Source organism: Monodon monoceros, unplaced genomic scaffold (genome assembly GCF_005190385.1).
Source record: "Monodon monoceros isolate NGI ecotype Baffin Bay Population unplaced genomic scaffold, NGI_Narwhal_1 Super_Scaffold_21, whole genome shotgun sequence".
Classification (NCBI taxonomy): Eukaryota; Metazoa; Chordata; class Mammalia; order Artiodactyla; family Monodontidae; genus Monodon; species Monodon monoceros.
The window spans coordinates 80,559,089-80,847,446 of NW_021703778.1; the positions used below are offsets into that span (position 1 = coordinate 80,559,089).

A 288,358-nucleotide genomic window follows, 5' to 3' on the forward strand; every position below is an offset into this window, starting at 1 on the left:
GTTCAAGAATATTCATGGCAGCATTATTCATAATAGCTTCACAATGGAAACAACCCAATTTTCATCAATAGTGGATACTGTGGTATACTACTATAATCAGATACGCTATGACAAATAAAATGAACAAACTAAAACAACATCTAACAACATGGATGGGTCTCAAACATAATGTTGAGTGAAAGAAGCCAGACCCAATAGAATACATCCTGTAAGATTCCAGTCATAAGAGAACAAAAACATTCAAACCTAATCTCTAGTATTAGAAGTCAGGTTAATCATTACTTTGGTGGGGAGGGGCTAGAAACTGGAGAGGATCTTTCTGCTTGCTGTTAATATTTTGTATCTTGATCTAATTTCAAAGTGTTTTAATTTTGTATATTAACTGAGCTGTAATTTTTGATTTGTACCTTTTCTTTCTTATGTTTTCCCCCCAAAAAAGTTTATCTTAAAAACGGAGCTCCAATAAAGTATATTTAGAGAACAAGAGATGGAATGATTTTTAAATGATCAGATCTTAAGTGTGGTAACATCACAGAAAGGTTTCTAAAAAAGTGAAATAATCCTAGAGGATAGCCTGAGATGCAAAACGAAATGGCATGTTTAAAATAAAAAGTAAACGTGGGAGAAACATAAACAAACATTTATGGATTATAACTATAACAATAAAATAATATCTAAACAATAATAACGATGGCTAAATTCAGGGGTAAAATGGCAAGAAAGAAACAAAATTTCCAATGATAATAACATATAATACTCACTGGGTTCAAAAACATTTAAAGTGTCCAAAGCTCCTTGTATATGTTGAAGGAAGGCATATACAATGCTTAAAGTATGGACTATATCTAGAGAAAATGATAATTCAAAAAGATACATGCACCCCAATGTTCATTGTAGCACTCTTTACAACAGCCAGGACATGGAAGCAACCAAAGTGTCCATCGACAGATGAATGGATAAAGAATATGCATACATATGTACAATGGAATATTGCTCAGCCATAAAAAGAATGAAATAATGCCATTTGCAGCAACATAGATGGACCTAGAGATTATCATACTAAGTGAAGTAAGCCAGATGGAGAAAGATAAATATCATATGATATCGCTTATATGTGGAATCTACAAGAAAATGATGCAAGTGAATTTATATAAAAAACAGAAATAGACCTACAGACATAGAAAACAAACTTATGGTTACCAAATGGGAAAGGAGAGGGATAAACTAGGAGTTTGGGATTAGCAGATATATAAAATAGATAAACAACGAGGACCTACTGTATATCGCAAGGAAGTATACTTAATATTTTATAATAACCTATAAGGGAAAAGAATCTGAAAAAAATAGATATATATGTATGTATAACTGAATCACTTTGCTGTACCCCTGAAACTAACACAACATTGTAAATCAACTATACTTCAATAAAAAAGAAAAAAAAAGGATAGAAAAAAAGTACAGAATATTAAATACTTTTAAATATTATAGGTAGGGAAGTTATCTGCTTCACACCATGAAAGAGTACCTTCCACCGTAAACAACTATAAAACTGGATGAAATATATCAGGCAACTGTTTTTAGATGTTTGACAACAGGCAGTATAGGACTGTGATCCCACAATAAAGAGGAAAAAAGGGAGCCCTGCCCTCCCCTTTGCTTTCTGCCTGAGGGAAATTTTGGGACCTTGGGTGGAGAGATGGCACCCAAGCAGAGCAAACTGGTGTTGCTGAGCTGAGGAGGCAAAGGTGGGATTTCTAGGCTGAAAAAAGTGGCTGGAATTTGTGTTAGGATACCCAAGAGGAGGGTGTAATGTAAAGGGTGGTGGTTTAGAAAGTTATGAATTAACCATGAGCTTTTGGCCAAGAACTGGGCTGCACATACATAAAAAAAGCAAAAGCAAAAGCCACACCCCCGCAACAAGGCCTAAGAGAGATTGCCTGTTATGGGGATAAAACCTGAATAGAGATGCCAAATATTGTGCTAAGTGATGTTGGTGTTTTAGACCAACCAGAGTAGAGATATCTTGCTGAGCACCATGGTTATTCATTCAAGATCCCAGAAAAGCCAAGGCCTAGGATTAAAGATCACGCCCTAGAGTGAGGGCTAGGCCCTGGACTAAGTTTGTAACCAAAATAATACACCCAAAAAAGTGTAAAGCCAAGTTGGGCAGGACTAGAACAGTACCTATTAATAACTGCCTACCAGAACATGACTCAGTACTCTTTAAAGCATTCCCTACTAGGTACCATCTGTGATGTTCAGCATACATTAAAAAATGACTAGACACATGACGAAGCAGAAAAAAATGAGGCCCATAGTTAAGGAAAAAAAAAAAAGACAGTCAATAGAAACAGAATCCACAATGACCCAGATGTAGGAATTAACAGACATAGACATTAAAGCAACTATTTTGAGTTTTTTAAAAACATAATAAAAATATGTTCACAAGGAATGATCAAACTGGGAACACCAGGAGTGAAATTAAAACCACAAAAACTAACAAATATAAAATCTAGAAGTAAAAGTATATGAAAAATTTCACCAGATAGGCTTAAACACCAGATTGGAGTCTTCAGAGGAAAGGATTATGGAATTTAAGGACAGATGAATAGAAGTAATCCCACCTCAAGAACAGAGAGAAAACAGATTGTAAACAAAATAAGCAGAGCCTCAGTGGTATGTAGAATGGTGGCAAGGAAACTAACATATATAAGCACATTTGTTGCCAGCAGATCTGTTCTATAAGAAGAAGTTCTAAAAGGAAGTTCTACAGGGTGCAGGATATGAGATGGAAACTTGGATATGAAAATATAATGAGCTCCACAAATAGTAAATGTTAATTCTAAAAAATTATCCTTTTCCTAATCTTATGTTTTTAATTGAAGTATAGTTTATTTACAATATTATATTAGTTTCAGGTGTACAGCATAGTGATTCAGTACTTTTATAGATATTAATCTTAATTAAAAAAAAATTCAACTCTGTTTAAATACAAAATTAATAACATTATGAGGTGGGGTTTATTACCCATGTAGTTGTAAAATATATGATAATAATTATACATAGAATAGGAGAGGTTAAATAGAATTTTACTGTTAAAAGATTTTACATTTTACAGAGGTAGTACAATTACCACAGTAGACAGTCATAAGTTAATGAAGCATATTGTAATTCCTAGAACAAACACTTAATAAATGCAAAATAGTATAATTAATAAGGCAATAGAGAAATTAAAAGAAAAAATCAATCAATGCAGAAAAAGGGTTTCATGAAATTAAATACTCAAATCAAGTGAATGTATAAAAAACCTACAACTAATATCATATTTAATGGTGAGAACTAAACTCTTTTCCTTCTTTCCAGGAAGAAGACAAGGATGTCCGCTCTCACCACTTCTATTTATTATCATCCTGGAATACAAGAAGAAGAAATAAATAGTATACAGATTGGAAAGGATAAAATAAAACTATCTTTATTCTCAGATAATACGATTGTTTATGTAGAACACACCAAAGAATCCATACACACAAAAAACACCCCCACAAAGCTTGTTAACTAATTAAATGAGTATAGCAAGAGTGCAGGATGTAAAGTCTATATACCAAAGTAAATTGCTTTCCTACATACAGCAATTGGAATTTAAATTTCAAAAAGCAAAACCATTTATAACAGCACCAAAAGAAATGATGTGCTTTGGTATGCATCTAACAAAATATGTTATGCAGAAAACTATAGAACATCAATGAGAGAAATCAAAGAAGGTCTAAATAAATGGAGAAATATTCCATGTTCATGAATTGGAAGAATCAATATTTTTAAGTTTCCCATTCTTCCCAATTTGATCCATAGATTCAATGTAATCCCAAATAAAACCTCAGCAAGCTATAGGAGAAAACTATAAAATTATAGGAAAAAAATCTATGTGACCTTAGGTTTGGTCTCTTTTAGATACACACCACAAGCTCAATCCATGGAAAAAAAACATTAATAATCTGGATCTTATTAAAATTAAACCTTTTGCTCTGTAATGAACATTGTTAAGTGAATGAAAAGACAATCCACCAATAGGGAGAAAACATTTACAAATCACATGTCTGATAAAGGACGTCTAGGCAAAATATACAAAGACTATTGATATTTAAATCTTAACATTAAGAAAACAAAAAACTGAATTTAAAAATGGGCAAAAGATCTAAACGGACACCTCACCAAACAAGATATATAGATGGTAAACAGGCATATAAAAAGAGACTTAACATCATTTGTCATTAGAAAAAGACAAATTAAAACAACAATGAAGTACAACTCTTAGAATGGCAAATTTACAAAAAATGGTTAATATTGATTGCTGGCAAGGATATAATGCAACAGGGACTCTTCTAATTTCTGGATGAGAATGCAAAATGGTACAGCCAGTTGGGAAGATAATTTGGCAAATTCTTAAAAAACTAAAATGTTTTTTAAAACATTTTAAAAAACTAAAAAATGTTATGGGTTGAATTCCCCCAGCCCCCATCTCATGCTGAAGTCCTAAACTCCAGTACCTCAGAATATGACATTATTTGGAAATAGGGTCATTGCAGATATATAGTTATACTGGAGTTGTATACTGGAGCTATAATACTCCAGTATTAGTTATACTGGAGTATGATGGGCCCCTAATCCAATATGATTAGTGTTCTTGAGAAAAGGAAATTCAGAGACATGTACACAGAGACAGGCCACCATGCAGGGACGAAGGCAGAGATCAGGGTCATGCTCCCACATGCCAGGGAACGCCAAAGATTGCCAGCAAACCACCAGAAGTTAGGAGAGAAATAGAATAGATTCTCCCTCACAGCTCTCAGAAGGAACCAACTCTTGCCAACACTTTGATAATCAGGCTGTTAGTCTCCAGAATTGTGAGACAGTAAATGTTTATTGTTTAAGCAATTCTGTTTGTGGTTCTTTGTTATGTCAGCCCTAGGAAACTAACACACTAAACATAGTCTGATCCTATGATAGTCAATCATCCTATGATAGTCAATCACATTTCTAGGTATTTATCCAATGATTTGAAACTTTATGTACACTCACACACACACACAAATCTGCACTTGAATGTTAATTACAGCTTTATTAATAATTACCCTAAGGGACTTCCTTGGCAGTCCAGTGCTAAAGAATCTGCCTTCCAATGCAGGGGATGTGGCTTCAATATCTGGTCGGGGAACTAAGATCCCACATGCCCGGGCAACTAAGCCTGCGCACCACAGCTACCGAGCTCGGATGCCTCAACAAGAGAGCCCATGTGCCGCAAACTACAGAGCCCATGCGCCCTGCACCCCGTGCACCATAACTACAGAGCCCATGCAATCTGGAGCCCGTGCACCACAACTAGAGAGAGAAAACCCGCATACCACAATTAGAGAGAAGCCTGCGTGCCCCAACGAAGAGCCCACGCCCCGCAACTAAGAACCAGCACAGCCAAAAAAAAAAAAAACAAAAAACCCCAAAAAGTTAAAAAAAAATTATCCCAAACTGGAAGTAATCAAAATGCCCTTCAATAGACGAATGGGTAAATAAACTATGTTACATATATGGAATGGAATAGTATTCAGCAATGAAAAGAAATAAGTTATCAAGCCATGCAAAAACATGGATGAATCTTAAAAGTATATTGCTACATGAAAGAAACCAGTCTTAAAAGGCTACATACTACATGATTCCATTTATATGACATTGTGGAAAAGACAAAACTATAATGATGATAAATGTATCCGTGGTTTCCAGGGATTTGGGAAGAGAGAGATAAATAGGTGAAGCACAGGGGAGTTTATAGGACAGAGAAACTATCCTGTATAATATTTTAATGGTAGAGATATTGAGGCAGGAGATAGATGGGCTCCAGGCTGGACAGTTACAACTGGCCTCTTGTTCACACTTCCTGGGGTGAGAAGAAGATGGGCTCCAGGCTGGACATTCATTATCAGCCCCCTGTTTACATTTCCTGAAGCAAGAGACAAACAGGGTCCGGACTACATATTTATGACCGGATTCCTGTCTGTATTTCGAGATCTGCACTTTGATTAAGAAACAACAACAGGAATAGTGTAGATAACTGGACATTTGACACTTTTATGGCCGGGGCAGAGAGGAGCTAAACCCTGTTAAAAGATCAAGAGGTCATACATTTCCCAACCTTGGGGCAAGAGAGACACTACACATGCACAAAAGGTTTCACGGGGTCAAAAAGGCAGGGGATGCCAGACCATAATAAGTCTTGCCATTGTCCCTCCCAGAGGCCTTTGCGATGAAATCCATCTTGACTGAGGGTTGCGTGAGCACCCAGGGGAGAGTCCAGAGACAAATTAGCCATAGGGTCAAAATAATACGGTTGGCCAAGAAGAAGACAAAGACCCGGAAGGCTGCCCCCTTATAAACGATTTAAACTTCCCAAAGGCGTGGCTCTCTTTCTGAGTTTGCCTGTGCGTCTTTCCACATGTACTTTGCTTTTCCAATACATGTTTACTTTTCTCTTTACCTTCTGCCTCCTCACCTGAATTCATTCTTGACAAGGCAGGCAAGAACTGGGGGTTTAGGCCCTAGCAGCTGGCCTCTGTGGTCTAGCAGTTAGGACTCCCGGTCCGGGAAATAAGATCTTGCTTCCAGCTGCCGCTTACTGCTGCGTGCTTCCAAAATCAATATGACATTATGCTTTTTAAAAATCCACAGAACTTTATAGCAAGAAGAATGAGCTTCACTTGATGTAAATTTTTTAAAAATCACTTTGGGATTCAGGGGAATCCCATGATGGAATGTTGACTGTGACAAAAATATCTAACAGTATCAGAAATATCTAAATTAACCTCAGTGAAGGGGGTTGAGGGAAAATGTACTGACCTAAGTAACTTTGGAAATGAATGGAGACTTAAAGGCAAAAAAGACTACATAAGCACTGTACTCCATTCGGCAAAGCACATGTACATCCCCCAAGGGTACAGGCTAAGAACAGAGAGATCAGCTCCGTGCTTTGTGACCACCTAGAGGGTTGGGACAGGGAGGGTGGGAGCGAGGGAGACGCAAGAGGGAAGAGATATGGGAACATATGTTTATATATAACTGATTCACTTTGTTATAAAGCAGGAACTAATACACCATTGTAAGGCAATTATACTCCAATAAAGATGTTAAAAAAAAAGAATTCTGAAACATTTATAGATGCATACTGAAGTTCAACCAGTAAGTAAATAGATGTAATGGTACGAGACAGGTTTCTCACTGTAGGAGATGGGGGTTACCCACAAGCAAGGGGGAGGGAGCTAAGATGATCCACGTTGCATTATAGTTGGAGAATTCAGTGTGAACTTATTTGGAGTTTAATATGGATATAGATGGGTTTGTGCATATATACATGGGTTATATAAACATACATCTCCTTCCTCTGAAAACTCCAGAGGTCCTAGAAGCAACCTCCCCCAGTAGCAACAAGCACACCCAGGATTCAGATGTTCACTTCTAATACCATTTTCAAACAAAAGGAACTAGGGATCCTTGGAGAAATGGCTGATTCTAGGACTGGGGCCAGAAATATTACAAGTCTGGAGAATCTCGTAGTGCTAGAAAGAATGCAGGTGCTCAAAGACAACCCACAAGGGAGGGTATCAAAGCAACACAGGAGCCAACTGAAAGAGCTCCCAATGACCAAAGCTGGAAGAATATGGGCAATAAAATAAAGTCAGGGGATTAGAACCCAAAGTAGAAAGTAAATGTCCATGAATCTACACTGATATAAATGACTGAATACATAAATAAATGTGGGAAGAGAGATGAATCTCCCAAGAAGAATAATTTGAGATAATTTATGTAAATACTTTAAGGAGTATTTAAAATGTATGTAAATATTTTAGTACATAGAGTATAACTCCCCACTCCTTAAATGTGAGCTGCACATTTTGCCATCCTTCCAAAGACCACAGGACAGTGAGGGAGGTACGAAAGAGGAACTTCAGGGTACTTCCCTGGTGGTCCAGTGGTTAAGACTCCACACTTCCACTGCAGGGGGCATGGGTTTGATCCCTGGTCAGGGAACTAAGATGCTGCATGCTGCGTGGCATGGCCCAAAATTAATATAAAATAAAATTAAAGGATACCTATACTATCTCTGACATATATCAGTTCACAATTTAAAAAAAAGAGGAACTTCACAAAGGAGAAATCTGACAAACACTACATCAACACAATTGATCAAGGTCAACATGAGCAGTGATAAGTCATGTTAACAGTATGTACCCTTGATAAGATGTGATGAGAATGGCACTTTACCTCTGTGGTCTTCCTCCCCAAAACCCACAACCTCAGTCTAATACTGAGTAAACATCTGATAAACCCAAACTGAAGGACTTTCTACAAAATACCTGACAGGTACTCCTCAAAACTATCAAGATTATCAATAAACCGGCATGGCTGAGAATCTATCACAGCCAAGAGGAGCCCAAGGAGACATGACATCTAATGTGATGTGGTGTCCTGGATGGGATCCTGGAACAGAAAGATAGTGGGCAAAAACTAAGAAAATCTGAATAAAGTGTGGTCTTTAGTTAATAATAACGTATTCATATTCTTTCTTTAGTTGGAAAAATATAACATACTGATGTTAGATGTTAACAATAGTGGATCCTGGGTATTGAGTATATAAGAATTCTCTGTACATCTCCACAGCTTTTTTGGAAAGCTAAAATTATTCTAAAAATAAAAATTTATTCAGAACAAAAACATGACACTTGCTGTAGGCTTTTTATAAGGCACACTTGATAAGGTTAAGATAGTTTTCTTCAAACCTAGGTTTGCTGTTTATCTTTTAGTCCTGAATGAGCATTGGATTTTACACAACACATTGAATTTTATTATGTCAGTATATTTTGTTGACATGATATTTTTTATTAGCCTGTTAATGTGGTGATGAGTATTTTGCCTTCGTGGGATAAATTCTCTGTAGCATGCCATGCTGTTTAATAGCATTTTACCCACATTAGAACTTCTTTCAAAATTGGAGTCAATCCTCTCAAACCCTGCCACTGCTTTATCAACTAAGTTTATGCAACATTCTAAATCCTTTGTTGGCATTTCAACAATCTTCACAGCATCTTCACCAGGAGTAGTTTCCATCTCAAGAAACCACTTTCTTTGCTCATTCATAAGAAGCAACTCCTCAATCATTAAAGTTTTATCATGATATTGCAGCAATTCAGACACATCTTCAGGCTCCACTTCTAAGTCTAGTTCTCTTCCTAAGTAATCTGCAGTTATTTCCCCCACTGAAGACTTGAACCCCTCAAAGTCATTCATCAGAGATGGAATAAACTTCTGCCAAATTTTTGTTAATGTTGATATTTTGACCTCTTCCCATGAATCACAAGTGTTCTTAATAGCATCTAGAATGGTGAATCCTTTCTAGAAGGTTTCAATTTACTTTGTCCAGATCCAACAGAGGAATCACTATCTATGGTAGCTGCAGCCTTGCAAAATGTATTTCTTCAATAATGACATTAAAGTTGAAAGTACTCTTTGATTCATGGGCCACAGAATGAATGTTGTGTTAGCAGGCATGAAAGCAACATTAATCTCACTGTCCAGCTCCATCAGGGCTCTTGGGTGATTAGGTGCATTGTCAATGAGCAGTAACATTTTGAAAGGGATTTTTTTTTTTTTTTTTCTGATCAGTATGTCTCAACGGAGGGCTTAAAATATTCAGTAAACCATGTTGTAAACAGATGTGTTGTCATCCAGGCTTTGTTGTTTCATTGAGAGCATAGGAAGAGCAGATTTAGCATAATTCTTAGGGCCCTAGGATTTTCAGAATGGCAAATGGCATTGGCTTCAACTTCAAGTTACCAGCTGCATTGGCCCCTAACAAGACAGTCAGCCTGTCCTTTGAAGCTTGGAAGCCAGGCATTGAGTTCTCCTCTCTAGTTATGAAAGTCCTGGATGGCATCTTCTTCCAACACAATGCTGTTTCATCTACATTGAAAATCTTTTGTATAGTGTAGCTACCTTCATTGATTATCTTAGCTAGATCTTCTGGATAACTTGCTGCAGCTCCTACATCGGCACTTGTTGCTTCACCTTGCACCTCTGTTATGGAGATGGCTTCTTTCCTTAAACCTCATGAACCAACTTCTGCTAGTTTCAGACATTTCTTCTGCAGCTTCCTCATCTCTCTCAGCCTTCACAAAATTGAAGAGAGTTAGGGTCTTCCTCTGGGTTAGACTTTGGCTTAAGGGAATGTTGTGGCTCGTTTTATATTCTATCCAGACCACTAAAACTTTCTCCATATCAATAAGAAGGCTGTTTCACGTTCTTATCATCCATGTGTTGACTGGAGTAGCACTTTCAATTTCCTTCAAGAACTTTTCTTTTGAATTCACAACTTGGCTAACTGTTTGGTGGAAGAGTTCTAGTTATCGGCCTATCTTGGTTTTCAACATGTCTTCCTCACTATGCTTAATCATTTTTAGTGTTTGATTAAAATGAGATACGTACAATTCTTCCTTTCACTTGAGCACTTAGAGGCCACTGGAGGGTATTAATTGGCCTAATTTCAATACTGTTGTGTCTTGGTGAGTAGGGAGGCCCTAGGAGAGGGAGAGAGACAGGGGAACAGCCAGTCAGTGGAGCAGTCAGAACACACAACCTTTACTGATTAAGTCTGCCATCTTATGTGGGTGTGGTCTGTGGTGTCCCAGAACAACTACAATAGTAACGTCAAAGATCAGCCATAGATCACCATAAAGAACATAATTTTAATGGAAAAGTTTGAAATATGAGAACTACCAAAATGTGACCCAGAGGCATGAAGTGAGCAAATTGGAAAAATGACGTCAATAAACTTGCTCACTACAGAGTTGCTGCAAACCTTCACTTTGTAAAAAAACATCATATCTGTGAAGTGCAATAAAACGAGGTATGCTTGTATAGCCAAACTCACAGACCTACTTATTGGCACAGCACAGACTGGAATTTATTTTCCACACTCACATTGGCTCTAAATTGTCAACTGAGTGAGTGGATTATTCTTGTTGCTGCTCCAGGCACCTAGCAGAGAACAGGGCATAAACCAATACAAACGGTCCCCAATTTAAGATGGTTCAACCTATGATTTTTTGACATCATGATGCTGTGAAAACAATATGCATTCAGAAGAAACTGTACTTCAAAGTTGACATTTTTATCTTTTCCCAAGCTAGCAATATGTGGTACCATATTCTCGTGATGCTGGGCAGCAACTGTGAGCACAGCCCCCAGTCAGCCACATGATCACGACAAGGATAAACAACTGATTTCACCATTCTGTTTTTTACTTTCAGTACAGTGTCACAATAAGTTACATGAGATATTCAACACTTCATTATAAAGTGCTTTGTCTTAGATGATTTTGCCCAACTGTAGGCTGATGCACGGCTTCTGAGCACATTCAAGGTAGGCAAGGTTAAGCTTTGATGTTTGGTAGGTTAGGTTGTATTCAGTGCATTTTCGACTTAAAATATTTTCAACTTATGATGGGTTTATCAAGGTGTAACCCCGTTGTAAGTCAAGGTAGATCTGTACTTACTGACGTGTTGTCCCACTGGAAAATGCTTTAATTTGAGGTTTCTGATATTATGGGGTACAAGGGAGGCAAGGAAGTAGTTATACTTTCAGAAATGTGATCCCCATGACCATATGCGCATATATGAAGTCCCTTGGCCCCTCTGGGCTCATATACCTCTAGGATGGAAGGCACGGCTTGAAGGTACCTTCAGGAAACGTGTAGGAGAGTGGGTGCTGCATTCATAGGACCAGTGGAGGTGGTGTGCCAGTGGGAATCTTCCAACTGATGCTTCTTATGTCTCCTCTATTCTGTTGTTGGGTTTTATTTTCCTTGTCTGACTCCCTTTTTGCCAGTGGCCAATACCGTGTAGTTCATTCCTTCACCATATGCTGGCTCTGTGTGTATCCAGACGGCCCCAGATGGTGTGGAACTCAGGAGCCAGATGAAGTGATGAGCATGCCTGTCTGCTCACCAGGAATCCCTACTCTGGTGCTCCCGTCTCCCGGCAAACCCCTCCTTTGAGGCAAGCCCAGGTCAGCAGTCACCTCTTCTATGAACCCTTCTCCAGAAAGAATGAATCCTTCCTTCTTCTAGGATCCTGTTGCAGTTATCAAAGCCTATACTGATTATTTATCTATAAGTGCATCAGTTAACGGGTGTGAATTTGCTACAGGACACTTCATTGCAAGGCTGACATAATTCTTTGTTTTTCCATATCAAATAACTGCCTTGGTTGCCCTTTACTGCTGCTGGGGTAAATTCAAGGGCAGTCACATTTTGGTAAGCCTTTCCCTAGGTTTTGGTGCCATCCAGGAATCCTGGGCCTTATGCAGTTCAGAGATGTGGGCATTGCCTCTGCTGGTCCACAGCGATCTCAGATCCTGGTGGAGCTCAGATTCTCTGGGGCCTGACGAAAGTGAGCTGCAGAGCCCCCTAAGTGGGCACAGGGAACCCCTCTGCACTCAGCCTTCCGCAACATGCTTGCTGAGAGCAAAGGGGATAGTGTCTACACACCACTTTTGAAGGCCCTCGTCAGCATTCTCTCTCCCATCCTCTTCCAGAACCATGACCCTTCCTCAATATCCAGGATGTAACTAAGCCCCTGACCCCTTTGCCTGGTGTCTGCTCTGAGCTTCCTCTTGGCAATTAATTCTCTCGGCCTCAGAAAAAAAAAAAACAATGCCTAGATCACACCACCAAGTTTTGACTGTCCTTCTGGCAAGCCGTGGGGAGTTAACTTTTCAACATTCTCAATCGCCTTTAAAAGAGAACGAGATATAAAGAGGATATACACTGGGAATTCCATCACACACTTTTGCAGAGTCTCCTCCGTGTAGAACGCCTCCCTGGCGGACTTCGCCTCTCCTCTTGGCACCTCCAGAACTGGCTGAGAAGCACGCTGGTGATGCCCAGCAAATGGATGCTGAAAGAACATCCACGACCGGCGGGAGGTAGGAGGGGCCTGTTTCAGGTCTGTCTCGTCTCCTTGGAGGGAGTCGCGAACCTGTGGGAGCCCGGTTCCCGGGCGCTGCACCCCGCCCCGGCGGGGGGTAGGAAGAGCCCTGGAGAACCGGACCCTTGAGGGTCCCGGCGTTCTCCCACCGACCCGGCGCAGCTTCTGAGAGCATCAGCGAGCGGAGTGGGGACAAAGGATAGAAGGGACCGGCAGAGCCCGGCCTTGGACAGCCTCTGGAGCGCGGGGACCGCTTGGTGGAGACAGAGGCGGGGCGGGGTCGCACCTCCCCGGGAGCGCTCGAGCTACTGTCCCCCACTGCGGCCGCCTAGCCGCCCGAGGGCCGGCGAGCGGGGGGGGGCGGGGGGGCCCGAAGGGACGGGTGGGAGGGGCGCGGGGGGGCGGGGGCGGGGCTCGTCACGTGGAGAGGCGCGCGGGGGTGGCCGGGGCGGGGGCGCGTGCTCGGCTCTTTAAAGGCGCGCGAGCCGAACCGCGAGAAGCGGCTCTGCGGCCGCAGGCGCAGGCCCGGGCCGACTTCCGAGACGCGCAGCTCCGGCCCCAAAATGCGCCGCTTACTGTGCCTGGTGCTGGCCGCATCGCTCCTGCACGGTAAAGCCGCTGGTCTCCCCGCCCTCCACTCTTCGTCCGCGGGATCTCGGGCGCATCCCGGGTGGCTTGGGGCGCCCCGCGCCGGGCCCGGGTTTGGGGCTTCGCTCCCGCTGGGGGCGGCGGGGGTCGCTGTCGGCGGTGCCGGGGGAAGGCGAGCCCTGCTCGTCTGGGCTGCGCTGCTTGGGCGGCCTGGGGTGCGGGCAGGGGGCGCGGGGCGCATCCCCTCTGGCCTTCCTTGAGCAGCCCGCCCGGCTCTTCTCTCCTCTCCTGAAGTGTCCCTGCAAGGCGAGTTCCAGAGGAAGCTCTACAAGGACCTGGTCAAGAACTACAACCCTTTGGAGAGGCCCGTGGCCAACGACTCGCAGCCGCTCACCGTCTACTTTTCTCTGAGCCTTCTGCAGATCATGGACGTGGTGAGTCCCGGCCCGGCCCTGCGCGCCACCGCGTGCCTCGGTTTCCCCGGTCGCCTGGGAGGAGCCTGGCGCGCGCCCCGGCCACCTGTGCACGGGTACTTCAGACCCGCCTTGCCCTCGGTTTAGAAACTCAGGACGAAAGTATCTCCGTCCCGAGCCGGGAATCCTCAAGAACAGGTCCGAATGATCACGTATTAGTACCCCTTATGGTATAAGTATTGACATGCAGTCCGACATTTGGAGTCAATTTAGACATTTCTAGGCTTTTCTGCTGCCCGTGGTATGCACTTTCTCTGGGTAGAGGCCTGGCCCTGGGCTTTGCAGCTGGTTCATCTGTCCAGGCAAAGGGCCAACTCTGAGCATTTAGACCCCCTCCCCAATTCCAGTAATGGGCATTCTTTGCCTTCCTGGTGAGGGTAGTGCGGGTCGTCTTGCTTTGAGGATGAGCAAAGCTCTGCCGCCGGGATACACTTGTCTGCTCCTTCAGGAAGCTGCTTTCAGCCCCACGGGCTTGCGCACTTCAATTGGCAGATCTGTGTAATATCTGGGTAAGTTTGTTCTTTCGCTCTTCTAGACTGCTTTGGATATTCAGTTGTCACATATTAAATATGGATATTGGATATTCAGTTGGCACATCCTCATACGATATAAATATTTTACAAAAGTGTTTAAGTCATTATAAATGGGTTTCAGTGTCTAGCCTGTACAAGGCATTCATTGGACTGTGCTCTGGAGAAGTGTACAGGTGTGATGCTGTTTCAGGGAGGGAAGAATGTGGTAGGAAGGGGGTGTGAGAATAGCTACAATAGGTAGAAAGTGCTAAGAGCCTCCAGAGGTGTGCAGATTAGAGGTGTAAAAAGACAGGTAAGATTTCATAGTCCTGAAAATAAAGAGTGCCCGTTCTCTTGCACTGATGTATGTTGCATCACTTAACCTAGTTAAATTGCTGTGATGAATGGCTTGCTTTCCCACATGACACCTGTGTTAAATATGTACTTCCTTCTACAGATAGACCCTATGCTTCAAAATATTGAATGTGCGTGCGATGACGTGGGCAGGTTATCACAGAGGAGAGCTGTAAAGGCAGACAAGTGCTGTCTCGTGGGTTACCAGGGCAAAAATTCCTGTTTACAGAGCTTGGGCTGCAGGAAAGGGGAAAGGATGGAGATATGGAGTTAGGGGAATAGGGGCTGGGAAAGCTGCCCCGGTGTTAAGCAGAGCCATGGTGGAGAAATGGAGTTACAGGGGCTTTGGAGCAGCACAGGCCTGCGGCATTTGGGGAGGCAGGTGCTTTATGGAGCAGCTTCTCTGTTACTTCAGAGAGCTCAGGATTTGTGCTTGGGACCTTTGGTAGGTTCTGGCTCTGCTCGTTTCTGGCTGGTTGTTCTGAGGAAAGTTTCTTAAACATCCTGAGTCTGTATTTTCCAGTTAATACATTGTTCTCACTGTGGATCTAGCCAGGAATGCATTTGACTTCCCAGCCCAGCAATCCTGTGAGCTCACGGAGTGGCCTTGAGCAAATTACTTTACCTTTCTAAGCCCTGTTTCCTCATGTGTAAATGAGAATAGTAATACCCACTTCACAGGGTCTTGAGAGGATTAAATAAGAGAAGGTGCTTGCCACACACTGGTGATTCACTGAAGGTTTGCTTGATCTTCATTATGTAGCTACTCAACTCAAGGGTTGGGATGTCAGTGCCTAGAAAGGTGTGGTCCCTTGCCCAAGGTTGCTCATTGGTTAGAGGCAGGGCTGTGTGGAACATCCACATTTGCCTTGCAAGCCCTTTGCATCTCCTGCCTCCTTTAGAATCTGTAACTTGTTTTGCAGAAAGAAGTCAGCTTAATTTATTTAAACTGCCTGAGTGTAACTGATTGAATGTAACTATCCTGAGATCCTGGGTGAAGAAGTCTCTCTATTAGAAGTAATGAAATATGCAAACATTTGTATTCCAGCAGGACTCGGCTCTGTGTGGTTTTGAAGCAGAGCCAGGGCTTTCCAGCCAGACTCTTGGGATCCTGGACAGAGATACAGTGACTCATAAGTGATTCATGTGGCAGAGCCCTAACTGTTGTCAGGTTCTCTTTACAAATTTTGTTCCAGGGGTCCTTTGCCCGTTCTGACTGGGCTGTTCTAGAGAACATTTTTTCTCTCAAATCTTGTTATTGTTGCCCTTTCTGCCAGCAGAGATTTCCTGGCGGGAGTAATAGGGAGATAATGTGTGATTCTACATACCTTATTTTCATGGAAAATCATTTACCTGTTTATCAACTTATTCCACACATACTTATTGAAGGACTTGTGGACTTTGCTAGATTCTGGGAACTTATACCTGGTTAAGGGATTATTTCTACTTCTAGAATTCACAGTCTATCTAGGGAGACTGACGTGTAAATCCAAGATTACATCACGTGTAATTGAACACAAGTGTCTGTAAAGTGGTACAGACACACATAGTAGGAAATATTTACTTCCAGCCAGGGTGGCTAGGAATTAGATTTCTAAAGGTGAGTAGAAGTTTGCCAGTTGGAGAAAATAAGAAAGGCTTTCCAGGTGAGACGAACAGGGTGAGGAAAGATGAGAGTGGGGTGAGGACAGCACACCCTCAACAAGGTGTGTTCTGTGGAACACTGGCTCCCAGTTGATCTTCGCTGCGGGTTTTGCTGAAAAAGTTTTCAGAAACTTGAATGTGCTATGTGTATTGAGAATTTTTTAAAGGAGGGATATCATACTAACAAAACTACTAACTTTCTCTTAGGTACCCTTTTGTAAGAATGGTGTTCTAGAAACACACCTTGCAAGGATAGGGTTATCTTTTGGTGGGAGGGCTGAGGTGAGTTCATACCGTAGACAGAAGAGGTGTTGAACGTGAGGTTTGTCAAGTGGCTCTGCAGAGTTTACATTTTGCCTTGGACCCTCGCCTGGGTATCTCCCAGGACATGAGGTGGAGGTGGTGGTGTGCTAGAGGATTTGTGAAGCTGCAAGACCAGCTTGCCATTGCATATTTTCCTAGAAATGGAAACAGTCCAAACCATTATATTTGTATTCAATCCAACAAGTATAAATTATAGACTAGAATGAAAAAAATGTGCATAAATTTCTAAAGACAAAGCCTGTGTTTTTAGAGGGATAGTTTTACCAGGCCCCCTTGGTGAGGCACGAGGTGAAGCATGGGAAGGGGTGGTGGATTTTTAATCAAGAGGAGGGATGTTACTAGATCTGTGTTTAGATCGAGGATGCTGAGGGCAGTGTATGTGTGGGACAGATTAAAGAGAAGAGAAAGTGTAGGCAAAGGATGAAGAGGTCGAAACTAGAATGGTCACTGTGGGAATGTGGAGATGTGGACAGATTCCAGAGGCATTTTGGGTATACTATCTATGATATATAACTGTGTATGTGAACTTCATGTAGGTATACAGATAAATTTATTGAGTGGAAGTACCTAAATGCATACTCTGACTTACGGTGATTATTAATTTACTTCATGGGCTTGTATCTGGGCTGGGAATGAGATAATACCTAAGAAATCATTTTGAAGTGATGCAAGTGTAAGGTTCTTAAACTACCAACAGTTTCCATAATATTTCTCCTTTGTGCATGCCATTTAGTCATTCACCTGTACACATATATCTGAAGGCCATTCCGAGTGTTGATTTGCATAAAATAAATGTGTACAGTTATGAAAGCATGGCCAGAAGGCAAGGTATTTAAAATGAATAATAGGAATCAACACAAAATTATACGGAAATGTATAATATATAATGATGCATGGATGATTTTTGTTCTTTTGTATATTTGGGATTGCAGAGTCAACTTTTTAGAAGCTTTAGTCACAAGACAGCAGAACAAAGTGGTTGTGCATTTGGGGTTTGCTACTGCAGAGGGCAGGCATGGGTGTGGAGCCCAGTATCTGAGGGCTTGTGTGTTATCTGAAATCCCTTGGCCTCTGCTCTGGTTTGTCAGACTTATGATTTTATGTTTACTGTTCACTATGTAAAATGCTACAACTCTAACTTAACATTACCAAATATTTGCTGTAAAAATTGCACACCTTGAAGACAGTCTGTGAAGAAAACCCAAGGTGCAGCTATGTAATTATCCTAATAATGTTTTTATAAATGGTATTTCTTACAGCTAAAAATATGTGTATTGTGCAAGAAATCAAATTAAACAAAAAAAGGACTGCAGGGGGGAAAATCACCCAAATCACCATCACTCAAGGCCTTCTGGTGCAGTTCAGGCTGTCTTTTCTCTGTGTTTTGGGATGTTTAGAGAAATATTTAAAAATTGAAATAGCATAACACCATTATGGCGCCTTAAACAATATTAGCAGGCATTACTTTTAAAGTGACATAAATAGGCCAAGTAATAAACTGAGTTTTAAAACAAAATTGTGTTGTTTCCCCACTATTGCATAACTCTCACCATCACTGCATATTCAATCCCTGTTCCTATTTTTATTTTAGAAATCTCTCACAAAGTATTTATTGAAATGATTCATGATGTTACTTCTAAGCCTGGATGCTTTTAAATTTTGTCCCAGATATTGTATGTGAAAAATCACAGAGATAATTTGAAGATCTTGACACTACCTCCCTCCAGTTTTATGTTTGCTTCTGACCAACACACAGGCTATAGCTACCAGCAAGCACAAATCACCTTAATCCAGTTAGTGACTGAGTAGAGGAGGACCTGGGCTTCCGTTCCTGTGAGGGCTGGTTAGTTTCTGAATTTTGCATATATGTTTTAGGGTGTGCAAATAGAGAATTTAGCAGGGTCTTCCTTCTATTCTGTGGACCCTGCGCCCCTATTTGTCCTGCTAGCTGTTGAGTCTGCCAAGATCTGTTTAAACTTTTGGCATTGTAGGCGTTGCTTTAGAAATCATCACATGGCTCCGGAAAAATGGCCCCAGATCCTGTTATTTTCCTAAACTTCCCTTTTCTGGCCCTTGGCCCTGCTGTTCGTCATTGCCCTGCTAGTTATCTGGTGCCTTCATGCACATGATCATTGCATTTTTCTAATTATTCTCACCGGAGGGCTGGTGAGAATTACCTTGTTCATCATTGCTGGTAGCAGAACTGAAATTCTAAATTAAAGCTTGTTTACCATGCACCTTTGTAATTGATCCAGATTTATTAAGGTAGAAATTGTATCCCTCTTAAACCTCTTTATGGCTCTGGAACATAAACGTACAAAATTCTTTTAGCTTTATAGGCTGGGGATTATGGGCACTTTTAATAAAGGAAGCTTTCTTGTAAATGTTGCCTTTCAAGCCTACCCCTGAAGATATTCCCCAAAGGCTCAGTTCTCTCAGAGCTCCTGATTCATCCTTGACATGATGTTAAAGGAAAAGAAGTGGTCTTGTTATGGAGAGATGCCAGTGAAAATCTCTGCTCCCTTATTGATTGATCAGGATTAGGTACTGTTTTACTTCTTAGAGAAGACGAAAGTAATTTGGAACTTTCTGATCCCATGCTCTTTATTTCAGTGATTTCCTTATTCCCACTCTACATTAGCTATAAACTGTTTTAGCAAAAAGAGCCCTCAAAGTAAAAACCAAAACCATTGTAAAAAAGTTTGCATGTGCACGTTTATTTGTATATAAACACACACACACACCTATTACTCTTATCTCTCCCTTTTGAATATGTTTTTGGATATCATAAGACATCACATAATATGCTTAAGTTTCCAAGAGAAAAAGCTAGAAGTTACAGCAAAAGCCATGGAGTCATAGCTCCCAGAGAGCCAAATAATTGGCTGAAACTAACATGAAATTAAGTAAGGAGTTGTTTAAAATCCTGCAGGGGAGGAGGCTGTGGGAGAGGCCTGGACACAGGGCTGACTCCATGCTCTGAGTCAGGTAGTCAGGTAGTAGAAGGAGGAGCTGACCCATCCCCCCTGCAGGTGGTGGTGGGCAGAAGTGGGGGGAACATTGTGGCGGCTGTGCTTAATGAGTGCCACCTGTGAGATGACTCCCAGGGTGGGAAATTTATTCTGGGATCACTGAGGGCAAATTGTCAGTAAAGATTGCTGTCTTGGGGTAAAAGAGGTTGTGTCTGAGCAAGAATAAATGTGTTTGTTTTATTTTGTGGAGAGAAGGCAAGTGGTCAGGTTGAGTTCCAGGTGTTTTGAAACGTTAGAATCGTAAAATGGTTTTCTACTCTACTGCAGCCGTCTTCAGAAGCTCACACATACAGTGTGTCATATGGAGGGGCTCAGATTAAGCAAATTAATCCGAGGCTGCTCACTGATTGATTAAACTCAAATTGATAATATTTACAGTTGAAATCACTGTTCTGGAAACATTCATTTATTCACTGTTTTTTCTTAAGATGTTTTATTGACATTTGCAGTAACCTTTAACATGCTGGCTAGTAGCTCTTAGGCAGATTTCATTTTTGAAGTCATTTTCAACTTTGAATTGCAGTGTAATATGTATCCACCGTGTAGCACAATATCAAAACCAACTTGGTGAATTATCACAGTGAACCCACACAGGTAACCACCACCCAAGACGGCTCTTCCCCCCTTTTTTCCCACTGAAAAACCATTAACATGAAATCAAGTGCAAGGGTTTAGTTTTGCCCTTCTCCAGAACTTTATACAAGTGGAATCACACAGCACACAATATGTATTCTTTTGTTTTCTTTTACTCACTTTTATTTTTGTGAGAGTCACCCAAGTTCTTGCCTGTTGCTGCAGTTTATTCATTTTTATCAAGTGGATATAACATGATTTGTTATTCTGTTGATGGAGATTTAAGTTGTTTCTAGCTTTTGTCTTATGAAGGACACTGCCATGAATATTCTAATTGCTCATGTCTTTTGATGCACATGTATTTGTATTTCTATCACGTATGTATATATATAGGAGGGGACTAGCCAGGCCATAGGATGCCATATGTTTAACTTTTCCAGATGAAGCCAAACCCTTTTCAAAATGATTATACCAATTAACATTCTCACCAGCAGCGTCTGAAAAATTCTTCTTGTTCTACATAATCACCCACACTTTGGATTTTAGTCTTTTAAATTTACCATTCTGGTGGGTGGGGAGTGATACTTCCTTGTGATTTTAATTAGCAGTTTCCTGATTACCAATAAAGTCGAGGACATTTTCATTTGTTAATTTTCCACTTGGATATCATCTTCTCTTACAAAGTGTTACAAAGTGTTTATTCATATCTCTTGCCTATTTTTATCTTTGTGTGTGTTGTGTGTGTGTGTGTGTGTGTGGTTTTGTTTTTTCCTTATTGGTATTTGTATGAGTTTTTCTGTATTATGGACATGAGCCCTTTGTAAAATATTTTTGCAAGTATTTTCTTTGACTCTTTGGCTGGTCTTTTCACTCTTCATGTTCTTTCCCTCTTTTGTAAACTTTTAATTGAAGTAGCATATGCTTACAGATAAATGGTATCTTTTGATGAACAGAAATTCTTAATTGCCTAATTTTGTAATTCGTTTCTTCTGTGTTTAGGGCTTATGTTATCTTTAGAAAGTCTTACCCTTCCTCAAGCTCATGAAGATACTTTCCTCTATATTTGCTTGTACAGGCTTTTTGTTGTTGTTGTTTTACCTTCACGTGGAAATCTCGACTGATGATCACTTTGGTTTTCAAGGATAATTTAAGGGTTGTTAGTGTAATGACTGCACAATTGATGAACTTTCTCACATTTAGACATTGTATTATCCACTGTGTCTGCCCCCAAATGGACATTTCAGTTATTTAGCGTGTGCATAATACGGAGAAAATGTAGGGGCTATGACATTTTTAATATGACACAAATGAACCTATCTACAAAACAGAAAGAGACTCACAGACATAGAAAACAGACTTGTGGTTGCCAAGGAGGGGGTAGGGGAGGGATGGATTGGGAGTTTGGGGTTAGCAGATGCAAAGTAGTAAAAATGAATAAAGCAGGGATTACAAACTATAGCCCACAGATTAAAAATCTGCCCACTGCCTGTTTTTGTAAATAAAGTCTTACTGGAACACACACACACAAATAAATGTCAGCAGGGCACACACAGCATTTACAGAGCCAACAATAAAGGATTTCTGAAAAGTCCTGGGCCCTCTCCACATTTCCCATTGCTGACCATTTCCCAAAGACTTTCAGCTGCCTCTGTTTCTGATTATGACTCCTATTTTAATACTCTGTTTATAGTCCTCTTCCTGGATTGATCAACTTTACCCATTTTCTGTGAATTCCTGTTATGACAGATATGAACTTGGCTCATTCACAGCTCTCCCCACCTCCTCTCTTAACCTCTGTTCTCACTTCTTCCACTGCTCACTTTTGCATCTTCAGAAGGGCACAATGGGTTAAGGGCATCAACAGGATGGTGACAGATGGAAATTAACCTTCTGGTGGTGAGCACGCTGCAGTGTGTACAGAAGTTGAAATGTAATGTATAGGTCAAACTTATATGATGTTATAAACCAATATTGTGATATCAATTATATGTGAAATCTAAAATATGACACAAACATATCTAGAAAGAGAAACAGACTCGCAGACGTAGAGAACAGACTTGTGGTTGCTAAGGGGAAGAGGGGTTGGCAGAGGGATGGATTGGGAATTTGGGATTAGCAGATGCAAACTATTACATATAGAATGGATAAATAACAAGGTCCTACTGTATAGCACAGGGAGCTATATTCAATATCCTGTGATAAACCATACTGGAAAAGAATATGAAAAAGAATGTATATGTATAACTGAATCACTTTGTTGTATAGCAGAAACTAATACAACATTGTAAATCAACTATACTTCAATAAAATAAATTTTAAAAAGTTACCTCAATAAAAAATTAAGAGTAATCTTAACTATATCTACAAACTAACTTGGTGAAAAATAAAAAAAGACAGTCTTAAAGCTTCTTGTTATTTCTGTCACCCGGAATTCAGTTTTCCTTTTCTGTAATCACTCCCGTTCTGTCCCTACTTCTCTTGAAGTCCTTCCATCTCCATGTTGGTAACATGTACATTCCATTCTTTAGCCATATTTAATTTCTTTGTAATTTAAAGTTGGCTTGATTCAACTTAAAAAGAAAAAAAAAAAGCAGCCCTCTGTGACAGTGTAAGCACCGTTCTCTGCAAAACCATTTTTCTAAGCCCCTGTTTCCTTCTGTGTGGGTTTAGTGCTGTGGCTTCCATGCCCTTCAGTTGAGTGTTCCTGTTGTCAGCTGATCTGGGGTCAAGCTGAGATGCTCTCCCTTTTTATCTTCTTCACCAAACCTTACTGTACCTTCCTTTCCCGATGTCTTTGGTCACGCTGTCCGTCCTCTGTGTCCTCCTTTTGCTGTTCCCTCTGTCCTTTGTACATTTGCCCCTCTTTCTCTGAGGATACCGCTTGGAGGGTTGTCCTTTCCTTCTTTATTTTTGTAGTTCATTTGTTTTAAACCAAACAATGTTATTTCTTCTAGGGTAGGGTTACTTTTCTGCCTTTCTTTTAATTTTGCTTATTTGTCTTTCTATTTATTTCTACTATTTGTTTGGCAAGACTTCCTAAAGTGCCTTCTGATTCTTAGTATTCTCTTCCTATTTTTAAATTGGGAACAGAAACATTGATAGAAGTGCTATATCAGATGGGGGCTGTTACATTTTTGAGGACCCTAAATGCTCAAGGACTGAATGCTTTGCTTCAAGGCACCTCTTTTTTTTAATAGGTCTTTATTGGAGTATAATTGCTTCATATTACTGTGTCAGTTTCTCTTCTTTGTTAGCTTGTTTGTTCCCTAATTCAGGGCTGTCCAATAGAAATGTAATATCAGCTCCAGATGTGATTTTAGATTTTCTGGTGGTCACATTTAAAAAGGAAAATGGTGCAGGGAACATTAATTTTAATAAGTATCTTACTTAGCCTAGTATTCCTAAATTATTAAAGTTGCAATGGGTAGCAAACATAAAAAATGTTAATGAGATAGTTAATGCTTTTAGGGGAGGGCAGAGCTAAGCTGTGGAAATCCTGTGTGTTAGGCTCACAGCACTGGCCACACATCCACGACTCGAGCCACGTTTTGGAGTGGCTACCATATTGTACTGTACAGCGCTCACTGATCAGATCAGTTTGTTTGAGTTTTCACTCCGTGGAGTGAGGAGAAACCTGGTTGCTCATTATTGTCAGAAGGGAGTTGACAAAGCTTTCTCTGAATTCACCTGTGACAGCTCCACTCCATACTCCCTGCCCTCCTCCAGACTCAGGGCACTTCTGAACTCTATGGGTTTCTACATGGCAGACCTGCTACCTCCACCCTGAAGCCCCTCCCCAGTGTTCAGCACAGGGCTTCCTTCATCTGCTTTTGCAGTTACCAAACCTCCGTCTGTGTGTGTGTTCTCTTCTTGTAGTGTATTGAAATACCTTGTCTTTTTATGGCCCCATTCCCATTCTCTTTGTTTGGGGAAGTTTATACCTGTCGACTGGAAAAAATGCACAAGCTAAAAGTTGAGAATTATGTTTTATTTGGTGGACAGAACTGAGGACTTAGGCCCGGGCGGCAGCCTCTCAGGTAGCTCTGAGTGACGTCTTGTCTCTGAAGAGGGAAGGGAGGAGCCAGGGCATATGGGAGTTTTTGCAACAAAGACCAAGTGGTCAGAACATCAGAAGATTACTGTTAATTAAAGAAAACCAGACATCTCAAGTTAAGGAATTCAGTGCTTTTCTATGTATGGGAAGATGCAAGAGTCTGGGCTCACTGAAATCGTTCCTTTGATATGCACCTCAGCTCTCTGGGGCCAGTATCCTGTGCTTTCTCATCCTGAGTCCCCTCAGGGTGCATGTTTGGGGGTGGCTGCAGTGACCGACTGCTTGCTTGATGGCCGGTATCCTGTTTCCATCCCACGTTCCCTCAGGGCTCACCACCCAGGGAGGCTGTAATATGATGGCTTGATGGCTGCAACATCCTCTGTTTCCTGATCTGGCAGGCAACATGTTTTCATTGACTTACTGTTTCCGTTCTTTATTTTAATTTGAGTGGTCTTGGGGGGAAAGGGGAAATAGATCAGTATAAGCTGACATCTTAAGCTAGAAACTTAAAGGATACTCATATCAGCAAATAAGCAAATGGGCAAAATATATGTTATTTTCTCTTTTTAATTAATTATTTGATTCACAAATCCATGTCAGTATTTCTGCAATATCATTTTGATATATTTTTTTAAATTTCTGAGATATACATTTTAAAGTAATAACTAGAATTATGACTTATAACATTATACCAAAACATATAAGATTTTTAGAGAATTCATGTGATGTCTGAAACATTTATATTAACATACTTCCATACAAATTACCCAAGGAAAGTTTAGTATTAGTTATTTTATTTGTTTGCTTTTTTATACTGCAGGTTCTTATTAGTCATCAGTTTTATACACATTAGTGTATACATGTCAATCCCAATTGCCCAATTCAGCACACCACCATCCCCACCCCACCGTGGTTTTCCCCCCTTGGTGTCCATATGTTTGTTCTCTACATCTGTGTCTCAATTTCTGCCCTGCAAACCGGTTCATCTGTATCATTTTTCTAGGTTCCACACACATGCGTTAATATACAATATTTTTTTTTCTCTTTCTCACTTACTTCACTTTGTATGACAGTCTCTAGATCCATCCACGTCTCAACAAATGACTCAATTTCGTTCCTTTTTATGGCTGAGTAATATTCCATTGTATATATGTACCACATCTTCTTTATCCATTCATCTGTTGATGGGCATTTAGGTTGCTTCCATGACCTCGCTATTGTAAATAGTGCTGCAGTGAAGATCCGGGGGCATGTGTCTTTTTGAATTACGATTTTCTCTGGGTATATGCCCAGTAGTGGGATTGCTGGATCATATGGTAATTCTATTTTTAGTTTTTGAAGGAACCTCCATACTGTTCTCCATAGTGGCTGAACCAATTTACATTCCCACCAGCAGTGCAAGAGGGCTCCCTTTTCTCCACACCCTCTCCAGCATTTGTTGTTTGTAGATTTTCTGATGATGCGCATTCCAACTGGAGTGAGGTGATACCTCATTGTAGTTTTGATTTGCATTTCTCTAATAATTAGTGATGTTGAGCAGCTTTTCATGTGCTCCTTGGCCATCTGTATGTCTTCTTTGGAGAAATGTCTATTTAGGTCTTCTGCCCATTTTTGGATTGGGTTGTTTCTTTAATATTGAGCTGCATGAGCTGTTTATATATTTTGGACATTAATCCTTTGTCCGTTGATTCGTTTGCAAATATTTTCTCCCATTCTGAGGGCTGTCTTTTCATCTTGTTTATGGTTTCCTTTGCTGAGTAAAAGCTTTGAAGTTTCATTAGGTCCCATTTGTTTATTTTTCTTTTTATTTCCATTACTCTAGGAGTTGGATCAAAAAAGATCTTGCTGTGATTTATATCAAAGAGTGTTCTTCCTATGTTTTCCTCTAAGAGTTTTATAGTGTCCGGTCTTACATTTAGGTCTCGAATCCATTTTGAGTTTATTTTTGTGTATGGTGTTAGGGAGTGTTCTAATTTCATTCTTCTACATGTAGCTGTCCAGTTTTCCCAGCACCACTTATTGAAGAGACTGTCTTTTCTCCATGGTATATCTTTGCTTCCTTTGTCATAGATTAGTTGACCATAGGTGTGTGGGTTTATCTCTGGGCTTTCTATCTTGTTCCATTGATCGATGTTTCTGTTTTTGTGCCAGTGCCATATTGTCTTGATTACTGTAGCTTTGTAGTATAGTCTGAAGTCAGGGAGTCTGATTCCTCCAGCTCCGTTTTTTTCCCTCAAGACTGCTTTGGCCATTCCTGGCCTTTTGTGTCTCCATACAAATTTTGAGGTGATTTGTGGTAGTTCCGTAAAAAAATGCCATTGGTAATTTGATAGGGATTGTATTGAATCTGTAGATTGCTTTGGGTAGTATAGTCATTTTCACAATATTGATTCTTCCAATCCAAGAACATGGTATATCTCTCCATCTGTTTGTATCATCTTTAATTTCTTTCATCAACATCTTACAGTTTTCTGCATACAGGTCTTTTGTCACCCTAGGTAGGTTTATTCCTAGGTATTTTATTCTTTTTGTTGCAATGGTGAATGGGAGTGTTCCCTTAATTTCCCTTTCATTTTTCATCATTAGTGTATAGGAATGTAAGAGATTTCAGTGCATTAATTTTGTATCCTGCAACTTTACCAAATTCATTGATTAGCTCTAGTAGTTTTCTGGTGGCATTTTTAGGATTCTCTATGTATAGTATCATGTCATCTGCAAACAGTGACAGTTTTACTTCTTCTTTTCCGATTTGTATTCCTTTTATTTCTTTATCTTCTCTGATTGCCGTGGCTAGGACTTCCAAAACTATGTTGAATAATACTGGTGAGAGTGGACATCCTTATCTTGTTCCTCATCTTAGAGGAAATGCTTTTAGTTTTTCACCATTGAGAATGATGTTTGCTGTGGGTTTGTCGTATAAGGCCTTTATTATGTTGAGGTAGGTTCCCTCTATGCCCACTTTCTGGAGAGTTTTTGTCATAAATGGGTGTTGAATTTTGTCAAAAGCTTTTTCTGCATCTATTGAGATGATCATATGGTTTTTATTCTTCAATTTGTTAATATGGTGTATCACATTGATTGATTTGCGTATGTTGAAGAATCCTTGCATCCCTGGGATAAATCCCACTTGGTCATGGTGTATGATCCTTTTCATGTGTTGTTGGATTCTGTTTGCTAGTATTTTGTTGAGGATTTTTGCATCTATATTCATCAGTGATATTGGTCTGTAATTTTCTTTTTTTGTAGTATCTTTGTCTGGTTTTGGTATCAGGGTGATGCTGGCCTCATAAAATGAGTTTGGGAGTGTTCCTTCCTCTGCAGTTTTTTGGAGGAGTTTGAGAAGGGTGGGTGTTAGCTCTTCACTAAATGTTTGATAGAATTCACCTGTGAAGCCATCTAGTCTTGGACTTTTGTTTGTTGGAAGATTTTTAAACCCAGTTTCAATTTCATTACTTGTGATTGTTCCGTTCATATTTCTGTTTCTTCCTGGTTCAGTCTTGGGAGGTTATACCTTTCTAAGAATTTGTCCATTTCTTCCAGGTTGTCCATTTTATTGGCATAGAGTTGCTTGTAGTAGTCCCTTAGGATGCTTTGTATTTCTGCAGTGTCTGTTGTAACTTCTCCTTTTTCATTTCTAATTTTATTGATTTGAGTCCTTTCCCTCTTTTTCTTGATGATAAACAATTTTGTTTATCTTCTCAAAGAACCGGCTTTTAGTTTTATTGATCCTTGCTAATGTGTTCTTTGTTTCTATTTCATTTATTTCTGCTCTGATATTTATGATTTCTTTCCTTCTGCTAACTTTCGGTTTTGTTTGTTCTTCTTTCTGTAGGTCCCTTAGGTGTAAGGTTAGATTGTTTACTTGAGTTTTTTCTTGTTTCTTGAGGTAGGCTTGTATAGCCATAAACTTGCTTCTTAGAACTGCCCTTGCTGCATCCCATAGGTTTTGGATAGTCATGTTTTCATTGTCATTTGTATCTAGGTATTTTTTGATTTCCTCTTTGATTTCTTCAGTGATCTTTTGGTTATTTAGTAATGTATTGTTTAGCTTCTATGTGTTTGTGTGTTTTACGTTTTTTTCCCTGTAATTCATTTCTAATCTCATAGCATTGTGGTCAGAAAAGATGCTTGATATGATTTCAATTTTCTTAAATTTACTGAGGCTGGATTTGTGACCCAAGATGTGATCTATCCTGGAGAATGTTCCATGCACACTTGAGAAGAAAGAATCCTTTGCTGTTTTTGGATGGAATGTCCTATAAATATCAATTAAATCTATCTGGTCTATTGTGTCGTTTAAAGCTTCTGTTTCCTTATTTATTTTCATTTTGGATGATCTCTCCATTGGTGTAAGTGAGGTGTTAAAGTGCCCCAATATTATTGTGTTACTGTTTGTTTCCTCTTTTATAGGTGTTAGCAGTTGCCTTATGTATTGAGGTGCTCCTATGTTGGGTGCATATATCTTTATAATTGTTATATCTTCTTCTTGGATTGATCCCTTGATCATTATGTAGTGTCCTTCTTGTGTCTTGTAACATTCTTTATTTTAAAGGCTAATTTATCTGATATGAGTATAGCTAGTCCATCTTTCTTTTGATTTCCACTTGCATGGAATTTCTTTTTCCATCCTCTGACTTTCAGTCTGTATGTGTTCCTAGGTCTGAAGTGGGTCTCTTGTAGACAGCATATATATGGGTCTTGTTTTTGTATCCATTCAGTAAGACTGTGTCTTTTGGTTGGATCATTTAATCCATTCACGTTTAAGCTGATTATCGATATGTATGTTTCTATTACCATTTTCTTAATTGTTTTGGGTTTATTTTTGTAGGTCCTTTTCTTCTCTTGTGTTTCCCACTTAGAGAAGTTCCTTTAGCATTTGTTGTAGAGCTGGTTTGGTGGTGCTGAATTCTCTTAGCTTTTGCTTGTCTGTAAAGCTTTTGATTTCTCCATCGAATCTGAATGAGATCCTTTCTGGGTAGAGTAATCTTGGTTGTAGGTTCTTCTCTTTCATCACTTTAAGTAGATCATGCCACTCCCTTCTGGCTTGTAGAGTTTCTGCTGAGAAATCTGTTGTTAACCTTACGGGAGTTCCCTTGTATGTTATTTGTCATTTTTCCCTTGCTGCTTTCAATAATTTTTCTTTCTCTTTAATTTTTGGCAACTTGATTACTATGTGTCTCGGCCTGTTTCTCCTTTGGTTTATCCTGTATGGGGCTCGCTGCGCTTTCTGGACTTGGGTGGCTATTTCTTTTCCCGTGTTAGGGAAGTTTTGGACTATAATCTCTTCAAACATTTTCTCTGGTCCTTTCTCTCTCTATTCTCCTTCTGGGACCCCTGTAATGCGAATGTTCTTAAGTTTAATGTTGTCCCAGAGGTCTCTTAGGCTGTTCTCATTTCTTTTCATTCTTTTTTCTTTATTCTGTTCCGCAGCAGTGAATTCCACCATTCTGTCTTCCAGGTCACTTACCTGTTCTTCTGCCTCAGTTATTCTGCTATTGATTCCTTCTAGTGTAGTTTTCATTTAAGCTATTGTGTTGTTCATCTCTGTTTGATCTCTAATTCTTCTAGGTCTTTGTTAAACATTTCTTGCATCTTCTCGATCTTTGCCTCCATTCTTTTTCCGAGGTCCTGGAATATATTCACTATCATTATTCTGAATTCTTTTTCTGGAAGGTTGCGTATCTCCACTTCATTTAGTTGTTTTTCTGGGGTTTTATCTTGTTCCTTCATCTGGTACATAGCCCTCTGCCTTTTCATCTTGTCTGTCTTTCTGTGGATGGGGTTTTTTTTCCACAGGCTGCAAGATTGTAGTTCTTCTTGCTTCTGCTGTTTGCCCTCTGGTGGATGAGGCTATCTAAGAGACTTGTGTAAGTTTCCTGATGGGAGGGACTGGTGGTGGGTAGAGCTGACTGTTGCTCTCGTGGGCAGAGCTCAGTAAAACTATAATCCACTTGACTGTTGATGGGTGGGGCTGGGTTCCCTCCCTGTTGGTTTTTTGGCCTGAGGCAACCCAACACTGGAGCCTACCTGGCTGCTTTTGTGGGGCTAATGACAGACTCTGGAACGGCTCACGCCAAGGAGTATTTCCCAGAACTTCTGCTGCCCCCACTTGTCCCCACGGTGAGCCATGACCCCCCTCCTGCCTCTGCAGGAGACCCTACAACACTAGCAGGTAGGTCTGGTTCAGTCTCCCCTGGGGTCACTGTTCCTTCCCCTGGGTCCCAATGCACAGACTACTTTGTGTGTGCTCTCTAAGAGTGGAGTCTCTGTTTCCCCCAGTCCTGTCGAAGTCCTGCAATCAATTCCCAGTAGGCCTCAAAGTCTGATTCTCTAGGAATTCCTCCTCCCGTTGCCGTTCCCCCAGGTTGGGAAGCCTGACGTGTGGCTCTGAACCTTCACTCCAGTGGGTGGACTTCTGTGGTATGAATGTTCTCCAGTGTGTGAGTCACCCACCCAGCAGTTATGGGATTTGATTTTGTTGTGATTGCGCCCCTCCTACTGTCTCACTGTGGCTTCCCCTTTGCCTTTGGATGTGGGGTATCTTTTTTGTTGAGTTCCAGTGTCTTCCTGTGGATGACTGTCCAGCAGCTAGTTGTGATTCCGGTGTTCTCGCGAGGGAGTGAGAGCACGTCCTTCTACTCCGCCATCTTGGTTCCTCCCCCTCTCATTTTGATATTTAATGGGTTCCTTCAAACTGATAATTTGGAGAACACTTGGGCAAAATTGTGTCTGTCATTTTCTTAAATCAGTGCAGTTCCTTGGAAAGGTGTATGAGCGTGTCCTTCAGATGGTTTTTAGTGAATTGAATATATGCCTACAAGGTATTATCTAAAAAAAATACAATTAGAAGTTGTAGTGTCCTATTCCATGGCTACACCTTTGACTTAATCAAGAATGAGCATTTTACATACTTCTTACATTTATGATTTATTTAAATGTAAATGAATGTTTCCTTCAATGTAGCCCCTGTAGAAGGAGATGCAGTTATTCTAAGAAAGCTATTAAAATATCAAATAGTTTCGGACTCCTGTTAGGATTAAAGCCCGATTATTTGAAAATTTTTGGTAGAGATATTCTTCTTTTCAGAATGAGTTTATTTATTAGGACTGGCAGGTGTACCTCAAAGCAGGGTCTCATGATGGATGTTGATGGCTCACAAATGAGATGGAGATGGATTTTCCGTTTTTATTTTTGTTTTGGATGCATATAATCTGACACTGGAGAAAAATAAAAATTCCCCAAAGTGTCCTAAGCAACTTAAAACTGTTCTCTACTGACTGTTTTCAAAGATTGCCTTAATGAGGTAATGAACTTTTTGGTATGTTAGTTTGAAAAATTTATAGCTTATATATTAGTGAATGAAACATTTTATGGGTCTTAAAAATCAATTGGTCCAAAACTTTAAAACTTGAGAAAACATTAAAAAACTATTTTACAAGTTTTTTTTTAATCCAAAAACATTACTCTTAGATTTTTTTCATTAAATGTTGTAGCTATTCAGCAAATTATGACTGAATCATTTAGGACAATATTTTATATTTGCCTAAAATATCTGGAGATGGAGGATCAACAGAATTCCTTGATGGAAACTAAAGAATAACAGGCATGTTGATGAAAAAACAGACAAAGCCCAGAGAATCCCGATATTTGCAAACATTCAAGTGCTTCTGGCTAGTCTTCAGGGGCACATTCTATAGACAAAATTGCATGCAGCATAGATATTTAGAAATATGAGAATATCTCCGAATCAGGCTTATCCTCTGTATTAGTGGTCTTGTGTTTTTAAGTTCCAGAGTGAATGGAAATTGCACCAGAGGCTTTTCTCTGGAAGTCTTTATACCCGGGAGCAGCCTGTACTGACATCTGGTCTCAGGAATGAGAGGCATTGAAGGCAGCTCTCTGTCCAGGAGTTGGACTAATACCCAGCTGCAGGAAGGTCCCCCTTACCTCCTTTCTTTCCCTTGGAGGGCGTCAGGCCAGTTGGACCCCTCCTCCTGTTCCATGTATGGAACAATTAATGAGATGGCCACTGCCCAGGACGCTTCTTTGTCAATAACAATTGGGCATGCATTAAAGCAACAGTGTGCAGATGGCACCTTCATTGTTGATGACAGGAAAAATTACAGGCAGTGGATTAAATTAAAAACTGAAAGGGAATGAATACTCATGACAGGAAATGTGTTTCCTTTCCAGTGGTGGTTTGCATCTGCAGGGAGCAGCTGGTCATTGATGTGTCATCACAAACCAGCTTTCCACCGGCTCCCTCCATTTTTTTTCAGATGTCACTTTAAAAGCACACAGGGGCTTCCCTGGTGGCGCAGTGTTTGAGAGTCCGCCTGCCGATGCAGGGGACACGGGTTTGTGCCACGGTCTGGGAGGATCCCACATGCCGCGGAGCGACTGGGCCCATGAGCCATGGCTGCTGGGCCTGTGCGTCCGGAGCCTGTGCTCCGCAACGGGAGAGGCCACAGCAGTGAGAGGCCCACGTACCACACACACACAAAAAAGCACACAGAATTAGACAGAAATACTTTTAAAGAGCTTGAAACTTAATCTCAGATAGAGGAAGGGAATAGTACGATGCGATACGTGATGTGGCTTTCTCTGGATTGGAAAGATTGCACCTATTTCAGAAAGGCTGCTCTTTTGGAGGAAAATGAGACTCTTTCTGAGTTTATCTTCATCGTTGTAGGAAATCTGGAAAGGGTGGTGGGTGTCGACCTGATCTCGGAGAGGCAGCATTGAGCGGTGGTGTGAAGTGAGATCTTAGTTCCCTGCCCAGGAATTGAACCTGGGTAGCCTGGATGAAAACCAGGAATCCTAGCCACCAGACCAGCAAGGGCTAGAGGTTAGAAGCTATTTTTTTCCCTGGCTCTTGCCCCCAGTGAAAAATGCATTTCTCAGGGAGGCAAAAACTGTAAAAACAGCTACAAAGTTTATTAGTAGAGACACAGCACAATGGGAGAGCACACAGAGAAACAGTTTGTTTAGTGAAGATAGGAGCAAGGCAGAGAGAGAGAAAGGGTGTGGGCGTCCTCCTTAATGAGGAGGAGCTGAGGAGGAGCACTGTGAAGAGGTGGTTAAATCATTCATATAGGGCAGTTCTTCGGGTCCTTGTTTACCTTTGGCCAATTATCTGGTTTCTTTTTCCACACTTGACCTGCCCTAGGGCCCTCCCCAACATGCGTTTGAAACCTTTTTCCCAGATGGATTCCAGCCCAGAGGCCTGTGACACTGCTGCCTTAGCATCACATATTATGGGGTGGTGCCTCCTTCCTGTTTGACCCCAAGGAGCCTTTCTGCCCATGTGTAGTGTCTCCTTTGCTCCAAGGAAGGGAAATATATGACCTATTGATCCTTTACTCAAACAAGATTTAGCCCCTGTGTGTCTGCCATGACTGTTATCTTAAGGTGTCTGCAGGAGATAAAGCCTGGCTAGCTACCCTGTTTCTCGTGTTACTTTCATTTCGGAGAGCAAACAGGAGGCTGGTTGTAAATATCTAACCTGGAGCCCACCTATCTGCTGTCTCAGGAAATGCAAACAGGAGGCTAATTTTAAGTATCTGGCCTGAAGCCCACTTTTTTCTGTCCCGAAGAAATGTAAATAGGAGGCCAGTTGTAAATGCCTAGCCTGGAGCCCATCCATCTCCTGCCTCAGACCTGGGCTGGGGGGTATTCAGGGCCTGTCTCCCCTGCTAATAGGTAGATTTTTAGGTGTATATCAGTGTCTGTATTTGAAAAGCGCCCTAAAATGGCATCATTTCTATGCGTGTAAATTTAAAGTTTTCAGACACTTTCACACACCTAATTTTTGTCTCTTCTTTGATCATATGAATGAGGTGTTATATTATTAGGACCGTTCTTTTATAGGCAGAGAAGATTTTGGGACTTGAACCCAGGCATTCTTCATATTTTTTGTTTGGGGATATTTTTGTTTGTTTTTTAATTTTTAAATATGTTATACAATATTCAAGATAGCCAAATAGATGACCAATGAGATTTTATTATTATTTTGAATAATTTTGGGGGGTATTTCATGTGTCTTATTTCCTTCCAGTTATTTTTGTTTCTTATGCTCAGATTATCAAGGTGACTCCTGTCCTTTTGGTAGGGTCATTATGATCCTTGATAGCTGCTCTACTTTCTAGAACAAAATAAAATGAGGTGTCCCAAGGCTTTCTTCTACCTCCCACTCCAGACCTGAATCTACTTTTATCAAGAAGCCTGTCAATGGGAAACTATTTGGAAACCACGGATTGACAGCAGGCATTGGAAAAAATTCTGACCTGAGCCTAGTAAGTATCTCAGAAAGAGATAACTGAGCAAATGGGAAGTAAAAATATAAATGATCTTTTTAAAGAAGCTTCTACAGTTCAAGGAAGACATGAAAACTTGGATGTAAAAGACCCACTGAGCACTTCAATTTCAGCGCCCCAAGGATAAGAAAAAAAAATCTTAAATTCATCCAGAACAGAGGGAAATCATTTGCCAAAGAATAATTGCCAAACTGGGTTTTGAGAAGACAGTAGGCTATAATGTCAGAAATTGATAATTATCCCCAAATTTCTACAAAGCCAAGTAGAAAAATAAACAAAATTTTCAAATACGCAAGGATCCATCCACATTTTACCACCCACAGATTATCTGAAAGCATTGCTAGGTAATGCATTCCAGTTATGCAAAAACCAAAACAAACCCTAACCAAAGTAAGTGGGGTGTAAAAAAAACTAGTCAGAGGTCAGAAAAAAATTTCCATCAAGCTTAATTGTGTCAAACAACAACCATCCCTGAAATGTTAATAGCAATCTGTAACCCAAATATGTGTATTTCTCTCTCTCTCTCTCTGTATATATATAAATGAAAGTATATGTTTTCAAAATTTTTAAATAACCACTATACGAGCAGAAAGATGTTCTAACATTTTGAAATCTTGAGGGGAAACTGGAACAAAGAAACTTGAACATTCCAATAACATTTAGAAATGGTTTTAAGAAGTACAACGAAACACCGTGGGAAAACAGCAGCACATGACAGAACAAGCCCAGTCTCATCCATAACCACTCTCTTGTGAAATGGGAAACCAGCAGCCCCAGGTTCACTTTTAAAAAGTTCCAGATGTGTGCCACTTTCAAGAGAAGGACTTAAAAGTACTCAGAAAGGCAAAAATATGTAGACAGACAGACATACACACAGACAGTGAGTTTGGTAACACTGCAGTGAGCCCTGTCAAATGTACTGTTATTCACCTTATTCTGTTGATTGCACACCCACATTGGTGCAGTTTATGGGAGCTGTTAATAGTGGGGCCACCAGGTGCTGAGAAATTGTAGATGGTTTACAGACTGTTGAGAGCTTGCCAGACCCCCACATCAGGATCATGCGGTGGGTGGGCTGCAGGAGCTCCATCCTTCCCCGACCCCAGACAGGAAGTCAGGTAGTGGCAGGAGAAGAGGGAGGAATATGGTCCAGGCACTTTCCCTGCCGGCAGGGAGCAGCCTGAGATGGCTCAAAGACTAGTTTAAAGGGTACTTTCTATAAAGAGATTTCCCAATCCCTGCCAATCAGAATTAATCTTTTTTGCTCCTGTGATGTCAAAACACTTTACTTATTGACAGGTTGCTACTAGGAAGATTGAGAGAGAAACACAAGATTTGGAATCATAAGAACAGAGTTTCAAACTGGATCCAACCCTCCGTAATTGTGTGAGCTCAGGAACCCCACCGCACCTCTTGGGTTCTGCCCCTTAAATTATACTGCTTCCTGTGATAACATCACAGTGCTGTTGTGGGTAGTGATACTTTTTAAAAAAATTGTATTTTTGTTAATATGATTCTTGCACATAGATTAAACACTGAAATAGTTATACAAGACCTATTTATACCTCTCTCTCTGTTTACATTTTCCAGAAGCATCTGATTCCAGCTCTGGGTGTTTCTTTGAGATTTGCATCTGTGTCTCTAAATAAAATGCTTATAACAACTACTGCTTTTTGGTTTAGAGTTGTGGTCAATATCTAAGGACTTCCCAATACTGAAGGTGAGGATTTAGTTGTCCTTTCACCCCCCCCCCACCAGATAAGTAATATACTTCCTTTTTTCATTCCTTATCCTCCCAATGAAGTTATATTATCATTTTTGGTTAAATTAATTTACAGTGTATATATTAAAATTGTTATGGAATCACTGTTCACATGAGCCAAGTAGTGGGCTATGATTGCATTTATCTTGTAGTATTACTTTTTATTTTTCTTCAGGGTTAATGCTATTGTCTTTTCCTAGTTGTTGAATTTTTCATATAACAATCATTGTTTCATCCCTAAACTTTCAAGTAGAAGTGTAAGTTGCTCTCCTTGGTTCAGACACATGTGGTTCTGTATCATCCACATTTTTAGTGACCTTATCTTTAGAAGCATTTGTCTTCGTGCTTGTAACTAAATTGGCAAACGTTGAACTGGTATTTTCCTTCACTATCGGGTTCTGTCAACAAATCTCTGACACCAACTGGTATCTTACAGTTCAGTCCAATTCTGACCCTGACTACTCTGTGTTGGCATCAAACCCCACGAAGTAAAGGGCATGATTCCCAACGAGGTGCTCTTGCTTCAGACACCAGCTGCAAGTGGGGTCTTCAGGCTGTCTGCACGTCTGTCTGGCTGACTGCAAATTTGGGACTTCCCTAAATCCCAGGTTTTGATAATTCACTAGACTGACTCACACAACTCAGGAAAATGTTGTGCTTACAATGATCATTTTATTATGAAGGATGCAAATGAGCAGCCAGGTGAAGAGTATGTAGGGCAAGGTTGAGGAGGTCTCGGAGAACAGGAGCTGGTTTGTGCCACCCTCCTGGTATATGGTGCCACCCTTCCAGCCAGGAAGCTCTCCCAAGAGCTAATATAAACGAACAGAGTCAAAAATATAAGCAAGGAATAAAAGGGCTTTGAAGAAGCAGACAGTACAGGGAGCTGATGAAAACTTCCAAAACTTAAAAAAAATAACTTCAGAAATGTAAGAGAAGCAGTTGCATCAATGTGAAAAGAACAAGGTGTATCAGGACGCAGATACTACCAAAAAGGAACAGTCAGAGTGCAAAACAGAGTTCTTGGAAATTGGAACATTGGAAGGTAGAAGACAAAGAAACAACAAAATTCCAAGGAAAGAATTCTTTAGCTTATCCCCAACCAAACTAATCATCAAGTAGAAGGGACAAAAATAAAGCCACGTAAAACCTGGAAAACATATTCTTCTATGCTCCCTTTCTCAGACTGCTCCTGATGGACACCATCCACCGGAATGAGGACATACATCTTGAAAGGAAATCACGTGGGTCCCTGAAAAGGATATACCTGGAGAAAAGCAACAGGAATTCTCTGCTTGAGTTGTGGTATAATAAAATATAAAAAAACTGTAAAATATTATATATATATGTTTTTTTCCTTTGTCCCAAGTTCCTGACATAACACAAAGCTTCAGAAATGCTTGGAATTTCCTGATAGGCATGTCTTCATTATGCTAGTAAGGTAACTTATGATGGGTTATCCTGAATAGCTTCAGGATGGATGCTTTCATCAAAAAAACCCTAGAGGAGGTGAGAGGGCTGGAACTTTCAGCTCAACCTTCAGTGAGAGGAGGCAGTGCTGGAAATGGAGCCCAATAATGTGGCCAATAATCTAATCAACCGTGTTTACAAAAGAGAATTTCAATAAAAACTCTAGCTGGCAAAATTTGGGAAATAACTTCTGAAGTTATATATTTTTTTTAAGTTTTGGAAGTTTTCATTTGCTCCCTGTTGTCTGTTTCTTGTTTTTTATATTAGAGGCTTTCTCATAATGCTAGGTGATCCCTTGATTGGAGCTGTGTGTGTGTGTGTGCGTGTGTGTGTGTGTGTGTCCATGTCCATGAGGGTCTCAGAGAGAGTGGTAGTGTGGGCTTCACTATAGCATGATCTGGCTGGGAAGGTATCAGTATTATTTTGGAGACCTTAGTATGATTAGATCTTTTCTTTTAGGCTGATCGGTTTGCCCAGAGAAAATTTTTCTAGTTTGCCACTGGGGCAGCCTGAGCCTGGCAATTGGAGGTCTGAGAGCCAAGAGGAGACAGGGGCTGGAGGAGTTGGGTATTCTTAACCCCACCTCTGTTTGTAGTGTGTTACTTCCGTTGTAGCTCTGCCTGTGTCTGGTGTACAGAATCCTCTGGTCTGTCTTCTCCAGAGAGTAAGATTCTAATATCCTGCCAGGCAGGGAGGAGCAGCTGCCACTTGTGCATATGAGTATATTGGGGCATTTGAATGATTCTTATAAAGACTTGATGTCAGCCCTCCTGTTTTAACCTCATCTGCACTTCTGCTTTCATGGTAACCTGCTCCCTCCAACTTGTGAGCTGTTCTGGGCTTCATCTCAGTCTCCTCCACGTGGACTTAGATCTGCACTTGGAAGACTCTGTCAGTCATCATTTCTTGTCCATTTACTTTTCAGATTCCAAGTTGTTTATGTTGTCTCCTTTCACGCTTGTTTTGGTAAGTTTGAAATTATTCCTTAGCACATTTCTTTGTCACACATTTTTTTTGAATTTTGGGAAGAAGAGGATGTATGCTTATGCCCAAATCACATTTTTAATAGGAATCCTCTGAATGGTGATTCTTAACCAGGACTCTGTACCAGAACCCCATGAAAAGCTTTGTCAAATATGACTGCTTGAGGGATGGAAGTGAAAATGGTGGGGTAAGGACCCCTGGAAATTCTCTCCTTCACAAAATCAAGGAGAAAACTTTTGTCAAAAATTTCCCAAACAAACTTTTCCAAAACTTCGGAAATTTACCAAACGTATGCAGAAATCCAGGGGAACATTAATTCAAGAAAATTAGCTGACCTTTGGTAAGAACAGTGAGCTTTGTAACTTGCCCTCTATTCCATCCAGGGTACCAGCCACCACAGGGAAAAGAACTCATTGCCAGAGAAGAGTTTTCTTTGATCTGTCTGGTGCATCATTAGAAAACTCCACTTGCAAGGCTGTCTTTAACAGACCTAATCCAGTCCATAAAGCTTTTCCTGGGAGCATCTGTTGAATTTTTTTCCCACTCTGTCTCCCATTTCCATATTTCTTCTGTGTGACCATAATTTTTCTGTTTTCTCTTTTTTCTCTTTAACTTTTGACCCCCTTCACCCATTTCTTCCACCTCCCACTCTCCCTATCAGGTTTTTGTTTTGTTTTTTTTGGATTCCACAAGTAAGAGAGATCATACACAGTATTTGTCTTTCTGTATCTGACTTATTTCACTTAGCATAATGCCGTTGAGGTTCATCCACATTGTCACAAATGGTAAGATTTCATTCTTTTTTATGATTGATATATGTATATATATAGTGAAATATACATATCACAATTTCTTTACTCATTCATCCATCAATGGATAGTTCAGTTGCTTCCATATCTTGGCTGTTATAAACAATGCTACAGTGAACATGGGGATGCATATATCTTTGAGTTAGTGTTTTTGTTTTCTTTGGATAAATACCCAGAAGTGGAATTTGAAATGGTAGTTCTATTTTTAGTTTTTTGAATAATCTCCATACTGTTTTCCATAGTGGCTGTACCAATTTACATTCCTACCAACTGTGTACAAGAGCTCCCTTTTGTTCATCCTTGCCAGTACTTGCTATTTCTTGCTTTTTTGATGATAGCCATTCTAACAGGTATGATGTGATATCTTATTGTGGTTTTGATTTCCATTTCCCTGATGATTAGTGATGGCACCTTTTCATGTACCTGTTGGCCATCTCTATGTCTTCTTTGGAAAAGTGTGTATTTAGACCTCTGCCCACTTTTTAATTGGTGATGTATATATATTTGCTATTGTGCTGTATGTTTTTTGTGTTGAAAATTTACTTTTCCATTTTGAAAAGTAATTGATTAAGCTTGGAGCTGCCTGAGGCAATGGATGACACTTGGGGAAAAAAGATTAAAAGGAAAAGTTGGGGAATTAGATGCCCATAGCGACTTTGAAAAAATCTCCAGAAAGCATGTGTAGACTATGCACATGTTCAGGAAAAGACCTGAGAAGACCCTCACTTCTCATCTCTGATTGACCTTGAGGCCGCACACAAGCAGGAAGTAAATGCTAAAGCAATGTAGTCAACTGCCTGGCTGAGTGCTGAGGATGTGCCCCAGCACACACAGAAGATCCCATTGACAAAGACTGGGAGCCTTGTTGGTTCCAGGCATTTAAGGAAATTTCTGCTCATTCCATCATTATCTGAAAACTAAGCTAATCAAACAGAGACTTCAGTGGCCACACACAACAAAGAATACACTTTACAGAATTAATTCAGAAAAATGACTGCATAAATAAACAACAACAAAATCAAACCTGGGTGGAGAGAGAATATGATTTCCAGAGTTGTCATGTTATATTATTATAAATGTCCATTTTCAGCAAAAATATATAACACATGCAATGAAAAAAGAGTTTGATCCATACACAGAAATAAACAATAGAAACTATCCTGAGGAAGCCCACACATTGGACTTATTAGACAAACACTTTAAATCAGCTATTTTATATCTTTTCAATGAATTAAAGGAGATCATCTATAAAGAACCAAAGGAAAGTTCAAGAATGATGTCTCATCAAATACAGAATATCAATAATGAGATATAAATTATAAAAAAAGATATATATTCTGGCATAGAAAATTCCAAGAACTGAAAGGAAAACTCACTAGAGTGTTTCAACAGCAGATTTGAGAAGGTGGAAGAATGAAACTGGGAACTTGATCAATCAATGGGATTATCCAGTCTGAAGAACTTAAAAAAAAAGAATGAAGACAAAGAAATCTCAAAGACCTGTTAGACACCAACAAATGCAAAATGGGAGTTCTAGACGGAGTGGAAAGAAAGGTGAAGAAAGAATATTTGAAGATATAATGGTTGGAAACTTACCAAATTTGATGAAAAACATTAACCTACACGTCCAAAGTGCTCAGTGAACTACAAGTAGGATAAACTCGAAGAGATCCACATACAGATGCTCATAATTAAACTGTTGGAAGACAAATACAGAGAGAATCTTGAAAATAGTAGGGGAGAACTGACTCATCCCATTCAAAGAATCCTCAATCAGATTAACAGCTGATCTGTGAACAGAAGCAATGAAGGATAGAAGGCAGTGGGATGACATATTCAAAATGCTGAAAGAAAAGACTTTCAACCAAGAATTCTATATCTAGCAAAACTACCTTTTAAAAATGAAGGATGAATTAATACACAGTCAGCCTTCTGTATCTGTGGGTTTCACGTCTGCAGATTCAACCATCCTCAGATTGAAAATCTCAGATTGAAAACCTCAGGTTGAAAATGAGATTGAAAATCTGAAATAAAATTTCAGGGAGTTCCAAAAAGCAAAACTTGAATTTTCTACATGCTGGAAACTATTTATATAGCATTTACATTGTATTTACAACCATCTGCATAGCATTTATGTTATATTAGATATTATAAGTAATCTAGCGATGAATTAAAGTATCTGGGCAGATGTATGTAGGTTATATGCAAATACTACACCATTTTTTATAAGGGACTTGAGCATCTTTGGATTTTGGTATCTGAGGGTGGTCCTAGAACCAGTTCCCCTGGATATCAAAGGACAACTGCATTCTCAAATTTTAAAACTCTGAGAGAATTCACGTCATATGTCATCAGGTAAATGCAAATTAAAACAACAGTGAGATACCAATAACACCTATGAAAATGGCCAAAATCCAGAACACCTACAACACCAAATACTGGCAAGGATGCGCCAACAGGAACTCTCATTCATTGCTGGTGGGAATGCAAAATGATACAACCACTCTGGAAGACAGTTTGGTGATTTCTTATGGAACTAAACATACTCTTACCATAACATCCAGCAATCCCACTCCTTGGCATTAACTCAAAAGAATTGAAAACTTATGTTCATACAAAAACTTGCACACAGGTGTTTAAAGCAGCCTCATTTAGTATTACTGCCAAAATTTGGAAACAACCAAAATGTCCTTCAGTCCATGAATAGGTTGTGGTACATCCAGTCACTGGAATGTTATTCATCACCAAACAGAAATGAGCCATTAAGCCATGAAAAGGCATAGGAACCTTACATACATATTACTAAGTGAAACGTCAATCTGAAAAGTCTTCATACTGAATGATTCCAACCATATGACTTTCTGGAAAAGGCAAAACTGTAGAGATAATAAGAATATCAGTGGTTTCCAAGAGTCAGGGGAGGGAGTGATGAATAGGCAGAGCACAGAGACTTTTTAGGGCAGTGAAACTACTCTGAATGATACTTAAATGATAGATATGTGTCATTATACATTTGTCCAAACTCATAGAATATACAACGCCAGGAATGAACCATAACGTAAACTATGGACTTTGGTTGGTAATGATGTGTCTATGTAGTTTCATCGGTTGTAATAATTCTAGCACTTAGGTGGGGGGGGGGGCGGTGTTGATAATGAGGGAGGCTGTGCGTGGGGGGGCAGGTAAATCGCTGTACCTTCCCTTCAGTTTTGCCGTGAATCTAAAACTGCTCTAAAAAATAAAGTAAAAAAAAGCTGAGATAACTCTTGCTAGTAAACTTACTGTACAAGAAATACTAAAGGGAATCCTTTAGGTGAAATGAAAGGTCAGTAGACAGTAACTTGTATCCACATGAATAATAAATAAAGAGCACCAGTAAGGTAACTACTTAGGTAAATATAAAAGACAGTATAAATCTTTGTTTTGTTTATCATTTTTTTCTTCCTATTTGACTTGAAAGACAACCCAGTAAAGCAATAACTATAAATACGTGTTGATGTGCATACCATATATAAAGTTTGTGTGGTATAAAGAAAGAGGGGCGAGAAAGCAGAACTATAGAGCAGCAGAGTTTTTGTGTAATATTTATTTAAGTTAATATCAATCCAAACAGGATTGTAATAAATTGTTAATTGTAATCCCCAGGAAAAATAGCTCAAAAAATATGTGGTAAATGAAATGACAAGGAGATTAAAACGGTAGTCTAGAAGGTTTTTTTTTTTTTTTTTTTGCAGTACACGGGCCTCTCACTGTTGTGGCCTCGCACAGGCTCAGCGGCCATGGCTCATGGGCCCAGCCGCTCCGCGGCATGTGGGATCTTCCCAGACCAGGGCACGAACCCGTGTCCCCTGCATCGGCAGGCGGACTCTCAACCACTGCGCCACCAGGGAAGACCTGGAAGGTTTTGATTTAACACATCAGAAGGCAATAAGAGAGGGATTCAGGTAGAGGGAGCCACATAAGACATTGAAACAAATAGCAAAATGTGAACATAAGTCCTCCTTTTATCAGAAATTACATTAAATTTAAATAGTTAAACATTCCAATTGAAAGACAGAGATTGACAGAATGGGTTACAAAAAAAGATCTGACTATATGTCTCTACAGGAGTTACTCTTTAGATTCCAAGATGTAAATACACTACCGTTTGAATTGCTTTTGCCCTATAGATAAGGTATTGTCTTTCTCTTGCTGTTTCAAAGGTGTTTTCATTGTTTTTAGCTTCTGGAAGTTTGACTCTGATGTATCTTGGTAGGGATTTCTTTTTTTTTTTTTTTTTGGTAGGGATTTCTTTAGATTTATCTTCTTTGGGGTTTGCTCACTTCTTGAATCTATAGATTGTGTCTCTTATCAAATTTGGGAAGTGTCAGCCATTATTTCTTCATGTACTTTTTTAGTTTCACCTCCTTTTTCATCCAAGACTCCAATTATACAATTGTTAGATATTTTATTTTAGTCCCATAGGTCCCTGAAGCTATGTTCATTTTTTAGTTTTTTTCTCTGTTTTTCAAACTGGGTAATTTCTATTGTTCTATCTCCCAGTTCACTCATTCTTTGACCATTCTGCTGTTGAGTCCCTCCATTCAGTTATTTAGGTTATTTTGTTTTTCAGTTCTAAAATTTCCATTTGATTCTCCTGTATATCTTCTATTTCTCTGCTGAGACTTCCTATTTTTTCATTTATTTCTATTATGTTTGCAATTGCTATTTGGAGCATTTTTTGATGTCTGCTTTCAAATATCTATCGATAATTCTAACGTCTCTTGGTCGTCATCTTGTTGACATCCATTGATTGTCTTTTTTTTTTTTAATTCAGTTTTAGACCTTCCTGGCTCTTTTTCTGGTAAGTGATTTTCAGTAGGAACCTAAACACCATACTTATTTTGTTATGAGACTCTGGGTCTTATTTAAAATCTCTGTTTAAATAGGTAGGACTTTGGGAAGCTCCTCCTGAGGGCAGAGGGGTAGGTGAGACTTATGGCATGAGGTTAGTCAGGGAAGGTTAGGGAAGGTAAGGTAAGGGCAGGTAAGAAGAGGTTAGAGAATGACTCATTCTGGTACTCCATGAAAGTTCTTGAACTAGATTATAAGATGTCAAGAGGGTACTTCCTTCCCCAGGAATCTCTCCTTATTTCATAACCTAAGCCTCTCTAATAACCTGTATCTATGGAATCCAGGTTAGGTCAAATGCATTACTTCATTAAACTGAACAGAAACTGGTGGTTGTTCTAGATGATAATGAATATAAAAGTAGGTGCAGATTAATTTTGATCTACAAGTGAGACTGTGATCGTCTGTAGTCTGGGGTGAGGAGATGGGGGGTTGTGGGATAGAAATTCAGCTGTAGCTGTTGTGTAGATATAAGCGCAGGCATCCCCTACATTGCATACTTTCTTCCTGTCTCCCAGCCCTGCCAGAGTTTATAATGAAATATTGTCCGTGACATGTTAAGTGGCTCACACTTAACCAAAGGAATGACTTGAGAACTTTATGTAAACTATTTAATCACCTGAATTATGAAAAAGTTCCTGAAGTAATTCCCTTCCTGATTTGGTGATAGGAACATTTTTCTTGGTAATTGGTGTCATGTGCTTTATGGCCTGAGTCACTTCATTGTACTTCTCAGAAGCAAAGAGGTCTGTGAATAGTCTGAATTTGTGTTATTTAGCTCCTCATTGTTCCCTGTAAAATAGGAATCCAGATATGCTCTGGATTAGATGGGAAATGGACTTTGGGGCTGGGGACGGTAGAGGTGTCGAATTTTCCTTTCTGAGTGTTAGAACTCTATGGTGATTAATTGTTGGTGAATTGCCAAATTATTTCTGGGCACCAGTAATTTATTAGCTTCCTACAAGTCTCTAAAAGATAGAGTCTAAAGATCCATAGGGGACTCGTTATTTATAGATTTTACAGAAAAAAAGGATTCTATAAACCCGTTTGGGAAGCACAGGCTTAGTCAGATTCTCCAGGGCCTCTTAGAGCCCTTGTGATAAATGGTGTGAGCTAGGAATCTGAGAGAGGACATGGTAGGTGCTTTCTCTTTGTTGATGTGTATTGTTTGGGCAGTACTCTTAGCCCAACAGGTTTCCGAGGTGACCCTGTCCTGATTTGACAAGGGGAGGACTTTATTTTTTTTAATTTTATTTTATTGAAGTATAGTTGATTTATGGGGTTGTGTTGTGTTAATTTCTCCTGTACAGCAAAGTGATTGTTATAAATATATATTCTTTTTCATATTCCTTTCCATTATGGTTTATTACAGGATATTGAATATAGTTCCCTGTGCTATACGGTAGGTCCTTGTTATCTATTTTATATATAGTAGTTTGTATCTGTTAACCCCAATTTCCCAATTTATCCCCCATCCCTGCTATCCCCTTTGATAACCATAAGTTTGTTTTCTGTCTGTGAGTCTGTTTCTGCTTTGTAAATAAGTTCATTTGTATCCTATTTTAGATTCCAGATATAAGTGATACCATATGGTATTTGTCTTTCTCTTTCTAACTTCACTTAGTAGATTTGGTTTTTTAAATACATATTTTATTTTAGGACAGTTTTAGATTTAGGGAAAATTTGCAGAGATTTACTCATTTACCCCACACCCAGTTTCCCTGGTTATTATCATCGTACATTTGTATGCTACCTTTTATTATAATTAATGAACATATATTGATAGATTATTTTAACTCAAGTCCATGCTTTATTAGGATTTTCTTGATTTTTTACTTATTGTCATTTTTCTGTCCCAGGATCCCATCCAGGTACCACATTCCATTTAGTCATCTCTTTAGGCTCCTCTTGGTTGTGACAGTTTCTCAGACTTTCCTTGTTTTTGATGACTTTGACAGTTTTGAAGAGTGCTGGTCAGGCATTTTGTAGAATGTCCCTCCGTTGGGATTTGTTGGATGTTTTCCTCATAGTTAGACTGAGGTAGTATGTTTTGGGGAGGAGGACCACAGAGCTAAAAGTACCATCCTCATCCTGTCATATCAAGGGCATATATCGTCAGTGTGATTTGTCATTGTTGATGTTGACCTTCATCTTATGACTTTAGGTAGGTCAGGCCTCTCCACTGTACAGTTACTTTTTCCCCCCCGCCCGTCTATACTGTAGTTTTTGCAAGGAAGTCACTCTGTGTAGCCCACATTTAAGTAGTGGGGAGGTAAGCTCCATCTCCTTAAAAAGTGGAGTATCTACATAAATTATTTGGAGTTCCTCTGCATGAGAGATTTGTCTGTTTTCTCCCTTTTATTTATTCAATTATTTATTTATGGCAGTGTGGACTCATGGATATTTATCTTATACTCTGGTTATACTTCAATACTACTTTATGGATTTTGTTTCTCAAATTGTTCCAGCTTTGGCCACCTGGGTACTTGTTTTGTTTGTTCCTGTGACCCTTTGATGTACCCTCATCATTGTGAATTTATGTATTTATTTTTTGACCACTTTCTTACTTCCTGGCACTCAAAGATGCTCCAGGTCATCTTGCTTATTTCCTGCCCAACACCTGGAGTCAGCTGTTTCTGAAGGACACCTGATTCTTTTTACTGGAGAATGATTAGGAAACAAAACCTCGGTGCTTGGTGTGTATGTTCATTGCTCCTGGGGCATGTTTCTAGGCCCTCTAAATTGACGGAGTAAGGGACAGGTATATGAATACAGTATGTATACTAATGCATGTATATGCACACATCTATGGTATTTCTATATATAACACTGGAATCTATATTAAGCTAAATGTGAATTTTGCCTTATGTCTCCAACTCTAATCCATTACCATATAGGTAATTCTAACCTCCTCCCACCCCAGTGGTGAGAAATCTGACTCCCACGATCTTCCACCCATTTACATAATTGTTCAATTCCAGTATACATGCAGTGGTTTTAGAATTGTTAGGCCAGACCTCTGTGGAGAACAGCTTCATCGTCTAGAGTGCAGTGCTAGTGTACGGTGCCTTACAGACTCCCTTATTTGGGAATTTACTTAGGTCAGCACCCTTTTCCTCCAACTCCGTCAGGGAGGTTCATACTTCTGTGATGTATTTAGATCCATTTCTCACATTTTGCATTCCATCCTGGATCCTCTGACTTCCTAAATGATTTTCTTTTAAATTTGCATACATTAAGGTTTACTCTTTGTGCTCTACAGTTATATGGGTTTTGACAAATGCTTTATGTCTTGTGTTCACTATTGCAATATCATACAAAATTGTTTCCCTGCTCTAAAATTCCCCTGTGCTCCATCTATTCATCCTTATAACCTCACACACAGCACAACTGATCCATCTGTTTACCATCCCTAGTTTTGCAGTGTCTTATAATTGAAATCATACGGTATGTTGCCTTTTCAGCCGGGCTTCTTTCACTTAGCAGTATATGTTTAAGGTTTATCTCTATGTTTCGTGGTTTGATAGCTTATTTCATTTTATCCCTGAATAGTAGTAGTTCATTATAGGGATGTAACGCAGTTTATCCATTCATCTACTGTAGGACATCTTGGTTGCTTCCAGGTTTTGGCAGTTATGAATAAACTGGCCATAAACATTAACTTGAAGGCTTTTGTGTGGATAAAAATTTTCAAACCATTGAGTAAATATCTAGGAGTGCATTTATCGGATAGTCTGGTGATACTATGTTTAGTTTTATGAGAAACTGCCAAACCGTCTTCCAGACTGGCACACCATTTTGCATTCCCACCGGCAGTAAATGAGAGTTCTTACTGCTCCACATCCTCTCAGCAATTGGTATTGTCAGTTTTTTAGATATTAATCATTCTAATAGGTGTGTGGCAGTATCTCACTGTTGTAATTTGTAATTCCTTAATGACGTGTTGAGCATCTTTTTGTATGCTTTTTTACCATCTGTGTATCTTTGTTGTTCAGGTGTCTGTTCACATCTTTTGCCTCTTTTTTAGTTAGGTTGTTTGTTTTCTTCATGTTGACTTTTCTTCCAGTATTTCAGATCCAAGTCCTTTATCAGAGATGTTATTTTGAGAAACCATCTCCCAGTCTGTGGTTTGTTTTTTCATTCTGGTAACTGTCTTTCACAGAGCAGCTTTTAAGTTTAATAAAATCCAACCTAGCAATTTTAATTACTTTATTTTTTGCATGGATCATTGTCCCTTTGGCATTGGATCCAAAAACTCATCACCAAGCCTCAGATCACACATACGTTATCCTATGTTTTCTTCTAGTTTTACATTTAGTCTTATGATCCATTTTGATTTTATTTCTGTGATAGGTATTAGGTCCATGTCTATTTTTCTAGATATTTATCCTGCTTGGTGTTCCCTCACTTTCCGGGATATGTGATTTGTGTCTGTCATTAATTTTGGAAAGTTCTCAGCCATTATTACTTCAATTATTCATCTGCTCTGCTCCTTTTTATTTTGGTAACACAACTATATAGAGTTATACATTTTGAAATCATCCCAGAATTATTGGATGGTCTATTTTTTTCATTCTTTTTCCTTTTTTGCATTTCAGTTTCAAAAGTTTCTATGACATATTTTCAAGCATATTTTCTGCCAGTGAAGGGGCTTCCTAGTGTGTGGAAACTTTTCCTCCTTCACAGCTCCCTCCTAGAGGTGCAGGTCCTGTCCATATTCTTTTGTCTCTGTTTTTCCTTTTTTCTTTTGCCCTACCCAGGTACACAGGGAGTTTCTTGCCTTTTGGGAAGTCTGAGGTCTTCTGCCAGCGTTCAGTAGGTGTTCTGTAGGAGTTGTTCCACATGTAGATGTATTTTTGATATATTTGTGGGGAAGAAGATGATCTCCACTTCTTACTCCTCTGCCGTCTTGAAGGTTCCCCCTACCCATCTGTTCTTGCATGTTGTTTATTTCTCCTTTAGAGCCCTTTAACATATTGATCATATTATCTTAAATTTAGTGTTTGATAATTTCAACATCTGTGTCATATTACAGTCTTTTTCTGATGCTTGCTTTGTCTCTTCATACTTTTTTTCTTGTCTTTTAGTTGCCTTGTAGTGTTCTGTTATAAATCAGAAATATCCTATAAGGTAATAGAAATTGAAATAAATACACCTTTAATGTGAGAATTTATGTTAGTTTGGCTAGTAGTTGGGCTGTAATGTTTGCTGTAGCTTTCTGTGCCAGAGGTTTCAGATTCTTCTAGTGTCTGTTTTTGTCTCCCCTCTTGATTTTGGTCTTCGCTCAGTACCCCTCCTCAGAGGGAGTCTGCAGCTTTTTCAGTGGTTCCCACTGCCCTTATTCTGGAGTGTTAGTGTGGTGGGATGATGTGGGGGAGGGGAAGTGTTCTGTAGGTTCTGTAGTGTTAGGGTTAAACCTCAGCCTTTCAGTGGGCCTGTCTGTGCTCCTGGGCTGTGGCCTTTACAAGTGTTTCGCTCCTGTGATGGCTTTCGTCCCCTCCTTCGCATGGGATAGAAAGGCTCCAGGGCACTGGTGTGGGAGGAATGGTGGAGATCAAGCTCTGGAAAGGTTGGAGAGTAGCCTTTGCTATGGAGAAGGCTTTGGATGGCCTGTTTCCTAAGAGTTACTCCTTCCATTCCTGTGCCAGAGTTACAAGGGGATCTTTCTTGCATATTTACCTTGAGAACTTGGTGGGGCTCCTGGAGATGAAATCCATGAGAGTGTAGGGTGTCCCCAAGGTTGTGGCTCCCTGGAGGTTTCTTATTCTCACTCAAGTTTATCCTCAGCAAACAGAGACTCATCAAAATGACCATGTGGGTGTTACTGCAAGTTTATGGCTCTAGTAGCCTCTGCCCCAGGTAAGCAGATCTTGTCTATGGCTCTGTGAATTCGCCTGTTTTCAGATTTCAGTGTGGCACTTTACACTGCAACATCAAGCTCTCATGGGTCCAACCAAAGTCACTGATTTTCAGTATGTTCAGGTTTTTTTTTTCTTGCTATAAGAGCTTAATTGTAAGCTCTTTACATATAGGAGCTGAAAAAAATGATTAAACTTTGATTTGTTTTTGAGTCATATTTATCTTCTTGAGTAACTTGTTGAGCTTCCTTAAACTGAGGGTTAGTTCAGCAATTCTGGAAATTTCAGTCATTATTTCTTTAAATTTTCTCCTTCTGAAGCTTTTTTATTTTATTTTTTTAAAGGTTATTTATTTATTTATTTAATTTTGGCTGTGTTGTGTCTTCTTTGCTGCCCGTGGGCTTTCTCTAGTTGCGGCGAGTGGGGGCTACTCTTCACTGTGGTGAGCGGGCTGCTTATTGCAGTGCCTTCTCTTGTTGTGGAGCATGGGCTCTAGGCACGTGGGCTTCAGTAGTTGTGGCACGTGGGCTCAGTAGTTGTAGCTTGCAGGCCCTAGAGCACAGGCTCAGTAGTTGTGGCTCATAGGCTTAGTTGCTCTGTGGCATGTGGGATCTTCCTGGACCAGGGATCGAACCCGTGTCCCCTGCACTGGCAGGCAGATTCTTATTCACTGCACCACCAGTGCCCCTGACAGTGTTCTTTTCAGTTTCTTTGTTTTTGAAGATTTCTCTTCCATTTTTTTGAGCTTCCATTTGCATTTAAGAAGGTATTTCTGTGATTTTCTCCAGCATTTCTAGGTGTTTGGTGGCAGGACAGTGTTCAGGTCATGGATTTTACTGTTTTGCTAGAACCAGAAGTGTGTCTCCTGTGCATGGTCCCAGGACACTTTCTGTTTCCCACGTGCATGTTCTCCATTTCAGCTCAAGTTGTGCCCTCCTTGTGGCACTTCTGTGTCCACGTCCCTAATTGACTTAATCTCTTTGTGTTTTTCCTCTACATACTGTGGTTATCTCATGCCTTGCCTTCATGCCAGTAACTCGGTTTTCAGCTGGGTCTGTTTTGTTCCTTTCTGGCTCTAAGTTATTAGCCATGTAACCGTATTGTTTTGGTTCTCAGTTTATTTGTTTAGCTCTGCAGTCTCCCTTTTATTTCATTCGGTATTTTATAATCTCATATTTGAAATCATGTTTAATTTGATCCAAGGCTTTATTGAGTTATACAGTAGAAAGAATTCATGGGAAGCATGCTTGTCTTAATTGGGCTTTTTTCCAGATTATATTTTGTATTTTAGTTGTGTTTATCTGCTTGCCTTCCTTTCTTCCTTGCATTTTAAATTATTTATGTATTCATTCATTCATTCATTGCCAAACTATGTTTGTGAATCTGTCATTCCAATTTTTTCATCTTGCCCATGCCTTATGAGGGTGTGTCTACTCATAGTTTTTAATTTTCTGTGCTATAATGGTGATAATTTTTTTCATATATATTCTTTCCTTTTATGTGATCTTTATTTTTGCTTAATTTATTAAACCAATTAATCTACATTGCTTGTAGAAATCTTATAAATGTCAAATAACAAAAAAAGAAAACATTACTGCTTTCACTTCCAGCTCCTGCCTTCTTTCATGTATCTCATCCCTTTCCCTTCCCTTCGACCTTTTGAACCCACCTTGGCACCAGTTCCACACTGAGGGTTGTGTTGAGATCCCCTATCACTAGCTCCTGTCTTCAGAGGACCTCGTTTTGATGGGACTTTCCACAGCCAGGTTCCCAAGAGAGTTTGTTGGAGAAGCCTGATGCTGAAGCTCCATCACTGGTTTCCGTGACCCAGGCATTTGTAGAGTCCAGCTCTGCGTGCAGTTGCTTACCTTGAGTCCTGCCAGAGATAACTTGTTATGTGTGCTGTGTTTGTGAAGGGGATGCTTAGACACTGATTCAATCAGGATGATGGCTTCATAATAAAGGGAAATTTATTGTTCCTGTCCAGAGAGTTCAGATGAAGCTTGAGTGTTGGTTTACCAGTGTGACTGGTGTCCACCTCTTTCCCCCTCTCTCCTACATCCATAATCCCCCGGCCCCTCCACCCTTCCTCCACTTTCCAGCCCTGCTGACTCAAGATAGAGTCTCTTCTCTGGTTCTGCTCTCATGATCCATGCCCCAGGCTTCATTCTTCCAGATTTGGGTCCTCCTGGGGGAGACAGGGAGGCTCTTCCTCTAACCGAAGTGGAAAGAAGCCCTTTCAGTCCTAGTAAAAAGTGCACTCTCGAACCCCTTGCCCCTCCCTGGGGAGGCTGGGGCAGACTTTTCACACTGTACTTCCAAAACACAGACACTGAGCAGCCCCCAAATGAGAACAGAGATGGGGCCGGGCCCCTGGTTCCAAGAACCAGGAACGCCTTGTCTTAGGAACACCAAGCCTGCACCAGTGGCTCTCAAACTTCTAAGCTTCCGGACCCCTCTACTCTCATAAAAGTTGTTGCAGATCCCTGTCCCCCCCACCAAGTTTTTTTTACATGGGTTACATCTATCAATATTTATTACCATGTTTGAAATAAAAACTAAGAAAACATTTTCAAGTCCATGAATTCATTCGAAATAATAACCCCGTGCCTTCTTACCATAACTAATACTTTAAGAAAAATAACTATATTTTCCCAGGAAAAACACATTTAGTGAGAAGAGTAGCACTGTTTTATATTTTTGCAAATCTCCTTAATGCCCAGCTTCATAGAAGACAGCTGGATTCTCTGATCCACTTCTGCGGTCAGCCTGCTGCATCGTATGTCACATGGTCTCTGCAAAGCTCTACCAACCGTTCATGAGTAAATGAGGGTAAAATAGGCTAATAACTTCTCATGATTGTGAAAAAGGTGTGGCTTCACTGATCCTCTGGAAGCATCTCAGAAACTCAGAGGTTCCCAGCCTGTAGTTTGAGAATGTCTGTGCTGTACAGATGCCAAAGGGAATCATTTTCTGTGACCATCACCAAAGTGTTTCCTTAGGACATTGGGAGCAGAGTCACCTGGCGGCTGAAACACTGGTGTTGAGCTATGAGATGAGAATAATAATAGTACTGACTTCGCTGTGTGGTTGTCACAAGACTGTAATGAGTTTGAAAAAAAAGTGTGTGTGTGTGTGTGTGTGTGTGTGTATCACATTCAGAAGACTGCAAACTCTATTTAAGGTTTAGCTGTGTTATTTTCAAATATCATTTACTGTTATCCTCTGTAGTGAAAATCATGGGTTGGTTCACCTTTTGCCCATTTTTCTGTTGGATTGTCTGCCTTTTTCTTATTGACTTTTAGGCATTTATTTCTTATGCTGGATATGAGTCTTCTCTCAGCCCTAATATCTCGCTGACTCAGGGAAAATCACAGCCTCTCAATTTATTTTTCTGTAAAAACAGGACAAAAATATGGTTAATGTAAAGATTAAATTAGCTAAAAGAAGTGATCCTTGTTAAAAAAAACTGCAGAATACTACATAAATAAAAATTTATGTTATCTAGCAACTTTTTCTGCAAACAAGAATTGAGACACAGATCTATCGTTACCTATTTTTTTTTCTCAGCATTTACAGAAAAGCAAAGGAAAAGTATTGGGAGCTCTGCAAAATAATGTTGAATAATGTCACGCTGTAACTTCCAGAAGAATAATTGCTGCAGGTGTGCAGGATAGCACATCAGAATGGTTGTACTCTAAAACAGACACATGATTATTCCGGGAGATTGATTTTAAAAAGCATGGCTACTTAAAGTATACTTTAAAAATCCCTTTATTGAGGTATGACTGACATACAAAAAGCTATACGTGTTTAATGTACACAATATGACAAGTTTGGAGATAACCATACATTGTGAAATTCTCACCACAGTCTATGCCATAAACATACCCATCACCTCCCAAAGTTTCCTCCTGCCCTCTTTTTTATTTATTATAATTATTATTTCTGTGATAAGAACACCTAACATAAGATCTACCCTCTTAGCAAATGTTTAAGTCTACGCTACAGCATTATTAGTTATAGGCTCTGTGCCTCACAGATCTCTGGGGCTTGTTCATTTTGCAGAACTGAAACTTTGCACCCTTGGACTAATACCTCTCATTTCCCACCCGGCCCCTGGCAGCCACCATTCTACTCCGTACTTCTGTGGGTTGGATTATTTTAGATTCTTTATACAAGTGGAATCATGCAGGATCTTTCCGTGTCTGGTTTCTTTCACTTAACGTAATGTGCTCCAGGTTCATCCACACTGTCGCAGATAGCGGGATTTCCTTCATTTTTGAGGCTGAATATATTCTGAAGTGCTCAGTTTGAAAAACAAAGAAAGGGTTGGCTTTGGGGGTGTTCTGTGCACTGGTCTGTGTGATTCCATGGCACTCAGGGGTCCTGTGTCCTCCTGTGAGATCCCAGGGTCAGCAAGGAGCCTGGGTCTTGTGAGGGAGCCGTGTGTGTGTGTGTGTGTGTGTGTGTGTGTGTGTGTGTGTGTGAGAGAGAGAGAGAGAGAGAGAGAGAGCAACCACACAGCGACACACTAGAGCCGAGTCATATTTTACAGCCTGTGTGACTCTACCCTCGTCCCTCCTACACTGGGAGGTAGTGGGGGCAGCTATTGTCTCCCTGTTTCTGAGAAGAGGACACTGAAACCACAGACACTGAGTGCCTGATAGGAGCCCAGGGGGTTTTCTGGCAGCCAGTGTGGGGGGCTCTGCTCCTGTGTGCTGTCCTGCCAGGTTGGGTCAGGGCTGTGATGGGCAGGTGGCTGCTGAGGGTCTGGAATCACTGGAACCCATGCCCGGATCCTGTGCTGTTTGTTCCCAGGGGGTTGTACCTGCTTATGTTTTAGAGCCCCTGGGCCAGGGTCTGGGGTCAGGGTTTGGAAGCCTCATCCCCCTCTCCCTCCCAAGAGTCCCAGTGTTGGACCCGTGTGCCTCCAGCCTGTGCCAGACGTGACTGCTGAGTTCAGCATCAGTGGCTGGTTCCTGATTTCACACAAGTGCGAGAGCAGTATAGGGGTTGGTGACCGGGGTGTCAGTGGAGGAGGACGGGGTGAGAGAGGAGAGAGCTCCCTCCCGGAGTGAGAATTGATTTCCACCTGACTTCAGTGTGTAGGATGTGCAGCCCCTGAGGCCATGCAGTTGAATGCAGAGGCGAAGACTCCATCAAGAAGCAGGGCACCGTGGGTGGCAGGGTGGCGGGGACGAGGCTGGGAAGCTGTGGCAGGGGCACTGGGTGTGTGGGATCTGGCTCTGCAGACCTTGCAGGCCCTGGTCACCTGGCTTCGCCCTCAGGGTCCAGCCCAGGGGTGGACCAGAAGGGTGGCCATCCTCTGTGCTTACAACTCAGGAACTGGTCGATAGGTCCCCTCTTTTTTTAAATGGAAAATAGATTTATTAAGCATTAAATAATGTTCAGCTAACTTGTTATCCTTGTGGATACATGTTAGGTCCCTTCTAAAGCAGCTGGACAATTGGCAGGAAGGTTCCTCCTTGGGTTGAATTGCACTTTGCTGTCTGAGGCCACAGGTCTGCCCAGGTTGCTGGCTCCCTCCCGGAGCCCCTGGGCTTGTGCAGGAGGAAGGAGGAGGGCATGGGGCAGGGCAGGCACTTGGGGGTTGAGTGGGGAGCAAGATCTAGAAGGGTAGGGGTGCACACAGTGGGCGTGAGGGGTCGTGGCTTTGGTGTTGCAGGGTCATAGGAAGTAAAGGTGATGTCTTTTCCTCAGGATCTCATCCCCATCACTCTGGTGAAGTCCTTCTTCCTGTCATCCTCTGAAGGGGCTCTGTTCCTGTCCTCTGTGTCTTGTCACCATTTGTAATTATAGGTGTGTCATTGTCGAATTGTGTTATCCCACCCTCCACCCATATTTTACATTCCATGAGCTCAGGGACCGTGTCTGTTCAGTTCCACTGTGCATGTCAGGCTGGCATAATGCCCCAAACAGGAAGTGCTCCAGAAATATTTGTCAAATGAGTGAATGAATGAATGAGCAAATGAACACTTGGCTGGACTGTGGGTTGTAGAAAGAGCTGTGTGCTGCCCTAAGGACTTGAGACTGGATTATTTGAACAGTACAGCTGGCGGAGGGCAGAGAGCCTGTCTGGAACTGAGCAGAGTTCAGACCCTGTGAGGGCCCTGCCTTCCATCAGCTCGGCTGCTGTAACCAAAGTACCATAGACTGAGTGGCTTAATGACACACATTTATTTCTCACAATTCTGAAGGCTGGGGAGTACAGTATCAAGGTACCTGCAGCTTTGATGTCTGGTGAGAGCCTGCTTGCTGGTTCATAGATGGCTGTTTTCTGACTGGGTCTTCACATGGCAGAAGGGGTGAGGGAGCCCTCTGGGGTCCCTTTATTAAGGACAATAATCCTGGTCATGAGGGTGAACCCACCCTCATGACCTAAACACCTTCCAAAGGCCCCATCTCCTAATACCATCCCCACGCAGGGTAGGTTTCAACATAGGAAATTTGGGCAACACAGACATTCAGTCTTTGGGGGGAAGAACATACTTCACAAGGGGGTGGGAAGGAGGTGGGACGCCTTGTCACCATGCAGACTGAGAGCTGAGACTCAGCCAGTGGGTGGCCCTGGGATGGGGGTGGTGTGACGGGCCCACCTTGGGAACACAGACAGTAGCCTCTCTGCTCTGCTGGTCCTGCAGGGTTTTCCCGCATCTCCGTGGAGGCTCCCCCACCTGCATTGCTGCTCCTTCCGTTGGAGGCTGGCTGCTGCTTTGCGTTGATTACAGTTTGAAATGCCTGCTCAGTCCCATGCTGCCACACAACACAGAAATCTCATTTCCCTCTAATGAGGTTTCAGCTAACATGTTGGAAAGAAGAAAGCCTTTTAATTAGATTGGTCGTAATTGAGCTCCCAAACCACAGAAGCCTTTCTCTCAGAAGATAAAGACATGGATGCAATTAAAAGAAAGCCACGTGAATGGAACACTGGCTAATTTTTAAGTCGATTAAAAACAACTCCTTAATAAGTTGAGGCAAGGGACATATGTCCTATAAGAGTTTATCAGTGCTTTCAAATAGTACTGGAGATTGGACTGGAACTAGAGCCCTCTTGCAATTCAGATGCATGGCTCTGTCAGCGACTGTTATCTCTGCACAGAGGATGGAGAGAGGTTAGCTCCGCAGCTTTTTCTGCCAAAACCCCTGGCATGTGTTATTTTGAAAAAGGGGATGTATTTTTCTTGTACAGAATTCTCAGCTTCTTCTGGACACAGCCCCTGGCCTGGGACCCTTGGGACTTGGTCCCCTGTCTTTCCCTAGGCAGCCTGATCCTCTCTGTGAGATTTACTCCCACCTTCCTGCCTCCAACTCTCACCTCTCAGAGGCACCCAGGGTGAGCTACTGGGACAGGGGCATTGATGCATCAAAGAATCTCTGCCAGCTTCTTACGCATTCAACACATTTGTATTTGAAGGAGAAGCAGCATCCATTTCTCATTTGTGTCCCTGCCCGGAGACCATGCCCCAGTAGATGGTGTTCTTTCTGCCACTGGTCTGTTTTTGTGACTGCCATCAGGGAGCCAGGCCAGGTAGTTCCTGCTGGAGGGGCTTATGGCCTCAGCCTCTGGGTATCTCAGCAATAATAAGTACTTTCTCCTGGAGAGGGTGAAAATTGCTAATTTACAGAGTGTTTTAGGTGGGAATTGAACACGAAATAGTGAACAGCATTCTCAGCAGAACTATTGCATGAAATGGGCTTGTTTGTCTCCGTGTGCACCGTGGCTTTTGCTAGGCCTTTTTGGGCTTTTCCAGCCATGCTAAAAAACCGGTTGCATCCCGGATGGAAAGGCCCCATGTTGACTAGCATCTTCTTTGGGTGCCCAGTGCAGGGGCAAAGCCAAGGTCAATCTGCTCTCCGGAGCTTCCTGAAAAAAATGCAGACTTTGGCGCCCAGCTTGGAACCCACTCTCAGTTTGGAAATGTGGAAAGAGGGGCTGTTGACTCAGATCCAAGTGTGAATGGTTCCTTCATAAAGGAACCACCTTTCTGACCCTAGTTTGCTCACCTAGACAGGATGTACCCTGCAGGTGTGTGTCGAGGGCCTGGGTGCTGCCAGGCTGATGGAGGATGGGAGGAAAGGCAGGCAGACACTTGGGGTTTAGGGAGAAATGGAGCCCACGCAGCACTGTTAGCACAGGTGCCGCAGCTGTCATGGGGTGGGGCGGGGACTCCCTCTCCCGGGGGAGGGAAGCCTAAAATATTTCAATTTGCTTAAAACTCTATCCATTCTGCTAATAAACTTGACTTTAAAAGATTGGAATCTGCACCCAGTCTTATTTTTTAAGTATACAAATGATAAATAATGTGTAAGGAAAAATAAGATAAACGATTAGCAGGTATCATCTCGGGATGGTGGGGTTGCAGGGTTTTAATTTTCTTCTCTATAGTTTTCCATCTTTTGTAAGAGCTCTGTAATGAATGTGTATTACTTCAGCATAAATAGAAAAGCTGTGCTCTGGGGAAATGCTGGAGTATATTTGGAAGTGCTCCATGAATTCTATTTTCCACACACGCCAACCGTCCCAACCATCAGATTGGTACATGAATAAGGGTATCATTTCTTCTTATGTAAATCATATAAACCATATTTTTGACTTTTTTTTTTTTCCTTTAAAGGATGAGAAGAACCAAGTGTTGACCACCAACATTTGGCTGCAAATGGTAAGTTGCGACCACGGCTTCCTGCTCTTGCTTCCACAATGCCTGTGCTGGAATCACAGTGAAGGTCCCCTAGGACAAGCCAGGACTGTCCTCCCACCTTCATGTATGCAAACAGTGAACCAGACCACCCCGCCTTTGCATGTCCTGCACTACACCCTGCAAGGCAGAAATATGCACAAGTTATAAGATGCAGGTCTGCATGTGCATGTCCACAGTCTGCGCCCTAACTGGTTCCTAGGGCTCGGGAGTGTGTGCCCTGCTCCCCCTGGCTCCAGCCATGCACGTCTGAATGCGACAGAGTGACACCTAAGCCAGAGGCCTTCACACTTCCTGCTCCAGTGACACCCGCAAGAATTTTGAGAAGCTGTATTTTTTCATTCGTGTATTTTAACCTTGACAGCTAAAGTTCTAACCCCAGATTAATTAACTACAAATTATGTTACTTCCATCCAATTGTAAAATGGACGTTTAAAAATAAAACTGTCAGTCTCTATTTTAAATTGAATCTATTTAAATGCCATATAATTTGACACCCATATCATTAATTAAAAAACATATACAAACAAGCCCTTCTTTAACTGGTTGATATTTTACATACTCCCATTTTCTCTCTGCACTTATATTTCTATTCCACTTTCCACACAGAATTTTATCCAAATGTGATATAACTTTATGTTTGAAACTCTTTTATGAATCATTCTGCCTTGGTTTTCTCAAATGTAAATATTTACATAAAAATTATTCCTTCAGAAAATAAGTGTTAAGTATTTTTCTTCTGGATCAATTTAGGATTATAGTGATGAATGCTACATAATTCCTCAAGGTGACACTTAATTACAAATTTTAATAAATAATTATTAAACATAAAAAATTGGAAATCTACCTCTCTACCAAAGATGGGGCTTTGGAAGAGATTGGTTCAAGGTGGTGGAGTAGAAGGATGTACGCTCACTCCCTCTTGTGAGAACACCAGAAGCACAACTAACTGCTGAACAATCATCGACAGGAAGACACTGGAACTCACCAAAAAAGACACCCCACATCCAAAGACAAAGGAGAAGCCACGGTGAGACAGTAGGAGGGGCGCAATCACAACAAAATCAAATCCCATAACTGCTGGGTGGGTGATTCATAAACTGGAGAACATTATACCACAGAAGTCCACCCACTGGAGTGAAGGTTCTGAGCCTCACTTCAGGCTTCCAAACCTGGGCGCATCTGGCAAGGGAGGAGGAATTCCTAGAGAATCAGACTTCGAAGCCTAGTGGGATTTGATTGCAGGACTTCAACAGGACTGGGGGAAACAGAGACTTCACCCTTGGAGGGCACACACAAAGTAGTGTGTGCGTCGGGACCCACGGAAAGGAGCAGTGACCCCATAGGAGACTGAACCAGACCTACCTGCTGGTGTTGGAGGGTCTCCTGCAGAGGCAGGGGGGTGGCTCTGTCCACCATTAGGACAAGGACACTGGCAGCAGAAGTTCTGGGAAGTACTCCTTGGTGTGCACCCACCCAGAGCCTGCCATTAGCCCCACCAAAGAGCCCGGGTAGGCTCCAGTGTTGGGTCGCCTCAGGCCAAACAACCAGCAAGGAGGGAACCCAGCCCCACCCATCAGAAGACAAGCAGATTAAAGTTCTACTGAGCTCTTCCCACCAGAGAAACAGCCAGCTCTACCCACCACCAGTCCTTCCCATCAGGAAACTTGCACAGGCCTCTTAGATAGCCTCATCCACCAGAGGGCAGACAGCAGAAGCAAGAAGAACTACAGTCCTGCACCTGTGGAACAAAAACCACATTCACAGAAAGACAGATAAGATAAAAAGGCAGAGGGCTATGTACCAGATGAAGGAACAAGATAAAACCCCAGAAAAACAACTAAATGAAGTGGAGGTAGGCAACCTTCCAGAAAAAGAATACAGAATAAAGATAGTGAATATGATCCAGGACCTCGGAAAAAGAATGGAGGCAAAGGTCGAGAAGATGCAAAAAATATTTAACAAAGATCTGGAAGAATTAAAGAACAAACAGAGATGAACAATAAAATAACTGAAATGAAAAATACACTAGAAGGAATCAATAGCAGAATAACTGAGGCAGAAGAACGGATAAGTGACCTGGAAGACAAAATGGTGGAATTCACTGCTACAGAACAGTATGAAGAAAAAAGAATGAAAAGAAATAAAGACGGCCTAAGAGACATCTGGGACAACATTAAACGCAACAACATTCACATTATAGCAGTCGCAGAAGGAGGAGAGAGAGAGAAAGGACCCGAGAAAATATTTGAAGAGATTATAGTTGAAAACTTCCCTAACATGGGAAAGGAAATAGCCACCCAAGTCCAGGAAGCACAGTGAGTCCCATACAGGATAAACTGAAGGAGAAACACAGCGAGACACATAGTAATCAAACTGGCAAAAAAGGCAAAGAAAAATTATTGAAAGCAGCAAGGGAAAAACAACAAATAACATACATGGGAACTCCCATAAAGTTAACAGCTGATTTCTCAGCAGAAACTCTACAAGCCAGAAGGGAGTGGCATGATATACTTAAAGTGATGAAAGAGAAGAACCTACAACCAAGATTACTCTACCAGGCAAGGATCTCATTCAGATTCTATGGAGAAATCAAAAGCTTTACAGACAAGCAAAAGCTAAGAGAATTCAGCACCACCAAACCAGCTCTACAACAAATGCTAAAGGAAATTCTCTAAGTGGGAAACACAAGAGAAGAAAAGGACCTACAAAAATAAACCCAACACAATTAAGAAAATGGTAATAGGAACATACATATTGATAATCAGCTTAAACGTGAATGGATTAAATGATCCGACCAAAAGAAAGACACAGGCTTACTGAATGGATACAAAAACAAGACCCATATATATGCTGTCTACAAGAGACCCACTTCAGACCTAGGAACACATACAGACTGAAAGGCAGGGGTTGGAAAAAGAAATTCCATGCAAGTGGACATCAAAAGAAAGCTGGAGTAGCTATACTCATATCAGATAAAATAGACTTAAAAATAAAGAATGTTACAAGAGACAAGGAAGGGCACTACATAATGATCAAGGGATCAATCCAAGAAGAAGATATAACTTATAAATGTATATGCACCCAACATAAGAGCACCTCAATACATAAGACAACTGCTAACAGCTCTAAAAGAGGGAAACGACAGTAACACACTAATAGTGGGAGACTTTAAAACATCACTTACACCAATGGAGAGATCATCCAAACAGAAAATTAATAAGGAAACAGAAGCTTTAAATGACACAGTAGACCAGATAGATTTAATTGATATTTATAGGACATTCCATCCAAAAACAGCAGACTACACTTTCTTCTCAAGTGCGCATGGAACATTCTCCAGGATAGATCACATCTTGAGTCACAAATCCAGCCTCAGTAAATTTAAGAAAATTGAAATCATGTCAAGCATCTTTTCTGACCACAACGCTATGAGATTAGAAATAAATTATAGGGAAAGAAACGTAAAAAGCACAAACACATGGAGGCTAAATAATACATTACTAAATAACCAAGAGATCACTGAAGAAATCAAAGAGGAAATCAAAAAATACCTAGAGACAAATGACAATGAAAACATGATGATCCAAAACCTATGGGATGCAGCAAAAGCAGTTCAAAGAGGGAAGTTTATAACTATACAAGCCTACCTTAGGAAACAAGAAAAATTTCAAATAATGTAACTTTACATCTAAAGGAACTAGAGAAGGAAGAACAAACAAAACCCAAAGTTAGCAGAAGGAAAGAAATCATAAAGATCAGAGCAGAAATAAATGAAGTAGAAACAAAGAAAATAGCAAAGATCAATAAAAGTAAAAGCTGGTTCTTTGAGAAGATAAAATTAATAAACCATTAGCCAGACTCATTAAGAAAAAGAGGGAGAGGACTCAAATCAATAAACTTAGAAATGAAAAAGGAGAAGTTACAGCAGACACTGCAGAAATACAAAGCATCCTAAGAGACTACTACAAGCAACCCTATGCCAATAAAATGGACAACCTGGAAGAAATGGACAAATTCTTAGAAAGGTATAACCTCCCAAGACTGAACCAGGAAGAAACAGAAAATATGAACAGACCAATCACAAGTAATGTAATTGAAACAGTGATTGAAAATCTTCAACCAAACAAAAGTCCAGGACCAGATGGCTTCACAGGTGGATTCTATCAAACATTTAGAAAAGAGTTAACACCCATCCTTCTCAAACTCTTCCAAAAAACTGCAGAGGAAGGAACACTCCCAAACTCATTCTATGAGGCCACCATCACCCTGATACCAAAACCAGACAAAAATACTACAAAAAAAGAAAATTACAATATCACTGATGAATATAGATGCAGAAATACTCAACAAAATACTAGCAAACAGAATCCAACAACACATGAAAAGGATCATACACCATGATCAAGTGGGATTTATCCCAGGGATGCAAGGATTCTTCAATATACGCAAATCAATCAATGTGATACACCATATTAACAAATTGAAGAATAAAAACCATATGATCATCTCAATAGATGCAGAAAAAGCTTTTAACAAAATTCAACACCTGTTTATGATAAAAGCTCTCCAGAAAGTGGGCGTAGAGGGAACCTACTTCAACATAATAAAGGCCATATATGACAGACCCACAGCAAACATCATTATAAATGGTGAAAAACTAAAAGCATTTCCTGTAAGATCAGGAACAAGATAAGGATGTCCACTCTCACCACTATTATTCAACATAGTTTCTGGAAGTCGTAGCCATGGCATCAGAGAAGAAAAAGAAATAAAAGGAATACAAATTGGAAAAGAAGTAAAACTGTCACTGTTTTCAGATGACATGGTACTATACAAAGAGAATCCTAAAAATGCCACCAGAAAACTACTAGAGCTAATCAATGAATTTGGTAAAGTAGCAGGATACAAAATTAATGCACAGAAATCTCTTGTATTCCTATACACTAATGATGAAAAATTTGAAAGAGAAATTAAGGGAACACTCCCATTTACCACTGCAACAAAAAAAATAAAATACCTAGGAATAAACCTACCTAGGGTGACAAAAGACCTGTATGCAGAAAACTATAAGACGCTGATGAAAGAAATTAAAGGTGATACAAACAGCTGGAGAGATATACCATGTTCTTGGATTGGAAGAATCAATATTGTGATAATGACTATACTACCCAAAGCAATCTACAGATTCAATGCCATCCCTATCAAATTACAAGTGGCATTTTTTACAGAACTAGAACAAAAAATCTTTAAATTTGTATGGAGACACAAAAGACCCCGAATAGCCAAAGCACTCTTGAGGGAAAAAAACGGATCTGGAGGAATCAGAGTCCCTGACTTCAGACTATACCACAAAGCTACAGTAATCAAGACAATATGGTACTGGCACAGAAACAGAAATATAGATCAGTGGAACAAGATAGAAAGCCCAGAGTTATACCCAGGCACCTATGGTCAACTGATCTATGACAAAGGAGGCAAGGATATACAATGGCGAAAAGACAGTCTCTTCAATAAGTGGTGCAGGGAAAACTGAACAGCTACATGTAGAAGACTGAAATTAGAACACTCCCTAACACCATACACAAAAATAAACTCAAAATGGATTTGAGACCTAAATGTAAGACCGGACACTATAAAACTCTTAGAGGAAAACATAGGAAGAACACTCTTTGATATAAATCACAGCAAGATATTTTTTGATCCACCTCCTAGAGTAATGGAAATAAAAACAAAAATAAACAATTGGGATCTAATGAAACTTCAGAGCTTTTGCACAGCAAAGGAAACCGTAAACAAGATGAAAAGACAACCCTCAGAATGGGAGAAAATATTTGCAAATGAATCAACGGAGATAGGATTTATCTCCAAAATATATAAACAACTCATACAGCTCAATGTTAAAGAAACAAACAACCCAATCCAAAAATGGGCAGAAGACCTAAATAGACTTTTCTTCAAAGAATACAAACTGTTGGCCAAAAAGCACATGAAAAGCTGCTCAGCATCACTAATTATTAGAGAAATGCAAATCAAAACTACAATGAGGTATCACCTCACAGCAGTTAGAATGGGCATCATCAGAAAATCTACAAACAAGAAATGCTGGAGAGGGTGTGGAGAAAAGGGAACCCTCTTGTACTGTTTGTGGGAATGTAAATTGATATAGCCACTATGGAGAATAGTATGGAGGTTCCTTAAAAAACTAAAAATATAATTATCATATGACCCAGCAATCCCACTACTGGGCATATACCCAGAGAAAACCATAATTCAAAAAGACACATGCCCCCGAATGTTTATTGCAGCACTATTTACAATAGCCAGTTCATGGAAGCAACCTCAATGCCCATCAACAGATGAATGGATAAAGAAGATGTGGTACATATATACAATGGAGTATTACTCAGCCATAAAAAGGAATGAAATTGAGTCATTTGTAGAGACGTGGATGGATCTAGAGACTGTCATACAGAGTGAAGTAAGTCAGAAAGAGAAAAACAAATATCGTATATTAACGCATGTGTGTGGAACCTAGAAAAATGGTACAGATGAACTGGTTTGCAGGGCAGAAACTGAGACACAGATGTAGAGAAGAAGCGTATGGACACCAAGGGGGGAAAGCAGTGTGGTGGTGGTGGTGGTGATGTGATGAATTGGGAGATTGGGATTGACGTGTATACACTGATGCGTATAAAATGGTTGACTAATAAGAGCCTGCTGTATAAAAAAAGAAAAAAAGATGGGGCTTTATTTTAAATTCATTAATGTATTCATAGATGACATTTTTATTGCTAAAACTAAGACATCGATACAGATTTCACTGTCAATTCTATAACTTTTAAAAATAGATGTAGTAACGTATAGTTCAGAATGAAAGGTACTTTGTAACAACAGGTTTACTCAGTTCCTTGAACTTCTTACAGATTACATGCCAAAAATAATAAGAGTTTTCATCAACGTGTATCAGTGGACAACTTGATTAGTTTCTCCTTCAATTTTGCTGAAAACAAAGAATTTAAAGAATTAAAATGCATCTGACCTTTGAAAGTATTTGTCACCCAAATTTTTAACAAAATTGACATAGACACTGGTATTTTGAATGGACTTTTTCTTGCTTCTTGGGTCAGTGTCCCTATGTAAGAGTTGAGAAAAGGGAAATAGGTCTTTATTTGTGAAGTGGGAGGGGGATACTTCAACATGGAAGCAAAGGATGCTCCCAGGCAATTCTTGGGCAGGTGAGTTTTAGTTGGATACAAGTGGACATTGAGGGATAGAAAACAGAAAATGGATTTACTTCACACTGTCTGCTGTTTGTCCCAGGGGTACCCTTAGCTACGTCTCAGACCCCTTGCAGAACTTTCCTGTAGTGAATAAAGTAGGAACCTTTGAGAGTCTCCCCTGCAGGATTTAAAGCAACGTTCTTCAGTGTGTGGATCCCACCTGCACACCTGTGCCCGCCGACTCCAGCTTCCCTCCTTTTGCCAGGGGTGCAGGGTCTGTGTTCCCCTGGAAGCCAGCCCTTCCTCAGTGGGCTTGGTTCTGTCTCCTGGCACCTGCTGAGAGCTGGGCTTTCACAACTGCCCCTATCGCCTGGAGCATCAAAATAGTGCCTGTGAGCCACTCATTAGCATACAGACATGATGCAGTCTGTCCCCATAAATCCGCCCGGTGACTCCCTGGTTCCTCTTAACCTTTATGGCAAGGCTCCCCTGAGCAGTGACCCCTGCCCTACTGTCCTCAATCTCTCCACTTGCATTCTCACTTAAACTCACCTTCATCTGGCTGTGTGTAAGCAAAGCACTAACCCCCAGGTTACTACATATTATGAGTAATGTTTTTACCCAGTTTATTTTGATGAGAATTTTCAACTATACCAAGAAGTTGAATTTATAGCACGCACCCATATACCTGCCTCCTGGATTCTATAATTAGCATTTTACTATACTTGCTTTATCCCATATCTGGGAATCTATTCATCTAGTTTATTTTTAAATGCAGCTCAAAGTAGAATAGTGGACAGTGGTGCCCTTTCACCCACATATTTCATGGAGATCTCAAGAGTTCAGAGGATTTTTTTTCTTTCTTTCAAGGTAAAGTATTTGCATACAATGCAATGCACAGATTCTAAGAGTGTATCTGTCAATAAATTGCCAGTAATGCCTTCAGGTCTGCAGCCCCCGCCCCCATCCCCTGCATTCAGGACTGTCATGTAAGGTATAGCTCTGGGAATCCTGGGGCATAATGCAAATGCTTCCTTTTTTACATAAAACTGCTTGTTTCCCAAGCCCTCTAAAGTGCAGAGCTGCTGTGGACATTTTTCTCATGGAGGGAGAGACACACTGAATTTGCCCCTGGCATGTCAGGTCATGTTTCCCTGAGTCTGTGTTTCTTAGCCCTCAGTACGTGACTGATCTTCAGCAATGTATATTATTTGGTGATTTTTACAAGGGTGTTGGTTTCCAGGAAAAATGTAACTGGATTATTACTTACTGCATTGAGTTCAGGTTCTCCATAAATAAACACCCTTGCTTTGGAGGATGTCACCAGAGGCCTCTAAATTTCTTTCAAGCACAGTGTATTTCTAATTAAGACTTGCATTTGCAGAGGCACCTGCAGCTTCATTTGTTTTAAAACTCACTTTTTAATCTCATGTACCTATTCAACTAATCTTTTCAAGCACCTGCTTTGTGGAAAGCATTGAACTAGGCCATGTAAGGGGGGCCCAGAAAAGGATGCGACCCAGTTTCTACTTGCAAACCATTTCCAATCCGGCTGTGTAATTTACATTCTAAAGAAGATTCAAATATCAAGACCAAGTACCTCCCTAGAGAATTGGCAGGAGGCAGGCTGGCTGTGTAGACCGTGGAGTTGGCAGGTGGGAGAAATCTCTGCTTTACAGAAACGGGAGGGAGAGGAGGAAAGGCACAGACTCTTCTGAATGTGATGATCAGGGAGCCCGAGTGTCTGTAGGTGTGACCTTGCTAATTAGTGCTTCTTTCCAGGTGCCCACCTTGTGGAAAACAAGTTGGGTGCCTTCGTAGCGCATGTCCTTATAAAGCTGGGTGGCACATTTATCTGGCACCTGTAGCTCATGGAGCAGCTGTAACAGTAGCTCCCAGCTGAATTTTAAGGAATCACAAGTATCTTGGATTTAGAGCAGACCTTAAAAGTTATCTAACCTCTGCCCTATCCAGTGTTTCCATCTGGAAAGCCATGGCATTCCTATTGTGGCCATAGCATGGCCAATGGGGAACTCAGATGTCACCCCGACAACCTTGGGAGCTGCCCCAGAGCCATGTGTAAGACGACCACCTTGATTCCTGCTCTTTGTGTTCTCCCAACTGGTGACCAGCCTCGTCTGCCCCAGCTATGGGGACAGACAAGAAGTGAGGCTCCATGCTGAAGACGGTCAAGGCCAGAGTCCCCAGGGAGGGAGGGCAGAAATGTGGACAGGAGGGGACAGAGGACCCAGGAGATTGCTCTCAGCAATTGGTTTTTCTCTCCTCTCATTTCATGTTGCTGAATTCCTGTTCTGAAAACCTGAATCCACATAATCTTTTCTCTAGGTATTTAAACTCTGAGGTCAATATTATACAAATGATGGATTTTCTATACATTCAAAAAGAGAAGCAGAGAAAACATTCTCTTTGACCTACAGTTTGTTGATTGTGTTTTCCTTTCTCTTACCTGTCCTTGATTTGTAGGACTTTCCAGTTATTTAGATAACCTGAAGGAAGAGAAAGTGTCTGATGTTTCTGTTTACCTCTATATTCACAGGAGGAGGAAGCAGTGTATTTTCTTGGCAGATTAGTTTTATCATTTGGGGAGGCCTGTCAGACATAATCTGATTTAATCTACGAGAAGCCATTTCAGTTTCTAAAGAGACATTTGAGCCATCCAGAGACTTGTAGTTGCTTTAAAAATAAATCTGTTGTCTTTAATTTTGGAATTTTGACCATTCTTCTGGTTTCAGGTTTCCCATCCTTTTTATGCTTATTTTTTACCTCCTAATTCTAATGATGGAATGAATAGCATCATAGAATATTAGATTCTAAACCATATTTATTCCTAAAATGCTTACCTTCTTCATTTCTGCATTCTTTATCACTTTTCTCTGACAAATAGAAATGCCATACGTTATGCTCATAGATGAGATGTCGGTGGCTTGCTTAGGGCCATAAGAGTAACCCACAGTTAAGGGTGGTGTTTCAATCACTGTGTCCCACTGAGAGAAGAAAGTTTTAGGGCAGAAGGAAGGAGGAGGCCCACTCTCTTCCTCTGAGATCAAAACAGTTGACGGAAAGAATGTTCAGAGCATGTGTGTGTGAGGTGTTTCCTGACACCAGGCGCTTGGTGTCTGCCCATCCAATAGCTGGTTCTGTGATTCTCGGGACTCGACCTTGGTGTCCAGCAGTTCAGTTTTATTCTGAGTTAGCGTGCAGTCCCTCGAGGTAAGGGCTCAGTCCCACAAACCGCCCCCACTTGAGACACAAACTGCAGATGAGGGAGCCAGGCAACCCACACTTCTGTCCACCTGAGTTCAAATTCGGACGTTCCCACCACACCCCGCTTGGGTACAGTATTTTCCTAGAACAGCTCCTGGAACTCAAGAGAAACCTTCATCTATGTTTCCAATTTATTATAAAGGATGCAGCTCATGCACAGCTGAAGGAGGAGATGCCAGGGCAGGTATGAGGGGAGAAGTGGAACTTCTGTTTCCCCACCCCAGCCACTGTGTCCCTGCACCTTGATGTGGTCACCAGCCTTGTTTTTTTTTTTTTTTTTTCTGCTCCAACAGCATCGTTTGTTTATTTATTTATTATTAATTTTTATTGGAGTATAGTTGCTTTACAATGTCAGCCTTATTGTTCAGAGTTTCATAACCCAGTCTCCAGCCTCTCCTCTTCCCAGAGATAGGGGTGGGGTGGGGATAAGGGTTCCCAACCTCTAATGCAGGGTTGATCTTTCCGGTGACCAGAGGCATTCTGCTGGCCTGAGGCTGACTAGGGGCCCCACCCTAAGCCAACTCATTAGTATAAAAAATATGCTTAAAAGACATCTGATCACTCAGGAAGTTCCCAGGGTTTTAGGAGCTCTGTGCCAGGAACCAAGGAAAAAGACCAAATATATTTCTTATTATACCATACTGTATTTTTTTTAAATGAAGTAAACTTTCCCTTTCTTCTCTTTCATTCCCTTGCTCTCACTCTCTGCTTTCTTTCTTTCTTGCATGAAATATTTCCATGCAAGTGTGCACACACACATTTAAAAAGAGTTTCCTGTGGGCCCAAGGCAGGTTGTAATAGGGCCAGTTCTCAGACCCCTGAAAGAGTGGGATTCTTCCTGTGCATTTTAGATCAAGGGCCCCTTCCTCCCCTGCGTTTCCCCTTAAGCATCCCATGTAATCGTATCTTGATGACTTAATGAGAAGGAATCACACAGAAATAGGGAGAGAATGCAAAGTGCAGCCTCTTCTGACGGGAAGCTCTGGGAGGGTTGGCGTTTCTAGGTTCATCCCTGTTTCCAGGTGCTCACGTGTGGAAGCCGTGCCAGCTGCTGTCTGTGCACAGATTTTGCTCAGTGCCTCTGCCTTCCTGGGCCTTGCAATCTGAGAGGCAGTCAGTACTTTGGAGGATAGAAACTCCCCCCCACCACTTGTTTATGGGCCCCTTTCCACATCCATTCTTTTTTTTTTTTTTTTTTTTTTTGCGGTACGTGGACCTCTCACTGTTGTGGCCTCTCCCGTTGCGGAGCACAGCCTCCAGACACACAGGCCCAGCGGCCATGGCTCACGGGCCCAGCTGCTCCGCGGCACGTGGGATCTTCCCGGGCTGGGGCACGAACCCGGGTTCCCGCATCGGCAGGCGGACTCTCAACCACTGCACCACCAGGGAAGCCCCTCCACATCCATTCTTAAGAAATCTTCATGCAAATCCAGGACAACGCAGCACCAAGGTTCCTGCTCCATCCACCTTCTGACACTGAGCTGGCCCTTGCTCTCTCCACCTTTGGCTGCAGCTCAGTTATTACAGCTCTCATGTCCTCTGAGATTTTGTGAAAGAGAGGGTTCCCTCTTCCTTTTAAAGCCATCATGTATCACGTGCCTCCCAGGGCCATGTGACTTACCTGCTGTGACACTATCTCATTGCATCCTTACAGTGCCTGATGAGGTGTGACACATACGAGCAAACTGCAGCACAGAGAGGGTGGTTTACCTGCTAGAGCTCACACAGTTCTTCTCTGCCGGAGCCTTGGTACAAACCTGCCTGTCTGATTCCAAAGCTCCCGGTAGCCCCCCTTTCTGCCGTGAGGGTGGGAGAGACCCAGCTTGGCTTTGGACTAAGGAAGAGCCCCAGAAGGGCAGTGCCTTCAGGGATGATGAGCAGCCCACCTTGTTGGGGTGCAGAATCTGCCTGTGCAGACAGATTGGATGGGAAGAACCAACCACGGTAGAGCCCAGGAGTCACCCAGCTTGAAGTCAAATAATGCTGTTCTGAATCCCGATCCAGTGACCAACAAAAAATATATCACTTCTCTGGGACTCCGATTTCTCTTGTAAATAGGAATAGTAATGCTGGCATCCTGGCATCCTGGTGAGCATGGTACACATAGCAGACACTGAGTGAGCAGGATGGCCGGGATACATGCCCTGGGGCACAGGGAGCTGGGGAGACGGGAGGGGTGAGGAATTGCCAGGGAGGCTTCCTGCAGCTCAGATCAGGTGCCCTTAGGAGAGGTCCCTGCTTCCCCTTGCCCTGTGGCCATCATTTCAGCAGGCAGAGGAGATGGGTGTCTGCCTGCCACACCTACCTTCCTGGGCAGTTCTTGGGGCCCTGGGGCCCTGAGCAGCATGGTGGGGAAGGTGACAGTGTAAGGCTCTGTGATAATCAGCTGCCAGAGGAGCATCCCAGCTGGATATGAAGCTGGATGTGAGGACTTGGTCAGGAAAGCACAGATGTTGGGCACATAAGGGCTTATGCCCAGAGCAAGGGAGAGGAAAGAAGGGAGCGCTGGGCAAATGGGGCAGAGTTGGAGCCGCTGGAGCGGACACAGCATGGCTGGTACCCAGGCCTTCCTGCAAAACCGCTGGAACAGGTCTGGCACTTTCTGGGTGCTGTGCTGTCCTGTCACAGCAGGGTGAGGATGGGAGAGACCCTCCCCAGCTGCACATGTCTAATTAGAAACATCGGCCTGGTGGGTCTCTATCCTAAATGCCCCAGATGATACTTCAGCACGTTAGGTAGCAATACACCCTCCTTTCCATGGTCCATGGCTGTGAAATGCTGTTACTTGCCTGCATATTCCTTCTTGCCTGACTTCAGGTAGGCCCAGAACTGGGATGCTTGCCTGCCCTTTCCAGAGGATGGTGGGATCTCTGGGACATGCCCTTTGACCCCTGCTGCAAGTTTCAGGAGCTCTAGATCCACAGCCCCTTGGCTGCAATTCTCAAATCTCAGCAACTCTGAACATGACAGGATTTTTGGTTTGTTTGTTTGTTTTTGTTTTTATAACTTTACATCAAACTGATATTGATATGCATTTATTTTCTCAGTAAAAATATGCATGTTCTGCTGCAGAAAGAATGATTGATTATAGGGAGTTGTCCCTGGACCAGCTTGGGGTGTTGCATCACATACCTTTTTAAATCTGAGAAAGTTTGAGCTCCGGAGCAGGTGGCCCCAGGGGGACTGAATACAGGATGGGGGCCTTTACTGGGTCGGCTCGGATTATGCACACCTGTAGCTGATGAGTCCAAACCCAGCAGCTCTGCGGTCCTGGCTGGGTGCTGCTGGTTGTCCAGCAGTGCAGGTGGGGTCCTACCTGGGCAGTCTTCACAGAGCTAGTGGACCCCAGGTAGCTCTGGGGTGCATAGTCCTGGCACGGAGGACCCCACACATGGGCCTTCATCTCACAGAGATCCCTCAAGAGCCAATTTCAGGCCTAGCCCCAAAGAGATGCACCTGTGTTCACGTGTTTATAAATATTTCCTGTACCCTCATGTGCTGATTCATTGTTTTACTGCCAACACCCATGTTTGCATTTTTGAGTTGTGGTGTCAGAAGCACTATTCCTACATGAAAATAAGAATTCAAATCCAAAAACAGCGCCTTAGAAATTTCTGAGAGGTACCCCTGCAGCTGCACGAAGTTGTTTCATGGAAATAAATATTCGTCATTTTTCCAGCTTGGTTCTTGTTCTAATTGAAATAATGAATTTATTTGTCCAAAGTGTCTTTACAGTGGAAAACTTCGAAGGCAAAACAGTTCTTCATTTGGCTAGGAAAAAACCCATCTGCTATGGGAGGGGAAGGCTTGGGGGCATTCAGTGAACTGGAATTAACTTTAATGCTACCCTCTGACTGTGGTCATGGTGACAGCAGGATCTTAAATGTGATTTTTTTGCTATTCATGGTCATTTTGTAAGGGGTTATTTAATTCCCAGTTTCCATATATTTTACAGATAGCAACTCAATTATGTAAATAAGTGTCTGGAACTCTTTTTGGTTTTGAACTTATCTAATAATCTCTTATAAGATATATTAGCAGGCAAGGAAGCAAAGTGCTGCTAATGCTGCCCTCTGTGTTTGTCAGTCTTGGATGGATCACTATTTACAGTGGAATATGTCAGAGTATCCAGGCGTGAAGACGGTTCGTTTCCCAGATGGCCAGATTTGGAAGCCAGACATTCTCCTCTACAACAGGTAAGCACAGTGGACAAAGGAGAAAAATGAGTTTATTTTTGGACATGTTTAACAATCAAGCATATTTGAGTATTTTATAGCAATGCCAGTACATTATCTGTAACTTGGGACTGTGGATCCCCACGAGGCTTTGTAGGAAGCAGCTCTGTCCCATGTCCAGCGTTCTCTGTCCTGGCACGCAGGCCTGCAGCACCCAGCACACTTCCCCGGACGGCCATGTCCACAGGGCTGTGCATTACAGGTGTGTAGGTACTTGTGTGCATGTTGGCACTGAGACATTTTTGCTTGTGGTCATACCTTTGCCCCTGAATGACAGCAGTTACAATCACAGCATGAGAAGTTGCTGGTCGACGGGACGCATGGCTGGAGTCCACTTTCTGGACCCAGGTCCTCATTTGATGCAGTGTCCTTTGGGCATTGGGAGAGCCCTGTGGGGCAGCTGCGCACAGGAGACTGTCATCTCTAGCCACACTCAGAAGCTTGTACCTGACAGAAGAAAGACAGATAGCAGTCATGTTCTAATAAATGTAGTCCTTCTCCTGAGGTCAGGAAAGGAAGGATTCATTAGTCATCCAAAGCTGTCTGATTTGTAGAGTGGAAGCCCAGAAGGCAGATATCCAGGTAGGGTAAATTCCTAGAAGCATTAAATTATTTGCTAAACTACATAGTCACAAAAGGGAACCCAGCGCCTTTCTTTCTAATAAGGCATAGGATGGGATAACCAGCTTAATATACAAGAAAGATATTTCCTAGTGATGGCTGCTGCCTCTGGTCCCACGTGGACAAGAAGGAAGCCGAGTACCTTCCTGACTCAGGAAACAGTGCTGCCATTGGCCACTGCCCACAGTCATCCCCCCGGGACCAGCTGATGTGTTTGTCCTGCACTGGCTCCTTCCAGAAGGCTGGGTATTCCAAGTCTTGCTTTCCCTTTTAATTCTTTTTCTTTCTTACGGACATCACATTTCATTTGAATCATTGGGCCTGTCTCTAAGAGACTATACCTCTTCTGATTTGCTGCCACTCTTCAGTTTCTTAAATTAGTTCAGGCAGCTGAGCTTTGAAAGATGTCTCAGGTCAGAGTAAGTGATCCCAACTGAGTAGAAGCACAGGAGTTCCCATGCCTTCTCCTTGGCTCATCTGTTTCCTGGGGGTGGCTATGTTAGTTGCCCAGGGCTGCCAGAACAAAATACTGCAGACTGGGTGACTTAAACAACAGAAATTTATTTTCTCAGAGAAATTTATTTTCTCTTGGAGGCTGGAAGTCCCAAATCCAGGTGTCTGCAGTGTTGGTTTCTCCTGAGGCCTCTCTCCTTGGCTTGCAGATGGCCACCTTCTCCCTATGTCCTCACAAGGTCTTCCCTCTGTGTGTGTCTGTGTCCTCATCTCTTCTTATAAAGACATTAGTCATGTTGGATTAGGGCCTATTCTAGTGACCTCATTTTAACTTAGTTACCTCTTTAAAGACTATCTCCAAATACAGTTTCACTCAGAGATACTTGGGCATGTGGATTAGGACTTCAGCCGATGACTTTTGGGGGAACACAATTCAGCCTATTACAGGGGCATTGCCGTTGACTGCTTAAGGACAAAGGGTTAGGATTGAACAAGTCTGGGTGTAAGTCTTAACCGTAATGTTTACTATGTCTGTAAGCCTCAGATTCCTCCTTTGCCCAGTGGGGGAAATGCCAACCTCGCAGAGTTTGGAAGGATGACTGCAGATGTATGTGGCATGCTTGGGTGGTACTTGGCAAAGAGTAAACATTCACTAATGGCAGTCGTGTGCTCACAGGCCTGATGAGGAGGATTTCTGCTTCAAGTAAGACGGGTTTGACAATTTAAAAAAGAAATACCAATAGTATTTTCCATTATTCTCAATTCAGTTTTTTTATCTGAAATCAAGAATAAATATTATAATATGGTAGAATCTTAAGAATGAGGCTTTAAGAGATGGGTCTTATGGCTTATCTGTAAGACCTTAAACCCCAATAAATAAAATGTTTGGAGTTCCTAATATTTTGGCTAATGAAGAGTTACCAAGTATTCTATACATACCTGAATTTCAAGGAGCAAAGATACAGCGGTCTCCGTCTGATGGATGACACCTGGGACCCGGCCCCCAGGAATAATGCTTCCCCTTTTTCCTCTCCTGTATCCCCTGGAGCTCCAAATAACCATCTTCCTCCTGCCTCTCATCCCTATTGAATGAGTCCACCAGCCTCTGTCACGGGATCTGTAGAGGCTGCCTCCTCTTCTGCGTTAGTTTTCTTCCGAGAAATGAGATATAGGATTTTTTACCTGAAGTAACTGCTAACTATATGGCTGCGCGTCCACGTGAGCACAGCGAGGGCTAAGCACGTTACGGAAGATATTGAAGCCAGTCGTAGACACGGCGCCAGTTATCTTTTGCTGCTTAACAAATTAACAAATGACCCTGAGCTTAGTGGCTTAAGGAAAAAACACAGCGCAGATAATTTCTCGCCATGCTGTGGGCTGGCTGGGCCCGTGTGGCTGCTTGTCTGCTCCGTGAGATGCTGGTGGAAGGCGACGGGCCGGGGCTTAGATGAGCTGGGATGTGGGGATGCACTGCCAGGGCTGGCAGTGGTGGTGATTGTGCCATGGGTGGGGGCTCAGCCGGGGCTGCACCTGTGCCAGCTCAGCTGTCTCCTCCCTCCCCGAAGGTCTTCCACGTGGCCTGGAGACACAGGAGAGGCAGGATGTGGGGGCTCCGGGGCCCTTAGGGACTGAGCGTGAGAAACCAGTCAGCCCTTTACTTGGTGGTCCTGTTGGGCAGAGTAGATCTGGGCGCAGCCTGGAGGAGGGAGGAGAAATCAGCTGTCCCCTTATCCAGGGCACCAGGGAGGGAGGCGGGGAGGCTGCCCTGGGGAGACCAGCTGTCCAGGCTGAGAGGGGACAGTGATGACACAGGAAGGTCGAAGTAAAGACTGGGAGGAGTGGAAGGACCAAAACAGACGCGCATAATGAAGGAGCACTCAGCTCAGGGCGCCCTGTGGGGCTAGGAGGAGGGGGAGACGCAGGGTGACCCCGTTATCCCTGCCTCCATGGGCTAGCCTCCCTCCGCTGCCACTCCTCCTGCCCCAGGTGTGTGTGGGCCCCCCGCCAACCCCCACCCCGCAGCCTCCTCTTCCACCTGCTGTCCGTCGGCTCAGGGATGTGCCCCGACTCCCACTGTTTACACGTGCCCCCTCTCGGCATGGGACAGTCACCCTTCTCTCTGCCCCCAGACCTCAACTCGACACCCCTTTGGCTCCAGACACCTCTCTCTGTCACGTGATCTCCCAGAAGGGCGTTCCTGTGCCCAGTAGCACGCAGGTTCTGCCCCCTCTCCTGGGCACCTGGAAAGCACCTGACTAATATTTGTGCACAGATGAGATGGAAGCACGGAGGGAAGGCCCAGGTGTGAGGAGGAGCAAAGGGGATGATCTTTGTGATGCCAGTGCTGCTAAGGACAGCAAAGGGAAGAAAGGAAGGAGAGAAATCATATTGGCAGCCTGGAAAATGTGAGACTGGGTGACTGAGTCCAGAAACTGACACAGGAAGTAGCAAAAACAGGCCTGAATTCAGTAAGATCCTAACCTTCCGATACTATTCTGTTATGGAGGATTTTGAGAGATGTTGAACTTGATGCTTTCCACCAGCCAGAGGGTCTCAGAATAGTACGTTTCCTCAGTGGGTGCATGTGATAGTTCATTATGTGTGTGTGATGGGGCTGGGCGCGCTTCCTTGAGGAGGGGACGTGCCGTCCTTCTGTGTGAGCCGTGGTTTGGAAGGGAGCATTGATTCAGGTCAGGGGGAAACATCACCGACACGTATGTTACATTTCTCCCTCTATTCCAGCTGAATTTTGTAGTCCAAGTGCGAGCCCCACGTGGTTTTTGAGATAGAATACATTTCCTGTGCTTTGAAGAGGCTGGGTCACTGCAAAACAGCCATCTCTGCATCATTTCTGGGATGCACTGCTTTAGTTCCCTGAGGGATGGTGAACAAGTTACCACTGCTGGCCAGCTGGCTGGGTGGCTCTGAGGAGAGGACGGGCACTGATAAAACCATCCCTGCTAGATACTGAGCCCAGTGGTTTCTTTGTTACTTTGTTCTGCTTTACTTTAAGCTTGCAGTTCAAGGATTTGTCTGAACACAATCTTGCTCAAAGTGAGTAGCAATTGTGGATGGCTTGTTATGATTTCCTCCCCTTTTTTGGTTTTTATCTTCTGTATGATTACGCTTATTGATGTCCTAGAATAGGGGATACAAATCAATAAAATGGTTGCCTCTGGGAGGGACATTTGACTGGAAAGGGGCATGAGGGAACTTTCTGAGGTAATGGGAGTGTCTGTATCTTGACTTCATGGTGATTATGGTCACGTGAATGTAATCTGCATCAAAATTCAATGAACCAGGACCTCCCTGGCGGCGCAGTGGTTAAGAATCCGCCTGCCAGTGCAGGGGACATTGATTCCATCCCTGGGCCAGGAAGGTCCCACATGCCGCAGAACACCTAAGCCTGTGTGCCACAACTACTGAGCCTGCACTCTAGAGCCTGCGAGCCACAACTGCTGAAGCCTGCGTGCCTAGAGCTCATGCTCTGCAACAAGAGAAGCCACTGCAATGAGAAGCCCGTGCACTGCAACGAAGAGCAACCCCCGCTCGCCACAACTAGAGAAAGCCTGCACTCAGCAACAAAGACCCAACACAGCCAAAAAAAAAAAAAAATTCAATGAACCACACACCAAAAATCTGTGCTTTCTTCTTGTAAATTATAGATCAATTTGAAACGTGTAGTAGGTTGAATAGCAGATGGTTCACAAATAAAGAGAAGATCAGTGAACTGGAAGGCACATTTAAGTCATTTACACAGAATGTAGCAAAGAGATGCAAAAAGATGAAAAATAAGAGAAATGTCGCGACTTTGAGAATAGAGTGAGATGTCCTTAAAATGTTTAATTGGAGTCCGAGATAGAACTAATAGAGAAAACGAGGGAAAAGCAGTGTTTAAAGAAATAATGGCTGGGAATTTTCCAGAAATTATAAAAAATACGAATCATCAGGTAAAGGATCCCCAACCAATCCTAACTGGGACAAATGGTATTTATTGCAGTTCCTGTCTTTGCAGAACAAATCACTCCAAAATTTAAAATAAGAATCCTTGTGACCTCCCCCCCTCACTGTGGGTCAGGGATTTGGGGAGGGGTCCAGCCCGGTGCTCTGACTCCAGGTCTTGTGAAGTTTCAGCCCAGTGCTGGCTGGGGCAGCAGTCAGCGAGGAGCCTGACTGGGGCATCCCAACAAACCAGATGGCTGGCAAATTGATTTTGGCCCTCAGTTGGGAGCCTTAATTCTTATGCGCATGAGCTTCTTAATGGATTGCATGTCCTCCTGGTGTGGTGGCTGGCTTCCCTCAGAATGAGTCATGCAAGAGACTGACCAGGGAAAAGCTACAATGCCTGTGGGCAGAATGAAAGGCCTGGCTGGTATCAGCATCGCTTTTCAGAGGAAAGCCTGAGCTCCAGCAACGTCTTGGCCACCCCTGCACTGTGCAACCATGGGCAGCTGCCTCAGCCTCTCCAGGCTTCTCAGTTCTTGAGCTGTTTCTTGAGAAAATCCCATGACAATAATGGAATCTTTGTTGATGAAGGTAATTTGCTGATGTTTTTGTTGGTTCTGTATTTTTAGGACAGCGAGGGGTGTCAACCATCTCTTTCTCACAGGCTGTGCAAAACCACATTTGCACGTCTGCAGGCACCTGTCTGGCTCCGAGGCTGCAAGCCTCTGGCTCCAGCCCTCTTTCTGTCACATGTTCCCCTGACCCTGTGGCTGATGGCAGACCCTGGGGAGAGGGCAGTGCATGCAGTGTGATCCAGCCTGAGAGGGCTTGTAATTGTGCTGATCAGTGAGTCACCAGTGAAATAGAATTTATTCTCTTCCCAAGTGTCTTAAATTCCCTTAGAAATCAAGACAAGGATTCAAGTGCACATTGTCTGAGAGAGGACGTGAGACCAGGGAGGGAGGGAAACGAATATAGGATGCGTCAAAAAGCTACTGCTGTGGGCAACAGGGCCCATTCCCACCGGGGACGTCCGGGATGTTTATCTGCCAACCGCCTTCTGTCCTAGATTGACAGCTGCTTCCAGGGGTATCATTCCGTTTGCTTGTCCCATGCACAAACCAGAGCCTCGGTCAGGGCTGCCGATTCTTGGCATGGGCAGCTGTCAGGGCCTCAGGCACGGACAGGACAGCTATCAGCATGGTCAGCTCAGTGCAGGTGAGTGGCCCACTGAAGTTCTAGTCGTCTTCACCTTGGCCTGATTGGAGGTCCAATCCCAGCTCCTGGGGGCAGGGCAGCAGTGATGTGAGTGATGGGAAAGCATCTTGGGACTCAGGCAAAGTGGAGGAGGCAGGCAGGTGGCAAAGGTAACAGAGACCAGCTGGGACCTGCATCCTTGTGAGTGGCAGTTGCTCCCCTGGGCAGCATGTGTTGTCATGGTATCACAGTGGTCCACATGTGGGATGGGATCTTAGGGAGTGAATCTCTTAGACTCAGTGCTGTCGCTGCTATTGGCTCCACAAGGAGGTTCCCAGGTTGATGCTCCCAGGCCCATCACACAGCCGTGGCTGGTCTGGGGGTGGGGGTCAGGGCAGGAGGCATCACTGAAAGGACGTCAGTGGCAGTTCTTGTTACGGCAGGAAACTCCAGTTGAGCAAAGGTAATTTTCAGCTTTGGATCTTAGAGAAGGAGGCTTTAGGGTGTGCTGTGATAGCATCTGCATTATCAAATCTTCTGACCTTACCTGGAGGGAGGCTGTTTGTAGATAAGGTGAGGTGAGAAGAGGGCGGAGCAGTTTTTAGGAAGTGAGTGGAACCTCCGAACTTTGTCCATCCAACCCTCCCCCTCCTCACCCCTGCCACTGTTGATGTTTGTTTTTCGTTTGTCTCTTCACTCAACCAATATTTAATGAAGGCTTACATGCTGTTATCACACAGTGTTCTAGGATCTGAGGACATCGCAGTGATCAAGATGGACAGCCCTCTAGGGGAAGGGAGAGAGGGAGGGGAGAGCATGCATCAGGTTTTTGGGGCTTTGATAATTGGGGAGAGAGCCTCACATGTGCTGGAGCCAGAGGTGGGGTGTGAGACCAGCAGAATGGCTAGAGGGAGGCTGTGGAAGAAGTGAGAGCATCAGGGAGGCAGATGCTCTTGGCAGAAGGAACAGGTGCACAGGCCTGTCAGGAAAGGTTGTGAAAGGCTTTGAAATGCTTTGATCATCATCATAAAATAAATTAAATGGTGAAGGAGAGAGAAAGATGAGTGGGAGTCTATGACATCTCCGCGTGAGGTCACCTGCACCCTCTAGGTTATCAGATGCTCTAGTAGACTCAGTAGGTCATGGTCTTTGAACTACCTTTCACCTTTGTAAGTTCTAGAACCAGTAGTGGTGGAGATGATTCCAGTGCATAGAGAAGCAAATGGATTCTGTCTGGTGGACTCTTCTGTGAATAGACGGGATCAGCATTCCTGGTCACCAGTGTCCATGTCTGCTCTTTGGTTGCTCCTTAGAATTGGTCTTTGATGCCTTGCTGTTGCCCTCATTACCTAATGACTGAAAAAAAAAAAAAAATCTTTGACACATGTTCATTTTATATTTGTGTAAGTATCATGATTTTATCTTTTTAAAATGTATCTTTTTTTGATCAACCTGAGGCGGGAACTTGTCATCTAGATCTCTCCTCGGAACAGAAGGGGCCAGGGTGGCAGGAGTGGCAGGGGAGAGGCTCAGAGACACTGGAGGTGCCGCCCAAGTCTCCCAGGTCTTGGCTTTTACTTTGAATGAGACAGGAGAGCCTCTGAGCCTCTTGGTAAAATTGCATTTCCTTTTATTGCTCTGAATAACTGTCAAAATCCTAATTCATATTCTCCTTTTGACTTGCTAGCAGCTGATTCCCATCCCATGGTTATTTGTCTGGAAGTTATTATCTGTTCTTCTCTGCTTGCACACTCCTCCCAGCTTACGGCAGTGGACGTGTTTGACCTCTGTCATTTCCTCCAGCATCTTGGTAAAATCAGGGGACAGAGGGCACGTGGACGTGCATCCTCATTCAGCTGCTGGGATCCCAGAGACCCGGCTGCCTCATACTGACTTGGAGCCCAGCCTTTCTGCACAGCATGGACTGTCACTAGCCGACCTTTAGTGCCCCTGCTTTGCTCCACTCTTTCTGCAGAGGGCTGGGTGGCTTCAAAGTCTGTGTTAGCATCCACGTTTCTCAGGGCAGGAAACTGGTGCCTGGAGAGGTTCAGCCACTTGCCCGAGGTTACCCAGCAGGGCATGCTTGACTCTGGAGTGTGATGTACTTGCCTCTAGCTGTGCTTTTAGAGCTCTTGTGTTTTATTTTTCTACAAGTTAGACAAAGCTTCCTGAGAATCAACTCCACTTTCACACCTTCTCTGGCCACTCTGTCTCAGCCTTTTTTTCTTGCACTCTGGAAGGCGTGAGCCTGTCTCCTCCCAATTTCAGAGCCGCTGGGGGATTTTCATACATTGCTTCTTGCTGATCTTTCCTCAGCATCCGACAACCGAATTTTCCTGGACCAAATCCCTTGCCAGCCAGCGTGGAATGACAAAATGCAAACTGCTGGGTGAGAGTTAGAGTAGAATTTCAAACAGAGAGCCGGGTGCTGCAGCCAGCTGGGTTTTCTAGGGATAGCTTTGTATCCAGGGCTGCCCTGGCAAGACTCTCTTCCTACCTGTGGCGCCAGGCCAGCCCATGGAGTCCCCCACCCCCTGCACCCTGAGGGCTGCAAGACCCATCCAGCCCAAGAGCCTGGCTTTGGGAGTTGAGCTTATTGATCTTCGTGATATCAGACATGGAGCCAACTCAGCTGTAAGGGTCTGTGTAGTAAATACGTGAGACAGGAATTCAAGGGGGAGTTCAGTCATCCTCAGGAGCCTCCTGAGGGAAGGGAGAGGCCAAGGTCAGCCATCACGCTGCCCCCCTCTCAGCCTGCTGTGGGGTCCCTGTGGGATCTCCACTGCCTACCCAGGCTGTGGGCCATCTGTACAGAGGAAGGAGAGCATAGGAAGCGGTGACTGACAGGGACAAGACATGGGGGCGGGGTGCTGGTCCTCCCCCGAAGCCCGGGACTTCAGCTGTGCAGGGGCTGGGTCAAGCTGAGTGTGCCTATGGCATGTGTCAAAATCTGGAGGAGCTGGGCTGTGGGACAGGGTCTCTGGGCCGGTGTGTAGCCGATGCTGTCTGTGCAGCTCAGGAGAATCTTCTGAGGACACACCTTCACTGCCCTTGAGTCGTTTGTAATCAGTTACACATTACTTCATCCCGGTGGGCTGATCTGATCTGATTCCTGATTGCAGTGAAGCCACGTGGAATTACTCTCCCTCGCTCGCAATTAAGGAAACTGTTTCTGAGACACAGGACCAAGGCCTTGACTCCCAAAGCTTTGACTTTTCCCAGCACTTGACAGTCTTGTCATGGGTGTAAGACAGGGGCTCAGAACATCATCTTACAGAACAGATGATGTGAGTCAGGGGCCGGGCAAGATCTGGAGGAGAGAGACCCTCACCCAGTGGCAGGGGGAGAAGTTGTTCCTGGGAAGGGGGCCAGACGGGACCTGTCTGCGAGGGGCAGTCCTGGCGCAGCTGTTGACTGTGCCTTTTTCACTTCTAAGAGTGGCCCAGCTTAGATAATAATGTATGTGGTCCTCTCACTTAGGACAAGTGGCTACAGGGAGACAACAGTTAAGTGAAGACCTGGAAGCCAACAGGATAGGGCACCTCAGGGAGAAACACTAGGTGAGGCCATGGCACGGAGCTCTTAGGGGGGGACCGTGGGTGACAGTCTTGGAAGGGAACAAATGTTGCAGGACCCCCAAAACATTGCTTTTATTTAATTCAAGGGAGGGGGTAAAGAACAGGATAGGCCAGGATGAAGTACAGTAAGGCATTCAGACCAGTCCAGCTGGGCTTCTCCTCCAGGACTCTGCCCTTGATGTCCAGTGCAGTTGTTGCCTCTGGGATGCTGTGGGCCTCAGAGGACTTGGTGTTTCTTAGCATTACATCACGTGCAAATCCAGTTTAACACTCAGGTTCCTCCCCTCTGGCCAGCGAGCTCTGTCAAAAGAACCACGTACTATTTACATCTTTGATTCCTCAAAGTAAATGTGGCAAACAGCACATGGAAGGCATCAAATTAGAGCGAGTGGATGCAGTGTTGGGGGCTGTGACCCTGGTACAGTAGGGAATCGCTGGAGGCCTTAGTGCTTAGCACTCACAGCTCTGGATTAAGAGATCCATTCCCAACAGCAATAAACAAAAAATAAGTGAACTCTGGTTGTTTGGGGCAGGGGTGAGGGGTATGGGTCATAAAATGCAAATATCTAGAGTTTATCATTCTCTTTTCTCCTTCACTTTCCCTATCAATCTATCATGAAGGATTATCCAATTTAAACTACTCAAGTTATCTTTTAGCATGATTTATGGTCTTTTATTGAAGATAAACTAAACCTTCTTAATCAGATCTTTTTGTTACTCTCATTATGTATCACTGTGGCTTTGGGTTCCATACTGGAAGATTACACATGCATTCTATTCTAGTTTTTTCTCATGCTTTTTTGCTTTTCTAATGCTTTTTGCTTTTCATTTTGTGGGTTTTTCTTTTTAACTTAAATTTTTTTAATGGTGCAAGGTAAGAGTCTAACTTTACTTTTCTTTAAAGGGTAGAAAATGATTCTAACATGATGTCCTAAACATTCTGTCTTTTTCCTCCTGAACTGAAATGGGATAGTTGTATTCCTCTATTCAGTATCAGTAGCCTACTTAGTGCTAAGGAGAGAAACAAAAAGAGACATATATTTTGAATATCATGCTGAAATATTAAAATATCCAAAATATAGGGAAGACCTTTAGAAGCCCTCAAAGTGAAAAATTACAGTAACAAGAAACAAATTTGGGCTAAGTTAATAAGGTCTTACTCAAATATTAGAGGGAAATTATTATTATTTTTTAACATCTTTATTGGAGTATAATTGCTTTGCATTGTTGTGTTAGTTGCTGCTGTATAACAAAGTGAATCAGCTATACGTGTACATATATCCTCATATCCCCTGCCTCTTGCGTCTCCCTCCCACCCTCCCTATCCCAGCCTTCTAGGTGGAAACAAAGCACCCAGATGATCTCCTTGTACTGTGCAGCTGCTTCCCACTAGCTATCTATTTTACATTTGATAGTGTATACATGTCAATGCTACTCTCTCACTTCGTCCCAGCTTCCCCTACCCCCTCCCCATGTCCTCAAGTCCATTATCTTCCTCTGCGTCTTTATTCCTATCCTGTCGCTAGGTTCTTCGTAACCATTTTTTTTTTTTAGATTTCCATATATATGTGTTAGCATACGGTATTTGTTTTTCTCTTTCTGACTTACTTCACTCGTATGACAGACTCTAGATCCATCTACCTCACTACAAAATAACTCAATTTTGTTTCTTTTTATGGCTGAATAATATTCTATTGTATATATGTGCCACACCTTCTTTATCCATTCATCTGTCAGTGGACACTTAGGTTGCTTCCATGTCCCGGCTATTGTAAATAGTGCTACAATGAACATTGTGGTATATGTCTCTTTATGAATTTTGTTTTTTTCAGGGTATATGCCCAGTAGTGGGATTTCTGGGTCATATGGTAGTTATGTATTTAGATTTTAAGGAAATTCCATACTGCTCTCCATAGTGGCTGTATCAATTTACATTCCCACCAACAGTGCAAGAGAGTTCCCTCTTCTCCACACCCTTTCCAGCATTTATTGTTTCTAGATGTTTTGATGATGGCCATTCTGACCGGTGTGAGGTGATACCTCATTGTAGTTTTGATTTGCATTTCTCTAATGATTAATGATGTTGAGCATTCTTTCATGTGTTTGTTGGCAATCTGTATATCTTCTTTGGAGAAATGTCCATTTAGGTCTTCTGCCCATTTTTGGATTGGGTTGTTTGTTTTTTGGATAGTCAGCTGCATGAGCTGTTTGTATATTTTGGAGATTAATCCTTTGTCAGTTGCTTCCTTTGCAAATGTTTTCTCCCATCCTGAGGGTTGTCCTTTCGTCTTGTTTATGGTTTCCTCTGCTGTGCAAAAGCTTTGAAGTTTCATTAGGTCCCATTTGTTTATTTTTGCTTTTATTTCCATTTCTCTAGAAGGTGGGTCAAAAAGGATCTTGCTGTGATTTATGTCATAGAATGTTCTGCCTATGTTTTCCTCTAAGAGTTTGATAGTGTCTGGCCTTACATTTAGATCTTTAATCCATTTTGAGTTTATTTTTGTGTATGGTGTTAGGGAGTGATCTAATTTCATTCTTTTACATGTAGCTGTCCAGTTTTCCCAGCACCACTTATTGAAGAGGCTGTCTTTTCTCCATTGTATATTCTTGTCTCCTTTATCAAAGATAAGGTGAGCATATGTGTGTGGGTTTATTTCTGGGCTTTCTATCCTGTTCCATTGATCTATATTTCTGTTCTTGTGCCAGTACCATACTGTCTTTTTTTTTTTTAAATTTATTTATTTTTGGCTGTGTTGGGTCTTTGTTTCTGTGCGAGGGCTTTCTCTAGTTGCGGCAAGTGGGGGCCACTCTTCATCGCGGTGCGCAGGCCTCTCACTATAGCGACCTCTCTTGTTGCAGAGCACAAGCTCCAGGCGCGCAGGCTCAGTAGTTGTGGCTCACGGACCCAGTTGCTCCGCGGCCTGTGGGATCTTCCCAGACCAGGGCTCGAACCCGTGTCCCCTGCATTGGCAGACAGATTCTCAACCACTGCGCCACCAGGGAAACCCCATACTGTCTTGATTACTTTAGCTTTGCAGTATAGTATGAAGTCTGGGAGCCAGATTCCTCCAGCTCCATTTTTCTTTCTCAAGATTGCTTTGGCTATTCAGGGCCTTTCGTGTTTCCATACAAATTGTGAAATTTTTTGTTCTAGTTCTGTGAAAAACGCCATTGGTAGTTTGATAGGGATGGCATTGAATCTGTAGATTGCTTTGGTTAGTATAGTCATTTTCACGATGTTCATTCTTCCAGTCCAAGAACATGGTATATCTCTCCATCTGTCTGTATCATCTTTAATTTCTTTCATCAGTGTCTTATAGTTTTCTGTATACAGGTCTTTTGTCTCCTTAGGTAGGTTTATTCCTAGGTATTTTATTCCTTTTGTTGCAGTGGTAAATGGGAGTGTTTCCTTAATTTCTCTTTCAGAGTTTTCATCATCATTAGTGTACAGAAATGCAAGAAATTTCTGTGCATTAATTTTGTATCCTGCTACTTTACCAAATTCATTGATTAGCTCTAGTAGTTTTCTGGTAGCATCTTTAGGATTCTCTATGTATAGTATCATGTCATCTGCAAACAGTGACAATTTTACTTCTTTTCTGATTTGGATTCCTTGTATTTCTTTTTCACATCTGATTGCCGTGGCTAAAACTTCCAAAACTATGTTGAATAATAGTGGTGAGAGTGGGCAACATTGTCTTGTTCCTGACCTTAGTGGAAATGTTTTCAGTTTTTCAGCATTGAGAACAATGTTGGCTGTGGGTTTGTCATATATGGCCTTTATTACGTTGAGTTAAGTTCCCTCTATGCCTACTTTCTGGAGAGTTTTTATCATAAATGGGTGTTGAACTTTGTTAAAAGCTTTTTCTGCATCTATTGAGATTATCATATGGTTTTTCTCCTTCAGTTTGTTAGTATGGTATATCACATTGATTGATTTGCATATATTGAAGAATCCTTGCATTCCTGGGATAAACCCCAGTTGGTCATGGTGTATGATCCTTTCAATGTGCTGCTGGAATCTGTTTGCTGGTATTTTGTTGAGGATTTTTGCATCTATGTTTATCAGTGATATTGGCCTGTAGTTTTCTTTTTTGGTGACATTTCTGTCTGGTTTTGGTATCAGGGTGATGGTGGCCTCGTAGAATGAGTTTGGGAGTGTTCCTCCCTCTGCTATATATTGGAAGAGTTTGATAAGGATAGGTGTTAGCTCTTCTCTAAATGTTTGATAGAATTCGCCTGTGAGGTAATCTGGTCCTGGGCTTTTGTTTGTTGGAAGATTTTTAATCACAGTTTCAATTTCAGTGCTTGTGATTGGTCTGTTCATATTTTCTGTTTCTTCCTAGTTCAGTCTCGGCAGGTTGTGCATTTCTAAGAATTTGTCCATTTCTTCCAGGTTGTCAATTTTATTGGCATAGAGTTGCTTGTAGTAATCTCTCATGATCCTTTGTATTTCTGCAGTGTCAGTTGTTACTTCTCCTTTTTCATTTCTAATTCTATTGATTTCAGTCTTCTCCCTTTCTTTCTTGATGAGTCTGGCTAATGGTTTATCAATTTTGTTTATCTTCTCAAAGAACCAACTTTTAGTTTTATTGATCTTTGCTATCGTTTCCTTCATTTCTTTTTCATTTATTTCTGATCTGATCTTTATGATTTCTTTCCTTCTGCTATCTTTGGGTTTTTTGTTCTTCTCTCTCTTAAGTGCTTTATGTGTAAGGTTAGGTTGTTTATTTGAGATATTTCTTGTTTCTTGAGGTAGGACTGTATTGCTGTAAACTCCTCTCTTAGAACTGCTTGTGCTGCATCACATAGGTTTTGGGCCGTCGTGTTTTTATTGTCATTTGCTTCCAGGTATTATTTGATTTCCTCTTTGATTTCTTCAGTGATCTCTTGCTTATTAAGTAGCGAATTGTTTAGCCTCCATGTGTTTGTATTTTTTACAGTTTTTTTCCTGTAATTGATATCTAGTTTCATAGTGTTGTGGTTGGAAAAGATACTTGATATGATTTCAATTTTTTTTAATTTACTGAGGCTTGTTTTGTGACCCTAGGTATGATCTATTCTGGAGAATTTTCCATGAGCACTTGAGAAGAAAGTGTATTCTGTTGTTTTTGGATGGAATGTCCTATAAATGTCAATTAAGTTCATCTTGTTCAATGTATCATTTAAATCTTGTGTTTCCTTATTTATCTTCATTTTAGTTGTTCTGTCCATTGGGGAAAGTGGGGTGTTAAAGTCCCCTACTATGAATGTGTTACTGTCGATTTCCCCTTTTATGGCTGTTAGCATTTGCCTTATGTATTGAGGTGCTCTTGTGTTGGGTGCATGTATATTTACAATTGTTATATCTTCTTCTTATATTGATCCCTTGATCATTATGTAGTGTCCTTCTTTGTCTCTTGTAATAGTCTTTATTTTAAAGTTTATTTTGTCTGATATGAGAATTGCTACTCCAGCTTTCTTTTGATTTCTGTTTGCATGGAATATGTTTTTCCATCCCCTCACTTTCAGTCTGTATGTGTCCCTGGGTCTGAAGTGGGTCTCTTGTAGACAGCATATATACGGTTCCTGTTTTTGTATCCATTCAGACAGTCTGAGTCTTTTGGTTGGAGCATTTAGTCCATTTACATTTAAGGTAATTATCGATATATATGTTCCTATTAGCATTTTCTTAATTGTTTTGGGTTTGTTATTGTAGGTTTTTTCCTTCTCTTGTGTTTCCTGCCTAGAGAAGTTCCTTTAGCATTTGTTGTAAAGCTGCTTTGGTGGTGATGAATTCTCTTAAACAGTTATGCACCCAGCACAGGAGCACCTCAGTACATAAGGCAAATAATAATATCTAGTGTATTCCAAAATGTAGATATCACATGGCTTCTGTTCTCTCATCACAAAGCTCTAAAAGTGGAATTTATCAACAAAGCGATAGTAATACAATAATATGTATATATGTATGTATAATGTCCACTTAATTTTTTTAAAAAAAACACTCTTAAATTAATCTTGGCTCTAGGAACTTTTAAGAAGTGTCTTTTAAAGAATGAATAACAATGAGTATGAACATGTCAAGACCAGAGACAGATGCCAAAGTCGTGTCTAAAGATAAGAAAACAAGGAAGTTTGAAATTTGATTAATTAATCCTATACCTCAAAAAGTTAGCAAATGCATATCAGAAGAAACTGGAAGAAACTAGGATGAATTAGTAAAGACAGAAATGATTTTTAAAAGGCATAAAACAAACACACATTTAAAAAAAATTCAAAACTAAAATCTAGTTCTTTGAAAACGTCAAAAAAGTGAATGAATGAAAGAACATATGTATAAATTGAACATCTGGTTGAAATGGGTGCTTTTCGAGGGAAATAAAAATTACTAAGTATACCTAAAAAGTAGAAAATCAGAATAGACTTAAAAATACATAAAAATGGAAAAGGTAGGCAAATATATACATTTAAAAGTTACATTTTTACATTTGAATTTTACATCTTCAAAGAATAGATAAATATACATTATATAAATTCTTCTAGAACATGATAAAAGATAGATTTATAAAGCTAACAGATATTAAACATGACAAAGACGTCTGAATAGAACTATTGACAAATCTTATGTGTAAATATGAATGCAGATACCGTAAAAGAATACCGACAGATGAATTCCAGCAGTGCACTAAGTGAAAAATACCAAATAATTTTTATCCCAGGTAGGCAAGGATGGATTAACTTGGTAGATTTACTAATGCAAGTCACGTTAATTTGTATCCATGTTAAAGAAGGAAACAAATTAACAGACAGAAAAAATATTAAATTCAGCTCTAATTCTTGATTTAAAACATTATAAACCAAGACTAGAAGAAAACTTTCATAATTGGATAAATACAATCCACAAGAAAACTGCAGTAAACATAAACTAATAGTTGAGAAGTTAGATCCACATCCAAGTCAGACATAAGGCAAAGATGCCAGATATCCCTCCTGTCAGCAGTCTGCTGGAGGGTGTAGCCAGAGCTCGACAAGAAAAAATTGAAAATAAGAGATCTAAATATAGCAGGAAGACACAACACTGCTGTTACTTCTAGTTGATTATTGACTTAAAAATAGAATCTGCTGACAAGCTTGGAGCTAAATAGAGTTGAGCAAGGAAGACGAGATAATAGCTGAGCTACACATCAGTGACTAACAGAGAAGCAAAATGGAAAACAGGATCTCATTTACAATAGTGAGCATAACCGTGAAATACTAAGGGATAAATCTGGGACAAATGCACCAGCCCGTGAGAGCTGAATTTAACAATTATTCTGTCTCTGTTAAGATTATGTCTTTGCTTCCTTGTCTAACGTGGATATGTAGTGAATTGTATTAGTAAGTCTACTGGTTTCATCCACCTTTGCCTATCCAGGATAAAAACTCACCAAAGCATCTGAAAGAGTGTGCAACCAGAAGTGCCATTGCTGTGGGGGACCAGGTTTCGGGACCAGGGTCTAGATACGCTCTGCCCCCATGTAAGCCATGTCTGCAGTCCTTCTGCACCAGGTCAGAGTGTTCATGAGGAGACATTCAATGGGCTTTAAAAACTCCCAGGCTGCTCAGAGGTTTCTTTGGTATGGTCCTCTGAGTCCTTGCAAACCATGTGGGTACTCTCAATCTTCCGGCTCATTTTGACTTTTCTGATTTGATTTTCTGGCTTCTGCTCTGCTTAAGAAACTCCCAAGTACTTGTTAGCAATGGGGGCTTCATCTCTACCTCCCTCAGAGTGCGATACAGCAGGTTTGGAGTACAGCTGAGGAATCTGCTACAAGTGGTCTATGGACCAAACTTTGAAAGACTCTGACCTGCTGGGCACAAATACCAACTTACATATCTTTAATTAGGTGGAAACTAGGAGGAACTTGGGGGGGGTTGATGTCATGATTTTCAGCCCATACAATAACCTTAATTAAATTCTTGTCTCCCTCTTGCTGTCCAGAGAGAGACACCAACTGAATGATGAAGGATGCTCACGACATTGGTGGCCTATGGCAAAAGAACAAATGGGAACTTGATTCTAACCATCTGACTGCTTCTCCCTGGTACTTACCTAGGTATTCTCATTTTCCCAGGGTGCATTAATGCTTTAGGGAATTATTACAGGATTCCTTAAGCATTTTGTAATCAACAGGCAGGATATGTTATGGCTATAACATAGGTCCTTTGATGTTCTCAGTAAGCAGAACATAGGATGGGTTCCATTTTATAGACTTCCAGTGGGTGCCTCTAAAGGCTTGTGGCAGGTGGCATCTGGGTTTGAAGGTGACAGTTCTTCCTGACCTTCCAGTGGACATTGTCACATTCTTTTTATCTTGGCTTTGTTGACCTTTTTACCTCATTTATTGTGAAAGCCAACATCAGATTGAGAGCAAAAAAAAAAAAGTCTTCATGGTTCAAAAGAGCAGTATCATTGGCCATTACAAAGTCAAATTGCTTCATTTCTATCCTCCCTTCCCTAAACAGCTAAATATCATTTTATATATCTGTCAGTCCATCCATTTAATACATTTTGATGTGGTTATAATGACTGCATTTTTCAGTAATTATAAACATTTTCTATGTTTCTATGGGCACTTCCTAATTATAATTTTCATGGTAACGTAAGATTTCATTGAGATGATGTATTTTAATTGACCATTATTGGATATTTGGTGTCTTAATTTTTTAAAATAAATTCTAAAATGGATGACTAATAACCTGCTGTATAAAAAAGTAAATAAAATAAAATTCAAAAATTCAAAAAAATAAAGTGCTTATTAAGAATATTAAAAAAAAATCTACTTTTTATTTTGAAATAATTATAGATTCCCAAAAAAACAGAGAAAAATGTACAGGGAGGTATATCTTCCTATCCTTCCCAGTCTTCCCCAGTGGTAACATTTTAAATAAGTCCAGTAAAATGTCATAACTGAGAAATTGACATTGGTACAATCCACAGAGTTTATTCAGGTTTCACCCATTTTACGTATGTGCATTTGTGTGTGTGCATAATTCTAAGCAATTTCATCACATGTGTAGATTTGTGTAACTCCTCCTACAGTTAAGCTCTGGCACATACTCATAGGATATCCATCTCTAGAATTATGACATTTCAGTAATATTATATAAATGGATCCATACAGTATGTAACCCTTGAGAGTAGCTGAATAGCATTCCATGGTATAGATGTACAACATTTGTTTAAATATTTATCGATTGAAGGACATTTGGGGAGTTTACAGTTTTTAGGTATTATAAATCTACCATGAAGATGCATGTACAGGTTTTTAGGTGAACATAAGTTTTTATTTTTCTGGTATAAATTACACAAGAGTATAATTGCTGGGTTGTATAATACATAGATGTTTAGTTTTCTAAAAACACTGTCATACCCTTTTTCAGAGCACCTGTACCATTTACGTTCTCAGAAATACGTGACTCAAGTTACACTGCCTTTTCACAAGGATTTGATGTTTCCATTATTTATTACTTTGGTCATTCTGTTAGGTATGTAGTAATATTGCATTGTGGTTTTGCATTTCCACAAGGGCTAATGATGTTGAACATTTTCCATGTATTTATTAGTTATGCATAGCCTCTTTAATCAAGTATCTGATCATTTCTTTTGCCTTTTTTCTAATTTGATTGTTGCTGGGTTTTGTTATTATTTATTTTTTACTATTAGTTTTGAGAGTTCTTTATATATTCTGTGAGTCTTTCTTCAGATATGTGTTGAAAATATTTTTTATCCTTCTATAGCTTGTCTTTCCATATTCTTTTTGTTTTTGAATTTTATTTTATTTATTTTTTATATGGCATCTTTTCATATTCTTAACTGGATTTTTCACAAGGCAAATTTAAAAAAAATATATATACATGAAATCTACTTGATGGATTGTGTTTAGGTGTCAAGTCTAAGAAATCTTATCCTACACCTATGTCCTGAAGATTTTCTCCTGTTTCCTTCTGAGTTTTATAGTTTTAAGAGTTACATTTAAGTCTGTGATTCATTCTGAGTTAATTTTTGTGAATTCTTGTATAATATGTGAGGCTTAGGTCAAAGTTCTTTTCACCTATGGTTTTCCAATTGCTCCAACTCCATTCTTTGAAAAGGCTATATTTCTCCTTTGAATTGCCTCAAATCCTTGATAAAGTCAGTTGTACAGATCTGTGTGGGTTTACTCTTGGGTTCTCTGTTCTGTTCTATCGATCTGTGTCTGTCCCTCTACCAATGCAATACTGCCCTGTTTGCTTTAGCTTTAAGTAACGCTTAACATTAAATAGAGTTTTTCCTCTTAGTTTATTCTTCTTTTACAAAATTGTTTTAGATCTTTTAGTTTCTTTGCCTGTCTCTATAAATTGAGAATGACCTTGTCCATGTCTACAAAAATCTTACTGGAATTTTGATAGGAACTTTGTTAAACTTACAGATTATTTTGGGGAGAATTGACATACTATGTTGACTCTCCCAACGTGTGATTGTGTTTTATCTCTTGTTTAAATCTTCTATGATTTCTTTCATGGGTATTTTGTAATTTTCAGCATACAGGTCCTGTTCATGTTTTGTTAGATTTATATTTAAGAGTTTCATTTTTTTAGCAATTATAAATAGTATTGAATATTCAGTTTCCATAGTTACTAATATATAGACATACAATTGATTATTTGTTTATTATATAAATTTTGGGTGTACATTATAATCTGACATCTGTATACGCTTCAAAGTGATCACCACTACAAGTCTAGTTACCATCCATCACCATACAGTTGACCCACTTCACTCATTTTGCCCATTCCCCAAGCCCCCTTTCCCTCTGGTAACCGCTAATCTGATCTCTGTACCTTTGAGTTTGTTTTTGCTTTATTTTGTTTGTTTATTTATTTACTTTTTAGATTCCACACATGAGTGAAATCATACAGTATTTGTCTTTCTTTGTCTGCCTTATTTCACTTAGCATAATACCTTCAAGGTCCATCCATGTTGTTGCAAATGGCAGGATTTCGTTCTTTTTTTAATGGCTGAGTAGTATTCCATTGTGTGTGTGTGTGTGTGTGTGTGTGTCTTCTTTATCCATTCATCCAGTGATGGACACTTAGGTTGTTAGGATGTCTTGGCTATTGTAAATTATGCTGCAATGAATGTAGAAGTGCATGTATCTAATCAGATTAGTGTTCTTGTGTTATTTGAATAAATAACCAGAAGTGGAACAGCTGGACCATATGATGGTTCTAGTCTTAAGTTTTTAAAGAGTCTCCTTACTGTTTTCCATAGTGGTTGTACCAATTTACAGTCCCACCAACAGTGTAAAAGATTGCCTTTCATCCACATCCTCTCCAACGTTAGTTATTTCTTGTCTTTTCAATGATGGCCATTCTGGCAGGTGTGAGATGATATGTCACTGTGGTTTTGATTTGCATTTCCCTAATAATTAGTGATGTTGAACATTTTTTCCATGTGCCTGTTGGCCATCCCTATGTCTTCCTTGGAAAAATATCCATTCAGATCCACTGCCTATTTTTAATTGGGCTGTTTTGTTGTTGTTGATTTGTGTGAGTTCTTCATATATTTTTTGATATTAACCCCTTATCAGATATATGATTTGCAAATATCTTTTCCCATTCAGGAGGTTGCCTTTTTTATTTTGATGATGCTTTTCTTTGCTCTTCAGAAGCTTATTAGTTTGATGTAGTCCCATTTGTTTATTTTCACTTTTGTTCCTCTGGTCTTTGGAGTCAGATCCACAGAAACGTCACTAAGGCCAATGTTACTGAGGTTACCACCTATGTTTTCTGTTTGTTTTTAGGAATTTTATGGTTTCAGGTCCTACATTGAAGTCCTTAATCCATTTGAGTTAATTTTTGTTATGATATAAGTTAGTGGTCTAGTTTTATTGTTTTGCATGTGGCTGCCCAGGTTTTCCACCATTTATTGAAGAGACTATCATTTCTCCATTATATGTTCTTTGCTCCTCTGTTGTAAATCAGTGGTCTATATATGTGTGAGTTTATTTTGGGCTCTCAATTCAAGTTCCATTGACTTGTGTGTCTGTTTATGTACCAGTACCATACTGTTTTGATTACTATAGCTTTGTAGTATAGTTTGAAATCAGGGCTCATGATATCTCTAGCTTTCTTCTTCTTTCTCAAGATTCTTTTGGTTATTCATGATCTTTTGTGGTTCCATACAAATTTTAGAATTCTTTTTTCTAGTTCTGTGAAATATGATATTAGAATTTTGATAAAGATTGCATTGAATCTGTACATTGCTTTAGGTAATATGGACATTTAAACAATATTAATTTCTCCAATCCATGGACATGGAATAACTTCCCATTTATTTGTGTCTTCTTCAGTTTCTTTCATTAGTATCTTATAGTTTTCAGTGTACAGGTTTTCATCTGCTTAGTTAAATTTATTCCTAGGTATAGTATTCTTTTTGATGCAGTTGTAAATGGGGTTGTTCTCTTAATTTCTCTTTCTGGTAGTTTGTTATTAGTGTATAGAAATACCATGGATTTCTGAATATTGATTTTGTATCCTGTGACTTTACTAAATTCATTTATTAGTTCTAACAGTATTTTGGTGGGAACTTTAGAATTCTCTCTATATAGTATCATGTCATCTTCAAACAGTGACATTCTGATTTGGATGCCATCCATTCTGATTTGGATGCCTTTTATTTCTTTTTCTTGCCTGATTTCTCTAGGCTAGGACATCTGATACTATGTTGAATAAAAGTGGCAAGAGTGGGCATCCTTGTCTTATTACTGATCTTAGGGGAAAAGCTTTCAGCTTTTCACCATTGAGTATGATGTTACTTGTGGGTTTGTCATATGTGGCCTTTATTAGGTAGGTTGAGGTACACTCTCTCTATAGGCACTTTTTTGAGAATTTTTATCATAAATGGATGTTGAATTATATCAGATGCTTTTTTCTGCATCTATTGAGGTGATCATATGATTTTTATTCTTCATTTTGTTAATGTGATGTATCACATTGATCGATACATGGATTTGAACCATCCTTGCATCCCTGGAATAAATCCTGCTTGATCATGATATATGATCTTTTTAATGTATTGTTGGATTAAATTTGCTAATATTTTGTTGAGGATATTTACATCTATCTTCATCAAGTATATTGACCTGTATTTTTCTTTCTTTTTCTTTTTTTAAATTTTTTCTCTGTCATGCCCTTATCTGGTTTTGGTATCAGGGTAATGCTGACTTTGTAAAATATATTTGGAAAGTTTCCCTTCTCTTCAGTTTTTGGAAGAGTTTGAGAAAGATGGGTATTAAATTTTCTTTAAATATTATATGCAATTCACCAGTGAAGCCATCTGGTCCTGGGATTTTGTTAGATTTTTGATTACTGTTTTAGTCTCTTTACTATTGATTGGTCTATTTAGATGTTCTATTTCTTCATGATTCAGTCTTAGAAGTTTGTATGTTTCTAGGAATTTATCCATTTCTTCTAGGTTTTCCAATTTATTGGTGCATAATTGTTTGTAATAATCTCTTATGATCCTTTGTATTTCTGTGGTATTAGTGTAACTTTTCCTCTTTCATTTCTGATTTTATTTATTTGAGTCCTCTCTTTTTTTTCTGGTTAGTGTAGCTAAAGGTTTGTTAATTTTGTCTTTTCAATGAACCAGCTCTTAGATTTGTTGCTCTTTTCTATAGCTTTTTGTCTCTATTTCATTTATTTCTGCCCTAAGTTTTATTATTTCCTTTCTTCTACTAATTTTGGGCTTTGTTTATTCTTCTTTTTCTAGTTCTTTTAGGTGTAAAGTTACATTTTTTGGGGGGGAATTTTCATGTTTTATGAGGTAGGCCTGTATTGATAAGAACTTTTCTCTTAAAGCCACTTTACTGTATCCCATAGATTTTGGTATGTCATATTTCTGTTTCATTTCTCTCTAGGTAATTTTTGATTTCTCCTTTGATTTCATTGATGACCCATTGGTTTTCAGTAGCATGTTATTTAATATCCACATGTTGTGGGGTTTTTCCCCCATTTTTTTCTTGTGATTAATTTCTAATGACCCCATTATTATATAATACCTGTCTTTGTTTTTTATTTCACTGTTAGTTTTAAATTCTATTTTGTCTCATACGAGTATGGCTACTTCAGCTTTCTTTTCATTTCCTTTGCATGGAATATCTTTTTCCATCTCTTCACTTTTAGTCTGTGCCTGTCCTTTCTTCTGAAGTGAGTCTCTTGTAGGCAACCTACTTACGGGTCTTGGGTTTTTTGTCCATGCATCTATTCTGTGTATTCTGATTGGCAAATTTAGTCCATTTACATTTAAAGTAAGTATTGATTGGTATGTATTGCCATTTTCTTAATTGTTTTCTAGCTATTTTTGTAGTTCCTCTCTGTTTTATTCCTCTTCTCTTTTTCTCTTCCCTTGTGTTTTTCTTTAGTGTTATGTTTAGATTCCTTTCTTATTTTCTTTTGTGTATTTACTATAATTTTTTTCCTTTTGGCTACTGTGAGGTTCACATATCACATCCTGTGTAAATAGTAGCCTGTTTTAAGTTAGTAGCAACTTAGGTTTGAACACATTCCAAAACTTTATCTTTTTAATACCCCCCATGTTTTATACTTTTGATGACACATTTTATCTCTTTATTTTATGCATCCCTTAAGTAATTAAGTATTGTAATTTCAGTTAATTTTATTGCTTTTATCTTTTAACCTTCATGCTTGTTTTATGTGATTAATTTACTATATTTATTATTCACCTTTCCAGTGAGATTTTTACTTTTGTATGTTTTCTTATTATTAGTTAGTGCCATTTCTTTTCAGCTTAAAGAAGTCCCTTTAACATTTCTTATTGGGTCAGTTTAGTGGTGATGAACTCCTTTAGATTTTACTTATCTTGGAATATCTTGATCTCTTCTTCAATTCTGAATGGTAACCTTGCTGGGTAGAGAATTATTGGCTGGAAATTTTTTGTTTTTCTTTCCTTTCAGCACTTTGAATATGTCATGCCACTGCCTCTGAGCTGTACAGTTTCTGCTGAGAAATCTACTGATAGCCTTAGGGGTTTACCTTGTACGTAACAAGTTGTTTTTCTCTTTCTGCTTTTAGGATTCTCTCTTTATCCTTAACTTTTATTATTTTAATTATAATATGTCTTGGTGTGTGACTCTATAGGTTCATCTTATTTGGAACTTGCTGCACTTCCTGGACCTGGAAGTCTGTTTCCTTCCCCAGACTAGGGAAGTTTTCAGCCACTGTTTCTTCAAATAATTTTTCTGACCTTTTTTCTTTCTCCTCTTCTTCTGGAACCCCTATAATGCAAGTGTAATGTTGTCCCAAAGGTCCCTTTAGGTATCTTTGCTTTTTAAGTTCTTTTTCTTTTTACTGCCCTGTCTGGATGAGTTCCATTTTGTCTTCCAGCTTGTTGATTTGTTCTATCTCATCCAGTCTGATGTTCAGCTCTTCTGGTGTATTTTTCAGTTTAGTTGTAACTTCTGTTTGGTACTTTCTTATATTTTCTGTCTTTGTGGAAGTTCTCACTGTGTCCATCCATTCTTTTCCTGAGCTTGGTGAGCATCTATATAACCATTACTTTTAACTCTTTGTCAGGTAGATTGCTTATCTCCATTTCATTTAGCTATTTTTCTGAGGTTTTGACTTGTTCCTCCAATTGGAGCATATTCCTCTGTCTCCTCATTTTTCTTAATTCTTTGATTCTATGTATTAGGTGAATCAGCTATCCTTCCCAGTCTTGAAGGAGTGGCCTTATTTAGGAAATGTCTTGTGGGCTCAGAGGTGCAATTCTGCCTGGACACTAGAGCCAGGCATTCAAGGGTTGTCCCCTGTTGGGGCTGCATGCACCCTCCTCTATGGTGGGGCCACAGCTGCTTCTGTGACATGCTGGTGGGCTGGGCTTCCCTCCAGGATGGCTGAGGGACATAGCTACAGCTGCTGTGGTGTGCTGGTGAGTGATGCAGCCCCCCAGACTGGCTTGGAGGTCTACCTGTGATGGCTGCACTGACTGGTAGGTGGGGCTGATGTGGCAGGAGCGGGTGGGGCTCTCAGTGGGGCACACTGGTGCTAACAAGTTAGAGCAAGAATTTCAAAGTGGTGCCCACCAGCACCAGTATTAGCAAGGTAGTCTGAAATGGCAAAAATGGTTCCTGGCACTGTCTTGCTTTCCCCAGGGAGCATCTGAAATTGTTCTTGCCTCTCTGGTGATGCTTCAAGGTTAGTAAGTGGGTCCCCTTGACCTACAGTCTATATGCTTTTCAATTTGGTGTTTTCATGCTGGCTTTTGGGTTGAGTGAGTCTGCATGTGGGCCCTTTAAGAATGAATTTTCTCTTCTCTCAGTTCTGTGGTTGCCCTGGATGTATTCCCTTTTGGTTTTTCTTTTTTTTTTTTATTATTGAAGTATAGTTGATTTACAATGTTGTGTTAATTTCAGGTGTATAGCAAAGTGATTCAGTTATATAAAGTATATATATTTTTTATTTTTCAGATTCTTTTCCATTATAGGTTATTACAAGATATTCAGTATAGTTCCCTGTGCTATACAGTAGGTTCTTGTTTATCTGTTTTATATATAATAGTGTGTGTATGTTAATCTCAAACTCCTAATTTATCCCCTCCCTCCCTTTTTGGTAGCCATAAAACGGTTTTCTATGTCTGTGAGTATATTTCTGTTTTGTAAATAAGTGCAAAAACTATGGAATGCTTCACAAATTTGTGCATCATCCTCATGCAGGGGCCCTGCTAATCTTCTCTGTATTGTTCCAATTTTAGTATATGTGCTGCCAAAGTGAGCACTCTCTTTTGGCTTTTAAAATCAGGTGTTTTGGGGACTTGTCTCTCCTGTGCAGGATCTAGGGGTCACGGTGCCTGGTGTGGAGCTTGAATCCCTCAGAGAAGAGATCTGGGCCTTTGTGATCCTTCCCGATTGTGGATCACCGCAGCCAGGGTGTGGTTTCCTCCTTGGTGACACATCTCTCTGCCTCTCCTCACCATCTCAGTGTTGTCCTTTTACTCTTTGTTGTGGAGATTCTGTTCCTCCAGCTTTCGGGTCCTTTATGAGGGGATTATCCCATATGTAGTTGTGGATCTGCTGTGTCTGTGGAAGGAGGTGAGTTCAGGATCATCCTATGCCACCATCTTGAGCCCTCCTTCACAATTTTTTTTAAATGTTGACCTTGTATCCTCTGACCTTGCTCCACTCATGTATTAGTTTTAGGAGCTGTTGTGGGGTTTTGTTGTTGTTGTTGTTAGAGATTTCTTGGGGTTTTCTACACAGTCATGCAAATGATTTCTATCATCACGTCAACTGCAAATAAGACGGTTTTCTTTCCTTCTGATCTCTGTGTCTTTATTTCTTCTGCTTTCCTGGTGAGGACTCCAGTATTATGTTGAATAAGGGTGTTGAAAGATCAGGAATAAGATCTGCCTTGTTCCTGATCTCAGAGGGAAGGCATTCAGTCTTTTTACCATTATGTATGATACTAGCTGTAGTTTTTTTGGTAGATGTTCTTTATCAGGCCAAGGAAGTTCCCCTCTATTCCAGTGTTCTGACAGTTTTTATTCTGCATGAGTGTTGAATATTATCAGTGTTTTTTTCTGCACCAATTGGTATAAGCATCTGCTTTTTATTATTCAGCCTCTTAATATGGTTGATTCATTGATCAGTTCTGAAATACTCCAACCAATGTTGTACTCATGGAATAAACCCCACTTGGTTATGTGTATAATTCTTTATATATGCTGCCAAATTGTATTTGCTAATTTTTTATTAAGGATTTTTGTGTCTATGAGGGAATGTACTCTATACGTTTCTATTTTTTTTCTTATTCTTTTTTTTTCAGTACTATCCTTGTGGTTTTGGTTTCAGAATAATATTAGCTTCTTAAAATGAGTTGATAGATATTCTCTCATCCTCTATTTTCTGGGAGAGAGTTATAGAATTGGTATTAATTCTTCTTAATTGTTGGTAGAATTTTCTAGTGAAACCATCAGGACCTAGATGGTTCTTTTCAGGAATTTTAAAATTATTAATTCAATTTGTTTAATAATTCTGTGACTATTCAGCGTATTTATATCCTCTCGTTTAAGTTTTAGTAGGTTGTGCTTTCCAAGGAACCAAGGAATTGGTGTATTTCATCTAAACTGTCAAATTTATATGTGAAGAGTTGTTTGTGACATCCTTTTGTCATTCTTTTGATGTGTGCAGGGCTTGTAGTGATATACTCAAATTCATTCCTGATATTGGCTTGTCAATTTTTTTTTTTCCCCTCTTTTTTTTTGTGGTACATGGGCCTCTCACTGTTGTGGCCTCTCCCGTTGCAGAGCACAGGCTCCGGACGCGCAGGCTCAGTGGTCATGACTCACGGACCCAGCCGCTCCGCGGCATGTGGGATCTTCCTGGACCGGGGCACGAACCCATGTCCCCTGCATCAGCAGGCGGACTCTCAACCACTGTGCCACCAGGGAAGCCCCGGCTTGTCAATTTAATTGATCTTTTCAAAGAAGTAGATTTTTGTTTCATTGATTTTCCCTATTGTTTTTCTTTTCTCACTTTCATTGATTTTTCTTCCTATATTTATTATTTCCTTCTCTCTACCTGTTATGAGTTTCTTTTTCTCTTCATTTTTTTTTGTTACATGAGGAGTCAGCATAGAGTTACAGACTTGAGACATTTTTCTAATGTAAGCATTTACTACTATACATCTCTTTCTCAGCACTCTACCTGTACCTCACAAATTTTGATAAGCTGTATTTTTAGTTTTTTCAGTTCACTTTATCTTTTGAGTTTCCAACCATAGACTTTCTATTTGACTCATAGATTATTTAGAAATTTAGTGTTTAGATTCCAAGTGTTTGGAAATTCTCATGTTGTCTCCTTTTTACTTGTTTTTAATTTGATTCCATTGTGGAAAATCACACTCCATATGGTTTAAATTCTTTTAATATTGTTGAGGTTTTTATGGTACAGTTTGTGGTCTGTCTTAGTATATGCTCCATGGGGACTTGAAAACAATGTGTTTTTGCTGTGTTGGGGAAAGGGTTTTATGTCAGTTAGGCCATATTGGTTGATGGTGTGTGAAGTTCTGTGACTTTCCTGATTTTCTGTCTAGTTGTCCTCTCATCATGTTGAAGAATGTAGATTTGTATATTTCTCTTTCTTTTTCTTTTTTTTTTTTTACTTCCTTCTGATTTTATTCAGATACTTTTCAGCTTTTCAGCTCATTTGGGAAAGAATGTATGATTGTTGTGTCTTCTTGGTATGTGGAGTCTTTATCAGTATGTAAATTTATATCTGCCCTTTGTAATTTTCTTTCCTCTAAAGTCTAGTTTATCTGGTAATAATATAGTTGATCTTGCTTGTTTTGATAATATTTTCTTGGAATGTGTAATTTGGTTGGTAGCCTACAGGCCTCACCTCTCTGCTGATGGTGTTGGTGGTAGAACATGATTTTTTCCTTTGGTGTTTAGCTGAGGTAGGACTATTACTTAAAAGTTTTCTGTCTCCCTGGCTGCCCTTTCCTGGTCATTTTGCTTTTCTCAGGACATTTTTGTTGTTGTTGTTTTTCTCTGCACCTGTTGATGCTTCTCCAGTACTCAGTTTGGAATAAAAGAGACAAATGGAAAACCCAGGGACTGTGTCAGTCCTTCTGCCTTCTCTTCATTTTCACAGTGGTCCTATGTTTATTTATATTTTATGTTAAGAGTTTTAGGCATAGTTAATGGAAGTAATAGTGCTGCAAAACACTAATAACAAAATACCATACTCTGGGCATTTTTTTTCACTAAAGTAAATATTTATTTGGGGAAGAATCCCCAGGCCATTACATTTTATTTCTTATTTATTTATATACTGTGTTATTCCCAAGAAACTCTTAAAGTGACTGTAATGGATACATAAAAATGGAGACGTTTATTTCTGCCAGCCAATTCGGTTCCTGGTGAATGATCCCATCCTGGCCTGTAGAGGCCTGCCTTCACACTGTGTCCTCTATGGAAAAGAGAGAGAGAGAATATGAATATTAATTTCTTCCTATTCTTATAAGGCTACCAGTCCTATTGGATTACAGCCCCATCCTTATGGCTGCATGTAACCTTAATTACCTCCTTAAAGGTTCTGTTTCCAAATATATTCACATTGGGGGGTTAGGACTTCAACATATGAATTGGGGGAGGTGCAGTTCAGTCCATGCAAATAGGTAAAAGTGTGTCTATTCTCTCCCTAACTGAAAGTCTGAGCTCTAATTTTTGTTTTATTGAAATTGGTAATAAACATATTTGTGACTATAATTATTTTAATCTTATTTTCCCAGACGAAACATGGAATTTTTAAGGTTCTTAAATCCTCTTATTACATTTTGTGAAATTTCTTTCCAAACACGTTATACCAGCTTGGTTCACTTGAAGCACTTCTTGCTTCAGTGTTTTGGTGGAAATAATATAATTTTAGGCAGGAAATATTTAGATTAACTTCTTGACGATAAAAACAATATTTCTGTTTTATCATTTTTAGATTTTATTTATACTTTCATAGCAAGTGCATATGCTTAGTTTACTTAGATTTCATATTTATTCAGATGAATGTTGATCAATTTCTTTACTATCTTCAATCTAAAGGGAAAAGCTCCCCTTAAGAAGATTAGTCTGGTCACTTTTCAGCCAGTTACTGGGGAACTTCAGGCATGGATTTGGTGGCCCCACTTATGTGGGAGGTGCCCAAGGTGGCATACATGCCAGGTCAGAGATCACTGAAACACAGGTGGGCAGAGTGCAAAGTCAGCACCTTTCCCTCCATGTTTGCTACTCAACTTCACTCACGTTTGAATTTCCACACCTGATTCACAGTCCTTGTATGAAAAGTAACCAAGGGCACCAGTGGCAGAAATTCTCCCCTCCCCAGCAGGGGTGGCTAGCTTTCTTTTGTCCTCTTTGTTTCATGGCTCTGGAGAGAAAGGGCATCACAGGTTACACAGCTCAGAAATGGAAAACTCACTTTTACTTCATGGACTCATTCACATCCATGAAGTAGGCTGCCTGACCTCTGTGTTGGAGGGACTGCAGGGGCTCTGAGCAGCCCGGGAGGATGGAGGCCAGTGCTTTCCCCACATGGAGCCCTGGGAGCTCAGGCAGTTATCCTGGGTCCTGGGTCACCAAACAACTCGCCTAGGGAGGCAAGGGTGACACCTGGTCCCTACCCTCTTGACCAGACCAGGTGGGCTGGAACTGACTGCTGTGGAAACACTGCCCTATCTGAGAAGGGGGCTGGAGGAGTATCTCCTTCTCAGTGCAGGAAGGTGAACAGGAAGCTTGCCTGTTTCTGGCTGTGTGGGGGAAGCTCCATGTCACAATCAGGGGGCTCGGAGACTGAAGATTCATTCCATTTTTGGCATCTGGAAGCTGAGGTGTGCCCTGTCCAAGCTCCATGGTGGTGCATCAGTGTTTGAACCCTGAGTTTTCTGCCACCTGACAAACAGCACAAACTACAGTGGTTGGTGTCCAGGAGTGGGGGCTGGAAAGCTGTGAGGCGACAGCCATAGGGCTCTGCTCTTCTACTCCCCTCCCCCTTGTCATTTCGCTTCCACCAACACCGTGGCTGCATCTGTGTCCCCTGAGCTCTTGCTCTATATCACCCTTCATTAGATTTTACAGCAGACGTTACAAAGACTGTTTGTTAAAGGCAAACAAACATATGCAAATAGATGAGTTGAAAATTAAACTTACAAAAGATACATAAATAAATAGCACCTCCCTTGGAGCAAATATTATCAGACATAACAAACTGCAGATCTGGATCTAAACTTTAGATAATAGGAACTAATAAATAATGTTTAAATAATTAAACACAATTAAGAATTGAAAATGCAAGAAAAACGCAAAGCACTCTTTAAAAAACAGCTTTGAAAAAAATGACATAAAACTAATAGAGATGAGAAATGTAGGCATCAAAATTAAAAACTCACCTTATCTACAAAACAGAAATAAATCCACAGACATAAAAAACAAACTTATGGTTACCAAAGGGGAAGGGTGAGGGAGGGATAAATTAGGAGTTTGGGATTAACATATACACACTGCAGTAGATAAAATAGATAAACAACAAGGGCCCACTGTATAGCACAGGGAACTATACTCAATATTTTGTGATAACCTAAAAGGGAAAAGAATCTGAAAAAGAATATATATATATATATATATATGTATGTATAACTGAATCAGTGTGCTGTACACCTGAAACTAACACAGCATTGTAAATCTAACAACATTGTAAAACTAACACAACATTGTAAAACTAACACAACATTTCAATGAAATAAAAAATTAAAAACTCAGTAGAAGCATTGGGTGTCAGGTGAGACACGGTCAAAGGAGTAGAGGTAATTTCCTAGATGAACCATAGCCAGCTATATAGGTGGAAAATATGAAAGAATGGTGAATGGATGCATTGGTGAATGGTGCTACTATGTACCAGGTCCTGATCCAAATGTTTTACATATATTTACAACCTTTTTGAGAAGGGTACTGTTATTATTTTGCAAATGAGTCAAAAATAGGAAGAGTCATCAAAATAATAGCACAGTGTGTCTGAGGTCATGCAGAAAGCAGATGTGGACGCATGAACCCCATCCTGGATTGACCCCACACGTAACCTTGTGAGACAGGGCATATGAGTTCCTCTTTTGCGTAGGTGCTCCCACACGTGGTGGCTGGTATTGTAGAAGGAAATAATAGAAAGAACGTGGGAGAAGTGTTAGGAGATGATTTTTCAGAGGAAAGGTAAAGTTGTGACCCATATACAGATATAAAAAATGAACACATGCTAAAGAATTTATTTTACTCACAAGACATAAGGGAACCAGGCAGATGTTAGATCCAATTAAAGGAAAAGTCAAACCAGGACAAATGTATATGAAGTAAAGGAATGTTGAGATGAATTGTAAGTGGACATAAAATGTGTTTATTTACAGGGCGCAGGAAGTCAAATCACCAGTGAAATCACTCCCAGACAACACATAATTTATGCATCTATCCTCTGCTTGCAGCTTACAAAGAGCTTCCAAAGAGCTCAGACGTAGTCCCATGCCTTGCTCAGAGCTGTATGCTTTTAGAGGATGCAGTTTTCCGGTGAAATACGACTTTTTCCTCCAGAAGCCATGTTCCAAAAGAATGGCTGAGAATTTAATAATATTGATGAAAAACATAAATCCTCGGTTTCAGGAGATACAAGAAGTCTGAGAAAAGATAGATAATAAGAAACGGGCACCTAGACAACTTTGCTAAAAGCGGCAGAACGCCCAAAGCTAAGGAGATACTGGAAAAAATGAAAGAAAAAAAGATAGTTTGCTACAAAGGGATGACGATTAGACTGACTGCAGGCCTTTTAGAGGCAACAGTAGAAGCCAGAAAAAAATAAGAGTAACTTTAAATTTTGAGAGAAAATAATCATCAATGTAGAATTCTGTCCCGGCTAAACCCTTCTTTACATGAGGGGCAAAATCAGGACATTTTCAGGAAAACAAAGACTAAAGAAGTTACCATGAAGAGGTAAACTGCCATGATGAAATACCAGAAATACACGTGTTAAAGAAACTACCAGAATATACATTTAGGAAAAGGGTATGAGAAGGAACGCAATTGTTAAAAAATTCAGGTAAATATAAATAGTTTTGAACATATATAATAATAATGATGAACTTGAGAGTGAAAAACAAAGAGAGATTAAAATGATGGAAAATAGTAACATGAAAGGCAGTATTTGGATGGTATTTGTAGCTAAAGCACTTAGTTGGACTTAAGTTGCTCTGGCAGAACATAGAGCTGTCAGCTCTGAGTAAAGTATACACGTTAAAAATGTAAAAATTGAAACTGTCTATGATACATTGCTAAAGTGGGGAAAAAAAGCAAATTCTAAAGAGTATTGTATGTAAGATCTAAAATTTTGTTTAAAATATCTGTATGTGTGCATGTGCATTATATACAACTGATGTATCCACATGCATAGAAAAAGGTCAGAAAAAAATGTTAAAGAGGTTACCTCTGAGTTACAAAATTGTGGGTAATTTTAATTTTTGTTCCTTCAGTCACCTCATAATTATTGCATCCCTACCAAGTGTTTTCTGTATTTCCCTTTTTGTGAATATGTTTTATTTCTGTAATTAGAAAAGAACAATAAATGTTTGTTTTAAAGGGATAAAAAAATGTAAGAATAACCATCAGAAGCATAAGAATAATTTTTTAAGTTTCCAGACAGGTAAGAAGTGAGTAGGGAAAGAATAAAGAAAATGTGAGAAGCCTATAGAAATGAGGGAAATGCAATCAAAGGACGGTGAAATAAAAAGCACAAAATTAAATAGTAGGAATAAAACCAAACATTGTAACAGACAAGATAAAGGATTAGGCAGCTAGTTAAAAAGACAGAGATCCCCCAACTATATATTTTTTTTAAAATCCAGCTGTACACCATTTGTATGTATATATATATATATATATATATACACACACACACACATATATATGTGTGTGTGTGTATATACACACACATACACACACACACCCCATTTGGATATATATTTGAACTAAAGCATAAGTACACAAGAGACAAAAAAAAAAAGGAAAAAGATATACTGGGCCAACAAGAATAAGATAAAATTAGAATGGCTATGTTTATAACAGGAAAATGCACACACACACGCACTCTTAAGTGCACGCACACACGCTATAAGAAAAAAGGTGCAATTAAGGTTAAAGATCAAGTCATAATGATAAAAAAGAAACAATTTCTGAGAATACTTAACAAATTTCACATGTATGCACCTAATAAAATAGCATTGAAACAAATGAAGAAAAATTGGCAGATAAATCCATAATTGTGGTAGAAGATTTCAATGTACTGTTTTTTTTTAGTAATTGATAGTTCAAGAAGGAAAAAATGTGTCAGGATATAGAATTTCATAATTAACAAGCCTCATCTAATGTAGAGAAATAGATACAGATAGACACAGGTAGAAAAACAGATGTGTCCTTGTTCTACTAAAAATACATATCTGGAGAACTAAGTACCCAAATGTGAATTAGAAAAAAAAACTTTAGTGTGTGTGAATGTGTGTGTGCATGTGTGTATATATGTAGGGAGAAATCCATAGCCTTAAATGCTTACATTAGGCAAGATTTTAAAACTAAAATTTGTGAATTAATTACCAATCCCAAGAAGTTAGGAAAAAAATAATATTAAGTAAATAGAAGGAAGAATAAAGAAAAGAGTAGAAATTTATTAAATGAGAAAAATAAGATAGAAATCAAGAAGGAATAAGTTGGTTTTAAAAAGAACTAATAAAATGAACACACCTCAGGGAATAATTATCAAGAAAGTAAAGAAGAGAGAATATTATGGACAACTTTATGCCATTGAATATGGAAACTTAGCCAGAAATTATTATTTCTAGAAAAATATAAGCTGGTTCTAGACAAAATAGAAAAATAGACAAGATAATTGGATCTCTCTACCTATCTACCTATCTATCATCTATCTATCTTTAAAATATGCTTTATTTTTTAGAGCAGTTTTAGATCCCCAGCATAGTTGAGAAGGTTCAGAGATTTCCCACATAGCCCTGCCCCCACAATGCACTGCCTCCCCGATTATGAACACCCTCACCAGAGTGGTATTTTTGTTACAATCGATGAGCCAACATTGACAAATAATGATCACCCAAAGTCCATAGTTTACACTAAGGGTTTGCTTTTTATGTTGTACATTCTATGGATGTGGACAAATGTATAATGACATGTATCCACCATTATAGTATCATACTAGCTTCACTGCCCTAAAAATCCTCTGTGCTCCTCCCATTTATCCCTCTCTCCCCCTAACTCCTGGAAACCACTGAGCTTTACTGTGTCCATAGTTTTGCCTGGTCCAGAATGTCATATAGTTGGAATCATACAGTAGGTAGCCCTCGGACTGGCTTCCTTCACTTAGTAGTATGCATTTAAGCTTCCTCCAGGTCTTTCATGGCTTAATAGCTCATTTCATTTTAAGACTAAATAACATTCCATTGTCTGGATATACCACAGTTTATTTATTTATTCATTCACCTACTCAAGAACATCTTGATTGCTTCAAAGTTTTGGCAATTATGAATAAAGCTGCTTTAAGCATCCATGTGCAGATTTCTGTCTGGACATAAGTTTTCAACTCCTTTTAGTAAACACCAAGGAGTGTGATTGGTGGATTGTATGGTAAGAGGATGTTTAGTTTTGTAAGAAGCTGCCAAAGTGTCTTTCAAAGTGGCTGTTCCATTTTGCATACCCATCAGTAATGAATGAATGCTCCTGTTGCTCTGCATCCTTGCCAGATGTGGTGTTCTCATTGTTCTGCATTTTGACCATTTACTAGGTGTGTGGTGGTATCTGGTTGTTTAAATTTGCAATTCCCTGATAACTTCTTTGTTGAGGTGTCTGTTCAAGGATTTTTTGATTGGGTTGTTTTCTTACTGTTAAGTGTCATTTGTATATTTTGGATAGCAGTCTTTATCATGTATATCTTTTTTCAAATATTTTTTACCAATCTGAAGCTTGCCTTTTCATTCTCTTGATTGATATGTTTTTAAAAAGAAATTCGAAAAAGTGGGTTTTGCAGGCAAGTTCCATCTAGCATACGATATCACTTATGAGCATGTATGTATGCATCTTAACTAGAGTATTAACTCACTAAATCTAGCAATAATTTTTAAAAAATCATAACAAATTTAGTTTTCTGATGAAAAATAAGTTTTGTTTAACTTTAGAAAAATTCATTCATATAATTCATTCTATCAATATTAACAGAATGAAGGAGAAAAATCACACGATCATCTTGGTAGCTGGGGAAAAATCAGTTGATGGTATTTAATACCCATTTGTGAAATAGAAGAAAACTTGTGTAACCTGATGTAAGGTGTTTACCAAAAGTTCATTTAATGCTGAAACATTACAAGTTTCTATATGTAGAACAAAATAAAGATACCTATTGTCATCACTTAAAAAATATCTTAAGAATGATAAGAATTTTAAATAACAAGAAAAGTAAAAAAATGAAATATTAAGGATTAGAAAGGAATAAACTAAATTACCATCATTCATCAACTATATGACTTTTTTCCAGTATTTGCAGGTGTTAAAAAGTATCAATAAATAAATCTAAGACCAAAATAAATGGTGAGTTATATATTTATTTCTGGGAAAACTCAGTATCATAAAGATGTCAGAATTTCCCAAACTAGTCTGTAAATTTAATGTGATTCCAACTAAAGTCTCAGCTGGGTCTTCATGGGACTGGACAAGTAGATCCTAGAACTTAACAATGATGAGTAAAGGGCCAAGGATATGTAAGATAATTTTTAAAGAAAAGAACAAAGTTGTCAGAGACTTGCCCTGCCAAATACCAACATTTCCACTAAGTTGTAGTGATTAAGATGATGTTGTACTGGATCAGGAACAGTCCTATTGATCAAGGAACAATATTGGGAGCCCAGAAACTTGACACAGGCTTTGATAACATTATCCCATATTATTTATAACATTGTTATAATTCATCCAATGTTACATCCAATTGTTATAATCCATGTTATATGCCATTTAACATATAAATTGGTGGTAAAGAAAGGATCTTGAATAGATTCTTCTGGAAGCCTCCTGCTGATACCTGGATGTCTGCCTCCTGGGATCTCTGAAAGGTAGAAACGACCATGAAATTTCAGTTCTGCTCAAGACTTTTTGGTCATGGTCTGTGACAAGCCACCTTGCTATCATTTTAACATGTCCTTAACACTTTAGAATAAAATACAAAACAAAATCAAAATATCCAGAGAAAGGACTTACTACTCTCTTTTGAAATAAAATTAATCTATCCTCTACAGACTTTTTTTCCTCTGAAACCTGGGCATCAGTGGTATCTTAACATGTAATTGGCAGCTTTTTTTTTTTTTTGCTGTTACCAATGTATTGTTTTTATTTTTATTTTTTTTAACACCTTTATTGGAGTATAATTGCTTTACAATGGTGTGTTAGTTTCTGCTTTATAACAAAGTGAATCAGCTATACATATACCTATATCCCCATATCCCCTCCCCCTTGCGTCTCCCTCCCACCCTCCCTATCCCACCCCTTTAGGTGGTCACAAAGCACCGAGCTGATCTCCCTGCGCTATGCGGCTGCTTTCCACTAACTATCTATTTTACATGTGGTAGTATATATAAGTCCATGCTTTTGTCTCCTTAGGTAGGTTTATTCCTAGGTATTTTATTCTTTTTGTTGCAATGGTAAATTTTTGTCTGGTTTTGGTATCGGGGTGATGGTGGCCTTGTAGAATGAGTTTGGGAGTGTTCTTCCCTCTGCTATATTTTGGAAGAGTTTGAGAAGGATAGGTGTTAGCCCTTCTGTAAATGTTTGATAGAATTCGCCTGTGAAGCCATCTGGTCCTGGGCTTTTGTTCGTTGGAAGATTTTTTTTTTTTTTTTTTTTTTGCTGTACGCGGGCCTCTCACCGATGCGGACTCTCCCATTGCAGAGCACAGGCTCCGGATGCGCAGGCCCAGCGGCCATGGCTCACGGACCCAGCCGCTCCGTGACACGTGGCATCCTCCCCGACCGGGGCACAAACCCACGTCCCCTGCATCGGCAGGCGGACTCTCAACCACTGCGCTACCAGGGAAGCCCTGTTGGAAGATTTTTAATCACAGTCTCAACTTCAGTGCTTTTGATTAGTCTGTTCATATTTTCTATTTCTTCCTGGTTCAGTCTTGGAAGGTTGTGCTTTTCTAAGAATTTGTCCATTTCTTCCAGGTTGTCCATTTTATTGGCATATAGTTGCTTGTAGTAATCTCTCATGGTCCTTTTTATCTCTGCAGTGTCAGTTGTTACTTCTCCTTTTTCATTTCTAATTCTATTGATTTGAGTCTTCTCCCTTTTCTTCTTGATGAGTCTGGCTAATGGTTTATCAATTTTGTTTATCTTCACAAAGAACCAGCTTTTAGTTTTATTGATCTTATCTTTGATCCATGGCAACTTTTATTCCTTAAAAGATTTAAGATAAATGGCACCTTAGATTGACAGTCTTTTGAGATGGAAGGGTTTCCTCTTTCTTATTCATTTACTTTTTTTCTTACAATATTTTAAATTTTATTTTATTATTTTTATTGAGATACAATTGATATATATATATATATATATACAACATTTTATGTTTACCGTGTACATTGTGTTGATTTGAAATACATATATATTGCAATATGATTACCATTGTAGCATTAGCTGACACCTCTATCCTCATCACATAATCATTATTTCTTTTTTGTGGTAGAGCAATTAAGATCATTTTCACCTTTTCTGCTCTTCCCTCTCTCTCTTTCGAGGACCATGTGAGCTCAGAGGGAATGGGTCTGATGGCACCTGAGACCCTATTCATTACAGTTCTCACCTCATGAGCCCACAGTGTGCTCTCGACAGCAGTGCAGTGTACCTGGGGATTTTTGCTCAGAGATGGGGGTCAGTGTTGCGGGGCAAGATGAGCAGGGGCTGCACCAAGCTGGGATCGGAGGGCTCTGCTTCCAGGGCCAGGAGCCCTTTGCAGGACTGGGATCAGGCACTGTGTCAGACCCTGTGGATGGGGAGCAGGAAACAGTCTTAGCCCAGACCACCAGGGTTCACCTGTGTCCCTTGGGCTCTGCCTGCCTGTGCTGCCATTGATGTCTGGAAGCACAGTTTGTAATCCTCCCCTAAGGATGGGCCCTTGGGTCCTGCAGGCATAGCCACCAGTGGTTAGCCCTCAAGCCCCTGTATTAGCCTTGCTGCTTGGGACAACATCTCATTCACCCCTGCTCCAGGCAAACTTCACCTTCATGAAGCCTCCCTCAGTCCAGTCTACCTCCAGGTGTGTGATCAGACTACGCTGTCTGCTGGGGACACGCCCACCTTTCCTGGTAGGCTCACAGAACCTGTGAGCCTTCTGCCCATCCTTAGAGCCTGTCCAGATGTCCTCTGCTCCTGACTACTTGACGGATGACGTAGGACCTGCACCTTCAATATTGGGGTTAAATATCCCTCCTCTCCATGGGCACTTCTCAGTGGGAGTGCCCAGAGCTCCCCTCACACCAAGTGCAAGCTCATCTGTCCATTACTACCTGGACGAGGACCAAGGCTGCTGGAGGGAAGAGGTTTTGAGGGGCATGAAGGGCCACGTGCCAGGGTCATCAAAAGTTCTGAGGGTGTATCCTGTCCTCTAGTAGTCAAGAAAAAATATGTATGTTAGACTGTTTTCTAACAGTTTAATACAGAAAGTTTCAGGTGCACACCAGCACAGAGGGAAGAGTGAGCTGAGTTCTGTGAACCCACCCAGCCTCCAGGGTGACCAGAATCTGCTGGCTGCAAGGCTGTGATACCATGTGACCTCAAGGTCACTGTCAGCTGACACCCAATGGACATCACTGATATTGTCGCCTGGCAGGTCCTTGCAGTGGTTTTGGTCACTCATGTTTCACAGGGACTTCATCCCCTGCATGTTTTCAGACTTAGATTTTAGCAACAGAACCCTTTTTCAAACAAACCTTATCTCCAGCCCTAATGGTCAAAACAGATGAAGTGGTATTAGCACATAATTATTACCAGAGTTTACTTTTATATCATTTACGTATAAAATCAATTTGCCCCTGGGAAAGAACCCTAAAACTTGCACAGTGAGTATTAAGATTTTGATAATGATGACAGTGGTACATTTATCTCAATATTCTATTTTGGTTGAACGGTATTCAGAAATCACTGAGTCACACAGCCATTAGCAACAGATTTTTATCTTGTTTTTACCCATTTGCCTTGTGATCTCAAGAGTCTTTTCAATTAAATTGCTCCAAATCCATGGAGAAAGAGCTGTATGAATTTTATTTTCTTTCAGAATTGAATCATTAACAGATGCCCACAGCCTTTATTATAAATATAAAAATCAGCCAAGATGACACCCAAGCTTAAAATAAGCAAAGCTATGCAAGCATCACACAGTGCTTTCTGCTCTTGCTGCTGCGGGGTGGGGGGTGGGGGGTGGGGGGAGAGGTGCCAAGGCAGATGCAGGTTCTATGCTGGAATTGTAGATTCAAATGTGAATTTTTTTTAAAAGAGCAATAATGCAAAACTGAAATCTTACTGGGTGACTCATTTTCAAGAGTTTCAAATACATGCAGTATTCATGGCAAGAGGAGTTTTAGTTTCATGTCCACCAGAAAAGTTAAACGGGCCACGTGAATTAATACATTGGTAGTGTCTGAAGAGTTAAAATTTCGCAAACAATTATTTGAGTGTTTTTGGACTTTTATTAGCATTTTATTTACATCTTTATTGGAGTATAACTGCTTTACAATGGTGTGTTAGTTTCTGCTTTATAGCAAAGTGAATCAGTTATACATATACATATGTCACCATATCTCTTCCCTCTTGCATCTCCCTTCCTCCCACCCTCCCTATCCCACCCCTCCAGGCTGTCACAAAGCACCGAGCTGATCTCCCTGTGCTATGTGGCTGCTTCCCACTAACTATCTACCTTATGTTTGGTAGTGTATATATGTCCATGCCACTCTCTCGCTTTATCACAGCTTACCCTTCCCCCTCCCCATATCCTCAAGTCCGTTCTCTAGTAGGTCTGTCTTTATTCCTGTCTTACCCCTAGGTTCTTCATGACATTTTTTTTTCTTAAATTCCATATATATGTGTTAGCATACGGTATTTGTCTTTCTCTTTCTGACTTACTTCACTCTGTATGACAGACTCTAGGTCTATCCACCTCATTACAAATAGCTCAATTTCGTTTCTTTTTATGGCTGAGTAATATTCCATTGTATATATGTGCCACATCTTCTTTATCCATTCATCCAATGATGCATTTTGAAACACAAGGAAAATAAAATATTGGAATCAAACATTTGCAGAAATCTGAAGCACCTCCACAGAATCTTCGGGTTTCAGAGAACCTAATTTAAAAAGCAGGGTAAAATCCAGGGTGAGTTTGTGAAGGTCCACATCCTCAGATATTTGGTTCCCAGTCACTGTTTGTGTGTCATTAAGACAGTCAGGTACAGACTGCAGTGAAGCAAAGAATATTTACATCTTGAGCCTTCCTCCTCCTCTCTCTCCCTGAGTGTGTTTGGAAGTCAGGGGGTGGATGTGTCCTTTTTCATCTCAGAGGATTATCTTTTTATTGTAACTTATTCTTCCTCCCTTCCTTCTGTCTTTAAGCTTCATCACATTTTTGTTTCATATTCAAACCTTGGCTTTCTTGAACAGTTTTTTCCTGAAGTTTCTGGTGGCTTTTTTTAATTAAAGATTTTTGAAAACAATGTGCCCTTAGTCAAATCCACGGTGTTTTCCACCTTGTTGTTTCTTCTCTTCATTACTCTGAATCCACTTTACTCTCTTCAGAGACCCCTTATATCTTGCTGTAATTTGGACCCCACCCCTTTTTCTAGACCCACTACACAGCTCATCATGAAAATTCCTTTTCCAGATCTTTAGGTTTGGTCTGAAAGTTTATTTCTTCTTCCTTAGTATTCACCCTCATTTTTCTGGAGCTGATGCTCAAGTCCATGACCAAGAAAATATACATAAGAAACAAGCTCTCTGGCACCTTAATGTTCTTAAAAACACCTTTCTTTGCCTTCACATTGGAGGGGTTTCTTTCAGCTCTACAATTTCTCTGTGTGATTTCTCTCCCTCCCACTACCCACCCCCGCCCCCATGTCTCTTCTGCTTCCTTGGCCTTTACTCTGAGGCCCTCATCCTTTCGGTCTTACATTTCATCTCAGTGATTCTTATCAGCCAAACCTCCCACCAATTTATAAAGGTGTATTTCATAGATCATGTTTTAACTTCCATATTGCCATTTGTTTTTCTAAATGCAACATCCTCTTGAATTTTTGTGAGGATATTACTTTTTTAAGAGGTAATTTTTCATTCCTTTCATTGACTGTTTCTTCTTGGATCTTTCTTGTTTCTGTCCTTGTCTCTCACAGTGAAGGCTGTCCTCAGATATCTCATGACGGTGAGCTTCCCCTTTAGAGGATTTTGGGAACAGAAAAGGCTGCAGAAGTTCTGTAGACGTGGGCAGCCCTTAGCAGAGGTTCTCCAGTTGCTAAAATGAGGGAAACTTAACTCGAGGTGCTGACACCTTGACTGGCTGCCTACGTTTTCTTGAGGCTGTTTACTTTTTTATTCACCTGTAGGGCGACATTTTTTTTTTTAACATCTTTATTGGAGTATAACTGCTTTACAGGGTTGTGTTAGTTTCTGCTTTATAACAAAGTGAATCAGTTATACATATACATATGTTCCCATATCTCTTCCCTCTTGCATCTCCCTCCCTCCCACCCTCCCTATCCCAGCCCTCTAGGTGGTCACAAAGCACTGAGCTGATCTCCCTGTGCTATGTGGCCACTTCCCACTAGCTAGCTATTTTACATTTGGTAGTGTATATATGTCCATGCCACCTTCTCACTTCATCCCAGCTTACCCTTCCCACTCCCCGTGTCCTCAAGTCCATTCACTACATCTGACATTTTAAGGATATGTTTTAATCAGGCATGGTAAAATGCAGACACAGAAATGACTGTCAGGAAGGAAGGAAGTTTATCTTACAGTTCCCTGGAAACAGGAGCATGCTCGCTATACACAGGGAAGCACTAGGGACAGTCAGGAGGCAGAGGGCGTGAGGGGAAAATGTGGTCAAAAGCCTTTATTGTGGTTTCCATGGAATAGAACTGGTGAGGCAGGGTAAGCAGGGCTAGGACCGGGAATGCCTTCAGCAGGCTTGGGTACATATGGCCTGTCCCTGTTTGTCTGGTACCTGGTCCTGGGGTGATTAGGGCAGGTGGATGGTGGCCAGGAGGGTGAGAGCTCCATAAAAGAGATGGTGGGGGTGTGGGCTCTGGATTGGTTGCTTTCCATTTGAGCGAGTTGTTTGCTATCTCTAGGAATTGGCTGACCTGGGGCAGGGGTGGGGGTGGGAGTAGTCCCTCCAGGATCAGCAAGGCCCCAGATGTCAAAGTGTCAGAACACAGAAAATGAAAGACCTGGATAATAAGGGCTGTTGGTCTTAATTGTTTTTCCTTTCCGTTTTGTGTGCCCCCTTTAACCAGGTTGGTAACTCCTGGCTGTAGGAGGTTCTGACCATGGGCAGGGGGTGGGGCTGGAGTGCGTTCTTCTACACTTGAGCCTAATTCTTCTGTCTCCACCTGTGCTCCTTCCTGTCATCACTAATCCTGGAGGCCCGTACTCCTTGGGGCTGCCCAACTCCCCCATGCACCTGCAGCCTCAGTCACTCAAGATGGATTTCTCAAGCACCAACCGAGCTTTGGACCCATTCAAGGGGCTGGAACTAGGGCCTTGAACACAGTGGGTCCAAATCCCACCCTTAAGGGCTGATAGAGGGGCACTGTGCTTCCCCCCACTCTTTATCTCCTGGAGATGGATTGAAATGTCTCATCTGCCAGTGTCCTCCTAAGTTGTCTTCAGGTTTCATTTTTGCTAAGAGCTTTGTTTTATATGCATATGGAAAAAATAGGCATCCCTATGAAATGGAGGTGGGCACTGGTCTCTTCCCCCTGTGCTCTGGGAAGACCTTCCAGGTCAGCCACAGGTGGGGCTCTCAGACCGCCGCTGGCTGTCCCAACTGCAAGCAGCAGCCCCTCTCAGAGCTGCTCGGACTGCAGGAACAACTGCCCTAAGGGCATGGGGAACCCACTGCCCAGCCGGGCTGGCTCACGGATCCTTCTCCTGTTTCCAGTGCTGATGAGCGGTTTGACGCCACGTTCCACACCAACGTGTTAGTGAATTCTTCTGGGTACTGCCAGTACCTCCCTCCAGGTAAGTGCCGCTCCCTTTGTCCCCTGCAGTTAGACAGCATGAAGGAGGTTGGGGTGCCCGACGGTGCCCGCAGGGGCAGCGGCTGGCTCTGAGCTCTGAGCATCCTTAGCCTCCACGCACGCCCAGCCATCCTGACTTCTCCTCTGTGCTTGCATGTATTCCCTGAGCGTGGCAATGCTGTCTTCCTCTTGGGATCATGGCTTAAGCTGTCTTTGCCAACACATGTCCTCTGTCCTTATTGTCCTGTGTTCTTTAAAGTTCATCCACAACTAAAACAAGTCTCCGTTGTCAGGTCATTTCTGTTCTCCTTATAGCCTGCAACCAACCTCCAGGTCATTTCCTCCTCACAGCCTGCGTTTTCCTTCCCACTGCACTGGGTACCTGGGTATGTGCTGCCCTCCAGTGTCAGGGTGAGATGGTGACCTTGCTGGGCTGGCTTCTTGCGTGCGTGCATTAAAGCCCACCTGCTTGTTAGAGGTGAGAACAGGTGGTTTCCAAGGGACTCATCAGCGATTTCTTCCCGAAAGAGCGTCTCTCCTTCTCAGGCAGCTGATGGGTAACTGCTGGGGTTGAATCTCCTCCCATCATTCCTGTCAGTTCACAGGGCCTTGGGCTGCTTGTGAGTGATCCATGCCATGGGAAACCCAGGCTTCGTGCCCTCAAGATATTAACAGATTTCTTTAAATCTTCTAGATGATTTTTCACATTATTTTCCAGGGTTATTTCCCCCACTGCAACTGTTTGTTTAACTTTCTGTTCCCAGGCAGCCTGCAGCCACCTCCCCCCTCACCACCAACACCTACACCACACACACACACACACACACGTGCACACACACACACGTGCACATGTCACCCACTAACGCCATACATACACACCACACATATAGATACATCACACAAAAAACATACCACACACTATGCTCACACACACACACACACCCTCCAGCAGTCAGCCCCATCTTGTGCCCTTGGATCCATCTCACAGCTCACAGCAAAGCTGGCTTTGCCTCCTGGGTGGTTGTTTACATTCTCTTTCTCATTAGCAGAGGATGACAGTCCCAAGGGCAGGATCTGTGTTTATTCCCCTTAGAACCACCCTCATCAACCAGCGGCCTGGCACACATGTAGGTAAACGGACACGTCAGGGATTGAACCTGTCACAGGCAGATACCATCCATTATTGTCTGAGGAGATGGAAGGACTCCAGACTTTCAGGTTTTCTGTCTTAAACCTTGTGCTTCCTTGCTTCTTCCTCAGCCCCTCCTCTCCTCCCCCAGGCCACGCAAGCCTTCCTCCTAACAAAGACCTCGGGGATGGGTCTTCCATCACTGGTACACTCTTTTACACCAGGCCTAGAAGTTGTAGCTTCTATCATGAGAACTATTTTGGAAAATGACCTCCAGCAGTCATCAGCGTAGAAGAATACTGGGCTGCGGGTTGTTTTGAAGGCTGAGGCTATTTTCAGCCACGGGAGCAGTCCTCCTGACCCCCGAGCCCTCTGTGCAGCAGCCCCTTTGGGGCCAGTTCCTACATCCCAGCCTGCATGGCCCCCGGAGTCTGTCAGGAGGGCACATTGAGCTTTGATTGTGGGAGTCTCCCCTACTCTGGTCTAGAGAGTGTGGGATTGTCTGGTTCAGGGCAGCAAGACTGCGCCTGGGGTCGTGTAGACCTGAACTGGGAAGCTGCTCTGCTCCAGCAACTAAACAGGCAAAAAGTGCTTCAGATGCAAGCTTTGAAATAGACTTGGTTATTAGGAAATGACTTCTTTCCCATGTCATATTTTTATTTTTTAACAGCATTATTGAAGTGTAAGTTACGTATTATACAATTGACCCATCTTAAGTGCACAATTCAATGATTTTTAGTAAATTCACAGAGTTGTACGACCACGACTGCAATCTAGTTCTAGAACATTTTCCATCACCCCCCAAAGATCCCTTTTGCCTGTTTGCAGTTAGTCCCCACCCTCACTGCCGGCCCGAGGCAACCACTGACCTCCTTTCTGCCTCTAGAGAGTCTCTTTTTCTGGTCATTTGATAGAAATGGAATAATACAGTTACAGTTTCATTTTCTACCAGCAGTGAGAGTTTTGGGGGATTCAGCCCATTAATGGGAGGGCAGTGTCTGTAATGACTTCCAGATTCCTGTGGACATTGGATGTAATGCTGCAAATCCTGTTTAAAGGGACTTGAGGAGACAGGAAGTTTATTATCCTTTCCCAGTTTGACTGTGGGTGGGTGGGGGGTCCCCGTTAGCAAGTTGAGTCCCTCCATTCATTTTTTTTAAATTTGGAAGCAGAAATTTACAGAGCGTCTGCCTTGTCCCTGTGAGCACTGGGACCCTTAGCTATTTGTGCCATCACTGCCTTCTGGTCTTTCTCTGGGCAGCAAGGAGCACATAGGCATAAATGGCCGGTGTGGAATTATCTCAGTGACCTGTTGGCAAATTTACTCCCAACTTGTCCTCTTTTCAGTGGAAACTCTAGCTTTTGTCCAAACACTACCTCTTCAACTAAAACCTATTAGGTTTTGTTCTGTTTATAATCTAGAATTCAGGCTAGTTAAAATTATCTTCCATATATATTTCTAGATAACCAAGTATGTTCTCAATTTTTAACCTAAAGAAAATGTTTTTCCTGCTCCTCACCAAACACAGTCACACAGACGCACACAGACCTTTCAGATTCTGTTTCTAAGCTCTTCATCATTTTTATCAGCTTCTATAGGATTTTTTTTACATTATTTACATCTCTCTTACTGTTTAGAATTTGGAGATGCACATGCATGGCAAGAGCAAGTTTACAGAATGTTGAATTCTTTGCTCAGAACAGAAAATGTCGGTGTAGCCTTTGAAATGTAAAAGACAGTAAAGCTTCAACTGAACTCTTTTCTAGAGATTTTTCCAGAAAGACTCAGCTTGTCCTGGACAGGTCTAGTTTGGACGGGCAGGATGGGCTGAAGCCTCTCTGGTCACACCCAGGTGAGAGGCCCCGGTACTCACACTGCCTCCTCCTGAAGGGATCTCAAATGGTCCAGGGGATGTGTGCACAGCATTGATCATGAGACATGCAGAGCATCAGAAATGATGCGTCGTTTAACCGGCCGATGCTTGATCAGGATAGCAAGCTTTTCACTCCATGAAGAGTAGGCTTTGTGTGTTACGAATAGTGTATGGGATGGAGACCAAGGGATTGCTGTGCATTTATTTTTATTTTTAATATTTTTTCCAGCATTATTGAGGTGTAGTTGACAAATGAAATTGTAATATATATATACACATACACATATATATGTATAATATATGTATGTATATACGTGATATATATGCATATGCATGTGTATATATATATATATACACACACACACACATGCATATGCATATAGTGAAATCATTTATTTCTACAATCAGGTTAATTAACACACCCATCACCTCACGTAGTAAATTTCAAGTATAAAATATTATTAACTATAGTCACGATGCTGTACATTAGATCCTCAAAATGAATCCACCTTATAACTGAAAGTTTGTTCCCTTTTTGATCAACCTCTCTCCCATTTCCCCCAACCTCCAGCCCTTGGCAACCGCCATTCCACTCTGTTTCTATGAGTTAAACTTTTTTTAAAAAAATTCTTCATGTAAGTGATATTATACAGGATCTGTCTTTCTGTGTGTGGCTTATTTCACTTACCATAAAGCCCTCCAGTTTCATCCATGTTGTTGCAAATGGCAGGATTTTCATCTTTTTAAAGGCTGAATAATATTCCATATAATCCACATAAATTTGATTTTATGTATATATATATATATATATATATATACACACACACACATATATATATATAATATTTTATCTGTTTATCCATCAACAGAAACTTAGGTTGTTTCCATGTCTTGGCTATTGTGAGTAATGCTGCAGTGGGGTACAAATATCTTTGTGAGATACTGATTTTGTTTCCTTTCCATGTATACTCAGGAGTGGGATCGCTGGATCATTTTTAGTTCTTTTTGTAATTTTTTGAGGAGCCCCCGTACTGTTTCCATAGTGGCTGCACCAATTTACATTCCCACCAACAGTGTGAGACTGCTGTGTGTTTAAAGCAGGTCTCAGCCTGCTTTCGTCTTGATTTGTCTCATTGCCCACATAGGCATCTTCAAGAGCTCCTGCTACATTGATGTGCGATGGTTCCCCTTTGACGTGCAGCAGTGCAAACTGAAGTTTGGGTCCTGGTCTTATGGAGGGTGGTCCTTGGATCTGCAGATGCAGGAGGCAGACATCAGTGGCTATATCCCAAATGGAGAATGGGACCTTGTGGGTAAGCCCAGCAAAGACGTGATACTGGCAACATAGAAGGAAGCTGCTTTATTACTGTGCTGGCTTAAAAAGTTTGGGATTTTCCACTCTGCTTTTCAGCATGAGCAGTTATTGAACCCTGCAGCATTCTCCATGATTTACTGAGAGCTCTAGGATGAGAAACAAAAAACAATGAGAAAATTCAGTGCTTTCCATAAGGAACTTGCAGTTATGGTAAGGTCAGTGCTAGTATGGGCATCTCTACGTTATTCAAATCTGCTTCATCCCGAAAATCAGGTGGAACAGCAAATTGCAGTTGATGGGAACCTATATTTGATGATTTTAAATAGAAAACAATAATTACATTTATAATGGTGTCGAGTTTACAATGTATTATTTATAATCATGGTGTCTTAGTCCGTTCAGGCTGCTATAACAGAATGCCATAGACTGGGTAGCTTATAAACAACAGACAGTTATTTGTCATAGTTTGGAGGCTGGGAGTCTAAGATCAAGGTGCTGGCAGACTCAACGTCTGGTGAGGACCTGCTTCCTGGTTCACAGACAGCTGTCTTCAGGCTGTGTCCTCACATGGCAGCAGGAATAGGGGAGCTCTCTGGGGTCCCTTTTATAAGGGCACTAATTCCATTCCCAAGGGCTCCCCCTCATGACCTAATCACCTCCCAAAGGCCTCACCTCCAAATAACCATCACTGTGGAGGTTAGGATTTCAACATATGAACCTTGCAGGGGACACATTCAGTCTAGAGCACATGTAATTTGAATACATAAAAAACCTGCCAATTTGTTCAAATATCACTAAGATACCCTTAAATAATAAACCTAAAGCATTTATTCAGACAACAATTAGCCAGTGTTTTGCACTTAACAAATTCCATGGCTCTGTGTGTGTGTTATAACCCCTTAAAATAAACTGCATCCTTTTATTCAACGGTGGTTCCTTTCTTCCCCTGGAACTGAAGGGATCCCTGGCAAGCGGAGTGAGAAGTTCTATGAGTGCTGCAAAGAGCCGTACCCGGATGTGACCTTCACTGTCACCATCCGCCGCAGGACCCTCTACTATGGCCTCAACCTTCTCATCCCCTGTGTGCTCATCTCTGCCCTGGCCCTCCTCGTGTTCTTGCTCCCTGCAGACTCTGGGGAGAAAATCTCCCTGGGTGAGTACCAGGTCTGAGCTGGGATGGGAGGGCCCTGCCTTGAGGGTGGCAGTCTGGGCTCTAGGTGCAGAGATGTCCAGGGCCCACTCCATGCATCCCAGCCCAGGGTGGCTCCCTGACACCACAGCCCACTGTGCAGGATGGCCAGGCCCTCTTGAGATTCCACAGGCTCCTCTGATCCTGAAGAGAGGATGGGGATGCCCAGGGAAGAACCAATTCTTCCCTGAGGGGCCTGTACCTTCTCCCCTTCTGCCACCCCACCCCACCCCTTGGTGGCAACCAGCTGGAATTTATTGTGGACAGGACACAGTTTAGTTTAATATAGTATCAGCTTGCATCTATATATGGCCACACACAGTGTAATTCCTGATTATCCTCCAATAGGAAGATAAGAAAACTATGATTTAGATTGGTGAAATGAGCTCCTCAGCATCTCAGAGTTACTAAAGATCCTATTTGGTACGCATAGAAATCATTCTCAAACCTAGAACTTCTGACTGTGAGTGTCAACTGAAAAAAAATGTTCAACCGAAAAGTTAAGAATTATGTTTTATTTGGTGGACTTTCTGAGGACTTCAAGCCTGAGACATAGCATCTCAGATAGTTCTAGGGACAGCTCTGAAGAGGGAAGGGAGGAGCCAGGGTATATGGGAGTTTCTGCTACAAAGACCAGGTAGTCAAAACATCAAAAGATTACTGTTGATTAAAGAAAACCAAAGGGCTTCCCTGGTGGCGCAGTGATTGAGAGTCTGCCTGCCGATACAGGGGACGCGGGTTCGTGCCCTGTTCTGGGAGGATCCCATGTGCCGTGGAGCGGCTGGGCCAGTGGGCCACGGCCGCTGAGCCTGCACGTCTGGAGCCTGTGCTCCGCGATGGGAGAGGCCACAACAGTGAGACGCCCATGTACCGCAAAAAAAAAAAAGAAAACCAAACACCTCAAGTTAATGAATTTAGTGCTTTTCTGTGTATGGGAAGATGCAAGAGTCTGGGCTTACTGAAATCACTCCTTTGATATGCACCTCAGCTCTCTGGGGCCAGTATCCTGTGTTTTCTCATCCCGAGTCCCCTCAGGGTGCCCCACTGGGGAGGCTGTAATGTGATGGCTTGATGGCTGCAACATCCTTTGTTTACTGATATGGCAGGTGATATTTTTCATTCATACAAGAGCCTCAGGCACATTAAATGACCTATCCAAGGTCACACAGCTAGTAAGTAGAAAAGTCAAGAACAAAACCCAGGTCTTCAAACTGTATGTTTTCTTTTTCCTGCTACATGAAACTACCTCTCGATACTAATGTAATAAAGAAAATGAGAGATACATGTGCTGAGGTCAATGATTTATTTTGAGTTGTTCTTCTAAAGTTCTGGCTCCTAAGTTTGTTTTCCCAGGGACTCCTCTGGAACTCCAGTAAATGGCACAGACGGTCCCCAGAAAGATGCCCATTCCCATCAATATAGAAAACTGTGCATTTGGTTTCAGGAATGTCATGGCCACCACCATCCCTCCCTCCACACCTCCTTTGACTCTTGGGCTGGATGGAGTTCAGGCCTTACCATCTGTTCTGTCTCAGGGACCACTGTATGTCTCTGTTCCAGGGATCACAGTTTTACTCTCTCTTACCGTCTTCATGCTGCTGGTGGCTGAGATCATGCCTGCTACCTCTGACTCAGTGCCCTTGATAGGTAAGCAAGCATCCAGCTCCTCTAAAAACATGGGCTTAGAGAGTGCCTGGGATTTTGCAGCACAGGCAGGGAGCAGAAACGTGTCCCGCAGGAGACTGGAGGGCTGCATGGCCCCCCTTTTCTGCTGTGAGGAGATGACTTGCTCTAACTACTCAGAGTTGACCCATGGCCTCTGCTTACGTGGCACATAGAAGGGGAGGGGGAGTCTGGCTTTGTGGTTTGGCCTTGAGATGCAGAAATGCCCCCTTTTCTCCCACAATGCCCCCCTCACACTTGTTATGGAGCCAGAGATTTTTACCATTAAAGATGCATTATTTTAGCTTGAGTAACTGTTTTTCCACAAATTATTTGTTACACGTTAACTCTCATCCGTTGTTTCTTGAGATAACGTGATGTCTCTGTAGAAAATTAACGATTGTGAGGGAAGGTGAACAGGACAAATATGTTTTGGCCACATGTTGGGCTGCAACTCGCAGGCCTGCAAGCCCTATACTTGCCCAGACTCAAGACTGAAGAAAGAGTCCAGAGACAGGACATCAGTTGTTTGGTAGATGGGAGATCTTACACATCTGAAGCAAAAGGGTCCTGGAGTGACACCCCACCAGTTATCTAGGGGAATTGAAGTCAGATTGGCCCATCGGTTACCTGGGAAACCAGCAGAGGGGCACAGCCCTCTTAGCCCCTTGGGCTAAGTACCTTCAAGGGGCGGAGGTCTTCCCTTTGTTAAACAACTATCAAAGGGGAGCCATTCTGAACTAAAGATTAAACAATCACTAGCTTCGGGGCAGCAGGACAAGGATGTAGGTATTTACTCTTTAGGCTCTGCAGTTAGGGGGGAAAGTCAGTCATGTGAGTAGGGTGCAGGTGAAGCAGGGACTGGTCGAGCAGGGGATGCACAAACCACACACAAAGGCAGGTGTAAGGATGACCTTCTGCCCAAGGAAGGATGACAGAGACAGGAGGCAGCATCACCTGTTGCTGTGAACCTCCCTGGACTGGACTGGAATTAGCAGGAGTGTGCCGAGGGGTGCTCAGTGGCCCAGAGGTTAGGACCCAGTACCCTGGCCACTGCAGCCAGGGTTCTGTTCCTGGTCAGGGAACCAGACCTCCAAGCCAGTTATGAGGACAGGAAGCAAACACTCTGCCAATAGATATTAGTTTTAATGAGAGTCCCCACTCCCATTTGGCGGTGGAGGTCAGAAACAGGAAAGCAGTATACGGGTGGCAATCCTGTGTGGTTAACCAGGGGTAAGTAGGAGTGGGGTGCCTTACACGATATCGCCAGGCTTCACGAATTAAGAAGCCAAGGCCCTTCTTATTGGAGGTTTCTGGATGTGTAATATTTTGACCAGACAGACTGTTGGTATCAAAAGCCTCTGAGGGTGTCATATTTCTCTCCGTACCGTCCTGGAAGCAAGGAACCTTCTTCCCACCTGACATTCTGACCCCATCCTTTCTACCTTCTAGCACAATGCTTTCAGTAGAGACCTGCAGCAGAAACCGCCCTTAAAGGGGCAGTCGGCAGACCCTGTTGTGTCTGATGAACCCACAGGCTTGGTTGGTGCATAGCCCACATCTAGAAGGATGGGATGCTGTTGGCCTTTGACCTCTGTTGTTGAGATTTCAGCTGTGGGATCCAGTCAGCCTGGATCCCTCCATAGGTCATTGTATTAGTCTGCTAAGGCTACCACAATAAAATTCCACAGACTGGGTGCCTTACACAGGAAAAATTTATGTGCTCACAGTTTTGGAGGCTGGAACCTCCAACCAGCAGGGTTGGTTTCTCCTGAGGTCTCTTTCTTTCTCTTGCAGATGGGCACCCTCTGCTGTGTCCCCACATGGTCTTTCCTTTGTATCTTCACATCCCTGTGCCTCCTTGTGTGTCCAAATTTCCCCTTCTTATAATAAGGACACCAGTCAGATTGGACCAGGTGCCACACTAACAATCTCATTTTAACTTAATTCCCTCTTTAAATGCCCTCTCTTCAAACACAGTCACATTCTAAGGTACTTGGGGTTTACAGCTTCAACATATAAATTTTAGGGGGACAGAGTATGCAGCCCATAACAGTCACAGTTTGGTCCCCCCTCCCTTCCCTCCCCAGAGGTCCCTGAGGCTGATGATAAGTCTGGTAGCTCCTTGTAGGTTCCTCTTGGTCTCCCTGGGAGAGCAATGAGTTCCTGCCTGCCTGGAGGGCAGGAGGTGTTTTTAACCAAGTGTGTGCCTGCACACTTAGCCTCGTACCAGGATGCTTTCTTTAAGGGCCCAGCCCCTTGGTGGTTGGCCACACTGAGGCTTTGTTTGTTTGTTTGCATTTATGTTAGGATAATTTATTCTGTTGCTTAGACAAGCATTGTGTGTATATATATTTTGTTTTGTTAGTTTTTAATACTCTTTTTATACTTGAATCCATCTTTGCTTCTAATCCCTTTTTATTTTATTTATTTATTTTATTGATTTACAATGTTGTGTTGGTTTCAGGTGTACAGCCTGATTCTTTTCCCTTATAGGTTTTTACAAATAACCTACAATTATTACAAAATATTGAGTATTGTTCCCTGTATAATACTAGGTCCTTGTTAGTTATCTATTTTATATATAGTCGTGTGTATGTTAATCCCAACCTCCTAATTTATGCCTCCCCCACACTGAAGGTTTACTAATCAGAGTTGGAAATTAAGGAATGCCCACCCATGCCAGCTTTCTCCTATACCCTTGGCCCATAAAATTGCTAATCCTTGTGCAAACCCTGCAGAGAAGGCATTTCCATCCCTGTTATACTGGTGAAGAAGCTGAGGCCCAGAGAGGCTGAGTGGTCTGTCCAGGCTCACAGACGGCCGCCAGTGGACCGGGGGGGGGAAACTCCATGCTGCTTCTCACCTGGTCCAAGGTGGAGAAATGCATCCTTGCCCATCAGAGCTGAAGCTGATGTTCTCAGCCTGAAAAGACACTGCAGCTGACCTCTTCTTCCGGCTGCACAGCTGGCACTCCCCACCCCTGTGGCTCTCAGTAAGTAGATGGGGGCAGACTCTATCATTAGTAGAGTCATTTTTCAGGTCTGATAAGTCAGCCAGTGGCACCCGGGTCTGCCCTTGCTAGATCCCCGAAGCCTGTCCGTGGCCTGCAGTCATCACAGTGGTGATCACACCCTCTGTGCCAGGTGGTTTCAGTTCTGACAATGGTGCTTTCTCATCGGACAACCTTATCACCATCCTGTGAGGTGCAGTTAGCTTTCACTGAAGGGTGAGGCAGGCAGGGTTCCCAGCAGTGCAGTCAGCTGGTGAGGCCGCTCAGCAGGGTGGGAGGAGGAGGTCTGTGTGCTCTGGATTGGCATCTGCCCACCAGGAATGTGCGTGGTGGGCTACAGGCCTGGGGGAGGTCCTGCTCTGCTCTTGGGCATTGCTCCCCAGCCCCTGGTGGTCAAGACACAGTCTGGGTCCCCTGCACTGTGCCATGGTGACACGCTGTGACCTAGGCCCCAGGTCTCCCCTGCATCTGCTCTCTCTGCAGCCCAGTACTTCGCTAGCACCATGATCATCGTGGGCCTCTCCGTGGTCGTCACAGTGATCGTGCTACAGTACCACCACCACGACCCCGACGGTGGCAAGATGCCCAAGTGGGTGAGTTCCTCCCCAGCTCCTCCACCAGAGGGGGGGTTAAGGGCCCCTCCCCAGGGGAGGCTCCGAGGATGACTTACCTATTTTAAAAATCCCACAGACAGCTAGCATTCCTAAACAAAAATCTGCAATTTCTTACCTGTCTGCATGTCTCTGCTTCCAGGGCAGTATGGTGAATGCTCTTAGGGTCCCATGGGGCTGTCCTTCCAATCTGATATCCCAGAGCAGGGCTCAGGTCGAACACTCTGCACCTTTCACTGGACAGTGTTTCTAAACCTCCTTTTTGCACGTACACTGTTAGAAGCAACACACAAGATGAGCACACAGCTGCTGGTTGGATCTTCAAAACAGAATGGGGAGGGAAAAGAGTAAGAAATAGAGTGAACAGTGTACAAATATATACAATCAGTTGTCAATGAAAATAATCAATAAACTATCAATAAGAAGAATAGAAAAGAGTTTTATTTGAGTCAAACTGAGGACTAGCCTGGAAGCCGGCTTCCCAGATTAATCTGAGAAGCTGCTCTGGAGTAGCAGGGTTTTCAGCACAGTTTTATATCCTGTCAGAACAAAGAACATGAAATGAGTCGGGGTTACATTTCTTCAAGGTAAACAAAACAAAACAAAACAGAAACACAGATTAGCACGTACACGGCAAGTCAGCATGGCCTTGGCGCCTGAGAAGGGAGTCTTATCATTGGAGGACCAGCATTGGTGTTCCAGGAAGAGAGGCATTTAATCTTTATTTTTATTATAGACATTCTTTACTTCTGGTCAATGTGCCCTTTTCTCTAATAATTAAAGCAGATGTCTGTTTGATAGGCCACAAACAGGCTATTTTAGTTAGCATCAAATTCAAGTTAACTCATGTATAAGGCAGAATGACGGGATAAAAGGAAATGGATGGATGGGACTTCCCTGGTGGTCCAACGGATAAGACTCTGTGCTCCCAATGCAGGGGCCTGGGTTTGATCCCTGGTCAGGGAACTAGATCCCACATGCCGCAACTAAGAGTTCGCATGCCACAACTCAAGATCCCGCACACGGCAAAGAATCTCCTGAGTGCCGCAACTAGGACCTGGCACAGCTAAATAAATAAATAAATATTAAAAAATAAAAAGGAAATGGATGGTAAATAAATGTTTGTCATCTGAGCCGAGGTCAGGCCACATGGTCCCAGTGCCTCCCAGCACTGATGTGTTGTGACGTGTGCTGATGCTTCCCCAGCCGTGGGCCGTGCTCCATTGGAGTCCAATGTCCAAAGCTCTACACCACCCTCGCCGGGCTCTTGGGAAACCTTGCTCGGGGGACAAGCAGGGCCTGGACTTTCCCCGCCTCGCTTGGTGTGACCAAACCCCCGGCAGGGCAGAGCTGCCCCCCCCACCCCTCACCCCACTTCTTACTTGGGCCCCACAAACCCTCCAGTCTTCCCATCGAGAGAGCATGGCTTAGGGACAGTTGGGAGCTAAAGAAGCCCTCTCATGCCAAAACAAGCCTGTCTTTGCAGACCCATAAATCTTGCCTCCAAGTTCAGAGTCAATTTAGGACTCACCAGTGCACTAAATGTAACTGCAAGATGTAAGATGCATTCCCTTAATCTCCAGGAGCAGGGAGTTCCTGGCCCTTCTAAAAATATCCATTGTGCAATAATTTAGTTACCCAAAAATTAACTTAGGCAAGACCACTTTTTTTTTTTAAGAAATTGGCTTTACAGAGTGACTGCCCTTGAGTTCTTTTCCACAGCAAATCCTTACACTTAATAATTCTCTCGTGTTAGCATACAGTATTGGTCTTTCTCTTTCTGACTTACTTCACTCTGTATATATGGAATTTAAGAAAAAAAAATGTCATGAAGAACCTAGGGGTAAGACAGGAATAAAGACACAGACCTACTAGAGAATGGACTTGAGGATATGGGGAGGGGGAAGGGTAAGCTGTGACAAAGCGAGAGAGAGGCATGGACATATATACACTACCAAATGTAAGGTAGATAGCTAGTGGGAAGCAGCTGCATAGCACAGGGAGATCAGCTCGGTGCTTTGTGACCGCCTGGAGGGGTGGGATAGGGAGGGTGGGAGGGAGGGAGATGCAAGAGGGAAGAGATATGGGAACATATGTATATGTATAACTGATTCACTTTGTTATAAAGCAGAAACTAACACACCATTGTAAAGCAATTATACTCCAATAAAGATGTAAAAAAAAAAAAATAATAATTCTCTCGTGGCATCAGCAATGGGCTCCCCAAAATGGTGCCACCTCCCACATGGGTCACATCACCACAGTCTGTGAGCTTGTTTTGAGAAGTCCCTCCCCCCTCAAGAAAAGAAGCTGAGACACGTTTGCACACATTCACCTACATTCTCATCTGACTTCTTTATAACTCTGATACACTTTCTTGTCTATCCACCCATTTGTTTGAAATAACATTTACATGTTTCAGAAGTCAAAATCAAAGAATTATACATGGGCTTCCCTGGTGGCGCAGTGGTTGAGAGTCCGCCCGCCGATGCAGTGGACACGGGTTTGTGCCCCGGTCCGGGAAGATCCCACATGCCGCGGAGCGGCTGGGCCCGTGAGCCATGGCTGCTGAGCCTGCGTGTCCGGAGCCTGTGCTCCGCAACAGGAGAGGCCACAAGAGTGAGAGGCCCGCGTACCGCAAAAAAAAAAAAAAAGAATTATACATAAGGAACTCCTGCTCCCATTCCTGCCCCTCCCCCTACTTCCACCACCAATTGATAACCATTTCAATTAATTTCTTTTTCCTACCAGTGTTTATGCAGATGCCAAAATATAAACACATATTCTTATTTCTTCTGTTTTGACTGATGTAAAGACAAGGGGATTAAGGCAGTAAGATACAAAACCATTTTTAATGACCTGGTAGCACTTTACTGTTCCAGAAAAATCTGAATTAAGAGCATATGCTGATTATTCACCTTTCAGCGCAAGAGCATGTTAAAGCCAATGGTGCAAAGCAGATATGAAACTTGTATTTCTCTTTCACTTTATATAACACACTGCATTTTTTTTTCTTTCCAAGTGCATATGAAACATAAACAGCCTCCGAGGGGCTTTCATTGTGATCTGTTGCCATGAAGAAGACCCTGCCGGTGCGGTGACATTATGTGACATTCACACAGCCAGAAACCAAACCATAACCTAACAGCAGAGGTCACAAGCACAGTCTGAGAAGTGCCAAGAGGATAATCTCATCTTCTGAGATGCTTTAGCCTTGAAAGCTAATGATTTAGGCCATGAAATTCAAAATAGATTTAGCTTGAGCTATGCCCCAGGGGATGTGCAGACCCCCACTTGGCAGGCATAGCCCTAGATCTGAGGCTCAGCTCTCCCTTCCAGGCTGCCTCTGGGTTTGGGCACACTCACTGCCCCACGTGCTCCCTTGAGCTCTGGCCCCAACTTTCTGGTGCCTTCTGAGTGGGGGATTGGCTAAAGTCACAGGGGGCTTGCAGAGAACCTAGCAGACCCTTTTACAGATGAGGCTGCAGAAGTCTGAACACATTAGGTGACTCAAACTCACAGTGTGATCTTGACCCAATTTATTTGCCTCTTTGAGCCTCAGATTCTTTTTTTTTTAAATTTATTTTATTCGAGTATAGTTGATTTACAATGTTGTGTTAGTTTCTAGTGTACAGCAAAGTGATTCAGTTATACATATACATATATATTCTTTTTCAGATTCTTTTCCATTTTGGTTTATTACAGGATATTCAATACAGTTCCCTGTGCTATACAGTAGGACCTTGTTGTTTAACCATTCTATATATAATGGTTTGCATCTGCTCACCCCAAACTCCCCACCACCTCCCCCTGAGCCTCAGCGTCTTTACCTGTAAAATGGGGGAATTATACTCACTTCACTGAACCCTGAGATGCCCAGGTGAGATGGCTTGTCTTGAGCCTCGTGTCCACGTGGGGCTGTGTGTTTCTGCTCCTTACTGATCCTGGAAAACAGAGTCTGCAGGCTGGCTCTTCCAGGCTCTGGAAGTATGTCCATAGGGTGTGGGCAGGATAAAAATTGCCGCCTATGATGGACAGAGGGTGATCTTTACAGCTGTTGCAAAACTGCTCTTACGCCTTCTTGTTCTTTTCATTGCTGTCTCCAGACCAGATAACTGCAGTTATCTTTGATAAGTGTCATAAAAATGGTTACCAAAAGAAGGGTGGCAGACACGAATTTCACAACTTGCTGCCTGCACTTACAGATGGGAAGCATACCTGCTACACTGCTGATGGAATTTTCCTACAATCATAAACCAAAATTCAAATCAGTATCTGGATCATTTCAGGGAAAGGGCTCACTTTTCTTGCACTTGTCTAAATAGGCTTGCAAGGATTTTTTAAAAGCTGGATTGAGGTTTCACAAGGCTCTTTTCTTTCTATTAGAAGGGAGAAACAAATCTCTCCAGCATCTTCTATGCATGCAGGTAATGTATGTTTATAAAACACTTTAGGCCAGAGGTCGACAAACTATGGCCCTGGTGGCCAAATCCAACCTGCCAACTGCTTTTGCAAATAAAATTTTATTAGGAAAAAAAGCCTCTTTGCCCTTTTGCATGTATGGCTGATTTTGCACTATATCAGCAAAGCTAAAATATTTACTCTCTGGCCCTTTAAAGAAAGTCTGCCAACCCCAGCTTCAGACTTTTCACAGCATTTTGTCTCATATCATCTCCTTCAGTCTTCACTGCAGCCTAATGAGTTAGGTTAGAGGTTCCTAAACTCCCATGGTTCACAGCACCTTTCATGTCTCAGGGCTTTGTTTTTTTTTTCCCCCACAGAGCACCTAGGACAAGAGGAATACCTAACGGTTCTATTATTTAAACAGGTCAAAACAACTTACTAAGTACTTATACCCCGACAGCTTAGCACCCATTGGCACAGCAAACTTCTCTCACCTTGGGAGCATGCTACCCTCCTTGTCTGTTCCACGATGACTTTCTTGGCACTTGCCTTTTATCAGGACAAGTTCCAAAATCTACTTTGCAAGGATAGGACATCATGCAAGGAATGCAGTGATCTAATGTGACAGTCTGAACTGTTTCAGGCTAGGGGTGCACACAGTGTCTGACACATGCCACAGGGTTGCCCTTGAAACTTTAACATCTCCAGGGGTGCCCTTGTGAGTTTGTCACCGCACACTGGCGTACCTCACAGGGAGTTAGAGTTGGTGGTCCCTAGTTCCAGATGAGGAAGGACCGGAGAGGGTGACTTGCTCTGTTCCCCAGCTCAGGGCTCTCTTTAGAAGACAGCCCTCTCCTCCCACACAGGCTGTCCTCCTTGAGATGGCAGTGTGCGCATAGTTCCTTCCCAGGGTGATTTTCTGTATTGCTTTGTCATTGCCTCACATTCGATTCAACCATTGTACCGCGTTGGCACTGCTTGCCTGTGTAAACTCGCCTGGGAAGGCCTGGGGACCTGTCACCCCTAGGGTCCGCCCCCACGAAGTCTAGCTGGTATCACAGCATCCCCTTGGATGGACCAGCCGTGCACCCTTCCCGGCCACCCTAACGGTGTGCTGTCTCTGCAGACGAGAGTCATCCTCCTGAACTGGTGTGCCTGGTTCCTGCGCATGAAGAGACCGGGGGAGGACAAGGTGCGGCCGGCCTGCCAGCACAAGCAGCGCCGCTGCAGCCTGGCCAGCGTGGAGATGAGCGCCGTTGCGGGGCCGCCGGCTACCAACGGCAACCTGCTGTACATCGGCTTCCGTGGCCTGGACAGCGTGCACTGCGCGCCCACCCCTGACTCGGGGGTCGTGTGCGGCCGCGTGGCCTGCTCGCCCACGCACGACGAGCACCTGCTGCACTGCGGCCAGCCCTCGGAGGGGGACCCGGACCTGGCCAAGATTCTGGAGGAGGTACGCTACATCGCCCACCGCTTCCGCTGCCAGGACGAGAGTGAGGCCGTGTGCAGCGAGTGGAAGTTCGCGGCCTGTGTGGTGGACCGCCTTTGCCTCATGGCCTTCTCGGTCTTCACCATCCTCTGCACCATCGGCATCCTGATGTCGGCGCCCAACTTCGTCGAGGCTGTGTCCAAAGACTTCGCTTGACTCCGTCCTGGCTCCCAGCATGTAGGAAACGCAGAGATGGGCGATGACGTTGGCTTAGGGAGAACTTTGGGGTGCTGATTCCACAGCACCGTTAAACCCGAGGACGCAGATATACCCTATCGCTGTCATGTCGGTTTCAGTTTACTTGTTACTTTCAGTAATAGGATCTCAGCACGTTTCTGTTTAACCCTCTTTGATGGGCCACTCGATATCCTCCGAGCATCCTTATAGTCAGCAGGACCCTGGAGAGGTCGTTTTGCCCATTCTCCACTGCCTGGTGTGCCCTTCAAAGAGGTTCGGGTAGCTCAGGACTGACTGCCAGGTGAGGCCTGGGTAGCTGGTCTGCATGCCTGCATGTCACTTGCTGTGAGGGCTTACATGAAAATTCATATCTGCTTTGCCTGTGTACAAATCTAGATTGAAGCTAATCATAATAAATTACACTCAGTAAATCCATCAGATAATTGACTGATGAAACAAAACTAAACTAAAACTTAAAACCCAACTGCTTGGTTTTTCTTCAATTCAGACTTTAATTTTCTCTACCAAAGACAGTTGGTAGAGAGAAACAGTTTTATGCTGTGTCTACATTTTTAAAAAGACACAGTAATAGTTCATCTTGTAAATTACTCTTTTTTGCCAGCCTACCCCGTGAGGGGAACCAGGAGGGACACAGGTGTGTGTTCATTCTGAACCAGGACCAGACCCAGTCAAGTTAAGGGGATTTCTGTAGATCCCAGGCACTCCCAAGCTTTCTGTGCTGCTCCCAGACACTGGCAGGTTGAGTCGGGCTGTTCTAGTCGACAAAGCCCAAAGGACAAGTAGAATTCTATTAGAATTACCACCCAATGTAATAATAGCTGAAGCTGATTTAAACCATCTATGTGTTTGTTTTTTTTAATGTAAGTAATAGCTGAAGCTAAATTAAACCATATGTGTTTTTTTAAAAAATAATGCATTAGACACTTCACATGTATTGGAGTTGACTAGCCTTACAAATTTGTGGACCCATACAAATGCACAACATGAAGTCACCAAAGTATTCTATGCCTTTTCTCCATGTGTCAGGGCCAAGGGGCAGGGGTTTGGGCCTCTTCTGGCTCCCTCTGTGGCAGGAACTGGGGAGGGGGTGGCATGGCTGATGGCTTTCCTGAATGGCCGGCCAGTGGTGGTTAGCAGGAGGGGCTTACAGACTAACAGTGGCTGCACACCCAGTAATTCCAGTTTCTGGTTTGGGGGGGGATCTGCTTTCCCACAGTTCACACACACAGCTTCAGCCCAGAGAGCTGGCTGAATGGGTGGATTCACCGGAGGTGTGTGCTTTGAAAGCTTGGGAAACTTTTATTTTAAATCCAGGTGGTGATGCAGTTCTCCACTTAGATTGTCTAGCTGACAATCATCCCTTTGCTTCTCCCATCCTTACTGTTTAATGTGATCAGAGGAAGACATAAGACAATCTCTCCTGTTCTGTTGTAACCCTCAGAGCTCAAAACTGCAGAAGGTGTCTGAGCTCCTGGGGATCTTTAATTTGCTTCTAACCCCTGAAATGGATACATCATGAGGGAAGATTTGATTTTCAGAGCAAAAGAAATGGCATGCACTTCTTCAGCCATTTATTTCGCTCATTTCTGGGTGGATCTGTGTGCACTGAAGAAGATGGAGGCTTGTGTATGGTGTGTGTGTATGTGTGTGAGAACATGTGTGTGTGAGCACCTTCAGAAAAGGCCCCTGGTTTACAGCAAGAAGGCTGATAAATAAGGGCATTTCAGCAACATACCATTTGGAGCAGGGTCATCCTCAGAGTACACTCATTCTATGTGGAGTGGACAAAAAATGCACAATCATTTTTTTTTTTTTTTGTCTATTAAAGTGTCTTTAGAAACAACTAGAAGTGTTTTGGTATATAAAGAGAGTGCTTCATTTCTTATTGCTATTCGAAGTTGATCCCTACTACATTTTCCTTTAATGAAAAACCTTTTTGGTTTTGTATTTTATACAGGAAAATGTAAAAGGCAAACAAAAGGGGTTTGTATTTTGACCGCCCAAATAACTACTCTGCAATTTAAAAAGTAGTAATAAGGAAAAGATGCACACATAGGAAGACAAGTGTGAAAGGCTGAAAATAAGCCCCCACCCACCCCAGCCCCTGCCTTCTCTCCTCACAGGGGACCATCAGTGAGCTTCTGGGGAGGGATGGGCATTTCCAGAAAAAAAGGAAGGGAGAGAGGCTGAGCAGGGAGGAAGAGGATGTGGAGAGACACCTTCCTTTTTTGTCTGTTTCTAGCGCCCTGCACTTTGCTTTTTTCACTTGGTGTTAAGAGATCTTTCCATAACAACATATAAAGATCTACCTCATTCTTAATAGCTGCTTAGTGTTCCATTGTCCCCGTGCACTATAATTTCTTTGATTAGTCTTTTATTAGTGAACCTATAGAGTATTTCCTGCCTTTATTTTTATACACAGATCTAAAATTAGCATCCTTGTACTTATATCATGGCATACTTTTGTGACTGTATCTTGATAATCAATTCCAACTTGAAAATGGAGTTGCTGGATTTAAGGTTATGTGCATTTAACACTTTTGTCAATATTGCCAGATTATTCTTCAAAAATTGACCCGTGGCTACACTTAAGAGTATAATGAAAAGGTCGATTTCTCAGTTTTCTTGAACAACTTTTTTTTCCAGTCTGGTGAAAAATGATATTACAGTATCATTCTGATTTAGTTCACTTTATTAGGAGTGAAGTTGAACATCTTTTCAAATGTTTCCTGGTAATTTTTTGGTAAATTTATGTCCTTTACACAATTTTGGCTTTTTCTTAATTAATTTGGCTGTGTATTTTGAAACCTTTCTGTCTTATGTCTTGAAATATTTTTGTCTTTTGACGTTCTCTATTGATTTGCTTATTAATGGTCATATATATATGTATATATATATAAAGTTTAAAGTTTTATGTTGTCAACTTACCCATATTTTCCTTGTTAGATGCCAGAATTTGTTTCCAGTTCTAAAAGACCTTTCTCATTCTGAGATTATAAATAAATTTACTCATATTTTCTTCTAAATTCTTATGGTTTCATCTGTTTATCTTTACATCTTCTGATTCCCAGGAATTCATTTATTGCAGGAAATGGAGGTAAAGATGTGTTTTTATTCCCTCGAAATGGTTGGTCAGTTGTGCCAGCAAAATACATGACAGTGCATTCTGGTATGTAATTGCTTTTTCCCCATTTGTTCAAAATGACACCTTATTTGTAAACTAAATTCCTCCAAGTGTTTGGGTCTACTTCTGTTTTATTGATTTGTCTCCCTATGAATTCCTTGAATTTCTGAGGCTTCATTCCAATTAATATAAAATATTCATATTAATGTAAACATTTCAATCAAGGCTCTTCTCTACACTCTCTCCCTCTCTTCCTCTCTCTCTTTTTTTCTGTAACTCTTTCTCATAAACACACATGCAACTTTTTAAAGAATTGGGATCACAATGAATTTCTAGATTGTCCTCCTATCGAAGAATACTGCAATCCAGGCTTGTATTCAAATCTAATTTTATATCACTCGTAGAGCTTTATGGTTTCAGATAGGTCCTATGAATTTGTTATTGTCTATTTCTAGATGTCATTTGGCTACCATTTTTAATGCAATGAGTTTTTACATTTTGTATTCTCACTGAATATATAGGAAAGTAGTCGATTTTGCATATCAGTGTTATAATCAAACACCCTAACTATGATTGCTTACTGCTTCTAAGATTTTCTTTTGCCTCCCCCTTTCCACTAATTTCCCTTATTTCTTTCTCTTAGCCAACTGCATTTGAGAACAGTGTTAAATAATAGTGACTCAGGTGGCATACCTGTCTTGTTCCTGACATCAATGGGATGGTTTAATGTCTCACTGTTTAACTTGTATGAAGACATGTATTTTCCTTGTCATAATAAAAAGTATCTGTGTATTCTCAAACTATTAAGGCTTTCTGGGGAAATGTAGATGTTAGTTTTTCGTCACAGCCTTCTCAGTATCCATGGAGATAATCAGAAGGGTTTCCGCTTTGCTCTAGTAGTATGTTGTATATTAATAGATTGCTTCAGACCAAACTACTATTATGTTCCTGGGATGATCTCTACTTACGATTTTTGCTATCAATTTCATATATGAGATGAATCATTCTGCAGCTTGCTTTGTGTGCAAAACCAAAAGAAACCAAAGAACGCTCTATATTCTGCAACCATTTACTTGGTTTTAGAATCATCTTCTACGTAAGTGTCAAATGTCTCACCAGGGCTGGGGGCTGTCTGGGAATACACTGGGGTGCTTCTGAATTTCTCCCACTGGGCACGTTAGGTCCTAGGGCACTTCTGGAGTCAATTTTAGTTACATATTTTTTAAGAAAATTAATTTTAATCCAATTTTCAGTATATTTATGTAGTTTTGCAATATGGGAACTTAGGATTTTAAAATTTCCTCTATATTCATAATTATGTCTCCATTTTTCATTTCTAATTGTGTGCATTTCTCCATTTGTCTTTATTGATTTGACTCACCAGGGATTTTATTTTTCTATATTTTCAGACACTGAAACCTTAGAGTTATTCATCAGTTCGGGGACCTGGCTGCAGACCCTGTTGCCCCTGGGCTGATGCAACCCTTCCTGGGATAGCAGGCAAGCAGTACAGAGGGAGCCACAGCAGGGCTCCGGCACCAGGACTGCAGCTTCCCTTGGCAGTGAGAGCCAGAGGGTCAAACCAGGCCAGGCAGTGGGGATGTGTCCGACGAGGCTGATCATGTCACCCCTGTGACCACAGTTAGTTGGAGAACAGACCCACCGAAGCTTTAACCAGAAGCTGTCTTGAGGCTCTGGACTCCCGGAAGCAATCCTTTCTCACGTAATAATTTCTGTTCCCTGGTTACTTTGTTCTTTCCGGCCCAAACCTCCCTTTCCGGCCCAATCCTTCTTAGACCTGACCTTACTGCTCCTGGCTCCTTTTCAAATTATCACTTACTTCATTTGCATGTGGGTTTGTCTTTTTAATATCAGAGCTTATCATGTGATGGGGACTGTCTGCAGTTTCAGGCTTTCTGAACTCTTGTGGTCAAATCTTGCTGAGTCCGCAGTACACCCCACTTGGGGAATCACAGGAATGCAAAACATTCTAGCATTCTGCCCTGTTCTTTGCCCTTTCTAGTGTGTCTCTCCAATGTCTCATTTAAAAATTTACATTCTTTCCTAATTTTGTTCTTGCTAGAGCCTCATTGCCAATCTCTCCTCTGCTGTGTTAGACTTCTGTAATTCTACCTTCTGACAAATACTGCCCATCAACAAATTCTGCTGTTGTATTTTGTAATTCTTAAATTTCTGCCTTGATTTTTAATATTTCAGTCCTCCTTTACTCTTATTTTTGTATTTTTTATTTTTAAGGCTTTATTTTTTAGAGTAGTTATAGATCCAGAGCAAAATTGAGGAAGGTATGGAGATTTCCCAGGTACTCCCTGCCCCCCGCATGCCTAACCTCCCTCATGATGGACATTTGTTACAAGTGATGAACCTACACATAGTTATCAACCAAAGTCCATAGTTTACACAAGGGTTCACTCTTGATGTTGTGCATTCCGTGAGTTTGGACAAATGTATAAAGATGTGTACCCAGCGTTATAGTATCATACAGACTAGTTTCACTGCCCTAAAAATCATCTGTGCTCCCATCTATTCATTCCCCACTCCCAGCCCCTGGCAATGATTGATCTTGTCACTGTCTCCATAGTTTTGCCTTGTCTAGAAAGTCATATAGTTGGAATCACACAGTATATGGCCTTTTCAGATTGACTTCTTTCACTTAGTAATATGCATTTAAGGTTCCCCAGTGTCTTTTCATGGCTTGATAGCTCTTTTTTTTTTTTTTTAGCACTGAGTGACAGTTCATTATCTGTATCATTTACTTCATGATACGGGTCCTTGCTCCTTTTCTAATTATTATTTACTATGTTTACATGTGGGTTTGACTTTTTAATATCAGAGCTTATCATAAACGTCTGCTATAAACATCCGCATGCAGATTTTTGTCTGGATGTAAGTTTTCAACCCCTTTTAGTAAATACCAAGGGGTGTGATTACTAGATTGTATGGTAAAACTATGTTTAGTTTTTAAAGTAACTGTCTTCCAAAGTGGCTGTACCATTTTGCATTCCCACTGGTAATAAAAGACAGTTCCTGTTTCTTCCCTTCCTTGCGAGTATTTGGGGTTGTCCATCTTCCAGATTTTGGCCATCTAATAGGTATGTGCTTGTATCTCGTTGTTTTAATTTTAATTTCCCTGATGGCATATGATGTAGAGCATCTTTTCATAGGCTTATTTGCCATCTATGTATCTTCTTTGACAGGGTGTTTGTTAAGGTCTTTGGCCCATCTTTTAAATCAGGTTGTTTGTTTTCTTATTGTTGGGTTTTAAGAGTTCTTTGTATATATTGGATAACAATCCTTTATCAGATGTGTCTTTTTCAAATATTTTCTCCTAATCTGTGACTTGTCTTTTCATTTTCTTGGTATTGTCTTTCAAAGAGCAGAAGTTTTGCATTTAAATAAAGTCTACTCTATTATTTATTTCTTTCATGGACATGCCTTTGCTGTTGTATCTAAAAAGTCATCTCCATACCCAAGGTCATCTAGACTTTCTCTTGTTATCTCCCAGGAGTTACATAATTCTGTGTTTTAGAGTTAAGTCTGTGATCCACTTTGAGTTAATTTTTTGGACAGTATATACTCTGTGTCTAGATTTATTTATTTATTTTTGCATGTGGATGTTTAGTTGCTCCAGCATTATTTGTTGAATAAATTATCCTTTCTCCATTGAACTGACTTTGCTTCTTTTCAAGAATCAGTTGACTATGTTTATGTGAGTCTATTTCCGGGCTCTTTATTGTCTCCCATTGGGTACCATCTGGGTTCTCTATTCTGCTCTATTTGTCTATTCTTTTGTTAATACTACATTGTCATGATTACTATAGATCTATAGTAAGTCTTGAAGTCAAACCCCTATTTTAAAAAAATGTTATATATGTTTTTGAATTGTGGTAAAATATACAGAACATAAAATTTACCATCTTTAAGTGTACAGTTTGGTGGCATTAATTGCATTCACATTTTTGTACAACCATCACCACCATCCATCACCAGAACTATTTTCATCTTGCAAAATTGAACTCTGTATGCATTAAACACTAATTCCCCATTTCCCATCCCCCAGACCCTGGCAACCACAATTCTACTCTGTCACTATGAATTTGATTACTCTAGGTACCTCACATCAGTGGAATCATGCAGGATTTGTCATTCTGTGATTGGCTTATTTCACTTTGCATAAGGCCCTCGAGCTTCATCCAAGTGGGTGCTCCTCTTCTGCTTTTACTGTTTACTTTATTGTTGTTGTGGTTCTAACTTATGCAGTTGATACCTAGTTCACTTATCTCCATTTATTCTGATTTTATCATATAAGTACTTTTGGCTCTGAATTTTCTTCTCATTAGAGCTTTAACAGCAACCTATATGTTTTGATATGTAGCGTTTTTATCTTCGTTTTCTAAATATTCTATAAATTCAGTTTTGAAATATTCTTTGAACTGATATTTTTTGAATATTTGAAAATTTCCAAAATTTTTAAAAGTTAAAAATTAATTTCCTATTGTATTACATTGTGCTTTGAGCACCATGTATTCTGTACTACTTCTAATATTTATAATTTATTGATGTATATTTTGAGTTTTTTAATATAATCATTTTGTGCAAATGAGCACTTCCCAGAGTATGGCCTTGGAGTTCTGGCCTTTGAGACTGACCAGTGGGAGCCAAGCAGGAGGGGCTACACTCCTTACTAGCAGTATTTCTCCTTTAGTTTTCCTTCCTTTTACTATATGACATTTAACAATTGATATCATTTGTTGATTCTATATTTTCCTTGAATTCACACTTTAAAATCAGGGCCCCAGATTTTTTTTCTGAGCTTATGCCTAGTATATCCTTAACCATAATTTTATTTTTAACCTTTTTTGAGTCACTTTGTTATAGGTTTGTCTTGAATATGCATTTACATTTTAATATAACTGCTATGTTTGGTTCTAATATCATTTTTCCTTAAATAATTTCTGTATATGAAGTTCATATTTCTTTTGCATCTTATGTTTTTGGTTTTCTGTCTTTTTCCTCCTTTGGTGTATATGTATTCCTTTTGTTAAAATGGAAGACATTATAGGTATGTGTTTCAAGTGGTCACCTATATACTTTTACATAATATAATCAAACCTTTATTTCGTGATTAATCAACCTGAACCTGTTCTCAGTGTTTCCACATGTTCTGAAATGGTGAGTTTTTTGTCCACTGTTTGTTTCCAAGGCTCTGCAACTTACCACTTATTTTATTTGTCCATCCTGTCTTTTAGCACTTATTTTATATAAATCCAGTTCTCGTTCTTATACAACATTTTGGAGAATTTTCTTCTGTTTGTTTGGTTCTTCCTTTACAGAAAGGGAACTTCCCATCTCTGCCACATGCCAGGGTCCACACTTTCTCTTCTCTTCTCCTGTGGTGTGTTTGAGTGAATGCTTTCCCATTTATGTTCATCTTGCTTCTGCTTATTGGGCAGCTCTGGGCGGACCTTCTTTTTCCTCTAAGAGAAGGTCTCTGAACCTCTTCCCAAATTCTCTATCCTCCCATTCAAGCTGGAGATGAAGGCTCAGACCTCCCTCTTCTTTCTGCTCTTTTGCCCTGAGGTTCTGGAAGGAAGGTTGGAGGATTTGGGTTTGTATGTTTTTACTCTTTTGCTGCAGTTGTTGGTCTGTTAAGTGCCCCTAACACTCAGGTAGAGGAGACCTGCATTGGCATTTACTTCTCTAATTTAGCATGAAACCCTGGGGCCTCCCATGAGCTGGTTATTTTAGCTTCATCTCCCCAGCAGCATTGCCAACCCCTATCCTTAACCCACCTCCAGTCAGGACAGAAAGAAGATAACCATGGATTGGGCACTGTGCTGGCAGTTCGTAGGATGGGGGAGCGTTATCTTTTGCTCTGATTGTGCCTTGGAAGTGGTTACAGTCACATCCCCATTTCTTTCTGCCCATCTGGGAAAGAAAGCACGAAGACCTTGGGTGGGTTTCCTGCTTCTGTGGAGACCCTTCAGGGCTCCGTAGGGGATTCTGCACTCGTGAGATTTTTATAAACTTTCCCCTCCAGATTACAGCTTCCCTTCCCAGTCACCTCACTCCACATTGGCGGGGATGGGGTGGGGACAACGCAACCAGGTCCTTCAGTAGGATGTGTATGTAGGGGTGCCTCCCTGAGGCAGGGTTTTCCCCACCACGATTGACTCTCTTTTCTTGGCTGCAGCATTTTGAAGAGTGTGGCATGTGGCTCTGTCAAGTCACTTATTTCGGTGCTGCTGGTTAGTAGTTTTGTTGTTCGGGGCTGGAGCATCTCTGGCCCTGATTTCCTCCACCCATGATTTTTAAGGCCCTTGACCTATGTTAAAAAGGATGAGTATCAGTGGACAGTGATATACTCAAGCACCAAGGCTAGTGGTAAATTATATTATCAATAATTTGAGAGTATCATGGCAGATGTTTTCAACTTTATGTTGAAGCTGTTGATCTTTATGTTGAAGGAGCCTCTGTAGTTGTGGGCTTAGGATTTCTCCACCTGTATTTGTCCATTTTTGTCTCTGTGGTAGGTGAAAGTAACCAAGCATCAGCCATTTCTTTGTAGTACATATTTTTATTAATACTATTTGCATAGCTGTTTTCTAAAGCATGTTGCTTTGAACTATCACTTAAGATAAGGATAGTCTGGCAGAAATAAATACTTTAGAGTTAAAATGAGTGTTATGTTTCTGCCTGTGCATTTTGGTAGTTACTATACATTAGGAACTGCTGTTACATTTTTCAAACATGATAAGGCTCAGAAAATCGCCACCCACTTGAAATGACAATCTGAGCTAGTCCCATCCATACTGCAGTGTGCTCCCTATATACTGTCATCCTCAGTCTCTGGCTCCTATGCGACAGTATTATATTCCCTTTAGCACCCTTATTTACAGAGCCCTGCATACTGAGACAGGCTGGGACCTGGGACCCTTTGCTGCAGCGCTTGCACCTGGACAAAGGTCTCCTCGAGCAACAGAATACAAAGAAACTATAATGGACTAAAAATTACTGCACACATGCGCAATTAGGGAAAATTATGAACAAGGTACAAAAAGACCAAAAATCCAACTGTCACTTCTGAAGAGCCGGGAACAAAAACAGGGGGTCGGGAGCAACAGCAGGGTGCTGCGCATGTACCCTGAACACACCACCACCAAGGGGGTGGGCAGATCACCTAAGCCACCCCTCCGGCCTGACCCCTGGACACACCCCCACCCTCACCCCATATAAGGAATCAGCTCACCCCTCCCCTCAGGGAGCAAACAAGGGAATCTCTTACTTGTTTTAGCTCCCCCCTGCTGCAGCAGGAGTCCCAATAAAGCCTTGCCTGAATTTCTTGTCTGGTCTCTTATCAATTTCTATTGATTAAGGAGGCCAAGGATCCTGGTCGGTAACAATGCTGTTTACAGAGGGAGGCCTGGTGACTCATTTGAGGAGGCAGTGCCTCAAACCCTTCATGGATAGGGGCAAGTTCACTATATTCAATTAGATTCATAATTTCCAAAATAGACAAAAGCTTAGAGCTCATCTCTGCCATCCATTTCCAAACTTAAAAAAAAAGAAGAGGGAAAGGGCTATTTCTTCAAACTGAAGAGAACAGACTCTCAGTTCCAGAGTGGGAGTCTGGGGGGCCTGGTTTGCCCCTAAAGAGAAGCTGTGAAGGAAACATTTTGAAAAGGGTCTTAGTAAACATTGGGGCATCAGCCAAAGCAATGTGGGCTCAGGAGGCGGTGGACCGGTGAGGGGTCACGCGGTCACTTCCAACTGCGTCTGTGTTTGGGGGAGGTGGGAACCCCACTCTCAGGATGGAGCAGTGGTGGTAGCCAACATTTGGTGCTTTGCTTCAAGGAGGCTTCCTGAACTCTCCTGAGGGTCCTCCAGACTCCTAGAAATAAACGGGCAGAGGAGAGCCAAAGCCACTGGCTGAGACTAACCTACCACTTAAATTCAGATTTCGTGACCCCACGGGAACCATAGGCTGAGATTTAATACATTCACTTCAAGTACGTTGGGCCGTGTTACAGGCTGAATTGTGTCCCTCCACCCCACCAAATCCATATGTCGACGTCCTAACTGCCCCAGTACCTCAGAATGTGACTGCATTTGAAGATGAGGCCTTTAAAGAAGTGATTAAGTTAAATGAGGTCGTATGGGTGGGGCCTAATCCAATATGACTGGTGTCCTTACAAGAAGAGATTAGGACACAGATGTGCACAGAAGGAAGACCCTGTGAGGACACAGGGAGAAGATGGTTATTTGCAAACCAAGGAAAGCGGCTCCAGTAAAAAACTAACCCTGCTGACATCCTGATCTCAGATTTCCAGCCTCCAGAACTGTGAGCAAATAAACGTGTGTTTTTTAAATCACCCAGCCTGTGGGACTTTATTGGCTGCCCTCGCAGACTAATGCACTGCCTACAACAGGGCATCCCCTCCACCAGGCACTGGGTGGGGTGCAGATACAGTCCCGTGAAAAAGAATGACTCCTCAGCTGCAATGAGCTCTTTCTCAGTAAGAGGCTTAGATATGTAAATAGACAAGGGCCACCCAGTGAGGAATCCCAGCCTTGAGAAATCCTGGCCAGCCTCCCAGAGACGGTGGTGCTTCAGCTAGAACCAGACAGCAGGATTGAGGCCCACACCAGCAGCTTGCTGCGTCTCTCACACATGGCTGTTTTTGAATGAGGTTGAGAAAATGTCCCGACAGTGCTCTCATTTACTTCCAACATCTCTGCCCTCCAAACCCCTGTGGCAGTGGCAGGGAACTGCACGTGGAATCCTTAAATGATCAGGAATGAAAGGGAAACTGGAGAGGCTGCCTTGTTCACCCCAGCTTTGCTTTCATGCAAAATATTGTTTTTGTCACTGGTATGTGCTGTCTTCATTAGCTGTGAGTGAAATTTTGGGCCAAAACAATTTTTCTTTGAAAGTTAATATTTCAATACCATGACGGTGGAAGACACTCATGGTCCCTAAAACTGCCTTTAGCTGGGGCCTGGGCAGTGGGGGTGGGGGGGAGGGCAGGTGAGAATGAATGTCCTGAGGACCAGGCAGTGAGAACTTCCTGAGCGTTTCAGGGCCCTGTGAACACATCACAAAGGAATAAGCTTGGAAAGGATGTATATATATGTATACCTGAATCACTTTGCTGTACAGCAGAAATTAACACAACATTATAAATCAATGACACTTCAATAAAATAAATTTAAAAAGAAAAGAATAAGCTTGGGTGGGCAGTGATTAAGAAAACCTCTCCAAGATTTTCTTTAAGGTTGGCAAGTCTGTTCCCTCCACACACCTTCCCTCCTTTCTCTAGTGCAGAGATGAAAACTGGCCGCCCCAGGTTGGCTGCCACACCTGCAAACCCATTTCTGTCCCTACTGACCTCCAGCATGCTCCTCACCGTATCCAAACCTCAGTTTCCCCATATTTTAAGAGCAAACAACTAATACTAGTACCCACTGAGGCAGGAGCCTGGAACAGCCTGGAACACGGGAAACACTCAGAAAATGTCGTTAAGTTAATTTCCATCAGGATCAAACCTCAGCCTTCCCACACAGGGAACACACTATCCTTGTCTTAAAAGGCTTCATGACAAACAGGCTGCCTGGTCCTGTCACAAGTGTCCCTTTCAAGTTTAGCAAACTCTTCCTACCACTGTTGGCAATGACATCAAGCAGCAAGTTCTCTGGTGAGAAAAAGGAAAGCTTAGAGAGACACTGTCAACTGTATCTTTCTAGGGATATTTTCTGGGACCCCAAACTGAAAAGCACAAGTCAAAAATGAAGAAAGGGGCTTTGGCAGTGAGTCCTGGGAGAATCTGGTGGAGTCCTTAGGGAGGGGCCATTACACTTGGAAACCAGCAGAGACCCTTTGCAGAATGGCCGCCTATTGAATGCCTTCTACATGCCTGGCATGTTCCCAAGATAAATGGGGAGAGACGCTTATCCGCATGGAGCTGGAGTCTGGTAGAGAGGGTGGTAAATTAATAAACAGACATGGACACGAATGTGACAGCATGAGTGATGGGGTGAAGACCTGGGAGCAGGGGAATGGGTTCAGGCCAGCTCCCCCTGCAGGCAATGTGTGCAGCCGACAGTGAGAGCTGGTTAGAAGCTACCCAGCAGGAAGATTTGGAAGGGCAAGGGCAGCAGCCAGTTTCCCTACCACTGTTCCTTCCTCCCTAGGGTCTCAAGCCAGCCCTCTGTCCTCCAACCAGCTTTCAGAGTCCTCTGATTGCTGCTGGTGTTATTCGAGGTGTCCAGCTGTGCTTAGAGCAGCAGGCAGGGGTTCCCCTATCTTGCTGGGATGGACCAATGGTGAGATGGAGGCAGCTTTCATCTTTGTCATAGACTGTCCTTGAGGTGGGAGGATGCACTGCCAGGGGCCGCTGAGAAACACTCCAGAGTAAAGGAGGGTTACGTGGTGGACAGATATGTGTGGGACTGTGGACAGAGAGACAGCAGAAGTGAGGGGGCTGCCTGCTGTGAGGAAAATGAGGGAGGTGCCTGGCCCAATGCGGACAGACTCGGCCTCCGTTGTCTCCTGGGGTTTGGTTTAGTGGCTGCCACAAGACCATTGCATCTTTGTATATGGCAATTCGGCTGTCTTTAGCCCAAGGCCTTTATGTTACTTTTCCTTTCTGCATCCCATGATTTGAAATAGCATATCTACCCCATTAATGACTCTATTCCAGTGTTTCTAAAGAAAGGAATATGATGAAACATTATTCCATAATAACCCTGCAGTAAACAACGACAAAGCGAGTGCTAAACTTGGTCTTATTTTGCAGTGGTTATTATTGCTTCATAATGAGAAAGGGGAGAGCTGCCCCGACCGACCAGCTGAGCTGGCCTGGCGCACCGAGCTTGGTGTCTCCTGATGAACCTAAACAACTTCACAGAACATCATCAGGCAAGGCCACCCAGTGAAGGTGAGAGGTCAGAATGAGAGCAAGGTCACAATGTCATCACGTCTGAACACAGACGAAGCAGGAAGCCACACAAAGGGCCGAACATCCACCTTGCCGCGGGTAAAGGGAGAGGGGCTGCTTCTATACAGTGAAGACTGCCGCCTCGCTTTCATCTGCACGTCTTCTAGACATGATTTATTAAGATGTCCAAGCATAGGATTCCCCTCTTCCTGACAGCATCACAGCGTCCAATCTAGAGCAAAGCCCAGCTTCCTGGACCCCTCTCCCCAAATCACCCAACACAAGCCTATAATGAGTCCCTTCTGGCTCCCTTTTACTGGGATGCCCCTGGCTCCCCCTCGGGTGACTTGTGTGTAGTCTCTCTTGCTCTGGCAAATAATAAGCCCAACTCGCTCAACTGCAGGGCTGTTCCTAGGGGTCTTCAGTTGGAAGACATTTCACATAGGATGGCATTCATGGGCTAATTTCCATGAGAGCTTTTGAAACACATAAAACAGCTTATATATTCTGCCCGCAACTGGCCACCAACTCCATGATAGTGTAATTTTTACTAAACCCTAGGATTCTGGAACACAGGATATTAAGTCTGAGCTGAGAACATCCTTGCATTTTTTTGTGGTGTCTAAATGACACCAGGAGTAACTTCATGAAAGTGGAGATCATATTTTCTACATTCATTCATCTAATGAGTCTACTAGTGACTAATGGGAACCACCCAGGCCTTTAAACTCTTCTTCCCAGCTCTCCTGCTGTCTGTTCCTAAGACGCACACTTCATTCATTTTCAATGACTGTGTATCTGCTTTCAAAGAACATCTTTCAGAAAACCAAAAGGGACATTATAATGGATGTTTAGCACCAGTGTAGTTCATTGAATGGCATGAAAATTAACTTCTCACACAGTAACATAAAGACATAAAAAATAAATAAATACAATCTACTTAAAGTTTCTGGTTACAGACTTTTAGCAAAATGGCACTCAAAGTATATTCAAAGTCAGGGAGGCTTTGCATATAATATGGAGCCATTGACCATACATCTGAGCGGCTTACGCGTCTCTTTGTCTGGAGTTGACGATGGAGTTTGGGAAGCTTCAAGGAGACATCTTGCTGAGATCTGCATAGCAATTCTTTTCACCCCTTTCAGGAGTATAAGTCATGGCAGAGACATATGATCTGAACCCATGAAATTCACACCATTGGATGACCCTGCCTTCATGGAATTCATGGTGTGGGCTGGCCCCCAAAATAGTTGCCGCATTATTCCACTTCCCACATCAATTTCAACAAATGAAAATCTTTTAATCAGGTTTTACTTATACTATACAATCGTGATAGGATTTTGGACAATAGCTCCTTGGGTTCTGGGGGAAGGGAGTGGGGGAAGGTAGGGCTAGTAGTATATTTATGAAATAAAAATAGAGAATGAAATAAATATTACATGAGACCTACTTCTACTCCCCAAAAGTTGTTTATCTGAAATTCAAATTTAACTGGGCATCCTGTGTTTTATCACACCACCCCAGGGGGAAGGAGAGTGGGAAGGACATAACAAAAATTAATATTAAAGACTGGGTAGGTTGAAGCGGAGTTCTAAATTAAGAGAGGCTTGGTCTGTGATGAGATTCAATGCATGCTCTGCCAATGACCTAGGGGCTTTGGGCATCTGTCTTAGGAACTGGGAACTTAGTGGATGGACAAAAGAGGACTTGGGGACTGTGTGTGTAGCAGAGGATTGATGCTGATGGGTTGTGGAGAAGTGCTGACTACAGAAGGTCTAGTTACAGACCAGAGCCTAGACCAGCCCCAGGAGGCTGGACTACATGCTGGTCTCAACTGAGTCAAGTTCCCTGCCTGGGAAAGGAGTTGGCTCTGGTCCAGGTGATGTTCTAGGAGGAAGGGAATGAGGAAACCCATGTCCTGTTTCTCTACCCCTCACTTCCCCAAGGGGGCTCTCTGCTCAGCCCTCAGGGCTTCTGGAGGGCTCTCCTGGAAACCCAAGACAGCCACAGGCTTGCATGCTCCATGTGAACAAGGGAAGATGCGGGCCTCTGACAGAGGGCCCATCTGCCCTTACTCTCCTTGCCTGACTGTGGTCCCACTCTGGGTGACAGTGCCACTGTCTGGTTGGAACTTGCCTATTCCAACAGATACCCAGTCTCAAGTCAGCAATGCTGCTTTGAATGCAGGAGTGTCCTGCTGTGGATGATAAATTATATGATCATCCTATTCTTAGCCCAGGGGCCTCTGTGCATTGAACTGGCTGCATCTGCTTTGTTTTAACCACAGAACCCAGCTTTACAATCCGTTGGCAATAGGATTTTGGCAGACAGAGTGAGGATGAGGAAAAATGGAACAAAAAGGACACAGATTGAGAGAGCTAACAGAGAAAATGGTAGGGGTGGGGAGGAAAAAACTCTACCCTTCCTGCTGGGCCTCCTGACCTGGGCAGACCCCCTAAGGAACAGGAATAGACCCGAGAAAAGGATTACAGGAAGCTGTATCTGAAGACACTGCGACCCGCCTCTGGGGGAGACTGAGCCTGCCTGGCTCTATCCTAGATCTGCATTTGGGATTCTTCCCAGAGATGCTTCGGGGTGGGGGGCGAAGGAAATGGGGACACACACGACCTTAGATTGTGTCAGACTGATATTGAGCTGCTCTGTGCCAGGCCCTTAGCATGTGCCCTGTCAGTGCTGGTGGAGTAATGGATACGAGTCCAAACCACCTTATTAGAGTTTCAGATACTTCTCTATAAATTACTAAGGGATTTCCCTTACTTTCTTAGAAATATTTTTATTTTAAAACCCACCTGTATTAGTTTTCTATGGCTGATATAACAAAATACCATCAACGTGGGGACTTAAAACAATATGCATTATTCCCTTACAGTTCTAGTGGTCAGAAGTCTGCAATGAGTCTCATGGGGACAACACCAAGGTGTAGGCAGGACCCCAATGTTCATAGCAGCACTATTCACAATAGCCAAGACATGGAAGCAACCTAAATGTCCATCGATAGGTGAATGGATAAAGAAGCTGTGGTATATGTATATAACTGAATATTATGCAGCCATAAAAAGAATGATATAATGCCATTTACAGCAACAAGGATGGACCTAGAGGTGATCATAATAAGTGAAGTAAGTCAGAAGAGAAAGACAAATGCCATATTATATCACTTATATGTGGAATCTAAAATATGACACAAATGAACTTATTTATGAAACAGAAATAGACTCACAGACATAGAACACAAACTTATGGTTACCAAAGGGAAAAGGGTAGCGATGAATTAGGAGTTTGGGATTAGCAGGTACAAACTACTATACATAAAATAAATAAACAACAAGGTCCTACCGTATAGCATAGGGAGCTATACTCAATATTTTGTAATAATCTATAAAGGAAAAGAATCCGAAAAAGAAAAAAATATATATATCACTTGGCCATACACCTGAAACTAACAAAACATTGTAAATCAACTCTACTTTAAAAAAAAAAAAAAGGTATAATCAGGATTGGTTCCTTCTGGAGGCTGTAAGAGAGGAGCTGTTTCCTTGCCTTTTCTAGCTTCTGGAAGCTGCCTGCATTGTTTGGATCTGACCCCTTCCTTGCACACATGGCTTTTTCGTCCCCTACTTCCTTGTCATATTGCCTCTGTCCTTTCATAGTCAAATCTCCTTCTGCATCTCTCTTACAAGGACATTTATGATTACATTTAGGGCCCACCTGGATAATCCAAGATAACCTCCCCATCTCAAAGTTCTTAATCACATCTGCAAAGTCCCTTTTGCTGTGTAAGGTAGCATACTTACAGGTTCCAGGGATTAGGACATGGACATCCTAGGGGCCCATTATTTGTCCAGTCGCACAACTCTTCTCTCAGACTGAACTGGTGGCCTTGTCTGTTCCTCTTTCAAGGCAGGGAAAGGGCCCCCGCTCTTCACAATGCTCTAGCATTGCTCTTCACAATGCTATCTGTAGAGAGTATCTCTAACGTGCAACTAACATGATCTTCAAAACAACCCACAAGCCAGGGGGTGCTGTCATCATCATCTTGCAGGTAGGAAATTGGGAAGGGAACTAACATGTACTGAGTTAAATCCAATATCAGTGGAGCATCACCGTATACAAGAGCCTGTACTTTCATCACTTCATTTAACCCTCTTGCAATCTGGGAAGCAATTTTTTTTTTTCTGTGTTTACTCTCATTTTACAGGTAGAGAACTTGAAATTAGAGTGGTTAAGTGCTGTAACTAAGACTGCAAAATCAGAAATGGAGGCACTGAACTTGAACCCAGATCCGCGATTTCCAGCCCTCACGTCTTCCCCAGCCCTATTGCACCCTGTGTGTTCTCCTGACCACAGTCCTGTGATGGTCTGAGGATGGGGTGGCTGATGGCTGCAGGGGACCCTGTGGGCGCTCCTTTGTGGTATACACTGACATCTTTAGATGTTTCCAAAGCCACAGAACATTAGGGCAGAGATGAGTCTCAGTGCAAACCTACCCCAAATGATTCTCAAAGTATAATGCAATGTGTACAGAACTATCTGGAATTTTATTAAAAAGTAAAATTTCCTGATCCTCATTCTGGGAGATTTTAATTAGCAGGTCCGGGGTGAAGACCAGGAATCCAGCTTTTAATGTACACAGAAGCTGATTCGGATGCAATTGGGCAGAAAAGAAAGATACCTGGATGAGCAGGGTAATACATTTTCTCTGGATTGTAGGATTAGCCTTTCTTTCGGTGGGGCAGGGGGGTGGGGGCAGGTTTGTGTGTTAGGAAGCCAATCGCGGTGGCCACACCATTAGAAAATGCCAAAGGCTTCTTAACAGATTTCTGGTTCTTTCAGTAGATTTGGACAGGTGAAGAATTTTGGTTCACTCTGGGCTCTGATTTGAGTGAGAGAAACAGTGAAAGGTGGATTCCATGCTGTGGAATGTAACATTTGGAGATGCCTACAGTCTCAGCTTGTGCATTTGCCAGAAAGAAATCCAGAGTGGTCCCTGCTATGTCTGTGTTACAATCTGTCTAACTGGATTTTCCAAAATATGGGATCTACTAACTACTAAGAAATATTCCAAATCCGGAAGTAGATGGGCAGCATGCATCCACCAGAGATGTTAATGCAGACTTAACTGAGGTTTGTTATTGCTTAGAATATTGAGAAATGGAGCTTCAGAACGTATCATCAGCTAGGGGAGAGCATATTCAGACCAGGTGCCTGGACATCTGGTGGTCTCGGGCATATTTACCCCGTAGGCCCCTGCTTTCTTTAGATTTATAAACTTAGCAAGTTGCCTGTTACGCTGTGTTACATTTCCCAAGCCAAATTACCAGGGACAGATGCACGGTGAATTTGCTTGTCTGGCATATTTGTCACATTACAAACAAAACACTGCATGAGTGATGATTCACAGCTTATCACAGATAATATAACTGTTATCACACTGGGGTCTGGACTTTGCAGTTCACTTGGGCTTATTACCAGCTGATTTCCTAAAAGAGCTCAGATTCCTGGCTCAGCATGCCTTTGCTAGAAGAGTGTGCTCTGAATGGAAGAGAAGCAATAATTACACATTTCTCTCAGTGGGTCACTTCTAAAGTGAAGTCAGAGTTTTAACCAGGGTTCAGTGTCTCCCTTTAAAATCCCCCACTCTCCATTTTTCAGTGTGAAAGGATCCAGGCCCTGTTTTCTGCAGACAGTATTTTTTGATGGCATGGTCAGCAAATTGTGCTAAGTGTGTGTCCTGTGATCTCCATAAAAGGGAATCATTGAATTTTCTGTCCACTTAGTGGCGTCTTTTGTTAATCATAGGCAGGGGACTTGCATTATTTATGGGGCACTCGGACAACTCAGCAGTTTATGGAGTATAGTATATGAAGAAAGGGAACTCTTTTCCATCTAATAAAATGCTGCATTAGAACCTCAGTATTGAATTTCTTTAAAATAATTAATTTATTAATTTTTATTATTTTTAATATCTTTATTGGAGTATAATTGCTTTACAATGGTGTGTTAGTTTCTGCTTTATAATGAAGTGAATCAGTTATACATATACATATATTCCCATATCTCTTCCCTCTTCCGTCTCCCTCCCTCCCACCCTCCCTATCCCACCCCTCTAGGTGGTCACAAAGCACCTAGCTGATCTCCCTGTGCTATGCGGCTGCTTCCCACTAGCTATCTATTTTACATTTGGTAGTGTATACATGTCCATGCCACTCTCTCCCTTTGTCACAGGAATCCTGGATTATTGTGTGCACAAGTTACAAAGGACATACTTTGGTCTCACATTCAAGCTAACCTACAGCCTTTATGAATCTGTGTGTCTGCTGGCACAAGTGAGGTATTACTTCAAAGATAAGGAGATTTATTATAGATTCTTCCCAAAGCAAAGAGCCATCTTATTAAAATGCTGTAAGTTCATCCATGTGGGATTTGGGTGAAGGCAATTTTGGACAAGCCACTGTGTACCAGTAATGAAAACAGAAATGAATTCAACCTTCTAATGGGAAAGTGAAAAATAAATAAATTAGTCTCCAGGTTTTCCAACTTTAGAAAATTACCTAAGGTAAAATATGACCAAAAATTGAAATAGCAAGTTAAAATTGTTTCCAGGTTTCTGATGGATAATTTGTAATTTAAAATGATTGGGGCAGGGGTGCCCAGGGCAAATCTGAATATCAAGATTTGCCCCCAGCCTCTCTGATTGCTGCTTCTTACACTTTTACTAAACCTCTTCCTTTTCTACGTCCTCTTAAGTGTGGGAAGAATTCACATGTATCTTTTACCAGCATAAAGTAACATACTGTGCTTGCTGTCTGACACTGGCCAGAGAATGCCTTTGTTTTGTCTTTTACACCTCTGCTTAACCACAGGAAAAATAGATATTGTGTGTTTAGTCCAGGAAATGTGACTAGTATTAAGTTATATCTTAAGGAAAGGGACGGGGAACAGCCAGTCCTGGGCACAGTTAAGAACTCTCTTTTGCCTTTAGAATGGAGTTTTCTCGAAGAATTAAAACAAATGGAGCTACCATATGATCCTGCAGTCCTACTCCTGGGCATATGGTTTCCGGAGAAAACTATAATTTGAAAAGATACATGCACCCCAATGTTCATAATAGCACTATTTACAGTAGCCAAGACATGGAAGTAACCTAAATGTCCATTGACAGATGAATGGATAAAGAAGATGTGGTACATATATACAGTAGAATATTCCTCAGCCATAAAAAATGAAATAATGCCATTTGCAGCAACACAGATGGACCTGGAGATTATCATACTAAGTGAAGTAAGTCAGACAGAGAAAGACGAATATTATATGATATCACTTATATGTGGAATCTAAAAAACAATACAAATGAATCTATTTACATAGTAGAAACAGACTCATAGGCATTGAAAACAAACTTATGGTTACTGAAAGGGAAGCAAGGGGAAGGATAAATTAGGAGTATGGGATTAATAGATGCACACTACTGTATATAAAATAACTAAACAACAAGGATGTACTGTATAACACAGGGAACAATATTCAATATCTTGTAATAACCTATAATGGAAAATAATCTGAAATATATATATGTGTATATACATAATATAACTGAATCATTTTGCTGTACACCTGAAACTAATACAATATTGTAAATCAACTATACTTCAATAAAAAAAAGAACTCTCTTTTGCCTTGGTGCTCTCATACCTTTCTCTTTCCCATTATGTGTTGTTCTCCTGCCCTAAGATTCTGAGACACTCATGGTATCTTCTAGCTCTAAAAAGTCCTTCCCCAAGTCTCTCTTTCCTCAATATGCAGCATGCCCCAGAATTGGAGCTTGACCCTCCTGCCCCGTACTTAGTCCTACTTCCTCATATAAGGCAGGCTTGTCAGAATGCCAGCCTCTCTGCACACCCTGGAGCGCTGGCTTCTACAAGTAGCATTATTGCTCTGGCCTTCATGACAGCATGAAGACAAGCACATAGAAAGGAGGTGGATGTGGGGCTCCTGTAGGTCCCCAGCTCTTGCTCCAGAGCAGTGGCCCAATAAGCCATGTGAGGTCCTAGTTCTTAACTCAGGGGCTCAGCCCAGAATTTGTGTCTGGAGCTGGGCAGCTGAGACAAGGGTGAGGCAGGACTAAGCTTCGTTTTAAGATCCTTAAATCTCCCTCTTCCTGGCAGTCTACAGCTTCAATGCAATCCTTATTAAAATACCAGTGGCATTTATTGAAGAGCCTTTCTTTTTCCCATTGTATATTCTTGCCTCCTTTATCGTAGATTAATTGACCATACAACTGTGGGTTCATTTCTGGGCTGTCTATCCTGTTCCATGAGCTATGTGCCTGTTTTTGTGCCAGTACCATACTGTTTGCAGTACCATAGCTTGGTGATGTAGTTTGAAATAAGGGAGCTTGATAACTCCAACTTTGTCCTTCGTTTTCAAGATTGTTTTGGCTATTCAGGGTGTTTTGTGTTCCCATAAAAATTTTAGAATTATTTGTTCTAGTTCTGTGAAAAAATGTCAAATGCTATATATGTATATGTCTATCATCTATCTATCTATCTAGAGATGGGGGAGGGAAAGAGAGAGGATATTTAAAATATAAGAAGATAGTGTATAAAATTATACCAACACATTGAAATGTCTAGGGAAAATGGACATTTTTTGAAGATGCGATCTATGAATTATCAGTTCTAAGTCACAAAGAGACAAAATCCAAACAAACAAAGTATCAAAACCAAAACTGAAAGGGTAATAAAAAGAAAGAAACATCTATCCATAAGAATGACACCAGGTTCAGATAGTTTCTTAAGTGAATTTTACTAAACCTTATTTGATAGATGATCATTGTATTATGGACACACTTGCATAGCATAGAGTGTGCGAGAAGCCTAATGCATATCAAATGGCATCTGTGTTACATTGCGCAGTTTTGATTGTACACAACCATATTTATACCAAACCATTTGATTACCCTCAGAAACCAACAATGCAGCTTCTGAGTCCTGCAGGAGTGATAAGATAGTTACCTCTACAGAAGGTTGTGGCTTACTGTCAACAGGTTCTGAACGTGACTGAACATGGGCAACAAACCCAGGGGAACTGCTGGCCAGCATCCCTGTGCCAGGGTTTTGGGATGACATACAACCCATTGCCCTCACCCCCAGCAGCACCCCTGGGCCCAGCACCCTGGGCACTACAGGTGGACATGGTCCATGGTCCTTAGGCTCAGCCCCTCCTCAAGAGGCACCACTGACAATGTCACAGATGCTGTAGCTGCCCTTCCAACCAAATGTGTGTTTACTGTGGGCTATATAACTTCTGGTTCCTTTAGTCAAGAAGCTTAATCCAACATTTGTTTCTCCAATTAATCCAATGTATAAATCCAACATTGCATGACTCGTACATAACTATTCTAAAGAATCTTATTTTATGTACTATATGTATCAGAAGAGTGTACATTGCCATGTAATGTGAAAAGAAAAGTCTACATAAATAATGTGGCCAACTATCCAAGTGTCCTACCAGCTAAAATACCAACTAAACCTTGAACAGTGAAAAAACAAAACCAAACAAGAAAACCCCATTGTTTAACCACTTTGGACTGCCCTCCAGGGGCCATGCATAGGCAATGAAACCACCGGGGCCCAGGTCCCCCAGAGTGCTACACGCACATGCTGTTGGTCATAGAGGAGAAGGGCAAAGACATCCGGCCCCCTTGTGCCAACAGTAAGGGTGCCAGGGAGCCCCTGAAGGGAGGCATCATCGCCACTCGGACCCTGGTTGGAGTGGAGAGTGCCTGGCAGACACGGTGCAGACGCCCTCCCCACCCCTGCAACAGGATGCACCTAGGCCTCAGCCACTGCAGAGCCCTTGCTTCCCCGGCCTCTACCCCAAGTTACACTTCCCATCCTGGGCTTCCTGGCCTGTGTCCCTCCAGAAACCAGGGGGCGACTCTCACTCCAGTCTGCAGTACTAACTGACACCCCCACCCCCCGAAGCAATAATTAGCAGTGAGATGACTGTGAGTCCCACCCATGACCTGACATCAGTGTGGATCCATCTGCACCTTTCTCCTCTCTGTGCCCCCCCACCCCCCACTCTGCTCTTACTCGGTAATGCTTCTCACTTTGTCCCAGCCCTCTCCTCCCCTAGCAGGGCCTCCAAACACTTGTCACCTCCCTGCCTTGTCTCCTGGACCATAGTGACTTATTTCAGTGTGCCTTTTGCTAAATATGCCCTTTTTTCTATAAATAAAAGAGAATTCCATGAGGCTAATATAATACTAACTCCCACACTATACAAGTCTGACGACAGAAATCTAAAAACTATCAACCAATCACACTAATACACAGATATGGACAAATTAAATACAAACTATCTCAGCAGATTTTACTCAGTAATGAATTTTGTGATTCACATATCAGGTCAAAACAATACTTAGAGTGCAAATGTGATTCAGCAGTTTCAAAATCTATTAATTCTCTGTACCTACAAATTAAAGTAGGAGAAGAAGATAATCTCAATAAATATTAAGAAAACATTTCCAAAATTCAACATCTATTTGTGATAAAAATATAAATAAAATAACACAGTAAAGTTAGAAATAAAGGTTTAACTTGATATAAAAAGTATCTCCTAGAAAACTGAAGCAAACATAATAGCTAATGGTGAAATATCAGAAGTACTCATATTGAAATCATAAACAAGAAAAAGACACCGACTATTGTCATTTTTACTTACATTATTACATTATTCAATGTTTTGAATAGAAAATTTTAGTAATAAATTAAAAGAAAAAAGAAGTATAAGAAACGAAACTGAGTTATTTGTAGTGAGGTGGATGGACCTAGAGTCTGTCATACAGAGTGAAGTAAGTCAGAAAGAGAAAAACAAATACGGCATGCTAACACACATATATGGAATTAAAAAAAAAAAAAGTTCTGAAGAGCCTAGGGGCAAGATGGGAATAAAGACACAGACCTACTAGAGAATGGACTTGAGGATACGGGGAGGGGGAAGGGTAACCTGGGACGAAGTGAGAGAGTGGCATAGACATATATACACTACCAAACATAAAATAGCTAGTGGGAAGCAGCCGCATAGCACAGGAAGATCAGCTCGGTGCTTTGTGACCACCTAGAGGGGTGGGATAGGGAGGGTGGGAGGGAGGGAGATGCAAGAGGGAAGAGATATGGGGACATATGTATATGTATAACTGATTCACTTTGTTATAAAGCAGAAACTAACACACCACTGTAAAGCAATTATACTCCAATAAAGATGTTAAAAAAATAAAATAATGGAATAAAAGAGACAAACCTGCCATTTAAAAAACTTTTATCTGATAATCTACCCCAAAACTCCAGAGAATTAATTGATAAAAATATTAACTAAAAAGATGGTCTTAAAATGAAGCAGGACCCTATGGTCCTTCCCCCGCATGTCCTCTGCCTGCCTTTTGTCTGTGGAAAAACTTTAGCCAAAGAATAAGTTTAATCAGAGAAGTGAAAAATGCAGAAGCAAAAAAAAAAAAAAAAAAAGCAGTCAAACAGGACAAAACAATAATAGGTTAGTCAGTAAGCAAAGTCAAGGACTTTTAGTTCCTCCTCAGGGGCTATAGATAATATTCTGAGCCATGTCCTGTGAGCTGTCTTATAGATACTGAAACCCCCACCAGGTAGAAGAACTTAACTACATGATGACCAGACTGTAGCCACGACATAAGCTGCCACAATTCCAACAACTGGCCTCAAGAAAATGGGAACAAACCGACCCTGGAACTGAAGACTAACTATACCTAAAACAATCAAGATGACGCTGGTCAGACCGCTGCATGACCGATTTCAAGATGACGGTCAGAGCTGACTGTGCTGTTTCTGCATGTAGCTCCCTCCCTCTGCCTATAAAAACTCTTGCCCCCTGATTGTTAGAGGGGAGTCAGCCTTTGGACAGGCATCTGCCCTCTCCGCTGGTTGCCGGCAGCCAAAATAAAGCAAACTTTCCTTTCCACCAACCTGGCCTCTTTATTGGCTTTTGAGTGGTGAGCAGCCAGACCCCACTTTCGGTTAGAGTCTGATGTACAGTAAACATTTAAAACATACTTACCAATAATAACAATTCAGAAAATGCAATGGAAAAAAATGGATTCCATTATCAGTTGTTTAAGTTAACACAAAACACCACGAAATAAACTACATTTTCTGGGCGGGCCACAGGGCAGCCTTAGCTAGGCCCAGATACCTAAAGTCTCACTTGACAACGTGAGGTGGTTCCAGGGAAGTGCGGAGGTCCTGCTGCACCAGACATCCTGGTGCACAGGCAACCGTGACTCTGCTGTCTTCCACACCTGGCTTCCAAGCTGGCCGGAAGAGGAGAGGAGCACAGAAGAGTGTGCACTGAAGTGCTTTATGAGCTGGGCTGAAAGTGGCATTCACTCTCCAGCAGCCAGTGCTCAACCACACAGCCGTGTGTGAGTGCAAGGCAGCCTGGGTAAGGAAGAGGAGGCACAGATTTTTAGGAACCTCTGCATTAATCTTGTCGTGAAATCTTGTCTGCACCCTTCTTCCCACATACAGGACTCATTCAAGCCCTTCCCCAGGGGACCAACCCCAAGTTTCATCCAGCTCAGTCTGGGACCTGGGTGAAGTCTTCTCTTCTCCATCCATCTGGATGTGGCTCGCCATCATCCAGCTGCCTGTAAACTAAATGCTGTGGTGGAGCAGGCAGAGAGTAACCCCAATGCAACTGCCCTTAAAAGGGAGATGTACAGGGGGAAATACCAGGAGACGAACAGCAATCACCATCCCCAGCAAGAGTGGACTCCTACCGGGCCAGCATCTTGGAAGAAGGGCCTTGATTAGACGTTGGATTTGGGCTCCAGGAGAATCTCCTTTGCCCCTGGTTCTACCCTTTGGCAAGGTTTATTTTTTCCTTCCATTTTCTTTCATGACTATATTTGAAGTAGGCATTGGAAAATATGCCACCCTTGGGGTAGAGGTGTGTGTAGAGTTTTAGTAGCAGTTTTCTTGCTGGTGCCGATTTGGGGACCCAAATTTATTTTACATTTCCAAGTTTGATTTTTTTTTTAAGCTCATGGTTTATTTGGTAATATAACTTCCTCAGAAATTTTGTAGACTTCTAATCTTCTGTCAGTCAATTTCACATGCCAGCAACCACATCCATATTTCCATGAAGTCTTATTCATTGTTTACCTGAAATTTAAATCTAACAGGGTGCCCTATATTTTTATTTGGTAAATCTGGCAAGCTTAAAGTTAGCAGGAAGAGTTGGACCAAATGTCCACCACTGCTGGCTGGGGCCTCTCTCTTTCCGGATCTTCCTGTGCCCAACACCCAAGCACTAAGTTAGGCCATGAATTTCAATCCTTGTCTATGGCACTGACCCTCTTCAAGGTGGAGATTTCTATACTGATTATACAAGATTTAGCTGTGGTAACAGACTTAAACATCTAACAGTTCTACCCAAGAGAAGTTCATTTCTCACACATCTAACAGCCCCAGGCAGCAACCCACGTGCTCCATTCCATCACTCCGGGCCCCAGGGATCCCCTGACAGGGTTTTGCCATCCTCATCAATTTCTTCTAAGGACCCTCTGGGGATTACTATTCCAGGCAGGCAGGAGAGGGAGAGAGCTTAGGAGAAAGTGGGGGTGTGTTTTAGGGGTCTGGCTTGGAAGCAACACCCATTACTTCTGTTCACCTTCCAGTGGCTAAGACCTGAGTTATATGACCCAACCTAACTGCAAAGATTGCTGTAAGTTTAGCTGCTTGCCCAAGAAGAAAAGTCAACTAGATTTTGAAGAACTGCTAGCAGATTCTGCCCCAGACCTAACAAAGAATGTACAAGCCTTATGTGAATAAAACTTCAAACTTTGTTAAAGGACATTAAAAAAAAAAAAACTAAATAAGAGGAGAGACATATTATGTCCTGATATGGAAAGATATAGGCATGTAAAAATGTTAATTCTCCCCCACATTAATCTAAAAATTGCATAAAATCTTAGTCAAAATCGGAATGTTTCATGGAAGCTGATAAAATGATTTTAAATTTCATGTGGTAGAGAATATCTAATTTTTTAAAGAGAACAGTATAGTGTGATTATCACTACAGATCAATTATAATTAAAACATGGTGGTATTGGTACAAAAGTAGATCAATAGAAGAGATAAACAAACTAGAGAATTCAGGAAATATTCTTCATAGTATTCAACCTTAAGAAAAAAAAGGAAATCCTGTCACATGCTACAGCATGGATGAATCTTGAGGACATTAAGTGAAATTAGCTAGTCACACACACAAATACCGTATGACACTGCTTGTATGAGGTACCTAGAGGAGTCAAATTTATAGAGACAGAAAGTAGATTGTGGTTGCCAGGGGCTTGGGGAGGAGGATGGGGAGTTGTTTAAGGAGGTACAGAATTTCAGTTTTTCAAGATGAAGAAGTTTTGGAAAACTTTCCCACAAAAATGTGAATATACTTAACACTACTGGACTCTACACTTAAAATGGTTTAACCACATTAAGAAACCACATTAAAAAACCATTTTTTAACCACATTAAAAAACCATTTTTTAACCACAGTTGAAAATTTATTAAGTTAAAAAAAATTTATATTATTGTATTAATAGGATAGTAGCTTATTAAAATTAAAAAAATTCAAGTTTCAAGTGTTTCAAGTCAGTGGTAAAGGATAGCGCATTCAAGAAATGATTTCCTTCTGGAAAAAAATAAGTTTCCTTACATTATAAAAACAATAAAATTTTGATAAAAAGCAGGACTGTGAACTTAGAAAAAATGTTAGAGTGTTTTCCTAATATTGAGGTGTTGCAAAGGCCAAATAAAAATAAAAATTTTACACTTAGATAATATAGAGAGTTGCCTCATTATATTGGAATGGTGTAAAAGTATTTCTAAGCAAAGTGTAAAACTCAGAATCCATAAATAAATCTAATGAAATGTTTGCCTTCATATAATCTGAAATCGCCTTTAGAAAAAGAAAGTCACCATAAAGTTAAAAGGCAAGTAAGTGACTAGTAGAAGATATTGCAGCATATTTAATCAATAGAGTTAATAACTAGAATACATAAAGAGATCTAAAAATTAATAAGAAAGGAAAACATTTTAATAGAAAAATTTAAACTATGAACACGACCCTCACAGAAGAATGGAACATAGCCAATAAACATATGAAACGAGGTTATTTCTTACTCAAAATCAAGAAGTAGCAAAATAAAACCATACTGAAATTATTTTTCCTCATTTATTAGTTTGGGATTAATTTAAATGCTGCAGAATAGTGGATGTTCTCATTCATCACTCTTGGGAATTGCATGTTCTTTCTAGTTTTTCAGAAAAACTGGATGCATTTGTCAAAATTGTAAATGTGTATGTATTTTTACTCACGAACTCTCCACTAGGAATCTATCTTAAATATTCCCATATGTGAAAAGGGATGCATATATAAAAATATTCACTGCAGCATTGTTGATTTGAGGAAAGAGCGGAAGTTAAATATTCATCAACAGGGTTTGGCTAAATAAATTGTGTTACATCCATACCATGGAATACTATGTAGCCCTTACAAAGAATACTGTTGGCTTATAGGTACTGACACTGGAGGAACCCTAAGACATATCGTTAAAAAACAAAAACAAAAACAATGCATCCCACGTAATCAATTCTGTAGGTGCCTGTTAAAATCATGGGAAAGATGCATACTGCCTTGGTTAGATATTGCCACAATTCTGTTGTGTCACAAACTCAGTGAACCTGAACAACCATCTCTTATTGTGATGACTCTCTGGGTCATGGAGCAGCTCTGCCTCAACAGGTAAGCCGTGTTCTAGTCTCTTCTGCGTGCTTCTCACCCTCCTTGGATCAGCAGGCTGGCCAGGACATGCAGTTCTCATGCTGGGGGCAGACCCTCAAGAGCCTAAACATAAACATGTAAGACTTCTTAATGCCTGTCTTGGAACTGGAACACAATTGCTTCTGCCCTCTGCCCTTGGCCAAGGCAGGTCCCACAGCCCAGCCCAAAGTCAAGACGCTCCGGCCAAAAGTCCATGCACAAAGGAGTGGACGGCTGAATAGTTATTCCTCAGGAGAAGATTTTGCATGATCATTTTATGCATTTATTTGTTAAATATTGACTAACCTTTACTAATTACGAAGCTCTGTTCTTGGCACTGGACCGTGAGCAGTAAACAAAAGACACCACCCCAACAAACACCATTCCCGCATGGACCTTACATTCTAGTAGAGGAGACACCTTAAAGGAGGTAAATAAGGAAAACATGTAGTGTGTTAGATAGTGATAAATGTTAAAGAGGAAAATAAAACAGAGAAAGGAGACATACATTTGGTCTGTAGGGAGAGGGAATATAAACATTCAGATCACGTGTCAGGGAAATCCACCAACTGAGAAGATGACTTTTAAGTGAAACTCTGAAGGAAGTGAGGAAATGAGCCATCTGGTTATCGGGGAAGGGCCTTCCAAGGGATGGAGAAACAGCAAGTGCAAAGCCCTGAGACAGGAGCATGACCAGCAAGTTCAAAACAGAAGGGGCCATAGTGGTTGGGGCAGAATGAACAAGGGAAGGAGGAGAAGGTTTTCTCCAGAGAGGCCACAGAACCCAGTCATGTCCCTGACAGGTGCCTCCCTAGGGACTGCAGACACCAGCGCAAGACCCACACCAAGTGAGTGCTTGCCTGCTTTCCTGCTTTGGATTTTCAGATATTTTCAGAAACTCACTTCCTGTTCCTATGCTCTGGCACTTTTTCATGCCGGCTGAGCTGGACTTCTTCCAATGACAGGAGACCCCTCAGAACCATCTCCTGGGTTCTGTGGGTCTCTTGTCCCAGTTCCTGGCCCCATCCAACAGCCTCTTCTCCAGTTAACCAAAATATGACAGACAGATCAAGAGCTCTGTGAAATATGCAATGACTGGCAAGCGGATGGGTCAAGGATCAGGAAAATTATGATCAAGATGATGCCTGAAAGGCCCAGTTAATTATAAAATGGATAGACAGTTTAAGTACCCCAGCCATGGCTCCCAATTCTAGACCTTGGAAGCCGCTTTCAGAGGACACAGAGGGATTGAACCCAAATAAGAAGAGCCATTAAATCTATTGGGCGCAGAATGGTACCTGTTATTTTCGATATCACAGAAATAGCAAGAAAATCAAAACCACTGGTGAAGTACATATCATGGAAAAAAATGAAGCTCTCTTGCTATAGAATTCAAACAAATTAAATTATATAGAAAATTACACACACACACACACACACACACACACACACACACACACACCACATGGTCCAATGTAAAACATTTTTTCTCACTCTCTTAAGTATCAAAGAATTGGGAGTCAGTGGGGACAAGTTTCCTAAAAGACAAAATGTTTTCCCATTGCATTAATGATAGTGCATTTCAGCTAATTCCTGTAGTTACTATTGATGCAATAAATGGAGAAATCTATTAAGTCCTTGAATTTTAATAACCTTGATGTTACAAGTCACAGTAACAAATTAAGATTGCTTCTCTGAGCTAACACATTAATCAGGTTTGCCATTTTGGACCTCACACAGACCACAGGCTGCATCCAGCCAATATCATTAGGTAAGGACCCTGAAGATTAGACGTAGACAGGTTCCCAATACACAGCCACGAGCCCACAGGTGATGTGGTTGTGGTGTAGCCAGCCCTCTGGGTTACTTCCAGGATGTATGCTTCAAAGACGAGGTGGGGATGAAGTCAAAAGAGCACTAATAGGTATTAATGATGAGTTTGTATGGCTGTGTACTTAATAGCTATTGTCAGGAAATCTACAATGACCAAAACATACCCCTACCTGTATCCAGGAAGTAGTATATAAATACCTATTTTTTGAAGTTTAAAAATAAGCATGGACCCCATTAGCAATGGGGCTCCTCCCCCAGAGATGTCCCCCAGCCACCTGACTTTTTTAGGAGTGAAAAATATGTATAAAATACAGCCTGTTACTAATGTCTGATGTGGGATTTCAGGACTGATTTGATGATGTCCTTCACCTTGAATGCAATGCTGAGTAGAAAATGGGATTCCAATAATCCACAGCGTGCAGTGGCATTAGGATTCAATTACCACCTGGGGTTGCTAAGGAAGCAATGCCTATTGATGCGAGTGCCTTGGGTGCTGTACTTGACATTCACAGTGGTGACAACAATGACAAGGCCGGCAGGGAGGCATGGGAAAGCCACATGTGACTGCACAGGAGGGCAGTCACAAGCCGGCATGACTGACTGACATGCTTTCAGTACTTTAACCCCTTGGCTCCTGTCACGATCAGAGAATCAGACAGCTTCTGCAGTGACACTCAAGACAAAATAGGATAAAACATTTTCTTTTCTTAAAGCAACAGGCTAGATATGGCTGTAACACAGACTCAGAATGTAACTGAGTAGGTGGTATCACTACAATGTAACTTGCCAATGCCCTTGTATACAAGTGAGGCTGGATTGTGGTGCAGGGGCACCCTGAGATTTGGAATTGGGACATGTGTGGATTCCAGAAAAGCTGGGAATTTTGAATTCTCCAAAATGAGAGAATTCAACCCTTGCTGGAAGAAGTGGCCCATGCACCCTGTGTGAAGAACCTTCCCTTATCTGAAGATCCGTTAATAACTTTCATGGGAGAGTCCCCTCACAAGGTGACGTTTATGACCCTCCAACCCACCACCTCAACTGATACTGCCTTGAGACTCATAATTAGGGTCGCAACTATCAAGTAGGGTTCACAGGGACAAATGCAAAATCTGATCCATGAAGAGATTTTTACACTTAGTGAGGGTGAGGGAGAGAGAGAGAGGGAGAGAGGAATAGGGAGTAGGGTGGGGAAGAGAGAGAGAGAGAGAGAGAGAGAGAGAGAGAGAGGGAGGGAGGGAGGGAGGGAGGGAGGGAGGGAGGGAGAGAAAGGGGAAGGGAAAAGATAAAAAGGGAAAGATTTGCTAATTCAAACCATCAGACACAGGTAAAATGGGCATAGATTTTAAGAGGGTTAAACCATGAAGTGCAGAATTCAGTACTAGATAAGGCTGAATTTACCAGGCGAGGGCCCTTCCAGAGTGATAAAAGAAATGTTCACAATTGAGATATAGGGAAGTCATTCTGATTTATACGTGAGTTAACTTGAATTTGATGCTAGCTAAAATAGACTCTTTGTAGCCTATCAAACATACATTAGTACCTGCTTTAATTATTAAAGAAAAGGGCACATTGGCCAGAAGTGAAGAATATCCACATTAAAAATAAAAAGATTAAATGTCTCCCTTCCTGGGATATCAATGTTGGTCCTCCTTTGATGATAAGACTCCCTTTCCAGGTGCCAAGGCCATGCTGACTCACTGTTTACATGCTTGGCTGTTCTTTTTTTTTTTTTTTTTGAAACCTTGAAGAAATGTAATCCTGACTTGTTTAATGTTCTTTGTTCTGACAAGATATAAAACTGTGCTGAAAACCCTGCTTCTCAGGAGCAGTTTCTCAGAGTCATCTGGGAAGTGGGTTTCTGGGCTAGTCCTCAGTTTGACTCAAATAAAACTCTCTTCCATTTTTCTTATTGATTGTTTAGTGATTATTTTCATTGACAAGAGATTCAGGCCGAGTGGCTTAATGGAGCTCCTTAGGGGAGCTCTCAGCTTGCTTGGTTGCTGGGGTGAAATCCAAACTGGACGTTGGCCCATATCTGATAAGGCTGTCTCTGCTCTCTGTGATGGGCTGTTTGCAGAAATCTTTGCATTCTACAGAAGACCATGCTTATCCACTACACCCATGATATCAAGATGATTGAACCTGGTGAGCAGGAACAGCAAGAGCTTTAAATGTCGTATTGAGACACGTGTGTGGCAGAGGGTGAGCAAGAAACCCCATGAAACTACAGGGCCCAGACCGTGGGGAGGTTTCCAAGGGCCAGGTTGTCTGAAGCATGTTGGAACATTCCTTCCAAAGTGAAAGAAAAGTTGATATTTCTTCGATTGCCTACTGCTCAAAAATAGACAGTTTTGGGTGGGTCTCTTTGGAGGCAACGTATGCCATATTTGAAAGGGCTGCCCCAATCCATTTACTGAAAATCTTCAAAGCTCCAGATTTTGAGTGGGGCCTGGATGAGGTGTCTTGGGCCTTGTGCATCACGGTAACTGAAATGTCTGTTTCCCACAGGGATACTGTATATAACAATGAAAATATCTAGGTTTGGGGTACAAAGTTATTATTATTATTTATTATTATTATTTTTTTGCGGTACGTGGACCTCTCACTGCTGTGGCCTCTCCCGTTGCGGAGCACAGGCTCTGGATGCGCAGGTTCAGCGGCCATGGCTCATGGGCCCAGCCACTCCACTGCATGTGGGATCTTCCCGGACCGGGGCACGAACCCGTGTCCCCTGCATTGGCAGGCGGACTCTCAACCACTGCACCACCAGGGAAGCCCCAAAGTTATTATTTTAAGAATCAGCTCTTGTTATGCAACTGAACTTTGTAGCAGAATGGGAATTCAGTGACCCTGTGACTGAAGCTGATCACCATGAATTGGCTATGCTCTGACACACGGAGCCACAGTGCAGAAGTTGTTTGTAAGAGAACAGGTTTGCAAGTCTGGGAAGCACAAGTATATTTCATGAGCAGGTGGCTCAGCCTCCTATCACATCTTCTGCTTCTCCATCTTTTTTCCCCACGATTTACATGTATGACCTCATGGGGAATTCCTTATGACAGGCTGGTTCACAGATGGTTCTGCCTGAGATGCTGGCACCAACTAACTCTAAGTGGACTGCTGGACCACAACAGCCTCACTCAAGGGAGTCAAAGAACAGGGCAAGGGATATCCTCCAAGTGGGTAAAACCTTGAGCAGGACATTTAGTTTTTCACTTTGTCTGGAATGCCACATTTGCCATGGTGTTATTTCATACAATACTGCTTCTGATCAAGGCATTCACTTCACAATCAAAGGAACAGGGTAATAAGCTCATGAAATTCACACATCCTACTCTATTCTCTGTTACCCAGAAGCAGTCGTCATTATATGTTGGTAGGATGGCCTGAGAAGACTCCATTATGGTACCTATTGGGAGGCAGCACCCTATATGTGGTATACGCTTTGAACCAGCAAGCAATCATCAGAATACATGAGTCTAGAAATCAAAGAAGCATAATTGGAAATGTTTTTTCTCACTAGTATGCCTAATATCTCTTCTGCAGAATTGTTGCTTCCCATCCCTAGAACTGTGTGCTTTGCTGGTTTGGAGGTCCTAGTTCTAAGGGGAGGGATACTTCTGCCAGAGGACTCAACGATGTGTCCATTGGATTGGAAGCCGAGGCTGTATGCTGTCACGTGGAACTCTTTATTACACTGTAAAGAGGAGAGTTACTGTCCTGGCTGGGGTAAATAATTCTGATTACTACAGAGAAACTGGGTTTCTGCTACACAAAGGAGGTAGGGAGGACATACCTGGAAGATGCACTGGAGTGCCTCTCACATGCCTCTCCTATGTCCAATAGGAAATGTTAGTGGACAATCTTGTGGGTTAAATTGTGTCCCCCCAAAAGATCTGTTTAAGTCCTAAACTCTGGTACCTGTGAATGTGATCTTATTTGGAAATAGGGTCCTTGCAGTTGTAATCAAGTTAAGATTAGGTCACATTGGATTAGGGTGGGGGATCAATATGACCTCCAATATGACAGGTGCCCTTATAAGAAGTAGAGAAGAGACACAAACACACAGAGGAAGAATGCCACCTGACGACAGAGGCAGAGATTGGAGTTATGTAGGAACAAAGCAAGTAATGGCAAGGTTTACAGCCACCACCAGAAGATAGTGTTACCGAATTAATTCCTATGGATCCTAGCTTGGCTGAGGCCCTCTACCTTGGTGGGGGAGGGCTCTTTTCCCATTTGGGTTTGAATAGGTGAATAACAAAACTGAAGCTAATTTTAAACAGAAGAGACAAACGGAGGAGGAGTGAGGCTAATGATGGAAAGGCATATGCATTAGTCTACTGGGAAAGGAACATTTGAGGGAGTGGGAGGGTCACCCCTTTTCATCCTCTTTTTGTCCTTAATGTTCAGTCATAGCCATTGGTTGGTGTGTCATTTAATATACTCATATGGTAAAATCAATGTATAATGAGACTCAGGGTCTGTTGGAGGTCCAATCCGTTGCCATCTTAGACCAGGATGGTGCCATCTGGATTTTTGTTTGTCTGTTTGTAGCTTCCTTTTTTATCTCTGGATGCTTTTTTTAGTTTTCTCAGAAATGGGATTTATTTTAGATAGAGAAGTTCTATTGTCTTTTTATTTTTTAACATTTTTATTGGAGTATAATTGCTTTACAGTGGTGCATTAGTTTCTGCTTTATAACAAAATGAATCAGTTATACATGCACGTATATCCCCATATCTCTTGCCTCTTGCACCTCCCTCCCTCCCAGCCTCCCTATCACACCCTTCTAGCTGGTCACATGGCACTGGGCTGATCTCTCTGTGCTATGCGACTGCTTCTCACTAGCTATTTTACATTTGGTAGTGTATATATGTCCACTACCACTCTCTCACTTTGTCCCAGCTTACCCTTCCCCCTCCCCATATCCTCAAGTCCATTCTCTAGTAGGTCTGCATCTTTTTTCCCATCTTGCCCCTAGGTTCTTCATGACCTTTTTATTTTTTTTAGATTCCATATATATGTGTTAACATACGGTATTTGTTTTTCTCTTTCTGACTTACTTCACTCTGTGTGACAGACTTAGGTCCATCCATCTTACCACAAATAACTCAATTTTGTTTCTTTTTATGGCTGAGTAATATTCCATTGTATATATGTGCCACATCTTCTTTATCCATTCATCTGTTGATGGACACTTAGGTTGCTTCCATGTCCTGGCTATTGTAAATAGAGCTGCAATGAACATTGTGGTACATGACTCTTTTTGAATTATGGTTTTCTCAGGGTATATGCCCAGTAGTGGGATTGCTGGGTCGTATGGTAGTTCTATTTTTCATTTTTTAAGGAAGCTCCATACTGTTCTCCACGGTGGATGTATCAATTTACATTCCCACCAACAGTGTATGAGGGTTCCCTTTTCTCCACACCCTCTCCAGCATTTATTGTTTGTAGATTTTTTGATGATGGCCATTCTGACCGGTGTGAGGTGATACCTCATTGTAGTTTTGATTTGCATTTCTCTAATGATTAATGATGTTGAGCCTTCTTTCATGTGCTTGTTGGCAATCTGTATATCTTCTTTGGAGAAATGTCTATTTAGGTCTTCTGCCCATTTTTGGATTGGGTTGTTTGTTTTTTGGATATTGAGCTGCATGAGCTGCTTGTAAATTTTGGAGATTAATCCTTTGTCAGTTGCTTCATTTGCAAATTTTCTCTCCCATTCTGAGGGTTGTCTTTTCGTCGTGTTTATGATTTCCTTTTTTGTGCAAAAGCTTTTAAGTTTCATTACGTCCCATTAGTTTATTTTTGTTTCTATTTCCATTTCTCTAGGAGTTGGGTCAAAAAGGATCTTACTGTGATTTATGTCATAGAGTCTTCTGGCTATGTTTTCCTCTAAGAGTTTAATAGTGCCTGGCCTTACATTTAGATCTTTAATCCATTATAAGTTTATTTTTGTGTATGGTGTTAGGGAGTATTCTAATTTCATTCTTTTACATGTAGCTGTCCAATTTTCCCAGCAGCAGTTATTGAAGAGGTTGTCCTTTCTCCATTGTATATTCTTGCATTCTTTGTTAAAGATAAGGTGACCATAAGTGCATGGGTTTATCTCTGGGCTTTCTATCCGGTTCCATTGATCTATACTTCTGTTCTTGTGCCAGTGCCATACTATCCTGATTACTGTAGCTGTGTAGTATAGTGTGAAGTCCAGGAGCCTGATTCCTCCAGTTCCCATTTTCTTTCTCAAGATTGCTTTGGCTATTTAGGGTCTTTTGTGTTTCCATACAAATTGTGAAATTTTTTGTTCTAGTTCTGTGAAAAATGCCAGTGGTAGTTTGATAGGTATGGCATCCAATCTGTAGATTGCTTTGGGTAGTAGAGTCATTTTCACAATGTTGATTCTTCCAATCCAAGAACATGGTATATCTCTCCATGTACTTGTATCATCTATAATTTCTTTCATCAGTGTCTTATAATTTTCTGCATACAGGTATTTTGTCTCCTTAGGTAAGTTTATACCTGGATATTTTATTCTTTTTTTGCAATGGTAAATGGGAGTGTTTTCTTAATTTCTCTTTCAGCTTTTTCATCATTAGTGTATAAGAATGCAAGAGATTTCTGAGCATTAATTTTGTATCCTGCTACATTTCCAAATTCATTGATTAACTCTAGTAGTTTTCTGGTAGCATCTTTAGGATTCTCTATGTATAGTATCATGTCATCTGCAAACAATGACAGCTTTACTTCTTCTCTTCTGATTTGGATTCCTTTTATTTCTTTTTCTTCTCTGATTGCTGTGGCTAAAACTTCCTAAACTATGTTAAATAAGAGTGGTGAGAGTGGGCAACCTTGTCTTGTTCCTGATCTTAGTGGAAATGCTTTCAGTGTTTCACCATTGAGGACAATGTTGGCTGAGGGTTTGTCATATATGGCTTTTATTATGTTGAGGAAAGTTCCCTCTATGCCTACATTCTGCAGGGTTTTTATCATAAATGGGTGTTGAATTTTGTCAAAAGCTTTCTCTGCATCTATTGAGATGATCATATGGTTATTCTCCTTCAATTTGTTAATATGGTGTATCACATTGATTTGCATATATTGAAGAATCCTTGCATTCCTGGAATAAACCCCACTTGATCATGGTGTATGATCCTTTTAATGTGCTGTTGGATTCTTTTTGCTAGTATTTTGTTGAGGATTTTTGCATCTATGTTTATCAGTGATATTGGCCTGTAGTTTTCTTTTTCTGTGACATCTTTGTCTGGTTTTGGTATCAGGGTAATGGTGGCCTCGTAGAATGAATTTGGGAGTGTTCCTCACTCTGCTATATTTTGGAAGAGTTTGAGAAGGATCGGTGTTAGCTCTTCTCTAAATGTTTTATAGAATTCGCCTGGGAAGCCATCTGGTCCTGGGCTTTTGTTTTCTGGAAGATTTTTAATTACAGTTTCAATTTCAGTGCTTGTGATTGGTCTTTTCATATTTTCTATTTCTTCCTGGTTCAGTCTCAGAAGGTTGTGCTTTTCTAAGAATTTGTCCATTTCTTCCAGGTTGTCCATTTTATTGGCATAGAGTTGCTTGTAGTAATCTCTCATGATCTTTTTTATTTCTGCAGTGTCAGTTGTTACTTCTCCTTTTTCATTTCTAATCCTATTGATTTCAGTCTTCTTCCTTTTTTTCTTATTGAGTCTGGCTAATGGTTTATCAATTTTGTTTATCTTCTCAAAGAACCAGCTTTTAGTTTTATTGATCTTTGCTATCATTTCCTTCATTTCTTTTTCATTTATTTCTGAGCTGATCTTTATGATTTCTTTCCTTCTGCTAACTTTGGGTTTTTTTTTTTCTTTCTCTAGTTGCTTTAGGTGTAAAGTTAGCTTGTTTATTTAAGATGTTTCTTGTTTCTTAAGGTAGGATTGTATTGCTATAAACTTCCATCTTAGAACTGTTTTGCTGCACTCCATAGGTTTTCGGTCATAGCGTTTTCATTATCATATTTTTCTAAGTATTATTTGATGTCTTTTTTGATTTCTTCACTGATCTCTTGGTTATTAAGTAGTGTATTGTTTAGGCTCCATGTGTTTGTATTTTTTACAGACTTTTTTCCTGTAATTGATATCTAGTCTCATAGCGTTGTGTTCAGAAAAGATGCTTGATATGATTTCAATTTTCTTAAATTTACGAAGGCTTGATTTGTGACCCAAGCTATGATCTATCCTGGAGAATGCTCCATGAGCACTTGAGAAGAAAGTGTATTCTGTTGTTTTTGGATCGAATGTCCTATAAATATCTATTAACTTCATCTTGCTTAATGTATCATTTAATGCTCGTGTTTCCTTATTTATTTTTCATTTTGGATGATCTGTCCTTTGGTTAATGTGGGGTGTTAAAGTCCACTACTATGATTGTGTTACTGTTGATTTTCCCTTTTATGGCTGTTAGTATTTGCCTTATGTATTGAGGTGCTCCTATGTTGGGTGCATAAATATTTACAATTCTTATATCTTCTCCTTGGAAGCGATCCCTTGATCATTATGTAGTGTCCTTCTTTGTCTCTTTTAATAGTCTTTGTTTTCAAGTCTATTTTGTCTGATTTGAGAATTGCTACTCCAGCTTTCCTTTGTGTTCCATTTGCATGGAATATCTTTTTCCATCACCTCACTTTCAGTGTGTATGTGTCCCTAGGTCTGAAGTGGGTCTCTTGTAGACAGCATATATATGGGTCTTGTTTTTGTATCCATTCAGCCACTCTGTGTCTTTTGGTGGGAGCATTTAATCCATTTACACTTAAGATAATTATCGATATGTATGTTCATTTTGCCATTTTCTTAATTGTTTTTGGCTTATTATTGTAGTTCTTTTCCTTCTCTGTGTTTCCTGCCTGGAGAAGTTCCTTTAGCATTTGTTGTAAAGCTGGTTTGGTGGTGCTGAATTCTCTTAGATTTTGCTTGTCTGTAAACTTTTAATTTCTCTGTCAAATCTGAATGAAATCCTTGCTGGGTACAGTAATCTTGGTTGTAGGTTTTTCTCCTTCATCACTCTAAATATGTCATGCCACTCCCTTCTGGCTTGCAGGGTTTCTGCTGATAGATCAGCTATTAACCTTATTGGGATTCCCTTGTGTGTTATTTGTTGTTTTTCCCTTGCTGCTTTTAATATTTGTTCTTTGTATCTAATTTTTGATAGTTTGATTAATATGTGTCTTGGCATATTTCTCCTTGGATTTATCCTGTATGGGACTCTCTGTTCTTCCTGGACTTGATTACATATTTCCTTTCCCATAGTAGGGAAGTTTTCAACTATAATCTCTTCAAATATTTTCTCAGTCCTTTTCTTTTTCTTGTCTTCTTCTGGGACCCATATAATTTGAATGTTGGTGCTTTTAATGTTGTCCCAGAGGTCTCTGAGACTATTCTCAACTCTTTTCATTCTTGTTTCTTTATTCTGCTGTGCAATAGTTATTTCCACTATTTTATCTTGCAGGTCACTTATCCGTTCTTCTGCCTCAGTTACTCTGCTACTGATCCCTTCTAGAAAATTTTAAATTTCATTTATTGTGTTGTTCGTCACTGTTTCTTTGCTCTTTATTTCTTCTAGGTCCTTGTGAAACGTTTCTTGTATTTTCTCCATTCTATTTCCACGATTTTGGATCATCTTTACTATCATTATTCTCAATTCTTTTTCAGGTAGACTGCCTATTTCCTCCTCATTTGTTAGGTGTGGTGAGTTTTTACCTTGCTCCTTCATCTGCTGTGTGTTTCTCTGTCTTCTCATTTTGCTTAACTTACTGTGTTACAGGTCTCCTTTTCACAGCCTGCATGTTCGTAGTTTCTGTTGTTTTTGGTGTCTGCCCCCAGTGGCTAAAGTTGGTTCAGTGGGTTGTGTAGGCTTCCTGGTGGAGGGGACTAGTGCCTGTGTTCTGGTGGATGAAGCTGGATCTTGTCTTTTTGGTGGGCAGGTCCATGTCTGGTGGTGTGTTTTGGGGTTTCTGTGGACTTATTATGATTTTAGGCACCCTCTCTGCTAATAGGTGGGGTTATGTTCCTCTCTTGCTAGTTGTTTAGCATAGGGTGTCCAGCACTTTAGCCTGCTGGTCGTTGAGTGGAGCTGGGTGTTGGCATTGAGATGGAGATCTCTGGGAAATTTTCGCCATTTGATATTATGTGGAGCTGGGAGGTCTCTGGTGGACCAGTGTTAATAACTTGGCTCTCCCATTTCAGAGGCACAGCCCTGATGCCTGGCTGGAGCACCAAGACCCTGTCATCCACACGGCTCAGAATAAAAGGGAGAAAAAAAGAAAGAAAGGAAAACAAGATAAAATAAAATAAAATTAAAGTTATTAAAATAAAAACCAAAAAATAATTGTTAAAATTTTTTTAAATAATTTTTAAAAAATGAAATAAAGAAGATAGAGAGCAACCAAACCAAAAAACAAATCCACCAATGATAACAAGAGCTGAAAACTATACTAAAAAAAAAAACAAAAAAAACAAAACAGAGAAAACGGACAGACAGAACCCTAGGGCAAATGGTAAAAGCAAAGCTATACAGACAAAATCACACACAGAAGCATATGCATACACACTCACAAAAAAGAGAAAAAGGGAAAAAAAAAATATATATATATCATTGCTCCCAAAGTCCACCTCCTCAATTTGGGATGATTCGTTGTGCATTCAGGCATTCCACAGATGCATGTACATCAAGTTGATTGTGGAGATTTTATCCGCTGCTCCTGACTGAGGCTGCTTGGAGAGATTTCCTGTTCTCTTCTTTGTTCGCACAGCTCCTGGGATTCAGCTTTGGATTTGGCCCTGCCTCTGCACGTAGGTCACCTGAGGGCATCTGCTCTTCCCTCAGAGAGGACAGGGTTAAAGGAGCAGCTGATTCGGGAGCTCTGGCTCACTCAGGCCCGGGGGAGGGAGGGGTACGGATGCGGGGCGAGCCTGCGGCAGCAGAGGCCAGCAGGATGTTGCATCAGCCTGAGGCGCGCCGTGCGTTCTCCTGGGGAAGTTGTTCCTGCATCACGGGACCCTAGCAGTGGCAGGCCGCACAGGCTCCCAGGAGGGGAGGTGTGGACAGGGACCTGTGCTTGCACACAGACTTCTTGGTGGCTGCAGAAGCAGCCTTAGCGTCTCATGCCCGTCTCTGGGGTTCACGCTGATAGCCGCAGCTCATGCCCATCTCTGGAGCTCCTTTAAGCAGCGCTCTTAATCCCCTCTCCTCACGCACCATGAAACAGAGGCAAGAAAATGTCTCTTGCCTCTTTGGCAGTTCCAGACCTTTTCCCGGACTCCCTCCTGGCTAGCTGTGGTGCACAGCCCTTCAGGCTGTGTTCATGCAGCTAACCCCAGTCCTCTCCCTGGGATCTGACCTCCGAAGCCCGATGCCCGAGCCTCAGCTCCCAACCCCAACCCGCCCCGGCAGGTGAGCAGACACGCCTCTCGGGCAGGTGAGTGCTGGTCGGCACCGATCCTCTGTGCGGGAATCTCTCCACTTTGCCCTCTTCACCCCTGTTACTGCGCTCTCCTCCGTGGCTCTGAAGCTGCCCCCCTCCGCCACCCGCAGTCTACGCCCGCGAAGGGGCTTCCTAGTGTGTGGAAACCTTTCCTCCTTCACAGCTCCCTCCCAGAGGTGCAGGTCCCGTCCCTATTCTTTTGTCTCTCTTTTTTCTTTTGCCCTACCCAGGTACGTGGGGAGTTTCTTGCCTTTTGGGAGGTCTGAAGTCTTCTGCCAACTTTCAGTAGGTGTTCTGTAGGAGTTTTTCCACGTGTAGATGTATTTCTGATGTACTTGTGGGGAGAAAGATGATCTCCATGTCTTACTCTTCGGCCATCTTGAAGCTCCTCTATCTCTGAACCCTTTAACTTAAAGATTATGGTAACTCTTACGGAATTCCTTGGTGTCCAGTGGTTAGAGCTCTGCGCTTCCACTGCAAGGGGCATGGGTTTGATGCCTGGTCAGAGAACTAAGCTCATGTGGCTTAATATCATAAAAACAGACAACCCAATCAAGATATGGGCAGAAGGCCTAAATAGACATTTCTCCAAAGAAGACATACAGATGGCCAAGATGCACATGAAAAGATCCTGAACATCACTAATTATTAGAGAAATGGAAATCAAAACTACAATGAGATATCACTTCACACCAGTCAGAATGGTTATCATCAAAAAATCCACAAACAATAAATACTGGAGAGGGTGTGGATAGAAGGGAGCTATCCTACACTGTTGGTGGGAATGCAAATTGGTACAGCCACTGTGGAGAAACAATATGGAGGTTCCTTAAAAAACTAAAAATAGAGCTACCATATGATCCTGCAGTCCCTCTCCTGGACATATACCTGGAGAAAAACATGGTCTGAAAGGATACATGCACCACAACGTTCATAGCAGCACTATTGACAATAGCCAAGACATGGAAGCAACGTAAATGTCTATCTACAGATGAATGGATAAAGAATATGTGATACGTATATATAATGGAATATTACTCAGCCATAAAAAAACAAAATAATGCCATTTGCAGCAACATGAATGGACCTAGAGATTATCATACTAAGTGAAGTAAGTCAGACAGAGAAAAACAAATATCTTATGATATCATATTGCTTATATGTGGAATCTAAAAAATGATTCAAATGACCTTATTTACAAAACAGAAACAGACTCACAGACTTAGAGAATGAACTTATGGTTACTGGGGAGGGAGGGATAGTTAGGGAGTTTGGGATTGACACGTACACACTGCTCTATTTAAAATGGATAACCAGCAAGGACCTATTGTATAGCACGGGGAACTCTGCTCAATATTATGTAACAACCTAAATGGGAAAAGAATTTGAAAAAGGATAGATACATGTATATGTATAATTAAATCACTTTGCTGTACACTTGAAACTAACACAACATTGTTAATCAACTATAGTCCAATATAAAATTAAAAACTTAAAAAAATATTATGTTAACTCTTGCTAAAGGTAGGGGTTGGAGGGTGTTGAGCAAAGACCTGGAGCAGCCTTGGCAACACTAGGAAAGCGGCATGAGATGGATTCTCCCTCAGAACTTCCAGAAGAAACCAACCCTGCTGATGCATTGATTTCAGACTTCTGGCCTCCAGAACTGTGACAAAATAATTTTTTGTTGTTTTTAAGCCACCTGGTTTGTGGTAATTTGTTCCAGCAGCCCTTGGAAATGAAAGAAATGACAATAGCAATTCCATAAAGGCAAGACAGCTAAGGACTCAGACCCTTCAGGAATTAAAGTTTGGGTCACCTCTTCCTTAGGGGCATGTGTGTTTGTGTGTCCATTTAAACTTTTGGATGGAAGTGTGTTAGTGTTTAGTATGAGAATGTGGCATATGTTCAGTGTGAAGGTGACATGAATTACCATCAATTTTACCAGAAGGTGCCCACCCAACAGGGACCTAAAGAGGGAATCTCTGCCATTTCCATTGAGTCACTTGCTTGCCCTCTCATAGCAGATGCTGGGTGAGACCACTGTCCCAAACTCAGTGGCAGAGTTCTCAACTCACTCAGAATGGGGTCCACATTCTTTCAGAAGGACAGAACCAGTCCCACCTCTTCACAGCCCTCCATACATTCCCCATAAAGAAGCTCCCATGAGCTCCTTTCATCTTCTCGCTGATCTCAATCACAAGCTGTCTTCCTCCCATTGCATGAACTCCTCCAGTCCCATGTATTCTGTGATCATCACAGCTTTGATCCTAGCCACATCTTTCCTCCCTCAATACTACCCTCCACTTACCTAGAAACCCACCAATTTCCAAAATGCTCTATTCATGTACCATACCTCCTGTGACATCCTCACATGGCTCTAACTCACTAGTATTGTGTAATGTGTGTTTAATTCCTCTCCATTCAGTTTATGAGCTTTTGTTTTGTCAATGAAAAGATATTGCCTGCCATATCAGTAAACAAAGAATGTTGCAGCCATGGAGCCATCACATTACAGCCACCCAGATGGATGGTGAGCCCTGAGGGAACTCAGGATGGAAGAGGACGCCCACCACCAAACCATCAGACACTGCAGCCACCCCCAATGGTGCACCCTGAGGAGACTCAGGATGAGAAAGCACAGGATACTGGCCCCAGAGAGCTGAGGTGCATATCAAAGGAATGATTTCAGTGAGCCCAGACTCTTGCATCTCCCCATACATAGAAAAGCACTAAATTCATTAACTTGAGATGTCTGCTTTTCTTTAATTAACAGTAATCTTTTGATGTTCTGACCACCTGGTCTTTGCTGTAAAACCTATATGTCCTGGCTCCTCCCTTACCTCTTTGGAGCAGTCCCTCAGAGTTACCTGAGAGGCTGTGTCCCAGGCTTAAGTCTTCAGTTTTGTCTGGAAAATAAAACATAACTTCTCAACTTTTAGGTTGCGCATTTGTTTTTAGTCGACAGTTTCATTACCTCATGCTCCCATATTCCTTAAGATTTCTTCCACCTGGCTTGAAATTCTTCCTATTGTCTCCTTTGCCTGCTAAAGTTGATAGGTCACTAAGTTATATTTACTCTTCTCCAAAAGTATTTTTTTATTGTTGTCTGCTCTACTCTTACTGGTGTTGTCAGCACTAGTTCTACAATTACAAGAGCAATAATTGTAAAGATGATGACATACAGTAAGTGTTCACTGTCCTCCCAGCACTGTGTGGAGTACTCTCCCTGGATCATCTCATAATCTTCACCCTAACCTCATGAAATAGGTGTTATCATTATTTTCAGTTTACTTATAAGGAAACTGAGGCTTTTGGAGGTTAAGCAATTTGCCCAAAGTCACAAAGCACAGAAAACTCTAATTCATTTGTGACAGAAAGAGCTTTAAACAGAGACCATCCACACCGAAGATATTTTGGGAGGTCCAAGGGTCCTAACTAAGGGTGTAGGATGTCCAAGCTCCAGACTCACTGAACTCATTGAATTCACTCACTGGTTCTTAAAGGAAGTTTGCTTTTTGACAAATTTAATCCCACCAAATTGAAGTATTGTCCCATTTCCTTCAAGAGAATTTGGCCTCAGGCAGCACTGATTCATGTAAACGTCCACATTTTCAGATTTGCCAGCAAGCTGGTTGGTGGGAACAGGTCTTTGACTTTGTTTTTTTAAGATTTATTTATTTATTTATTTATGGCTGTGTTGGGTCTTGGTTGCGGCACATGGGATCTTTTGTTTTGGCGCACAGGGCTCTTTATTGTGGCACGCGGGCTCTGTAGTTGTGGCGCGCGGGTTCCAGGGCACGTGTGCTCTTTAGTTGTGGCGAGCATGTTCCAGAGCGCATGGGCTCTGTAGTTTGTGGCACATGGGCTCTAGTGGAGACATTAGAGCTCAGTAGTTGTGGTGTGAGGGCTTAGTTACCTCTCTGCGTGTGGGATTTTAGTTCCATGACCAGGGATCTAACCCACATCCTCTTCACTGTAAGGCAGATTCTTTACCACTGGACCACCAGGGAAGTCCCCAGGCCTTTGACTTGGAATCATAAAACCTAGTGGCTTTAAAGCAGAGCTGGGTGGTGCCCAAGAGTTTTGTGATGGTGCCCAGGTGTCACCATGAAGGCCAGACTGGGAGGCAGGGGGGCAGAGACCGAGCTTCAACAACCACAGCTGCACTTTTGTATATGTATATGCATGTGTCTGTGTATATGTACATGTGTGTATGTGATATGATATGCACATGTGCATACACATAGGATATGTGTGTATATGGCTACATGTACTTACATATGAAATGTACATGATATGCACGTGTATGTGTGCATTTATATGAATATACATGTGTATACGTAAATGTGTGTGTATATACTGGGTTAATTTTCACCTGGAAACAGCATTCAGATGCCTTAGAGACATAGTTTGAGATCCACAGCTTTAGGACTACCTACTCATTGTAACAGAAGACAACAATAAAAAAACAAAGAACTGAGGGTCAGAGAGATTAAATCTATAGCAAAAGAAACATGAATATTTAATGACAACTACTAAAATGTTTCCCCATCGTGATCAGATGATTGTTCCCTGGGGTCTTCTCTCTCGAAGGCCAAGAGTAGGAACTCCTTGAGGATAAGGATGAGTCATTGACACCCTTCAGGCCTGGGGCTGGCTGTGGCTGTTAGTCTGGGACTCAAGAACTCAGAACTCATCAGCCAGTGAGGAGTGACCACAAGGCATGGAAAAGGTCAGAGCAGTGTTTCCTGATGCAGTGACTTTTCATACCCCCTCACTGGGGCAGGTGGGGGCTTGTACTAGTTTTGTTGCTGATCTCTAGCTAGCCTGGGGATCACAGTGTCTAGGGACTTGATTGTATGATGTACCTTTTATCCTCTGGATAATTTTTATGATTCTGCTTGTTACTTTATAGGGTGAGTTCAGTGGCCCTTGTGAACCCAGCCATGATCTGCAACTTTACTCTTAAATGATGATCTTATTAAGGGACAGGTACTGCAGAACTAGCATAAGGATAACAGAAGCCATTATTTCAAATTAGTAAATGTTTAGTTTTTTTCCTCTCACCAAAATTTACCTCTCACAGACCCCAAGAGAAGAGAAAAAAAGAAAGATGAAAAGATGCAACCAGCAATGAAAATTATTCTCTTACTTCAAATTATGCCTAGGATAATTTGACCTTTAGCTAGAAATGGCCAGTTCCATCTTCATTTAGGCTCAGAGAACCAAAAGGCAGGGGCTTCATGTGGGGAGGGAGGTCGGTGAACCTTGCCAAGGCTTGCCATCCCATCCAGGACTATGGGAGGTTCTGCCCTATGCTACAAATTAGCACACTGAGCTCCTGGATTCACTTGATTCTTCCTAGATTGCAGCATGCCAAGTGGTGTCCATAAAGTGGCACTCAGGCAATATGGCTTCCTTCACACTGTGGACAAAGAATGCCAGTAAACAAATAACACTGTGGCCATGGAGTTATCAGCTACTGCAGCTGCCCCCTAAGGTGCACCCTGAGAATTCAGGATGGATTAAAACAGGATACTGGCCCTAGATAGTTAAGATGCATATCAAAGGAATAATTTCAATGAGCCCAGAAACTTGCATCTTGTCATATGTAGAAAAGCACTAAAGTCATTAACTTGAGATGTCTGAGGTTTTTTTGTGATTAACAGTAATCTTTTGATATTAGACTACATGATTTTTTTTTTTCAGCAAAAACATTTTTTGTGGTACGCGGACCTCTCACTGTTGTGGCCTCTCCCATTGCGGAGCACAGGCTCCAGACGCGCAGGCTCAGCAGCCATGGCTCATGGGCCCAGCCACTCCGCGGCATGTGGGATCTTCCCAGACCCGGGCACGAACCTGTGTCCCCTGCATCGGCAGGCGGACTCTCAACCACTGCACCACCAGGGAAGCCCTCAGCAAAAACTTCTTTATGGCTCCTCCCTGACCTCTCTGTAACAGTTCCTCAGAGCTATCTGAGAGGCTGCCTTCCTGGGCTGTAGTCCTCAGTAATGTCCTCGAATAAAACATGATTCTCAACTTTCCGGTTGTACAGGTTTTTCAGTCAACAAGACTCAAAAGAGCAAACACAAATTAAAAGGCTAGTGCAGCTTTCTTTTTAGCAGATTACTAACAGAGACTTATGTTCTTTGCAAACATTTATTTAAAAAAAAAATCTTGTTCTAGTCCTGATCTGGAACAGAACATTTCGTGTGACATAATGCATAAATCTTATCCTAGGAAGAAATTAGCATTTTTACAAAGGATTTTAATGGACTAAGAATTCTTCCAAAATATGACATAAATGAACCTATCTACAAAAACAGAAACAGACTCACAGACATAGAGAACAGACTTGTGGTTTCCAAGGGGGAGGGAGGGTGGGGGAGGGATGGAGTGGGAGATTGGAATTAGTGGATGCAAACTGGTATATATAGAATGGATGAACAACGAGGTCCTACTGTATAGCACAGGGAACTGTATTCAATATCCTGTGATAAACCATAATGGAAAAGAGTATGAAAAATAACTTATATATGTATAACTGAATCACTAGGCTGTACAGCAGAAATTAACACTACATTGTAAATCAACTATGCTTCAATAAAATTAAAAAAAAAGAATTCTTCTAGACATTAGCTGCACACCTGCTCTGCTGACCATCAGCTTCGAGAGGGATTGACAACCCTGACTGGGTTCCTAGGACTGGACAAAGACTCCACTCTGCCTTCAGCAGCTGTGCTGTTCCTTGCATCCACACCTTCAACCATTTAGCATTTTCTATAAAATTTCTTACCAAAAGTCAGTCTTTGAATTGGCTTGCAGGAAGTCTTATCCCTTGTAGCATGCCTAACTAAAGTTATAAGAAATGTATGACATACTGAAAGGTGAGTGGAAGGCATAGTAGATGTAGATTACTTTTTCCCTGATGTTTTCAATTATTTGCATATACCCATTATCTCCTTTGACAGCATCCATGTATGGTAGGCATCACTGGCCCCATTTTAGGGGTGAGGAAGTATAGAGTTAAGAAGGTGAAGGTGAAGGGATCTGCTATAAAGCTCATGACAAAGAAAGGTTCAGGTTTTACTTAGACCCCCATTTGGTTTTTAACTGTGATGTTCTTGGGTCTTTCCTTGACACCAGAAGTGCATTCAGAAGGATGCTTATAAATCACCATTGACTGCTGGAGTGGAAAGAAGGGAGTGCAAAGACCAACATACAGATTTATGGGGAATCAAACTTGCCTGGAATATACAAACCTGCCCTGGAACTCTCTTTTTGCTCATGAGCCAAGGACAGATGCCAAGGCATCTCTGTGCCTATGGACACACAGCACCTGAAAGACACGTGATGTTGTGGGAATTTGAAAGTGAAAAGTCAAGGTGCTTTTCCCAAAGCTTTCTTTGTTTTCCATCAGCAATAGCCATGAGGGTGCAATCGGGTTTGTTTTCTCTCCTCTCCCAGCAATCCCTCCATCTGCGGCCGCCCGCCTACCTCCTTATGGAAAAGAACTTGCAAAGGGTTGTAACTGAGCAGAACCCTATGAGGCCTTCCCAGAATAGACCCCCACCTCTTCCTGCCTTTTGTCTGTAGAAAAACTTTAGTCAAAGAATAAATTTAATCAGAGAAGTGAGAAAATGCAGAAAGAAAGGAATACAGTCAAGCAAAACAAAATAATAATACTTTAGCTATTAAACAAAGTCAAGGACCTTTAGTTCCTCCTCAAGGACTGTAGATAATATTCTGAGCCATGTCCTTTGAGCTGTTTTGCAGATACTGAGGCCCCCACCAGGTGGAAGAAGTAAACCGTATGCTGCTGACAAGCATGTAGACCTCAGACAAACTGGAGCCAGAAGTTTGATGATACTGACTCTGGGTTACCTCACCACCAACCAATCAGAAGAATGTCCACAGGCTGACCACGCCCAGCTCCTTGAACACTATAAGATGCCTCACTACCCCCTCCAGGGTGGTTCACACAGTCTTGAGGACATTAGCCCACTGTAGCCCCCTTTGCCTGGCAAAGCAATAAAGCTATTCTTTTCTACTTCACTCAGAACTCTGTCTCTGTGTTTCTATTTGGCACTGTTGAACAGCGGCTGAATTTCAGCAACAGGGTTGCAGACTTTTTACTCTTTTTGTTAGTAGATGTATTAACAGCACATAATTTCTGAAGAATTGGCTCCGGAAATTCCAGACTAAGAGCACAGATACAATTAAGAAACTAAGTCTTCCAAACAAAATACTGTAAGAGATTTTTAACAGAGGAGAAAGACGTTGAGTCACCCTTTTCAAGGCTTTTCAATTTGTGCTTTGAACTTTATGTTGGTGGTGGAAAGGAGCACAATCTGCTAGAGAGGCAGAGTGAGCATATCTGATTCCCTTCCACAGACTTGGAAACTGAGAAGAAATGAACCAGACTTTGGAGACGCGATGTAATTGCAGTTTTCTGAGAACCATTTTTATATCCCCATCGTTTGTGTGCAGCCAAAGGGTGACAGCAGCAGGAAGGGCCTTTAAGGACCTTGATATTCAGGCTGGCCAACTTCATAGTAAGAATGCTGAATGAGGCAAAACTTCCTTGGAAAAGTGTTGAATCAGTGAATTTCAATGAAATAGCCCTCAGAAGCATAATATTTAATGATTTCAGCCTGCATTATTTATTGACTTGTGGGGAGTTTGTGGGTTTAACATTTTATTAATATGGCACCAGGTCATCTGAGAAAGTTGTAACCACTGGGAAATCTCCCCAGAAACACATTTTCATATTATCCACAGTGCACTTTGAGAACAGAACAGAAGCTCTTGTATGTCTCTGGGGACAGATATAAAGTGTCAGGTCTTCTATAAGCCTTCTTTTCTCTAAGGAAATCAAATGGGAGTGAGGAAAATCCACACCTACTTTTTCTCTCTTGATGACCTTGTGATTCTTTATTTTGTGCCTTCGAACCCATTAGGGCTGGGGAAGCTGCAATCTCTATCACCTAAGGTACCTTTGGCATCTAAGTGAGTCCTTTCTGTTATCTTTCATTTAATGACCCCAGGGTATCAGGCATTATATAAAGCTTTCAGCATTGAGAATATAGCATCAAGAACAAACACAATCCATGTACAAGGGAATCTGAGAAGGGAGTCAATCTATAGCATGAGATTTAAATGAGGAACAATTCATTAATTTTCAGAACAAAAGGAAGACTCAATATTCAGAACTGTTCCCTCTGATATTACATTACATGCTACTTTAAGAAAGTGACAAATACAGAACAAACCACTATCAGATATTCTCCCTAAAGAGACTTTTAGAGATTTGCTTTAGATATTTCATTGAATCTCCTCAACTGTTAACATTTCTATAAATTTATATTGATTAATAATACAACATTCTAAAATGCCTTTTAAGGGATCAAGTGAGAAGTAAAGTTGTTAAGAGTGGTGAGAGTGGTTTTCTGTTTAATTAGTTGAACATTTTTATACATATACATATTTAAACATATATATGTATGTATGTATATATATGGCTGCCAGAGCTAGCACTGTACCTGAAACACAGTAAGTATTAAATATGTATTTGTTATTATTTTCCTGTGTTCATGTGTTTATTAATTCTTTTTTGGACCTCAAGTGCAAAAATTTCATATAGCTCACATCATGCCCTTAGAGCACAGCATCTCTTTTGTTTTATACCCTTTATCCCCATCCCCTACTCCATTCCATCTGCCTACTGCAGGCCCCATTTTAATTACTCCCTTGTATGTGCTATTGTAAAACATGTAAACCTAATTTGTGTGCATATATTTTAAATCACATAAATGGGATATTGCTATATATCCCATTCAGCTTCTCACTTTTTCCCTCCGATATGTGTCCTTACAGTATCCTTGTTGATATGTGCACATCTTGTCTGTAGCATGCATCTAACATATTTTTAACATATCTATTACTGCAGTTGTTGTTGATTGAATTGTGTCTCCCCCAGAAGGTATGCTGTACCATGAATAGACCTTATTTAGAACTAGGGTCTTTGCTGATGTAATCAAGCCAAGATTAGGTCAAACTGGATTAGGGTAGACCCTACTTCCAATGACTAGCATCCTTATAAGGAGAGAGATTTGAAGACACACACATACACAGGAAAAAATTATATGTGAAGACAGAGGCAGAGAATGGAGTCCTAGTGTCACAAAACAAAGAATGCCAAGGATTGCTGGCAACTACCAGAAGCTACAAGGGGCAAGAAAATATTCTTTTCTAGAGGCTTTAGAGGAAGCATTGCCCTGCTGACACCTTGATTTCAGACTTCTGGGTGCCACAACTGTGAAAAATTAAATGTATGTTGTTTTAGCCACCCAGTTTGTGGTAATTTGTTACAGCAGCCATAGAAAACTAGTACAATTGTCTATTTCTTCCTTTAATTCTGTAAATGTTTGTTTCATACATTTTGGGACGTTGTTGTTTGACACATATTATGCTTATAATCATCATATCATCTTGATGAATTGAAAATTCATACTTAAAAGTCTGTTCCTCTAGAACTGCTATCAGTACCAAAATCCATATTAGAGTTATCCAGAGAAACACAACCAATAAACGTGTGTATAGATTGAAAAAGTTTTATTATAAGGAATTGGCTCTCATTATTGTGGTGATTGGAATCCACATCTGTAGTGTGGGCTGGTAGGCTCAAGACCCAGCAGAGCTGATGTTGCTGTTCTGGTCCTGAGACTGGCAGACTGGAGACCCAGGATAACTGATGGCTCAACTGAAGTCTTAAGGCAATATACTGTAGAATTCTCTCTTACTCTGGGGCAGATTCGTCTTTTTATGTTAAGGCCTTCAACTGACTGGATGTGGTCCACCCACATTACAGAGGGCAGTCTGCTGCACTCTACTGTACCCTACTTTACTGATTAAAATGTTAATCTCATCCAAATACACTTTGCAGAAACACCTAGTACAATGTTTGACCAAACATCTGGGCATCCCATGGCCCAGTGTGTTTCATACATAAAATTAACCATCACATCACTCTTGCCGAGTCACCATGTCAGGATGCTGCCACTTCAGCTGCCAGCTCTAGGAGCACATGATGTAATAATGATGCTTCAGGGACTTCTAGTTTTAGCCTCAACATGTAAAGAGATTGGAAGTCAACCAAATTTACAATAAGAAAAAAGCTGAACAAACTTAAATTCAAAGACTTTTTTGAACCCAAGAGAGAATTGAAGTCACGGGGAAAATTGTTCCCTGAAATCTAGAAATACAGGTGAATACAGAGAAAAAGAGTGCAGATAAATTTGCGAGGAACAAAAGTTTCTGGAAGCATAAACTGGTAAAATCTCATAAATAGTAATTTTGATGAATTTCTAGACAATGAGTATACAGTAGCTTGAGAGCAAGAAACTTCTGGGGGCCACAGTCTTAGAGGGTTTCCACACTTTTGTGAATTTTACCTCCAGGCACCTCATCAGGTTCTTATTATAAGGAGCCAAGAAAAAATCACCTCATTGCCTAGGCAGGGAGAGGGGAAAAGTAACCATTTTGAAATATGCCCAGAATATTCTCTATAACAAAGACCTACTCTCCACAGAAAAAGACTTTATCTCACTTAGGTGGAAGAGTGATTATCCAATTCCAGCCCCCTCTAACCTTCCTGTCTCACTTAAAATAAATATTAAAGTTACTGCCAAGAGACTGAGGCCCACTAAAAAAAAAAACACTTGAGATTGAATCATAAGATTATAGAACACTTCCCTGCCTATCTTACCACTATGTCAACAGGGCTCCAATAAGTTAACAGTGGATTACAGCTAAAAGAGCTGCAAGGCTCAGACTCTACTTAAGAAGTTCTTAGAGAAACTCAGACAACAACAGAGACAAAAACAAGAAAACTAGAGGAATTTGAAGCCCCTGGCATCTACACCTACAATAAGCATTAAACACTTCTAGCCAGATTAACATAATACCTCAGAGTAAAGGCAAATTTATATCAGTTTGTATTAACCTATCATGTTCAGATATCAAGAAAAATAACATTATAAGGCATGTTAAAAGGCAGGATAAAACCGAATGTGAAGCAAAGCAAATATCGGAACAAAACTCACATATGTCACATATTTTGGACTTATCAGAGAGGAAATTTAAGATAATTTTGATTAATTTGTTAAGAAATCTAATGAAAAGAAGTAAAATATGAAAGAATAGATGGATAGTTAAGAGCTGAAAGCTCTAAGAAAATTAAAAGAAAATGATAGAAATAAACATACACACAAACTGTTAACAAAATGAAAAATGCCTTTGATGGATTGATGAATAGACTGGATGAAAACAACCAAGGAAAGAATCAGTAAGCTTGAAACTATGTCAGCATAAACTTCCCAAACTGAAATGCAAAAAAAAAGGGAAAAAAGAAAAGTATATCCAAGAAAGAACTTTGAGAACTTTGGGACAATTTCAAAAGGTGTAACGCATGTATGCAAAATGGAATACCAGTAAAAGAAAAAAGAAAGAATGGAGCAGAATAAATGTTTGAAGTAATAATCGCTAAAAGCCTTCCAGAGGTAATGATGGCCACCAAACCACAGATCTAAGAAGCTCGGAGAACACAAAGCGGATAAATAACAAAGAACCTGCACCCAGGCATACCATAATATTCAAACTATTGAAAGAAAAAAAACCCCACAAATTTAAAATTCTATATCCAAAAAAATGAACCTATTTGTAGGGCAGGAATAGAGACATAGATATTGAGAACGGACATGTGGACATGGTGGGGAAGGGGAGGGTGGGACTAACTGGGAGATTAGGTTTGACATAAATACTCTACAATGTGTGAAAAGATATCTATTGGGAACCTGCTGTATAGCACAGGGAGCTCAGCTCGGTGCTCTGTGATGATCTAGATGGGGGGGAAGGGGGAAGGGAGGTCCAAAATGGAGGGGATATAGGTATACATATAGCTGATTCACTTCATTGTACAGCAGAAACTAACACAACATTGTAAAGCAATTTTACTCCAATAAAAAAGAGGGAAAAAAAACCCCACAAATATAAAATTCTATATCCAAAAAAAATTTTTCAAAACAGGATATAAAGAATTTTTCAGATGAACAAAAAACTGAATGAATTCATCCCCCCACAAGAAATGTTAAAAGAAGTTCTTCAAGAGAAGGAAGATGATAGAACAGAAACTTGGGTCTACATTTTAAAAATAAAAGGGAAACATTGAAGATGGAATAAATGAAGGTAAAATAAAATCTTTTAAAAAGTTCTTATTGATTCAATAGATACAAATTTGTTCAAAGCCATAGTAGTAACAATGCATTATGTAATTATATAAAATAGACAAGTGAAATAAAACACAGCAATTTTATAAGGAGGCAGGGAGAGATTGGGAATATTCTGCTACAAGCTACCTGTACTACAAATGAAGTTGTATCATGTTATTTGAAAGTAGACTTAGATTAGTTGTAAATGTATATAGAAAACTCTAGAGCAACCACTAAACATTTTTAAAACATAATTGCTATGCTAAGAAAGAAGAAAAATATAATTATATTTTGTGCTACAGTAGAACCAGAGAAGATAGAAAAAGAGAGAAAAAAAGAAGGAAGTGTATGAATAGAAAAACTGTTACAAACATGGTAAATATTAATCCAACTATATCAATAATCACATTACATGTAAAAGTTTTAAATATACCAATTAAAGGGCATATATTGTCAGAATGGATGAAAGAAACAAGATCCAACTGTATGTTGTCTACAACTTACTCACTTTGAATACAAAGACACAGACACATTAACAGTAAATGGGTGGAGGAAGATGACACAGAAAGAAGCATCAGGAAACTGTCTTCCCAACTAGACAACAACTGCACTGGTAGAATCTGTCCAATATAACTATTTTGGACCCCGGGAGTTTATTAAAGGTTTGCAACTACCAGGGGAAGAGTTGAACAGTAAATTGCAGTTAACTTCAGATGATTTCAGCTTTCATCAGAGTAGCAGCTGCCCATCTCCTACCCTCTGTCCCATGCAGGCAGCTGTATACATGTTTCACCAGATATCTGCACACAGTTTACAGGAATAAGAGTGGAAGAAAATAACACTGTTCTTCAAGTATAAGGAATCTGTGTTCTGATTGTTGCTTCTGATCACAGAAGTTCAGACAAAGAGACAGGTGGCCACTGTTGTTGCACCTGTCCCATGTGTTGCAATCCCCTCCCCTTCTGGCTGAAATAACTTTCAGGGGATTTAAAGAGCAGACACCCTTTCCCTTTCCCATTAATTTTTTTTTCCTTTTGGGACCCAAGTATTAAAGACTAGAACATTAAAAAACAAACAAACAACAAAACAACAACAACCACAAAAACTTCATATATATTCAGAAAATTGAAAGGTAGATGCACCTGCCCAGGAAACGTGCAGGCTTAGAAAAGATCTGACAAGACCTTAAGTCTACACCTCAGGCTGATCTTAAACACAGAGACAGGCTTCAACAATTAAAAAAAATAAACAACAGCAATAATAAAGCCCAGTGAAACCTGGGAAAGGGGGAGAATCTCATTTTCAGTGTTACCACATTATTAGATTCAAATGTCCATTTCTCAACCACAACAAATCATGAGGCATGCAAAGATACAGGAATTTATAGCCCATTCAAAGGGAAAAAAATAAATCAATAAAAACTGTCCTTGGAAAAGAACTGATGGCAAATCTACTAGACAAAGAATGTAAAACAACTGTATGCAAGATGCTCAGAGTACTAAAGAAAGATGTGAAGAAAGCCAAGAAAATGATGTATGAACAAAATGGAAATATCAATAAAGAGACAGAAAAGAAACAAAATTTCTGGAGCCGCAAAGTACAATAAATGAAATGAAAAATACACTAGAGGAATTCAAAGACAGATGTGAGCAAGCAGAAGAAAGAAACAGTAACTTAGAAGACAGGACTATGGGAATTGTCCAGTCTAACGGACAGAAAGAAAAAAAATAATTGAAGAAAAGTGAATAGAGCCTAAGGGACCTGTGAGACATCATGAAGCAGATCAACATATGCATTATGGGAGTCCCAGAAGGAGAAGAGGGACCTAAAGGGGCTGAGAGATTATTTGAAGAAATAATGACTGAAAGCTTCCTAAATTTTATGAAAGACATGAATATAAACATCTAAGAAACAACAAACTTCATGTAATATGCAAAAGCAGCACTAAGAGGGAAGTTTATAGCAATACACAGGCCTATCTTGAGGAACAAGAAAAATCTCAAATGAACTGTCTAACCTTACATCTAAAGGAACTAGAAAAAGAATAACAAATGAAGTCCAAATCAGTAGAAGGAAGGAAATTATAAAGATCAGAGAAGAAATAAATAAAATAGAGACTAAAAAGACAATAGAAAATGTCAATAAAACTAATAGCTGGGTGTTTGAAAAGATAAACAAAATTCACAAACCTTTAGCTAGACTCACTAAGAAAAAAAGAGACAAGACTCATAAATAAAATCATAAGTGAAAGAGGAGAAATAACAATGGACACCACAGAAATGCAAAGGATTATAAGAGAATAAATATTGATACTATGAAAACTATACACCAACAAATTGGACAACCTAGAAGAAGCAAATAAATTCTTAGAATCAAGGCAACTTTCTAAGACCTAATCCTTGAAAGAAGAATTGATAAGTTGGACTTTATTAAAATTAAACACTCCGCTCTTCAAAATACATTGTTCAGAGAATGAGAAGACAAACCACAGACTGGGAGAAAACATTTGCAAAACACATATCTGATAAAGGACTTATATTCAAAATATACAATGAACTTTATAATGCAACAGTAAGAAATCAATCAACCAAATAAAACAAAATTGGATAAAAGACCTGAACATAAATTTCATCAAAGAAAATATACTGATGGCAATATGAAATAATTTCAAAATGATTTTGTCAATTGGAAATTGCAAATTAAAACAACAATGAGATACTACTATACCTATGTTAGAATAGCTGAGATTTATAAAAGTGACAGTACCAGTTGCTGGAGAAGATGTGGAATCAGGAACTCACATCATTGCTGGTGAGAGTGAAAAATGGTACAGCCACTTTGGAAGGCAGTTTGACATTTTCTTACGAAGCTAAAAATAGTCTCACCATAAACCCAGCAATCACATCCCTCAGTAATAGCTGATTTGAAAATTTATGCTCACACAAAAGCCTACATGCAAGTGTTTTTAGCAGTTTTATTTATTAACACAAAAACCTGGAAGCAACTTAGATGTCCTTCAATAGGTGAATGGATAAAGAAACTGTGGAACATCCAGACAATGGAATATTATTTTGGCAATAAAAGAAATGAACCATCAAGCCAAGAGAGGCCACGGATGAATTTCAAATGCATATTGCTATGTGAAAGAAATCAATTTGAAAAGGTTAAAATATTGTATGATTCTAATTGCATGGCATTCTCAAAAATGCACAATCAGAGTGGGTAAAAAGATCAGTGGTTGCCAGGGGCTGAGGATTGTGGGAAGGTTGACTAGGTGAAGCACAGGGGGATTTTAGAGTGGTGAAATTTTGGGTGTGCTTAAATCCCCAGTACTTAAGTGTGAGCTGAACATAGTGACTACATTACTAAAACTAAAGTATTGAAAGCAGGGAAAAAAAGAGTAACTTGATAGTGAAGAACCCTGACAAACACTACCCCAGCCAGGTGGTCAAAGTCAACATTGACAGTGATTAGTGATGTTGGTAGAAATTACCCTTGATATGATGAGGTGAAAATGGCACTTTACCTCTGTGGTCCTTGTCCCCAAAACCTATAACCCCATTCCAATCATGAGAAAAATTTCAGACAAATTCCATTTGGGATGTATCCTACAAAATACTTGACTTCTACCCTTAGATATGTCGAGATTGTCAAAAACAAAGAATCTGTCACAGCCAAGAGGAGCCTAGGAGACATGACAAGTAAATATAATGGGACCCTGGATGAAATCCTGGAGCAGAAAAAGACATTCTGTAAAAACTAAGAAGATCTGAGTAAACTAAGGATTTTAGTTAACAATAATGATAGTAAAAAATCCTATTGGTTTATTCATTTTAACAAATGTTAAATGTTAAGATGGTGAAAATAGGGAAAGCTGAGTATGTAAGTATTATGGGAGCTCTCTGTATTAGCTTCTCAATTTTTCTGTAAATATATTTCTGTAATGTAAAATTTTTAGAACAGGATTCTGTTCTAAAAGTTAAAATATTTTACTTATAAAATGATGTTTTATGCTGCCTCTATCTCCTTTAACAGACGTCCAAAGCCAAATCATACATGAGAGCTTCTAATTGGTGAACCTAAGTCATGTTTGTAACCAAAGGAGCCTAGAAAAATAAAGTTTCCAGATCTCCAGCCCCTGAAGTACAGGGAAACATACAAGAGGAACGTTGAAAATGATACTGACTGAGCCAGTCCACAGGAATGACTTACAGGTGGTTGTATTAACATTCATTAACCATCCCCTTATTGGTGGACCTCTGAGCCTTATCCAGTTTTTCTCTTTTATCAGTAGTGCATCTAAGTAAAGGTTTCTAGAAGGTAAATAGAAGGCAATTAGCGGTCACAGGCTATGCATAGTTATCATCCAAAAAAACATCGATTTATATTTTCATCCAAACTATTGCCAACACTGGTTATTATTAGTTATTCATAATTTTGTGAGTCTGTTGGGTAAAAATATTCCATATTATTGTTGTTTCACTTACTGTTTCTCTGATAGCCAATGAAGTGACGGTTCTGATCACCTCTTATGTTGGTGAGGGAGAGATCCCTTGTCCTAAATACAATGAGACATGTGACACCTGACACTGGGATGGCAAGATGTGCAGAAGTTTATTACTCACCTATGCTCACAGTCTCGGGGAGGAGGACATGGCACACACACAGGTCCACACCGGAATTGTGCTTGGGAACAGAGTGAACAAACAGGGTCTATGGGAGAGAGGCTTTGCAGTATCAAGGAGTTGGGGTGCCTCCCATCCTCACTGGAGGATGTGATTGGCTTGCCTGAATAACTTCATGAGCTGGCAGGGAAATCAAGCCGTTTAGGGTGAGGACCAGGTGGAATGCAGCTGGTCCTGCTGATAGGGGACTAGTAGGCAGTGGGGAGACTTTCCCACTAGGTGGGGGCATATCTGGAAGGCAGGAGAACTCATGCTTAGACCTAGGAGACTGTGAGGCTCGAAGATGTCCAGATGGCACATTCAATTTTAGGCTTACAGTATGTTGACCATCTTTTCAATGTTTATCAGTCAATTATTCCTCCTTTTCCTGTAAATTGCCTATTTATGTTTTCTAACCAATTTTATTTGTATTGTTTTCAGGATTTCAAAAAAATTTCTGCTTACCAGTTCTATTTTTTGTGATACTCATATTACCAGTATTTTTGCCCCATCTGCTGTTGTTTTCATTAAGAATGCCCTTAAATTTTTTTCTGCTCTCCCTTTTCCTTTCTTTTTTTAAAAAAAAATTTACTGAAATATAGTTAATTTACAATGTTGTGTTAGTTTCAGGTGTAAAACACAGTGATTCAGTTATATATATATATATATAATATATATGTATGTATGTGTATATATATATATATATATATATATATTCTGTTTTACATTCCTCTCCATTATAGGTTATTACAAGATATTGAGTATAGTTCCCTGTGCTATATAGTAGGCTCTTGTTGGTTATCTATTTTATATACATTAGTTTGTATCTGTTAATCCCAAACTCCTAATTTATCCCTCCCCCCTTTAGTAACCATAAGTTTGTTTTCTATGTCTGTGAGTCTATCTCTTTTTGTAAATAAGTTTGTAGCATTTTTCTAGATTCCATGTATGAGTGAAATCATATGGTATTTATCTTTCTCTGTCTGACTTCAATTTGTATGATAATCTCTAGGTCCATCTATGTTGCTGCAAATGGCATTATTTCATTCTTTTTATGGCTGAGTAATATTCTATTGTATATATGTACCACATCTTCTTTATCCATTCATCTGTCAGTGGATATTTAGGTTGTTTCTATGTCTTGGGAATTGTAAATAATGCCCTTTAAAATTTTTAAATCTGACATTGTCACTGTGCTGGTTAGAACACTTCAATGACTTTTTAAGCAAATTCCAGAATTTGTGCTGTAGTAGTGTATCCTGTGTGAGCTCCCTTATTATCTGTTGCTCATGCTCTTTCTGTCTTTACTTCTTCCCATGCTCCAACCAGCTTCCTCTGCTCTTCACAGATTGGATTCTTCCACCTTGGGGCCCCTTGCTGGAGATTCTCTTCTCTTCCTGCATTGACATGAAAGACTCATGGACACATAGTGAAGAAGAAAGAGTAGCAGTTGCAGTAGAGCTAAGGTGGTCGTAAACCCAAGTGTTGTGGGACTTTATCATGTTTCTTTTCTTCTCCACTTAATTCTGAAATAGCCATTTAATTTATTAATTTTAAACTGGAAACACACATGCATGGTACAAAATTCAAAAGAATAGAGAATCTGTAGTGAAAAGAAAGTCATCCTTCCTCCCTGTGTTCCAGTCATTTCTTTTTCCAGGGGGCAACCTCTGTGATTGGTTTCTTGGTTCTTCAGGCCTACATTGTGCTTACACCAGATACATTGTCTTCCACCTCATCACTTTGCGGTTTTCACTTGTTTCATTTTTTTGTGGTGTATGTAGAGCTTTCTCCTTCTTTTCTTTTGCTGTATAATATTAAATTTCATGGATCCTTTGCAATTCAAATCAACATCTCTCTAATGATGGATATTTATGCATTTCCAACATATTGCTATTACAAACAATGTTGATATAAGTAATTTTGTTCACACCTCATGTAGTCCGGTGTGAGTTTGTGAAAAGTAGATGTGTAATTTTATGTGAGAGTATGTGAACTTTTAATTTCTGGTAAGACAGGACCTTACTGTTTCTTATAGTGGTTGCACCAAAGAGCACTTCCACCAGCAATGTATGAACTATATCTTCTCCAATGACTTATCAAATCTGATAAGTAAAAACTATACTGTTGGTTTTAGTCTGTATCTTTAAATTAAGAAAGGGGCATGACAGTTGTTCTTGTGTGCTTTTCTTATGCACTGAAATGTTTTCTTATCTTTTGCAGGTTTTTATTGGGGGTTTGGTCATTTTTCTCATTGATTTATAGATACTCTTTACATAGTATGGGAATATATAATCACTCTTTTACAATCACATAAGTTGCAAATATTTCATTTCTGTTTTTCATTTCTCTTTTGACTTTATTTTTTCAAGCAGAATTTATCATATTCATATAGTTAATTTCTCAATACTTTTATGGCTTTGGGTTTTGTGTAATAGTTTAAAATGAAGCCTTCCCCATTCCACTTGCTAATAAAAATGTCATTGCTTTTCTAATATTTTTATGGTTTTCTCTTAGAATTTGAGACTTCGATTGTTTAGGATTTATTTTGTGTGCCGTATCAGCTAGCGTTCCAACAATCATTTCAGATGGACACAAATTGCCAACATCATATTTTGAATAACCTAAAATGTTACCACAATAACTAACTGTCAAAAATTCAGAAATAATGGAAGTAAAACCAATGAATCACTGAAGCAGTAAAAATTTATTGTGTTCACACCAAAAAAAGACAGTTCACAAACAAGGAGTCCTCAAACCAAAACATGGAATGAAGCTCAGGGGAATATTGTTATAAAGCAGCTTATATAGTGAGAAAGCAGTGACTGTTTATTCTTCACAGTAGTTGGTTACAATATTAGAATTTTCTTAAATGATAGGGAATTGGTTAGTGGTTATGTCATATCAATTTTGGGAAACAGATTAAATTTTGTTTATGTTTTCCAGAAGCATAAGTGAGAAATGACCCAGGTCAAGTTAGTTTTACAAAATAAGCTAAATTAAGCAGATAAAACTGGTTTCATCTGCTCAGGGAATTTTTACAGTTGGTTTCCATTTGTTTTTATTTTTAACATACCTGTTATTTTTATTTTTAACAATGCCTTTATATATATATAGTGTGTATATATAAAAAGTATATATATATATACATATATATATATATAATATATAGTATTCTATTTATGGACTTTTCATTCTGTTTTGTTGATTTCTTGATTTTGTACCAGTACCACAATCTTGTATTCAGTGTACATTTATAGTATAGTTTAATATCTGAATGGGCTTCCCACCCTCATTATTCTTCACATGCAGAATTTTCCTAACTACTTTTCTTTTGTGCTTTTCTCTTTAGAATCTAAAATCAACTTATCTGGTTCCAAAGGGGGAAGAAAAAAAAAAGATAAATCCTATTGGCACTTTTATTGGATCTCAAATACAGGTTAATGTAATTGACATCTAATTACTCTCATTCAATCCAAGAGTATTGTATGGTTTTCCATTTGTTTAAGACTTTTTTTAATAAAAGTCTCTCAATAATATTTTATAGTTTTCCTAAAGGTCTTACAGATTTCTTACTTAAATCCAGGGTAATTCTTTTTTTTCATTCCTGTTGCTATCACTTCTGATTGTTGCGTGCAAGTTGATGGCTTTTATATATTATTATACTTTACACAGTCCCTTTACTGAATTCTTTCACTTGTCTTATATCAGTTGATTCTCCTGGTTTATCCAGGTATACAATCATATTAACTACAATCAAATATAACTTTACCTCTTCACTTCCAGTTTCCATATGTCTTACTTCTTCCTAAAATTTCCAGCTAGTACCACTATAGCAATGCTCAATGGTAATAATGATACTAGTCTGGTCCCTGCCTTTAATGGCAATGCTTCTGGTTTTCTTCCATCAAGCATAAGAATGGATTTGGGGTCAAGATATATACATTCTGTCAGTCACAGATTTAATAAGTCTATTATTCAAACCAAGAATGGATATTGAAGGTTATTAAAATATCTTTTCTGTATTTGTAAAAGTGATTCTATTTTTTTCATTTTTTACTTAATATAATGTGTCATGTGAATATATAATGAACTAGATAAATAGGGTTTGCAATATTAAACCACCCTGGTATTACTGAGAAAATGCTACACTGCTGCCTTCTGTGTCTAAGGTGAACTTGTTTTCTCTTAGACCAGAGCCACGGCAGCCAGGGCGTTGATCAGTGTGGATGTGAAGCATGTCATGAAAGTGTCAGAGTGAAAACGCTGGGATCCCCTGGGGAATGCCATCCCGCGTGCTCTGTGTTCAGTGAGAGCAAGCGCGAGGTCAAAGGGGGCTTGCCGATGACCACTGAACTGTGGGATTTAACGGGGAAGGAAATTTAGAGATGAGTTGTTGTCACTGCAGCTGCTGAAGGCATGAGAATCAGAATTCATGAGGGAGGTTTCACAGAGAAAACTACACAAGAAAATATTTGGATAAAGCAAAGGATATTATATATCTGGCAGGGAGAGCAGGGAGGATGATTGCAGTCAAACAGCTTAACCCAAGGAAAGGTACAAAGTGATGGCGATGGGCCAGCATTTTCTTGCCCTGCCAAGGCCAGCGGTGTGAACCGTTAGGCTGGGGGTAAGGGTTAAAAGCAGCGGGGTGAGAGTTGTTTTACCCTTGCGCGCCTGCCTCTCTGCCACCTTTTTTATAAACATATATTTTAAAATTCTCTAGTTCTTAAAAGATTTCGCCCAGATCTGTCAATACCTAATTGTAGCATCTGCCTTTTTCCCCCTTCATATAGATTTTTCATTTCTGCAGTGTACTTCCTCTTTTCCATTTTCTCCTGGACCCTGGCAGCTCTGCTCACATCCTTCCCCTTTGTCATATAGCCTCTTCTTTGAAAATCCTAACTCTCACGTGAGCTCTTGTTCCAGGGGTGGAATGCTGTCTGCTATATATATCTTTTGGCAGCAGTGAAGAATGATTGGTCACAATTCCCGTTCCCTTGAATAGTGCCTCTTGTGAAATATGCCCTTGACTTGTCTTCTTGTCTTTCCTCCCTCAACTTGACTGCTTGATGGCAGTGGTTTTTGTTTTTTTTTAAATTTTATTGGAGTATAGTTGATTTACAACCTTGTGTTAGTTTCAGGTGTACAGCAAAGTGATTCAGTTATACATATATATGTATTCATTCTTTTTCAGATTCTTTTCTTATATATAGGTTATCACAGAATATTGAGTAGAGTTCCCTGTGGTATACAGTAGGTCCATGTTGGTTATATATCTTATATATTGCTATATTTATATAGTGTGTGTGTATGTTAATCCCATAACCCTGATTTATCCCTCCCCCAACCACGTTTCCCTGTGGTAACCATAAGTTTGTAAGTCTGTTTTTGTTTTGTAAATAATTTGTATCTTTTTGCAGTGTTTACACTTAGGGCCAGGCTCTTTATTTCTGCATGACTCATTTTTGAAGGGGCCAGTGAGTAACCCCATTCTGTTAGTGGGAGGATGGGGTGGAAGTGGGAAAGTGGCAGGAAGTGGGTAAAGGATCCTGTCTCCCACTTCCACATGCATTTTTCCTTCAAGGTCCTCCAATAAAATCTGCTTTTTTTTTGCCCTGAGGATCTTCCTCCCTGCAGGCATATCCTCTCAAGACCTTTACAGGATGTCCACTTGATGCTGGCAATAGCTGTCACCGCCTTTGTGTCCTGTACACTTCTGACACTCTTCCAGTAGTGAAAACAGCTGGGGCAGAAACAGGCAGATGGACCATAGACGATGGACCCTCTCTTTTAGGAGCACCTCTGAGCTGGCCTCAGGTTCAGGTGGCAGAGGTTAACTTTTTATGTGATCTGTAACTCCTGTCAAGATGTCACAACTTTTCTTTTGAGATTGTGGCCATAATCTTATTTTATATGATGGATAGATCGTTTTCCCTATTTAAGATGGATATATCTTTTTCTCTATTTTTCTTTTGTTGTTGTTTATATATTTTTGGGTGGACTTTGAGGGAGACTGAGAGCAACGAAAGTCATCTTTAAACAGAAGTCAATTTATGCTTTTTAATGAGTAAATTCTTTTTTTAAAAATATCTTTATTGGAGTATAATTGCTTTACAATGGTATGTTAGTTTCTGCTTTATAAAAAAGTGAATCAATTATACATATACATATGTTCCCACACCTCCTCCCTCTTGTGTCTCCCTCCCTCCCACCCTCCCTATCCCACCCCTCTAGGTGGTCAAAAAGCAATGAGCTGATCTCCCTGTGCTACGTGGCTGCTTCCCACTAGCTATCTATTTTACGTTTAGTAGTATATATATGTCCATGCCACTCTCTCACTTTGTCACAGCTTATCCTTCCCCCTCCTCATATCCTCAAGTCCATTCTCTAGTAGGTCTGTGTCTTTATTCCTGTCTTACCCCTAGGTTATTCATGACATTTTTTTTCTCTTAAATTCCATATATATGTGTTAACATACAGCATTTGTTTTTCTCTTTCTGACTGACTTCACTCTGTATGACAGACTCTAGGTCCATCCACCTCACTACAAATAACTCAATTTCCTTTTTTTATGGCTGAGTAATATTCCATTGTATATATGTGCCACATCTTCTTTATCCATTCATCCGATGATGGACACTTAGGTTGTTTCCATGTCCTGGCTATTGTAGATAGAGCTGCAATGAGCATTTTGGTACCTGACACTTTTTGAATTATGGTTTTCTCAGGGTATATGCCCAGTAGTGGGATTGCTGGGTCATATGGTAGTTCTATTTGTAGTTTCTTAAGGAACCTCCATACTGTTCTCCATAGTGCCTGTACCAATTCACATTCCCACCAGCAGTGCAACAGTGTTCCCTTTTCTCTATATCCTTCCAGCATTTATTGTTTCTAGATTTTTTGATGATGGCCATACTGACCGGTGTGAGATGATATCTCATTGTAGTTTTGATTTGCATTACTCTAATGATTAACGATGTTGAGCATTCTTTCATGTGTTTGTTGGCAATCTGTATATCTTCTCTGGAGAAATGTCTATTTAGGTCTTCTGCCCATTTTTGAATTGGGTTGTTTGTTTTTTTGTTATTGAGCTGCAAGAGCCGCTTGTAAAATTTGGAGATTAATCCTTTGTCAGTTGCTTCATTTGAAAATATTTTCTCCCATTCTGAGGGTTGCCTTTTGGTCGTTTCTATGGATTCCTTTGCTGTGCAAAAGCTTTGAAGTTTCATTAGGTCCCATTTGTTTATTTTTATTTCCATTTCTCTAGGAGGTGGGTCAAAAAGGATCTTGCTGTGATTTATGTCATAGAGTGTTCTGCCTATGTTTTCCTCTAAGAGTTTGATAGTTTCTTGCCTTACATTTAGGTCTTTAATCCATTTTGAGCTTATTTTTGTGTATGGTGTTAGGGAGTGTTCTAATCTCATACTTTTACATGTAGCTGTCCAGTTTTCCCAGCACCACTTATTGAAGAAGCTGTCCTTTCTCCATTGTACATTCCTGCTTCCTTTATCAAAGATAAGGTGACCATATATGCATGGGTTTATCTCTGGGCTTTCTATCGTGTTCCATTGATCTATCTTTCTGTTTTTGTGCCAGTACCATACTGTCTTGATTACTGTAGCGTTGTAGTATAGTCTGAAGTCAGGGAGCCTGATTCCTCCAGCTCCGTTTTTCGTTCTCAAGATTGCTTTGGCTATTAGGGGTCTTTTGTGTTTCCATACAAATTGTGAAATTTTTTGCTCTAGTTCTGTGAAAAATGCCAGTGGTAGTTTGATAGGGATTGCATTGAATCTGTAGATTGCTTTGGGTAGTAGATTCATTTTCACACTGTTGATTCTTCCAATTCAAGAACATGGTATATCTCTCCATCTATTTGTATCATCTTTAATTTCTTTCATCAGTGTCTTATAATTTTATGCATACAGGTCTTTTGTCTCCTTAGGTAGGCTTATTCCTGGATATTTTATTCTTTTTGTTGCAGTGGTAAATGGGAGTGTTTTCTTGATTTCACTTTTAGATTTTTCATCATTAGTGTATAAGAATGCAAGAGATTTCTGAGCATTAATTTTGTATCCTGCTACTTTATCAAATTCATTGATTAACTCTAGTAGTTTTCTGGTAGCATCTTTGGGATTCTCTATGTATAGTATCATGTCATCTGCAAACAGTGACAGCTTAACTTCTTCTTTTCCTATTTGGATTCCTTTTATTTCCTTTTCTTCTCTGACTGCTGTGGCTAAAACTTCCAAAACTGTGTTGAATAAGAGTGGTGAGAGTGGGCAACCTTGTCTTGTTCCTGATCTTAGTGGAAATGCTTTCAGTGTTTCACCATTGAGGACAATGTTGGCTGTGGGTTTGTCATATACAGTTTTTATTATGTTGAGGAAAGTTCCCTCTATGCCTACATTCTGCAGGGTTTTTATCATAAATGGGTGTTGAATTTTGTCAAAAGCTTTCTCTGCATCTATTAAGATGATCATATGGTTTTTCTCCTTCAACTTTTAATATGGTGTATCATGCTGATTGATTTGCATATATTGAAGAATCCTTGCATTCCTGGAATAAACCCCACTTGATCATGGTGTATGATCCTTTTAATGTGCTGTTGGATTCTGTTTTCTAGTATTTTGTTGAGGATTTTTGCATCTATGTTCATCAGTGATGTTGACCTGTAGTTTTCTTTTTTGTGACATCATTGTCTGGTTTTGGTACCAGGGTGATGGTGGCCTCATAGAATGAGTTTGGGAGTGTTCCTCTCTCTGCTATATTTTGGAAGAGTTTGAGAAGGATCGGTGTTAGCTCTTCTCTAAATGTTTGATAGAATTCGCCTGTGTAGCCATCTGGTCCTGGGCTTTTGTTTGTTGGAAGATTTTTAATCACAGTTTCAATTTCAGTGCTTGTGATTCATCTGTTCATATTTTCCATTTCTTCCTGATTCAGTCTTGGCAGGTTGTGCATTTCTAAGAATTTGTCCATTTCTTCCAGGTTGTCCATTTTATTGGCATAGAGTTGCTTGTAGTAATCTCTCATGATCTTTTTTATTTCTGCAGTGTCAGTTGTTACTTCTCCTTTTTCATTTCTAATTCTATTGATTTGAGTCTTCTCCCTTTTTTTCTTGATGAGTCTGGCTAATGGCTTATCAATTTTGTTTATCTTCTCAAAGAACCAGCTTTCAGTTTTATTGATCTTTGCTATTGTTTCCTTCATTTCTTTTTCATTTATTTCTGATATGATCTTTATGATTTCTTTCCTACTGCTAACTTTGGAACACTACATAATGATCAAGGGATCGATCCAAGAAGAAGATATAACAATTGTAAATAGTTATGCACCCAACATAGGAGCACCTCAATACATAAGGCAAATACTAACAGCCATAAAAGGGGAAATCGAAAGTAACACATTCATAGTATGGGACTTTAACACCCTACTTTCACCTATGGACAGATCATCCAAAATGAAAATAAATAAAGAAACACAAGCTTTAAATTATACATTAAACAGGATGGACTTAATTGATATTTATAGGACATTCCATCCAAAAACACCAGAATACACATTTTTCTCAAGTGCTCATGGAACATTCTCCAGGATAGATCATATCTTGGTTCACAAATCAAGCCTTGGTAAATTTAAGAAAATTGAAATTGTATCAAGTATCTTTTCTGATCACAACACTATGAGACTAGATATCAATTACAGGAAAAGATCTGTATAAAATACAAATGCCTGGAGGCTATACAATACACTACTTAATAACGAAGTGATCACTGAAGAAATCAAAGAGGAAATAAAAAAATACCTAGAAACAAATGACAATGGAGACACGATGAACCAAAACCTATGGGATGCAGCAAAAGCAGTTCTAAGAGGGAAGTTTATAGCAATACAATCCTACCTTAAGAAACCGGAAACATCACGAATAAACAACCTAACCTTCCACCTAAAGCAATTAGAGAAATAAGAGCAAAAAAACCCCAACGTTTAGTGAGTAAATTCTTATCCTCATCCTTGAATTTTCCTTCCATGAAATGGAGGGGGGATAAGATTGAAAGAAATCAGAAACACTCAAGTATCTTTACCCACTTTTAAAGGAGAATTTAAAGTTTATTTTTCAGGATATTACCTGTTTTGGGAAGAACTTAGGACCTGTCAAGATCTTTAGCTCAACATTCATGATCTATTAGAAATCTGAGTGACTTTTCAGATAGGTTTTACCCCATGTTCCTCTGGGGCTACCTCACTGGGCAGGGAGATGATAAGGATAGAAGAAAATTGCCAGATTGGGAGAGAAACATGGGTCAGAGTTCAGGAAAGGAGCTTAGGTATAAGCAGAGATAATAAGATGATCAAATTCATGGTTTTCCACTGGCAAAATTATGAATTGCATTTATGAACTGCAACCTTCCTTTACTTTTTCTGCTTAAACACAACAAGGGCTTCCTTGGTGGCACAGTGGTTGGGAATCTGCCTGCTAATGCAGGGGACACAGGTTTGAGCCCTGGTCTGGGAGGATCCCACATGCCGCGGAGCAACTAGGCCCGTGAGCCACAACTACTGAGCCTGCGCATCTGCAGCCTGTGCTCCGCAACAAGAGAGGCCGCGATAGTGAGAGGCCCGTGCACTGCGATGAAGAGCGGCCCCCGCTTGCCACAACTAGAGAAAGCCCTTGCATAGAAATGAAGACCCAATGCAACATAAATAAATAAATTAATTAATAAACTCCTACCCCCAACATCTTCCTTAAAAACAAAAAAACCCACAACAATGGGGATGGAATATTTTGTCATGACGATGATTATCAGAATAATGACTCCGTAGTCATTATGTAGTCAGTATCAAACTCTGGCTCCCTAGTTCAATTACAAGATATGATCCACCAGCTCCAGCACCTCATGGATGATAAAGCCCACAGATGATTTGTTGTTGTTCATTTGTTTCCTATAATGAGAACAAACTCTCTGCCACATTTAAATAAAAACCCATTATATTTCCATAGCTACAAATGCTATTATCTCTTTGTCTGGCTATAAAAGTTAACAAGTTTCCTATTGCTTTGCTTTGTAAAGTTTAGAAATAAAATGCTTCAGATGCATAACATGAGATTCACTCTACTTTGCTCTTTTGTTTTTGGAGGTGGGGAGAGAAGCAAAGCCTCAATTACTTTACCCTTTACTGCTTTCTATTTTAGAATATGGCCTGCTTTGCATTATTTTTCCTACTTTTTGAACATAAGTATAAAAAAGACATAACCAAATGGCATTGAAGGAAATTGCATCAATTCAGCTGAAGAGAACTGGAGTATGTTTTTATGATCTACATGTTTTTGGAGGAAATACACAAGGCTGACAGCCTAAAAAAGTTTTTAATAGTGTGTGCTCACCCACTTCTGTGGGCTCTCAAGGTCTTCTGCAACAAGGATGGGCCTGGGAACTTGAAGGCCAGACTCTCAACTATTAATCACCAACTAACCTCTGTGTGCTATCAGTCTCATTGACATGAACCTGAGTTTGGTTTTATTTCTCTGTGCAGAGCTAGATTTTTAAGAATTCAGTTATTCTAGGGGTGGAGAGCCAAAATAATTGTCTACAAACCTTGAGAATTTTTTTTTCATATTTTGACACTCATTCTAAAAGTGAGATAGAGTTTATGATTTTTCCTCACTGCATTTGGTGAAGTCAGTTCACTTTACAGAATAGGAAGCTGAAGCCTAGAACCAATGCCGGGTGCCCAGGTGCAGGTCTGGGCACTGCACCATAGTGGCACCTCCCATGGGCATCTGGAAGAATGGACTTGAACCTCACTGTGGAAAATGAGTCCACTTTCAACGGACGTGTGCATCTAAAAACAAACAGGGCTTTGTCCGGGTTAAATGAGGGGCAAACACACAATGCTTTTCACATGCAATGTTTCCTGACTCTCATGATGGAATAGGCACAATTGCAGGGGTGGGAAGTTCAGAAACAAAGACTTTGACCCACTGTCCAGGGGCTCCCCTTCCAGAGATGGGCGGTGGAAGTCAAAAGCAGCAAGTGAACTTCTAAGACCAAGATAAGGAGTGGAATTCCCAGGAATCCCTCCTGGGGGCTTATGGCTGAGGAGAGATTTGAGGCTGAGCTGACAGTGGTGGGTGGGTGAGAGGGCAGGAGCCAGGAACAGGCTCACCGAGCTCCGTGCACTGAGGCTGGAGGGCCCGCTGCTGACTAGATGTCCTATGTGAGTCTATGTCAGGGTGACAGCTGGTAAGGCCCAAGGCCAGACAAGTGGGCAAGGCACATTCATCAGCCTGCATTTCTGGGTTTTGATGGTGTCTTATAGGGAATGGAGAGATGGGAAGGGATTTTAGTGGTGGGATCATGTAATTTGATTTACATTTTATCATCATCACCCTGACTGCAATTAGCAGAAAGATTGAAATATTTTAAGATGGAAAGCAGAAGACCTGGGAGGAATAAGCCAGACAAAAGTCTATGAGGTCATAGCAGAGAGGCTGGGAGAGAGAGAGATCATTGTTAGGGAGCCTTTCTCTAGGTGTGCTGAGGTCATTGCTCTACCCCCATCATTGGTCAGGAACAGTGAGCCTCTAAGGACCAGCCATCTCCTTGACCTAGGTGCCCTCTCATTCTGCAATCAGGGCTGAGCCCAGGAATGCTCCTTTGCCATTTCCATCAGCTTCCCCATCACCTCCTGCCTTGCTTAGGCTCACCTGTGCAGAGACTGGTGAAAAGATAAACTTACCTTTAGTGAGAAGTCCCAGAGTCCACACCTAAAGCATCTCCTCAGTGGTATGCACCCTGGCGCCAACCTCACACCTACCTCTGGGTCCTGGAGACCTTCCTTTAGGTGAAATGGGAATTTATCACCCAAATACTTACTGAAAACACACTCATGCACATAAATCCTACTTCTGTCTCAAGGCTGTTCTTCTCTATAAAAATTCAGTTTCCTCTAGACCTTTCTGAGTGATTGATCAAAAGATCATTTTATAATACTGTGGAGAAATCTGAGTTCAAGATTATTTTAAGTGTATGGGTTGACATCAATGCCCTTTCCTTTTGAAAATTATTTTTAATTGTGGTAGAATACACATAACATAAAATTTACCATCATAACCATCTGTAACTGTCCTGCAAAGTTCTGCAGCATTAAGTACATTCACATTGTTGATCCCATTCCTACCATCCATCTCTAAAACCCTGTCATCCTAGCACATTGAAACTCTGTCCTCATTAAACAGTAATCCCCCCACCCCTTACCCCAGGGGACCACCATTCTACTTTCTGTCACAATGAATTGAGATACTCAAGAACTCATATAAGTGGAGTCATATGGTATTTGTCCTTTGGTGAATGGCTTATTTCACTTAGCATGATGTCCTCAAGGTTTATCAATGTTGTAGTTTGTATCAGAATGTCCTCCCTTTTAAAGACTGATTAATATTGTATGGACAGGCCACACTTCCACACTTGGCTTATCCATTCATTCATGGATGGACACTTGGGTTGCTTCCTTCTTTTGGCTGTTGTGAACAGTGCTGGTGTGAAGGAGGACTGCCCTTCCTTTTCAAACGCGGGTGTTGGTCCTCATCCTGGAGACTCATGAAATCCCTCTTCCTTATGTTTTTCTGGCACCTGTCCCTTTCTCTGTCCTTACCAGGAGAGGTATTTTGTCTCTGCTAAATGAGAAAGAATATTGGATATATTTCATTTAATGAAATGATAAACACAAACCTTGAGCAAAACACTTAATTTATTTACAGTATAGTCTTCTCATCTGTAAAACAGAAATGCCGTCACCTACTTCCTAGGTTTATGGGAGGATAAAAGGAGACAATGTCTGTGGAGAGCTTGCCACACAGCCTGTTACATAGTGAGTGCCCAGCACACGGAGGCTGGTACTTCCTTCCTTGCAGTTAGAGGCAGAGGGCAAGGCAGAACTCGTACATGTGGGGCAGGGGGAGAGGCCAGGGACACATGACCACAGTCAGAGATACTGTAAGGGCCAGTGCATGCTTATAGATCCTCATGCAGAAAGACTAGCCTTTATCACTGGGTGCTGGGGGTCCCTGATGAATTGCAAAATGTATAGCGGGTATGTATAGCAAGAGAGAAATCCCAAGCTTGGCAAAAAAGTCCATGATTCCTCAGCTTCCTTAGCCCTGGTACCCTTCCTGGGATGGTTATGGGTAGCTCAGCCCCCAGAAAGGAATCCACTCTGTTATAGGTTGAATTTATATGTACCCCCACTCCAACTTCTTGTGTTAAAGTCTTAACTCCCTGTACCTCAGAATGTGACCTTATTTGGAGATGGGAGTGGAAAATGAGAACGTTAGGAAGGACCTAGTACAAATGGCTGTTGTCCTTAGAAAAAGGGACAATTTGGACCCAGAAATACATACAAAGAGAGAAAGCAATGTGCGGAGATGCAGAGAGAAGATGGGCATGTACCATCTACCAGGCAAGAGAATCACAGTCCTCAGAAAGAAACCAAACCTGCTGCACCTTGATCTCAGACTTCCAGCCTCCATAACTGTGAGACAATAAATTTTTGTTGTTAAGCCACCCAGTCTGTGGTACAACAGTCCTAGGAAACCAATACACACCCCCAAATCCTTTCAGGAACAACAAAGGAAAACTCTGCTGAAAGAAACATCGAAGTCAGCAGAACTAAGGAGGCAAATTGACTGATATTAAGGACAGCTTAACACTTGTTTGACATACAAGTAAATAAGCAATTTTGGGGGAGGGGGAAAAAGCATTTTATTAAACTAAGTATGTGATTTGCAAATGGTTTTATAAGAAAATTTAAAAGCAGAGTTATAAAAAGTTCTCAATACAAATGTACAGACCTGACAGCAAAATTACTTTGTCTTTATTGTACAAATAAAAACATTTTGTTTCTCATATACTGGCTGAAAGTTTTGTAATATATTCTCCACAAGATACCTGCAATATTGCATTTTAATGAGTAGCCTCACAGTTAATTCAATCATTATTAAAAACAGGTTCACCATTTGAACCAGAAGAATCACTCAGTATAAAAAGAAAGATAACAAAATTTGTCATATATAACGTGAAGTCATAAAGGGCTCTTCTGGATGCAGATGCATTCTGGCCCTGTTTCTTTACTAAATTCTTCATGCTTCTAAGTCAAGGATGTTTCTTTACTTTAGCAGGACTTTCCAGCAGCCTGGTCTAACTTCATAGAGCCTGAAGCTGTGGTTGTAGATGTTTAACAGCGGCTGGCTTCCTGCCATCAACTATGCCCTGGCTGTTTTCCTTGGTCCATAATCACGGAGAGGCAAGACATACGAACATTCCCTTAAATTCTTCAGTGTGTGCTGTAATTCTGTCATCCAGTGTTCTCTAGCTTTGTCGCCATGCAGCCCATGGAGGTCTGGAACATTCTGTGTCAGCTGGGAGGAACGTTTTCTGAAAAATCTCTGCATTGGCAATGCAGCTGGCTTCATTCGTCTGCTCATGGACACTTCCCTGTGGGGCACAAAACATGGCAGCACTCCCACCCCCCATTGGATGGGCTTCTTTGCCTTGTTGAAACCTTGCATCCTCTTCTGCTTGCAGGCATCCTACTCAGGGGAATGGACCACTTTGTTTATCTCCAGTCTTTCCTTTGTTTCTCTTTAGACTTCTACGCAGTAGAAGTGATGCTCATTTTTTGGTGAAGAACTCTTGTGCAACAACAGTTTTTTGGGGGTCTCCTTTAAGAACACAGTTTAAATGTGTGTCCCAAGAGATGGCTGTGGTCCTTGAAAATCTCCACCAGAGAATTTTGGGAATATCTTGGAGAGCTGATGCTTCTTTAATTCAGTGACACAATCTTTTACAAACATTATGTGGCTCCCTTTTCAAATCATGTTTTTCCTGTGAGGCAATTTCTTCTGACATTATTTCTCTGAGTGATACTTTTTAAGTTTGAGTATTCCCTACAGATGACCAACAGGCACATGAAAAATGCTCAACATCACTAATTATTAGAGAAATTCAAATCCAAACTACAATAAAATATCACCTCACTCTGGTCAGAATGGCCATCATCAAAAAGTCTACAGATAATAAATGCTGGAGAGGGTGTGGTGAAAAGGGAACCTTCCTACACTGTTGGTGGGAATGTAAATTGGTGCAGCCACTATGGAAAACAGTATGGAGGTTCCTTAAAAAACTAGAGTTACCATATGATCCAGCAATCCCACTCCTGGGCATATATATCCAGACAAAACTCTAATTCAAAAAGATACATGCATCCCTATGTTTATAGCAGAACTATTTACAATTGCCAAGACATGGAAACAACCTAAGAGTCCATTGATGGATGAATGGATAAAGAAGGTGTGGTACATGTATATACAATGGAATATTACTCAGCCATAAAAAAGAATGAAATAATGTCATTTTCAGCAACATGGATGGACTTAGTGATTATCATACTATGTGAAGTAAGCCAGACAGAGAAAGACAAAAATCATATGATATCACTTATATGTGAAATCTAAAAAAAAAAGATACAAATGAACTTATTTATAAAACAGAAATAGAGCACAGATATAGAAAACAAACACATGGTTAGCAAAGGGGAAATGGGGGGAAGGATATATTAGGAGTTTGGGAATAACATATATATACTACTATATATAAAATAGATAACCAACAAGGACCTACTACTGTACAGCACAGGGAACTCTACTCAGTATTTTGTAATAGCCTATAAGGGAAAAGAATCTGAAAAAGAATATATATATATATATATATATATATATATATTTAGCACAGTGATTCAGTTTTATATATATGTGTGGTATATATGTGTGTGTGTGTGTATATATATATATATATATATATATATATATATATATATAACTGAATCACTGTACTGTACACTGGAAACTAACACAACATTGTAAATCAACTATACTTCAAAAAAAAGTTTGAGTATTCCAAAGATCCAATAAGAGTAGCACATCAGGGGCTGCTAAATTCTTCAATAATTTTTGGTTTTCTGTTCTCCGAGATGATGTTTGTTCAGGATTATCAGGATCAATATCCCCAACAAGGGGAGGGTCTCAAATTAGCATTTTACAAGACACTTCCTGTCCTTGATGCTTTTAAACACAAATCATGGGCAAGAAATTGGCAAAGCAGGGATGCATTGGTAAATGCATTTATATTACTTTTGTCCAGAAATGATTTTGCCTTGTATAATTGCAGTAAAATTATTTGTAGTTAATCTAAATAAATAAATAAAGCTACATAAAATAATTATAAAGTATGGCTGCATCCATATAATTTCTCCACTTACAGAGCTCTTCTGCTGCATCTTTTAAAAACTGATTTTAAAACTTAACTGGTGAAAATGGCAGAAGAGTAAGACGTGGAGATCACCTTCCTCACCACAAATACATCAGAAATACATCTACATGTGGAACAACTCCTACAGAACACTTATTGAACGCAGGCAGAAGACCTCAGAACCCCCAGAAGGCAATAAACTCCCCACGTACCTGGGTAGGGCAAAAAAAAAAGAAAAAGAAAAAAACAGAGACAAAAGAATAGGGACGGGACCTGCACCAGTGGGAGGGAGCTGTGAAGGAGGAAATGCTTCCACACACTAGGAAGCCCCTTCACGGGTGGAGGCTGTGGGTGGCAGAGGGGGGAAGCTTCGGAGTCACAGAGGAGAGTGCAACAACAGGGGTGCAGAGGGCAAAGCGGAGAGATTCCCGCACAGAGGATCGGTGCAGACCAGCACTCACCAGCCCGAAAGGCTTGTCTGCTCACCCGCCGGGGCGGGCGGGGGCTGGGAAATGAGGCTCGGGCTTCGGAGGTCAGACCCCAGGGAGAGGACTGGGGTTGGCTGCATGAACACAGCCTGAAGGGGGTTAGTGTGCCACAGCTAGCAGTGTGGGAGTCCGGGAAAGAGTCTGGAGCTACTGAAGAGGCAAGAGACTTTTTTTATCCCTTTGTTTCCTGGTGCGCGAGGAGAGGGGATTAAGAGTGCTGCTTATAGGACCTCCAGAGATGGGCACGAGCTGTGGCTATCAGCGTGGACCCCAGAGATGGGCATGGGATGCTAAGGCTTCTGCTGTCGCCACCAAGAAGCCTGTGTGCAAGCACAGGTCACCATCCACACCTCCCCACCCGGAGGCCTGTGAAACCCACCACAGCCAGAGTCCCGCGATCCAGGGACAACTTCCCTGGGAAAATGCACTGTGCACCTCAGGCTGGTGCAATGTCACGCTGGCCTCTGCTGCCACAGGCTCACCCCGCACTCCGTGCCCCTCGCTCGCCCCCACTGGAGTGAGCCAGAGCCCCCAAATCAGCCGCAGACACCCTCAGGCGAGCTACACGCAAGGCAGGGCCAAATCCAAAGCTGAACCCCAGGAGCTGTGCGAACGAAAAAGAGAAAGGGAAATTTCTCCCAGCAGCCTCAGGAGCAGCGGATTAAATCTCCACAATCAACTTGATGTACATGCATCTGTGGAATACCTGAATAGACAACTAATCATTGCAAATTGAGGAGGTGGACTTAGGGACCACCGATATATATTTTTTCCCTCTTTTACACTTTTGTGAGAGTGTATGTGTATGCTTCTCTGTGTGATTTAGTCTGTATAGCTTTGCTTTTACCATTTGTCCAAGGGTTCTGTCTGTCCGGTTTTTTTTTTTTAGTATACTTTTTAGAGCTTCTTATCATTGGTGGATATGTTTCTGGTTTCGTTGCTCTCTTCTTTCCTTCCTTCCTTCTTTTTATATATTACTTAAAAAATGTTTTAATACTTACTTTTTATTTTAATAACTTTTAATTTTATTTTATTTCATCATCTTCTTTCTTTCTTTCATTTTCTGCCTTTTATTCAGAGCCGTGTGGATGACAGGCTCTTGTTGCTCCAGGCAGGCGTCAAGGCTGCGCCTCAGAGGTGGGAGAGCCAAGTCCAGGACATGGGTCCACAAGAGACCTCCCAGCTCCACGTAATATCAAATGGCAAAAATCTCCCAGAGATCTCCATCTCAACACCAACACCCAGCTTCACTCAATGACCAGCAGGCTACAGTGCTGGACACCCTAGGACAAACAACTAGCAAGAGAGGAACAAAACCCCACCCATTAGCAGAGAGGCTGCCTAAAATCATAATAAGTCCACAGACACCCCAAAACACACCACCAGATATGGACCTGCCCACCAGAAATACAAGATCCAGCCTCATCCACCAGAACACAGGCACCAGTCCCCTCCACCTGAAAGCCTACACAACCCACTGAACCAACTTTAGCCACTGGGCACAGACACCAAAAACAATGAGAACTACGAACATGCAGCCTGCAAAAAGGAGACCCCAAAACACAGTAAGATAAACAAAATGAGAAGACAGAAAAACATAGCAGATGAAGGAGCAAGATAAAATCCCACCAGATGTAACAAATGAAGAGGAAATAGGCAGTCTACCTGAAAAAGAATTGAGAATAATGATAGGAAAGATGATCCAAAATCTTGGAAATAGAGTAGAGGAAATGCAAGAAACATTTAACAAGGACCTAGAAGAATTAAACATGAAACAAGCAATGATGAACAACACAATAAATGAAATTTAAAATACTCTAGAAAGGATCAATAGCAGAATAACTGAGGCAGAGGAACGGATAAGTGACCTGGAAGATAAAATAGTAGAAATAACTACTGCAGAGCAAAATAAAGAAAAAAGAATGAAAAGAACTGAGGACAGTCTCAGAGAACTCTGGGACAACATTAAATACACCAACATTCGAATTATAGGGGTTCCAGAAGAAGAAGAGAAAAAGAAAGGGACTGATAAAATATTTGAAGAGATTATAGTTGAACATTTCCCTAATATGGGAAAGGAAATAGTTAATTAAGTCCAGAAAACACAGAGAGTTCCATAAAGGATATATCCAAGGAGAAACACGCCAAGACACATATTAATCAAACTATCAAAAATTAAATACAAAGAACAAATATTAAAAGCAGCAAGGGTAAAATAACACACAAGGGAATCCCCATAACGTTAACAGCTGATCTTTCAGCAGAAACTCTGCAAGCCAGAAGGGACTGGCAGGACATATTTAAAGTGATGAAGGAGAAAAACCTACAACCAAGATTACTCTACCCAGTAAGGATCTCATTCAGATTTGATGGAGAAATTAAAACCTATACAGACAAGCAAAAGCTGAGAAAGTTCAGCACCACCAAACCAGCTTTACAACAAATGCTAAAGGATCTTCTCTAGGCAAGAAACACAGGAGAAGGAAAAGACCTATAATAACAAACTCAAAACAATTAAGACAATGGGAATAGGAACATACATATCGATAATTACCTTAAATGTAAATGGATTAAATGCTCCCACCAAAAGACACAGACTGGCTGAATGGATACAAAAACAAGACCCATATATATGCTGTCTACAAGAGACACACTTCAGACCTAGAGACACATACAGACTGAAAGTGATGGGATGGAAAATGATATTCCATGCAAATGGAAACCAAAAGAAAGCTGGAGTAGAATTCTCATATCAGACAAAATAGACTTGAAAATAAAGACTCTTAGAAGAGACAAAGAAGGACACTACATAATGATCAAGGGATCGATCCAAGAAGAAGATATAACAACTGTAAATTTCTATGCACCTAACATAGGAGCACCTCAGTACATAAGGCAAATACTAACAGCCATAAAAGGGGAAATAGACAGTAACACATACATAGTAGGGGACTTTAACACCCCACTTTCACCAATGGACAGGTCATCCAAAATGAAAATAAATAAAGAAACACAAGCTTTAAATGATACATTAAACAAGATGGACTTAATTGATATTTATAGGACATTCCATCCAAAAACACCAGAATACACATTTTTCTCAAGTGCTCATGGAACATTCTCCAAGATAGATCATATCTTGGGTCACAAATCAAGCATGGGAAAATTTAAGAAAATTGAAATTGTATCGAGTATCTTTTCTGACCACAATACTATGAGACTAGATATCAATTACAGGAAAAGGCCTGTAAAAAATACAAACACATGGAGGCTAAACAATACACTACTTAATAACGAAGTGATCATTGAAGAAATCAAAGAGGAAATCAAAAAATACCTAGAAACAAATTACAATGGAGACACGACGACCCAAAACCTATGGGATGCAGCAAAAGCAGTTCTAAGAGGGAAGTTTACAGCAACACAATCCTACCTTAAGAAACAGGAAACATCTCAAATAAACAACCTAACCTTGCACTTAAAGCAATTGGAGAAAAAAGAACAAAAGTACCCCAAAGTTAGCAGAAGGAAAGATATCCTAAAGATCAGATCAGAAATAAATGAAAAAGAAATTAAAGAAATGATAGCAAAGATCAATAAAACTAAAAGCTGGTTCTTTGAGAAGATAAACAAAATTGATAAACCATTAGGCAGACTCATCAAGAAAAAAAGGGAGAAGACTCACATCAATAGAATTAGAAATGCAAAAGGAGAAGTAACAACTGACACTGCAGAAATAAAAAAGATCATGAGAGATTACTACAAGCAACTCTATGCCAATAAAATGGACAACCTGGAAGAAATGGACAAATTCTTAGAAATGCACAACCTGCCAAGACTGAATCAGGAAGAAATAGAAAATATGAATAGAGCAATCACAAGCACTGAAATTGAAACTGTGATTAAGAATTACCAACAAACAAAAGCCCAGGACAAGATTGCTTCACAGGCAAACGCTATCAAACGTTTAGAAAAGAGCTAACAGCTATCCTTCTCAAACTCTTCCAAAATATAGCAGAGAGAGGAACACTCCCAAACTCATTCTATGAGGTCACCATCACCCTGATACCAAAATCAGACAAGGATGTCGCAAAGAATGAAAAATACAGGCCAATATCACTGATGAACATAGATGCGAAAATCCTCAACAAAATACTAGAAAACAGAATCCAACAGCACATTAAAAGGATCATACACCATGATCATGTGGGATTTATTCCATGCATGCAAGGATTCCTCAATATATGCAAATCAATCAATGTAATACACCATATTAACAATTAAACGAGAAAAACCATATGGTCTTCTCAATAGGTGCAGAGAAAACTTTTGACAAAACTCAACACCCATTTATGGTAAAAACCCTGCAGAAAGTAGGCATAGAGGGAACTTTCCTCAACATAATAAAAGACATATATGACAAACCCACAGCCAACATTGTCCTCAATGGTGAAAAACTGAAAGCATTTCCACTAAGATCAGGAACAAGACAAGGTTGCCCACTCACACCACTCTTATTCAACATAGTTTTGGAAGTTTTAGCCACTGCAATCAGAGAAGAAAGGAAATAAAAGGAACCCAAATCGGAAAAGAAGAAGTAAAACTGTCACTGTTTGCAGATGACATGATACTATACATAGAGAATCCTAAAGATGCTACCAGAAAACTACTAGAGCTCATCAATGAATCTGGTAAAGTAGCAGGATACAAAATTAATGCACAGAAATCTCTGGCATTCCTATACACTAATGATGAAAAATCTGAAAGTGAAATCAAGAAAACACCCCCATTTACCATTGCAAGAAAAAGAATAAAATATCCAGGAATAAACCTACCTAAGGAGACAGAAGACCTGTATGTAGAAAATTATAAGACACTGATGAAAGAAATTATAGATGATACAAGTACATGGAGAGATATACCATGTTCTTGGATTGGAAGAATCAACAATTTGAAAATGACTCTACTACCTAAAGCAATCTACAGATTCAATGCCATCCCTATCAAACTACCACTGGCATTTTTCACAGAACTAGAACAAAAAATTTCACAATTTGTATGGAGACACAATAGACACCGTATAACCAAAGCAATCTTGGGAATGAAATATTCTCCTCCGGGGAGCTGGAGGAATCATGCTCCCTGACTTCAGACTATACTACAAAGCTACAGTAATCAAGACAGTATGGTACTGGCACAAAAACAGAAAGATAGATCAATGGAACAGGATAGAAAGCCCAGAGATAAACCCACACACATATGGTCACCTTATCTTTGATAAAGGAGGCAGGAATGTACAATGGAGAAAGAACAGCCTCTTCAATAAGTGGTGCTGGGAAAACTGGACAGGTACATGTAAAAGTATGATATTAGGTCACTCCCTAACACCATATAAAAAATAAGCTCAAAATGGATTAAAGAACTAAATGTAAGGTCAGAAACTATCAAACTCTTAGAGGAAAACATAAGCAGAACACTCTAAGACATAAATCACAGCAAGATCCTTTTTGACCCACCTCATAGAGAAATGGAAATAAAAACAAACAAACAAAAAGCAAGTGGAGGAGGAACTTCAAGATGGCAGTAGAGTAAGACGCGGAGATCATCTTCCTCCGCACAAATCCATGAGAAATACATCTACACGTGGAACAACTCCTACAGAACACCTACTGAATGCTGGCAGAAGACCTCAGCCCTCCAAAAGGCAAGAAACTCCCCACATACCTGTGTAGGGCAAAAGAAAAAAGAAAAAACAGAGACAAAAGAATAGGGACGGGACCTGCACCCTTGGGAGGGAGCTGTGAAACAGGAGAGGTTTCCACACACTAGGAATCCCCTTCTAGGGCGGAGACTGCGGGTGGCAGAGGGGGAAGCTTCAGAGCCACGGGAGAAAGCACAGCAACAGGGTTGCGGAGGGAAAAGCCAAGAGATTCCTGCACAGAGGATTGGTGCCAACCAGCACTCACCAACCCAAGAGGCTTGTCTGCTCAACCACTGGGGCGTGTGGGGGCTGGGGAGCTGAGACTCAGGCTTCGGAGGTCGGATGCCAGGGAGAGGCCAGGGGTTGGCTACATGAACACAGCCTAAAGGGGGCTAGTGCACCACAGCTAGACGGGAGGGAGTCCGGGAAAAGGTCTAGAGCTGCCGAAGAGACAAGAGACTTTTTCTTGCCTCTTTGTTTCCTTGTGCACGAGGAGAGGGGATTAAGAGCACCGCTTAAAGGAGCTCCAGAGACGGATGCAAGCCGCAGCTATCAGTGCAGACCCCTGAGACAGGCATGAGACGCTGAGGCTGCTGCTGCTGCCACCGCGTAGCCTGTGTGCAAGAACAGGTCTCTATCCACACTGTCCCTCCTTGGAGCCTGTGTAGCACACCACTTCCAGGGTCCCGTGATCAAAGGACAACTTCCCCGGGAGAATGCACCTTGCGCCTCAGGCTGATGCAATGTAAATTTGGTGTCTGCGCCGCAGGCTTGCCCCGGATTCCATACCCCTCCCTCCACCAGGCCTGAGTGAGCCAGAGCACCCAATCAGCTGCTACTTTAACCCCATGCTGTCTGAGCGAGGAACAGATGCCCTCAGGCAACCTACAGGCAGAGACAGGGCCAAATCCAAAGGTGAACCGCAGGAGCTGTGAGAAGAGAACAAAGAAGAGGAAGGGAAAATTCTCCCAGCGGCCTCAGGAGCAGCAGATTAATCTCCACAACCAACTTGATGTACCCTGCATGTATGGAATATCTGAATAGACAACGAATCATCCCAAATTGAGGAGGTGAACTTTGGGAGAAACAATATATATATATATATATATATATATATATATATATATATATATATTTCCTTTATTTTCTTTCTGTGAGTGTGTATGTGTATGCTTCTGTGTGTGATTTTGTCTGTATAGCTTTGCTTTTACCATTTGTCTTAGGGCTCTCTCTGTCCGTTGTTTTTTTTTATCATTACTTAACAAAATTTTTTCTTAATTATTTTTTATATTTTATTTTAATAACTTTATTTTATTTTATCTTCTTCTTTCTTTCTTTATTTTCTCCCTTTTATTCTAAGCTCTGTGGAAGACAGGCTCTTGGTGCTCCAGGAATTAGGGCTGTGTCACTGAGGTGGGAGAGCCAAGTTCAGCACACTGGTCCACAGGAGACCTCCCAGCTCCACGTAATTTCAAATGGCAAAAATATCCCAGAGATCTCTATCTCAATGCCAAGACCCAGCTCCACTCAATGACCAGCAAGCTGGACACCCTAGGCCAAACATCAAGCAAGACAGGAACACAACCACATCTAATAGCACAGAGGCTGCCTAAAATCATAATAAGGCCACAGAAACCCTAAAACACACCACAAGATGTGCACCTGCACACCAGAAAAAAATATCCAACCTCATCCACCAGAACACAGGCACTAGTCCCCTCCACCAGGAAGCCTACACAACCCACTGAACAAATCCTTAGCCACTGGGGAAAAACACCAAAAACAACAGGAACTATGAACCTGCAGCCTGCAAAAAGGAGACCCCAAACACAGTAAGATAAGCAAAATGAGAAGACAGAAAAACACACAGAAGATGAAGGAGCAAGGCAAAACCCACCAGACCAAACAAATGAAGAGGAAATAGGCCGTCTACCTGAAGAAGAATTCAGAATAATGATAGTAAAGATGATCCAAAATCTTGGAAATAGAATGGAGAAAATACAAGAAACGTTTAGCAAGGACCTAGAAGAACTAATGAGCAAAGAAACAGTGATGAACAACACAATAAATGAAATTTAAAATTCTCCAGAAGGAATCAATAGCAGAATAACTGAGGCAGAAGAACGGATAAGTGACCTGGAAGATAAAATAGTGGAAATAATTACTGCAGAGCAGAATAAAGAAAAAAGAAAGAAAAGAACTAAGGACAGTCTCAGAGACCTCTGGGACAACATTAAACACACCAACATTCGAATTATAGGGGTCCCAAAAGAAGAGAAAAAGAAAGGGACTGATAAAATATTTGAAGAGATTATAGTTGAAAATTTCCCTAATATGGGAAAGAAAATAGTTAATCAAGTCCAGGAAGCACAGGAGACCCATACAGGATAAATCTAAGGAGAATCAGGCCAAGACACATATTAATCAAACTATCAAAAATTAAATACAAAGAACAAATATTAAAAGCAGCAAGGGAAAAACAACAAATAACACATAAGGGAATCCCCATAAGGATAAGAGCTGATCTTTCAGCAGAAACTCTGCAAGACACAAGGGAGTGGCAGGACATTTTTAAAGTGATGAAGGAGAAAAACCTACAACCAAGATTACTCTACTCAGCAAGGATCTCATTCAGATTTAATGGAGAAATTAAAAGCTTTACAGACAAGCAAAATCTAAGAGAATTCAGCACCACCAAACCAGCTTTACAACAAATACTAAGGGAACTTCTCTAGACAGGAAACACAGAGAAGGAAAAGACCTACAATAATAAACCCCAAACAATTAAGTTAATAGTAATAGGATCATACATATCAATAATTACCTTAAATGTAAACAGATTAAATGCTCCAACCAAAAGACACAGATTGGCTGTATAGATACAAAAACAAGACTCGAATACATGCTGTCTACAAGAGACCAACTTCAGACCTAGGGACACATACAGACTGAAAGTGAGGGGATGGAAAAAGATATTGCATGCAAATGGAACACAAAAGAAAGCTGGAGTAGCAATTCTCATATGAGACAAAGTAGATGTTAAAACAAAGACTATTACAAGAGACAAAGAAGGACACTACATAATGATCAAGGGATCGATCCAAGAAGAAGATATAACAATTGTAATTATTTATGCATCCAGCATAGGAACAACTCAATACATAAGGCAAATACTAACAGCCATAAAAGGGGAAATCGACAGTAACACAATCATAGTAGGGGACTTTAACACCACATTTTCACCAATGGACAGATCATCCAAAATGAAAGTAAATAAGGAAACACCAGCTTTAAATGATACATTAAAAAAGATGGACTTAATTGATATTAATAGGACATTCCATCCAAAAACAACAGCATACACATTCTGCTCAAGTGCTCATGGAAAATCCTCCAGGATAGATCAAATCTTGGGTCACAATAAAGCCTTGGTAAATTTAAGAAAATTGAAATCATATCAAGTATCTTTTTGGACCACAACACTATGAGATTATATATCAATTACAGGAAAAAATTTGTAAGAAATACAAACACATGAAAGCTAAACAACACACTACTTAATAACCAAGAGTTCACTGAAGAAATCAAAGAGCAAATCAAAAAATACCTAGAAACAAATGACAATGAAAACACAACAACCCAAAACCTATGTGATGCAGCCAAAGCAGTTCTAAGGGGGAAGTTTATAGCAATACAATCCTACCTTAAGAAACAAGAAAAATCTAAAATAAACAACCTAGCCTTACATGTAAAGCAATCAGAGAAAGAAGAACAAAAAACCCCCAAAGTTAGCAGAAGGAAAGAAATCATAAAGGTTAGATCAGAAATAAATGAAGGAAATGATAGCAGAGATCAATAAAACTAAAAGCTGGTTCTTTGAGAAGATAAACAAAATTGATAAACCATTAGCCAGACTCATCAAGAAAAAAGGGGTGAAGACTGAAATGAATAGAATTAGAAATGAAAAAGAAGTAACACCTGACACTGCAGAAATACAAAGGATCATGAGAGATTACTACAAGCAACTCTATGCCAATAAAATGGACAACCTGGAAGAAATGGACAAATTCTTAGAAATGCACAACCTGCCAAGACTGAATCAGGAAGAAATAGAAAATATGAACAGACCAATCACAAGCACTGAAATTGAAACAGTGATTAAAAATCTTCCAACAAACAAAAGCCCAGGACCTGATGGCTTCACAGGCTAATTCTATAAAACATTTAGAGAAGAGCTAATACCTATCCTTCTCAAATGCTTCCAAAATATATCAGAGGGAGGAACACTCCCAAACTCATTCTACGAGGGCACGCTCACTCTGATATCAAAACCAGACAAAAGTGTTCACAAAGAAAGAAAACTACAGGCCAATATCACTGATAAACATAGATGCAAAAATCCTCAACAAAATATTAGCAAACAGAATCCAACAGCACATTGGAAGCATTATGCACTATGATCAACTGGGGTTTATCCCAGGAATGCAAGGATTCTTCAATATATGCAAATCAATCAATGTGATGCACCATATTAACAAATTGAAGGAGAAAAATCATGTGATCATCTTAATAAATGCAGATAAAGCTTTCGACAAAATTCAACACCCATTTATGATAATAACCCCCTGGAAAGTAGGAATAGAGGGAACTCTCCTCAACATAATAAAGGCCATATATGACAAACCCACAGCCAACGTCGTCCTCAATGTTGAAAAACTGAAACCATTTCCACTAGGATCAGGAAGAAGACAAGGTTGCCCACTCTCATCACTATTATTCAACATAGTTTTGGAAGTTTTAGCCACAGCAATCAGAGAAGAAAAAGAAATAAAAAGAATCCGAATCAGAAAAGAAGAAGTAAAGATGTCACTGTTTGCAGATGACATGATACTAAACATAGAGAATCCTAAAGATGCTACCAGAAAACTACTAGAGCTAATCAATGAGTTTGGTAAAGTAGCAGGATACAAAATTAATGCACAGAAATCTCTGGCATTCCTATACACTAATGATGAAAAATCTGAAAGTGAAATTAAGAAAACACTCCCATTTACCATTGCAAGAAAAAGAATAAAATATCTAGGAATAAACCTACTTAAGGAGACAAAGGAACTATATGCAGAAAATTATAAGACACTCATGAAAGAAATTAAAGATGATACAAATAGATGGAGAGATATACCATGTTCTTGGATTGGAAGAATCAACATCGTGAAAATGACTCTACTATGCAAAGCAATCTACAGATCCAAAGCAATCCCTATGAAACTACCACTGGCATTTTTCACAGAACTAGAGCAAAAAATTTCACAATTTGTACGGAAATACAAAAGCCAAAGCAAACCTGAGAAAAAAAATACAGAGCTGTAGGAATCAGGCACCCTGAGTTCTGACTATATTACAAAGCTACAGTAATCAAGACAGTATGGTACAGGCACAGTAACAGAAATATAGATCAATGGAACAGGATAGAAAGCCCAGAGATAAACCCACGCGAATATGGTCACCTTATCTTTGATAAAGGAGGCAAGAATATACATTGGGGAAAATACAGCCTCTTCAATAAATAGTGCTGGAAAAACTGGACAGCTACATGTAAAAGAATGAAATTAGAACACTCCCTAACACAATACACAAGAGTAAACTGAAAATGGATTAATGACCTAAATGTCAGGCCAGACACCATCAAACTGTTAGAGGAAAGCATAGGCAGAACACTCTATGACAAAAATCACAGCAAGATCCTTTTTGACACACCTGCTAGAGAAATGGACATAAAAACAAAAATAAACTAATGGGACATAATGAAACTTAAAAACTTTTGCACAGCAAAGGAAACCATAAACAAGACGAAAAGACAACCCTCAGAATGGGAGAAAATATTTGCAAATGAACCAACTGACAAAAGATTAATCTCCAAAATTTACAAGCAGCTCATGCAGGTCAATATAAAAAAAAACAAACAACCTAATCCTAAAATGGGCAGAAGACCTAAACAGACATTTCTCCAAAGAAGATATACAGATTGCCAACAAACACATGAAAGAATGCTCAACATCATTAATCATTAGAGAAGTGCAAATCAAAATTACAATGAGATATCTTCTCACACCACTCAGAATGGCCAACATCAAAATGTCTACAAACAATAAATGCTGGAGAGGATGTGGAGAAAAGGTAACCCTTTTGCACTGTTGGTGGGAATGTAAATTGATACAGCCACTCTGGAGAACAGTATGGAGGTTTGTTAAAAAAACTAAAAATAGAGCTACCATATGACCCAGCAATCCCACTACTCGGTATATTCCATGAGAAAACCATAATTAAAAAAGAGTCATGTATTATTTACAATAGCCAGGACATGGAAGCAACCTAAGTGTCCATGAACAGATGAATGGATAAAGAAGATGTGGCACATATATACAGTGGAATATTATTCAGCCATAGAAAGGAATGAAACTGAGTTATTTGTAGTGAGGTGGATGGACCTAGAGTCTGTCATACAGAGCGAAGTAAGTCAGAAAGAGAAAAACAAATACCGTATACTAACACATATATATGGAATCTGAAAAACAAAACAAAAACAAAATGCTCATGAAGAACCTAGGGGCAAGACGGGAATAAAAATGAACACCTACTAGACAATGGACTTGAGGATATGGGGAGGGGGAAGGGTAAGCTGGGACAAAGTGTGAGAATGGCATCGACATATATACACTACCAAATATAAAATAGATAGCTAGTGGGAAGCAGCCACATAGCACAGGGAGATTAGCTCGGTGCTTTGTGACCACCTAGAGGGGTGGGATAGGGAGGGTGGGAGGGAGGGAGACGCTAGAGGGAAGAGATATGGGGATACATGTATTTATATAACTGATTCACTTTGTTATAAAGCAGAAACTCACATACCATTGTAAAACAATTATACTCAAGTAAAGATGCAAAAAAATAAAGAAAGAAATAAAAGAAATGTAAAAAAAAAAACTTAATTGGCATTGCAATCTTTAACTATGGGAGTAGAAAACTCACTGTTTGTTTTTTAGCCTCAAAAAAATATCAACAATCACATTTGGTTCTATCACCAATTATATTATTCGGCCAATCTGGAAATAATCTAAAAAGTTCTAACAGGGACTATTATAGTTTATACATCAATTATATTTCAAAAACAAACAAATAAACAAACAAACTCAAAGAAAAAGACATGGGGTTTGTGCTTACCAGAGGTGGGGTTGGAAGAGGGGGAAATGGATGAAGCCAGTTGGAAAGTAACTTTTAGTTATAAGATAAATAAATACTTGGGATATAAGGTACAACATAATAAATGTGATTAACACTGCTCTATGTTATTTACGAAAGTAGTTAAGAGAGTAAATCCTAAGAATTCTCATCCCAAGGACAAAATATCTTTTATTTCTTTAATGTATCTATATGAGATGATGGATGTTCACCAAGCTTATTGTGATAATCATTTCATGCCGTATGTAAGTCAAATCAGTATGCTGTACACCTTACACTTATACAGTGCTGTATGCCAATTATAGCTCAATGTAACTGGAAGAAAAATAAGTTAAAAACAGCTGAAAAGAGGAGGAAAAATCAGCAACCTGTTAACCAGTAAAAGTTAATTCTCTCTCAAAATCAAATTCAATGGAATTATAGTATATAATGTGGTAGATTTTGTTCAAGAAGGAAGGTGATGAAACAGACACAAAAGGAGTTCTTCATAAAAAGAAGCCTGCTAACCATCACATATTCTTTTAATTTTTTTATGAATCACTTTTTCCAAACTCAGTTCGATATGAAGCACATTCTCCTCAACTGTTAAAGACCCTGAATCAATGCCAACAGAGCCAAATACTTCATTATGCTGAAAAGCCATTTCAGCGGGTAATGGCAATTCCAGACAGTCTCTGATGAGAGACTGGCCATCCCTGTCATGACAGTCAACATCACACTTTCATCTTTTTTGCTTACTCCAGATGACAAAGCACTCCAGGCCATTAGAATAGTCTCCATTTCTTGTTCATCTTCATTCATAAATTATTCTGTGTTTATCTGAAATCTCACATAATCCTTTGGAAGATTTTTCTTTATTTCAAAAGGGTCAGTAAAATTAATTTTCTCATTTAGTTCAAGATATGTAGGACTTGATACAGGGTTTTCAAATATCAGACAAATTCGAAAATTATATACCAACTCCAGTGTCTATTGCTACTAGATTTTTTTCTCTATTTCATACTTGTCTTTAGCTGTTGTTGTAGCTTTCAGATAACTAGGAAAGATTGCTTGATGCTATGTAGAACTGAAAGTTCTGCCTAACTTTTAGGAAGTGGTTTGTTCGTATTCTTTACCTACACCTGTATTCTAGATCTACAGCAGTATCAGGGAATACATGTGCTATTAATTCAGGCTTTTCAGGAGTTACAGCTCTTGTTTCTGCCTGCTGAGTTTTCCCTGTCTGCATCATAGGTAGGCTGTGCACATATTAGTATTATTTAGTCAAAACTGAATGTAACTTAAGAAATTTAAATTTAATGAAGAGGTAGAACTTTCTAAATTTTCATTGTTCTAATCCATATTTTTTTGTAGAAAGAATGGGAGTCATAATACATGCTTGCTTGAGTCACTTAAATTATTAATATTCATAAAGACAAAAATGAATTTATGTGGTCATTGGAAAAGTTCGACTGCTTAAAGACATTCTGTATTAAGGACTCCAATTTTTCAGTTAGCTACATGTCCAAAAATGAATCCATTTTTGAATCTTCAGGCTCTTCTTAAGAAAGATACTTTCCATTATTTCACTTCCCGATGCAATTTCCTGGTTCTCAAAATCACCTAAACTCTTGGAGAAGACTCTTCTTTCCAACAATGCCAATAGAAACTCCATTACATTTTCAACTCAGAGGATTGTTGTGAGTATTAAATGAGATAATCCATAGAAAAATGCTGTGCACAAGGCCTGGCATTTAGTAAGCACCCAGCTCTGTTCCCCATGAAATCATATTCAGAAAGCATCGGGTGCTCTATATCCAGGTCCAGGTCAGAAAATGTCTGTGAGACTGGTGAAGAGCTCCAGCTGACTGATTTCGTCTTGTCCATCCTAGGTTTTAGAAAGACTAGAGGTGGTTGCCTCCTCGTCACCAGCAAAACCTGCTTGATGACTTTCTTGGAGTTTGCAGTCTTCTAATAAAACTTTCTCCAAGATTCTTCCTTCTCTTTGGCATTCTGACTTCCAAAACCTAAAATGCTTCTCCCTTACTTATCTTTTCTTTTTTTTTTAACTGAAGTATAGTTGATTTACAATGTTGTGTTAATTTCTGCTGTACAGCAAAGTGATTCAGTAATACATATATATTCTTTTTTTAATATTATTTTCCATAGTGGTTTATCACAGGATCACTGTGTCCTTTCTTTCTTACGATGTTTCATACTGAAGACATACCTGAAAGAAAATAGATTTATATTGCTTTAAAATCCAATAGTGTTAGGACTTTTTAATTAAATGTACTGCATCATATCTCTTTCCACCTTCTGAAACTGCAGTGTCTAATACGGTAACCATTATCCAGATGTGCCTTTATGGGAAAACATTCAGAAAATAATAAAATTCTACCTTCTCTCTGGCATTGATGCCCTCAACATGCTAAATGAGACCACAGTGGTATCTGTAAATGTTATGATCCTTCCTGTTACACAACATAATATTTTTCTGTACCTGGAACACTCAGGTCTATATACAAGGAATCTTTTTTCCCATAAATAAAGTACCATGTGTCAGACACAGACATGATCTCATTTAATCTTCCCTTAAGCAAAACTGTTTTGTAGCAACATGATACCATATCCTGGAATCATAGACTCCTAGAGACAGACAGGACCTTAGCAGCATCCTCAGTTTTCACAGTCAGTGGAGGAATTCCATCATGACCTCTCTGGCAGATTTCCACCCAGAAGTGGAATTCCCACCTCAGTGACAGACCACCTCTTGAAGTATTTCTTTCCCCTCTGCATGGTTCTTCTACTCTCCAACTTTCACATTATGTAATTTTCAAACATGGAGAAAAGTTGGAAGAATAGTACATTGACAAACTCTATATTAGTTAATCATTAGAATCAACAATTGTGTTTTTCTTATGTTTTCTTGTATTTTTATCTTGCTGAGCTATTCAACGATCTCAATCACATAATCTCATAATCAAACAAAATTCAAAGTAATTCACTAATATCATCTAATACACAATCCATACTCAAAGTTTTCAGTTGCTTTAAAAATGACTTTTACAAATTTTATTACAAGTGTCCATCAATAGATGAATGGATAAAGAAGATGTGGCACATATATACAATGGAATATTACTCAGCCATAAAAAGAAACGAAATTGAGTTATTTGTAGTGAGGTGGATGGACCTAGAGTCTGTCATGCAGAGTGAAGTAAGTCAGAAAGAGAAAAACAAATACCGTATACTAACACATATATATGGAATCTAAGGAAAAAAAAGGTCATGAAGTACCTAGGGGTAAGATGGGAATAAAGACACAGACCTACTAGAGCATGGACTTGAGGATATGGGGAGGGGGAAGGGTAAGCTGTGACAAAGTGAGAGAATGGCATGGACATAAATACACTAACAAATATAAAATAGATAGCTAGTGGGAAGCAGCCACATAGCACAAGGGAGATCAGCTAGGTGGTTTGTGACCACCTTAGAGGGGTGAGATAGGGAGGGTGGGAGGGAGGGAGATGCAAGAGGTAAGAGATATGGGGACATATGCATATGTATAACTGATTTACTTTGTTATAAAGCAGAAACTAACACACCATTGTAAAGCAATTATACTCCAATAAAGATGTTAAAAAAAAAACAGAAAACAATCTATGTTCATGTATTACATTTTGTTATTACATCTCTTTAATATAGAGTGTGCTTCCTTTTCTCTTTTTCGATTTTCCTTTTAAATTTTTCTAGCTTTATTGAGGTATAAATGACAAATAAAATTGTATATATTTAAAGGGTACACTGTCATTATTTGGTATATGAATACATAGTGAAATGATTATCACAATCAAATTAACACATCAATCACCTCACATAGTTACTTTCTTTCACACACACCCCCCCCCCCGTGGTGAGAATGCTTAAGATCTACTCTTAGCAAATTTTGACTACACAATACAGCATTATTAATTGTAGTCACCATGGTGTATATTTGATCCTCAGAACTAATTCTGAAAGTTTGTGCTCCTTGACCAATATCCCACTGTTTCTCCCACCATCCAGTCCATGACAACCAACATTCAACACTCTGTTTCTATGAGTTTGAAGGGTTTTTTGTTTTTTAGATTCCACATGTAACTGATAACATGCAGCATTTGTCTTTGACATATTTTGCTTAGCATAATGAACTCAGTGTTCATCCATGTTTTCACAAATGGCAGATTTTCTTCTTTTGTATTGCTGAATAATATTCCATTCTTATATGAATCACACACATATATACATAATGATATATAAAATATATATAACATTTTCTTTATCCATTCATCTGTCCACAAACACTTAGGTTATTTCTATATCTTGGCTATTGTAAATAATACTGCAATAAATATGGGAGTGAAGATATCTCTTTGAGATACTGATTTCATTTCCTTCAGTTATACACCCAGAAGTGGGTTTGCTAGATCATATGATAGTTATATATTTAATTTTTTAATAAACCTCCATACCATTTTTCATAGTGGCATTACCAATTTTATTTTTATGCAATTGTTAATGGGATATTTTCTTAATTTCTCTTTCTTTGTTATTAGTGTATAGAAATGCAGAAAGAATAGTCATTAATAATAGTGATGAGTCGATTGGAGATTCATGCAAAAAAATGAAAATTGATGCTTATTTCATGCCTTATATAGAAACACACACATGCAGACACTAATAATGCCCCATGTGGAATTTAAATCTATGTGTGAAAAGTAAACAGTAAACATTTTAGAATACATTCTAATGGGGTATATAATGACATAGGTGTAGAAAAAGACTTCTTAAATACTATACAAAAAGCTTTGAACATAAAAAAGATTGAAGAATCAGATTACACTAAAGCTGCAAACATATCTTCACTGAAATATAGCACTAAAATAATGAAAATGTGAGTCACAATACGGGAGAAAGTATGTTAGGCACACACAACAGAGAAAGGCCCCCCCTCTAGATTATATAATGTGCTTCTACAAATCAATAAGAAAAAGACTCATTTAAAAAATTGGGAAGATGGGCTTCCCTGGTGGCACAGTGGTTGAGAGTCCGCCTGCCAATGCAGGGGACACGGGTTCGTGCCCTGGTCCGGGAGGATCCCACATGCTGCGGAGCGGCTGGGCCCGTGGGCCATGGCCGCTGAGCCTGCGCGTCCGGAGCCAGTGCTCTGCAATGGGAGAGGCCACAACAGTGAGAGGTCCGCGTACCAAAAAAAAAAAAAAAATTGGGAAGACATTTGTGCAAGCACTTCTCAAAAGGGAGGTTTTCGAATGATTGATGTTTATATAAAAAGTTGCTCAACATCATTGGTCATCAGGAAATGTACATTTAAACAACCAAGGGACAACACTACATACCCATCATGATGGCTAAAATTTCAAGGCTGTCAGGAACTGCATTCTATTGCTGGTGCAAGTATAATTGGCACCACCATTTTGGAAAACTATTTTGCAGTATGCCGAGTTTAAACAAAAGTACGTCCCTACGACCTGGCAATTTCAGCTCCAGGTCATGGGTACCAAAAGCCATATACAAGTTTTATTTCATTCACACCTGAAGATGTGGATTAAAAGTCAAACCTGCTACACAAAATTAGTAGTCAGAACGTTTCTTGATGAGTCAAGAAGCAAAGCAGTGTGTCATCTTTCATTCCTCAGCAGTCTTGGATCAGTTGCCTCTGGAGGATGAGGCCGGTCAGCCAGTAGCTGAGAGGGGGCAGCTAAGAGGGCACAAGAGCAGTAGTCCAGCTGTCACTGCTGGAGGAATTCCAGTCTACTGAGCAGAATATCCTTTATCCAGAGAGAAATCAATACGTGGTAGCCTAACACTGTGATGGAGTGCTGAGTTGGGGAGAGGATCTGATACCCCTTTACAGGGTTTCTCCAAAAGCAGTTGGAGCCTGGGATAAGCAATTAGGATGTTGAAAGGCTCAGCACTCCAGGCAAGAAGTCTGCATGGGGATGTCAGCCAGAAGAGAGGCTATGGAGGAGCGGTTGGAGTCTCTGAGCTTAGGGTCAGAGGTTCAGAACTCTTGACAGGAACTTGGCAAGAGAACAGCAACATTTACCAGAGAGGAATTAGGATTCCAAGAGAGAAACTCTGCCACGTCTTTCAAATTGGGACCACTGGGTGAGGATTTGTTCAGTGAGAAAGTGGCCTCAAGCTGTGGTGGACTTTGTCATCATTCTCAGCTCTCCTCCCCATTCCCAGCTCAGGTCAGCATCCCCACAAGTGGGAACAGTTGCCTGCCCCATAACGCCTACCTGCTGATAAAATGAGAAGAGCAGGGGCAGAGTGCCAGGTATACATAAAGCTTTCCCTCTCCCAGCAGCATGGCAGTTCCCAGGAGGAGGCATCTCCTCCAGCCTGGATCCTGGAGCCCAGGAGACACGTGGGTCAGACCTGTAGCCAACATGTAGGCATCATATAACATGAGCAGGAATTACTGTTTGTTGGTGGAAGCCACTGAGATTTTAGGGTTGTCAGTTCCCACAGCAAAGTTGACTACACAACGCTGAATTCTTGCATGAGTGGGTGGACTGCCCCAACAGAACTGCCCTGAAAGTGCAGGGAAGCCTGGAGAACATGGTAGAGGGTGGAGAGCAGGTGACTGGGTAGGTGGGGGCCCTGGACACAGCAAGGTCCCGGGGAATTGTCTGCTTTCAGCACGTTCTGAGTGGGTCATAACAATCTGGAAAATTATCCCAGATCCATGTGGGTACAGAGAACAAGACTACTGGCAAATCTTACTACCCAACTTCTATTTAATAAGTGTCAAATGCAACTTAATATCACAGTTGATTTTTATATTGGTAATGTTTTCCTGAGGTGGCTCTTTTCATATACTTGAGAGACCTCTGTTTTCATATCTTCTTTGTATTTGTGTAGATTACCTAACGATGCTGATGGTTTATTCCATTTTTATATTCCAAATCCTTCCTATCCTTTAAGGACCAGATCCAATGTCATTATCTTTGATAAAACCTCCTTCAGCATCCCTGGTTGGATGGAGAAAGTCTCTCTCCTTGAGTTCTAGTGACACTAATTTCCTCCTTGCTTGAGGGTCTTGTGTTATAGGGATTTATGCCATCAACTTTTTAGGGGTATATACATTTTATTATGCCCCTTCTTAGCTGGTATTATGTTTAGCTTTCTGTAGTAATCATTTAAGAATTATTTGTTTGTATTTTATAGGTCCTATAGAATATTTTTTGAGGGAAAATTCTCTCAACCTTGTTTACAAGTTCTGTTTGACTGCCAGGACTCTATTGCTCTCTGAGCCTGTAACATGAAACTGACTCTAAATAAAGTATGTTTCTTGAGATACTGCCAGGGTTTTTATTAAAATTATTTTTGCCCAAACAAAAATGAGTAGCAAAAACTGAGTAGTTCAAACCTTAAAAAAATAAGTAGAGTTGTGGTAACTCAACTTCCCTCAAATTGATAGGAAATATATTTTGTCATAGGAAGAAAAAACACACTAATTACTGGATACACTGTTCTTTTTTCATTTACCAACCACAAAATTCATCTGTTGCTAACCAAATTGAGAATTATCTATACAAATTAAGGAAAACAGAATCTAAAACATTGTTAGAAGCCTCAGGCCATTTACACATTCCACAAGTTGCACTGATAGCAAGGAACACAGAAGCTGTCCAAATATTCCAATAGTTAGCCGAATTAAGTTTGTAAATAAAAAAAAATTGGAATTGAGGTAGAGAGTCTTTCTCATGGGAAAGCACTCCCAGACAATAATATTTACCAGTGTCATACCCTTTAGTGTGATTGATCCCTTTATCATTATGTAATGCCCCTCTTTGTCTCTTATTACAGTCTTTGTTTTAGAGTTTATTTGTCTGATGTAAGTGTAGCTACCCCGGCTTTCTTTTGGTTTCCGTTTGCATGGAATATGTTTTTCCATCTCTTTACTGTCAGTGTGTGACCTTACATCTGGAGTGAGTCTTTTATAGGTAACATGTAGATGTTCTTGTTTTTTATCCATTCAGTCACTCTGTCTTTTGATTTGAGAATTTAGTCCATTTACATTCAAAGTAATTATTGATAGGCATGTACTTATTGCCATTTTGTTAATTGTTTTCTGGCTGTTTTGTAATTCCTCTGGTCCTTTCTTCTCCTGCTCTAAACTTTTTCCAAGTTTTGAAGACTTTCTCTTTATGCTTAGATACCTTTCTTATTATCATTTGTGCATCTACTTTAGGTTTTCATTTTGTGGTTACCATGAGGCTCACATATAACAGCCTATACATATAAAAGTCTATTTTATGTCGATAACAACTTGAGTTTTAACACTTTCTAAAGGTCTACATTTTTACCCTCCCCCACCACACATTTTATGTTTTTCATGTCAATTTTTACTTTTTTTTATCTTGTGTATCTCTTGATTAACTACTGTAGTTATATTTATTTTACTACTTTTGTCTTAACCTTCATGCTAGCTTTTTAAGTGATTAATCTTCTACCTGTAAAATATGTATTTACCTTTACCAGTGAGATTTATTTTTTCGTACGTTTTCTTGTTACTAATTATTGCCCTTTCCTTTCCACTTAAAGAAGTCTTTTTAACATTTCCTGTAAAGCCAGTTTAGTGGTGATAAACTCTTTTAATTTTAGCTCATCTGGAAAACTCTACCTCTCCTTCAATTCTGAATAATAACCTTGCTGGCTAGAGTATCCTTGGTTGGATTTCTTTTTCTTTCAACACTTTGAATATATCATGCCAGCCCCTTCTGGCCTGCAAATTTTCTGCTGAAAAATCTGTTGGTATTCTTATGGGGGTTCCCTTGTAAGTAACAAGTTGTTTTTCTTTTGCTGCTATTAAGATTCTCTCCTTGTTTTTAACTTTCAGCATTTTAATTATTATGTGTCCTGATGTGTGTCTCTTTGAGTTCATCTTATTTGAAACTCTCTGGATCTACATGTTTGTTTCCTTCTCCAGGTTATGGACGTTTTCAGCCATTATTTCTTCAAATAATTTTCTGCCTCTTTACCTCTTCTCCTTTTGGAAACCCTACAATGCAAATGTTAGTCAGTTTGATGTTGTCCCATAAGTACCTTAATTTATCTCTCTTTCCTTCTTCCTTCCTTCCTTCCTCCCTCCCCCCCTCCCTTTCTCTCTCTCTCTCTTTCTTCCTTTCTTTCTCTGCTATGATTGGTGAGTTCCTCTACTCTGTCCTTGAGTTCACCAATCCTTTATTCTCTTCATCTAGTCTGTTGAATGCCTGTAGTGTATTTTTCAGTTAAGTAATTGTAATGTTCACCCCTGTGACTTCTATTTGGTACTTTCTTGTATTTTCTCTGTTTCTTGAAGTTCTCACTGTGTTCACCCATTCTTTCAAGGTTGGTGAGCATCTTTATAACCATGACTTTGAGCACTTTATCAGGTGAATTACTTCTCTCTGTTTCAAGGCTTTTCCCCAAGGTTTATCTTGTTCTTTCATTTGGTATTTATTTATCTGTTTCTTCACTTTGCTTGACTCTGAATTTGATTCTATGTATTAGATGAAATGCCACCTCTCCTAGTCTTGCAGGAGTTGCCTCATGTTGGAGGTGATCCTTATCATTCAACCCTGTCCTAGCTTTTGGTTGTCTCTCAGACCTTTGTGCTTGTCCAAGCAGCCTATTTTATTTTTAATGGCTCCCAGTAGCTGAGGGTGTACCGAGACCTGTCAGTGTCCCAAAGGGGCAGATCTCAGTCAGCACCTAGATTCAGATTCATTGGAAGCCAAACCCTCAAAGAGCAGCTTTTAAAGTATGCAAATACGTACAGTCCTGTGGGACTGCAAACGTAAGCCATGCTGGGCACCAGACCAGGCAATCTGGAGCTGTCCGCTAGGTGGCGATCATAAATATTGAGGCTCCAGATGAGTGTGTAATCTCCTTTCTGGGTGAACTGTAGTGAGGCAGAGGGAGAGAGCAAAGATGGCATCCCCTGGCCCATGTTCCATGAGAGCATCTCTATAGGCCTCTAGGTATGTGCAGACCTGAATCCTACCCCTCAGGCTGAAGCTGCAGGACAAGCACACAGGCCTCTTCTACAGAGAGTCTTGGGGTGTGTCTGCTGTCTGTGCAGTACCCTCGGTGTGGTAGCCTGCTGAGAACTGTCTCTCTGATTGTTAGAGTCCTGTGGGAATCAGGAACACAAGCCCCACCTGCCACCAGAGCCAGGCATTCAAGGGTCATCCCCTGGGTGACAGCTGCCAAAACCCGGACACGAGGCATAAAAACCAGGGCACCAGACATGTGCAAAAGGTCCCCCCTGAGAGATATTGGTGCTCTGGACCACTACAGAAGGAGAGCATGAATATAGCACCCATCTTCTGAGGTGTCTGATAGGATTTACAGTAAGCCCTTAAATGTGTATTTAACTAGAACCGTGCCCCTCAGGCTGCAGCTACAATGATGAGCTAATAGCCCTCTTTCCCAGAAAGACTGACTTCCTGAGTCAACAGATCCTCTTGCTCTGCCCTGGGGGTTGTAGCAGTTTGAGAACTCTTCTCTGTTGGTTACAGTGCTTGTGGGACCTACAGGTGTAAGCCCAACTGGGCACTAGAACCAGACAACGTACCAGTGTCTCCTGATAGTAGCTGCAAAAAAAAACCACACAAGGGTATAAGCTCCATTCTGGTAAATACCAGTGAGCTGGAGTGAGTCAGAGAGAGAGCTCAAAGATTGTGTCCACTGACCTCTGTTCCCTGAGAATCCCTCAGTGGGGATTTTTTTCTTTCTTCCTGATATGATTTTTTCATGATAGTGATTTATTTTCTTTTTTTATGATATTGATCTATTGAAGAAACTGAGCTTATGGAATATTCCATATTCTGGATTTGTATGGTTGATTCTTCTATTTTCCATATTTCATGCAATTTGGAAATTAGATTTAGACTAAAGATTTTTAGCAAGAATACAGCTTCTGTGTATTTTATATCATATCATATCAGGAGGCATATAATGTTAGGAAGTCTCTGTTAGTGATGATAATTGGATCACATAGCTAAGTGTAACGACCTGCGTGTTCCAACACAAAGGTATGCTTTTCACCTTTCTAATTAGCAAGAACTCTATGGGGTGATGTTTTGGACCTGCAGGACTGTGTCTTTCCTCATGTTTCTTCTAGTGCTTTTCAGCCTCCCTCAATGATCCTTGTCTGAATCACTTAGTTTACTAAAGTTTACAAAATGGTGATTTTTCTAATATGTTCTTTCTTCCTTCCTTCCCTCCCTCCCTCTCTCTGTCCCTCCTTTCTTCCTTCCTTTTTCTTTCTCTTTCTTTCTTGCTTGCTTTCTTGCTTTTTATTTCTTTTCTTACTTTTTATTTCATCTCTCTTTTTTCCCTCCTTATGACAGCTACTGAAATGCAGTTATTAAAATGTCAACTATCAAAATCATTTAAACCTGAACTTTTTCACCCCAGGTTTGCTTTCCTGCACCCTAACAGTGAGTTTATGGGATAATCCATGTCCATGAGCATGGCTCTGTACACAGAAGCCTGGCTATGCTTCTAAACCTTGGTTCCAGAGACAACTTCTAAGTCACCACCCAATTTCAGTGGCAGACTTGGACCCAGAATATGATGAATTTATATATTTTTTAACTTATTACTTTGAGATACTTATAGATTCGTGTGCAGGCCTAAGAAATAATAAGGATTCTGTATACCCTTCACCCAATTCCTCAGTGATAACTTCTTGTATAACTATAGTTATGATGTCACAAGCAGGAGATTGGCATTTATGCAATCCAGAAAACTTGTTCAGATTTTATCTATTTTACATGCACTTACTTGTCTATGTGTGGACATATAGTTCTACATAATTTTACCTTATTTATTTATAGATTTGTGTGACCATGGCCAAGATACAAAACAGGTCTATCTTGTTCAAAGTTTGTTAGCCTTTTTAGCCACAGCCCTCTCCCTCTCTTCCTAGCCAATGGCAACCACTAATCTGTTATCTGTGATTTTGTCATTTCAAGGATGCTATATTAGTGGAATCATATAGCATATAGCCTTTTGAGATTGCTTCTTTTCTTTTCTTTTTTAATTCAGCACAATCTCCTTGAGATTCCACCAAGATTTTTAGTATCAGAATAGTTTGTTCTTCTTTATTGCTGAAAGTATTCCATGGTATGGGTGGACTATAGTTTAACCTTTCACCTCCCGAGGGATATGTGAGTGATTTCTAGTGCTAGTAATTATTAATACAACTACTGTGAACGTTTATATACAGGTTTTTCTGCTAACATATGTTTTTATTTCTCTGGAATAAGTGTCCAAGAGTGTAATTGCTGGGTTGTATAATAAGTATATTGTAAATGTTTTGTAAGAAGCTTCCATACTCTTTTCCAGAGTGACTGTGCCATTGTAAATTTTTACATTTCCACCAGCAATGTATGAGTGATCCAATTACTCTGCATTCTTGCCAGAATTTGGGTTATCACTGCTTTAGTTTGCTTATTTGTTTGTTTTTGTTTTCACACCATTCTGATAAGTATGTAGTTATACTACATTGTGATTTGTATTTACATTTCCTTAATGGTTAATGATAATAATATCTTTGCAGGTGCTTACTTGTCTTCTGAATATTCTCTTTAGTAAAATATCTTTTTTTAAACATCTTTATTGGGGTATAATTGCTTTACAATGGTGTGTTAGTTTCTGCTTTATAACAAAGTGAATCAGTTATACATATACATATGTTCCTATATCTTAGTAAAATGTCTTTTGCCCTTTTTCTCATTGGATTGTTATTGTCGCTCTTGAGTTTCAAGGATTCTTTATATATTATAAACACAAGTCATTTGATAGATATGTGGATTATGTATATGTTCTACCAGCTTTTCATCCTCTTCTTATGGGCTTTCACAAAGCAATAGTTTTGACGATGTCCAACTTATCAATTTTTATTTTTATAAATCATGCTTTTGATACCAAATCTTAGAAATCTTTGCCTAAACATATATCCTGATTTTCTCTTATGTACTATATATATATACACACTCACACATACATATGTATATATATTGCAGATATATTGCATTTATGGCTGTGATCCATTTTGAATTAGTTTTTGTATAAGCTGTGAGGTTTAAGTCAAATTCTTTTTTGGGGGGTGCTATGGATGTACAATTGCTCTGACACCGTTTGTTGAAAAGACTGTCTTTCCTCCATTGAATTGATCCAGCACCTTTTTCAATACTCAGTTGGGCTTATTTGTGTGAGTCTATTTTGGGACCTCTATTCTGTTCCATTGATGTATGTGTCTATTCCTCTGTCAATACCATCATGTCGCTATATAATATTTCCTAACATATTGTGTGGTATAACAAAAGCATATATATTTGATATTTGTCCCCACTTCCTGGCAAAGGACCCCTAAAATCCTTGCAATTTCCTGAATGATAGAGTGTCTTTTGTTTTTCACAATGAACTTCTTTCAACCATACGTGAGACCTGAGTTTACACTAATGAGGTGATTCTTGGTCAGGGTGGGGGGTGGTGGTAGTTTTGGGATGGGAGTGGTTGACAGAGGAACCAAACACTTGATTTAGGGGTTAGAACTATTAGCCCCATCTCTTGACTTCATGTAGGGGAGAGGAACTCAGCTTGAGTTCAATTCCCAATGGCCAATTATTTCATCAATTATTCCTGCATAACAAAACTTCAATAACAATTCTTAAACAGCAAGATTTGGGTAGCTTCTGGGTTGGTGAATACATCAATGTGTTGGGAGGGTGGTGCACCCAGAGCAGGCATGACTGTTAGCTTTATGCTAACTTTCCCCCTTGCATAACTTGTCTTACACAACACTTCCATTTGGCTGTTCCTGAATGAATACCTATATATATATATATAGGTATTATATATATATATATATTTGTATATATATATATGAATATATATACAAATATATATATTCAAATACAGATTTATGAAAAGTTTGAACAACTAATCATTTTAGAGAAGATTGGTTTTTCTTAAATACTTTTTTGAAAAAAATGCTATTTCATCAGGAAATGGCAAGTCCATTGTTCCACTCTCTCTTAGTTATTTCTCTTTAAAACTACCTTAAAGGCTATAACTACAAGAAATTAAAAGCTCACTTGAAAATAATATTCAGCTGAGATACTTGCCTAAGGAAATTATTTTGTAAAACAAACAATAGTCTCATTGTTTTATATCATCTTTAAGTATGCCCAATTATTTCTTTTCCCAGGAAACTTCCAACAACAAAATATATGGTCAACTCAATTTCACTTGCTAAAAATAATCAAGGAACAGACACAATTAGAAACCACAACAACTTCCCACGTCTCCAAGACATTAATTCCCCTGCCCCCAAACTTTTTGCTGCTTATTGCAGGCCAAGTCCAGGTGAAAGGATGCTACCAGAGGGAAATGTGGGTGCCCATCCCAGACTGGCACTGTCCACAGAAGCCCTGAGTTGTGCCAAGCATTTCAGGGGCTGCTGCCTCTTTTGCCACATCAAAACTTGATTTTCTCCAAAATCAGTCCCATAACTGAAGAAAACCCACAAAAACACACAGACAGGAAATCAATATACAAAAGAAAATAGTTATTCATTTTATAATAAAAACACACTAACTACCACAGAACTGCATGTTTATTCATTTTTATTGCAGCATAGTCAATTTACAATGTCGTGTTAGTTTCAGGTGTACATCAAGGTGATTCAGATATATATATATATATATATATATATATATATATATATATATACGCACACATATTTTCTTTTCCAGATTCTTTTTCACTATAGGTTATTACAGGATATTGAATATAGTTCCCTTTGCTATACAGAAAGTCTCTGTTTATCTATTTTATATTTAGTAGTGTGTATCTGTTAATCCCAAACTCCTAATTTATCCCTCCCCCTTTTCCCCTTTGGTAACCATAAGTTTGTTTTCTATGTCTGTCTGTGAGTCTATTTCTGTCTTGCAGATAAGTTCATTTGTATCATTATTTTTAAGATTCCACATGTAAGTGATATCATATGATATTGTCTTTCTCTGTCTGACTTACTTCACTTAGTATGATAATCTCTAGGTCCATCCATGTTGCTACAAATGGCATTATTGCATTCTTTTTTATGGCTAAGGAATATTCCATTGTATATGTGTACACATCTTTATCCATTCCTCTGTCAATGGACACTTAGGTTGCTTCCACATCTTGGCTATTGTAAACATAGACAGAACTGCACATTCAGATTGACTGAAGGAAAGTCAAACGATATCTAAAAGTTTTATGGTGAAAATGGAAAATCCATGCTGGACTCTCTCCTGAGTGACACATTATTCCTTCAGTGGATTGATACTATTGACTGGAATGCAGTGGTGTCTTGTTCTTGCCTGGAACTGGTCTTTTCCTTTAGTGTAACTTTGCATACTCATTCCTTAAAAGTGTAATTAATTAAACTTGCAAAACTCTGGGCTGCCTTTCTTTTATGCTTACTTATACTTGCTTCAGGTGTGCTAAAAAATCACATAATAATACATTTTCTCTCTGTGTTCATTTTTGCTTTTATAATCTGGAAGAACTAATGGCACAAAATGAAAAGCAGGAAGTAGAAGAGTAGAAGTGCTAACGACTTGGCCAAGTGGTGGTAATTTCCTCATCATGGCTATGATGTCCAAATTCTTTGATGGGAATGGAGGTAAGTTTAATAACAATAGATTTAAAATATCTAAAATGATCGGGCTGTCCTCATGTCACTGGTATCATGTGCTCTAAGCCCTGTCAGAATAACCTTCTGATCAGCTTGTTAAGTGTCTCACCTCTTCCCACTTGGATTCATATCTTGAGATTGACTGCAGCTGCAGAATGAGTCTTGAAGAACTCCTGTGGCTATAACTCTCAGATTATTCCCTGTCTGATGGGGGCTGAGTCCTTGCCCTGTCTTTCAGTTCTAGTGGAATGTCCAGTTCCTGCCCAGTCCTTGCACTGGTGGTCCAGCTATTTCCCTTTAGCCAGTTGTGTTAAGGTTAGATTTAAACTGACTGTCATAGACTCTAATCATGTCTTTTTATTGTACCTGCTTTATTTAGCTCCTAGATAGTATTTTTAATCTCATCTGCTCTGCTCCTCCTGTGTATTAGTCAGCTTGGGCTGCCATAATAAAATACCACAGACTGGGTGGCTTAAAGAACAGAAATTTATTTTCTCATGGTTCTGGAGGCTAGAAGTCCAAGGTTAGGTGTTGGCAAGGTTGATTTCTGAAGCCATCTCATGCATCTTTTGTGAAAAAATTACTCCTGATGATGTACTACAGTAAGACTAATATAAACCCAGGACAGAAGAAGGCATAGAACCTGAGAGAGGGGAGCCCCATCCTGGAGACAAAGAAGGATGGTCTTAGATGACAGCTGAACAGCAGGCTTGGAGAGCAACTGGTCTACCAAAGAGCAAGGCTGGGAGTGCTGGGGAGAAATATTTTAAGAAGAAAGCAGATTCATGAAATAAAAAGCATGATGATGTTGATGGAAAATCTCGGTGATAAGTTGTAGCCAGGTTTCAAATACAAAATGAGAAAGACCTTCAGTAACTCCAAGAAAATCCCAAATATGAACAAGAGGGTGATGCTCTAGTGCAAAGCAGCAACCGTGTGGCTTGGACCAACATCATCAAGGAGTGCCACCTGGGAACTTGTTAGAAATCCAGATCCTCAGTCCCACTCCAGAACTGATGAATCAGAAACTATGGGGGTGGCAAACCTCCCAGGGGATTCTGAAGCTCATTAAAATTAGAGGACCACTGCTTTAAACCAGGGATTGGCTGTGGTTAGTTTTAGATGACATTTTTTGTTTTCAGTATTTTGGACACAGCCACACATATTTTATCGTGTAGTTTCTATGACACCTTCTGTGCTGCAACAGCAGAGGGTAGCAGCTCTGACAGAGACCACATAGCTTGCAAAGCCTAAATAGTTATTGTTTGGCTCTTTACAGAAAAACATTTGCTAAACTTTGCTTTAGAGCATTGAATAGGCTACATATTTTTTTGAGACTTCATTTGACCTTGCTTTTTGGTATGTACTTCCCAGATTTATAAATTCAGGAATCCTAGTTCCTTCTCTCTGCATCTAGCTGCACTGCTCATGTTTGCACTGACAGCCGTTAAGGTTCCTCTGATATTGTGAAAGCTGCTTCTGAGTTTTTTGTCAACATCTAGAGCAAACACAGATTCAGGACTAAGAAACAGAAGTATAAGTGTGAAAGTGTTGTAAACGTGAAAGTCATGTACAGCAGCAGAAGTTAGAGGTGGGAGGGAAGTGCAGGGATAAATATTTCTTCATCTCAGATGAAAGGGAGACCAATTGATGTGATCAGAAAAATAGGCTCACATAACTTACAAAGTTATAAAGGTAACCAGCAGGAGAACTAAAAGCCATACCATTACTATGAAGAATAGGGAGAAAGTGGAAGGAGAGAATAGGTGAGGAGTCATAGGAAGTGCTTAAATCAAGAAATGTGGGATAACCAGATCCTTCAGAGGAATAAAATAAGGAGTAAATAATAGCTGCCTTTGGGCAGGTGTCCCGGAAGTTGGATAGATGTGGGGCAGACTTTTACTTTCACTTCATTCCTTTCTGCTGTATTTAATTTTTGGTGTAAATGTACATTTTACTTCAGAAATTATATATATTTGTGTGTGTGTATATATATATATATATATATATATATATATATATTTCAAAAGTTGAGGAAAAAGCATTTGGGAGAATGTGGCCCACAGAATTAGGGGAAACTTGATCCTCCCCATCCTGCCCGCCCTCCTCACGAGGCCCCTTTGGGTGAGCTTCCTTCTGTGGGCCTTTCCCCTTATTGTCTGCCCAGGTGCACTGTGATTCTGTGTGTGGACACTCTGCTGCCCTGCATCTCATCCACCCCATGCCCGGCACGATCCACACATTCCGAGGCTGTCTTCGTAGCTACGGCTCCCACGAAGCCCACACTGTCCCCAAAGGTTCCCTCTTAATTTTCCCATCACCTGCTGTTCTCAATTTCACTGGAGTAGGAAAACAAAATGAAACCATGTGTGTCTACTCCAAAGCCTTACCCACGGCTGCACAGCTACATGCCCACTCCACAGGGCCTCTGCTCCTGCCACCCAGCTTTCTATTTTCCAGTTACAAGTTTGCCCCACAGCAGGGACCAGTGCCCAGGGCTGTGGTCTCTGGCTGGCTCAGGTCCATCTCTCCCAGTACCATCTAAAATCTCACTTCCTTTAGATACCCTTTCTGGATACCCCACCTCCACCCCAGTCCAGGAAAATATCCTGGAATCTATTTTATTATAACACACACTTCTCTTTCCTGGTACTTATCACAAGTGTAGCTATTAATGACTTATGAAGTTATGTACTGAGTGTTCTCTAATGTAGCGAGACTGAAGACTGGGACCTGGGTCTGGCTCTGAGTCCCTGTATCTGCCATGCTTGTCCAATGCCTGTCGTCAAGTGAATGCTCAATCAAAACTTGTTACAGGAATGAGTGAAACCTGATGGCAGGTATCCACAAAGCCCCTGCCCTTCTCCTCTGCTGCAGGCTCAGTACCTGCACGGAAGCTCAGGGAGAGAGGTAGTCAGAGTGTTTGGGGGAAGATGATCTTTGAATGTCGGGATTAGCTTGTCAGGATTGCTAATGACTACAGCTGAGGAAAGGGGGGCTGCAGGCTGGCCTAACAAGGCTGGGTCTGTCTGCCTTCCTAGTAACATCTGCAGATGCCTCCTGTCGCACCCTCCACATGAGCTGGGGAAACTGCAGTTTCCAGGGACATGCCAGAGGCACTGTTTTGTAATTTAGTGAAAATTATCTCTGAGTTCCAATGCTGAGTTGAGAAATAATTTGACAAATATCAATGAGGACCAATGTGTCAGTGCTTCAATGACAAGTTAGATGGATCCCTGGGGCCTTAACAGAAGAAGCAGCTGGAATGGGCCACACCAGCCCCCTGCTGTGCAGTGTGAATGCTGTGTGGTCCTAGTAAACATCACCTTAGCCTCATTTTAGAGATCTACTTGGGTAAAATTATGAAGGGAATGAGCTGGGAAGCTGCATAGACTTTCACTATGCAAACTGCATATGCAAACAGACCTTCCAACTCTATGCAGCATTGGTTACTGTTCTCATGCAGAACTTTCTGCACACAGAGAGTTCAAACAAGGTTGCTGAAATGGCTTAGAAAAGACCAGTATCAAGCAGAAAATTTGATTTGAGGGTCACATGCAGAGGGAGACGAGATTTAAGCCAGGAGAGAAGAAAAACTCTCAGAGAGAAAGGGGAGACAGAACCTTGAAAACTCCACCTGTGATCCTGGAGAAACGCAGCTCACCACATGTCCCAGACTGCTGAACACAAACCCTGGAACAAGGAAATGACAGTTTTTCTCAAATCACAGTGACTGTGAGGTTGAGGGTCCACATTTCCTTAGACAGAAGAGCACACTCCACCTTCCCGCTTCTGAAATGTAATGATTGATGATCCCAGGTAGGACTTAGCTCATCCTTCGGGCCTCACAATTTGACTGAAAGAGGTCGTAAAGCTAAAAAAAACCCAAAATTTCTTCAGCCTTTACAAACCTCCAAATCTTGCACTCAATCCAGCAAAGATAGGAACAAAAAAGTGAGAATTTGTGAGCGACTTTCTAAATCTGCTCAGTCAACCTCATAGCAAATTAACTGAATTCAAAATGGAAAAATGAGAAAGAGGTTCTCCCACATGAGTCATAGATGCAGATTTTAAATGTGATTTTTAAAAAATTCGTAGAGAACTTCAAATGTTCTTTCTCACTTCTGTCAGCCACAGATCTTTCAACACCAACTAACCTAATGCCACTTGATTTTTACAAGTCTGATCTCACATTTTTGGCAAATCCTGTGCCTTTGATGGATTTCTGATAAGTTTACTGTCCCTATGGTGACAAGAAAACTAAAATTCTTATGGGATTTTAAAGGAATGCCATTTGGAGGATATTTTGATTACCAAATATATTGTAATTGTAGAATGCCCTGATTGAAAAATAGCAAGCATGATCCCATGGTGACTAGAGCTAAGCTCCTTAGCCACCAAAGGGAGGATGTTGGAGAAGGAAGCACCTCTGTCCAAGTTAGCCCTTAAGCATAAACAATCCTTTAAAGCAATTGAAGTAAACAAAATTAAATATATTAGGTTGTTTTCTCCAACAGATGGTACTGTTTGGGTAAAATAAACAGACAAACCAATACAGTGAAACCACAGCAACCTCACCCTCACTGTGAAATCTATTCCCTTTCTGATGTTTTGCCCTTTCAGCAGTTCTGAGAGCCTCCTATGGACCAGACAGGAACAGAGGTTTTAGGAATAAAGAGCTTGGTTGGGGTTAAGCTTTGCAGACAGGAGTGGCAGTGGGGAGTGCTCTCTGGTAGCAGCCACTGATGGTTCTGAGGTTGAGTGAACAGGGGAAATTGATCAAAGAAGCCTAGAAACTTCTTCCTGCCACCTCATATTTTCAAGACAAAAGTAAAAGGGGCATCACAATAGCACTGATAATCGGATCTGACACTTAGTAAGCACTACCACCGCCTACGTATTAAAAGACTGAGATTCCCTGGGACCCTCTGGTCTACCTGGCTTGCTTCAAGACCCGTCCTGACTAGACCCCACCCCAGTGGTCCAGAAGGGGTCCCTGGGACCTGGCTGGTGCCCTTTTTGATGTTGAGATTGGTGCATGTTCCATATGGTTAAGGACTTGGGGAGCTAGTCTGTTGGGGAGCTGGTGTTCAGATAAACTGAAGAGGAGGAGGTAAGGAAGGGAGGACAGAAGCATTAACAAGTAGAAAGGGATGGAATAGAAAAGTAAATGGGTTGAGAGCTCTGCAGGTTGAGTCGTTTGAGACCTGGACTCAGTCTTTGGTGCCAGCTTGTGCTTGCAGCCAAGGATGGTGAGGCCAGCAGAGGAGAAACTTGTTTTGTCGTTCTCCAGGAAACATCCATCTATCCCACTTGTCTATGGTATAGCCCACATTGGGGTGGGGTATATCTATTTCTTTTTTAATTGAAGTATAGTTGATTTACAATGTTCTGTTAGTTTCTGGTGTACAGCAAATTGATTCAGATATATATATATATATATATATATTCTTTTTCTTGTTCTTTTCCATAATGATTTTTTAAAAATAAATTTATTTATTTTATTTATTTATTTTTGGCCATGTTGGGTCTTCGTTGCCATGTGTGGGCTTTCTCTAATTGCAGCGAGTGGGGGCTACTCTTCATTGTGGTGCTTGGGTTTCAGTAGTTGTGGCTCTAGGGCTCTGTAGCTGTGGTGCATGGGCTTAGTTGCTCTGCGGCACGTGGGATCTTCTCAGGGATTGAACCCGTGTCTCCTGCATTGGCAGGCAGATTCTTAACCACTGTGCTACCAGAGAAGCCCTTCATTATGTTTTATTACAGCATATTGAATATAGTTCCCTGTGCTATACAGTAGAAACTTATTGCTTATCTATTATATATATAGTAGTCCAAACCCCGTAATTTATTCCTCCCCCACCCTCTTTCTCCTTTGGTAACCATAAGTTTGTGTTCTATGTCTGTAAGTCTATTTCTGTTTCAGAAATAAGTTCATTTGTGTCATATTTCAGATTCCACATATAAGTGATATAATACGATTTTTGACTTACTTCACTTAGTATGATAATCTCTAGGTCCATTCATGTTGCTGCAAATGGCATTATTTCATTCTTTTTTATAGCTGAGTAATATTCCACTGTATATATGTACCACATCTTCTTTATCCATTGCTCTGTCAATGGATATTTAGGTTCCTTCTGTGTCTCGGCTATTGTAAAATGCTGCTATGAACATAGGGGTGCATGTATCTTTTCAAATTATGGTTTTGTATGGGTATATGCCCAGGAAATGGATTGTTGGATCATATGGCAACTCTATTTTTAGCTTTTTAAGGAACTTCTATACTGTTTTCCATAGTGGCTGCACCAATTTACATTTGAGGCTGGATATATATATCTAAATGTCTCCAAGTTACTGTATGCACAGCAGGTTCTCATGAAACCATCTGTAGGAAGGAATATGAGCTTCCTTCAAGTTAGCTCCCCAGGGAGATAGGGAGACCCTGCCTGAACAGCACAAGACAGTGCAAGTGTGGCAATAACCTGAAAACACACAGATGCACAGGAAATGTGCTCTCTACAGGGTTGTGTTGGGTAAACCTGTCAATGTCTGTGTCCATAGGCCTCTGTCTCCCACAGCGAGGAGAAAGCTGCTAGGAGGGAAAGAGGAATGAGGAGAAAAGGCAATGACAGAAAAAGAAAACAGATTCTAGACAGAGGGCAGTAGGGGGTGTGCAGGAACCAAGAGCTGCATTTGACTGCCTGTCTATTGTTCACCATCTGGGAGGCAATGGCAGGGCATTTTGCTACATTCACTCTGGGTTTCTCATAACATGGGATTCAAACAGCTTAATTTACAATGTTATTATATAGCTCAATTAAGATTATGCTTGTGAAAGCCCTCAGTAAATAATATAAAAGCTAAGTGTGCTTCATTTACCACCCAGTGCTCCTAGGATATGGAATATGTATACTGCATACTCACTTACAAAGGTCTCCTGATTGATGATTTTTATCAACTTGAGGTGATTCTCCTCTACTCTTAACCTACTGAAAGTTTTTATCATGAATGGGTGTTACATCTTGTCAAAAGCTTTTTCTGCATCAATGGAAACAATCATACTATTTTTCTTTTTTAGCTTGGTGATATGGTGGATTATATTAATTTGATTTTCAAATGTTGAAACAGTCTTGCACACCTGGAACTAATCCTACATGATCATAGTATATAATCCATTTTACTCATTGTTGGATTCAGATTGCTAATATTTTGTTAAGAACTTTTGTCTCTAATTTCGTGAGAGATATTGGTGTTGGAGTTTTCTGTTTTTGTCCTGTCTTTGTTTGGTTGTAGTATCAGGGTAATACAGGTCACATAAAGGGTTTCAGGAAGTAGTCCTGCCTTTCCTATTTCCTGAAAGAGGTTGTAGAAAATTGGTGTTAATTCTTTTTCAGTTGTTTAGTAGAATTCATCAGTGAAAATATCCGGGCTTAGACATTTCCTACTTATGAGCTTTTAAGTTATGAAATCATTTCTGTATGATCATTAGGGTTATTAAAATTTTTGATCTCATTTTGGCTCTTTAGGAATTAGTCCATTTCTTTGAAGTTGTTGAATTTAAGAGAGTAAAATCATTAGTAGTATTTCCTTAGTATTCATTTATTATCATTTTGATGGCTTCAGGATCTATGGTAACATTCCTATTGCATTTCTGATATCAGTGCTGTGACTTTCCTTTTTTATTTTTGTCAGTCTTGCTAGGGTTTTTTCATTTAAAAATTTTTTAAAGGACCAACTTTTTGCTTTATTTATTTTTCTATTGTTTTCTCATTTTAAATTTTATTTATCTATTATTTTTCCTTATGATTTCTTCTGATGTATTTTGTTTTTCTTTTTAAAAATTTATTGAGGAAGAAAGACAGATTAATGATTTGAGACCTTCACTCTTTTCTAGTATAAGCATTTAGTGCTATAAATGTCCCTTCAGCAATTCTTTAACTGAATCCCACATAATTTGATATGTTGTATTTTCATTTCCATTCATTTATATGTAATTTTTAATTTCCTTATACACTTCCTCTTTAACTCATGGATTCTATGGAAGCATATTATTTAATTTCCACATGTTTAGATATTCTACTGTCTTTCTGTTATTGACTTTATTCGATTTCATTATGGTCAAAGGACACTCTATAATGGCATGTAGAGATTATATTCTATCTGATTTCAATTCATTCACATTTTTTCAGGTGTGTTTTATGGCTCAGGATATGGTTTATCTTGTGAATGTTCCATGATCACTTGGAAAACAAATGTATTCTTCTCTTATTTGGTGAAGTGTTTTATATATCTCAGTTAGATCTTACTGATTTTTTTTTTTTTTTTGCAGTACGCGGGCCTCTCACTGTTGTGGCTTCTCCCGTTGTGGAGCACAGGCTCTGGACGCACAGGCTCAGCGGCCATGGCTCACAGGCCCAGCCACTCCGTGGCATGTGGGATCTTCCCAGACCAGGGCATGAACCCGTGTCCCCTGCGTCGTCAGGTGGACTCTCAACCACTGTGCCACCAGGGAAGCCCTGATTGTGTTGTTTTGATTTTCAGTGTCCTTGTTTATTTTATGTCTAGTAGTTCTGAGCTTCTGAGACCGAGTTGTTAATGTCTCCAATAATAATAATGAAATTATCTATTCATATATTTTAATCTATACCAATTCTTCTTTCTTTGTTTTGAGGTTCTGTTGCTTTTTGCACACATATTTAAGCTCACTATGTCTTCCTGGTGGATTGATCCTTTTATCATTATATAATATCCCTCTTTTGACTCAAGTTTATTTGCTCTGAAGTCATATATTAATATTTCCACTCATACTTTTATTGATTAAAATTTTCCTGGCACATATTTTGCCAAGCTTTACTTTTTAATTGTCTATGTCGTTGACTTTGGAGTTTCTTGTAAGAAGTACATGGTTGGATTGTGTGTGTGTTTTAGTTCTCTCTGCCAACCTCTGACTTTAAAAATTGAGTTATAATTCATATATCATAAAATTCACCCTATTAAAATGTACTTTAAAAAAATAAATCCAGGAGGTTTTGCATCCATCACCACTGCATAATTCTGGAACACCCTATTTTTGGGTTTCTAATCCCCAAAAGAAGCATCACATCCCTTAAGCAGTCAACAGCCCCTCTCCCAGACCCTGACAATTACTAATCTATTTTCTGTCTCTATGGATTTGACTATTATGGACTTATCATGTACATAGCTTATGGACATATAAAAGGAATCAGACAATGTGTGGTCTTTGTTCATTGTAAGATGTCCTTCTATGTCTCTAGTCACAATTTTTGTATTAGAGTCTATTTTTTTTTCTTATATTAGTTAGCTGCTCCAACTCTTTTTCAGGTACTGTTTACCTAATATAGATATATGTAGATATATATAGATATATATATAGATAGATATAGATATAGATAGATATAGATATAGATATATAGCTGCTCCAACTCTTTTTCAGGTACTGTTTACCTAATATAGATATAGATAGATAGATATAGATAGATAGATATAGATATCCTTTTATTTTCAACTTATTTTTTTTTGATATTAAAGTGTGTTTCTTCTACACAAAATTTCATTGGCTCCTGTTTTTATAAAATCTATTTTACCAATTTCTGCTTTTTAACTGGAATTCTTAATCCTTAATGTAATTACTGTTAAGATAAGTTTGACATCTGTCATTCTGTTGTTTTCTCTACATGTTTCTCTTATGTCTTAAGTGGTTTTTGTTCCTCTATTCCCCCATTACTGTTGTTCATTTCACTACACTTTTTGAGCTATAGTCATAGTGGTTATCCTGAGGATTGCAATTAACATCTTAACTTAAAAACATCTAGTTTGTTTTTTTTCCTTAAATTCCATATATATGTGTTAGCATATGGTATTTGTCTTTCTCTTTCTGACTTACTTCACTCTGTATGACAGACTCTAGGTCTATCCACCTCATTACAAATAGCTCAATTTCATTTCTTTTTATGGCTGAGTAATATTCTATTGTATATATGTGCCACAACTTCTTTATCCATTCATCCGATGATGGACACTTAGGTTGTTTCCATCTCCAGGCTATTGTAAATAGAGCTGCAATGAATATTTTGGTACATGACTCTTTTTGAATTATGGTTTTCTCAGGGTATGTGCCCAGTAGTGGGGTTGCTGGGTCATATGGTAGTTCTAGTTGTAGTTTCTTAAGGAACCTCCATACTGTTCTCCATAGTGGCTGTACCAATTCACATTCCCACCAGCAGTGCAAGAGTGCTCCTTTTTCTCCACACCTTCTCCAGCATTTATTGTTTCTAGATTTTTTGATGATGGCCATTCTGACTGGTGTGAGATGATATCTCATTGTAGTTTTGATTTGCATTTCTCTAATGATTAATGATGTTGAGCATTCTTTCATGTGTTTGTTGGCAGTCTGTATATCTTCTTTGGAGAAATGTCTATTTAGGTCTTCTGCCCAAAATGTCATGAAGAACCTAGGGGTAAAACAGGAATAAAGACACAGACCTACTAGAGAATGGACTTGAGGATATGGGGAGGGGGAAAGGTAAGCTGTGACAAAGCAAGAGAGAGGCATGGACATATATACACTACCAAATGTAAGGTAGATAGCTAGTGAGAAGCAGCTGCATAGCACAGGGAGATTAGCTCAGTGCTTTGTGACCACCTGGAGGGGTGGGATAGGGAGGGTGGGAGGGAGGGAGATGCAAGAGGGTAGAGATATGGGAACATATGTATATGTATAACTGATTCACTTTGTTATAAAGCAGAAACTAACACAATTGTAAAGCAATTATACTCCAATAAAGATGTAAAAAATGAAATAAAATAAATACAGCTCAAAAAAAAATCTAGTTTGAACAGTACCAACTTAATTTCAATAGTAATCTAAAACATTCTTTCTATATAGTCCCATTCCTTCTCCCCTATTTTTTTTTTGCTGTAACTGTCATAAAAATTACATTTTTATACATCGTGTATCCATCAACATAGATATTATTCATTGTTTTGTGCAACTGTCTTTTAAATTATATATGAGAATAAATGGGTTATAAACAAAACTTAATTTATATTACTAATATTTTATCATTCACTTACCTTTACCAGTGTTCTTTAATTTTCATGTTAATTAAACTTACTGCCTAGTGTCCTTTCATTTCAAACTTCTAGTATTGCTTGTAGGATAGGTCTGCTTGTGATACATTCTCTTAGTTTTTGTTCATTTGGAGATATCTTTCCCCTCATTTATTGAAGTGTAATTCTGTTGGATATCAAATTCTTGGTTAATAATTATTTTCTGTGAGATATTTGAATATGTCATCTGGCCTCCATTGTTTGGGAGAGAAATCAGCTGTAAACCTTATTGATATTCTCTTGTGTGTGTCAGCCACTTCTCTCTTGCTGCTTTTTACAATTTGATTTTAATGTGTTCATGTGAGGATCTCTTTGGGTTTATACTCCTAGGAGTTTGTTGAGTTTCTTGGATGTATAGATTATTTCTTCACTGAGTAGTTCTTCAAATATTCTTTCTCTCCCTTTCTCTCTTTCCTCTTCTAGGACTCTCAATATGTGTATATTGGTATGCTTGCTTGGTAATGTTCTACAAGTCTTTGATCTCAGTTATGTTTTCTTCCTTTTTTTTCTTCTCAGTTCATCAACTGGATGGTATCAATTGACCTATCTTTACATTTACTGATTCTTTTTTGTGACTGTTCAAATCTGCTGTCAAGCCACCCCAGAGAATTTTTTAGTTCCATTTTTGTACTTTCAAACTCTAAAATTTGTTTGGTTGTTTTTTTTTTTAAGATGTTGGGGGTATGAGTTTTTATTAATTAATTAATTAATTTTTGCTGTGTTGGGTCTTCGTTTCTGTGCAAGGGCTTTCTCTAGTTGTGGCAAGTGGGGGCCACTCTTCATCGCGGTGCGCAGGCCTCTCACTATCGTGGCCTCTCTTGTTGTGGAGGGCAGGCTCCAGATGTGCAGGCTCTGTAGTTGTGGCTCACGGGCCTAGTTGCTCCACGATATGTGAGATCCTCCCAGACCAGGGCTCGAACCCGTGTCCCCTGCATTAGCAGGCAGGTTCTCAACCACTGCACAACTAGAGGAGCCCTCTGTTTGGTTTTTAAAAAAAATAATAATTTCTGGCTCTTTATTGATATTGTGTATTTGGTGAGATGTCATTCTTATCCTTTCCTTAGGTCTTAAGACATGGTTTCCTTTCATTCTTTTAACATGTTTTAAAATAGCTGATTTAAATTCTTTGTTGAGTAAGTCTAACTTCTGGGCTTCCTCAGGGCAGTTTCCATTAATCACATTTTTTTCCTGTGTATGGGCAAGGCTTCTTTTTTTGTATGTCTCATTTTTTTTGTTTTTGTTGAAAATTCGGCATTTAAAATAATATAATGTGGCAATCCTGAAAATCATATTCTTCACCCTCACCAAGGTTTGCTGTTTTTGCTGTTTGTTATTTTTGTTTGTTGGATTTATTTTTATGACCTCATTCTGTAATATTTGGTCACTGAAGTTGCTGCTCAGTTAGCTTAGTGGTCTGCTAATAATTGAATGGAGATTTCCTTAGATGCCTGGAACCAATACATCTCTTAGTCTTTACAAAGAGACTCTGTAAAGATTGGGACATGTCTTAAACACTTAGCCAGGCAGTTGACGACTCTGCTTTAGCTTTCACTTCCTACTCGCAGGCATCCTCAAGGCCAGCTAGAGATGAAAGTTTAGAACCTTTGCAGGACTTTCCTGAGCATGTACATAACCCTGGGCATGCACAGAGTTCTATACATGCATATGGTCGTCTAGATTCCTAGGTATATGTCAGAGATTCAAAGTCAGTAGAGAAATCTCACTACTTAGTTTTTCCTTTTAGGTATTTTAGTTAGACTATTGTTTTCCCCAAATGTTATCCTCTGCCTCAGGCATTCAAGAAGTTAAACTATTTTCTCTAATTATTTTCAACAATCACCCCTGGGAAAATGTTTTTCCCACTTTGTGAACTCCAGGTTAAGTCAAATAGAAACAGCCTTGTGAATGCAGTCTTCTGGGGAACCACTGGACAGGTCACATAAGGACAAATTCTCTGAGAACAGGGCTTTGAAGGCACTCCATCCACCTTTTATTCTTACAGCAGTGCTGCCAAGCTGCTGCTTTTCATTGTGATTGTGGGCCATTTATTGTCAAGGCTACCACAAAGCTAGATAAGGTCAGAATGGGAATAGTACAAGTTAAAATACCACAAAACTCACTTTTCTTACTAATATTCATCTAATTTTCTTGAATAAACACTCCCCTAATTGGTTCAAGCATTTGACTAATTTCCAGAGTCCTGAAAAAGATGACTCTGACAAGTTTAATCTGTTTTCTCCTATTTTTATAAAGGAGAGAATTTTCAGAAGTCCTATTCCATTATTTTTATTACTGTCACTCCAACTTCTACCCTTTGGTTGGTCAATTAAACACTTAATATTTAAGGTAAATATTGATATATTAAGTCTTAAGTTTTCCATTTTACTCTTTGTTTTCTGTTTTTTTCTCTTCTTATTATTCCCTGTTTCTCTCTTCTTCCTGTGAGTTATTTGAAAACTCATTAGGATTTTTATCTTGATGTATTTATAGTATGTTTGAATGTATCTCTTTGTATACAGTTGATATTTTTTAAAATTATTGATCTGAGCATTACAGTATAGAAATGTGACTTTTTACAGCTTATGGTATCAACTCTGACCATTTCCAGGGAAGTATAGAAATCCACTTCCATTTAAGGCTCTTTACCTCCCACTTTTAAATGTTATTGTCTTGAGTATCAGATGATTTTATAATTTACTCTTCAATCATCAAACATAATTTTAAAGCTCATAAGGAAATAGTCTTTTCTATATACTCATATTTCTTCCTTTTTGTGTTCTTTTTTCCTCCCTTCTTGATGCTCTGAGGTTTCTTCCTTCATCAGTTCCTGTTTGACAAACATCCTTAGCCAAACTTTAAGGTAAGTTTACAAGTAACAACCTCCTTTAGGTTCCTTTACTGAGGGTATCATTATTTCTCCTTTATTTCTGAAGAATAATTTTGCCATATATAGAATATATGTTTGATAGTTTTTCTTTGAGCACTTGAAAAATATTGTGCTACTTCCTTCATGGTTTCATATGATAAACCTGCTGTTATATAAATTTGTGTTTTACTATAGGTAAACTCTGGTGGCTTTCACAATTTTTAATTTTCTTTATTTTTCAAAAGTTTAACTATAATGTGTCTTGGTGTGGATTTCTTTGGGTTTATTCTATTTGAATTTCATTAAGTTTCTTGGACTTAATGACTTGTATATTTTGATATACTTGAATCTTTGGCCAAATTTAAAAAGCTCTCAGCCATGATTTTAACTCTATTCTTTCTACCTTACTCTCTCTTCTCACTTTGGGGATCTAATTATATGAATTTTGAATCTTTTGCACTTACTGCAAGTTCATGAAGCTCTGTTAGATATTTTTCAGTGTTCTTATAAAGAAAATTTTTTCTCTCTGTTGTTTACTTTCAGTGAATTTTATTGATCCATCCTCAAGTTCACTCCGTCATCTCCATTCAACTATTGGGCCCATTTGACAAGTTTTCTTTCTTTTTATATTTCAGTTTTATAATATCCACTTTTAAAATAACTTCTATTTCTTTTATTTGTTTTCAGGGAATCTGTAATTTATTGTTGAATCTTAACTTATGAGATGCTTTGAAAATCCTTACTGGTGTCAGTTAATACATTTTTTTTTTCATTTTATATATTTCTTGGTTTTGGCTGATGGGTAAATTTTATCATGTCCTTTATATTTTTTCTGTTATGCTAGGAGTTTCTGGGTCCTGTGCATATCTTTCATTTTAGCAGGTAGTCATCCTGTGTCAGTTCAGAATGCAGGACTGTCTACTTATGTGGGATATGGTTCTAGTGGAAGTCTAATTTTCTTAAAAATGCCTGTATACATCAAATATTTATTGAGCACTAAAATTATAAGAGAGTAAATTTCCTGTCACAATAGGGATTCAGCTGAAACAAAACAACCACTTGTCAGGGATACTATTAAAATTCTTCACACTTCAGCCAGGAATTAGCTCTAGGGGACATTTTAGATCCTCAGTCATACTGAGATTCTATGTTTGAAACATATTTTCTTTATCAAAGATGGAACCAATGAAAAAGCAATCACTTTTTGAAGAATCTCAGAACACTCCATCAGCTCTCTTTTAGTAGAGTCCTAAAAGGTGGTGTGAGCCTGTTTGGTCTGAGAGCTCTGACTGTCTTGTGCATGAAGAGGAATAGGATATTAGTGGGTGTAAAGGACATCATATTTCCTGGACAAAAGCAGCAACAATGACTGGGACCCAAAGATGATCCCCAACAGACCTACCTACAAGTTTGCTAACTGCCATGTTTTCAAAAGAGCCCCACTGGAAGGGCACACCGATGGTTGGATAGTATTTCCTGATCTTTAGCATCCAGTGGAATCAAACCCAACTCGTTTTGAATTGGAGAACAGAGCTAGACAGGAAGGGATGGGGCAGGGAGAAAAAGGAGGATGGTTTGTTTCATGTACAATTTACTTATAATGCATCTGTGTGTATGGGAGTCCCTATGCTTTTCCAATAAAAGTTGGAGGAATACAAAAGTATAATTTCAGGCTGCTTGGAATGACTAGGCTGGCATCACAAAATTAATTGGATGTAATTATACTGTCTTCACAGCAACAATCACATGCATAGGATTTGGCAACGTGCAAAGCACTTCCATGTGTATTCTTTCATTTTACCTTCACTACCACCTTAGGGAGTAAGCTTAATTATGATTAGTTGTTATTATCTTCATATTAATGTCCAGGAACGTGAGACATCAAGAGGTTAGCTGACTGGGTCATCTCGAAAGTGGAGGAGCATAGACTGCAGCTCCAAAAAAAAAAAGCATGTATATTCTATTTCACAATTAACCATGTGAATCTTAACAATAAAAAATTTAAAATTTATTACTATACAGTAAGACCAACATCCTGAGATGTGGTCCTTGCCTCTAATTCTTCACCATATGCTTCCCAGCACAAACTGCAAGGAGGTACCCTGACACCAATATCCTCAATATAAATTTTGGTCTAGTGTCAATTGTTTTTCTTGTAATTCCTTAGTACTCCTCCCATTGGTGCCATTTTTCTCATGTTGGCCATTTTCCTAGTACATATTTAATCTCTTTCGAAAACTTTTGGAGAATCACCTAATCTCTTCTCTCTCCATATTCTCAAAGAATTTATTTTTTAACATCTTTATTGGAGTATAATTTCTTTACAATGGTATGTTAATTTCTGCTATATAACAGAGTCAATCAGCTATACATAAACATATATCCCCATATCACCTCCCTCTTGCGTCTCCCTCCCACCCTCCCTATCCCACCCATCGAGGTGGACACAAAGCACTGAGCTGATCTCCCTCTGCTATGTGGCTGCTTCCCACAAGCTATCCATTTTACATTTGGTAGTGTATATATGTCCATGCCACTCCCTCACTTCGTCCCAACTTACACTTCCCCCTCCCCATATCCTCAAGTCCATTCTCTACATCTGTGTTTTTATTCCTGTCCTGCCCCTAGGTCCTACAGAATCATTTTTTTTCTTTTTTTAGATTCCAAGTATATGTGTTAGCATACGGTATTTGTTTTTCTCTTTCTGACTTTCTTCACTCTGTATGACAGACTTTAGGTCCAACCACCTCACTACAAATAACTCAGTTTCCTTTGTTTTTATGGCAGAGTAATATTCCATTGTACATATGTGCCACACCTTCTTTATCCATTCATCTGTTGATGGACACAGGTTGCTTCTATGTCCTGGCTATTGTAAATAGAGCTGCAATGAACATTGTGGTACAGGACACTTTTTGAATTATGGTTTCCTCAGTGTATATGCCCAGTAGTGGGATGGCTGGGTAATATGGTAGTTCTATTTTTAGTTCTTTAAGGAACCTCCATACTGTTCTCCATAGTGGCCGTATCAATTTACATTCCCACCAGAAGTGCAAGAGGGCTCCCTTTTCTCCACACCCTCTCCAGCATTTATTGTTTGTAAATTTTTTGATGATCACCATTCTGACTGGTGTGAAGTGATACTTCATTGGAGTTTTGATTGGCATTTCTCTAATGACTTGTGATGCTGAGCATCCTTTCATGTGTTTGTTGGCAATCTGTATATCTTCTTTGGAGAAATGTCTATTTACGTCTTCAGCCTGTTTTTGGATTGGGTTGTTTGTTTTTTGATATTGAGCTGCAAGAACTGCTTGTACATATTGGGAGATTAATCCTTTGTCAGTAGCTTCATTTGCAAATATTTTCTCCCATTCTGAGGGTTGTCTTTTCACCTTGTTTATGGTTTCCTTTACCGTGCAAAAGCTTTGAAGTTTCATTAGGTCCCAGTAATTTATTTTTGTTTTTATTTCCATTTCTCTAGGAGGTGGGTCAAAAGGCACCTCTAGGAGGTGCTGTGATGTATGTCATAGAGTGTTCTGCCTATGTTTTCCTCTAAGAGTTTGATAGATTCGGGCCTTACATTTACGTCTTTAATCCATTTTGAGCTTATTTTTGTGTATGGTGTTAGGGAGTGATCTAATCTCATACTTTTACATGTTCCTGTCCAGTTTTCCCAGCACCACTTATTGAAGAGGCTGTCCTTTCTCCACTGTACATTCCTGCCTCCTTTATCAAAGATAAGGTGGCCATATGTGCATGGGTTTATCTCTGGGCTTTCTATCCTGTTCCATTGATCTATCTTTCTGTTTTTGTGCCAGTACCATACTGTCTTGATTACTGTAACTTTGTAGTATAGTCTGAAGTCAGGGAGCCTGATTCCTCCAGCTCCGTTTCTTGTTCTCAAGATTGCTTTGGCTACTTGGAGTCTTTTGTGTTTCATACAAATTGTGAAATTTTTTGTTCTAGTTCTGTGAAAAATGCCAGTGGTAGTTTGATAGGGATTGCATTGAATCTGTAGATTGCTTTGGGTAGTAGATTCATTTTCACACTGTTGATTCTTCCAATTCAAGAACATGGTATATCTCTCCATCTATTTGTATCATCCTTAATTTCTTTCATCAGTGCCTTATAATTTTCTGCATACAGGTCTTTTGTCTCCTTAGGTAGGTTTATTCCTAGATATTTTATTCTTTTTGTTGCAAAGGTAAATGGGAGTGTTTTCTTGATTTCACTTTCAGATTTTCATCATTAGTGTATAGGAATGCAAGAGATTTCTGTGCATTAATTTTGTATCCTGCTACTTTACCAAATTCATTGATTAGCTCTAGTAGTTTTCTGGTAGCATCTTTACAATTCTGTATATATAGTATCATGTCATCTACAAACAGTGACAGCTTTACTTCCTCTTTTCTGATTTGGATTCCTTTTATTTCCTTTTCTTCTCTGATTGCTGGGGCTAAAACTTCCAAAACTATGTTGAATAAGAGCAGTGAGAGTGGGCAACCTTGTCTTGTTCCTGATCTTAGTGGAAATGCTTTCAGTATATCACCATTGAGGATGATGTTGGCTGTGGGTTTGTCATATATGGCCTTTATTATACTGAGGAAAGTTCCCTCTAGACCTACTTTCTGCAGAGGTTTTATCATAAATGGGTGTTGAATTTTGTCAAAAGTTTTCTCTGCATCTATTGAGATGACCATAAGGTTTTTCTCCTTCAGTTTCTTAATATGGTGTATCCCATTGATTGATTTGCGTATATTGAAGAATCCATGCATTCCTGGAATAAACCCCACTTGATCATGCTATATGATCCTTTTCATGTGCTCTTGGATTCTGTTTGCTAGTATTTTGTTGAGGATTTTTGCATCTATGTTCATCAGTGTTATTGGCCTGTAGTTTTCTTTCTTTGTAAAATCCTTGTCTGGTTTTGGTATCAGGGTGATGGTGGCCTCGTAGAATGAGTTTGGGAGTGTTCCTCCCTCTGATATATTTTGGAAGAATTTGAGAAGGATAGGTGTTAGCTCTCCTCTAAAAGTTTGATGGAATTCGTCTGTGAAGCCATCTGGTCCTGGGCTTTTGTTTGTTGGAAGATTTTTAATCACTGTTTCAATTTCAGTGCTTGAGATTGGTCTGTTCATATTTTCTATTTCTTCCTGATTCAGTCTTGGCAGGTTGTGCATTTCTAAGAATTTGTCCATTTCTTCCAGGTTGTCCATTTTATTGGCATAGAGTTGCTTGTAGTAATCTCTCATGATGTTTTTTATTTCTGCAGTGTCAGTTGTTACTTCTCCTTTTTCATTTCTAATTCTAGTGATTTGAGTCTTCTCCTTTTTTTTCTTGATGAGTCTGGCTAATAGTTTATCAATTTTGTTTATCTTCTCAAAGAACCAGCTTTTAGTGTTATTGACTTTTGCTATCATTTCCTTCATTTCTTTTTCATTTATTTCTGATCTGATCTTTATGATTTCTTTCCTTCTGCTAACTTTGGGTTTTTTTTGTTCTTCTTTCTCTAATTGCTTTAGGTGCAAGGTTAGCTTGTTTATTCGAGATGTTTCCTGTTTCTTAAGGTAGGATAGTATTGCTATAAACTTGCCTCTTATAGCTGCTTTTGCTGCATCCCATAGGTTTTGGGTCGTCGTGTCTCCATTGTCATTTGTTTCTAGGTATTTTTTTATATCCCCTTTGATTTCTTCAGTGATCACTTCATTATTAAGTAGTGTATTGTTTAGCCTCCATGTGTTTGTATTTTTTACAGATCTTTTCCTGTAATTGATATCTAGTCTCCTAGCGTTGTGGTCGGAAAAGATACTTGATACAATTTCAATTTTCTTAAATTTACTAAGGCTTCATTTGTGACCCAAAATATGATCTATCCTGGAGAATGTTCTATAAGCACTTGAGAAAAATGTGTATTCTGTTGTTTTTGGATGGAATGTCCTATAAATATCAATTAAGTCCATCTTGTTTAATGTATCATTTAAAGCCTGTGTTTCCTTATTTATTTTCATTTTGGATGATCTGTCCATTGGTGAAAGTGGGGTGTTAAAGTCCCCTATACTATGAATGTGTTACTGTCGATTTCCCCTTTTATGGCTGTTAGTATTTACCTTATGTACTGAGGTGCTCCTATGTAGGTGCATAAATATTTACAATAGTTATATCTTCTTCTTGAATCGATCCCTTGATCATTATGTAGTGTCCTTCTTTGTCTCTTCTAATAGTCTTTATTTTAAAATCTATTTTGTCTGATATGAGTATTGCTACTCCAGCTTTCTTTTGCTTTCCCTTTGCATGGAATATATTTATCCATCCCCTCACTTTCAGTCTGTAGGTGTCTCTAGGTCTGAAGTGGGTCTCTTGTAGACAGCATATATATGGGTCTTGTTTTTGTATCCATTCAGCCAGTCTGTGTCTCTTGGTGGAAGCATTTAATCCATTTACATTAGGTAATTATCGATATGTATGTTCCTATTCCCATTTTCTTAATTGTTTTGGGTTTGATATTATACATATTTTCCTTCTCTTGTGTTCCTTGCCTAGAGAAGATCCTTTAGCATTTGTTGTAAAGCTGTTTTGGTGCTGCTGAACTCTCTCAGCTTTTGCTTGTCTGTAAAGGTTTTAATTTCTCCATTAAATCTGAATAAGATCCTTGCTGTATAGAGTAATCTTGGTTGTAGGTTTTTCTCCTTCTTCACTTTAAATATGTCCTGCCAGTCCCTTCTGGCTTGCAGAGTTTCTGCTGAAAGATCAGCTGTTAACCTTATGGGGATTCCCTTGTGTGTTATTTGTTGTTTTTCCCTTGCTTCTTTTAATATGTTTTCTTTGTATTTAATTTTTGACAGGTTGATTAATCTGTGTCTTGGTGTGTTTCTCCTTGGATTTATCCTGTATGTGACTCTCTGTGCTTCCTGGGCTTGATTAACTATTTCCTTTCCCATATTAGGGAAGTTTTCAACTATAATCTCTTCAAATATTTTCTCAGTCCCTTTCCTTTTTTCTTCTTCTTCTGGAATCCCTGTAATTTGAATGTTGGTGCATTTAATGTTGTCCCAGAGTTCTCTGAGACTGTCCTCAATTCTTTTCATTCTTTTTTCTTTATTCTGCTCTGTAGTAGTTATTTCCACTACTTTATCTTCCAGGTCACTTATCCGTTCTTCTGCCTCAGTTATTCTGCTATTGATCCCTTCTAGAGTATTTTTAATTTTATTTATTGTGTTGTTGATCGTTGCTTGTTTCATGTTTAGTTCTTCTAGGTCCTTGTTAAATGTTTCTTGCATTTTGTCTATTCTATTTCCAAAATTTTGGATCATCTTTCCTATCATTATTCTGAATTATTTTTCAGGTAGGCTGCCTATTTCCTCTTCACTTGTTAGGTCTGGTGGGTTTTTGTCTTGCTCCTTCAACTGCTGTGTGTTTTTCTGTCTTCTCATTTTGCTTATCTTACTGTGTTTGGGGTCTCCTTTTTGCAGGCTGCAGGTTTGTAGTGCCTGTTGTTTTTGGTGTCTGTCCCCAGTGATAAAATTGGTTCAGTGGGTTTTGTAGGCTTTCTGGTGGAGGGGACTGGTGCCTGTGTTCTGGTGAATGAGGCTGGATCTTGTCTTTTTGGTGGGCAGGTCCACATCTTGTGCTGTGTTTTGGCGTATGTGGAATTATTATAATTTTAGGCAGCCTCTCTGCTAATGGTTGGGGTTGTGTTCCTGTGTTGCTAGTTGTTTGGCATAGGGTGTCCAGCACTGTAGCTTGCTGGTTATTGAGTGAAGCTGGGCGTTGGTGTTGAGATGGAGATCTCTGGGAGATTTTTGCCATTTGATATTATGTGGAGCTGGGAGGTCTCTTGTGGACCCATGTCCTGAAGTTGGCTCTCCGAACTCAGAGGCACAGCACTGACTGCTGGCTGCAGCATCAAGGGTGTTTCATCCACATGGCTCAGAATAAAGGGAGAAAAAGTAGAAAGAAAGAAAGAGGATAAAAGAAAATAAAGTAAGGTAAAATAAAATAAAGTTATTAAAATAAAAAATAATTATTAAGAAAAAAAAATTTTTTTAAGTAAAAAAAAAAAGGACGGATATTACCCTAAGACAAATGGTGAAAGCAAAGCTATACAGACAAAATCTCTCACAGCAGCATACACATACACACTCACAAAAAGAGGAAAAGGGGAAAAAATAATAAATCTTGCTCTCAAAGTCCACCTCCTCAATTTGGGATGATTCGTTGTCTATTCATGTATTCCACAGATGCAGGGTACATCAAGTTGATTGTGGATATTTAATCCACTGCTCCTGAGGCTGCTGGGAGAGATTTCCCTTTCTATTCTTTGTTTGCACAGCTCCTGGGGTTCATCTTTGGATTTGGCCCCGCCTCTGCGTGTAGGTCGCCGGAGAGTGTTTGTTCTTCGCTCAGAGAGGACGGGGTTAAAGGAGCCGCTTATTCAGGGCCTCCGGCTCACTCAGGCCGGGGAGAGGGAGGGTTATGGAGTGCAGGGTGAGCCTGCAGCTGCAGAGGCCGGCGGGACATTGCACCAGCCTGAGGCGTGCTATGCGTTCTCCCGGGAAGTTGTCCCTGGATCCTGGGACCCTGGCAGTGGTGGGCTGCACAGGCTCCCCGGAAGGGAGGTGTGGAGAGTGACCTGTGCTCACACACAGGCTTCTTGGTGGCGGCAGCAGCAGCCTTAGCGTCTCATGCCTGTCTCTGGGGTCCGCGCTGTTAGCAGCGGCTCGTGCCCGTCTCTGCAGCTCCTTTAAGCAGTGCTCTTAATCCCCTCTCCTCACGCACCAGGAAACAAAGAGGGACGAAAAAGTCTCTTGTCTCTTCGGCAGGTCCAGACTTTTCCCCAGACTGCCTCCTGGCTAGCCGTGTTGCACTAACCCCTTCAGGCTGTGTTCACGCCGCCAATCCTCTCCCTGCACTCAGACCGAAGCCCAAGCCTTAGCTCCCAGCCCTGCCCGCCCCGGTGGGTGAGCAGACAAGCCTCTCGGGCTGGTGAGTGCTGGTCGGCACCTATCCTCTGTGCGGGAATCTCTCCGCTTTGCCCTCCACACCCCTGTGCCTGCACTTTCCTCCGTGGCTCCGAAGCTCCCCCTCTCCACCTCCCGGATTCTCCACCCACGAAGGGGCTTCTAGTGTGTGGAAACCTTTCCTCCTTCAGGGCTCCCTCCCACTGTTGCAGGTCCCATCCCTATTCTTTTGTCTCTGTTTATTCTTCTTTCTTTTGCCCTACCTAGGTACGTGGAGAGTTTCTTGCCTTTTGGGAGGTCTGGGGTCTTCTGCCAGCGTTCAGTAGGTGTTCTGTAGGAGTTGTTCCACGTGTAGATGTATTTCTGGTGTATCTGTGGGGAGGAAGGTGATCTCTGCCTCTTCCATCTCTTCCGCCATCTTCCCCCTCTCCTATGACTCTTTTTGAATTATGGTTTACTCAGGGTATATGCCCAGTAGTGGGATTGCTGGGTCATATGGTAGTTCTAGTTTTAGTTTTTTAAGGAACCTCCATACTGTTCTCCACAGTGGCTGTATCAATTTACATTTCCACCAACAGTGCAATAGGGTTCCATTTTCTCCACACCCTCTCCAGCATTTATTTTTTGTTAATTTTTTGATGATGACCATTCTGACTGATGTGAGGTGATACCTCATTGTAGTTTTGATTTGCATTTCTCTAATGATTACTGATGTTTAGCATCCTTTCATGTGTTTGTTGGCAATCTGTATATCTTCTTTGGATAAATGTCTATTTAGGTCTTCTGCCCATTTTAGGATTGGGTTGTTTGTTTTTTTGATATTGAGCTGCATGAGCTGCTTGTAAATTTTGGAGATCAGTCCTTTGTCAGTTTCTTCAATTGCAACTATTTTCTCCCATTCTGAGGGTTGTCTTTTTGTCTTCTTTATGTTTTCTTTTGCTGTGCAAAAGCTTTTACATTTCATTAGGTCCCATTTGTTTATTTTTGTTTTTATTTCTATTTCTCTAGGAGTTGGGTCAAACAGGATCTTGCTGTGATTTATGTCATACAGTGTTCTGCTTATCATTCCCTCTAAGAGTTTTATAGTGTCTGGTCTTACACTTAGGTCTTTAATCCATTTTGAGTATATTTTCATGTATGGTGTTAGGGAGTGTTCTAATTTCATTCTTTTACATGTAGCTGTCCTGTTTTTCAGGCACCACTTATTGAAGAGGCTGTCTTTTCTCCATTGTATATTGTTGTCTCCTTTATCAAAGATAGGGTGACCATATGTGCATGGGTTTATCTCTGGGCTTTCTATCCTGTTCCATTGATCTATATTTCTGTTCTGTGTCAGAACCACAGTGCCTTGATTAAGGTAACTTTTTAGTTTAGTCTGAAGTCCGGGAACCTGATTCCTCTAGCTCCGTTTTTTTTTTTTTTTAAATTAAGGCTACTTTAATTAATTAATTAATTTACTTTTGGCTGTGTTGCATCTTCGTTTCTCTGCAAGGGCTTTCTCTAGTTGTGGCAAGTGCGGGCCCCTCTTCATCGCGTTGTGTGGGCCTCTTGCTGTCGTGGCCTCTCTTGTTGTGGAGCACAGGATCCAGACGCACAGGCTTAGTAGTTGTGGCTCATGGACCTAGTTGCTCCATGGCATATGAGATCTTCCCAGACCAGGTCTCGAACTCGTGTCCCCTGCATTAGCAGGCAGATTCTCAACCACTGAGCCGCCAGGGAAGCCTCTCCAGCTCCCTTTATAATTCTCAAGATTGCTTTGGCTATTGGGGGTCTTTTGTGTTTCCATACAAATTGTGAATTTTTTTGTTCTACTTCTGTGAAAAATGCCAATGGTAGTTTGATATGGATTGCATTGAATCTGTAGATTGCTTTGTGTAGTATAGTCATTTGCACAATGTTGATTCTTTCATCCAAGAACATGGTATATCTCTCCATCTGTTTGTACCATCTTTATTTCATCAGTGTCTTATAGTTTTCATACAGGCCTTTTGTCCCCTTAGGTAGGTTTATTCCTAGGTATTTTATTCTTTTTGTTGCAAAGGTAAATGGGAGTGTTTCCTAATTTCACTTTCAGTTTTTTCACCATTAGTGTATAGGAATGCAAGAGATTTCTGTGCATTAATTTTGTATCCTGCTACTTTACCAAATTCATTGCTTAGCTCTAATACTTTTCTGGTAGCATCTTTAGAATTCTCTATGTATAGTATCATGTCATCTGCAAAGAGTGACAGCTTTTATTCTTCTTTTCTGATTTGGAGTCCTTTTATTTCTTTTTCTTCTCTGATTGCTGTGACTAAAACTTCCAAAACTGTGTTAAATAATAGTGGTGAGAGTGGGCAACCTTGTCTTTTTCCTGATCTTAGAGTAAATGCTTTCAGTTTTTCACCATTGAGGACGATGTTGTCTGTGGGTTTGTCATATATGGCCTTTATTATGTAGAGGTAAGTTCCCTCTATGTCTACTTACTAGAGGGTTTTCATCATACATGGCTGTTGAATTTGTCGAAAGCTTTTTCTGTCTGTACTGAGATGATCATATGGTATTTCTCCTTCAATTTGTTAATGTGGTTTATCACATTGATTGATTTGTGTATATTGAAGAATCCTCGCATTCCTGGGATAAACCCCACATGATCATGGTGTATGATCCTTTTAATGTGCTGTTAGATTCTGCTCGCTAGTATTTTGTTGGGGATTTTTACATCTATGTTCATCAGCGATATTGGTCTGTAGTTTTCTTTCTTTGTGACATCTTTGTCTGGTTTTGATATCAGGGTTATGGTGGCCTCATAAAATGAATTGGGGAGAGTTCCTCCCAGTGTTATATTTTGGAAGCGTTTGAGAAGGATAGCTGTTAGCTCTTCTCTAAATGTTTGATAGAATTTGCCTGTGAATCTGTCTGCTTCTGGGCTTTTGTTTGTTGGAGGATTTTTAACCACAGTCTCAATTTCAGTGCTTGTGATTCGTTTGTTTATATTTTCTATTTCTTCCTGGTTCAGTCTTGGAAGGTTGTGCTTTTCTAAGAATTTGTCCATTTCTTCCAGGTTGTGCATTTTATTGGCATATAGTTGCTTGCAGTAATCTCCCATGATCCTTTGTATTTCTGTAGTGTCAGTTGTTACTTCTCCTTTTTCATTTCTAATTCTATTGATTTGAGTCTTCTCTCTTTTTTTGTAACACACACACACTGTAATTTATTTTTACAAGAGATAAATAAACTGACACCAAACATTGTAAATGGATGACCACAACAAAAGCAACAATGATTGCAATTATGAAACATGAAACACACTCATATTATGTCATAATATTGACATTCAGTCCAGTAATCCTCCACTGTAAGAGATCCTTTACTTTGCAGTGAAAATTGATTTGTATATTTTTTGCCTCTGAGTCCTTGAGGGACTTTTTTTTTATTCAAACAGAAAGTCACACAAATTATAATCATCCTCATCCGTTCACTCAGTCCCATGTAATTAATATTTTTTTATCTTGATCTTTTGTTAGCACTTCTATGAATTCATCAGTTTTCCATTAGAGTTCTGAAAATGCTTATTCATTCAGTTCAGCAGTATAGTCAGTTACCAGAAACCTGTGCTTGTCAGAGTCTGTTCCATGAATTCCTTGAAGATGAAACAGTTTTGCAAAAGCATCAGAGTACACCCAGAACTGTCTGTAAATGACAAAAGACTTAAAAATGACCACGGTTAAAGATTTGATGAAAGTTCATAATAATGCAATAGACAAGGAAATTTAGTTATTTCTGAGAAATACATTATTTTTCTTTTTGCCGAACGTGGGCCTCTAACTGTTGTGGCCTCTCCCGTTGTGGAGCACAGGCTCTGGACGTGCAGGCTCAGTGGCCATGGCTCACAGGCCCAGCCACTCCGCGTCACGTGGGATCTTCCAGGACTAGGGCACGAACCCATGTCCCCTGTATCAGCAGGCGGACTCCCAACCACTGCACCACCAGGGAAGCCCTCTGAGATATATATTTTAAAGTAATAACTAGAATTATGACTTATAACATTATACCAGAACATATAAGGTTTTTAGAAATTTCTTGTAATGCCTGAAACATTTATATTAACATATTTCCATACAAATAACCCAAAGAAAGTTTAGTATTACTTGTTTGTTTGTTTGTTTATACTGCAGGTTCTTATTAGTCATCAGTTTTATACACATCAGTGTATACATGTACATTCCAATTGCCCAATTCAGCACACCACCATCCCCACCCCACCCTGGTTTTCCCACCTTGGTGTCCATAAGTTTGATCTCTACATCTGTGTCTCAACTTCTGCCTGGCAAACCAGTTCATCTGTACCATTTTTCAAGGTTCCACATACATGCATTAATATACGATATTTGTTTTTCTCTTTCTGACTTACTTCACTCTCTATGACAGTCTCTAGATCCATCCACGTCTCAACAAATGACACAATTTCATTTTTTTATGGCTGAATAATATTCCATTGCTATATATGTACCACAACTTCTTTATCCATTCATCTGTCAATGGGCATTTAGTTTGCTTTCCTGACTTGGCTATTGTAAATAGTGCTGCCATGAACATTGGGGTGCATGTGCCTTTTTGAATTATGGTATTCTTTGTGTCGATGCCCAGTAGTGGGATTGCTGGGTCATATGGTAATTTTATTTTTAGTTTTTTAAGGAATCTTCATAGTGTTCTCCATAGTGGCAGTATCAATTTACATTCCCGCCAACAGTGCAAGAGGGTTCCCTTTTCTCCACACCCTCTCCAGCATTTGTTGTTTGTAGATTTTCTAATGCCCATTCTAACTGGTGTGAGGTGATACCTCATTGTAGTTTTGATTTGCATTTCTCTAAAAATTAGTGATGTTGAGCAGCTTTTCGTGTGCTTCTTGGCCATATTTTTGTCTTCTTTGGAGACATGTCTATTTAGGTCTTCTGTCCATTTTTGGATTGGGTTGTTTGTTTCTTTATTTTTTTTAACATATTTATTGGAGTATAATTGCTTTATAATGGTGTCTTAGTTTCTACTTTATAACAAAGTGAATCAGTTATACATATACGTATGTTCCCATATCTCTTCCATCTTGCATCTCCCTCCCTCCCACCCTCCCTATCCCACCCCTCTAGGTGGTCACAAAGCACTGAGCTGATCTCCCTGTGCTATGGGGCTGCTTCCCACTAGCTATCTATTTTATGTTTGGTAGTGTATATATGTCCATGCCACTCTCTTACTTTGTCACAGTTTACCATTCCCCCTCCCTATATCCTCAAGTCCATTGTCTAGTAGGTCTGTGTCTTTATTCCCATCTTACCCCTATGTTCTTCATGACTTTTTTTTTCTTAAATTCCATATATATGTGTTAGCATACGGTATTTGTTTTTCTCTTTCTGACTTACTTCACTCTGTATGACAGACTCTAAGTCCATCCACCTCACTACAAATAACTCAATTTCTTTTCTTTATATGGCTGAGTAATATTCCATTGTATATATGTGCCACATCTTCTTTATCCATTCATCTGGTGATGGACACTTAGGTTGCTTCCATCTCCTGGCTATTGTAAATAGAGCCGCAATGAACATTTTGGTACATGACTCTTTTTGAATTATGGTTTTCTCAGGGTGTATGCCCAGTAGTTGGATTGCTGGGTCATATGGTAGTTCTATTTGTAGTTTTTTAAGGAACCTCCATACTGTTCTCCATAGTGGCTGTATCAATTTTCATTCCAACCAGCAGTGCAAGAGTGTTCCCTTTTATCTACACCCTCTCCAGCATTTATTGTTTCTAGATATTTTGATGATGTTTCTTTAATATTGAGCTGCCTGAGCTGTTTATAGTTTTGGAGACTAATCCTTGGTCCGTTGATTCATTTGCAAATATATAATCCCATTCTGAGGGTTGTCTTTTCATCTTGTTTTTGGTTTCCTTTGCTGTGGAAAAGATTTTCAGTTTCATTATGTCCCATTTGTTTATTTTTATTTCCATTACTCTAGGAGGTGGATCAAAAAAGATCTTTCTGTGATTTACATCAAAGGGTCTTCTTCCTATGTTTTCCTCTAAGAGTTTTGTCATATCTGGTCTTAAATTTAGGTCCCAAATCCATTTTGAGTTTATTTTTGTGTATGGTGTTAGGGAGTGTTTTAATTTCATTCTTTTGCATGTAGCTCTCCAGTTTTCCCAGCACCGCTTATTAAAGAGACCATCTTTTTCCATTGTATAACTTTGCCTCCTTTGTCATCATTTAGTTGACCATACATGTGTGTGTTTCTCTCTGGGCTTTCAACCTTGTTCCATTGATCTATATTTCTGTGTTTGTGCCAGTACCATATTGTCTTGGTTACTGTAGCTTTGTAGTATAGTCTGAAGTCAGGGAGTCTGATTGCTCCAGCTCCGTTTTTTTCCCTCAAGACTGCTTTAGGTATTCAGGGTCTTTTGTGTCTACATACAAATTTTAAGATGGTTTGTTCTGGTCCTGTAAAAAATGCCATTGGTAACTTGACAGGGATTGCATTGAATCTGTAGATTGCTTTGGGTAGTATAGTCGTTTTCACAATATTGATTCTTCCAATCCAAGAACATGGTATATCTCTCTATCAGTTGTTATCATCTTTAATTTCTTTCATCAGCGTCATATAGTTTTCTGCATACAGGTCTTTTGTCTCCTTAGGTAGGTTTATTCCTAGGTATTTTTTTCTTTTTGCTGCAATGGTAAAAGGGAGTGTTTCCATAATTTCTCTTTCCGATTTTTCATCATTAGTGTATAGAAATGCAAGAGATTTCTGTGTATTAATTTTGTATCCTGCAACTTTACCAAGTTTATTGATTAGCTCTAGTAGATTTCTGGAGGCATTTTTAGGATTCTCTATTTATAGTATCATGTCATCTGCAAACAGTGACAGTTTTACTTCTTTTTTCCAGTTTGTATTCCTTTTATTTCTTTTTCTTCTCTGATTCCCATGGCTAGGGCTTCCAAAATTCTGTTGAATAATAGCGGTGAGAGTGAACATCCTTGTCTCCTTCCTGATCTTAGAGGAAATGCTTTCAGTTTTTCACCATTGAGAATGATGTTTGCTGTGGGTTTGTCGTATATGGCCTTTATTATGTTGAGGGAGCCATCTATGCCCACTTTCTGGAGAGTTTTTATCATAAATGGTGTTGAATTTTGTCAAAAACTTTTTCTGCATCTATTGAGATGATCATATGGTTTTTATTCTTCAATTTGTTAATAAGGTGTATCACATTCATTGTTTTGTTTATAGTGAAGAATCCTTGCATTCTTGGGATAAATCCCAATTTATCATGATATGTGATCCTTTTAATATGTTTTTGGATTCTGTTTGCTAGTATTTTATTGAGGATTTTTGCATCTATGTTCATCAATGATATTGGTCTATAATTTTCTTGTTTTGTAGTATCTTTTTCTGGTTTTGGTATCAGGTTGATGGTGGCCTCATGGAATGAGTTTGAGAGTGATCCTTCCTCTGCAGCTTTTTGGAAGAGTTTGAGAAGGATGGGTGTTAGCTCTTCTTTAAATGTTTGATAGAATTCACCTGTGAAGCCATCTGGTCCCAGACTTTTGTTTGTTGGAAGATTTTTAATCCCAGTTTCAATTTCATTACTTGTGATTGGTCTGTTCATATTTTCTGTTTCTTCCTAGTTCAGTCTTGGAAGGTTATATCTTTCTAAGAATTTGTCCATTTCTTTTAGGTTGTCCATTTTATTGGCATAGAGTTGCTTGTAGTAGTCTCTTAGGATGCTTTGTATTTCTGCGGTGTCTGTTGTAACTTCTCCTTTTTCATTTCTAATTTTATTGATTTGAGTCCTGTCCCTCTTTTCCTTGATGAGTCTGGCAAATGGTTTATCAATTTTGTTTATCTTCTCAAAGAACCAGCTTTAAGTTTTATTGATCTTTGCTATTATTTTCTTTGTTTCTATTTCATTTATTTCTGCTCTGATCATTATGATTTCTTTTCTTCTGCTAACATTGGGTTTTGTTTGTTCTTCTTTCTCTAATTCCTTTAGGTGTAAGTTTAAATTGTTTACTTGAGATTTTTCTTGTTTCTTGAGGTAGGCTTGTATAGCTATAAACTTCTCTCTTAGAACTGCTTTTGCTGCATCCCATAGGTTTTGCATCATCGTGTTTTCATTTTCATTTGTCTCTAGGTATTTTTTGATTTCCTCTTTGATTTCTTCAGTGATCTCTTGGATATTTAGTAACATATTGTTTAGCCTCCATGTGTTTGTGTTTTTTAAGTATTTTTCCCTGTAATTCATTTCTAATCTCATAGCATTGTGGTCAGCAGAGATACTTGATATGATTTCAATTTTCTTAACTTTACTGAGGCTGGATTTGTGACCTAAGATGTGATCTATCATGGAGAATTTTCTGGGTGCACTTGAGAAGAAAGTGTAATCTGCTGTTTTTGATGGAATATCCTATAAATATCAATTAAATCTGTCTGCTCTTTTGTGTCATTTAAAGCTTCTGTTTCCTTATTTATTTCCTTTTGGATGATCTGTCCATTGGTGTAAGTGAGGTGTTAAAGTCCCCCACTATTATTGTGTTACTGTCGATTTCCTCTTTTAGAGCTGTTAGCAGTTGCCTTATGTATTGAGGTGCTCCTATGTTGGGTGCATATATAATTATAATTGTTATATCTTCTTCTTGGATTGATCCCTTGATCATTATGTAGTGTCCTTCCTTGTCTCTTGTAACATTCTTTATTTTAAAGGCTATTTTACCTGATATGAGCATAGCTACTCCAGCTTTCTTTTGATTTCCATTTGCATAGTATATCTTTTTCCATCCCCTCACTTTCAGTCTGTATGTGTCCCTACAACTGAAGTGGGTCTCTTGTAGACAGCATATGTATGGGTCTTGTTTTTGTATCCATTCAGCAAGCCTGTGTCTTTTGGTTGGAGCATTTAATCCATTCACGTTTAAGGTAATTATCGATATGTATGTTCCTATGACCATTTTCTTAATTGTTTTGGGTTTGATTTTGTAGATCCTTTTCTTCTCTTTTGTTTCCCACTTAGAGAAGTTCCTTAGTATTTGTTGTAGAGCTGGTTTGGTGGTGCTGAATTAGTTTTTCTTCTCTGAAAGCTCTTGATTTCTCCATCAAATCTGAATGAGATCTTTGCCAGGATCTTGTAGAGTAATCTTAGTTGTAGTTTCTTCCCTTTCATCACTTTAAGTAGATCATGCCACTCCCTTCTGGCTTGAAGAGTTTCTGCTGAGAAATCAGCTGTTAACCTTGTGGGAGTTCCCTTGTATATTATTTGTCACTTTTCCCTTGCTGCTTTCACTAATTTTTCTTTGTCTTTATTGTTTGCCAATTTGATTACTATGTGTCTTGGCATGTTTCTCCTTGGGTTTATCCTGTATATGACTTGCTGAACTTCCTGGACTTGGGTGGCTAATTCCTTTCCCATGTTAGGGAAGTTTTTGACTGTAATCTCTTCAAATATTTTCTTGGGTCCTTTCTCTCTCTCTCTTCTCCTTCTGGGACCCTTATAATGTGAATATTGTTGTGTTTAATGTTGTCCCAGAGGTCTCTTAGGCTGTCTTCATTTCTTTTCATTCTTTTTTCTTTATTCTGTTCTACAACAGTGAATTCCACCATTCTGTCTTCCAGGTCACTTATATGTTCTTCTTCCTCAGTTATTCTGCTATTAATTCCTTCTAGTGTAATTTTCATTTCAGTTATTGTATTTTTCATCTCTGTTTGTTCTTTAAGTCTTCTAGGTCTTTGTTAAATATTTCTTGCATCTTCTCGATCTTTGCCTCCATTCTTTTTCTGAGATCCTGGATCATCTTCACTACCATTATTCTGAATTCTTTTTTTGGAAGGTTGCTTATCTCCATTTCATTTAGTTGTTTTTCTGGCATTTTATCTTGTTCCTTCATCTGGTACATAACCCTCTGCCTTTTCATCTTGTCTATCTCTGTGAATGTGATTTTTGTTCCACAGGCTGCAGGATTGTAGTCCTTCTTGCTTCTGCTGTCTGCCCTCTGGTGGATGACACTATCTAAGAGGGTTGTGTAAGTTTCCTGATGGAGGGTCTGGTTGTGGGTAGAGCTGATTGCTTCTCTGGTGGGCAGAGTTCAGTAAAACTTTAATCCACTTGACTGTTGGTGGGTGGGGCTGGGTTCCCTCCCTGTTGGTTGTTTGGCCTGAGGCAACCCAACACTGGAGCCTACCTGGGCTCTTTTGTGGGGCTAATGACAGACTCTGGGATGGCTCAACCCAAGGAGTACTTCCCAGAACTTCTGATGCTAGTGTCCTTGTCCCCATGGTGAGCCAAACCCCCACCCCCACCCCTGCAGGAGACCCCCCAAAAAAACAGTTAGGTCTGGTCCAGTCTCCCCTGGGGTCACTGCTCCTTCCCCTGGGTCCCAATGAGCACCCTACTTTGTGTGTGCCCTCCAAGAGTGGAGTGTCTGTTTCCCCCAGTCCTGTCGATGTCTTGCAATCAATTCCCACTAGGCTTCAAGGTCTGATTCTCTAGGAATTCCTCCTCCTGTTTTCAGACCCCCAGGTTGGTAAACCTGATGTGGGGCTCAGAACCTTCACTCCAGTGGGTGGACTTCTGTGGTATAAGTGTTCTCCAGACTGTGAGTCACCCACCCAGCAGTTATGGCATTTGATTTTATTGTGATTTTGCCCCTCCTACTGTCTCATGTGGTTTCTCCTTTGTCTTTGGATGTGGGGTATCTTTTCTGGTGAGTTCTAGTGTCTTCTGTGGATGATTGTCCAGTAGCTAGCTGTGATTCTGGTGTTCTCACAAGAGGGAGTGAGAGCATGTCCTTCTACTCTGTCATCATGGTTCCTCCCCTCTTCTCCCTTTTTTTCTTCCTGTGTCTGGCTAATGGTTTATCAATTTGATATGCCTTCTCCAAGAACCAGGTTTTAGTTTTATTGATCTTTGTTATTGTTTCCTTCATCTCTTTTTCATTTATTACTGATCTGATCTTTATGATTTCTTCCCTTGTGTTAAGTTTAAGGTTTTTTGTTCTTCTTTCTCTAATTGGTTTAGGTGTAAGGTTAGCTTGTTTATTTGAGATGTTTCTTGTTTCTTAAGGTAGGATTGTATTGCTATAAACTTCCCTCTTAGACCTGCTTTTGCTGCATCCCATAATGTTTGGGTCATTGTGGTTTCATTGTCATTTGTTTCCCGGTATTTTTTTATTTCCTCTTTGATTTCTTCAGTGATCTCTTGTTTATTTAGTAGTGAATTGTTTAGCTTTCATGTGTTTGTATTTTTTACAGTTTTTTCCCTTTAATTGATAATTAGTCTCATAGCGTTGTGGTTGGAAAAGATACTTGATAAGATTTCAATTTTCTTCAATTTACCAAGGCTTGATTTGTGACCCAAGATATGATCTATACTGGAGAATGTTCCATGAGCACTTGAGAAGAAAGTGTATTCTGTTGTTTTTGGATGGTATGTCCTGTAAATATCAATTAAGTCCATCTTGTTTAATGCATAATTTAAAGGTTGTTTTTCCTTATTTTCATTTTGGATGATCTTTCCATTAGGAAAAGTGGGGTGTTAAAGTCCCCTACTATGATTGTGTTACAGTTGATTTCCCATTTTATGACTGTTATCCTTTGCCTTATGTATTGAGGTGCTCCTATGTTGGGTGCATTAATATTGACAATTGTTATATCTTCTTCTTTGATTGATCCCTTGATCATTATGTAGTGTCCTTCTTTGTCTCTTGTAATAGTATTTATTTTAAAGGCTATTTTGTCTGATATGAGGATTGCTACTCCAGCTTTCTTTTGATTTCCATTTGCATGGAATATCTTTTTCCATCCCCTCACTTTCAGTCTATTTGTGTCCCCAGGTGTGAAGTGGGTCTGTTGTAGACAGCATATATACAAGGCTTGTTTTTGTACCCATTCAGCCAGTCTATGTCTTTTCATTGGAGCATTTAGTCCATTTACATTTAAGGTAATTATCGATATGTATGTTCCTATGACCATTTTCTTAATTGTTTTGCTTTTGTTATTGTAGGTGTTTTCCTTCTCTTGTGTTTCCTGCCTAGAGAAGTTCCTTTCACATTTGTTGTAAAGCTGGTTTTGTGGTGCTGAATTCTCTTGGCTTTTGCTTGTCTGTAAAGTTTTAATTTCTCAGTCAAATCTGAATGATATCCTTGCTGGGTAGAATAATCTTGGTTGTAGGTTTTTCTCTTTCATCACTTTAAATGTATCCTGTCACTCCCTTCTGGCTTGCAGAATTGCTGTTGAAAGCTCAGCTGTTAACCTTATGGGATTCCCTTGTTTGTTATTTGTTGCTTTTCCCTTGTTGTTTAAATATTTTTTTATATCTAATTTTTGATAATTTGATTAATATGTGTCTTGGCATGTTTCTCCTTGGATTTATCCTGGACTTGACTGACTATTTCCTTCCCATTATAGGGAAGTTTTCAACTATAATCTCTTCAAATATTTTCTCAGTCCCTTTCTTTTTCTCTTCATCTTCTGGGACCCCTATAATTCGAATGTTGGTGCATTTAATGTTGTCCCAGATGTCTCTGAGAAAGTCCCCAATTCTTTTCATTCTTTTTTCTTTATTCTGCTCTGCAGTAGTTATTTCCACTATTTTATCTTCCCGGTCAGTTATCCATTCTTCTGACTCAGTTACTCTCCTCTTGATTCCCTCTGGAGAATTTTTAATTTCATTTATTGTGTTGTTCATCATTGTTTCTTTGCTCTTTAGTTCTTCTAGGTACTTGGTAAACATTTATTTTTTTTCTCCATTCCACTTTCAACATTTTATATCATCTTTACTATCATTACTCTGAATTCTTTTTCAGGTAGACTGCCTACTTCCTCTTCATTTGTTTGGTCTGGTGAGATTTTAACTTGCTCCTTCATCTGCTGTGTGTTTCTCTGTCTTCTCATTTTGCTTAACTTACTGTGTTTGGGGTCGCCTTTTCACAGGGTGTGCATTCGTAATTCCCATTGTTTTTGGTGTCTGCTCCCAGTGGCTAAGGTTGGTTCAGTGGTTTTGTAGGCTTCCAGGTGGAGGGGACTGGTGCCTGTGTTCTGATTAATGAGGCTGGATATTGTTTTACTGGTGGGCAGGACTGCATCCATTGGTGTGTTTTGGGGTGTCTGTGAACTTATTATGATTTTAGGCAGCCTCTCTGCTAATGGATTCAGTTGTGTACCTGTCATGCTAGTTGTTTGGAATAGGGTGTCCAGTACTGTAGCTTGCTGGTCACCTAGTGGAGTTGGGTCTTAGTGTTGAGATGGAGATCTCTAGGAGAGCTTTAGCCATTTGATATTATGTGGAGCCAGGAGGTCTCTGGTGGACCAATGGTCTGAACTTGGCTTTCCCTCCTCAGAGGCACAGGCCTGACATGCGGCCGGAGGACCAAGACCCTATCAGCCACACAGCTCTGATGGAAAGGGAGAAAAAAAGAAAGAAAGAAAGACAATAAAATAAAATAAATTTATTAAAATAACAAATATTAAAAATAAACACATTTTTAAAGTAAGAAAAAAAAAGGAGAGAAGAGATCAACCAAACCAAAAAACAAATCCACCAATGATACCAATCACTAAAAATTATACAAAAAATCCCCCCAAAAACAACAACAACAACAGACAGAGAGAACCCTAGGACAAATGGTAAAAGCAAAGCTATACAAAGTCATACAAAGAAGCACACACAAACACAAAAAGGTTATATATATATATATATTAGAAAAAAGGAAGCGAGCAACCAAATCAGTAAACAAATCTACCAATGATAATAAACTCTAAATACTAAACTAAGATAAACATAAAACCAGAAACAAATTAGATGCAGAAAGCAAACCCCCAAGTCTACAGTTGTTCCTAAAGTCCACTGCCTCAATTTGAGATGATTTGTTGTCTATTCAGGTATTCCTCAGATGCAGGGTACATCAAGTTGACTGTGGAGATTTAATTCGCTGCTCCTGAGGCTGCATGGAGAAATTTCCTTTTCTTTTCTTTGTTAGCACAGCTCCTGGGTTTCAGCTTCGGATTTGGCCCCGCCTCTGCGTATAGGTCGCCTGAGGTCATCTGTTCTTTGCTCAGACAGGACAGGGTTAAGTTAGCAGCTGATTAGGGTGCTCTGGTTCACTCGGGCCAGGAGAAGGGAGGGGTACAGAATGCAGGGTGAGCCTGTGCAGCACAGGCCAGCATGACGTTGCAACAGCCTGAGGCGCGCCATGTGTTCTCCCAGGGAATTTGTCCCTGGATCACGGGACCCTGGCAGTGTCAGGCTGCAAGGGCTCCTGGGTGGGGCGGTGTGGATAGTGACCTGTGCTGCACACAGGCTTCTTGGTGGCTGCAGTAGCAGCCTTAGCATTTCATGCCCGTCTCTGTGGTCCACACTGATAGCCGCGGCTCGTGTCCATCTCTGGAGCTTGTTTAAGCTGTGCTCTGAATCGCCTCTCCTCGCGCACCCTGAAACAATGGTCTTTTGCTTCTTAGCCAGTTCCAGACTTTTTCCAGGACTCCCTCCAGGCTAGCTGTGGTGCACTAGCCCCCTTCAGGCTGTGTTCATGCAGCCAGCCCCAGTCCTCTCTCTGGGATCTGACCTGCAAAACCAGAGCCTTAGGTCCCAGACCCCACCTGGCCTTGCAGGTGAGCAGACAAGCTGGTGAAAGCTGGTGAGCACTCACAAGCTCAGGCTGGTGAGTGCTGGTGAGCACTGATCCTCTGTGCAGGAATCTCTCTGCATTGCCCTCTGCACTCCTATATCTGAGCTCTCATCTGTGGCTCCGAAGCTTCCCCCCACCATCCCCCATCTCCGCCAGTGAAGGGGCTTCCTAGTGTGTGGAAACTTATCCTCCTTCACAGCTCCCTCCCAGAGGTGCAGGTCCTGTCCCTATTCTTTTGCCTCTGTTTTTTCTTTTGCCCTACTCAAGAACGTGGGGAGTTTCTTGCCTTTTGGGAAGTCTGATGTCTTCTGCCAGAATTCAGTAGGTGTTTTGTAGGAGTTTTTCCACATGTAGGTGTATTTCTGATGTATTTGTGGGGAGGAAGGTGATCTCCCCGTCTTACTCCTCCTCCATCTTGAAGGTCTCCTCAATATTGCCTATTTCTTATGAGTTGTATACTTGCCCCTCATGTAGTGAATTTATTTATTCCTAATAATGCTTTTTACCTTATGATTTATTTTGCTGAATGTTAACATTAATGCAGGGGCTTTCTTTTGGTTTGAAAATATCTGCTGTATATTTCCCACTTTTTTGACCTTAATACTTTTGTTTCTTTATATTATATGCACGTTTACTCTTGACAAGATTTTGTCCTGCCATAAAATATTCGAGTCCAAATAGCTCTGTCTTTATATTATCTCTGTTTCATGCACTTTCTCTTCCTTCATCAGTGAGGGAGAGATTCCTGCCCTTGTTATGGAAATGGCCAAACTCCTGATGGCTGCACTCCGGAACAGAGTGGAAGTATGTTTGCTGCAGTAACCAGCATTTCTAAATATTTTACACTAGTGAGATACTAAATAATATGAACTTTTGTTTAGATATTGTTGTCTTCTGAGTTTAGTTTGCAAGAATCATCCTTTCAGAGGTCTAGCTTTTTATGAACTTTTGCAATGAGGGTCCATACCTGAAAAGCATGGAACCTCAGGCCCTGTAGCCGTGGAAACTTCTCCACATGCAGAGACACCATTGTTGATAGTGCCTGAGCAGCTAATATGCACATCACAAAAATATCTGTTTAACTGAACACATTATCTACTAAAGAACTCAGGTCCTTGGGTCCATTTGATTAAGGAAGTCCTTGTAGACTGTACATTTACATCTTTTTTTTACCCCCTTTAATTCTAGAAACTGGCTCAAGGCCTGGAGCCCCTGAGGGCTCAGCATATATATATATACACATATATATTTTATATATTTAAAAAAATTCATTTTTATTGGAGGATAGTTGATTTACAATGTTGTGTTAGTTTCTGCTGCACAGCAAAGTGATTCAGTTATACATATACATATATTCATTCTTTTTTAGTTTCTATTTCCATATAGATCATTACAGAGTATTGAATAGAGTTCCCTGTACTATATAGTAGGCTCTTATTAGTTATCTATTTTATATATAGTAGTGTGAATATTTCAATCCCAATCTCCCCATTTATCCCTCCCCCCTTCCCCCTTGGTAACCGTAACTTTGTTTTCTACATCTGTGAGTCTATTTCTGTTTTGTAAAGAGGTTCATTTGTACCATTTTTCTGAGATTCTACATATAAGTGATATCATATGATATTTGTATTTCTCTGTCTGACTTACTTCACTCAATATGCCAATCTAAGATGTGGTACATATATACAGTGGAATATTACTCAGCCATACAAAAGAATGAAATAATGCCATTTGCAGTGACATGGATAGACCTAGAGATTGTGAGCATATATTTTTGATGAATTTTAAAAAGTGATTTTTCTGATTCTGTAATGTCTTCCAAAGAGTGAAGAGAAAATGACATTACTGCATTTATTGGAATAAAATTGACTATGATAGATACAGTTTTTCCACCATATAAAAGAGTAGGAGCACCACAGCCAGCATCAGGGTGTTACAGCTGACAGGCTTTACTGTTATCAGTGGAGGAATTTCAACCCTTGCAAACAGGAGAGCATCACAACTCAGACCTGCTTCTGTCAGAGTCTTGGGGCAGCACAGAATCTCCGAGTGACATTTCTCAAATAAACCCTAGAACATTTTTCTTTAATTTTACAAAGACTCAGAAATCATTTCTCTGGAATTGCTGTGCTGCACAATTAATGCCTTTCTCCATTAGCTAAAGAATGTCTTTGCACTAAAGGATTTCATTTTGCACTCAAAGATTATTTTGCACTGAGGAATCATATTGGAGTGAATGTAAATGCTTAGCCTAGATGGAGATGTGCTGACTTTAAGATAAGAGGCTCATATTTTAAAAATAAAACTTCCACTTTCCTTTAAGGAGTGATGCATAGTCCTCTCCATCTGTTCTTCAAAGAAGATTAGCAGGCGAATAGTACATCTCTTCAAGCTGGAATAATCCTTTAAGGTCATTGAAGGGAAACTCCAACTTTATAGGAATAGTGGCATTATAATAGATGGGAAAGAATGAGCCTTGGAGGAGGAAGACATGGATTATCTGAAACCAGTGCCATCCCTCAAACTTGTCTTTGTCCTTGGCCCAACTCTACCATCAATAATTCTCTCTTTTCTTCCTGCCAACAAGATATTCCTGACCTGTCCTGTGCTGCATTTTCTCAGTTCTTTACCAGGTGACATAGTGCTTTGTTCTAAATTGTTAATGGCTGATAATGCCTTGATATGATACCACTTCCCTGAAGAATGTTCAAGTGATATCTGGACATATAATCTTCTATCAAAAATAAACTAATTGGAAATAGAGAATTTGGGGGACAATGTGTCCATAGGATGGAAGCAGATGCTTTGGTTTTATGTTCTTTTCAATGCTCCTAAGGTCAGTCTACCTGTGAGTCCCAATGTGGACAATAGATGGATTACCCCATGGCTGATATCCTGGAAGGTCTTTGTTTCATGTCACCCACCAGTTATTTGAATCTCCCTCAATCTTTGTTTGGAGAGTGAGCATCGCTAATGAGCACAAAGTCATTTGTATTGAACACAAACAGTCTAAATGAGCATTTAAAAATCTGATCTTGGCAATGTCGGTAATTTTAGAAATAATGCTGTTATTTATAAATTATGAAATTACCTTCAATTTATCAGACTTACTTGCTTTTTATTATAGGATTCTAGAAAACTGGCTGGATCAAGGCTTTTTCTCTGGCAAAATCTACCAAATTTTAGGAGAGGGATTATATAAATGCAAAATGAAAACACAAACCATAAATTACCATGAAATTGGAGGGGCCAGTGCCATTGGGGGTCTATGCTGTCACCTTGGCACATCTGCACTCCGTCCCTCTTCTTTTCTTTCCTCCTCCATATCTCCCTTGGGTGATAGCATAGCGTAAGAACCTGTTCCTTTGTCCTGTCCCCTCTTGCTTCTGGTCCCAAGGCTGGTCCCTCTCAGCCTTCAGATACATGGCCCTGCTCTCTTTGTCTTGTCTAGCTCCCTCACATGTCATTTAAGTACCTGTTTCCATTTTCCCCCTTAGTTCTTGGAACCTGGATTTCACAGATATCTCTAATGCAATGGTCACTATTATTTCTTCCAGAAAAACCAAGCTACACAGTGACCCCTATTTAACCTGATTCCCTCTGGAGACCCTCTCCTCACTCTGTTATCCTGGCACATCATCGACTTCTGAGAAAAGTTTACCTTTATTACATTTTCAGACTACCCTTTCGCCTCCCACTGGATAAAAGAGGATTCCTCCAATCCTTCCTTCTCTGAAGCATCCTCCTGACATGGGACTTTCTGTGTTCCCCCCTCCTCCTACTGGTTTCCAGTAGGAGTCACAGGATGACACATTTTAATCTTGTTCTCTAGCCACAAATTTTCATCCAAGTTTGAGTCTGGCTTCTGACATTTTGTCATTCATCCTGTCCTCACTTCTAAGTCTACATGTCCACAACAAAGCTGTCCCTAAAATTATTTCCTCTTAACATTCTCTTCATACATTTTAATATTATTCTCCTAAAACAAATTTTTAATTTTTAAATTAACATTTTTAGTTAAATCCTATTATTTTGGTACAAATTTTGGATTTTTATTGTTACTTTGATGCAATAAGTTATTGATGAGAATCACAATTTTACCATATACTAAACATCTAAGGCAAGTTGCTTGACCTTGGTCTCATATTTCCCATCTATAGAACAGGTATTCAGAATTGCTACAGACCAGTTGTTCTTTGTGCCTTCCAATATCTCCCTTTTTGAGAAGGAATGTCTGTAGGCTGTTGCAGTTATTTTTATTCTGTCCCATAACTGTATGTTGAGTGTATGTGGGTGGGATACCTTGTTTCTTTACTTTCTTGATCTGCAGATCAAGAAAAACTGTATTTGAGAAATTACACCCAAGGACCTTCATCCACACTTGGGATAGGTTTAGAAAATGAGATCCTGGGCTTTGAGCCTATTCTGTAATAGGGTGAGACTCTGGGGGACTTTGGGAAGAGGTCAGTATTATTGTTCATGAAGGAGGGACACAAATCCCAGGCACCTGAGAGTGGATTGTGGTAATCATCCTCTCTGGTGGTTTCTCAAGACACTAACCACCTCTGGGGCAATTGTGAGTCACTGTGGCACTGATGTAAGCTTCTTGCTGAAAAAGACGTTAGTTGAGTGCAATAGGAATCTAGATGTACCTTTACAACAGATTAATTGCATCAGTAGCTCTAATTCTTTACCTCTCTATATATTTTTTTTAAAAAAATTTTAGCTGCCTTCTGCATTTTTAAATTTTTTATTTTTTATTGAAGTATAGTTGATTTACAATGTTGTGTTAGTTTCAGGTGTACAGCAAAGTGATTAATATATATATGAATATATATATATGTATATATATATATATATATATATATTCTTTTTCAGATTCTTTTCCCATATAGGTTATTACAAAATATTGAGTATAGCTCCCTGTGCTATACAGCAGGTCCTAGTTAATTTGTACTTACTTTTGATGCTTAACAACAGCTGTGCTTGTCTTTATATGAAGCAAAATATCTTTACAATAGTATTCTGCATTCATGCCAAAACCCGGCACTGCCCAGTGATTGCTGCAGACTCTAAATGAAGAAACATTGAATGTCGAGCTTGCAAATGCAGTGTTAGGAAATATCAACATTGTGGCAGCCATCACCATTCTCCTAGGTCTCAACCTTGAAATTTGGAGCTTAGCATGGATCCTCCCCCATCATTCTTTTCAAACATCTAATTGAATAAATTCATCAAGATTTTTCTAAGCAGTTATTGGAATTTGTTCTTCTTAATGATAGTTATCACTAGATCCTCATCACCTGAACTCAAGTCCAAAAAAAAAAAATCCTTGAGCACCTGTAGAGTATAAGGCAGCACTCCTGGTGTTTATAGAGGCACAGGCAGAGGGGTCCCTCCCTTTGTGGCTTGGGTAAGTGGCCACAAATAAGGGATGAGACACTAGACAAACACATCTAACACAAAGAAGAAGATGTCAAATGCCACCAAGAGACACCAATGAAGTGACATGAGATGTGAAACCAGAGAGACTTCAGAGCTGGTGAAGAGGATCAGGGAAGGATTCTCCTGGGGCCATGTCTTCTTTCTGGCTGACTCTTATTACAGCCAGTTGGCCTCAGGGTTCCCTTTCACCTGTCTGGCCAAAATCCTCACATGGGCATGAAGTTCTGGTTCCCCAGTCCTTTGGGGCCTGGTCATATTCCATTCCCCACATAAGGTGTTGTGCTCAGTCACTGTGGGACCTGCAGTCCACACTTCCCAAGCCAGCCTCAGCTGGTTTCCCAGTCTTGGGTTGTGTGCTTATTCAGGAAGGCAGCTCAGACAGAGGTGACATTTGTGATGGGCCTTGAAGCATAATGGACATGGTGGGAGGCAGTGTGAAGGGAGGTGCTCAACAACACGGGAGTATATATGGCAGGTATACAGCTTAAAACTTGCAGGTCCAAACAGTTTGGCTTACTCAATTGTCCTTGTTATTGGAGCTTTTTATAATGGATAATATTTGTCTCTAGGAGAAGGTCTAAAGGAATTTTCCTCTATGACTAGTTTTATTCTTTATAATTTAGGGGAAACATCAGGGGTAATTGAAGAATGCATGTTTTCAGTGGCTTTTTATACAAAATCTACAAAACTTAGGAATTTGATGCATGCTATAAAGCAAAGAGGGGTCTTACTATGGCCTATAATGTAGGGGGCAAGAAAAGATGAGAAAAATACCTGAATTTTCCCTCTTGACCTCTAAGTAAATTCACTCCTTTGTAATGTAGGTTGTCGTGAATCAGACAGGGCTGTGGAATTATAAGACTGGAGAAGGTATTGTAATTAGAGGATCATTAAATTCATTGTAATTGCTGTTTCTTTCAGCTAAACTGATGGAGGGGTATATTGGACTCCCAGGAGAAATTTGGAACATCTTGTGGTTAATAAACTCTTCCAAGACCATTCTTTTACCTATTATCAGGGAGTTTTAGGACAAAAGAACATGGGAAGTCATAGCAGATGGGACAGACTTTTGACAGCAGTGTGCATAGTGACACTGTGTTGGGAAAGAGGATTAGAATAAGGATGGGGATTTAAAAATATACCAAGGGACAGTAAGACATTACAGTGTTTGGAGCAGCATTGTGAGATGAATGGAATTGATCCAAACATCAGAAGAAATAATCAGACAAAGTACATCATACAGAATATATGAAAAGGGGATAGAGATGAGTCATTAGGAAGCTATTGTAATAGCTCAACCCCAGGAAACAGAACATGCATTACTATGACTTCCCGAGTCTAAAAAAGAACAATGATCTCAAAGAGCATTTAAGGTGCTAAATCAAGAAAACAGTAAGAGACTCTTCCAAATCATTACTAAGCTATTTGAACTTTCAATGAGAAAAGCATACAATTCCTTTACTCAGGTTATATAAGGATTTGAAATGTAGACTGAAGTATTTCTGGCTTCCCCACAATCAATTCCAATTTTGCTAAGCTTTGAGGAGATGGGGATTTAATGAGGGACATTAATTCTGCTGAGAATAAAGTAGAAACAGCTTACAAGGAATTAAGGCTGCTTTTCTGAATGTTTGTAGACCAGTATATAAGGCCCTTGGCCTAGTCAGTGTGAAGGCCCAAAGGCAAAGCAAGAAATAGGCTCTAAAGAAAGTAGGATATGGTCTTTGGTACAGCCCCTGAGTATAAACCCAGTTGCTCAGCGCCCAGTGGCATGGTCTCCCCCAACAACCCTGCAGGCCTGTGGTCCCAGGAACCTCCGCCCTGGTGATTTCTCACTCTCTCTGGGCTGCTGAGCCCTCTGGGTGTAGGTGTGCCATGTCATCATCATTCACCTGTGATCTCTTTTTTTTTTTAAATTAGTGTGGTAAGGGCAGTTAATGAGAGATCTACCCTCAAATTTTTAATTATGAGATATAGTCTGTTAA

At 40.3% G+C, this 288,358-nt stretch overlaps 1 protein-coding gene and 1 non-coding gene across 2 annotated transcripts; one reads left to right on the top strand and one right to left on the bottom strand.

The window, feature by feature from the left end:
• The first annotated feature begins 13,506 nt into the window (after positions 1–13,506).
• Positions 13,507–135,752, top strand: CHRNA7 (cholinergic receptor nicotinic alpha 7 subunit). Its single transcript, XM_029238334.1, has 10 exons — positions 13,507–13,631; positions 13,905–14,044; positions 59,305–59,349; positions 73,980–74,089; positions 118,721–118,800; positions 122,948–123,115; positions 124,076–124,270; positions 125,867–125,953; positions 129,465–129,574; positions 135,123–135,752. The coding sequence occupies exons 1-10, from the start codon at positions 13,586–13,588 to the stop codon at positions 135,639–135,641; spliced, it is 1,500 nt and encodes a 499-aa protein (XP_029094167.1). The 5' UTR covers positions 13,507–13,585; the 3' UTR covers positions 135,642–135,752.
• Positions 100,617–100,723, bottom strand: LOC114905467. The gene has a single exon (XR_003796290.1). It is a non-coding gene; the product is annotated as a U6 spliceosomal RNA (small nuclear RNA).
• Positions 135,753–288,358: the final 152,606 nt, after the last annotated feature.

What these genes read in the sequence shown, in the direction of transcription:
- CHRNA7 (XM_029238334.1), top strand. Translation starts at nt 13,586, where the DNA reads ATGCGCCGCTTACTGTGCCTGGTGCTGGCCGCATCGCTCCTGCACG. An exon ending in GGCCGCATCGCTCCTGCACG is followed by an intron (nt 13,632 to 13,904) that starts GTAAAGCCGCTG and finishes CCTCTCCTGAAG; the next exon opens with TGTCCCTGCAAGGCGAGTTC. An exon ending in CCAACATTTGGCTGCAAATG is followed by an intron (nt 59,350 to 73,979) that starts GTAAGTTGCGAC and finishes TGTGTTTGTCAG; the next exon opens with TCTTGGATGGATCACTATTT.